This window comes from Balaenoptera ricei, chromosome X (genome assembly GCF_028023285.1).
Source record: "Balaenoptera ricei isolate mBalRic1 chromosome X, mBalRic1.hap2, whole genome shotgun sequence".
Classification (NCBI taxonomy): domain Eukaryota; kingdom Metazoa; phylum Chordata; class Mammalia; order Artiodactyla; family Balaenopteridae; genus Balaenoptera; species Balaenoptera ricei.
The window spans coordinates 67,245,990-67,492,168 of NC_082660.1; the positions used below are offsets into that span (position 1 = coordinate 67,245,990).

Sequence of the window (246,179 nt, forward strand, 5' to 3'; positions counted from 1 at the left end):
ACTGAGCAATAATAAATAAGGAGATTGAAGCAGTAATCAAAAACCTCTGAACAAAGAGAAGTCCAGGACCAGATGGCTTCACAGCTGAATTCTAACAAACATTCAAAGAAGAATTAATACCAATTCTTCTTAAACTATTCCAAAAAATAGTAAAGGGAATACTTCCAAACTCATTATATGAGGCCAGCATCACCCTGATACCAAAGCCAGAAAAATACACCACGAGAAAACTACAAGCCAATATTTCTGATGAAAATAGATGCAAAATTCTCAATAAAATACCAACAAACTAAATTCAAGAATGCACCAAAAAGACTGTACATCATGGGGACTTCCCTGGTGGTCCAGTTACTAAGATTCGTGCTCCCAATGCAGAGGGCCCAGGTTCGATCCCGGGTCAACTAAGAACTGGCTCAGCCAAATACATACATACATACATACATACATACATACATACATGAATATTTTTTAAGAAAAAGATTATACATCATGACCAAGTGGGATTTAACCCTGAGATGTAAGGTTGGTTTAACATATGCAAATCAATCGATGTGATACATCACATTAACAGAATCAAAGCTAAAAACTACATGATCATCTCAATAGATACAGGAAAAGCATTTGACAAAGTTCAACATTCATTCATGATAAAAGCTCACAACAAAATATGTACGGAAGGAACTAACCTCAATACAATAAAGGCCATTTATGAAAACTCCACAGCTAACATCATAATCAATGGGGAAAAACAGAAAGCGAAGATCCCCACTCTCTCCATTTCTATTCAACATAGTACTGGAAGTACTAGCAAGAGCAAGCAGACAAGAAAAAGAAATAAAAGGCATCAAAATTGGAAAAGAAGAAGGAAAATTACCTGTTTGCAGATGACATAATCCTATATGTAGAAAAACCCTAAAGACTCCATTAAAAACTCTTAAAACTAAGAAACCAATTCAGTAAAGTTGCAGGATACAAAGTCAACATATAAAAATCAGTTGGGTTTCTTTACCCCAACAGTGATCTTTCTGAAAAGGAAATGAAGAAAATCCCATCTACAATAGCATCAAAAAGAATAAAATACTTAGGAATAAATTTAACCAAGGAGGTGAAAGATCTGTACACTGAAAACCAAAACACTTGTGACAAAACTGAAGAAGGCACAAATAAATGTAAAGGTATCCCATTTTCAGGCACTGGAAGAATTAATATTGTTAAAATGTCTACACCACCCAAAGAAATCTACAGATTCAATGTAATCCCTAACAATATTCTAATAGCATTTTTCACAGAAATAGAACAATCCTAAAATTTGTATGGGTCTGCAGAAGACCTCAAATAGCTAAAGCAATTGAGAAAGAAGAATAAAGCTGGAGGCTTTTCCTGATTTCAAATTATATTACAAATCTATAATAATCAAAATAGTATGTTACTGGAATAAAAACAGACACATAGACCAATGGAACAGAATAGAGAGCCCAGAAATAAACACAAGCATATATGATCAACTAATTTTCATCAAGGATGCTAAGAGTACACCATGGGGAAAAACAGTCCCTTTTATAAATGGTGCTGGGAAAACTGGATAGCCACATGCAAAAGAATGAAATTGAACCCATATCTTACACTATACACAATAATAAATCCAAAATGGATTAAATACTTAAATGTAAGACCTGAAATCATAAAACTCTTAAAGGATAACATAAGGAAAAATCTTTTTCACATTGGTCTTGGCAATCATTTTTGGATATGACACCAAAAGCTTAGGCAACAAAAGCAAAAATAAGCAAGTGGGATTACATCAAACTAATAAGCTTCTGCACAGCAAAGGAAACAATCAACAAAATGAAAAAGCAACCTACAGATTGGGAGAAAGTGTTTGCAAGCCCATATATTTGATAAGAGGTTAATATCCAAAATATACAAGGAACTCATATAACTCAATAGTTAACACACACACACACACACAAAACAAACAAATCCAAAGAACCTGATTTTAAAAAGGGAAAAGGACCTAAAAAGTCACTTTTCCAAAGACATACAAATGGCCAACAGATATATGAAAAGGTGCTCAACATCACTAATGATCAGGAAAATGTGAATCAAAACCACAATGAGATATCACCTCATACCTTTTAGGATGGCTATTATGAAAAAGACAAATGATAATAATTGTTATAGAGGATGTGGAGAAAAGGGAACCCTTGTACACTGTTGGTGGGAATGTAAATTGGTGCAGACACTATGGAAAACAGTGTGGAGGTTCCTCATAAAATTAAAAATAGAACTACCACAGGATCCAGCAATTCCTCTTCTGAACATACATCCAAAGGAAATGAAATCAGTACCTCAAAGAGATATCTGTACTCCCGGTGTTCACTGCAGCATTATTCCTAATAGCCAAGTTATGGAAACATAAGTGTATGTCAATTGATGAATGGATAAAGAAATTGTGAAGTATATATATATATATATATATATGTGTACACACACACACACACAAACACAGAGTATTATGCAGTCTTAAAAAAAAAGATCCTGCCATTTGCAACATGATGGATGGATCTGGAAGACATTATAAGTGAAATAAGCCAGACACAGAAAGAAAAATACTGTATGATCTCACTTATATGTAGAACGTAAAAAAGTCAAATTCATAAAAGAAGAAAGTAGAACAGTAGTTACCAGGGGTGGGGAGGTAGGGGAAATGTGGAGATGTTGCTTACAGGGTACAAAGTTGCAGTTATGTAGGATAAATATACTGTAGATATCTAATGTACAGGATGGTGACTATAGTACCATAGTTAATAGTACCATATTGTATACTGGAAATTTGCCTTGGGAGTAGATTTCAGGTGCTCTCACCACACATACACACACAAAAGTGACTATGTGAGGAGATGGATATGTTAATTAGCTTGACTATAGTCATCGTTTCACGATGTATATATATATCAAAACATCATGTTGTACACCTTAAATGTATAAAATTTTTATTAACATCATTATAAAATTTTCTATTACTAATAGCAGTGCATTATAACTAACAAAGACAATATCTAGTGTGTAAACACTAGCAAAAGCAGTCTTTCTTTAAAGTCAAAGAACCTTTCTTCTGGCCGGAAGAAAAAAGAAAACTTGGAGTTCAAGCATTCCTACACACAGACATTCATATAAGTGAGTCAGCAGGATGTCTTTTGTTACAAGCTGTTTTTTTGTGCCATTTATAAAAAATGAACAAAGTTCTTTCTGATGAATGATAGTATACTTCTAATATCCTAAGGAGAGGTTTGCTTTCAGAAGAAGCAATGATATTTCCTCTCCCAGGAATGGATCTTCCTTCACTCAAAAACAAAAACAACAACAACAAAACTTATTTGTTAAGCTTTAATGGACTTTATCATATATTTTCAAAATTAAATTTTTAATATTGAAAGTAAATTCAAGAAGTCAACTCATAAAATTCTCTGCTGTAGAGTTAAATTTCCTAAAGTACTTAATTAGATAAGACAGATGTCAGTCCAATTCTTTAAAATCTCTAGGGACAGAGATTCTACTACCTCCTTCGAAACATCATTCTAGAGTTTAATCTTATTACTAGTTTATATGAGTAAAAACTCCCATTACATACAAAAAATAACAAAGTCTCAAAGTGTGATTAATTGAATGACACTGTGGCAAGAAACTGTAATTTTGAGTACTGATTTTATTTCCTGCTCTTTTCTTATTTTTAATGGAACTCATCCTTATGCTTTCACATTTACCATTCACTGATATTTGGACACAATCACACTGCCACACGTTGACCTTTATGAGCCTGGTTCCTTTTCTTTGAATAAGGAAGTATATGGTCAGTAAGCTTTTTTTTTTTCTTTTCTTTTCTTTTTTTTTTACAAGTACATTACTGCTTTATGGGTAAGCATTATTGTCACTTCCTTTGATTAATAGGTCCTACTATACTTTGTTGATATATTGGGATCTGCATTGCTCTTCTTCAGGTTTCTTGTGTTAGTGTAATGGCTTTTCTCTCTCTTTTTTTAATTGGGGTATAGTTGTTTTACAATGTTGTGTTATTTTCTACTGTACAGCGACGTGGAGTTCCCTGTGCTATACAGCAGGTTCTTATTAGTTATCTATTTTATACATATTAGTGTATATATGTCAATCCCAATCTCCCAATTCATCCCACCCACCCTTTCCCCACTTGGTGTCCATACATTTGTTCTCTAAATCTGTGTCTCTATTTCTGCCTTGCAAACCAGTTCATCTGTACCATTTTTCTAGCTTCCACAAATATGTGTTAATATATGATATTTTTTTTTCTCTTTCTGACTTACTTCACTCTGTATGACAGTCTCCAGGTCCATCCACGTCTCTACAAATGACCCAATTTCGTTCCTTTTTATGGCTGAGTAATATTCCATTGTATATATGTACCACATCTTCTTTATCCATTCGTCTGTTGATGGACATTTAGGTTGCTTCTATCTAATGGCTTTTTATTTGTCTTTTTTGGCTGCATTGGGTCTTCGTTGCTGCACGTGGGCTTTCTCTAGTTGTGGTGAGCGGGGGCTACTCTTCGTTGCAGTGTGTGGGCTTCTCATTGTGGTGGCTTTTCTTGTTGCGGAGCATGGGCTCTATGTGCACAAGCTTCAGTAGTTGCGGTGCATGGGCTCAGTAGTTGTGGCTCGCGTGCTCTAGAGTGCAGGCTCAGTATTTGTGGTGCACAGGCTTAGTTGCTCCGTGGCATGTGGGATCTTCCTGGACTAGGGATCGAACCCGTGTCCCCTACACTGGCAGGCAGATTCTTAACAATTGTGCCACGAGGGAAGTCCCTAATGGCTTTTAAATAGAAATAAGTTAATTGTTTCTAATCAGTGGTGATCTGTGCCTCCAGTTTTTCCAAAGGATAAAATTCTCTTGAAAGTAAATACATTGCTGCCAATCTATAAGTAAGGCATAGATAGAAAGGAAAAGAATGGGAATGTAATCTTTGAGGATCTATTCCACATCAGTTTTTGTACTTCAGGATGTAATTTGTATAGTGTTCAAAAATATTTATTGAATGAAATAATTGATTATATATGTATATCAGTTATTCCTGACTCAGGAAGTTAATGAAAGCAAATATAGTGTACTTTTCTATTAAATTTTTTCATAATTTAATTTTGCTCCTTTAGCTCCTGATTAGCAAATGACTGCTCAGAAGTCTCACCCTGACTCTTAGAAACAAAACCCATGGGCTTGGTTAGCAAACCCATATTCAAACCTGAACATAGAAGTGGCCAATTAGGATTAATTAGGCTAATTGACAAATATAAATCTTATTATAAATTTTGAATCTTCCACAAATATGTAGTATGATGAATCCTTGTAATTCTTAGATTTAACTAACTAAGAGTAAATCTTAGATTTAAACTAACATCTGGAAAGCCTGGGTATTTGTTTTGTTTTGTTTTTAGCTTTACTGTCTTAGGACAGCAAAACTGTATAGACTAGTGACTGGATTAAAGAATTAAATGTAATAAAACACAAGACATTAAATTGCCCATTTTAATTGATGGTCTCTTACTGTAGTCATTATGCACCCTAATTAGCTTTGTAGTATGATGCTCTCTGAATGGACTGAAAATAGAATCCCCCAGTGGTTTCTGCTCATACCTTGACCCCATCCTTGGAAATTATCACCCATTAGGCCTAGGTTCTTCAACCTGTATACAGGGTTGAAGGAGTAGAGAACCGCTCCTGACTCCAACATAACTGAAGATCCATTGGTTAGCTGAGATGTGGAGCAGACCCTAGCTCTGCTTGTTGTCAGTTGGCTGACACTAGGCTTGTTGCTCAATGACTTGAGACCTCCAATTCATCATAGTTCTGGAGGCTTGACGTCCAAAACCAAGGTGTTATCAGGGTCAAGGTCCTTCCAAAACCTTCTTGCCTCTTCCAGTTTCTGGTAGGCCCAGGCATTCCTTGGCTTGAGGATGCCATCACCCCAATCTTTGACTCTGTCATCACATGGCTATGTTCTCCTTGTGTCTGTCCTTGCATTTTCACATTTTTCTGCCATGGTATTTATTCAGTGAGTGATATTACTATGAAATTTTTCACACGAACCCTATTTACCAGGGCCTGAAAACTTTTTATTGTTAACCAGGAAGAGTTCATTGAAATTCTCTACCATACTTGTGTTAGAGCTGGTCGTGTTAATCATCCATCTTAGAACATTAACTATAATTTCAAATATTAAATTAGAATGGCTACACAAATGGATGCAGAGACCACACAAACAAGTTGTATTGAGCTAGAGGTTAAATGATACATTAATAGATTTCACGTGATCTTAAAATATGAAGAGGAGTGTTAATACCTCTGAGACCTTACCGAGGGTACAACCATTTGAAATTACTATGAAGGCTTCACTTGATTATATTACTCTTCATTTTTCCTTTTTCCTAAACACAGATAGAAATGGCAGGACCTCAGGGAAAGCAAAATCCTGAACTACTATTTTTGAAAAGGACACTCAGCAACAAGTCTAGAAAGCTGTTTTTGTTTTCTTCATTCTATTTTGTGTGCTCTGCTTAAGAAAGCCTTAACACCAGAGTTTTAATCAGGAGGGGAAGTCAGCTGGGAGAACAACTGGCTCAACCAAGGGTTCACTTAATTAATTCCTAATTATTCCATAACTGAAAATTTGATTCTCAGATTATCAAGGCCTAAACTTTCCTCTTCATTTGTATTTTAGACCTCTGGTCATCTTGCCATTCCCCCATTATCAGTGGGCTAAAGTGAGATAAAAGAAAGGGTAAGTAACCGATTTTCATATGTTAATGAATCTGGTTGGTGGATAGGAAATTGAAATGGGACTTAACAATTTTTTATGAATTTCATGTATTTCTGAGAATTCCTGACCACCATGAAGTTAGCTAATAGTTCATTGTTTTAGTGCCAGTTATTTATTGTGGTATAAATGAGTGATAGGTGTTGCATTAAAAGAAAAATAAGCAGAAGGAGGGAACATGAATGGCCAGAAAACCTACAAACTAAATTAAGGGAGCCAAACATGGGAAAAATCAGAAACTTTCAGGACTGTGGAGTATTTAGATACTCCCTTTACAGGAAGTTTGCTGAATCCCGGACTAAACCATCTGAGATTTCTTCCAATTCTGATAATCTATACAACTATGAAATTATTAAGTTAATAATGAAATTATTAACTTATAATTGCATCCTATTTATAAACTTGCAGCATCTAATTTATGCAGTGGCTTTTCTTTATAGACAGCCTGGCATCTAATATTACTAGTGGAAGAAGGGTTTGTTCTTCATGTTTCATGACTACAGTTAAAGGCAGCATCTATAGAGGTTTTTGTTGTTGTTCTTTCTTTTTATATCATCATTAAAAATGTTTCAAGTGAGGTAAATGAACCTTTGGAAATAGCAGTTGAAGACTCCTATAATTGAAACCAGAAGAAAAACTGTTTGAGGATACCAATTTCTTACTTCAATGGCATCACTTGGAATACAGAAGTAAAATACTAGCAACAACATACTACAGTGTCAGCATATGTACAAAACACATCTTGTATCATGAATCACAAAACACAGGCTATAGTCAATACACTTATTCTGTATCCATTAGCAGTAACTTCCCATCCCCCCACAACACACTCCTATCTCTAGGCAACTACTAATCTACCGTCTATCTCTATAGATTTGCATGTTCTAGAATGGAAGCATCCATATGTAACATGGATTTGTTCTTTGTTCTTTTTTATTGTCAAGTATTCCATGGCATGGATAGAAAAGATTTTATTTACCATTCATCAGTTGATGTACATTTGAGTTGTTTACATTTTTTGGTTATTAGGAATGACATTACTATGAATGCTCATGTATGAGTTTTTGTGTGGACGTATGTTTTCACTTCTTGGGCATTATATCTAGGAGTGGAGCTTCTGGGTCATATAGTATTTCTAAGTTTTTGAGGAACTGTCAGACTGTTTTCCATAGTAGCTGCACCATTTTACATTCCTACCAGCAATGTATGAGGGTTCCAACTTCTCCACATCCTTGCCAACATTATTATTTTCTGTGTTTTTGATTATAGTCAGTGTGAAGTTGTATCTATCTCTGTGGTTTTGATATGAATTTCCCTAATGGCTACCTTTTCATGTGCTTATTGGACATTTGTATATTTTCTTTGGAAAATTTCTATTCAGATCTTCAGCCCATTTTTTAATTGGGTTATTAGATTTTTTAATTATCGAGTTGTAATTATATTTATATATTCTTTCTATATTATGGATACAGTCTCTTATCAGATATATGATTTGTAAATATTTTGTCCCATTCTAAGTGTCTTTTATCTTTCTTGATGGCATCATTTGGAGCACAAAAGTTGTTGCACTGTTGATTTGATGATGTTCAATTTATCTATTTTCTCTTATGTTGCTTGTGCTGTTGATGTCTCATCTAAGAAACCATTGCCTAACCAAAGGTCATGAAGACTTACTATGTTTTCTTCTAAGAGTTTTATAGTTTTAGCTCTTACATTTAGGTTTACGATCTACTTTGACTTAATTTTTATATATGGTGTAAAGGAGTTTACCTTCATTGTTTTGCATGTGGATATCCAGTTGTCAAAACACCATTTGTTGAAGAGAATGTTCATTCCCCATTGAATCATCTTGGCACCCTTTGTCGGAAATCAATTGGCCATAAATGTAATGGTTTATTTCTGGACTCTCAATTCTACTCCACTGATTTATATTTCTATCCTTATATCAGTACTGTACACATCTTGATTACTGTAGCTTTGGGGTAAGTTTTACAGTTTGGAAGTTGAGAGTCCTCCAACTTTCTTTTTATTGCCTATTTGCCCTGCCTAGAACCTCCAGTACAATAACAAATAGAAGTGGTAAGACCAAACATTCTTGTCTCATTCCTGATGTTAGGAGGACAGCATTCAGTCTTTCACTATTAAGTATGATGTTAACTGTGAGTTTTTCATAGATGGCCTTTATCAGGTTGAGGAAGTTTCCTTGTATGCCTAGTTTATTAAGCATTTTTATCATGAAAGGGTGTTGGATTTTGTCAAATGCTTTTTCTATATCTAATGAAATGATCATATGGTTTTTGTCCTTTATTCTATTACAATAGTGTATTACATTAATTTTTGGATGTTTTATTAATCTTGTATTCCTGGGATAACTCCCACTTGGCTATGCTCTACAATACTTTTAAAAAGTTGCTGGATTGTTTACTAGTATTTTGTTGAAGACATCTGTTATCTATACACATAAGGGATATTGTTCTGCAGTTTTCATGTGATGTCTTCTATTTTGGTATCAGGATGATACAGGTCTCACAGAATGACTTCAGAAGAATTCCCTCCTCTTCTATTTTTTTTTTTTTTTTTTGGAAAAGTTTGTGAGGTATTGGTATTAATCCTTCTTTAAATCTCTGGTAGAATTCAGTGATGAAGCAATCTAGGCCTGGGCTTTTCTTTTTGGGTAGTTTTGGATTAGAAATTTAATTTTTTTACTTCTTATAGACCTATTCGGCTTGGCTATTTCTTCTTAAGTCAGTTTTGGTAGGTTGTATCGTTCTAAGAATTTGTCCATTTCCTCTAAGTTATCTGCTTTGTTGGCACACAATTGTTCATAGTCTTTTTCAGTCTTTTTTATTTCTGTAAGATCAGTAGTGATATCCTCTTTCATTCTTTTACTAATTTGAGTCTTCACTATTTTGTTACTGGTGAGGCTAGTTAAGAGTTAAAAATGTTGATCTTTCCAAAGAACCAACTTGTGATTTTGTTAACTTTCCCTATTAACTTTATATTCTCTATTTCACTAATTTATGCCCTAATCTTTGTTATTTCTTTTCTTCTGCCTGCTTTGGGTTCAGTTTGGTCTTCTTTTTCTAGTTTAAGGCAGAAGTTTAGGTTATTGTTTTGAGATGTTCCTTCTTTTTAAATATAGATATTTACAGCTATAAACTGCTCTCCAATGACAATTTTACCTTCATCCCATATGTTTTTGTTGTGTTTTCATTTTCATTCATCTCAAAGTATTTTCTAATTTCCCTTGTAATTTTGGACCCATATTTAAAGTGTCTAATTTCCTTCTGAAGTCCCCAAGTTTTTCTCCTTTATTACTGATTTCTAATATATTGTGGTCAGAGAACACTCTTTGTATGATTTCAATCTTTTTAAACTTATTGAAGCTTGTTTTATGGCCCAGCATATGGTCTATGAAGAATGTTCCATGCACACTTGAGCAAATTGTGTATTTCCATTGTATTCCCTTGTTGATCTTCTGCCCAATTGTTCTATCCATTATTAAGTGGGGCCTTGAAATCTCACACTATCATTGTTGAATTGTCTATTTATCCCTTTAATTCTGTCAAGTTTTTGTTTCATCTATTTTGATAGGTTCTTAGGTGCATATATGTTTTAAATTGTCATATCTTCCTGACAGATTGAATCTTTAATCATTGTGAAATGTCCCTTTTTATCTTTAGTAACATTTATTTGTTTTAAGGTGAATTTCATCTGATATTAATATAGTTACTCCAACAATTTTATGGTTGGTGCTTGCATGGTATATATATATATATTTTTTCTATCCTTTTACTTTCAACTTATTTGTATCTTTGACTATGGCGTGCTTCTCCCATAGACAGCATATCTGTTGAATCAAGTTGGATCTTGATTTTTTAAATTCAATCTGCAATCTCTGCCTTTTGATTTAATTAATTCATATTTAATGTTGTTATTGATATGGCTGGGTATACGTCTTCCATTTCAACTTTCTTCTATATGCCTCATGTCTTTTTTTCTGTTCCTCAATTATTGTCTTCTTTTGTATGAAGTGGATATGTTTCAGTGTAATATTTTGATCCCTTTAATATTTTAAGTGTATTTTTAAGAGTTATTTTCCTGGTGGTAGTTTTAGGGCTTACAATATACATTCTAACTTACCAGAATTTACTTCATTTACACTGATTAATTCCAGTGAAATATAGAAACTTTACTCCTATATAGCTCCTTTCCATACCAACCTTTTTGTACTATTATTATTATATATATTACATCTATATATGTTACAAACTAAATATATAGCTATAATTATTACTTTATATGATCTTATATCTTTTAAGACAGCTAAGAGGAGTGCAGGTATATATTCATAGTTTGTCATATTGACCATATTATATATCATTTCTGGCTCTCTTCATTTGTTCTTGTATATTCTAGGTATCATCTGCTATCATTTTCTTACTCCAAGACAGCTCTGTTTCCACCCCCAACAGAAGAATGATACACATATTATTTCATGTGGTTACTTTCTAAGTCAAAAGAAGTTTTTAAGTTTCTTAAGAGAAGAAAGGAAAAACATGAAACTATACTCTTTTGCAAGTACCTATATGAGTGCCTTTATTGGTGCTCTTTGTTTTTTCATGTGGATTTGAATTACTGCCTGGTGTCACTTGCTTTTTGCCTGAATACTTCCTTTTATGTTTCTTGTAATATAGGTCTACTAGCAATGGACTTTCTTTTTATTTATCTGGTAACATCTTTATTCCACCTTTATTTTTGAATGATAGTTTTGAATATAATATTCTTGGTTGATAGTTTTTTACTTTCAGCAATTTGAACATGTCATCCTTCTGTCTTCTGGCTTTCACTGTTTCTAATGAAACTTAACCTGTTAATCATGTTGGAGTTTCCCTGTATGTGATATCATTTTTCTCTTACTGCTTTCATGAGCTTTCTCATCTTTAGCTTTCAACATTTGACTATCATGTGTCTGAGTGTGGGATCTCTGCGTTCATGCTACTTGGTGTTTGTTGGGCTTCTTTGATGTGTAGACTAATGTTTTTCATCAAATTTAGACATTTTCATCCATCTCTTTAATATTGCTTTTCTGCTCCTTTCCTCTCCTCTGGTACTCCCATTATGCATATTCCCATTGGTATGCTTAATGGTGTTCCACATTTCTCTGAAGTTATTTTTCTTCATTACTTTTTCTCTTTGGTCTTCAGATTGCATAATCTCTATTGATTTATCTTCAAGTTCACTGATTCTTTCTTCAGTCAGCTCAACTATACTATTGAGCTCCTCTAGTAAATTTCTCATTTCATTCATTGTATTTCTCAACTTGAGAATTTCCATTTGGTTCTTTTTATTTTTTTAATTCTATTTCTTTATTGACAAATCTTTGTCTGCTACATCCATCATCTGGGCCCTTTCTAAGGCAATGGTTATTGCCTGCTCCCCCCAACCCCCATGCATCTGGGTAACTTTGTTCCTTTGCATGTTTTATAAATGTTATAAACTGGACATTTTATGTAGTATCTTATATCATCTCTGGATAATGATCCTCTTCCTCTGGGGGATTCTTACTTGCTTGGTTGTTTATTTCTCCTGCAGTATGCAGTCTGATATCATCTTTCTCTATCTTTTAGTCTAGCTACCTAAGGGTTGCCCCTGGCTTGGCATAAAGCAATTACTGGTCAGTAAGATTTTTACCCTTTACCACTGGATATGTGTGTGCTTGGAGGCTGCTATCATAGTTCAGAAAAGTTGACTTTTGACCCATGTTCAGCCAGGGACTAGTAGCTTGGAGGCACCTTCTCTGTTCTGAGAGGGCACAGCCTTGGACATACAGTCTTCGATTGCCAGGAATGAAGGTGATTTTATTTTTAAGCCTGTGCTCCTAGGGTCAGAGCAACATTTTGTTCAGTCAGTATTTGGTCAAGTTCCTTGTGCCAATCAAGCTTTTGCCATGTGTTGATGGGTCTGCATGTATTGGGAAATACTTTTAAATCTGTCCCACGTTCTTCTCTGATTGTCCTGAGTGGGTGCAGCCCAGCACATGCACAGTCTTTTCAATCCCGAGTTGACTGTACTTGCAGGAGGACTCCTCTGGGCTCCCTCTGGTTTCTATTAAAACTTCTGGTTCCTCTGCTGCTTTGCTTGCACCAGCTCCTCCTAATTGCTCTCCACCAAGATCTCCATTGTTTTTAACAATGCCCTTAGGGATGGAGTTCTCCATGCTCTGTTTCAATGAAGTCAGTGTTCTGAGGCAGACCTGTGGAACTTTTTGTCCTCATTGAGTGCCTTTCCCTTTGGAAAAAACCTCTGCATCACTGAACCAGAGCTAGGGGCAGGGGGCCCAGAGTGAAACCACCACTCTGAGTGGGCACCAGGGCATGGTGGCAGTCCCTAGTACTCTCGGTTTTTCTCTGAGTGAAACCTCTAACCTTTGAGTTAGCTGAGGTGGAAAAAATCAGTGCCCCAGTATACTCAGCTTGTGCATGGAGTAGTGCTTCCACCCTAAGAGTGGGGGCTCGGTGGTGGAAGGGATCTCCAGTACTCTTGGTTGTGCCTACTTGGAATGGTTTTTACAACACAGTGTTGGGGAGATGGGAAATGTAGGCAGCTACCTTGCCAGGGTGAAACTGTAGCCCCAGAGTAGGAGTTGGGGAGAGAGGGAGCCCTACCTTCCCCTAACATCTTCAACACACCTGAAGAGAATAGAGCACTAAGGGTTGAGCTTCTGTAACAAAGACCTGGTGAGGTGGAGAGTATGCAGGTAATTCCTCAAATGCCACAGACTCCTGCTGTCCTTACTGAGACTTAAGTCTCTCAAATGAATATTTCTCCATTTGCTTTATGCCATTTGGACAATTTCTAGATACTTTAAATGATTTTTTAAAAATAATTTTTACCAGTTAAGTTGTTGTTTTGTTAGAGAGGGTCTACTGAACCCCTTACTTTACCATTCTGGATGTCTCACCCGTCTCTCTCTCTATATATTTAACATCTTTATTGGAGTATAATTGCTTTATAGTGGTGTGTTAGTTTCTGCTTTATAACAAAGTGAATCAGCTATACATATACATATATCTCCATATCTCCTCCCTCTGGCGTCTCCCTCCTACCCTCCCTATCCCACCCCTCTAGGTGGTCACAAAGCACTGAGCTGACCTCCGTGCTATGCGTCTGCTTCCCACTAGCTATCTATTTTACATTTGGTAGTATATGTAAGTCCATGCCACTCTCTCACTTCATCCCAGCTTGCCCTTCTCCCTCCCTGTGTCCTCAAGTCCATTCTCTACGCCTGCATCCTGCCCCTAGGTTCTTCACAACCATATTTTTTTTTTTTAGATTCCATATATATGTGTTAGCATACGGTATTTGTTTTTCTCTTTCTGACTTACTTCACTCTGTATGACAGACTCTAGGTCCATCCACCTCACTACAAATAACTCAATTTCATTTCTTTTTATGGCTGAGTAATATTCCATTGTATATATGTGCCACATCTTCTTTATCCATTCGTCTGTCGATGGACACTTATGTTGCTTCCATGTCCTGGCTATTGTAAATACAGCTGCAATGAACATTGTGGTACATGACTCTTTTTGAATTCTGGTATTCTCCAGGTATATGCCCAGTAGTGGGATTGCTGGGTTGTGTGGTAGTTCTCTTTTCAGTTTTTTAAGGAACCTCCATACTGTTCTCCATAGTGGCTGTATCAATTTACATTCCCACCAACAGTGCAAGAGGGTTCCCTTTTCTCCACACCCTCTCCAGCATTTATTGTTTGTAGATTTTTTTTGATGCATCAATATATTTTTGAACATAACTTCTGAGTGGAAAAGTCATTCAGCAAAAAGAGAAATGGATTGGGTGTCAGGACCCAGAATTTTCATCCCAACTTGGCTAACAGTAAGCTCAGTGACTTCTGAAGTACAGTTTCCTCATTTGTAGAATTGAGGAAATTGTATTAAAGGACCTCTACATTCCTTCCAACTCTAAAATCCAATGACTTTATGAAACAGAAATGGAACAGGAAGTCACCAGTGAAAAATATTCTACTGTAGCTGTGTGAGAACAGGAAGTATGTAAACAATCCACTGCTTTTTTTTAACCAAAAATGTTCCAACCTATTTCTAATTAGAGCATGTACTTCATTTCCAACTCTACCTAGCTAATCAAAATACTAGTTTAATGTGTGGTTTGCAGTCAAGACATTTTTCCACCCCAAAGGTTTCCTTCCTCATCATCAGAACTGAGAAACTGGGGGCAACAGAAAGTTGCCTTTCACTGATTGGTCATTAAAAGTATGACATCTTAATGCTAAGTGAAAGCACTACAATTTGCTACCATTTTACCCATATTATGAGCACTGCAAACAATTACTTCCTCTCTGAGACAATTTCAAGCTTTCACCTGTTGCATAAGGCTGTAAGGCCATACTCCCAGAGTGTCTATTAAATTATCTGTACTTATTTGGAGTGTGTGAACGGCAAAATACTAATTCTCCCGGTGCATTGCAGAAGAGTTGCTTCAATGGGACACCCATTTCTAGTCACAAAGACATATTGTTTATTTAGTACTGATTATCTGCACAGATTGTTGTAACAATAAATCTGGTAAAGAACCTCCCTCACAGAGTCATTTTGTCTTAACTAATCAGTTTTAACCAGCTTATTTGACTTCATATTGTCATTTACTATACAGTTTACATTCAAAATCTATATACTCAATGCAGGGAGAGAAGGGACCTTTCTATAATTTAAGAAAGCTGCCATTGCAAACATATTTAAATGCTTTCAACTACTAATCCACAACAGAATATCCTATGATAAACCTACAAGGTAAGAGAATTATGAATATACATTGGTAAAAGTTGCTACTCCCTGAGACATCCAGCAATAAGGAAGGATAGGAGCAAGATGGCAGTGTGCACAAAGTGATCCAGAAATAAGGAAACATATAATCTTTAAATATCTTGCCTTTAAAAGCAAAACATATTTTTAAACTAGCCATCTTCACAAACTGAGCTCTGTCAGCATCTAAGGGAAAAGGCAAAATATTTAACTAAAGGTATAGAAAAGGTGCAAATCCCTGCACAGGAGAAGTAAATGCGTATTTTGAGTTTATCCAAATGTTAAGGCCTCTTTCTGATTCTCACAAGTGACCCTCAGATTTGAGCTGTTCAAAAATTTCCAAACGAGCCCATCTGCTCACCAAGATATTTCTATGTTAAAAACCTGCAGGAAGGCATGTGGCCCAGTTTTCATGATCCCAAATTACCTTGGTTTCAATTTAATTTTTGTAAACTGGGATTCCCTTAGGAAGAAAGTAAAATTTTCAATCTTAAAAATAAAGGGATATTAAGAAACAAAACCCTATCCCTTGCTCCATTTTCAGAGCCCATATTCCAAAACTGTAGCTTATCTATCCCAAGACATTAACATTATGTTGCAACACTGATTTAGAAATTTGTACTTTTGTGTATGTAATACTGTAATGTAAAATTAGTACATTATAATAAATGTCCCTTTTCTTGGCATTTCCTCTGAATGAATCATTTTAGGAAGCTTTTGTCTATTATGCCACTGTATAGAACCACCTAAGATGGAGTTAACAGAAAAATATTTGACTTAGTTGTGGCCCCTACAATAACTGAGTTTTTCAGGTAATTTTTTATTAGCTGAAAATAGTGGTTAATGACCACAATGACCCAGTGGTCTAGAGACCACCAGAGACCACCTCCAATCATATGAAAACAGCTTCAAAAATCTTAGTGGGGAAATTTCCCTACCCTAAAAGCATTCCTTTTTTTTTTTTTAGTTTATGTAAAAATTTATTTGACCAAAATGTAGAAAAAATGATACTATTACATATGACACAGTTGCAAGAATCTAAATGAAAAGTGTGGGTTTTATTCAATTGCACAATTTGCTAGTGTATCTCCTGGGTAGTGTGATGCTTAATAAATAGGAGTGAGGGGCAGAGGATCTGGATAAACTAGAAGCAGGGTGATTTTTAGTCAGAATTATAAACTTGAGTTGGCCCCCACACTGCTGGGAAATGTGGAATATTTCAGCTCTAAGATGTTAACTGAGAAAGCAGAAATCTAACAAAGCCAAACTGTGCAGCCCTGTCTACAAAATACTCCATATCCAGTTTAAGCAGGAGTTTCCTGGTCTTTTATTAACTTGGTCTTGAAGAAGGAATTAAAATTCCAGATAAGTAAATCTCCAATTTGCCAGTCCCTGGAGTATAGAGGAGATGAAGTTAGGCCAATTACTTTTTCATCCTTACTTTGCTGTCAGAGAGGGCTATTCTGCCCAATATTTGTTTACAGAAAGTCTTACTCAACTATTGATGGCTAGCAGTCTTTTTGATATGGCTTCTCTGAATAGGACTGAATTCTACAACATTCATTCCTGCTGAGTGGATGGCCTCATATCAGAGCAGATAAGCATGGGTCATTATTGGAATAAGACATCAGCTCCTCAGAGAACAACTTTAGAGTGAAAGAAGCATAGAGAAGAGCATATCAAGGATCTATCCAGAAAACATTTGGGTAACTATGATGACTCTTTTCCAAGCATTCTCATGCTGACTGCTCAGAGGATGTTTGTTCTGCACGGTGGAGTGTGGAAAAGAGCCAGGATGATTAGGTTAACCTCTGTGTGGTTTATGACTTCCCATAGTAACCTCACCCCAACCCCCTTTTTTGCTCTGGATGGAAAATCCCCACCCATTTTAATGTGATGGTCCCTGTCTTCCTATAGTGTGACCAACGGTGGATATTCTTCAACCTTTTAAACTGACCCATGACTAGACATCGGAATCTGTGTTTTAAAAGTGTGGGGTTGTCTATTCTCCCAGGAACCAAATGCCATCAGTCTTGAGAGTATGCTCAATATGAAATACCCTGCCTACCTCAGGAATAAATGCAATTTAAGGATAAAAACAGAGCTGAAAAACCTGATGCTATTTGAAAAACGGAAGGAACAGATTTAACTGGTGCTCAAAGCTTCTCTGATACAAAATATTTGGTCATGTATTCATAATTTGCTTGACATTTCCAGCAAAGCAAAGAGACAATAACAAAAGAAACTTCTTACAAGAGAAGAGAAAGACACAGAGCTCTGGAGTTTTTGTTGGAACAAAACTCTTCTGTTTTGGTTCTATACAGTTTAGTTCGTTTAGTGTCTGATCCAGTGTTTGATGTAAGCCCACGTTCTCTTCTTTGGCCTGGGCAAGTTTTTCTTCCAGCTCATCAATTGTCTTTTCCAGTTTTGCAACTGTTGTCTCTGCAAATTCGGCACAGGTCTCAGCCTCTTTCAGTTTGTCAGACAGAAGTTTAATTTCTTCTTCATGTTCATCCTCCTTTTCAGATGCAGCCTCTGGCAACTTCAGGTTGTTAGTGACATTGAGTTCTTCTTCCAGGTCACCACATTTTATTTTATTTTATTTATTTATTTAAATGGTTAATGTATTTATTATCTTTATAATTTGATGAAAAGGCACTGCTTCTTAGATATTTCATTGAAAAATTCTCAGTTCTTATCACTGAAACCTGTAAGCAACTGAGCAGCTTCTGTCTCTATCTGTTTATCCTCCTCTGTGTGCGCTGGATAGTCCTTGGCTTTTGTTAGCCAGAGAGCAGCAAGCTTTTTGTTGTGTAGCTTCAAATATGTCTTTCCTAGAAGAAGCAAGTTTTTGCTGTAGAAGTTTGGATCCACTTGCTCTGCCCTGTGAAAGTAGCCTAAGGCCTCCTCATAGGTGGAACTAGGAGCTGCAAACAGCATTTTAGCAATTCTTCTTTGATACCAAGGCATTTCAGCAAATGTGTAACACCAAATACCTATAAGGTGAATTGAGGTAGCATCTTTAGGGTTGAGTTCAACTGCTTTCTCAAAAGGCTCCTTGATCATGTAGGCATTTGCAATTTTAGCCTTGATTCCTTCATAATCTCCAACATCGCTAATACAGATTGCATACCACTTATGAGCTGCAAAACTTGATTCATTTTTTCCTAGTGCCCTTTTTGCATACTCTAGGGCTTCATACACCAAGAGCTTTTTCTCCTCTTCTGAGGTTCCACTGAGTCGACCTATAACACGTGATGCCCGTGCCAAACGCCACAGTAACTCTGCATCTTCACTTTCCTTGTACTGGGATAGCAACTGGTAAAGTTTTTCTGTTTCTCCACTTTCATATAGGTAGTCTGCTTGTTCACGGATTTCTTCAACTCTGAAGACTTTGGCTGCGGCATGAACCACAGCAGCCTGGGAAATGACTTGATAAGTGTCAAAATCCAAATAAGACAAGGCAGAGAATAGAAGACTTCTTTTGAAAGCTCCTGGGTTTCCCATCACCTCAGCACCGCGGAGTCGCCAAAGAACGCACTGCTCACAGCTGCCAGCAGCACCTGTCGGGAGCCGAGGTCCCAGGGCAGCGCTACGTCCCAAAGGAAGGGAGCGCCAGAGTCGCAAGGCTAGTGCCATGATCCGCAGCTCACAGGCCTGACCCCTCACCCCTTTGGCTGCTATGAAGCGGGGCGGAGTGAAAGGCGCCCGTCTTTCCACAGAGAGCAGCGTCCACTGGCTTCTGGCCCCGCTCCTCTTCTTCTCCACAGCTTCAGGTCACCATATTTTAGTTCAGACACCTTGGCACGCTCCTCCACCCGCTCCAGCTCACCCTCCAGGATGACCAACTTACGAGCTACCTCCTTGTATCTGTGGTCAGCCTCCTCAGCAATGTCCTTGGTCTCTTTGAGCTTCATCTCCTGAATCTCCATCTTCTCCTCATCTTCGTTGCCCAGTTTTCTATCACCTTCATTCCTCTTTTGCTCTCATTTGCAGCCTTTTCTGCCTCCTCCAGCTTGTGCAGGGCTGTGGCCAGTCGTTCCTGAGCCCTGTCCAACTCCTCCTCAATGAGCTGGATGTGTCAACTGAAAGCTGCCACATCACCTTCAGCTTTCTCACCACTCGCGCTCGCCATCCAGCTCCCACACTGTAGGCCCTGCGCGTGGTCCTCCGCCTCATCCGCCTGCTGCTGCAGGGCCTGGTTCTTGCGTTTCACTGCCTCCAGGGAGTTGAGGCCAGCCATGGCACGGAGGCGCATGCAGTGGGCGGTGGGCAGTGGTGGGCGCTCGTCTTGGCTCCAGCGAGAGCTGCAGCAGTTGCGCCCCAGCCCCCGACCCTTTGCCTACACCAGGTCCTATCCTTTGACTATATGTTTCCCATATCACAAAATCACTTACTTTGAATACCACTATTCACATTCAAAATGAATATTACTAATGATTACTTCAATCTTACCTGTTTGATTATGCAACTAAGCTAAATATTTTCCATCAGCAACATTGGAAATGTATAGAAGGAATTAACAGAAGCAAAATTTCTATCTAATCACATTTCTAGTAATGCAGCTGGGTTATTCAAAGGACTTTTTTTTGCTGTTGTTGTTCCTCAGAAAAGCAATCACGTCTATGGCTTCAGTGTAAGAAATGTCCAAAACCTCCCATTTTGCAGCTGATTATGCATCTCAGTGTTAACTCCAACTCCAAAAGCAAGATCCTGCACCACTTACTGTGCTTTCAAAGACTAACCATAAAATACTGGCTTCAAGCTACTTATCAAATCACCTTTATATAACAAAACTGCAGACCCAATAAGTTTAGATAAGTTTAGGTATCTACCTACTAATGACAATACAAATCAGAAAAAAAATTAATCTCACCCATACCAAATTATCACTTAAAAGACAATAAAACCATAGACAAATAAATGCTTTAAGACTTTTTCTGAGAAATAAAGCCTCATTATATAGTTATGTGGCTGTTCATGATACACAAGTTTTTCAAGCTGAATGATTACTACCAAACAAATTAAAGCAAATTCAAGTTGGAAAGAGAGAAGAGCTTTCTAAGTGAATATATACCAACATTTTATTAATTATTTCTTGATTATCTTGTTTGGGCTCCTCCTTGTTATTTCAAGCTTAAAGGAACTCATTAAACTACTGAAAAAGGAAGGGAAGACCTGGTAATAAAGTAATTCTGAAGTGTCAACACAGATTAGAGTCCTGATCATCTAAATATATGTGTAATCCTCTCCTATTTGCCTAAAGGTCATTAATAATTTTTAAGTAGATGTTGCTTTATACACATGTACACACATGCATGCGTGCACACATCCCATTTGGTTGTTTCTTTGTATAACTTCAGATAGCAAAAGCAGTGCATTTAAGATGGAAATAGAAAAGGCAATTAACTTCCTAAGCTTTTTAGATCACTCCCAGTATGGTAACTCTCAAATTACATCAGGGTTTATGAGTCTTTAAAAAGAAATGTATACATTTTGGTCCAAAACAAAAGCAACACCTCATTTGGTGGAAAAATAAAATTCCCACCGCTAGATGACAGTTACAATGCTGGTTAATGATGAAGAACATTCTACATACCAACATGAGAATCAAGGTTTTTCCTCTTAAAGGTATATAGTGGCAAATAATTTTTAAAATGTAAGTATAGTTATCTATCATTGAAGTATTTCAATGGGGGAAGGGGAGGAGAAAAAATGAACCTATACTCTCTTATTTTTTAAAAAATTTTTAAGAAACAGACACTTTCCATCTAAATTGTCAGCATAAAAGAGGTTTGAAAAACTACAAAAAATTTGGAAACCAATCTGATTCATCTGGTTATGGATAGCAAATGGCTATCAGGCCTCAAAAATGGAAATGGGGTAAAGTCAAATAGTAAGAAGAATTATGCTTTGACCACAAATAAGGCAGTAACAAGAAAATAATTTGGGGATAATATAAATATCACATTAAATAGATTGTGAAAGATGTAAAACTCAATTCCCTTTCCAAATAAATCTTATCTAAAAGAAGGATTATAGAAAATGGGAATGTATGATTTTTTTTAATAAAACAATTCTGCTTCAGTGCAAATGTGTAGTCAAGGAAAAAAAAGAAAGAAAGGAAGAAGGGAGGAAGGAAGAGAGGAGAGAAAGGAAGGAAGGAAGGGAGGGAGGGAGAAAAAAGGAAAGAAAAGAAAAGAAGAGAAGAGAAAAGAAATGAAAAGGTTTCATGTGACTTAGCAGGAACAGTTTCCACAGCCTTTCACACTGTTGACAATTTCTTCTTGTAGTTTCATCCTTTCCTCCTCTTTGGACACATTTTCTTTCTTTGCATCCCATCTGGGGTTATCATGGTTCTGCACATGGCTGCTCTGTGTATGCCACATTTCTGAATAGATACTGCCAGGGTTAGCAAGCAAACCATAGTGGGTACCACGTTCAGCTACCTTACCCTAATAAGCAAAAACAAGAGAAACGTAGAGAAAGTCATATAACTAGCATAATAATTGAAAATACATAATACTTACTAAGCAAGAATTTTGAAAGATTTGCATTCATTAAAATACCTTTCCCAATTCTTCATTATAGTACAAATGGGAAAAACTGACACAGGAATGCCTTCTTTACTGTTGAGCTATCAGTCCAGTGAACAAACAAAAAGCTATGAAATTCCATATACCATATACCATTTCACTTAAAGGAAATAAAATTTGAATGTTTCATTTTTCATTTTGAAGAGCAGAAAGGAAAGTGAAGATTTTCTAAAGGTGGTATTTTCTGTAATCAGTAAATCAAATTTAAATCAAATTTACATCAAAAGCAGTTATTTATACAGAGATTTAAAGGATTTTTAAAAAATATCCCAAAATCCTATGTGTACTTTGAAACAAAAAATATTTCTCCATGAAAAGTTTATTTCTTCCAGTAACTATTTTTCTTAACACTGGCTATTAAACTTAACATTGCATAGAACTGGTATTGATTCCTAACTCTTATCTACAATTAATTTGTCTCTGGACAGCTACTGCTAAACATGTTGGGAGACAAAAGTAATTTTGTCACTTTTACTGGTACTCCTGGTGAGAGGACCTTTACAAATATACCCTTAAGCAAAATAACTGAAATTTGTTGTGTGCCCACTTCTGAGTGGTTAATTTAAGGTTTCTCCTTGATTGCTGGCTGGACAGTCTAGGAACTATTTTGCTCAGCTATTTGAACTCTGGATCCTGAATGTAGTCCTCAACTTTGGTATCTGTGGACCACTTCACTGGCACAGAAGTCCCCATGGTTACGTATTTTATATTTTTTTATTTACCGCTGTAAAAAACAAACAAAATAAAAATCTCACTGCACAGACATAAAAAACACATTTATGGTTACCAAAGGGGATGGGAAGGAGGGAAGAACAAATTAGGAGTTTGGGATTAACAGATACAAACTACTATATATAAAATAGATAAACAAAAAGGATTTACTATATAGCACAGGGAACTGTATTCAATCTTCTGTAATAACCTATAATGGAATATAATCTGAAAAACAAAAACTGAGTCACTGACACAATATTGTACATTAACTACACTTCGATTAAAAAAATCCTCAATGGAAACTGCATCAAAAAGTATTAGAAAGAATGTAATTATTTTTGTAGAAAACCAATGAAATAAATCACAAAAAATTTATCCTGCTATAAAAATGTATATTATATTTTAAATTATTTTTATTTGTATTAAAGCATAAATGTACACAGCTTAAAAAGTCAACTAATAATTACAAAGTTTATAACCGAAAGTACAGTCTTTTGTCTCCTCCTTCTCCACCCTTGAATATCTCCTTATCTCCAAATCTGTAGCTATTTCTTCTGGCATTTACACACACATATACATATTAATGAGATTCAGCACTTTTAACTATTCCACATTCCCAATGCCTCACTCTTCATTCTCCTAATAACATTGGTTATATCATAAATGTTATTTAAGTTAATACACAATGTGTACTTTATTATGACTATGTAAGTATTATCTGTTGAGCCAAGTGAAGTACTAGGATTTTATATATATTTTCTCATAATTTTTTATTCTTCCTGGACATAGTAACTGCCTTATTTTTTCATTTGCTTAGTTTTCTATGTCACTATTGGTAATTCTCTCTAAACTTTAAGCCTGTCTGAACAGTATTTTTCTCATAATCAACTATATTAGGTAATCTATTATTCAGTCCCCACCCTGCCCGGAGATATTTCTCTCACAGCTTTTAAGTTCTTTTCCTTATGCTCAATTCTGAAATTTTATGATAATTTGACTTTTATTTTTCTTTCCTCCATTTATTGTGGTGGGTTCTTGGTAGGCCCTTTCAATCTGGAAACTCATGCTCTGAAGTTCTGGACATTTTGGGGGTATTATTCTTTAGTTATTTCCTTCCCTTTTTCCTATCCCCTCTTTCTAGAACAACCATTAGTCAAATGTTGGACCTCTTAGACTAGTTCTCTTGTTTTCTTATCTTTCCTCTATTTTCTCTTTTTTTGCTCTACTCTTTAGAGATTTTCTTGACTTTATTTCAGCAATGACTTTTTTCATTTTCAAAATCTCTCGTTCTCTAGTTGTTCATTTATTTATTTACTATCTCCATTTTAAATTTGAAATGTTGCAAGAATGGTAAAAATGAATGCCTATATATGCTTCTCCTAGGTTAGCAACTGTTCATTTTTCCATATTTGCTTTCTCTCACTTCATCCTATCTCTAAATTTACACTACTTTTTGCTAAATCATTTAAGAATGAGTTGTGGACATCATTACATTTCTCCCCTAAATATTTCATTAGCATGTATCTCCTGAAAACAAGGACATTCTCCTACATGACTAGAATACAACAATATCACACCCAAGAAATTTATCTAATATATATCTCATATTTAGATTTTACCAATTATCCCAATAATATCCTTTATTTTTTCCATCCAGGATCCAATCAGGATCAACACATTGAATTTATAAGTTTCCTACTCTGTGTGAGTGTGACAATGACATTTCTAAAATGTCCAGGCTTGTTTTTTAAAGAATGCCCTTCACATTGTATTTGTCTAGTTGTTCCTGATTCTTAGATCCAGGCTAAACATTTTTGTTGCAATACAATATAGGTGATATGTCCTCAGTGTATCATATTAGGAGGTACATGATGTCATTTTGCTCCACAATTAATGATTTCAGTTTGATCACTTGGTTAAGGTAGTGTCTACCAGATTTCTCTATTTTAAAGGTACTTTTTCTCTTTGTAATCAATAATTAATCTATGGGTTATGCTTTCAAACTGTGAATATTCTATTCCCCAATAGTTTTTCACCATATGGTTTTAGCAAACAATGATGATCCTTATGTGAATCATTTATTACAATGGTGGTTGCAAAATATGATTCTGTAAACTTATCATTCCTTGTATGTGTTAGCATTTTTTTTTCCGAGTTATAATTAACATACAACATTACATTAGTTTCAGGTGTACAACAGTGATTCAGTATTTTTATACATTATGAAATGATTACCTCAGTTAAGTCCAGTTACCATATGTCACCATACAAAGCTATGAAAATATTATTCACTATATTCCCTATGTGTACATTACATCCCCATGACTTAGTTTGTACTTCTTAGTACCCATCACCTATTTCATCCATCCCCCCTGCTGCCTCTGGCAACCACCAGTGTGTTCTCTGTATTTATGAGTCTGTTTCTGTTTTGTTTATTCATTTGCTCTGTTTTGTAGATTTCACATATAAGTAAAATCATACGGTATTTGTTTTTCTCTGACTTATTTCACTTAGCATAATACCCTCCAGGTCCATTAACACTGCTGTAAATGGCAAGATTTCATTTTTAAAAAAGAGCTTTCTCTAAGTACAATTATGGAATTATAGATTAGTTTTTTATTCAATGTGTTGTAATTCATTAGTATCATTATTATTATTTTTTTTTGACATTCAAATCATCCCACACTTGACCAGTGGGAACCCATTCAAAATGGTTCCTGTGTCCTTGTGAAATGCCTTCATTAATTTCCCTGCTCCAAATATGGAATCAGGCATTTCTCCAAGGAGTCCTGGTTCCTTTTAGTGAGGAACAGTATTTAGTGTCCAAGATGTAGGTGCTGGTTACACTCATTACTACTGGAATTTCATTGCTTCTAGGCCTTTTCACTGAACAGAGTTAGGAACATTTTTTTTTTTCATCATGAACTGATATTGACAATTCTGTTCCAATATAACATCACAAGGCTCCTCTTCTTTTTCCATTCCATATCTGTATCTTTCTTCTCCCAAGTAAGACCTCTATTTCCCAACATCAATGTATTTACTCACATGCTCAGTCTTACAGTATACACAAAATAGTTTCAAAACAGCTACTCTCATGCTACTACCAAAAACAAACTTACTAAGTTCAAGTCTGAGTTATTTTTATCCTTATAATATATTCCACTAAGGCTAAATAATCAGAGGAATGTGCTCAAAAGTTATTTGGGTTAATTCTGCATGCTATTTTTCTTCTACATAGTTATGTTATTAATTCGTTATGTACCTAGTTTTACTTCTTTCTGTTTGTATTCAATTCCTGTTTCTGCCCCATCCTTGTTGATTTTTAAACATATAAAAAACATTAGCATGGCTCAAAAGTAAAAATAATACAAAAAAGTATAATCAGCGAAGTCTTACTCCCTCCCCTTTGTCTTCTACCCCTTTTTGTCTCCATCCTGCAGGTAAACAATGTCTTTAGTTTCTAGTTTATCCTCCCAGGGTTTCTTTTTGCAGAAACAAGTAAATATACATATGTTTCCCCCACATCCTCCTTGCAAAAGGTGGCATACTATATACTCTTTTGCATCTTTCTTACTTTCACTTAATACTGTATCCTGGAACTCATGCAATATTAAGTCTTCTTTACCTTTTTCTTAACAGCATTTGTCCTTATTTTAAAATGTTATATTTTCCATGACCTCTGATGATATTAATTATATTTTTAAGTTTTCTTATGCTCTCTGCATTGTCTACATTTTCTACTGAATTTTTTTCTGCTTGCTTTAGAGGCCTTCCTTTACTATCCACTGACACTTAAAAATACAGTATTAAAAAAAACTGACTGGAAGCTCTATGTGCATGGGAGTGGGCTCCTCAGCTGTTGGGTTTCATTGTAGGATGATCACATGGGTATCTGGTCATTTTGTGGCGGTCCCCAAATATGAACATGTTTTTTATGGGGCTACTTTTGTTTCTCTAGAGAAGAATCCTCTAATTATCTGCTGGTGAGGGAAGGAGTGGTGACAGTAGAAATAAATAATTGGTTGGCAAGGTTCTTGGAGCCAGTGGCACAGGAGGGTCTGTGGTCTTATTCTTCGGTATGTTTTGATTTCCAGTTAATCTCGCCCATCTTTGTTAATGTACTTGGTAATTTTCTTGTGTCCAGAGCCTCTCTGACTCAATTTCCTGACAAGTAAACCTCCAGTCTCTTGCCAAGGCTGGGAACGGGTAATCACCAGGCTGCAAGAGGGTGAGGAAGGGCCTTGGGAACTCTGTTATGCAGACTTAATACTACCAGAGACTGTTGACGGAACACATGAGGTCACATTAGTTTCACTAGAAAATGAAAATCTCTGATCTTCATAATCAAGCAATTATAGAACCATCAAATTCAACATAAAGAGATTTTAGATACAAATGGTATGATCAATAGTTAGTTCCAATTATAATCCAAACCCCAAGTGGCAACGTTATGATATAACTGTATAGATACTGTGAACCTCCTGGCATGAGGTAGGTAAGCACATGCTTGTTAAAGTACTTTTAACATTTTATATTTACAAGAAAAGGCTCTATGTACATGACTGCATACAATTGGAAAGTTTAGTAAAAAGCAAAAAAGAGCAGATTTTATTTCAGATACCTGAACATCAATGAGATAATAAAGTATATTTACAAAATTTCCCATTTAAGACACTCTGGAACAAGCATACTGAAGAAAATCAGTTTATATTTTAGTGAATGTTAGCATTTTTGAACAAACGAACAAAAAGACCTAGGGTAGCAAGTGCACAGGTAACACATAAAAGAAATAATATATATATATCACAGAACTGAATATCCCATAAGAAATTTTAGTGGCATGAAAAATTCTCTCTCAATATAGACAGTACAAGAGAATGCTTCTTCTCTCTTAACTCCCAGTACTCAGGCTTTCAAAATGATAAAAAATTGAAGATTTATGTATTAGAAGGGAGAAATAAGCATAGAGAACACTGTTAGAAATAATCAAGTACAAAGGGGGTGGGAATAAGATATCCCTACAGAGAGGAGAAAAGAAAAACTATTACAATTTTCAAATCTACCAATCGCAATAGTGTCACTCTGATTTGTTCAGAACATTTAGACAGTATACTCTTATAGTAATTCCCTCAGAGAAATAAAGCAGGCTGTCCTTTTTCTTACTTTCCTCATGAGGAAAAAGATAAAAATGGCCATGCATGAAAACGACTTTATTTTATGGTAATTTTCTTTTAGACATCAAGGGTATGTGCAGGTATTAGAAAAATGAAAATATAAAATACAGTGAAGACAATGAGCAAAGATTCTGTACAGAGCAAAAATGAATAAAGAAAAATTACTTTAAATACATACCCTTTAAAACTGCTTCTACCATATTAGGATTTAATGCTTTCCTCATCTAACTTTGCTTTTAAAACTTTAATAGAGTGAGTTAATACAGTTTATTCATTTTTGGAAGTGGCATGCATTATTTCCTATCAAAAGGAGGTAAAAACGGAATCCTATCAGGATTCAATCTTACTCAAAGAACACAAAATTCTATAACTTTCTTTAGAAACAATATTTAAGTTGCTTGTGTTTGTAACAATTTCTAATGTTCTTCAAACACTAAACTTTAAAGTTCAACCTCTTACCTGGTCCAAAACAATGATCTCATCTGCATCAACAACTGTTGACAATCTGTGTGCAATGAAAATAGAAGTTCTGTGTTTGACTGCATCCCTCATGGCACCAAGAATAGTCTGCAAGTTTGACAACAAGAACAGTAGGAGGGGAAAAAGAAGATCTATATATTAGGTAAATGTATATTAAAATACTCATGTATTTCTGAAAAGAATATATAAAATGCTAGTTAATTTGGTATTATATAAACTTTATACCACTACCAAATATTTTACCTAATCTAATAATTACTAAGAGAATAAAATCAATCAAAGAGGGAAGGTGAATATGACCATATTATTATGGAAAAAATTAGCTTTAAGATAGGCAATATTTCTTTAAATTATAAAGTCTGGGAGAAGGTAGATATTTTCTATACATAAAAACAAACAATAACAATGATGAATCCACTGATATCAGGAGCATAGACAGATATGTTTATCTGGACAATGAGAGCAAAAACAAAATGAGGAGGGACTCAAGTGATAGGATGTGGAGAAGTACAAAAAAAATCAAGAAAGATAGGAAACTCAAAGGGTACAGGAGCACTTGCTTTTCCTCAGTTCAAACACAGAGGATGGAAAGGGTGACAAGGACAACGATGCATGTTTAACTTGAGAAAACTTCTTTTTCAAAAGCAGTCTGACTTCTTAAGGCATTCTGGAAAATACATTTTTGTTTACTGCCTGTAAAATGTAAGGCAGCTGTATATATATTCACCTATACTTGGAAACCTGGGTCTAAGTACAGCTAGCTAGATGGAAATAGCAGTGTGGGGGATGGGGATATTCTCAATGGCTTCCTACAGGTATCTCTAATCACTGTATTTATTAAAGAAATAAAATTATCATGAATAGATGGTTACCCAGGAAAAGAAGACCTTATATTTTACTATGGCAGACTGAAAATCAAGCACAGGGTCAATTCTAAGAAAAATTGTGATGTCTGGGGAGGACTCCTCTTTCCTACCCTCCAGAACTTACACTCTGACATCCTACTGATGCTCTGGACCTTTTTAAAAGGTTGATTAAAATTTACCAAATCTTCCGGTAACTCATTCCCTCAAGGGGGAGTGTTCTCTGCTAGCAATTAATGGGTTATGCTCTGTGAGCTAATAAAGATATGTGACTCAAATAATGACTGTTGTTAGGACTCTGAAATTGTGATAAATGTGGATGACACATTTTTAGGTACAAAGTTCTTGTAAGCAGATTCCTACTATGCATATGAATGGAGTCTGGTGTAGCTTAAGGTTCCTTTTAAATATATCAATAACAAATCCTCAGATTAGCTCATGATGGTGGAGTAGAAGGACATGAGCTCACCCCTTCTTATGTAAACATCAAAATCACAATCAATGGGTAAACAACCATTGACAAAAAAACACTGAAACCTACCAAAAAAGATACCCTACATCCAAAGGCAAAGAAGAAATAACAACAAGACAGTAGGAGGGGCACAATCACAACAAAATCAAATTCCATACCCGCCGGGTGCTTGACCCACAAACTGGAAAACAGTTACACCACAGAAGTTCTCCTACAGGAGTGAAAGTCCTGAGCCCCACGTCAGGCTTCCCAGCCTGGAAGTCCAGCAACAGGAGGAGGAGCCGCAGAGAATCTGGCTTTGAAGGCCAGCAGGGTTTGATCACAGGAATTCCACAGGGCTGGGAAAAGCAGAAACTCCACTCTTGGAGGGCTGACACAAGATCATGTGCGCACCAGAACCCAGGGGAAAAAAGCAGTGACCTCATAAGAGACTGGGCCCGAACTACCTGTTAGTAATAGAGGGTCTCCTGCAGAGGTGTGGGGTGGCAGTGGCTCACTGTGGGGATAAGGACACTGGCAGCAGATCTGTGGAGTACTCATTGGTGTGAGCCCTCCCGGAGGCTGCCATTAGCCCCACCCTACAGCCTGTAGGCACCAGTGCTGGAACACCTCAGGCCATGCAACCAACAGGGTGGGAACACAGCTCCACCCATCAGCAGACAAGCTGCTAAACATCTTCCTGAGCACAGCCCTGCCTACCAGAGGGACAAGACCCAGCTCCACCCAGTAGGCAGGGACCAGCCCCTCCCATCAGGAAGCGTGCACAAGCTCCTTAGACAGCCTCATCCACTAGAGGGCAGACAGCAGAAGCAAGAACTACAATCCAGCAGCCTACGGAATGGAAACTGCAATCACAGAAAATTAGACAAAATGAGATGGCAGAGGAATATGTCCCAGATGAAGGAAAAAGATAAAATCCCAGAAGAACAACTAAATGAAGTAGAGATAGGCAATCTACCGGAAAAAGAATTAGGAATAATGATAGTGAAGATGATTCAAGACCTTGGAACAAGAATGGAGGCAAGGATTGAGAAGATGCAAGAAATGTATAACAAAGACCTAGAAGAACTAAAGAACAAACAGAGATGAACAATACAATAACTGAAAATGAAAAATACACTAGAAGGAATCAATAGCATAATAATTGAGGCAGAAGAATGGATAACTGACCTGGAAGACAGAATGTTGGAAATCACTGCCATGGAAAAGAATAAAGAAAAAAGAATGACAAGAAATGAAGACAGTCTTAGAGACCTCTGGGACAACATTAAAAGCACCAACATTCATATTATAAGGGTCCCAGAAGGAGAAGAGAGAAAGGACCTGAGAAAGTATTTGAAAAGATAATAGCTGAAAACTTCCCTAACATGGGAAAGGAAACAGTCACTCAAGCCCAGGAAGTGCAGAGACCCCCAGGTAGGATAAACCCAAGGAGGAACACACCAAGACAAAACAGTATTCAACTTGACAAAATTAAAGATAAAAGAAAAAATATTAAAGCAACAAGGGAAAAGCAACAAAAACATACATGGGAACTCCCATAAGGTGATCAGCTGATTTCTCAACAGAAACTCTGTAGGCCAGAAGGGAGTGGCACAATATATTTAAAGCAATGAAAGAGAAAAATCTACAAACAAGAATACTCTACCCAGCAAGGCTCACATTCAGATTTGACGGAGAATTTAAAGCTTTACAGACAAGTAAAGGCTAAGAGAATTCAGCACCACCAGACCAGCCTTATAACAAATGCTAAAGATTCTTCTCTAAGCGGAAAAGAAAAGGCCACAACTAGAAACAGGAAAATTATGAATGGAAAAGCTCACCAGTAAAGGCAAACATACAGTAAAGGAAGGAAATCATCTGTACACAAATATGATATCAAAACCAGCAATTAATGAGGAGAGAACAAATGCAGGGTATTGAAAATGCATTTGAAATTAAAAGACCAGCAACTTAAAACAACCTTGCTTACATACAGACTACCATATCAAAACCTAATGGTAACCGCAAACCACAAATCTAAAATAGATACACACACAAAAAAGAAAAAAGGAATCCAAACACAACACTAAAGTTAGTCATCAATTAACAAGAGAACAAAAGAGGAAGGGAAGAAAAAAAACCTAAAGAAACAAATCCAAAACAATTAACAAAAGGGTAATAAGAACATACATATCAATAATTACCTTAAACGTAAATGGATTAAGTGCTCCAACCAAAAGACAGACTGGCTGAATGGATACAAAAACAAGACCCCTATATATGCTGTCTATAAGAGACCCACTTCAGATCTAGGGACACATACAGACTGAAAGTGAGGGGATGGAAAAAGGTATTCCATACAAATGGAAATCAAAAGAAAGTTGTAGTAGCAATACTCATATCAGACAAAGTAGACTTTAAAATGAAGACTGTTACAAGAGACAGGGAAGGACACTACATAATGATCAAGGGATTAATCCAAGAAGAAGATATAACAATTGTAAATATATATGCACCCAACATAGGAGCACCTCAATATATAAGGCAAATACTAACAGCCATGAAGGGAGAAATCGACAGTAACACAATAATGGGAATGGGGGACTTTAACATACCATTTTCGTCAGTGCACAGATCATCCAGACAGAAAATCAACAAGGAGACACAGGCCTTAAATGACACATTAGACCAGATGGACTTTATTGATACTTATAGAGAATTCCATCCAAAAGCAGCAGAATACACGTTTTTCTCATGTGCACATGGAACATTTTCCAGGATTGATCACATGCTGGGCCACAAAGTGAGCCTCAGTAAATTTAAGAAAACTGAAATCGTATCAAGCATCTTTTCTGACTACACACTATGAGATTAGAAATCAACTACAAGAAAAAAAAGTAAAAAATACAAACATGTGGAGGCTAAACAATATGTTACTAAACAACCAATGGATCACTGAAGAAATCAAAGAGGAAATCAAAAAATACCTAGAAACAAATGAAAACAAAAGCCCAAAGATCCCAAACCTATGAGACACAGTAAAAGCAGTTCGAAGAAGGAAGTTTATAACAATACAATCTTACCTCAGGAAACAAGAAAAATCACAAATAAACAACCTAAACTTACACCTAAAGCGACTAGAGAAAGGAGAACAAACAAAACCCAAAGTTAGCAAAGAAAGAAATCATAAAGAGCAAAAATAAATGAAATAGAAATGAAGGAAACAACAGAAAAGATCAATGAAACTAAAAGCTGGTTCTTTGAAAAGATAAACAAAATTGACAAACCTTTAGCCAGACTCATCCTGAAAAAAAGGGAGAGGGCTGAAATCAATAAAATTAGAAATGAAAAAGGAGAAGTTACAATGGACACCACAGAAATCCAAAGGACCATAAGAGACTACTACAATCAACTATATGCCAATAAAATGTACAACCTGGAAGAAATGGACAATTCTTAGAAAGGTACAATCTCCCAAGACTGAACCAGGAAGAAATAGAAACTATAAACAGACCAATCACCAGTACTGAAATTGAAAATGTGATTAAAAAACTCACCAACAAACAAAAGTCCAGGACCTGATGTCTTCACAGGCAAATGCTATCAAACATTTAGAAAAGAGTTAAAAACTATTCTTCTGAAACTATTCCAAAAAACAGCAGAGGAAGGAACACTCCCAAATGCATTCTATGAGGCCACCATCACCGTTATACCAAAACCAGACAGACATACCATGAAAAAAGAAAATTACAGGCCAATATCGCTAATGAACAGAGACACAAAAATCCTCAACAAAATACTATCAAACCGAATCCAACAATACATTAAAAGTATCATACACCATGACCAAGTGGGATTTATCCCAGGGATGCAATGATTTTTCAATATCTGCAAATCAATCAGTGTGATACACCACATCAACAAACTGAAGAATAAAAACCATATGATCTCAATAGACGCAGAAAAAGTTTTTGACAAAACTTAACACCCATTTATGGTAAAAACTCTCCAGAAAGTGGGCACAGAGGGAACCTACCTCAACATAATAAAGGCCATATATGACAAAACTACAGCTAACATCATACTCAATGGCGAAAACTGAAAGCATTTCCTTTAAGATCTGGAACAAGATAAGGATGTCCACTCTCGCCACTTTTATTCAACATAGTTTCGGAAGTCCTAGCTACAGCAATCAGAGAAGAAAAAGAAATAAAAGGAATCCAAATTGGAAAAGAAGAAGTAAAACTGTCACTGTTTGCAGATGACATGATACTATACATAGAAAATCCTAAAGATGCTACCAGAAAACTACTAGAGCTCATCAATGAATTTGGTAAAGTTGCAGGATACAAAATTAATACACAGAAATCTGTTCCATTTCTGTACACCAACAATGAAAGATCAGAAAGAGAAATTAAAGAAACAGTCCCATTTACCATCACATCAACAAGAATAAAATACTTAGGGATATACCTACCTAAGGAGGCAAAAGACCTGTACTCTGAAAACTATAAGATGCTAGTGAAAGAAAACAAAGATGACACAGATGGAAAGATCTACCGTGTTGGGACTTCTCTGGTGGTCCAGTGGGTAACACTCCATGCTCCCAATGCAGGGGGCCTAGGTTCGATCCGTGGTCGGGAACTAGATCCTGCATGCCATAACTAAGTGTCTGCATGCTGCACCTAAGAAGTCTGCATGCCACAACTAAAGATCCCACATGCTGTAATGAAGGTCCCACTTGCTGCAACTAAGTCCTGGTGCAGCCTAAATAAATAAATAAATAAATAAATAAATATTTTTTTAAAAAAAGATCTACCATGTTCTTGGATTGGAAGAATCAATATTGTCAAAATGACTATACTACCCAGGGTAATCTAGAGCTTTGATGCAATGCCTATCTAATTATCAATGGCATTTTCACAGAACTAGAACAATAAAATCTTAAAATTTGTACAGTGCCACAAAAGACCCTAAATAGCTACAGCAAACTTAAGAAAGAAAAATGGAGCTGGAGGAATCAAGGCTCCCTGACTTCAGACTATACTACAAAGCTACACTCATCAAAACAGTATGGTACTGGCACAAAAACAGAAATATATATCAAAAGGATAGAAAGCCCAGAAATAAACCCATGCACCTATGGCCAATTAATCTACCACAAAGGAGGCAAGACTATAAAATGGAGGAAAGACAGTCTCTTCAATAAATGGTGCTAGGAAAACTGGACAGCTGCATGTAAAAAAAATGAAATTAGAACATTCTTTAATACCATACACAAAAATAAACTCAAAATGGATTAAAGACCTAAATGTAAGATCGGATACTATAAAACTCTTAGAGGAAAACATAGGCAGAACACCCTTTGACATAAATCACAGCAATATCTTTTTCAATCTGTCTCACAGGGTAATGGAAATAAAAACAAAAATAAACAAGTGGGACCTAATAAAACTCAAAAGCTTTTGCACAGCAAAGGAAACCATAAACAAACTGAAAAGACAACCCACAGACTGGGAGAAAATATTTGCAAACAAGGTATTAGTCTCCAAAATTTACAAACAGCTCATGCAGCTCAATATCGAAAAAACAAACAACCTAATCAAAAAATGGGCAGAGGACCTAAAGAGACATTTCTCCAAAGACATACAGATGGCCAGGAGGCCCATGAAAAGATGCTCAACATCGCTAATTATTAGAGAAGTGCAAATCAAAACTACAATGAGATATCACCTCATACCAGTCAGAATGGCCATCATCAAAAAATCTGCAAACAATAAATGCTAGATAGGGTGTGGAGAAAAGGGAACCCTCTTGCACTGTTGGTGGGAATGTAAAATAGTATGGCCACTATGGAGAACAGTATGGAGGTTCCTTAAAAAACTAAAAATAAAGCTACCCTATGATTCAGCAATCCCACTCTTGGGCATATATCTGGAGAAAACCATCATTTGAAAGGATACATGCACCCCACTGTTCACTGCTGCACTGTTTACAATAGCCAAGACATGAAAGCAACCTAAGTGTCCATCAACAGATGAATGGATAAAGAAGATGTGGTATATATATCCAATGCAATATTACTCTGCCATTAAAAAGATTGAAATAATGCCATTTGCAGCAGCATGGATGGACCTGGAGATTATACTTCATACTAAGTGAAGTTAAGTCAGACAGGGAAAGACAAATATCATATGATATTGCTTATATGTGGAATCTAAAAAAAATGATACAAATGAACTTATTTACAAGACAGAAATAGACTCACAGACTTAGAGAATGAACTTATGGTTATCATGGGGGCAGGGTGGGGGGAGGGATAGATGGGAGTTTGGGATTGACATGTACACAGTGCTATATTTAAAATAAAATGCCTTTTCATGAAAAATAAATAAAATAAAAATTTTCTAAATAAATATAACAAATCCTCATGCTAAACAACTGACTTAGAAATTAAGCTGTTTTAAACATATGGCAGATCAAATAATGTGCCCTGAAACTTAACTCCATATGCAAATATATGTCATATATGCTCTAAAGCTGAAATTAGGCCTATCCTTCAACAAGAGGGTTTTACTATATATTCAAGTAAAACGTAGGTGAATGGAGGCAACTGACAAATTACATCAGCCTATCTTCAGTTTTAGATTAAGGGGATTCATGCATGAAATTATGATTGCTGTTAAGACTTTGGTATTTAATACAAAGATGTTATGATGTCTAATGTAGTTGCTGGGTAGTACCATGACGTCAGTGTCATAACATCTTGGTGCTTCACAATACTTGTTATGAAATGAATATAAACTGATACCAGAACCACAGGCTGTGTGTGCCTAATTTGAACCTTAGTGAGTTGCTCCATGATAAGTGAAAGGCTTTCTGGTGTGTACCGTGTCACAATCATTTATAAGACCTATTTTAATGAATGTTAAGTGGCAAAAAGCAGAAAGACTAAAACCTTCCTTTGTCAGCCCGTTAGTTGATTCCCACAGCTTTGCAAGATGAAAAGGTAATACAACAAGAGCATAACGTGTCACACACAGTTTCAAAAAGAGATATATTTGCAAATGGACTTAACAGTGTGATAATATAATGCGACCTGCATTCTTACTATCAACACTTCCTACATTGGGGAAAAGGGCTAGGTATTTGGCTCTACAGAACCTTCTATTGAAGTTCATTCAAAATATGAAAGAATGTAGCTATTTTACTGAAACTTCCAAGGAAAAAAGTTAAGCAATTTGAATTAAAGAGTTTTATGTTTTCACCATCATTTACCTCTTCAGTAATTGAATCTAATGATGAAGTAGCTTCATCATAGAGAATGACCGGGGGGTCCTTCAAAATGGCTCTTGCAATTGCTACTCTTTGCTTTTCTCCTCCTAGTAAAGAAAATTTTTAGTTTAAGAGAGCATAACATACATATTTTATATTTCTAGTATTTCCATTAATTACAACCACCAAATAATACCTTCAACATTTATCTTTACTGATTACTGATCATTTTACTCAGTTATAAGAGTTTATGTTCATATATAATATCCTTTGACAAACTATATTCCCTGGAACATAAATGTGATTCTGAATTCTGACTTCATGGCAGGCGAAAAGAACAAGGAGGGGAGGTGACAACTTTGATTCCAGAATTACCTCCCTCACCAGAAATACGCTCATGACATATGTTACTTTATATGTACTTTATATTACTTCCCAATGAACAGCAACCTCAGATAGAAAAATTTCAATATTAGAGAATCAACAAAGCCAAAACCAAATTCAATATCTGAAGCCTGAAAACTTGAAGACATGAAACTATAAATATCTAAATTTATTTCTTAACATAAAAAAGTACCATTCAGCCAGTATTCTTAAAGACTTTTTTTTTTGACAGAAAGCTATTATTTTCACAGCACTCTTCAAAGTTAAGGCTACAGACTAGGACCTCTTATTTCACCTTAGTTATTTGCTATAGGACTCTAGCATAGCAGAATTTTAAAACAGAAAGGAAACAGAAGCCCAGAAAGGTTAAGTAATTTGCTCAAGGTCACAGGCAAGTTCTAGCAAAATCTGCTAGAACTGACTAATTACCCCCAACTAATTCCCAGTCCAATGCTCTTCCTTTCACAATGTACAAACCCATAATTATTCTTAAATTTATTCTAGAGAAAATAAAGCAATCTTTCTTTCTCCACTGGGACTCCTGCAGGTCTAAGGCCATCAATCTTACATAAAACTATGGTTGAAAGTACAAAAGATGGTGCTTTGCTGAATATGTCCCTTTTGGCTTCTTTTCTTGTTCATTATCCATTAATTTATCAATGTCTGAAAAAACTTGTACTTTTTAGCATCAGTAACCTGTTCAGAAAACAAGCCCTACCTGTTGATTATCTGGTACACAAGTATTATTTCACTTTTATCTGTTCTTCAATTATTATCTTCAACTGGTAAGAGGGGCTCCTTATGTCTAATATTAGTGAATACGTTTATATTCATACTATCCACACTCTTCCTCATTTTGTAAGTTCAAAATTCTCCTATCAAGACAGGCAGTATGCCAGAACAATCTGCTTACCCACCTAGCAACTCAGCAGCAGAAAGCTCCAAAAAGAACTAGATACTCAGAGGAAGAACTAGTTTTCACATGTTTCCCAAATTTCAAGTGGAAACCAACCCAGTTTCAATTCTATTCAATAGAATTTGGAAAAGAAACATTTGTTTGTTCTCTACTGAAATTATTTGCATAGGTGCTAAATAATATATTGCTCATTTTGAGAGGCCTGGTTGTAAGGCAATGGGTATGAGGTAAGAATAAAATTTCGTTAAACATTCCTACCCCCAAAGGCATGCAGAGAGGAAGAAAATGATTGAAAAATGGGATGCAGCATAGCTAACTGAAGCAAAGTCATGTTTGGGAGGGCTAGTCTGTATTAAGTGACAAATTGGGGATCTCCAGAATTAGCCCAATGGATAAATAATCTGGGGTGTGGGCTAGTTTATTGGAAAGTCCTATGAAGAGCAATGGTAAAGTATAAAGGTGGACTGGAATGAAGCAGGCATCTTATACTATCAGGTAATGACTAAATAGCTACTACAAACCAACTAAACTTGAAAATAATCTTTGCTTAGTATTTTCTAAACCTAGATCAAAACTTTCTAATAGACTGCAAATTCCTTGAGAGTAGGTCCCTTGATGCTTCATCTTTTTAACTCTCAAATCATTTAGCACAGCTGCTTGCACATTGCATGTACCTAATCAATGTTGTGAATAACTGAAGCCAGCTTACAATGAAGAGGAACAGGGATTCATTAAAATTCATGTGGAGTATTCTTCATTCTTTTTCCTTACCCTCATCCCTAATCTATACATTTCCTCCCCAAACTAAACTAGAATGAAGAGTAAATGTAAAGGATGCAGTATGTTTATGAGTTACATTAATACTTTCAGGCATTAGATATCATTATACTTTTAGAATTCAAATAATTTAGGGCAAAGAAACATTTTTATGGATCCTCAAAAAAATTCAGTCATTTTAGGATGATCCATTATTAAACAGAGTAATCATCTCATAATTAAACACTTAAAATGTGCAAGCCCTAAAATTTACTTGGCCACTGAACCAACAAAGACATGAAAATGAAGTTGGCTGTAAGGAAGTATAAGTATAAGGAGGTCTAAAGTATTGAAAACACCCCATAATGATCTAGGAAATTATGAGGAGATACACTATTTACTATCAAATTTCTTGTCCCTACTCTTACTTCTTTCCCATGTGAATAATGACCTTGGCTTACCTTTAATATTAAGATTACGGATAATAAGTTAGCACTGATCTCAACATGTATCAGTAACTTACTATTAAGCACTTACAGTGTTTGCAGCTGCAAGTGAAAACAAAAGAGACTTGCATGATTTGAGAACAGTTACTTCTAGCAAGCTGAATTGTTTACAGTGACAGGCAGGAAACCGGGGAATTTGTCAAAAGAGACTGGATGAGCACTATGTTTGTACTCTGTCTTTACATTTTCTAGTAAATGGCCCTGACAAATTAAAGTGTGGAGGGAGTATGTAAGTGGGGGCCAGATCTAAAATCTTTGATTACCTGAAAGCTTGAGTCCTCGTTCCCCTACTTGGGTGTCATATCCATGTGGCATTCGAAGAATTGCATCATGGAGTCCAGCTAATTTTGCCACTGCATACACTTCCTCTGGTGAAGCATTGATGTTTCCATATAAGAGGTTGTAGTAAATGGTATTATGGAAGAGGACAGCATCCTGGAGCAGATTTATATATACACACATAGACATGCATGTTCATATTTAACAATTCAAAGAATAGTAAAGACATAAAGGCATAAAAAGTAAAGCATTATAACTCCTTTTATCACCCCCACATGCCTGCTCCATTTCCTTTCCCAGAGCTAATCACTGTGAACAATTTGTTGTGTATTATCCTAGACTTTTTCTGATGCATTTATGTGCCTAAACAAACACTTTTTTTTTCCAACAGAAGTGGGGCCATACTATATATATTCGTTTGTAAGTTGCTTTTTTCACTTAACACAACCTGGAGATTGTTCATGTCAGTAACAGAAACCTACCTCATCCTTTTCAACAGTTGTGTGATACTAAGAATATATCATATTTATCTTATCCATTCCTCTACTGATGGATATTAATTAAAACTTCTGCTACTATAAACAATGTTGAAATAAAATATCATTGTATATGACTTATGTACACCCATGCATTTCTGTAAGAAGGATTCCTAGAAGCACACTGATGAGTTAAAAGGTAAGCATATGTTTATCCTTTGATAGAAATTGCCCAACTATCTTCCAAAAACGCTCCAACAGCATATATGCCAACCAACAGTGTACGAGGGTGCCAGGTCTCCATATCCTCAACAATGCTGGATATTAATAAGTTTTAGTTGTTGCTACTTTTAAGGGTAAAATGTGCTTTTTGTTTAAATTAGTATTTCCCTAATTACTAATGAAGCCAAATATATTTTTATATGTTTCTCAGAAGCTTTTAAATTGGACTTAAAACACAGAAAACAAAGAATTTATGCGCTATAGATTTTTGAGAAAGTTCACTGCAATCATTCATTTGATATTTCAACTTATTCTGACATGGAATACTAAAGCTAAATTACTTAAAATGAGCATCCACCTCCCACTTCTCTTTCAGTATCCAACAGTTGGAAGGTAACAGTAAGATGAAATAAAATGATTCCATTCATTAACATTAACCAGTACCCTCAATTAATTAAGATCTTCTTTAATATCATAATCAGCCCCAGAGTTACAGATATTATTTCAAATCACTTTAATAATTTTTATACCTATTACTGATATAAAATTTTCTTGTATTGAGATGGTAGTTAAAACTAATGAGTTTAAAGTTCTACTTAAACTTTAAGTAGAACTTCAGAAAATACTTATTTTAAAATATTTTACATTTAGAAAAGAAGTTAACAAACAAATGCTAACTGGAAATGTTGAAAATACAAAATATGGGGCATTGAGAAGACAGCGGAGGAGTGAGATGTGGAGATCACCTCCGCCCCACAAATACATCAAAAATACATCTACATGTGGAACAACTCCTACAGAACACACACTGAACGCAGGCAGAAGATCTCAGACTTCCCAAAAGGCAAGAAACTCCCCACGTACCTGGATAGGGAAAAAGAAAAAAGAATAAACAGAGACAAAAGAATAGGGATGGGACCTGCACCTCTGGGAGGGAAAGTTGAAGGAGGAAAGGTTTCCACACACTAGGAAACCCCTTCACTGGCAGAGACGGGGGGTGGGAGGGAGAGGGAAGCTTCGGAGCCATGGAGGAGAGCGCATCAACTGGGATGCAGAGGGCAAAGTGGAGAGATTCCGGCACAGAGGATCGGTGCCAACCAGCACTCACCAGCCTGAGAGGCTTGTCTGCTCACCCACCGGGGCAGTGGGGGCTGGGAGCTGAGGCTCAGGCTTCGGAGGTCAGATCCCAGGGACATGACTGGGGTTGGCTGTGTGAACACAGCTTGAAGGGGGCTAGTGCACCATAGCTAGCCAGGAGGGAGTCCGGGAAAAAGTCTGGAACTGCCTAAGAGGCAAGAGACCATTGTTTCAGGGTGCGTGAGGAGAGGGGATTCAGAGCACCACCTAAACAAGCTCCAGAGACGGGCACGAGCCGTGGCTATCAGCGCGGACCCCAGAGAGGGGCATGACATGCTAAGGTTGCTGCTGCATCCACCAAGAAGCCTGTGTGCAAGCACAGGTCACTATCCACACTTCCCAGGAGCCCATGCAGCCCACCACTGCCAGGGTCCCGAGATCCAGGGACAACTTACCCAGGAAAACACACGGCAAGCCTCAGGCTGTTGCAACATCACGCTGGCCTCTGCCGCTGCAGACTCACCACGCATTGCGTACCCCTCCCTCGCCCCAGCCTGAGTGAGCCAGAACCCCCTATCATGCTACTACTTTAACCTCGTCCTGTCTGGGTGGGGAAGATGCCCTCAGGCGACCTACACACAGAGGAGGGCCAAATCCAAAGCTGAATGCCAGGAGCTGTGCGAACAAAGAAGAGAAAGGGAAATTTCTCCCAGCAGCCTCAGAAGCAGTGGATTAAATCTCCACAATCAACTTGATGTATGCTGCATCTGTGGAATACCTAAATAAACAACGAATCATCCAAAAACTGAGGCGGTGGACTTTGAGAGCAACTGTAGACTGGGGTGTGCTTTCTGCATCTAATTTGTATCTGGTTTTATGTTTATCTGAGTTTAGTTTCTAGAGCTTACTATCATTGGTAGAATTGTTTATTGATCTGGTTGCTCTCTTTCTTTTTTTTAATATATATATATATATTTTTCCTTTTTCTCTTTTTATGACTGTGTATGTGTATGCTTCTTTGTGTGATTTGGTCTGGACAGCTTTGCTTTTACAATTTGTTCTAGGGTTCTGCCTGTCCGTTTTTCTTGTTTTGTTTTGTTTTTAGTATAGTTTTTAGCACTTGTTATCACTGGTGGATTTGTTTTTTGGCTTGGTTGCTCTCTTCCTTCTTTCTTTCTTTTTCTTTATATTACTTTTTTATTTCTTTATTTTTAATACTTTATACAATTTTTTATTTTAATAAGTTTATTTTATTTTATTTTTGTTTCTTTTTTCCGCTCCCTTTTCTTATGAGCTGTGTGGCTGACAGGGTCTTGGTGCTCCAGCTGGTTGTCAGGCCTGACCCTCTGAGGTGGGAGAGCCAAGTTCAGGACATTGGTCCACCAGAGACCTCCCAGCTCCACGTACTATCAAACCGCGAAAGCTCTCCTAGAGATCTCCATCTCAACTCTAAGACCCAACTCCATTCAAGGACCAGCAAGCTACAGTGCTGGACACCCTAGGCCAATCAATTAGTAAGACAGGAACACAACCCCATCCATTAGCACAGAGGCTGCCTAAAATCAAAATAAGTTCAAAGACCCCCAAAACACACGACTGGACGTGGTCCTTCCCACCAGAAAGATCCAGACTCATCCACCAGAACACAGGCAACAGTCCCTTCCAACAGGAAGCCTACACAACCCACTGAACCAACCTTACCCAATGCGGGCAGACAACAAAAACAACGGGAACTACAAACCTGCAGCCTGCAAAAAGGAGACCCCAAAAACAGTAAGTTAAGGAAATGAGAAGACAGAGAAATACACAGCAGATGAAGGAGCAAGGTAAAAACCCAAGAGGCCAAACAAATGAATAGGAAATAGGCACTCTATCTGAAAAAGAATTCAGAGTAATGATGGTAAAGATAATCAAAAAACTTGGAAATAGAATGGAGAAAATACAAGAAACGTTTAACAAGGACCTAGAAGAAATAAAGAGCAAACAACAATGATGAACAACAAAATAAATGAAACAAAAAATTCTCTAGAAGGAATCAAGAGCAGAATAACTGAAGCAGAAGAACAGATAAGTGACCTGGAAGATAAAATAGTGGAAATAACTACTGCAGAGCAGAATAAAGAAAAAAGAATGAAAAGAATTGAGGACAGTCTCAGAGACCTCTGGGACAACACTGAATGCACGGACATTCGAATTATAGGGATCCCAGAAGAAGAAGAGAAAAAAATAGGGACTGAGAAAATATTTGAAGAGATTACAGTTCAAAACTTCCGAAATATGGGAAAGGAAGTAGTCAATCAAGTCCAGGAACTGCACAGAGTCCCACACAGCATAAATCCAAGGAGAAACATGACTAGACACATATTAATCACACTATAAAAAATTAAATATAAAGAAAAACTATTAAAAGCAACACCGGAAAAGCAACAAATAACATACAAGGGAATCCCCATAAGGTTAACAGCTGATCTTTCAGCAGAAACTCTGCAAGTCAGAAAGGAATGGCAGGACATATTTAAAGTCATGAAAGGGAAAAACCTACAACCAAGATTACTCTACCCAGCAAGGATCTCATTCAGATTCGAAGGAGAAATTAAAACATTCACATAAGCAAAAGCTAAGAGAATGCAGAACCACCAAACCAGCTTTACAACAAATGCTAAAGGAACTTCTCCAGGCAGGAAACACAAGAGAAGGAAAAGACCTAGAAAAACAAACCCGAAACAATTAAGAAAATGGTAATAGGAACATATATATCAATAACTACCATAAATGTAAATGGATTAGATGCACCAATCAAAAGACAGACTGATTGAATGGATACAAAAACAAGACCAGTATATATGCTGTCTACAAGGGACCCACTTCAGACATACGGACACACAGACTGAAAGTGAGGGGATGGAAAAATATATTCCATGCAAATGGAAATCAAAAGAAAGTTGGAGTAGCAACTGTCGTATCAGACAAAATGGACTTTATTTTTTAATTTTTTAAAAATATCTTTATTGGAGTATAATTGCTTTACAATGGTGTTAGTTTCTTCTTTATAACGAAGTAAACCAGCTATATATATATATATATATATATATATCCCCATATCTCTTCCCTCTTCCATCTCCCTCCCTCCCACCCTCCCTATCCCACCCCTCTAGGTGGTCACAGAGCACCGAGCCCATCTTCCTGTGCTGTGCGGCTGCTTCCCACTAGCTGTCAATTTTACATTTGGTAGTGTATATATATCCATGCCACTCTCTCACTTTCTCCCAGCTTACCCTTCGCCCTCCCCATGTCCTCAGGTCCATTCTCTAGTAGGTCTGCATATTTATTCCCATCCTGTCCCTAGGTTCTTCACACCCATTTTTTCTCTTTTAGACTCCATATATGTGTGGTAGCATATGTTATTCGTTTTTCTCTTTCTGACTTACTTCACTCTGTATCACAGACTCTAGGTCCATCCACCTCACTACAAATAATTCAATTTCATTTCTTTTTATGGCTGAGTAATATGCCATTGTATATATGTGCCACATCTTCTTTATCCATTCATCTGTCGATGGACACTTGGGTTGCTTCCAGGTCCTGCCTATTGTAAACAGAGATGCAATAAACATTGTGGTACATGACTCTTTTGGAATTATGGTTTTCTCAGGGTATATGCCCAGTAATGGGATTGCTGGGTCGTATGGTAGTTCTATTTTTAGTTTTTGAAGGAAACTACATACTGTTCTCCATACTGGCTGTATCAATTTACATTCCCCCCAAGAGTGCAAGAAGGTTCCCTTTTCTCCACACCCTCTCCAGCATTTATTGTTTATAGAATTATTCATGATGGCCATTCTGACTGGTGTGAGGTGATGCCTCATTGTAGTTTTCATTTACATTTCTCTAATGATTAGTGATGTTGAGCATCCTTTCATGTATTTGTTGGCAATCTGTATATCTTCTTTGGCACAATGTCTACTTAGGTCTTCTGCCCATTTTTGGATTGGGTTGTTTGTTTTATTGATACTGAGCTGCATGAGCTACTTGTATATTTTGGAGATTAATTCTTTGTCAGTTGCTTCATTTGCAAGTATTTTCTCCCATTTTGAGGGTTGTCTTTTCTTCTTATGCTTTCCTTTGCTGTGCAAAAGCTTTTAAGTTTCATTAGGTCCCATTTGTTTATTTTTGTTTTTATGTCCATTTCTCTAGGAGCTGGGTCAAAAAGTATCTTGCTGTGATGTATGTCACAGAGTGTTCTGCCTATGTTTTCCTCCAAGAGTTTTATAGTGTCTGGCCTTACATCTAGGTCTTTAATCCATTTTGAGTTTATTTTCGTGTATGGTGTTAGGGAGTGTTCTAATTTCATTCTTTTACATGTAGCTCTCCAGTTTTCCCAGCACCACTTACTGAAGAGGCTGTCTTTTCTACATTGTATATTCTTGCCTCCTTTATCAAAGATAAGGTGACAATATGTGTGTGGGTTTATCTCTGAGATTTCTATCCTGTTCCACTGATCTATATTTTTGTTTCTGTGCGAGTACCATACTGTCTTGATTACTGTAGCTTTGTAGTATATTCTTAAGTCAGGGAGCCTGATTCCTCCAGCTCTGTTGTTCTTTCTGAAGATTGCTTTCGCTATTCGGGGTCTTTTGTGTTTCCATACAAATTGTGAACTTTTTTGTTCTAGTTCTGTGAAAAATGCCAGTGGCAGTTTGATAGGGATTGCATTCGAATCTGTAGATTGCACTGGGGAGTACAGTCATGTTCACAATGTTGATTCTTCCAATACAAGAACATGGTATATCTCTCCAACTGTTTGTACCATCTTTAATTTCTTTCATCACTGTCTTATAATTTTCTGCATACAGGTCTTTTGTCTCATTAGGTAGGTTTATTCCTAGGTATTTTACTATTTTTGTTGCAGTGGTAAATGGCAGTGCTTCCTTAATTTCTCTTTCAGATTTTTCATCATTAGTGTATAGGAATGCATTAATTTTGTATCCTGCTACTTTACCAAACTCATTGATTAGCTCTAGTAGTTTTCTGGTAGCATCTTTAGGCTTCTCTAAAGATGAAGCCTAAAGTTCTAAGAGAACTTTAGAACTCTCTGCAAACAGTGACAGCTTTACTTCTTCTTTTCCGATTTGGATTCCTTGTATTTCTCTTTCTTCTCTGATTTCTGTGGATAAACCATCCAAAACAATGCTCAATAATAGTGGTGAGGTCGGGCAACCTTGTCTTGTTCCTGATCTTAGTGGAAATGGTTTCACTTTTTCACCATTGTGGATGATGTTGGCTGTGGGTTTGTCATATATGGCCTTTATTAGGTTGAGAAAAGTTCCCTCTATGCCTACTTTCTGGAGGGTTTTTATCATAAATGGGTGCTGAATTTTGTCGAAAGTATTTTCTGCATCTATTGACATGATCACATGGTTTTTATTCTTCAATTTGTTAATATGATGTATCACACTGACTGATTTGCATATATTGAAGAATCCTTGCATTCCTGAGATAAATCCCACTTGATCATGGTGTATGATCCTTTTAATGTACTGTTGGATTCTGTTTGCTAGTATTTTGTTCAGGATTTTTGCATCTATGTTCATCAGTGATATTGGCCTGTAGTTTTCTTTCTTTGTGACATCTTTGTCTGGTTTTGGTATCACGGTAATGGTGGCCTCGTAGAATGAGTTTCGGAGTGTTTCTCCCTCTGCTATACTTTGGAACAGTTAGAGAAGGATAGTTGTTAGCTCTTCTCTAAATATTTGATAGAATTCGCCTGTGAAGCCATCCGGTCCTGAACTTTTGCCTGTTGGAAGATTTTAAATCACAGTTTCAATTTCAGTGCCTGTGATTGGTCTGTGAATATTTTCTATTCCTACCTGGTTCAGTATCGGAAGGTTGTGCTTTTCTAAAATTTTGTCCATTTCTTCCAGGTTGTCCATTTAATTGGCATATAGTGGCTTGTAGTAATCTCTCATGATCCTTTGTGTTTCTGCAGTGTCAGTGGTTACTTCTCTTTTTTCATTTCTAATTCTATTGATTTGAGTCTTCCCCCTTTTTTCTTGATGAGTCTGGTTAATGGTTTATCAATTTATCTTCCCAAAGAACCAGCTTTTAGCTTTATTGATCTTTGATACTGTTTTCTTTATTTTTTTCATTTATTTCTGATCTGATCTTTATGATTTCCTTCCTTCTGCTAACTTTGGGTTTTTTTTTTGTTTTTCTTTCTCTAATTGCTTTAGGTGTAAGCTTAGGTTGTTTATTTGACACGTTTCTTGTTTCTTAAGGTAGGATTGCATTGCTATAAACTTCTCTCTTAGAACTGCTTTTACTGTATCCCACAGGTTTTGGGTCACTCTGTTTTCATTGTCATTTGATTCTAGGTATTTTTTGATTTCCTCTTTGATTTCTTCAGTGATCTCTTGGTTATTAAGTGGTGTATTGCTTAGCCTCCATGTGTTTGTATGTTTTATAGATTTTTTTCCCGCAACTGATACCTAGTCTCATAGAATTGTGGTTGGAAAAGACACTTGATACGATTTCAAATATCTGAAGTTTACCAAGGCTTGATTTGTGACCCAGTATATGATCTATCCTGGAGAATGTTCCATGAGCACTTGAGAAGAAAGTGTATTCTGTTGTTTTTGGATGGAATATCCTATAAATATCAATTAAGTCCATTCTGTTTAATGTGTCATTTAAAGCTTGTGTTTCCTTATATATTTTCATTTTGGATGATCTCTCCATTGGTGACAGTAGGGTGTTAAAGACCCCTACTATGATTGTGTTAGTGTTGATTTCCCCTTTTATGGCTGTTAGCTCTTCCCTTATGTGTTGAGGTGCTCCTATGTTGGCTGCATAAAGATTTACAATTGTTATATCTTCTTCTTGGATCGATTCCTTGATCATTATGTAGTGTTCTTCTTTGTCTCTTGTAATAGTCTTTATTTTAAAGCCTCTTTTGTCTGATATGAGAATTGCTACTCCAGCTTTCTTTTGATTTCCATTTGCATGGAATATCTTTTTCCATATCCTCACTTTCAGTCTGTTATGTGTCCCTATGTCTGAAGTGGGCCTCTTGTAGACAGCATATGTACAGGTCTTGTTTTTGTATCCATTCAGCCAGTCTATGTCTTTTGGTTGGAGGATTTAATCCATTTACATTTAAGGTAATTATCGATATGTATGTTCCTATTACCATTTTCTTAATTGATTTGGGTTTGTTATTGTAGATCTTTTCCTTCTCTTGTGTTTCCTGCCTAGAGAAGTTCCTTTAGCATTTGTTGTAAAGCTGGTTTGGTGGTGGTGAATTCTCTTAGTTTTTGCTTGTTTGTAAAGGTTTTAATTTCTCCGTCGAATCTGAATGAGATCCTTGCTGGATAGAGTAATCTTGGGTGTAGGTTTTTCCCTTTCATCACTTTAAATACGTCCCGCCACTCCCTTCTGGCTTGCAGACATTTTGCGGAAATATCAGCTGTTAACCTTATGGGGATACCCTTGTATGTTATATATTGCTTTTCCCTTGCTGCTTTTAATATTTTTTCTTTGTATTTAATTTTTGCTAGTTTGATTAATATATGTCTTGGTGTGTTTCTCCTTGGATTTATCCTGTATGGGAGTCTGTGCTTCCTGGACTTGATTAACTATTTCCTTTCCCATATTAGGATAGTTTTCAACTATAATCTCTTCAAATATTTTCTCAGTCCCTTTCTATTTCTCTTCTCCTTCTAGGACCCCTATAATTCGAATGTTGGTGCGTTTAATGTTGTCCAAGAGGTCTCTGAGACTGTCCTGGATTCTTTTCATTCTTTTATCTTTATTCTGCTCTGCGGTAGTTAGTTCCACTATTTTATCTTCCAGGTCACTTATCCGTTCTTCTGCCTCAGTTTTCCTGCTATTGATTCCTTCTAGAGAATTCTGTATTTATTGTGTTGTTCATCATTGTTGTTTGCTCTTTAGTTCTTCTAGGTCTTTGTTAAACGTTCTTGTATTTTCTCCATTCTATTTCCAAGATTTTGGATCTTTACTATCATTACTCTGAATTCTTTTCCAGGTAGACTGCCTATTTCCTCTTCATTTGTTTGGTCTGGTGTGTTTTTACCTCACTCCTTCATCTGCTGTGCGTTTGTTTGTCTTCTCATTTTGCTTAACTTACTGTATTTGGGGTCTCCTTTTTGCAGGCTACAAGTCTGTAGTGCCCGTTGTTTTTGGTATCTGCCCCTAGTGGCTAAGGTTGGTTCAGTGGGTTGTGTAGGCTTCCTGGTGGAGGGGACTAGTGCCTGTGTTCTGATGGATGAAGCTGGATCTTGTCTTTCTCGTGCGGAGGTCTGCGTCTGGTGGTGTGTTTTGAGGTGTCTGTGACCTTATTATGTTTTTAGGCAGCACCTCTGCTAATGGGTGGGTTTGTGTTCCTGTCTTGCTAGTTGTTTGGCATAGTGTATCCAGCATGTAGCTTGCTGGTCATTGAGTGGAGGTGGGTCTTTGCGTTGAGATGGAGATCTCTGAGAGAGCTTTCGCTGTTTGATATTATGTGGAGCTGGGAGGTCTCTGGTGGACCAATGTCCTGAACTCGGCTCTCCCACCTCAGAGGCACAGGCCTGACACCTGGCTGGAGCACCAAGATCCTGTCATCCGCAAGGTTCAGAATAAAAGTGAGAAAAAAATGAAAGAAAGAAAGAAAGAAAAAAATAATAAAATAAAATAAAATAAAGTTATTAAAATAAAAAATAATTATTAAAAATTAAAAAATTAAAAGGTAACTAAAAAAGGAAACAAAGACACAAGATAGCAACCAAAACAAAAAACAAATCCACCAATGATAAGAAAAAATTAAAAACTGTATTTGAAAAAAAAGAAAACGGGCAGACAGAACCCTAGGACAAATGGTAAAAGCAAAGTTATACAGACAAAATTACAGACAGAAGCATACACATACACACTCACAAAAAGAGAAAAAGGGAAAAATATATATATATCGTTGCTTGCAATGTCCACCACCTCAATTTAGGATGATTCATTGTCTATTCAGGTATTCCACAGATGCAGGGTATATCAAGTTGACTGTGGCGATTTAATCCACTGCTCCTGAGGCTGCTGGGAGAAATTCCCCTTTCTCTTCTTTGTTCGCACAGCTACTGGGGTTCAGCTTTGGATTTGCCCCTGCCTTTATGTGTAGGTCACCTGAGGGCGTCTGTTCTTCGCTCAGACAAGACGGGGTCTAAGTAGCAGCTGATTATGGGGCTCTGGCTCACTCAGGCCGGGGGGAGAGAGGGGTACGGAAGGCGGGGCGAGCCTGCGGCGGCAGAGGCCAGCATGACGTTGCAACAGGCTGAGGCATGCCGTGTGTTCTGCCGGGGAAGTTGTCCCTGGATCACAGGACCCTGGCAGTGGCGGACTGCACAGGCTCCCTGGAAGGGAGGTGTGGATAGTGACATGTGCATGCACACAGGTTACTTGGTGACTGCAACAGCAGCCTTAGCATCCCATCCCCGTCTCTGGGGTCCATGCTGAGAGCCGCAGCTCACGCCCATCTCTGGAGCTCGTTTAGGTGGTGCTCTTAACCCCCTCTCCTCGTGCACCGCAAAACAAAGAGTCACGAAAAAGTCTGTTGCCTCTTCGGCAGTTCCAGACTATTGCCCGACTCCCTCCAAGCTAGCTGTGGTGAACTAGTCTTCTTCAGACTGTGTTCACGCAGCCAACCCCAGTCCTCTCCCTGAGATCTGACCTCCGAAGCCCAAGCCTCAGATATCAGCCCCCACCAGCCCCGGTGGGTGAGCAGACAAACCTCTCGGGCTGGTGAGGGCTGGTCAGCACCGAGCCTCCATGCGGGAATCTCTCTGCTTTGCCCTCTGCACCCCTGTTGCTGTGCTCTCCTCCGTGGCTCCGAAGCTACCCCCAGCCTACCCCCGTTTCCGCCAGTGAAGGGGCTTTCTAGTGTGTGGAAACTTTTCCTCCTTCACAACTCCCTCCCACTGGTGCAGGTCCCGTCCCTATTCTTTTGTCTCTGTTTTTTCTTTTTCCTTTTGCCCTACTCAGGTGCTTGGGGAGTTTCTTGCCTTTTGGGAGGTCTGAGATCTTCTGCCAGCATTCAGTAGGTGTTCTGTAGTAGTTGTTCCACATGTAGCTGTATTTCTGATGTATCTGTGGGGAGTAAGGTGATCTCCACGTCTTACTCTTTCACCATCCTGAAGGTCTTCTCAAAATAGACTTTAAAATAAAGACTATTACAAGAGACAAAGAAGAACACTACATAATGATCAAGGGATCAATCCAAGAAGACGATATAAGAATTGTAAATATATATGCACCCAACATAGGAGCACCTCAATACATAAGGCAAATGCTAACAGCCATAAAAGGGGAAATCAATAGTAACACAATAATAGTAGTGGACTTCAACACCACACTTCCACTAATGGACAGATCAACCAAAATGAAAATAAATAAGGAAACACAAGTTTAAATGATACATTAAACAAATGGACTTAATTGACATTTATAGGATATTCCATTCAAGAACAATAGAATACACTTTCTTCTCAAGTGCTCATGGAACATTCTCCAGGATAGATCATATCTTGGGTCACAAATCAAGCCTTGGTAAATGAAAGACAACTGAAAAGGTATCAAGTATCTTTTCCGACCAGAACGTTATGGAACTAGATATCAACTACAGGAAAAATCTGTAAAAAATACAAACACATGGAGCCTAAACAATACACTACTAAATAACCAAGAGATCACTGAAGAAGTCAAACAGTAAATCAAAAGATACCTAGAAACAAATGGCAATGAAAACATTGCGACCCAAAACCTATGGGATGCAGCAAAAGCAGTTCTAAGAGGGAAGTTTATAGCGACACAATCCTAGCTCAAGAAACATCTCAAATAAACAACCTAACCTTACACCTAAAGCAATTAGAGAAAGAAGAACAAATAAACCCCAAAGTCAGCAGAAGGAAAGAAATCATAAAGATGAGATCAGAAATAAATGAAAAAGAAATGAAGGAAACGATAACAAAGATAAATAAAAGTAAAAGCTGGTTCTTTCAGAAGATAAACAAAATTGATAAACCATTAGCCAGACTTATGAAGAAAAAAAGGGAGAAGACTCAAATCAATAGAATTGGAAATGAAAAAGGAGAAGTAAACACTGACGCTGCAGAAATACAAAGGATCATGAGAGACTAATACAAGCAACTATATGCCAATAAAATGGACAACCTGGAAGAAATGGACAAATTCCTAGAAAAGCACAGCCTTCCGATACTGAACCAGGAAGGAATAGAAAATATGAACAGACTGATCACAAGCACTGAATTTGAAACTGTGATTTAAAATCTTCCAACAAACAAAAGCCCAGGACCAGATGGCTTCACAGGTGAATTCTACCAAACATTTAGAGAAGAGCTAACACGTATCCTTCTCAGAGTCTTCCGAAATACAGCAGAGGGAGGAACACGCCCAAACTCATTCTACAAGGCCGCGAGCACCCAAAACCAGAAAAAGATGTCACGAAAAAGGAAAACTACAGACCAATATCACTGATGAACATAGATGCAAAAATCCTCAATAAAATACTAGCAAACAGAATCCAACAGCACACTGAAAGGATCATACACCATGATCAAGTGGGATTTATCCCAGGAATGCAAGGATTCTTCAATATACGCATATCAATCAACATGATATACCATATTAACAAACTGAAGGAGAAAAACCATATGATCACCTCAATAGATGCAGAAAAAGCTTTTGACAAAATTCAATACCCATTTATGATAAAAACCCTCCAGAAAGTAGGCAGAGAAGAAACGTACCTAAACATAATAAAGGCCATATATGACAAACCCACAGCTAACATTGTTCTCAATGGTGAAAAACTGAAACCATTTCCACTAAGATCAGGAGCAAGACAAGGTTGCCCACTCTCACCACTATTATTCAACATAGGTTTGGAAGTCTTAGCCACAGCAATCAGACAAGAAAAATAAATACAAGGAATCCAAATCGGAAAAGAAGAAGTAAAACTGTCACTGCTTGCAGATGATACGATACTATACATAGAGAATCCTAAAGATGCTAGCAGAAAACTACTAGAGCTAATCAACGAATTCTGTAAAGTAGCAGGATACAAAATTAATGCACAGAAATATCTTGTATTCCTATACACTAATGATGAAAAATCTGAAAGAGAAATTAAGGAAGCACTCCCATTTACCAATGCAACAAAAAGAATAAAATTGCTAGGAATAAACCTAACTAAGGAGACAAAAGATCTGTATGCAGAAAACTGTAAGACACTGATGAAAGAAATTAAAGATGATACAAACAGATGGAGAGATATACCATGTTCTTGGATTGGAAGAATCAATATTGTGAAAATGACTATACTACCAAAAGCAATCTACAGATTCAGTGCAATCTGTATCAAACTACCCATGGCATTTTTCACAGAACTAGATCAAAAAATTTCACATTTTGCATGGAAACACAAAAGACCCCGAATAGCCAAAGCAATCTTGAGAAAGAAAAACGGAGCTGGAGGAATCAGGCTCCCTGGCTTCAGACTATACTACAAAGCTACAATAATCAAGACAGAATGGTACTGGCACAAAACCAGAAATATAGATCAACGGAACAGGATAGAAAGCCCAGAGATAAACCCACACACATATGGTCACCTTATCTTTGATAAAGGAGGCAAGAATATACAATGCAGAAAAGACAGCCTCGTCAATACGTGGAGCTGTGAAAACTGGACAGCTACATGTAAAAGAATGAAATTAGAACACTCCCTAACACCACACACAAAGATAAACTCAAAATGGAGAAAGACCTAAATGTAAGACCAGATACTATAAAACTCTTAGAGGAAAACACAGGCAGAACACTCTTGACATAAATCACAGCACGATCCTTTTTGACTCCCCTCCTAGAGAAAGGGAATTAAAAACAAAAATAAACAAATGGGACCTAATGAAACTTAAAAGCTTTGCACAGTAAAGGAAACCATAAACAAGATGAAAAGAAAATCCTCAGAATGGGAGAAATATTAGCAAATGAATCAAGGGACAAATAATTAATCTCCAGAATATACAAGCAGCTCATGCAGCTCAATATCAAAAAAAATAAACAACCCAACCCAAAAATGGGCAGAATACCTAAATAGACATTTCTCCAAAGAAGATATACAGATCGCTAACAAACACATGAAAGGATGCTCAATATCACTAATCAATAGAGAAATGCAAATCAAAACTACAATGAGGTATCACCTCACACCAGTCAGAATGGCCATCATCAAAAAATCTACAAACAATTAATGCTGGAGAGGGTGTGGAGAAAAGGGAACCTTCTTGCACTGTTGGTGGGAATGTAAATTGATACATCCACTATGGAGAACAGTATGGAGGTTCCTTATGAAGCTAAAAATAGAACTACCATACGACCCAGCAATCCCACTACTGGGCATATACCCTGAGAAAACCGTAATTCAAAAAGAGTCATGGAACACAGTATTCATTGCAGCTCTATTTACAATAGCCTGGAGATGGAAGCAACGTAAGTGTCCATCGACAGATGAATGGATAAAGAAGATGTGGCACATATATACAATGGAATATTACTCAGCCATAAAAGGAAATGAAATTGAGTTATTTGTAGTGAGGTGGATGGACCTAGAGTGTGTCATACAGAGTGAAGTAAGTCAGAAAGAGAAAACCGAATACCGTATGCTAACACATATATATGGAATGTAAAAGAAAAAAATGGTTGTGAAGAACCTAGGTGCAGGACAGGAATAAAGACGCAGACATAGAGAATGGACTTGAGGACACGGGGAGGGGGAAGGGTAAGCTGGGACGAAGTGAGAGAGTGGCATGGACATATATACACTACCAAATGTAAAACAGATAGCTAGTGGGAAGCAGCCGCATAGCACAGGGAGATATGCTCGGTGGTTTGTGTCCACCTAGAGAGGTGGGATAGGGAGGGTGCGAGAGAGACGCAAGAGGAAGGTAATATCGTGATATATGTATATGTGTAGCTGATTCACTTTTTGATACAGCAGAAACTAACACACCATTGTAAAGCAATTATACTCCAATACGGGTATTAAAAAAAAGGGAAATAAAAAATATAAGGTAAAACAAAAATTAAGTAAATAATCCATAATCCCACCATCCAGCAATAACTACTATTAACATGTTGGTGTATTTTCTCCAATATTTTTTCTGTTACAATGTATTCATTTAATATTATAAAACTGAGATATTACATTTTGTTTGGAACTTCTTTTTCAACAAACTTTGTATCTGAGCATTTATCCATGACACTCAATACTCTTTACAAACATGATATTTAGAAATGACTGTATGACATTTGATCCTATGATGATAATTTAACCATCTACTTAATACTGGACTTTATAGTGTTTCCAACTTCTGCTGGTATAAATAACACTATAATGAACTGTTTAGCATAGAAAAATCTGTTCACTTCCCTGTTTATTTCCTTACTAAAACTTCCTAGAGGCAGAATTACTGTAATAAAGGGTATACATATTTTTCAGACTCTTGCTACATACTGCCAATTTGTTCATCAGGAAAGTTGTATGCTTCCTCCAGCAAAACAGATTAGCCATTTCACACAGCCTTGCTCAAACTAAATACTATGAGTTTTAAAATCTTCAGCAGTTTAATAGGTGATAAATGGTATCCCATTGTTGATTTAATTACTAAGACTTCTAATGAGGATGAGTATCTTTTCTTTCATTTATTGACCATGTATATTTTTCCTTAGTGAATAAAACATTTTATTTTTCAAAACAATGAGGGTAATTATTATACAGCCCAAGAGAATGGATGAGGACACTGAGCCCTAAGCAGGCACAGCCCAGAGTTCAGTTCACTTGATACATGGTTTAGGTCAGTGTTTTTCAACATATAGTCTACAAATCACCTAAATCATCTAGGAGGCATATTCAAAAATGCAGGTTTCTGGGGCCCCCACTGCCCTCCTAAACCAGAACCAAGGTGTGTGAAAGAGAGTTGGAATTTCGATAATCTCCCTAAGTGACTCATGCACACTAGATTTGGGATTCTCAGTGAAAGAGAGGACAGGGCAGAGTGGCATGTGTTAGATCACTTGATGACCTTTTACAAGCTACATAAAAGGAACTGTCTGATCCCTTTCTTACAGTTCTCCCAGGGAGTTGGTTCTGATTCTAGGCTGCAACTAATTCCCAGGTCTGTCTATTGGCTTTCAGTATAAGAAAAAGTCACATCCTGTAAGGCTACCTCCTTCTTATCTTCTCAGATCTTACTCTGAACTTATGTTTCCCCCTAAAGTCACTCAGCATATACTTGTTAAATGCTCACTATGGGTTGGGCACTGTGCTTGGTACTGCGGGAACAAGGCATACCAACTTGAAGTTGGCAGCCAGACTGCTTTGTAATTTTTATAAATTTACTCTGCCAAAAACTGCTCAAAATTAAAATAATAGTTTTCATTTACTGAACAATTATGTGATGGACATTGTACTTGGTACTTTACACATATTATCTCTACTTCATAATAATTCTGTCCTATAAGAAAATGGTATCCTTATTTTACAGATGAGGAAACTGAGGCCCAAGGCCATACAACGTATATGGGTTAGAGCTGGGCTTAGAATCCTGTTCTATTTGACTCCAGTCTGGGCTCTTTCCTCTATATTATGCTATCTTCCTAAGGCTTAAAAAAATCTTCCCATCATGAAGATTTTTGAATTCATGTTTTTTTGTCTTTTTGGTAACGGAATATGGCCTGTAGGGCCTAACACTTCCAACTTAATTAGCTATACTGACTCTCTGGATTCAAATGATTCTAGTAGAAGATCCACCAACCCAAAATATCTTCCCCCAAATAAGTTTTTTTCTTTTTTTGAATACCTGAGGTACCACTCCCACTGCCCTCCGAAGGCTTTCCAGGCTCACATCTTGTATATTTTGACCAGCAAGGTAAATGTTACCCTTTTGAGGCTCATAGAAGCGAAACAACAGCCTCACTATTGTGCTTTTCCTGAAATAGGAGACAAGGAAAGGTTATGTAGCTCCAACTGGCATTAGGGAACCCCTATTTTAAACCACAGTAATCATTTTATTATGACAAATAAAAAATATTACAATGGGAGTCAGCAATCAACAATGCAGAATTTTATAAAGAACTAAATTACCCACCCTGACCCACTACCTCCTACAATGGCCACTTTCTTTCCTGCAGGAACTTCAAAAGATATTCCACTAAGGACTTTCTGCCCCTCAATGTATTCAAAATGCACATTATCAAAGGCCACCGTAGCTGTCTGTGGTGTGATCTGAAGGGGAGATGCCATCGCTTTGTCCTAGCAGGGAAGAGAAAAGAAAAGCCACTTTACACACCTCCTAGAGTACAGCTATGCAATTTTTTAATTCACAGAGAGAAAAAGGAAAATAAAGGGAAAGGAGGAGGTTTATAAGTGGTGTTAGACCACTTCTAAGCATGCTTTTAAAAATGTTTTTTCACTCCTCACTGTTAAGGGTAAAAATCCTGAATGCTTTGATTTCTGATCAATTTGTTTTTGGGGTAAAGAGGGATGGTGGGCAGGGGAGAAAGGAGGTTGAGAATGTGAGGAGAGGCAATCACATTTTATATCATTATTAGCAAAAGTAAATCAGGTGCAAGTACAAATATTGAAGTTAACAAAATTTAGCTTCTAGGTACAATATTCTTTGCTGATACTGTAAGGTTTCTAAACAAAGAAGTAAAAGCTGTAACAGCCTTTTAATACACATGATAGTCCCAATTCCTGCAAAAGAGAAATTAGTTTGCTAATATGGTAATGTAAAAATATTCCCCCGGAATAATACCATTAATGAGATGATGCTTATATGCTTTTAAAAAGGTACTAAATAGATTACTTACTTTAATTCGGGTGTCTACCTTGAGTAGAGTAAACAAGGTGTTCATATCTATAAGTGCTTGTCTAGTTTCTCTGTATACAGTTCCCAGAAAGTTAAGGGGCAATGAAAGCTGAAAAAGCAGTCCATTCACCATTACTAAATCTCCAACAGTAAGGGTACCTTAATATGCAGTTGGTAGAAAAAAAAAATTTTTAGATGTCATGAACTTTCCAGTTTAAGACAGAGAAGTTTACAGTTTACTACTGTGGAATACAGTTCAAAATGTACATAATCAGCAATTCTTAGGCCTACTCAAATTCCAAAGCATTTTAATCCATGATTTAGGAAAATAGGGAACTAGATATATGCTAACTGGAATGGCAAAAGCCCACCCATACACTACACATAATATATAAGAAAAAGAGAATGGTTTAAGTGAGGAAAGAAATGGAAGGCTGAAAATCTCTCCTTTCTTCCTAAGAAAGTTCCTTGTAATGTAAAACAGAAGTTTTTTAAAGTATAAATTAAAAAATTGGAGCAAATGGATATCATGATTGGGAATGATAAACCATGTATTAAGGTCTCAGTGAATGAATGAATCCTAACTAAGCAAGCAGGTTACAGAAAAGAGGAACAGATATTATTTACTTTTGAAATGTTTTGCAAATGAACAACTAATAGAAAAATTAAAAGGTCACTAGTAATTTTTACATGACTGCTTGCATTTTAGTGCTTTACACTAAATACTAAATTAATTACATTTCTTTCCAGGTCTACAAGAGAAATTAGAAATATCAGATGCTAAAAAGAAAGTTACTCCAAAAAGAATCAGGTTGTAGCCCCACAAACAGTAATCCCAATCAATGAGAGAACCAGTGCTAAACTTGTAGTGTTAAACAAATGGAAGTAAAAAAAACACCATCATGTAATCAAGAAAACATATTCTGATTCAAAAACGAAAGTACTCCAAGGATGTTATAGCACCTTATTGAATATGCTTTATAATTAAGACTAATATACACATTTCTTTCATTAATCTTTATAAAGGTTAAGTAAAACACAGACTAACGTGAAAACCACATATCCATTACCTGTCACAATTCCCTGACTGGCGAGCACCATTATGGCTGTTAAACCAACACTGAAAATAGCACTTTGACCAAAGTTCAGCATAGCCAGAGTAGAGGTACTTTTCAATGAAGCAGTCTCATATGTCTTCAAAAATCCATCATATCTTTGTGCTTCATAATTTTCATTATTAAAATACTACAAAATACATAAAAATAGTAACTATATACAACTATAATTGGAATTTAATCTCTTAAGTGATTAGTATCCTTTTCATGGATACAATTTTGTACTGCATACACCATTTTAAAAACTGACTTTCCATATATTGGACTATGGTACTCCTGCAGTTTTCCACAATGGACAGTATTTGAAAAGTCCATAAAATTCATCCCCCAAACATTTACTGAATGCCTAGCTAATTTAAACCCAGATCTAAAAAAGCTGTCAATGGCACTTCCTTCACAAAGCCTTGCCTTGATCCTCTGAGACTCTGAATTGACAATTCTCATTGCCCCCACCACATTACGCCTTTCTCATGTAGCCACTTGCACACTTTACTTTAACTCTCCCAGTGCTTAGCAAATTCTGGGAAGGCAAGGATCAAACAGCAATCATTGTTTTTACCACCCTCCCCCATTACAGGACTTAGCATAGTGCTTTGCACACAAGAGGCATTCAGTAATATTTGTTAAATGGAAAAATGAACAGATAAATGAAAGAATTAGTGAAAAGCACTATGCTAGGCACTATGAGGGATAGAGAGTCAAGAACTTAGTGTGTATTCTGAATCAGGATGCTAACCATACTGTCACTACTTATAAATTAATTCAGAAGGTAAAATTCTGATGGTGCCACACAAAAAATGAGGTAGAAAGGGCAATTTCTAAACAAAGAAAAACAATAAAGTACTATTATTTCATCATACCTAGAGATCCTATACTAATCTGCAGCTCTAACTTACAGCACCTATTCAATTAAATGGCAGAACAAACTTTAGTGTGGTGTGAAAGGAAGAGGAAAGTAAAATTAAACATATTACCTTCACAGTTTCATAATTCAGCAGTGAGTCTATCGCAGCGTTACCTGCATCATTATCCGCTTTGTTCATCTCTATTCTAAATCTAGTTCTGTAAGACAAAGATTTGCATAGGCATGGAATGTTTGCCACAGAAGCATAACTAATTTCTGAACCTTGACTGACCTCTGGGGAATAGCTTACCTCCACCGTGTGACAGCAACTGTGAATGCTGTGTATGCACCAAGTGTCCCAAGGGTCACCAGTGCAAACTGGGCACCACATCTATAATACTGGAGAAGGCAAAAGAAGAAATGAGAAACAGTCATTGCTCTTGCCAAATAGTTTATAATATACATTAGCAAATCTCAAAGATTTTAATTAAAAAATATGTTGGTATAAAGTTGTATATATGAAAAACTGAGTGAGAAAACAAATACCTTAGAAAATCAACTTTAAGTTATATGCATACTTTTAATTATAAAATATGAAATTGCCTAAAATGCTACAAATGGTGAATAGAAAGAAACCTAGATAATCTGACCATACCAGTCCAAAGTCATATACCATAATGTCTGTTAACAAAAAAACTGCAACCACTAGCTAAATGACTGACCTATGTGTAGAACTGAACAGCTCTTTACAATAACAACATGATAAAGACTTTGGACACAGTTCCTTGAAGCTTGTGGCAAAATAATTAAACAAACTGTATAACCCTCTGGCACCATGGGATTTTGCTTTCAAATCATAAGCATGCAATAGTACAAAAGCTTCAAGTACTAAATAGCTACTAACAAGAATGTAAGATAAAAGCTTGTCATGAAAAATGTTTTACTTACCAAAACACCACTGACAAGGGTCACCTCAAACATGATGGGAAGAAGATTAAATACTAAAGCACTCAGGACAAAACTGATACCCCTTGTCCCTCTGTCAATAGCCTTTGATAAAGCTCCTGTCTGTCTGTTCAGGTGGAAAGCCAAATCCAGGTTGTGAAGATGGAGAAAGACATTTTTGGCTATTCTTCGGATTGAATTTTGGGCTACCTTGCCAAATACTGCATTTCGAACTTCATTAAAAAAGGCAGCTCCGGCTCTTGATATACCATCTAGCAATACAATCAAGAAAAAGTGGGGTGTAAAAACATTAGAATCATTGGAGTATAAAAACGTCAAGGGCTCAGAAAATGTTTGTACAATGAATGAATATATCACAGAATACTTACATTAAAAGAAACCTAGAAAACATCTAGCCTACTGAGTATCAATCTTTCCACCACCATGAAAACCTTTCATTGTTATTTTCCCCCATAAGATTCCAAATGTTGAAAGATTTTTCCAAGTAAATACTTTTACTAAACAGCAGCCCATAAGGCCTTATTGTGGATAAATGTACAGTATCTGTTGAGGTTTTGTGATCTAATTCAATTCCCCCAAATAACAAATGATAAAATTGAGATCCTGAAAAATCCAAGTGCTTTGACTAAGCATGCCCCAACTCAGGTCTGAGTCTCATAAAGTATCCTTTCTACTGCATGGGGACACAAAGCATCATATTCTATTCTTTACAAATTGTAGATTTGCGTCATGGCTATTGAATATAATTTAAAAACACATTAATACAGGCATATCATTATGTAGCCATTTCCTATTCAATGGCTAACAACAACAGCAAGAAAATAACTAGTCTTACTAAAAAAATATCTTATAAGGAGCCTAACTATTAGAAGTGGTTGTTATGAATTTAATGTCTTACTTCATGTTATTGTTTTCTAGAACTTAGAAAATGGGACTTTTATTACAGAATTTTTGGAAAGTATATCATACAAAGAATTTTTTTAAAACCACATATCAAAAAAAAATCTCATATAAAACAAACATCTAAAATCCTAAGTTGTGTTTGTGGTGAAAAGGTCATATGCTCAAATATGATGAAACCCTCTTGAAGAAAGTCAACACCTGTAGACAGATTAAAGAACCAAACATACAGCCAATGAGAACTGCCGTTGCCATGGTTGCAACTGTATTTGGTGCATCACTCAGGTTCAGCATGTTTCCCGACATCTGGTTGAGGCTGTCTACAGCATATTTAAACATGAAGGGAACCACGATATTCATAGCCTAAAAACATAAAAGCAGCAATTATCAATCATATGCAAATTATGTATTTATAAAAGTACAAATATTTACCTTAAATTTGTATTTATGGGAATGTTTAGATATTAACCATTTACTGGTATTGCAATGATTTTCCCAGTTTATAAAGATAAAATCTTTGGCAGTGGGAGAGCTGTCATTTCAGGATTCCTACCTCACACTGACTGCCATGTTAATATTCATTTACAAGCTGTGTGCATTAGTCAAATGCTCCTGCCTCCATGAAATCACCCCTGATCATCCACTCAAAAATGCTTTCTCCATTATCTAAAATCCTACAGAGCTCATGACACTTACAGCAAACTGCCTTATACTGTAGTTATTTCTGTATATAAGTACAATGCTTTGTATATAGCAGGTATTCAATAAATATAAGTAAAATTATTTATTCACCAAGATAATGGTAAAACTGAAATTATACAGCAAAAAAGGATCTCAAAAGCAGATAAATTACAAGTATCTGTAGCTGATTCACCACTCAGGGGGAAAAAAACCAACATTGATAGATCTATTTGCCCCAGAAAAAAATCCCTTTGCTCCAACACCATATAAAAGAAAACCCAATGAATACCAAACTAAGCTTTCAAAAACCAACCTATTTCTCCATGAGAATACACCAAAATAAATAAATAAATAAATAAAGGGTATAATGCTTTCATATATTCAAGACAAGTTAGTCAATCACTCACATTTCATATTTTCTACAAAGTTATACTATTAAAAACACCAACCATCATTTAGGAATAGGAAGTTGGTAAGACTGGCAAAGCTTTCTTTGAAGAAATTAAATTCATATACATTAATAACATGTGAAAACAATTCTATAAGACTTAACAAAAATACTGAAATCCCAGCTCTCGTTAATGTTCCATTATTATATCACTCATCTTTATTAAACAGAAAGAATTTATTATCAACAAGCCTAAGTTTAGCTACAACTGACAGGAGCTATGTAAACCTTACCAATCAAGATTTCAAAGTAAGGTATACAAGTGTCTTAGCAACCAAGCAGGTACTCTAATATTCAATATCATTAAAATAGACAGCAAATGTTGGAATACTTTTAAAATGTAACACTATGGAAAAAACTGCTTAAAACTTTAAGATTTATAAGTTCCCAAATATAATCTAATAGAATAGCAGGTTTCAAGTAGTATAAATTTCTCAATTTTGATTCCCATATAATCATATATCCTCAGGCTTCTGCTTCTACTTGAAATGGTCTCCCTGCCCAATTTACCCCTCCACTTCTCTATTCTTCAAAACCCACTCTGAATCTCATTCCCATCATGATGCCTTCTCTAAAACCTGCAGCACTTTTGGCACTTTCCATTTTCCAACCCTCATTTTTATAGTTTAAACCACAGTATTTATAATTTTTATTATATATTTATCATTCACTTTGTCTTCAGGTGCATGTGTATGGATAACTCAGTAGAAACTTTTTGCAGCAAACAAACATTTTGTGAACAACAGCTATATGAGTCAGATATGGTGCTAGGTACCTTTCACAAAGGTAAGAGCTGAACGAAATAAGTCTATGAAATGGGTATTATCCCTATAATTGAGAAAACTCAGGTTCTGTGAGGTTTAATGACTTGTTCAGTAAGCAGCAGAGCTAGGATTAAAATCCAGGTCTGTCCTGAAATTCAGAATTTTTTCCTGTATACCATAGCCATATCAGCAGTTTAATAAGGCAGGGACAACATTATTTTATTACTTTTGCAGCCTAAAATGGATACTCTCAAATGCAATGCTTAAACCAGTTACAGTTGAAAAGTATGGCATAAGTAATTTAAATAAATTTGAAGAGATTCCAGGTTTTCCATTTAAGGCCAAATCCCCTCACTTGCATTCCAATACACTTTCTTGAGTGGGAGAAAAAGTGATAGTTATAGCTAGCATGCAATTCTCACAACACACAGCCCATTATATCTTTGCCACAGAGTGAGTCTGACTGAAACTCATGTATCACCAGGAAAATTGTGCAATTTTATTTTTTTTGAAAATGTGTTTGCGTTTGGTCAAATTTGGGAGCATCCTTATAAGTATGTAAAGAATGTGAATGTCATCTGCCTGTGTTTTCACTGGCAGGAAAAGAGCAGTTAGCATAGCGCTAAGAATACAGCACTACCTGTAATGATAATTGTTGATTACTGTCAGTTTTCCCATAAAAGTAATTTTTAAAAGAAAAGGAAAAACACTAAAGAACTGGAAAGGATTATATGTAGATGTTTTTATTAGTATATACATGTGGGTTCCATTGACCTTGTGATATTTTGGGGATGGGGGGGTGGCAAATATTGGTTTTCCCTAATATTCTGCTTTCAGCAGAACTAGACTTAAATCACCTCAGACAACTGTGAATTTTTAAAAACTTTTTATTTTGAAATAATTATAAGCTGACAGGAAGTTGCAGAAGTAGTACACAGACTCATAACTCTTAACCCAGCATCTCCTAATGATGACATCTTATATAGCTGTAGTTCCATATCAAAACCAAAAATGTACATTGGCACATTACTGTTAACTAGGCTACAGAACTCATGCAGTTTTCATCATTTTTAAATGTGTATTAGTGTATGTGTGTGGTTTTATGTGTCACCTCTGTGGTTCCATGCAATTTTATCCCATGTTCAGATCCATGTAACCATCACCACAATCAAGATACAGAACTATCCCCTCACCACAAAAGAACTTCCCTGTGCTACCTCTTTATATTCCTTCATCAAGGATGATGCATATATCAATAGCGCATCTCTTTTTATTGCTGAGTAGTATTCCATAGATGTAACATAATTTATTCAACCACTCATCCCTGAAGGATATTTTGGTTGTTTCTAGTTTGGAGTTATTATAAATGAAGATTTTATGAACATTTTCATACAGGTGGTCATAAGTTTTCATTTCTCTGGGATAAATGCCCAAGAGTGTAATTGCTAAGTCATATGGTAAGTCTACACTGAACTTTTTTTTTAAAAATTTTTGGCTGTGTTGGGTCTTCGTTTCTGTGCGGGGGCTTTCTCTAGTTGTGGCAAGCGGGGGCCACTCTTCATCGCGGTGCGCGGGCCTCTCACTATCGCGGCCTCTCTTGTTGCGGAGCACAGGCTCCAGACGCGCAGGCTCAGTAGCTGTGGCTCACGGGCCTAGTTGCTCCGCGGCATGTGGGATCTTCCCAGACCAGGGCTCAAACCTGTGTCCCCTGCATTAGCAGGCAGATTCTCAACCACTGAGCCACCAGGGAAGCCCTACACTGAACTTTTTAATAAACTGCCATACTCTTTCAGAGTGGCTGTACCACTTTATAGTCCCACCAGTAAAGTATGAGTGATCCAGTTCCTCTGCATCCTCACCAACATTTGGTATCATCACTATTTTTTAAAATTTTGAAACTATTTTTTTTTAAATTATTTATTTATTTATTTATTTATGGCTGTGTTGGGTCTTCGTTTCTGTGCGAGGGCTTTCTCTAGTTGCGGCAAGTGGGGGCCACTCTTCATCGCGGTGCGCGGGCCTCTCATTATCGCGGCCTCTCTTGTTGCGGAGCACAGGCTCCAGATGCGCAGGCTCAGTAATTGTGGCTCACGGGCCTAGTTGCTCCGTGGCATGTGGGATCTTCCCAGACCAGGGCTCGAACCCGTGTCCCCTGCATTGGCAGGCAGATTCTCAACCACTGCGCCACCAGGGAAGCCCTGAAACTATTTTAATAGGTATATAGTGATATTTCATTGTGGTTTAAATTTGTGTTTCCATAACAGCAATGATGTTGAACATCTTTTCATGTGTTTATTTGCCATCCATATATCCTCGCTGATGAAATATCTGTTTGTGTCTTTTGTACATTTTACATTTGCATTGGTTTTTTGTTGTTGAGTTTTAGGAATTCTTTATAGATATTCTAGATATAGGCCTTTGTTGGTTATATGATTTGCAAATATTTTCTCCTAGTCCATCGTTTGTCTTTCATCTTCCTGAGGTACCTGAACTCCTACCCCACCTAGCAGTTGTAAGGAGTCCCTTTCCCTAGGAATAAATGGAGGCCAAGGTAAGAACCTGGACTTTCACCCACACTTGCAGTAATGAGGCATCCCCACTGGAGCAGTGCCACAGGAGGCCTGCTAAACAGAAGATTTAAATAAGATCCAGAGTCTCATAACATAATATCCCAAATGTCCAGGTTTCAATCAAAAATCACTCATCATCCCAAGAATGACTAAGATATCAACTTGAATAAGAAAATACAATAAATAGACACAAATGTTAGAACTATCTGACAAGAATTTCAGAGTAGCTATCATAAAAGTGCTTCAAGGAGCATTTATGAACATGCTTAAACCAACAAAAATAGAATGTCTCAGCAAATAAATAGAGGACATAAAAGAAGAAACAAATGAAAAATCTGAAACTGAAAAATATAGCTGAAGTTAAAAAAAAAAACTTGAATGGATGGGATCCATGGCAGAATGCAGAGGACAAAGGAAAGAATCAATTAACTTGAAGATAGAACAATAGAAAGTACTCAATATGAACAACAGAGAGAAAACAGACTTAAAAAAATAAACAGTAATCAAGACTCAGGAACCTATGGGACCATAACAAAAGATCCAGTATTCCTCTTCAGAGTACCAGAAGAATAGAAGTGTGAAACTGGAAAAAGTATTCAAAGAAATAAAAAAATCCTCTACTTTGGCAAAGACAAAGCCAAGAATTCAAGAAGCTGAGCAACCCCAAATAGGGATAAACTTAAAGAAATCCACACCAAGACACATCATGATTAAATTTCTGAAAGCTAAAGACAAAGAAAAAAATCTGAAAAGAGCTAGATACAAATAATACATTAAGTATAAGGGAAAAACAATTTGAAGACAGTAGATCTCCAGGGAAGCTAGCAGGAAGTGGCACAACATTTTTCAAGTGGTAAAAGAAAAGAACTGTTAACCTAGAATCCTATAACCAGCAAAATTAGCCTTCACAAATGAAAGGAATATCAAGACATTCTCAGATTAAAGAAAACTAATAAGAATTAATCACCAGCAGACCTGCTCTAAAAGAACTGCTAAAGGAAATTCTTCATACACTTAGGAAATAGAAGCAGAATGAATCCTGGAACATTAGCAATGAAGGAAAAGCAACAGAAATAGTAAATATCTATGCAAATATAGTAGCATATTCTTCTCTTAAGTTCAACAAAATATGTTTGATGGTTAAAAGCAAAATTTAAAACACTGACTGATGGGGTTTTCAATGTATGTAGATGTAATACGTAAGATGACCTGTAAACATAAAGAGGGAAGGTAAAGGGACTTAAAGGGTAGGAAGGTTTTTACATTCTACTTGAAGTGATAAAGTATCGATTCTAAGTAGACTGTGAAAAGTTAAGTATGAATATTGTAATTCCTAAAGCAACTACTAAAAAATTATACAAAGAGATCGACCAAAAGGCACGATAAATTAAAATGGGATAGTAAAACCTGTTCAAATACTGCAAAAGATAGCAGGAAAAGTGAAACAATGCAACAAAATAAAGAGGCAACTAGCAGATAATAAAATGGTATACCAAACTCCAAATATATCAATAATTATCAATACAATTATCAATATATTATAATGAGCAATACAAATGAACAATTATTAATGTATCAATATACAAGCAATGAACAACTGGAAACCAAAATTTTAAAAAATTTACAACACCCCTCCCCACAAAAATAAATCCTTAAGTTAAATCTAACCCAGGGTTTCTCAACCTTCAGCACTACTGACATTTTGGTTTAGATAATTCTTTCTTATGGGAGGGGCTGTTCTGTGTACTTTAGGATGTTTAGTAGTGTCCTTAATCTCTACCGACCACAAACTAGTAGCACTCCCCAGCCCCACACAATTGTGACCAATAAAAATGCCTCTAGTTACTGCCAAATGTCCCCTTAAGGGCAAAATCACCCCTGATAGGGAACCACTGATCTAATCAAAGATGTACAGTGTCTGAATGCTGAAAGCTACAAATGCATATGAAATAAATCATAGAAGATCTAAATAAATGGAGAGATATACTGTGTTCATCAACTACAAGAATCAATGTAATAGGGACACCAATTATCCCCAAATTGGTCTAGAGATTTAATAAAAATCCATTTAAAAATCCCATCTGGCTTCTTTGTAGCTACAGACAAGATTATTCTAAAACTCTATGGAAAAGCAAAGAAACTAGAATAGCCAAAACAATTTTGGAAAAAAAATTGGAAGAATCATACTACCTGTCTTTAAGACTTACTATAAAGCTACAATAATGAGGACAGTGTGGTGGCGATGAATGGAGAGACACATAGATCAATGAAACAGAGCAGAGTCCAGAAAAGGATGACATTCCACTATCTATCTATCTATCTGAGAATCATGCCTCCCTAAACATCTCCATGTACTAATATCCAGAACCTGTGAAGATGATACCTTACATGGCAAAATGGACTCTGCAGATGTGATTAAACTGAAGAATGTGAGCTGGGGAGAGTATCCTGGACTATCTGGGTGGGCTGAATATAACCAAAAGAGTCCTTATAAGAGGGAAGTAGGAGGGTCAAAGTAAAGAAAAAAGATATGACTACAGAAGCCAAGAGTCAAAATCAAGAAGATTGAACATGCTGCTGGCTTTAAGATGGAGGAAGGAGCCTTGAGCCAAAAATGCAGGTGACTTCTAGAAAAAGCTGGAAAAGGCAAGGAAATTGATCCCCTCCCAAGAGCCTCTGGAGGCAGCACAGTCCTGCTAAATGCCTTTATTTTGATCCAGTGAAACCTAATTTTGGATGTCTGACCTTCAGAAATATAAGATAATAAATTTGTGTTGTCTAAGCCATTAAATTTATAAGTTGTTATAGCAGCAATAGGAAACAAAGAAAATTCAATGAGGAGAGGAGAGCCTTCATGTAGGAACAACTGGACAAAACAATGAGCCTTCATTTAAACTGGATACAAGAATTAATGCAAAATGGAGCATGGATCTAAATGTAAAAGGTAAAAATATAACTTTTAGAAGAAAACATAGGAGAAAATCTTGATGACCTTGAGTTAGGCAAATAGTTCTTAGACATAATAAAGCATAATCCATAAAGAAAAAAAATGATGAACTGAAACATATCAAAATTTAAAACTTTTATTCTATATAAGACACTATTAAGGGAATTAAAAAACAAGCTACAAGGACTTCCCTGGTGGTCCAGTGGTTAAGAATCCGCCTTCCAATTCAGGGGGAAGCAGGTTTGATCCCTGGTCAGGGAAGTAATATCCCACATGTCGCAGAGCAACTAAGCCCACATGCCCCAACTATTGAGCTCGCGTGCCACAACTACTGAGCCTGCGTGCCACAAACTACAGAGCCCACGTGTTCTGGAGCCCGTGTGCCACAACTAGAAAGAAGCCCACGTGCTGCAACGAAGAGCCTGAGTGCTGCCACTAAGACCTGACGCAGCACCCCCACCCCCCAAAAAAAATTAGAGAAAGAAAAACAAGCTACAGACTGGGAGAAAATATTTGCAAATTATATATCTGAGAAAGGTCTCATAGAGAATATATAAATAACTCACTAAACTCAACAGTAGAAACAACAGCCCAAATAAAAAATGGACAAAACACTTGAACAGGAACTTCACCAAAGTGGATGTATGGATGGCAACAAAGCACATGCAAAGTATATTAAAACCACAAGATACCACTATATGCCTGATGATACCAAGTGTAGTAAAAGAAATGAAGCAACTGAAACTCTCATATATTGGTGGTGGCAGACAAAAACAGCCACTTTGCAAAATAATTTGGCAGTTTCTTATAGAGTTAAAAATACACTTACCGTGACCCAGCAATTCCACTCTTAGGTATTTATCCTAGAGAAATGAAAACTCAGATTCACACAAAAACCTGTACTCGTGTGTTTATAGCAACTCTAGTTATAACTGCCAAAGGGTGGAAAGAAACCAAATGTCCATAAGAGGGTAAATGGATAAACAAACTCTAGTACATCCATACTATGGAATACTGCTCATTAATAAAAAAGAATAACTACTGATAGAGTCAATGACTTGGATGAATGACAAAGGCATTATGTTGAATTAGAGAAGCCAGCTCAAAAGTTTATATATTATATGACTCCATTTATATGGTATTCTCAAAATGACAAAGCTATAGTGATAGAGGACAAATGAATGATACCTAGCAGTTAGGGGCCTGGAGAGGGTATATCTACAAATGGGTTACACAAAGGAGATTTTTGGGGCAATAGCACTTTCCTGTGCCATCCTGACTATGACAGTAATTTTACAAATATACACGTATTAAAAATTATAGAACTGTATATCAAAAAAGTACATTTTATTGCATGTATATTAAAAATAAAGCCATATCACAGGTCACATCCCATCTACCTCCCCTAGTGGCTGGAAATGTCTAAAAATAAAGCTAGATGATAGTGTATTTCAATAAAAAGTGACTCAATATGAAGTTTCATACCCCCTTTCCTTTCTAAATTGAGAAACTGGTTATTTTTACTAGATTATAACCATGTGACAAACGGTATGTTTCATCTATAACTGCAATGTACCCATTAATTTAAGTACAAAAGAAATAAAGGGACTTATTCCCACAAAACCTTTTTCTTTCACAGATGAAAAAGTTTAAATCACATATATAAATAATCTGCTAAACTCTTTAATTTTCACAGAAACTGGTATATCATTAGGGAATTGAATACATTTAATTTTAGCATGCAAATGTACAATTTGGGACACTGATTGAAGAACAGAGTTAAGGAAAAAGTAAAATCACCAAAAAGAACAGTCAAAAGTATGCTGTATCTATATGATGCCAAAACATGGTCAGTTTGCTGAGGGTCTCAAATTCCAGATTTTAAAATGACTTTTCCCTTCCTGGTCATAAAAGTATTGTCTATCTCATCTGAGGAAGCCAATTCTTTCAGAACTTTTAATATATAAATTTCTCAGTAATTAATCTCTTTTACAGCAGCCTCTGATAATTAAGGGCTCTATAACTAGTGCTGCTCAGAAGGGTCCAATATATGTGAAGAGGTAAAAGGGAATTTTGTTTTTTTGTTTAATTACCTCTCTGGTCCCTAAAAGATCAGAAGGAGAGAAAGAAAGAACAAGAGCACTAAAGGGAGATCTGATTAGCAAGGCAAAACAAGGAGAATAGAAAACTGGATAAAGTACTTAGACAATTGGTAAAGACCATCTCTTACAGAAAACAGAGATAGAAGGAACATTTCCTAACTCATTCTATGAGCCCAGCATTACCTTAGTACCAAAACCAGACAAAGACACCACAAGAAAGGAAAACTACAGACCACTATCTCTCATGAACATAGACCAAATATTCTCACCAAAATATTAGCAAATCAATTCCAATAATGTATAAAAATAATTATACAATATGACCAAGTGGGATTTATTCCAGGTATGCATGGCTGGTCCAACATTGAAAACCCAATTAATGTAACTGATCACATCAACAGGCTAAAGAAAAAATAGCATATTTTATCAACAGATGAAAAAAAAGCACTTGAAAAATCCAACACCTATTCATGATAAAAAAAACTCTAAGCAAACTAGGAATAGAGGGGAACTCCCTCAACTTGATTAAAACATCTACAAGAAAACCTATAGCTAACAACATACTTAATGATGAGAAATTAGATGCTTTTACCCCTAAGACTGGGAACAAGGCAAAGACGTCCTATCTTACTGCTCCTGTTCAACATGGTACTGGAAGTCCTTAGCTAATGCAATAAGACAAGAAAAGGAAATAAAAGGTATACATGTTGGGAAGGAAGAAATAAAACCATCTTTGCAGATGATATGATTATCCATGTAGGAAATCCAAAAGAATCAATAATAAAAAACCTCCTGAAACTAATAAGCAACTCTAGCAATGTTGCATGTTACATGGTTGCAAGGTACATAGCTAATATACAAAAGTCAATCACTTTCCTATATACCTCCAATGAACAATATGCAATTTGAAATTAAACATGTAACACCATTGAAATTAGTACCAAAAAAATTATGTATACATCTAACAAAACATGTACAAGATCTACATGAGGAAAACTATAAAACTTTGATAAAAGAAATTAAAGAACTAAATGAACAGAGAGATAATCCATGTTCATGGATAGGATGACTCAATATTGTCAAGATGTCAAACTTGATCTATGTATTCAATTCAGTCCCAATCAAAATCCTAGCTAGTAATTTGGTAGATAGGGGCAAAGTGATTCTAAATTTTATATAGAAAAACAAAAGACCCAGAATATCCAACACAATATTGAAGACAAAAACAATGTTGACGGGCTGATACTATTTGACATCAAGACTTACCATAAAGTTACAGTAATCAAAACACTGTGGTGGGCTTCCCTGGTGGCACAGTGGTTGAGAATCTGCCTGCCAATGCAGGGGACACGGGTTCGAGCCCTGGTCTGGGAAGATCCCACATACCGTGGGGCAACTGGGCCCGTGAGCCACAACTACTGAGCCTGCGCGTCTGGAGCCTGTGCTCCGCAACAAGAGAGGCCACGACAGTGAGAGGCCCGCGCACCACGATGAAGAGTGGCCCCCACTTGCCGCAACTAGAGAAAGCCCTCACACAGAAACAAAGACCCAACACAGCCAAAAATAAATAAATAAAATAAATAAATTTATAAAAAACAAAACACTGTAGTATTGGGAAAAGAATGGACAAATAGATCCATGGAATAGAACAGAGAGTCCAGAAATAGACAAATACACACAAATATAGTTAACTGATCTTTGACAAAGGAGCAAAGGCAGCCCAGTGGGGAAAAGGTAGTGTTTTCAAAAAATGGTGCTGAGAGAGAGAGAGAGAGAGAGAGAGAGAGAGAGAGTGAGAGACAGAGAGAGAAGAGGAGAGGAGATGGAGGGAGGGAGGGAGGAAGGAAGGGAAGAAAAGAAAAAAGAGAAAAGAAAAGAAGAAAGAATCTAGACAGTGACCTTGCTTACACCTTCTGCAAAAATTAACTCCAAATTGATTACAGACCTAAATGTAAAGCAAAAATCTATAAAACTTCTAGAAGATAACATAAAGGAAAATCTAGGTGACCTTTGGTTTGCCAATGACATGAGATAACAACATTAAAGGCACAATCCATGAACACTGATAAGTTGGACTTCATTAAAATTTAAAACTTCTGTTCTGTGAAAGACACTGTAAAGAGAAGGAAAATACAAGCCACAGATAGAGTAAAAATATCTGCAAAACATCTATCTGATAAAGAACTGGTATTCAAAATATGCAGAGAACTCTTAAAATTCAACAAGAAAATGAACAACCCAAATGAAAAATCGGCAAAAGACCTGACAGACATCTCACCAAGAAGGATATACAGATGCCAATAAGCATATGAAAAGGTGCTCAATGCCATGTGTCATTAGGCAATTTCAAATCAGAACAAAAATGAGATACCATTATGCACCTATTAAAATGGTTGACAAGGATATGCAAGAACAGAAACTTCATCGCTAGTGGGAATGAAGAACGGTACAGCCACTTTGGAAGACAGTATGGCAGTTTCTCACAAAATTAAACATAGTCTTACTATATAATCTAGCAATTGCAATCCTTGGTAATTACCCAAATGAACTGAAAACTTATGTCACACAAAATCCTGTACACAAATGTTTACTGCAGCTTTATTTATAACTGCCAAAATTTAGAAGCAACCAAGATATCTTTCAAAGAGCGAGTGGATAAACACACTATGGTACCTCCATACAGTGAAATATTTTTCAGCAATAAAAAGAAATGAACTATCAAATAAAAAGAAAGCCACAAATGGCCCAGAAATGCATATTCCTAAGTGAGAGAAACCAGTCTGAAAGGGCTACATACTGTATGATTCCAACTGTATAACATTCTGGAGAAGGTAAAACTACAGAGACAGCAAAATGGTCAGTGGTTATCAAGGATTCAGGAGGATGGAGAGAGAGATGAATAGGTGGAATGCCTCAGATTTTCAGGGCAGTAAAACTATTCTGTATGATACTTTAGTGGTGGTATCTGACATTATGCGTTTCCCCAAAACCATATAACTACAACACAAAGAATGGAATCCTAATGTACACTATGAACTTAGTTAATAAGAATAATGTATTTTTTTTATAATTGGTTCATCAATTGTAACAAATGTACTACACTAATGCAAGATGTTAGTAATAGAAGAAATTTAGTGGGGGGTGCTTTGGGAGGAGGGATATATAGGAACTCTCTGTACTTACAGCTCAATTTTTCTGTAAGCCTAAAAATTCTCTAAAATATAAAGTCTTTTAATTAAAGAAATACTCCAGGGTATAAATCACACTTCTCAACTTAAGGCTTCAGGTAGCATTGTTAGCATTGTTTTACTTTTAAAAATGTTTTTCAGAAAATTTTAAAGTATCAAAGTTAAGCAAAAAGTGCATTAATCTTTTGAAGACAGTAGTTACTGGAAAACTCTAGCTCCTCCATGAAGCCTTCCCTAAATGCCTAATTCTTGGAACTCCCCTATAGCTTCATTTGTGACTCCCTTTGGATGTTTATGTTATATATAGATATATTTTATCATTATTTGTATATTCTTCTCCTTCAGTACACAGCAACTCCAGGAGGGCAAGGCCCACATTTTATTTTTTTATTCCCAGCTGCCTAAGCACAGTACCTTATACCTAATAGTCAATCAACAAATGTTTGTTTAGTACATATTACTATGGTCTGAATGTTTGTTTCCCCCTACCAAATTCATATGTTGAATTCTAACCCCCAGGATGATGGTATTTGGAGGCAGGGCCTTTAGGAGGTGACAAGGTCATGAGGACAGAACCCTCATGAATGAGATTAGTGCCCTTATAAGAGTGCCCAGAGACCCTTCTTGCCCTTTACATCATGTGAGGTTACAAAACAAGACAGCGATCTATGAACCACCCAGTTTATGGCATTTTGTTATAGCAGCCCAGATGACTGACACATATATTATCCATTACTTTATATAATAGATGCATTCTTGAAGAAATGAGGTATTGATAATATTTTTATAAATCACACTCTCCCCTGAAATTATTTTATAATTTTAAAGTAGCTTATTTTCATTTCTAACAGATTAGTGAGAATATCTTTTTGTACTTGATATTTAATTTTCTGTGCCCCCAATTTCTCTGTCAACTAAGTGGTTTCCAAGACGGTGGTTTCCAAGACGGTAGTGGTTAGAGAATATGAGTAAACTATTTTACAATATTAAAACACTTATTTTATAAAATCAGATGATTTCAGTAAATGTGTTTTATATTTTCCGTAAATCCTTATATTACATATTAAGTGTAATATACTAATAGAAAGACTGAAATTTTTAAAATCCTTAGAAGAGATTAATGATGATGTGATACTCCTATGATGTACACGTGGATGATAAGAAAAGGTACTGCATAAAATTTGTAGGGATTTAAGGAATGAAGGCAAAGAGTATTCTCTCTGTCTCTATCTCTGTGTCTCTTGTGGCAATAGAACCCCTAAACTATACCTCATACAGAACTCTACAGTACTAAAAGAGAATTGCTGTAACTTGGATAGAAGAAATACCAATCCATCCTCTTGGCCTCCTCTGGGCTGCAAGACATCTCTATATAATACAGTTTATCTTAAAAATCTTTGTTGGAGGCAATGACAGCATTAAGAATCTCAGAATCAAAAGAGCATTAAAAAGCAAATAAGCAAGCAGATGGTATACTGTGGTCCCATATGTTAACCATGAAATCCTCCCTTTTCCTTCTACTCACTAAACATTTCTCTCTTTCTGTCTTCCTTATCCTTCATGGATGCCTTAGGCCTTGTTATGAAACCACCACACACTGCTCAGATGGCTGGGTGGCATTCAATTGGAGCTGAAAAGGTTCCTGAACCCTGCCCTAAAGTTCCAAGAAGTATGTGGAGGAGATAGGGAAGATCTGAGTATAAAGGGGCATAGATTGGTCCAAAGTGCTTATATGCCAAAGCATGTAATCAGGTTGAGGAAAAAAATAGGAAGCCGAGGAATGAAAGGGCTAACAATGCATCTAATGCACACAAATTATAAATCACACCTGCAGTACTACTCAAAAATAAATAAGGGACTCGCACTTCAAGATGGCTAAGTAGTAAGACGTGGAGATCACCCTCCTCCCAACAGATACATCAAAAATACATCTACATGTGGAACAACTCCTACAGAACACCTACTGAACGCTGGCAGAAGACCTCAGACTTCCCAAAAGGCAAGAAACTCCCCACAGGTACCTGGGTAGGGCAAAAGAAAAGAGAAAAAACAGAGACAAAAGAATAGGGAAGGGACCTGCACTTCTGGGAGGGAGCTGTGGAGGAGGAAAGGTTTCCACACACTAGGAAGCCCCTTCACTAGCAGAGAAGGAGGTGGCAGGGTGGAAGCTTCGGAGCCATGAAGGAGAGCGCAGCAACAGGGGTGCAGGGGGCAAAGCAGAGAGATTCCTGCACAGAGGATGGGTGCCGACCAGCACTCATCAGCCTGAGAGGCCTGTCTGCTCACCCGCCGGGGTGGGCGGGGGCTGGGAGCTAAGGCTTCAGCTTTCGAGGTCAGAGCCCAGGGAGAGGACTGGGGTTGGCTGCGTGAACACAGCCTGAAGGGGGCTGGTATGCCACAGCTAGCCAGTAGGGAGTCCGGGAAAAAGTCTGGACCTGCCTAAGAGGCAAGAGACCATTGTTTCAGGGTGTGTGAGGAGGGGGGGTTCAGGGCAACGCCTAAACGAGCTCCAGAGATGGGTGCGAGCTGCGGATATCAGCGCGGACACCAGAGACAAGCATGAAACGCTAAGGCTGCTGCTGCAGCCACCAAGGAGCCTGTGTGCAAGCACAGGTCACTATCCACACCTCCCCTCCCGGGAGCCTGTGCAGCCCGCCACTGCCAGGGTCCCGTGATCCAGGGACAACTTCCCCAGGAGAACACACGGTGCGCCTCAGGCTGTTGCAACGTCACACCAGCCTCTGCTGCCGCAGACTCACCCCACATTGCACACCCCTGCCTCCCCCCACCATGAGTGAGCCACAGCCCCCAAATATGCTGCTACTTTAACCCCGTCCTGTCTGGGCAGGGAACAGATGCCCTCAGGTGACCTACATGCAGAGGTGGGGCCAATTCCAAAGCGGAGCCCCAGGAACTGTGCTAACAAAGAAGAGAAATGGAAATTTCTCCAAGAAGCCTCAGTAGCAGCAGATTAAATCTCCACAATCAACTTGATGTACCCTGCATCTGTGGAACACCTGAATAGACAATGAATCATCCCAAAATTGAGGCGGTGGACTTCGGGAGCAACTGTAGACTTGGGGTTTGCTTTCTGCATCTAATTTGTTTCTGGTTTTATGTTTATTTTAGTTTAGTATTTAGAGCTTATTATTATTGGTAGATTTGTTTATTGATTTGGTTGCTCTCTTCCCTTTTTTGTTTAACGTATATATATATTTTTCCTTTTTCTCTTTTTGTGTGTGTGTATGTGTATGCTTCTTTATGTGATTTTGTCTGAATAGCTTTGCTTTTACAATTTGTCCTAGGGTTCTGTCTGTCCATTTTCTTTGGTATAATTTTTAGCACTTGTTATCATTGGTGGATTTGTTTCTTGGTTTGGTTGCTCTCTTATTTCTTTCTGTTTTTTTAGCACTTTTTTTTTAAATAATTTTTTAAAATTTTAATAACTTTATTGTTTCCCTCCTTCCTTCCTCCCTCCCTTCCTTCCTTCTCCCTTTTCTTCTCTGCCGTATGGCTGACAGGGTCTTGGTGCTCCAGCCGGGTGTCAGGCTTGACCCTCTGAGGTGGGAGAGTCGAGTTCAGGACACCGGTCCATGAGAGACTTCCCGGCCACACGAAATATCAAATGGCGAAAGATCTCCCAGAGATCTCCATCTCAACGCTAAGACCCAGCTCACTCAAAGACCAGCAAGGTCCAGTGCTGGACACACTATGCCAAACAACTAGCAAGACAGGAACACAAACCCACCCATCAGGAGAGAGGCTGCGTAAAATCATAATAAGTTCACAGACACCCCAAACCACACCACCAGATGTGGTCCTGCCCACCAGGAAGACAAGATCCAGCTGCATCCGCCAGAACACAGGCACCAGTCCCCTCCAGCAGGAAGCCTACACAACCCACTGAACCAACCTTACCCACTGGGGGCAGACACCAAAAACAACGGGAACTACAAATCTACAGCCTGCGAAAAGGAGACCCCAAACACAGTAAGTTAAGCAAAATGAGAAGACAAACAAACACACAGCAGATGAAGGAGCAAAGTAAAAACCCACCAGACCAAACAAATGAAGAGGAAATAGGCAGTCTACCTGAAAAAGATTTCAGAGCAATGATAGTAAGGATGATCCAAAATCCTGGAAATACAATGGAGAAAATACAAGAAACGTTTAACAAGGACATAGAAGAACTAAAGAGCAAACAAACAACGATGAACAAAACAATATATGAAATAAAAAATTCTAGAAGGAATCAATAGCAGAAAAACTGAGGCAGAAGAACGGATAAGTGACCTGGAAGATAAAATAGTGGAAATAACTACTGCAGAGCAGAATAAAGAAAAAAGAATGAAAAGAATTGAAGACACTCTCAGAGACCTCTGAAACAAGATCAAAAGCACCAATATTCGAATTACAGTCTTATACCTAAAGCAATTAGAGAAAGAAGAAACAAAAAAATCCCAAAGTTGGCAGAAGGAAAGAAATCATAAAGATCAGAGCAGAAATAAATCAAAAAGAAATGAAGGAAACGATAGCAAAGATCAATAAAACTAAAAGCTGGTTCTTTGAGAAGATAAGCAAAATTGATAAACCATTAGCCAAACTCATCAAGAAAAAAAGGGAGAAGACTCAAAACAATAGAATTAGAAATGAAAAAGGAAAAGTAACAATTGACACTGCAGAAATACAAAGGATCGTGAGAGATTACTACAAGCAACTCTACACCAATAAAATGGAAAACCTGGAAGAAACGGACAAATTCTTAGAAAAGCACAACCTTCCGAGACTGAACCATGAAGAAATAGAAAATATAAACAGACTAATCACAAGCACTGAAATTGAAACTGTGATTAAAAATCTTCCAACAAACAAAAGCCCAGGACCAGATGGCTTTACAGGCGAATTCTATCAAACATTTAGAGAAGAGCTAACATCTATCCTTCTGAAATGCTTCCAAAATATAGCAGAGGGAGGAACACTCCCAAACTCATTCTATGAGGCCACCATTACCCTGATACTAAAACCGACAAAGATGTCACAAAAAAAAGAAAACTACAGGTCAATATCACTGATGAACATAGATGCAAAAATCCTCAACAAAATACTAGGAAACAGAATCCAACAGCACATTAAAAGGATCATACACAATGATCAAGGGGGTTGATCCCAGGAATGCAAGGATTCTTCAATATATGCAAATTAGTCAATGTGATAAACCATATTAACAAACTGATGGATAAAAACCATATGATCATCTCAATAGATGCAGAAAAAGTTTTTGACAAAATTCAACACCTATTTTTGATAAAAACACTCCAGAAAGTAGGCATAGAGAGAACTTATGTTAATATAATAAGGGCCATATATGACAAACCCACAGCTAGCATTGTTCTCAATGGTGAAAAAGTGAAACCATTTCCACTAAGATCAGGAATGAGACAAGGTTGCCCACTCCCACCACTATTATTCAACATAGTTTTTGAAGTCTTAGCCACAGCAATCAGAGAAGAAAAAGAAATAAAAGGAATACAAATCGGAAAAGAAGAAGTAAAACTGTCACTGTTTGTAGATGACATGATACTGTACACAGAGAATCCTAAAGATGCTACCAGAAAACTACTAGAGCTAATCAATGAATCCAGTAAAGTAGCAGGATACAAAGTTAATGCACAGAAATCTCTTGTATTCCTATACACTAATGATGAAAAATCTGAAAGAGAAATTAAGGAAACACTCCCATTTACCACTGCAACAAAAAGAATAAAATACCTAGGAATAAACCTACCCAAGGAGACAAAAGACCTGTATGCAGAAAACTATAAGACACTGAGAAAGAAATTAAAGATGATACAAACAGATGGAGAGATATACCATGTTCTTGGATTGGAAGAAGCAACACTGTGGAAATGAATATACTACCCAAAGTAATCTACAGATTCAACAGAATCCCTATCGAACTACCAATGGCATTTTTTACAGACCTAAAACAAAAAATTTCACAATTTGTATGGAAACACAAAAGACCCTGAATAGCCAAAGCAATCTTGAGAAAGATTAAACGGAGCTGGAGGAATCAGGCTCCCTTTCTTCAGACTATACTATAAAGCTACAGTAATCAAGGCAGTATGGTACTGGAACAAAAACAGAAATATAGATCAATGGAACAGGATAGAAAGGCCAGAGATAAACCCACGCACATATGGTCACTTTATCTTTGAGAAAGGAGGCAAGAATATACAATGGAGAAAAGACAGCCTCTTCAATAAGTGGTTCCAGGAAAACTGCACAGCTACATGTAAAGGAATGAAATTAGAACACTCCCTAACACCATACACAAAAATAAACTCAAAATGGATTAAAGACCTAAATATAAGGCCAGACACTATCAAACTCTTGGAGGAAAACACAGGCAGAACACTCTATGACATAAATCACAGCAAGATCCTTTTTCACCCACCTCCTAGAGAAAGGGAAATAAAAACAAAAATAAACCTAATGAAATCTAAAAGCTTTTGCACAGCAATGGAAACCATAAGCAAGAGGAAAAGAGAACCCACAGAAAGGCAGAAAATATTTGCAAACAAAGCAACTGACAGAGGATTAATCTCCAAAATATACAAGCAGCTCATGCAGCTCAATATCAAAAAAACAAACAACCCAATCCAAAAATGGGCAGAAGACCTAAATAGACATTTCTCCAAAGGTGATATACAAATGGCCAACAAACACATGAAAGGATGCTCAACATCATTAATCATTAGAGAAATGCAAATCAAAACTACAATGAGGTATCACCTCACACCAGTCAGAACGGCCATCATCAAAAAATCTACAAACAATGCTGGGGAAGATGTGGAGAAAAGGGAACCCTCTTGCACTGTTGGTGGGAATGTAAATTGATACAGCCACTATGGAGAACAGTACGGAGGTTCCTTAAGAAACTAAAAATAGAACTAGCATATGACCCAGCAATCCCACTACTGGGCATATACCCTGAGAAAACCATAATTCAAAAAGAGTCCTGTACCACAATGTTCATTGCACCTCTATTTACAATAGCCAGGACATGGAACCAACTTAAGTGTCCATCGACAGATGAATGGATAAAGAAGAAGTGGCACATATATACAATGGAATATTACTCAGCCATAAAAAGAAACGAAATGGAGTTATTTGTAGTGAGGTGGATGGAGTTAGAATCTGTCATACAGAGTGAAGTAAGTCAGAAAGAGAAAAACAAATACCGAATGCTAACACATATATATGGAATCTAAAAAAAAAAAAAAAAGGTTGTGAAGAACCTAGGGGCAGGACAGGAATAAAGATGCAGACGTAGAGAATGGACTTGAGGACACAGGGAGGGGGAAGGGTAAGCTGGGTCGAAGTGAGCGAGTGGCATGGACATATATACACTACCAAATGTAAAACAGATAGCTAGTGGGAAGCAGCCGCATAGCACAGGGAGATCAGCTAGGTGCTTTTTATTCATCTAGAGGGGTGGGATTGGGAGGGTGGGAGGGAGACACAAGAGGGAGGGGATATGGGGATATATGTATACATATAGCTGATGCACTTTGTTATACAGTGGTAACTAACACAACACTGTAAAGCAATTATACTCCAATAAAGGTGTTAAAAAAATAAATAATGACTAGGTTTTAAAGATTTGGGAGAGTGATTATTTTTAAACTGAGGACAGTATAGAAGCTGAACAAATGGTGTTAGGAATGGTTAAATGCTACTACTATGCTCTACATTCCTAAAGTTGCTCTATGGTGTAGTTCCTACCTAGTGAAAGAAAACTTTTAATATATATGCTCTGAAAGTACCAGCATGCATCATAACTCCTGGCAATTTCCTCCTTTTCCTGATCCAAAAGAAATCAAACATACATTTGAAAAACTTATTTCTCTATATTAATTTCTGTTTACTTGTAATCAGTTTATATGAGATTAGTACAGCACTTTCTATTCTATGGGTGCTCAGTATTTGTGCACAGAAGAATCAAATATTAGCCTTCTGAAAATATTTCAGTCCTTATGGATGTTAACTTGGGTTGCATTTTATACCTGATATTGACCTGTCATCAAGCAACAAAAATTTACATTTTGAAGGATTGAAATTCACTCTAAAAACAAAGTCTAACACAAATGTCATTACTTAGGACTCCTCCCTTTGACTAGCTTGGTCATCTTCTAATCTGTTCTCTTCAATTCAAAAGAAAGTCCAGAAAACAATCTGCCTTTAACTTGTCAGCAAGGTACTTACAATCACATGAAGGAATAAAGGGCAATTTGCTAATTCTGCCTTGCACAGGAGCTCAGAAAAATCTTTATCCTTCAGTAATTTGTAGGTGAAAGACAATTCAGCAACCAATACTGTTCTAAAAATGAATATGAGTTAAAATTTTTCAACATTAGCTAACAAAATTAGATTTGTAATACAGTTCTCTCTTTTCAGCTTGACAAAGAGAATAAAGTATGGATTCTTGGTTTGTTGCTCAGAATCTTCATTTAAATTCTTTCCCAGGGAAGTTCACTGGGAGAGTACTCACCAGAGCCCATAGATGAGAAAGGAGACAAGAAAATAGATGGAGTCTGACTGAATTATTTTGGTTTTACTCTTTAATCATGCCTTCCCTGTTTCCACTATTATTTACTTCCCTACAGGAACACATTTATCACAAGTGACGTCTGTAGTTGTCGTCTATTTCTGTTCTTTTCTTAGATTAACTCACTAATTTGCATTGTTTCAACTATCACCTCAATCTCTCCAGCCCTGGGCTCCTTCCTGAACTTGTCTTGCATTTTGTATTATGAGCCACTTGATGTTCCACTGGCACCTCAAACTTAACATGCCCGAAACCAAAATTTTCGTCTTCCCAAACAAGACTTCCTGACTTACTACCTACTTCTGTTAAAGGCATTATCATTCTCTCATCCTTGGCATCATCTTTGAATCCTATTCTTTTTTTTACTTTTAATATCTCATCCATTGCTAAGTCTTGTTGATTCTACCTCCCTTAATTCACAATATCTCTGGCATCTCTTCTCTCCATATTACCAGTTCTATCATCCGCTCCAGTACAAACTACTATTACTTCTCATCTAGGCTATTACATTAGCCTCCTAACTGGCTGGTAAGTGTTTGCTGAATGAATGCATGAAATGAAAATGAATGAATGGTATCCCTACTTTAGGTCTCTCACCACCCTAATTCATCTTATACAACAGTCAAATTAATTCCCTAAAGTACAGCTCTAACCTTATTACTCTTCTACTCAAAATAGAGGTTCCTACTTCCAACATGATTAAATAAATTTTTGTTTTACAGTTAAGGTATTTCACAGTAGGAATTCTATTTATCTTTCCAAGATTACTTCTAATTCCTCTGAAACATTATCTCCTCATTAGAGCAAAAATGGACTACTCACTACTCATACTATATGTTCTCTCTCATCTTGTCCATGTTATTCCTATACCTGTAATTATCCTACTCATCAATCCAGGCCTATCTCAGACATCACCTCCTCTGTGAAACCTTTCCTGACTCCCCATATTGGTGGTTCTTTCCTTTGAAGCCCTCCAATACTTGAATGGTACTTCTTTTCAATCATTTATGACCTATGTTGTATTATGACAATAAGTAAAACTTGTCTTATCCTTATAATTTGAGGAAAAAAATGTGCTTTATTCATATTTGAATACCCTGCAGGGCCAAGAACAATACTTGTATGACAAGTTCTCAGTAAATATTTTTAGGATAGGGTAAAGAATGAGTAAATAAAAGGGAACACACAGGAGACAGAGAAGAAATAAGTGATAAGACCTGGGTTCTAAAACAATGTATTAACCCTTATACATAGAATGATAACCAAATTATAGCCAAATCTCATTTATACTTTTGAGCAGACATTTTTTTTTTACCATATTTCTGATGGAAATCCAAATTTATTTTTATTTTAACACGTATATAATGTTTTACTATGTGCCAGGTACTGTTCTAAGTCTTTTATATGTTAATTTATTTAATTCTTATGACAACCCTATTTTACCTTATTTTACAAATTGGGAAACCAAGGAACGGAGAGTAAGCAATTTACCCAAGGTTACAAGGTTAGTAAGAGGCAGAGCCCAGGAAGCCTGACTTGAGACTATAATATGTACTATGACTATATATTGTACCTAAAGATAATAGAATTCACTGACTTTAAAATCTTTCAATAAATTGAAAGGAGTTCTTCTTGAAAGCCCAGAGTCATTATCATAACTTTGCCTTATTAAAATGTGTTATAGTATAGTGATGAACTGAGGAGGCTGCTAAGATGTAGAGGGTCCCTATACTGAATGTACCAAAATGCCCAGCTTTTTGGCTTTTGTTTTTTTTTAAGTTTTCCTGTTTTATTTTTCCCTTCATGTCACACTGCTGTTTACCACTTATGACTATTAATGTACCTAAAATGTCTTCATCCTCTTTCCAATTTACTAGGAACTGAAAACTAAGCTTACCAGAAATATGTATTAAATAAAAGCCAACAGGACTCTGAGGAGCTTCTTTTACAAGTTCCTTATGCTTTGTTACAACCCACGATCCTGTATCTTACACTGGTTTCAGGAAGAATTCCATTAGGTTGAGGCTGTTATAAGTCTGATACATAGATAAATCAGGCATTATCATATAATTTCTGCTGACTGCATAGAAGAGTTACATAAACGAGGGCCCTAAATGTTGACAATACTCCCCAAAGTGACTTATATCAGTCTAAGTTTCTTTACTAGAAAATGTCATAGTATTTCCTAGTTATAGCAACAAACAATACATAATTTCTCTTATTCTTACCTTTGCTCCACCCAAAAATCCCAAGGAAATGGCAACCCTAGCTCGTAGATCTGGCCTGTCTCTGGGCCACACATAAGAGAGCATTGCTTTTATGATTTTCTGAGTATCAACATCTTTTAACTGTTGAAAGAGAGAACAAAAGCAGTGAGTAACATGTCATTTCAAAAATAAATATAGTTCAATAGTGTAGAATTATGTAAATATTTGAGGAAAATACGAAAACATTACAAACATAACTTTTATTCTGAATCTAAGGTCAATATCTTTTAAACTCAAACTATTTCAATAGTTTTCCAAAAGCTACTTATTTCTCTAAATTTCTTACTTTCAGCTATAGCCATCCTCATATTGACAAAAAGTTATCCATACATTTATTTAAAGTTATCTACACATTTATTTCTTATCTATTAAGCTATCAAAATGTTACATAAAATTTAAGAAACATTTCCGTATTTCCAGCTTTGTGGTCAAAATCTTTACATACGTTTGGCCTCTTTATTAGTATGTTTATGTAAGATATTTTGGAACCCTACGTCCAACCTCATGACAGAGCACAGTTACAATACAGTGTTTAGGAAATTATGAGTCTTGGCATTGACTATATAGAACAGAAGCTGGGTTATTAAAAATTTCAACAAAAACATAACTTTCCAGTCATACTTAATCTGACTTAAATCTACCATACATTTTTCTTTTTCCCAAGTTCCCGAGGCAACATTCCCATTAAATCTTTTTGTTTTAGTTTCAGCTTTTAGAAACAGAATATTAAGAATGAAATCTACACTTTCCAAATCCAGAATATATATATATATATATATATATATATATATATATATATATATATATATACACACACACACACTCCCAAACTACTATATTATTTTAGTTGGTGAAATAATCCCCATTTTAAAAATTGAAGTATCTGGGCTTCCCTGGTGGCGCAGTGGTTGAGAGTCCACCTGCCAATGCAGGAGACACGGGTTCGAGCCCTGGTCCGGGAAGATCCCAGATGCCACAGAGCAACTAAGCCCGTGTGCCACAACTACTGAGCCTGCAAGCCACAACTGCTGAAGCCACGTGCCTAGAGCCCATGCTCCGCAACAAGAGAAGCCACAGCAATAAGCCCGCACATCACAACGAAGAGTAGTCCCCGCTCACCGCAACTAGAGAAAAGCCCGCGTGCAGCAATGAAGACCCAGTGCAGCCAAAAATAAATTAAATAAATAAATAAATAAATGTATTTAAAAAATTGAAGTATCTAATCAATTTCTGTAAAAGGTATTAAAAAATAAGAAGAAAGTTAATGCTCATTGTTGGTGAAGATAATACGGAAATAGGTACTCTAATACACTGCTAATGGGAGAGTGCACTGAAATAATCTTTCTGGAAAGCAATTTGATATCTGCCATAAGCTTTTAAAATAATTCTGCCCTTTGTGTTGAGAATTCCACTTCTGGGAACTTAATGCTTTAAAAAAATATATGAATATTCTCCAAGTTGAATCAATTTTACTTCCTAAAAATCTCTTGAATTTGTCTACTTCTTTCTGTTTCCACCACAAACGTAATCCAAGCTATCATCTTTCTCACATAAACCACTGCAACAATCTCTTAACTGATCTCCTTGCATTGGCTCTGCTCCTGGTCCAATTAGTTCAGCCTGCAATCAGATATTATTACTCAGTTTAAAACCCTTCAATGTATATAATATGTATAAAATAGATAACTAATAAAAACCTGTTGTATAAAAAATAAATTAAATTCAAAAATTAAAAAAAAGTAAAAATAAAGCATTGCTAAAAAAAATATATGTATGTATGTATGTATATATATATATATATATATATATATATATATATATATATATATATATACATACACACACACACACACATGGCCCTAAATATAAAAAGATGCTCAACTTTACTCATAAAAATAAAAAGTGCAAATTAAAACAACTCTGATATATTTTTTATCTGATCAGATTAGCAAAGATAATGCTTTGTTATGGTGAAATTGTTAAGAGATGGGCACTCCCAAATATTTGTTTTTATATTCAAAGATCATCTCTGGAAAGATACCAAAGAAACTGGTAATAATGTTTGCCTCTGGGAAGGGGAACAGGGTAGGGGGAAGATTTTTTTTTTAATTCTGTATCCTTCTGTTCTTTTTGAATTTTGAACCATGTGAATGTGTTACCTTTTTAAAAAATTAATACAATTTTAATTAATAAAAAATATAAATTGAAGTAAACAAACAAACAAAAAAACCCTTCAATGGCATCCTATCACTCTTAGGATAAAGATCAAAGTCCATACCATGGCTTATGAGGCTCTGCTTGCCCTGGCCCCTAGCTTCCTCTCTAGTCATGTCTTATACTACTGCTTTCAGTGTTCACGCCACACTACCTTTCTTTCAGCTCCTCAAATAGACTATAATCTCTCCTGCCACAAGGCCTTTGCACAATACCTTTCACTTTGTCTAGAATAATCTCTCTCTCTGAAACACCAACATGCCCTCAACTTCTTCCAGTTAGTTAACTGCCAGCTCAAGCAGCACTTCCTCAATGAGGTCTTCCCTAACCCCAGTCAGGATCCTTGGCTATATTCTCTCACAGAACAGTATTCCTTTTCTTTCAGAGAATCCATTTCAGTTATAAACTACATATTCAACAACGTGATTATCTGATTAACAACTGCTCTCCTGCTAGAATTTAAATTCCACATGAGTAGTAACTTTGTGTTTTGTGCTCACTGTTGTAACCCAATACCAAACACAATGGCTGACACACAGTAAAGGTACTCAACGAATAACGAATATTTATTGAATAAAGGGATGAAAAATTTAGCCATAAGGATGTTTATTCCCATGCTGTTTTAATAGGGGAAAAATTGGGTTTAGACTAAATGATCAACAGTGGAGAATCATGTAAACAAGTTACAGTGAATGCATACAGCAAAATATAGCCATTCAGAAATATATGCAGTGACACAGAAACATATCAAGTGAAAAAAACAGAGTATAAAACATTTTTTGTGGAAAAAATTGTTATGTGTGTATGAGTTTACACATGCATACAAATGGATCTGGAAAGCAATACCCCCAAAGTGTTAACATCAGTAGCTGTGAATATATGGAATCATTGATGATTTTTTATATTCTTTTTGCTTTCTTGTTTTCTGTAGTTCACATATAATAAGAAGAAAATTTAATTCATTTTGGGGGGAAAAGTTAGACAATTTCAAGTAGATTTGCACAGCAAAGAATGGGGGGAAACTGTCAACATATAAGAAACCCAGGACAACACATTATATTATACAGGGTAGCTTTTATATTATAGTTATTCCATCCAAGGCTCAGCAAACTATTTTCTAGTCTCTTTTATTCAGTTTATTGAGTAAACAGTAACAGAAATAAAACTGTTCATATTGTACTGAAAACAGGACTACCTTCTTGAGCTGCTTTAAATACACTGGATTGCAAAAACATGAAATGCTGAAAGTATAGCTCTTAATGCTTTATTTTATACACACATACACTCACACATATGAGCTCTCATAACTGGTAGGGTATTTTTAAAAAGGGAATAAAGCTGTAATTTTAAAATTCACTTTTCCAATTGAACTAATGCTAAACAAATATAATTTGATGTGTTATAACACAAACTGCGACATTTCAACTACTTCCCCATTTCACAAGTTTCGTCTGTCTTATTTTTCTTGATGGAATAATAGCAAAAAGGCCCTGTTTCCACATATCTTTAGAAACACTCTCTCTTGTCAAAAACCTTCTACAACACACCCCAAAATTTCTTCAATAAGGACACAGAGAAGTTATGGCTAAGAGCAAGAAAATTATTCTAGTTGGCTTAATAGTGCATAAAATGTCACCACCTCATTTAACAAAATGGGTTCTAAAGTTGTGTAATCATGCATTATGAGTCCATTAGGCTGTAAAGTACATGTCTTTCAGTTATAGTTTAGATAAACTACAAAGTTTGAAAAATAACATCTTTTTTAAAGAGCAGGCCAAATCAAGAGGCATTTCAGAGGCTGAGGCACATTTTTAAAGTATTTTAAACCAACTTATTCCTGCTGTACAAGAGTAAAATAAAATTGAAGGCCTCCTGAAAGGCCAGATCCTGAATGATAATATACCCCCTTTCAAAATCACCACAGTTAATTCATACTGGACACCCAATGGTAATCCTGAAAGACAAAAGACTTATCTAAAGCTGAAAAGAGACCAGTCGCAGCTTGAGACTGAATCAGATATCATCTTCACATCAACTCATCTTTCCATTTCAGGCTGAGCAATACAAATAGCATATACACCATTTTAAGATCACATTCTTAAAGAAAAGGTGAGAAATGTAGGAAATGATCAAGGAGGATGACAAGAAATTGAATTATTTGAAAATACACTATGTAAGGAGTAATTATAGTATAGGGGGAAAAAACCCCAATGATTTAAGAAAAGAAAGTTCTTTCTCAAGGGTCAAAGTTCCTGAAGTAATCAACGGTTGATATCATAGTTTTTCTTTAAGCCTTGCTTACACATAAACAGAAAATATGAAATTTTATGAAATTCTTTAACTTTTCTGTTTATAATTTTCACAGTACATAGAATTTAGAAGTTGTTTTAAAAACATAACTGTGATCACTACATCATGATAACAAAAGTTCTCTAAACTGAACACTATAGAAATATTAAAAAGCCTGTAAAAGTAGAAGTCAATCTACTTTCCTCCTCTGCTATCATATACAATGTGGCCTTCTTGCTGTAGCTAGATAGCCTCAAGTTCAAAACATGAAACTGATATTTTAAGCCCCATTACACTGTAAAACTACTACTACGTTAGTATGAGGAATAAAAGTTTTTAGAAAGGTCTCAACTATATACTGGAATTATCTAGCCATAATAAAGGAAAGCAATTAGATTCAGAATAAAAACACAAGAGTAACAAAAGAAGGAATTCAAATTGGCTCACTAAGATCTTTGAATGATAACAAAATTGTACTGAATTTTTTTTCCCCTAGAAATGAGTTTGGAAGAAAAGGTTTGGAGACATCAGAGAGCTGTCAAAGAAGAGATGAAAGTAAGTGAAAACAAGCTGGACAAAAAGAAAACAGCAGGTACCAGAGAAGAAACTTGATTGATACTAGAAACAATGCCCAATAAATATTTATTCAATTAATGAATTAACTATTCTTAAACACATGAGGACAAGTTCCAGGAGGAACACCTAAATGCTTGATTTATTAAGTCATCACAACTTTTCACGGATTTTTAAATATTTATTTATTTGGTATTAATATATAGCTTAATAAGCTTTATGAGGCTGGGCAGGTAAGAAAAAATAATGAAAGGAATATCTACTTGTACACAGGGCACTGAAACAGCACAGTAGGCCAAAAACAAACACGAAAGTAACACTGGAAGTCCCTGACCCAATAGTGTATAACTGGAAAGCCACAAACTGTACTGCTTATATGCAGCACTGCTCAATTCAACAGCATGACCTGAGGGAAAGATGCAGTTGCTCATAGTCATAAGTACTGTAAGTGAATACCTATAGCTAATAACCATGTGGACAGGGCACAAAAAGGACAAATAAAAAATTAAAACACACCTGGAGCAGCTCACCTGGTAGAATTTTCAGATATTAAAGATAACTGTATATTGATAAACTGAATACATTTTGCTTCTCAAGTCAGTGATTTCATATTTCTCACCAGAAAAGGCTGTTTAGCACTGAAGCAAGAGCAATTTTTTCTACCAAAAGTCCACTCATTTCAAGGGAGTGAAGCCCACTGGGCTTCGATAGGAAAATGAAAGAGTAAGAAAAAAAAATGATTTTTGATAAAGGTAGCAGAATCACCTTTTCTTGCAAGGTGAATTTATATAAGAATTCTGGTTTTAGAGACATTCCTAAATTTCACTAGCAAGAAATGTTCTAACTCACAGAATCAAGGGATTGGTTTAGAAGGAAACTACTTGGGGGCAAAACTTATGGAGAGGAAGAAAAAAAATATACCAAAAAATTTTGGATGCTATTTGTATTGTATAAATGTGGGCTATAGGCTGAATGTTTTCTCTCTAAAGAACTAATTTAGCAGAGACTTTGGAAATGCCCACAATTTCAAGGATAAGCAAACCATCCAAAGAACTGTCTCTTCAATCCAAGCTAAAGATAACTAACTGCAATTAAAGGAATAATTTTAACCACTACTTCAATACTGTTAGGGATAACAGTGGCTTGATAAAAGCTAGGTCAAAAGATAAGAAATTTGAGTAGATATCTAATGGAAAAATCTAGAAAGTAAGTGAAAAACTTTTCCCACATTATTGGGGATATAAGCATAATGAGTTTATGGGTGGGAGAGGAAAGATATATTAATTGTCAGGAAAAGCTTTGCAATTATTGTTGCTTTCTCTATACCTCGAAGTTTGTTTTCTAAGCTCTGTTGGTCTGAAACTGCAATGAAGAGCTTATCTGGCAGTGAAAAGGCCCTAGGAAAAAATGGCTTATTCTACCTATGAGATTGATTTGAACCCAACAGTTTAATAATTTATAATTAAAAAAACTACCAAGTTGACTGATATTCGCATTGGCCAGTCAGTGAATTCTCTATCTCAAAGGGAAGTCAATTTGAGAAATTAAATAAAGATCATAAGGCTGCTTGATGATGGATGTAATCAGAGCTGAAAAATGGCCTCTCCATGTCATACAGGTACTCTTGTCCACTGGTCTGTGTGTCCACTCATTTTAACAAGCCTGGAGGCTTATTATTCCATTCTCTCTCCAATCCTCCATTTTTTAATACTCTAAGTTGCTGTTTCACTTCTTTGATTATATCAATATTTATATCAAAGCCTCTGATTGCTCTAGTAAATGCTAATCTCTCTTTCAATACTACTAGCTTCTGACAATATCCAATCAATGAGGATATGTTTCTAACATTAAAAAAAGAGTATGTCAAGCAAAGTCCAGGAAGCAGTCCTTATATTAAGCTCTGCATTATTCGTGTTTTTATTATGAGCACAGGATTATCTAAATTTACTAACAGATGCTTCTCCCAAAGAGGCACATAATAAAGTTTAAATGCAGGAGCAAAGTTCCAAAATCCTTTAAAAATCTGAAGATTCTATTATAAAACAAATAAGACTTTAATTCATCTATTTTAACAACAGGAGCTTCCAAATATTGAAACTGCCACTCTTTTTTCACAACCCCTTTACTATAGCCACACTGGATAAACAAATGATTTAAATACCTTCTGAGTAGCATTATTAATGCTTAAGAACATACAAGTAGAAATGCATAGAAAGTAAAGTGATAAAAGTTTCAGTTGGTTATAAGGTAAAATCTATAACTTGTCAGAGTGATAAAATTTCTACATGGTAGTTTAGATATTCTGCCATCTAAACTGTTAAGTTTCTGAACAGCAGGGACTGTGTCTTGCTCATTACTGTATCTCCAGTTACTTAACACAGAGTTATGCACAACGCAGGTATTCAGTAATACATACTTGTAAAATGAATGGACAACAGCAGAGTATAGGACTTAACAACAATCTCACATTACAGTAACAGCAGCTAATATTTACTGAATACTTACTATGTGACAGGCACTATTCAAGAGCTTTGCATGGTGTGAGGAGTTAACTCATTCAAATCCCCTTTGCTATGATTATCAGCCCCATTTTAAAGATGAAGAAACTGATACATACAGAAATTAAGTATCTTGCTCATGGTCATTCCAGTAGGAAATGATGGAGCCAAGATTCAAATCTAGGCAGTCTGGCTCCAGAGCTCAGGCTTTTAACTGCAACTCCATATTGCCTCTATTCTGGTGTAGCCTTCATGCTCTATTATTCTATGATTCTTTTTAGCTAATGAGGCTAAAGTAACACAAAGATGTCAGGGAACAAATGATAAAGAAGAGACCAAATATAAAGATTTACAATGATTTTTGCTTTGTTTTTATTTTACTGGAGAATAATCTATCTTGAAGTTTATATTGCTTGAGTCTAAGACTGCTTTTCCTGTATTAGTCAACATATTTTTGGTGTGTTTAGAGCATTACTTACAAACTATCCTTAAGACGCCTTGGTGACAATCCTGAAAGCTGGCAAATATCATGCTAATGATATGATATCATGCCATACCCATATATCCATAATATATGGATAAACAAATTTCAGTATTTGTATTAATTTTTTAAAATTCTATTTTATAATACTTTGTTGTTTCTAAAGACAACCAGGACAAATGTTAATATGTAAAAATGGGATAGAAACATGAATGTGATGTGTTTTGAGTTCTGTGAAAGAAGCTACATGGGGGATTAAAGAAACAGGGAGAAAAGCACTGGAAAGGTTTTCTTACCAATCACCTCGCACCAATAAAATAAAATTTATTTATCTCTCTACAGTTTAGAGAGCACTTTAACATAAAATTTGTTCACTTGCCAATAAACCTGAAAATATCACTTCTACTTAGAGATACCATGCATATACTGGTTGGGTGAAGTTAGAGGAAGAAAATAAAGGCAAGCTTAGAGAAAGAGGGCCAGATGGAGAATTGTATAACAGTATTCCAATGACAGTTTCACTCACTTAGAAAAAGTGTAGTGCAATTAAATCTTTTGATTTCAGTGGCCCTACTGTTTAGCTTGTCTGTATAATGATAATGATAAAGAATATGGATAATTAAATAAATGGGTCAGGTAAATGGAGGATTTACCATGAAGCTAGGGGACATTCTAGAATCTTTTTAAACCAAGAGTATAGAAGGGAAAACATTAACCTTAACACACATACACACACACATACACATTACTTATAAGAGCTAAATGTAATTTATCTATATATAAAATGCTAGATTATATAACAAATAACCACAACCAATGCTATTTAAAATAAAGAACTAAAATACTTAGGTTGGCAACTAACTTTTTTTCTTTTTTAGTCAATCACGATATTTTTGTCTTAAGCTTGAGAAAATCTGATCTATATAACCATGGTCAATTCATACGGTTTTGTATTAGAAAACCTGCAGTTACATGAGTCAATCAAAATATTCTGTAATATAACAATCTTTAATATATCTATCTTCCAATCAGCTATAAGAATTTCCAGGTACTTGTTATTGTCTCTTACCCCTTCTTTCGGGTCTGTGTGGAGTCCTCCTCCTGCATGACCATGCCAACATGTCCTCTTTTCTATGAGTGGCCATACCTGAAGAACCTAGTTGAAGATGATACCAAGCCATCCATTAGCTATTAAAGAATTTCAGATCTTTAAAAATCTGATCTAATGAATGCCCCCCCCCAACAAATTCAGAGGCATACCTTTGAGCCTAGCATAGCTAAGTAAAACACCTTCATAATAAACTTACAGACACATTTATACAAAGAATATTGAGATATAACAAATTACTCATACAGAAGTTACTTTCTCTAAATAGTTTTTGAAATTAATGTTTAAAAGATTTAACTTGTAATATACTTCTATTCGACTTATACCAGCTTTCTTACCATCATTTGCTACTAAGGTACTGTGTAGCCTGTAACTCTCTCATTGGCAAGTATATAATACAGTTAATTAATTCTATCCCACTTGCTTTCCATGCGTATAACATTTTTGCTTTACAATTTAATATAGTTGATCTTACATAACTGATTCTTTTTCTTATTATTCTGGCTTACAAATATATATATGTAGAAACAAAGTACAATTTACTTCTTCACAGTCTATCTTATGCTAGAGTAACCTGCATACGTGTTTTGTCTTTACTACTATATGGTAATTTTCTTAAGATTAGGGACAGTCTCTTTTATCCTTGTATCTCCCATGGCCCATACCACAGTGTCTTTGTACATGGGCTTGTTGAATTAGCTTATAAAACAAAGCTATCTATAAATTTCCCAACTAGTCTTGAAAATATGCAAATATCTTGCCTATTATAATTTTTTAAAAGGCCCTAGATTACTGCTCAGGTTAGAAAAATATAAAAAGTAAATCATTTGAGAAAATATAGTAGTTGAAAAGATAGTAAAGATTAGGCTTAAAATTTAGGCTTGCTAATTTTAAAGTGTTTCCTCAAAAAATTACTTAACTACATGGATATAATAATGCTTCTTCAGTAGCCATAATAATCAATAATTAATGAACAAGGGCATAGTTTTTTACAAACACAAACGTGTATCAATACTGAATCCTAAGAGTTATCAGCTCTGGACCAAGCTATGAAAATGGAATTACAGAAAGCAAAAGTGCCTTCTTGTTCTCACCAGTTGAGACCCAAAAAGTAATTGCCATAAATGGGTTACTGATTTTTGGATCAACAATCTTGAAGCATGTTGAAAGGGAAAACATCAAAAGGTAATATTTAGTGTGACAATGTCACTTTGTGACATTTTTTTCCCTCTAAAAGACTGAGCAATGTTACATCAAGGGGTCTAGTAAATAACACAGAAGATAATGAGGTCTTCAACACAGCAAAAGATTAAAATATAAATATACAGTGGTGTTATAAACAATGAGAAGATGGAGCACCTTAACTTAAAACTTTAATTAAATAATGGAAAATCTAATTCATTTCTACAGCTTCTGCATAAATTAGAACAATGCTTTGTACCTTAATGGCAAATAATTGTTAATCAAAAAGAAAAAATAAAGGAAGTACTCAGGACTTAGACTGTCTTCTAATTTTCTAGTCTTTCTATCTTGGAGATTTATTTGCCTCACTTTAAAGCACTGAGAATTTTTAAAGGCGTCTTTCAATTACATTAGCAATGAAAAATAACCCTCATCAACATGTAAACTCTCATGACTTTACCCCACAGGCTCTAATAAGCTTACAGTACCTTGATATTCTGATATTTGAACATCTTCTAAGGTAAAGAAACTTTAATCACTTGAAAAATGTACAGCATTCCATATATCACATACAAATTACCAGGATAAATTTAAGCGTCAACAAGCTGCCATTACATTTATAAAAGCTTTCTAAAAACATTACTCTAGTTGGCATTGATCTCAAGAGATTCAGACAGATTTCTTCAGGAGTAGAAAAATATCAAGATTTTTTTCTCCATTTCCAGTAGCAAAAACATATCTTCTTATTCATCTTGCCAGTACTTAGAAAAAAAATAAAAAGGGAAATTATTTGGAAAATATAAAATATGTAGTATAAATTGGAAAATGCTCCAAGGGCTTACACCTTTTTCCTAGCTATATGTAGAAGTGTCTGCTTCATCTTACCCTTGTAGCGTCTAATAACTGTCTTGAATTGCCTTTTCCTAGTCTCTGCCATGTGGTATGTCTTAATGACTCTGAGATCTGCAGAAGAGAAAAAAAAAGAGGGAAGAAGTTTCAGAGTGGACAGTTAATGTTCATAGATTTCTTTTACTGTCCATAAACATACATAAAACTAAAACCATAGCCAATATTAGAAAGATGGTTATGTTTCTAATACATACCTAAAAAGGTAAAAAATAAAATGTGTGGTCCAGATATAAAGTAAATTATATTACCCATTAAAAGTGTCAAATTGTACTTTCTTTTTACCCTCTTTCTCTCTAGGTTTCTCTTTGTTTCTGAAAGCCTCCGATGAAGTCTTCAACCCCATTTCTTTCTTAAATGGCTTCTATGATCTTTTCAAACACTCCTCTCTTTACTGTATTTTATTATGTTCTACCTTGTGTGTGATCCCTCTTTAGTCTTAATGTGAACGCTAAATTTAGATACTGGTCACAAGATCACTTTTGCCAAGGTTTGTAACCAGGTGATGGATTCTTGGGCCAATTTTTTGTCTTGATAATATTCCAGAAGTGGAGTTGAAAGAAAGCAGAATAAAAAATAGACATCTGTAGAATGGACACGCATCCTTCTAAAATGCACCATCAATTTAGTGAAGAAAAATTTGCTTCTTAGGTCAAGAATCTCTCAAAAGGCAGGTAGTACTTAGGTTTTCCCTAAGCTATACATGAGTTGTACAAATGGATTAATGTCATCATATAAAAGTCAATGTTTGGGCTTCCCTGGTGGCGCAGTGGTTGAGAGTCTGCCTGCCAATGCGGGGGACACGGGTTCGAGCCCTGGTCTGGGAGGATCCCACATGCTGCAGAGCGGCTGGGCCCGTGAGCCACAATTACTGAGCCTGCGTGTCTGGAGCCTGTGCTCCACAACAAGAGAGGCCGCGATAGTGAGAGGCCTGCGCACCGTGATGAAGAGTGGTCCCCACTTGCCACAACTAGAGAAAGCCCTTGCGCAGAAACGAAGACCCAACATAGCCATAAATAAATTAAATTAAAAAAAAAATAAATAAATAATTAAAAAAAAAAAAGTCAATGTTGTATACTGCAAAAGAGCAAAAATTAAATCAACCAAAAAACAACCTCCATACACACAAAAAAGCTAACCAAATTATTGAGAAAATTAACTCAGTTGTTTTCTAGAATGTAATGAATGGTAGCGGTTTCTGTTTATGTATACTTGTAAATACATAAGGCATTCCCTGAATTATAAAAATTTCAAAAATACTAATAGCTATTTGCACACTGTCTTGCCAAACCCAAGCTCCTACAACATGCCATGTACCCTCAAACCTCTATAAGCCTTCTACTGTCAATGATACCTTTCTGGTGCTTAACTCAATTGTTTTCCTCACTGTCTTTCACCCTACTCAGACCTCATACAAGCTTTACTCCCTCATTTTCCTATTTTTCATAAGCCCCCAGTTCAAGTAACTATATTTCAAGCAAGATCTCGCATATGTCTGCACATGCATATGCAATTTAATCTTCTTTGCCTTTCAAAATTTACCCAGCTATCTCACAATGACTATCCACCTGCTTTATTCTCTCTCGAAACGTTGCCTATATATGGCCAATAGGTAAAAGATAAATGTTGATGACACATTTAAATTAACAGCAAAAACATACTTTCTAAAATGATATTGGTCAAAATAAAGATAATTTATCAAAAAATCTAAGCCCTTGAAAGTACCCATAAAACCCCTTCAAAATTTCTAGCTATCTCTATCCTTCTCTAATCAAACCATGTTTCCCTTATGCATCAGGATTCAAGGTAAATAATTTTTAAATGTTCACATTCAAACTGAACTTTTATTACTAACATAGCATTGTAAAATTATGAACTATATCAGGCATATAAAAAGCTCAGAAAACAATATAATGAACACAACATGTATTCGCTACCCCACCTAAGAAATAACAGATAAAAAGAAAGCCCCTGACATGCTCCTCTACAATGCCATCTCCTTCCTGTTCCCCAGAGAAGATCAACATTGATTATTTAAAACATCTTTCATTGCAAAAGCAAAAACAAAAACAACAGTCACATAATGTGTTAACTCCTTTTGAGGGTTAGTCCCACCACTAATTAAAATATTGTTTCTATGGAAAAAAATGTTCTGACTTCTAAACAACAGACTTACAAACACTTCTGAAACACAATATATTTGTAAGTTAGGGATTAACTCTACTTTTACAACTCTGAAGGAAGGGGTTTATGGCAAAACAAACAACAACAACAACAAAAAAACTTAAATGGAGGAGGGCAACAAGGGAAAACAAGATGATTAATTCTTTGAAACTTGATTTGAAAATTAGAGGGTTGGCCTAGATGCTCTCTAAAGTCCCTTTCAACTCTAAAATTCTGTGATTTTTATGGAATAAAGTGAAAATGCTTCAGTTATTACTTGGATTTTAAAAATCTTAATTGAGAAGCTTGTGTTTATTTCTTCAATAAATCTAGCCTCTGAATTTATTTATAACACCATCCCTCCAAAGACACACACAGAAATAAATCATATATTACTGAAAATAACAGACATGACTACTGTTCACAGATACCATACAAATGCAGTATTCTGAAAATGACAATCTGCCAGTCCATTTGAAGAGGCATGTAAGTTAAAACACTGGAGAGTCATGTTTATTTTACCTAAAAAAAGAAGAAATTCTGGAAGAACCTAAAAGTCAAGGATTCTGTGGCATCCAAGCATAATAATGTACGCTCTCATCTAGAACAGAACTATCTGTCCACTAATTAATAAAAATATTAATCCTCGATAGATAATTGCATAGGCACAATATCTTGCTCTGTGTAGACATTCAATTATTATTTACAAAAATTTTATCAGCACTAAAACCATCAATCTAGCAGACAGAACTACCTCCACATAAATGAGACTAAGATTCAAGCATCGGAGGCTAATAAAATCAAAACCTATTCCATTACAATTGCATTTTTCCTTTAAGGTAAAAATTCAATTTTACTAAAAATAATCCTATTAAATAACTCTTTAGTGATTACTAAATATGATTGCATCCTTTTTTAAAATAGTTAGCTTTCATAATACAAGTTATGTTCAGTGTTTATGACACTTGAAGAATTACCTAATAATAAACAGAGATTAAAGAGCAATTTATAAATTGTCAACCCATCAGGGATTTTGGAGTCAATTATATATTCTGCATTCCTGAGGCTTTGGAAACAGAACTAAGTTTACAATTACCCATTCATGATGCATGTAATGCTTAACAGTATCAAACAGTCATGCATGAATATTGTTATCATCTGATGATTATAAACCTAAAACATTTAAAATTAAGCTCTTGATACATTTTTAAAGAGAAACATAATTTAAAATTACATTTAACTTACTTTAAAAGTTTAAAAGTCTGAAATAAATGTTATTTAAACTTGGTTTTCTTCCCAACTTCTTAGAAACTAGCTGTGGGGGGAGGGGTATGGAGAAAAGGAGAGGAAGTAAGGGGGGAGGTGGGTGGGGGACCTGAGGGGTAAGAGGAGGAGAGGGAGAGGAGAGAAAATGTTAGACTAACTTCTTAGATTTTATAATTATATTTCTCAACTGTAAGTTGAAGGATAAAAGGATTTCCTTCATTGTGTTAGATATTCAATAAATGTGTGTTGAATGAATGAATAAATAGCTCAAGGATCTTGGGCTGCTCGCATCACCTAAGTATTCATTCATTAAACCACAAAACCGGGGTTCACAGAGAAGATGGCGGAAGAGTAAGACGCGGAGATCACCTATCTTCCCACAGATACAGTAGAAATACATCTACACGTGGAACTGCTCCTACAGAACACCCACTGAACGCTGGCAGAAAACGACAGACCTCCCAAAAGGCAAGAAACTCCCCACGTACTTGGGTAGGGCAAAAGAAAAAAGAAATAACAGAGACAAAAGAATAGGGACGGGACCTGCACCAGTGGGAGGGAGCCGTGAAGGAGGAAAGATTTCCACGCACTAGGAAGCCCCTTCGCAGGCAGAGACTGCGGGTGGCAGAGGGGGGAAGCTTCGGAGCCACGGAGGAGAGCGCAGCCACAGGGGTGCGGAGGGCAAAGCAGAGAGACTCCCGCACAGAGGCTCGGCGCTGAGCAACACTCACCAGCCCGAGAGGCTTGTCTGCTCACCCGCCGGGGCGGGTGGGGCTGGGAGCTGAGGCTCGGGCTGGGCTTCGGTCGGATCGAAGGGAGAGGACTGGGGTTGGCGGCGTGAACACAGCCTGAAGGGGTTAGTGCATCACAGCTAGCTGGGAGGGAGTCCGGGAAAAAGTCTGCAGCTGTCAAAGAGGCAAGAGACTTTTTCTTGCCTCTTTGTTTCGCAGCACGCAAGGAGAGGGGATTCAGAGTGCCGCGTAAACGAACTCCAGAGACGGGCGCGAGCCGTGGTGATCAGCGCGGACCCCAGAGACGGGCATGAGACGCTAAGGCTGCTGCTGCCGCCACCAAAAAGCCTGTGTGCGAGCACAGGTCACTCTCCACACTGCCCCTCCCGGGAGCCAGTGCAGCCCGCCACTGCCAGGGTCCCGTGATGCAGGGACAACATTCCCGGCAGAATGCACGGCGCGCCTCAGGCTGCTGCAATGTCACGACGCCTCTGCCGCCGCAGGCTTGCCCCGCCTCCTCTGTACCCCTCCCTCCCCCCGGCCTGAGTGAGCCAGAGCCCCCGAAGCAGCTGCTCCTTTAACCCCGTTCTGTCTGGGCGGGGAACAGACGACCTCAGGCGACCTACACGCAGAGGCGGGTCCAAATCCAAAGCTGAACCCCGGGAGCTGTGCTAACAAAGAAGAGACAGGGAAATCTCTCCCAGCAGCCTCAGAAGCAGCGGATTAAAACTCCACAAACAACTTGATGTGCCTGCATCTGTTGAATACCTGAATAGACAACGAATCATCCCAAATTCAGGAGGTGGACTTTGGGAGCAGGATATATTAACATTTCCCCTTTTCCTTTTTTTGTGAGTGTATATGTATATGCTTCTGGGTGAGATTTTGTCTGTATAGCTTTGCTTTATAATAGCTTTATTTTACTTCACTATATTATAGCCTCTTTCTTTCTTTCTATTTTTTCTCCGTTTTACTCTGAGCCGTGTGGATGAAAGGCTCTTGGCGCTCCAGCCAGGCATCAGGGCCGTGCCTCTGAGGTGGGAGAGCCAACTTCAGGACACTGGTCCACAAGAGACCTCCCAGCTCCACGTAATACCAAACGGCAAAAATCTCTCAGAGATCTCCATCTCAACATCAATACACAGCTTCACTCAACGACCAGCAAGCTACAGTGCTGGACACCCTATGCCAAACAACTAGCAAGACAGGAACACAGCCCCATCCATTAGCAGAGAGGCTGCCTAAAATCATAATAAGGCCACAGACACCCCAAAATACACCACCAGACGTGGACAGGCCCACCAGAAAGACAAGATCCAGCCTCATCCACCAGAACTCAGGCACTAGTCCCCTGCAACAGGAAGCCTACACAACCCACTGAACCAACCTTAGCCACTGGGGACAGATACCAAAAACAACAGGAACTACGAACCTGCAGCCTGTCAAAAGGAGACCCCAAACACAGTAAGATAAGCAAAATGAGATGACAGAAAAACACACAGCAGGGGAAGGAGCAGGGTCAAAACACACCAGACCTAACAAATGAAGAGGAAATAGGTAGTCTACCTGAAAAAGAATTCAGAATAATGATAGTAAGGATGATCCAAAATCTTGGAAATAGAATAGACAAAATGCAAGAAACATTTAACAAGGACGTAGAAGAACTAAAGAGGAACCAAGCAACAATGAAAAACACAATAAATGAAATTAAAAATACTCTAGATGGGATCAATAGCAGAAAAACTGAGGCAGAAGAAAGGATAAGTGACCTGGAAGATAAAATGGTGGAAATAACTACTGCAGAGCAGGATAAAGAAAAAAGAATGAAAAGAATTGAGGACAGTCTCAGAGACCTCTGGGACCACATTAAACGCACCAACATTCGAATTATAGGGGTCCCAGAAGAAGAAGAGAAAAAGAAAGGGACGGAGAAAATATTTGAAGAGATTATAGTTGAAAACTTCCCTAATATGGGAAAGGAAATAGTTAATCAAGCCCTGGAAGCACAGAGAGTCCCATACAGGATAAACCCAAGGAGAAACACGCCAAGACACATATTAATCAAACTTTCAAAAATTAAATATAAAGAAAACATATTAAAAGCAGCAAGGGAAAAACAACAGATAACACACAAGGGAATCCCCATAAGGTTAACAGCTGATCTTTCAGCAGAAACTCTGCAAGCCAGAAGGGAGTGGCAGGATATATTTAAAGTGATGAAGGAGAAAAACCTACAACCAAGATTACTCTACCCAGCAAGGATCTCATTCAGATGTGATGGAGAAATTAAAACCTTTACAGATAAGCAAAAGCTGAGAGAGTTCAGCACCACCAAACCAGCTTTACAACAAATGCTAAAGGAACTTCTCTAGGCAAGAAACACAAGAGAAGGAAAACACCTACAATAACAAACCCAAAACATTTAAGAAAATGGGAATAGGAACATACATATCGATAATTACCTTGAATGTAAATGGATTAAATGCTCCCAACAAAAGACACAGACTGGCTGAATGGATACAAAAACAAGACCCATATATATGCTGTCTACAAGAGACCCACTTCAGACCTAGAGACACATACAGACTCAAAGTGAGGGGATGGAAAAAGATATCCCATGCAAATGGAAATCAAAAGAAAGCTGGAGTAGCAATTCTCATATCAGACAAAATAGACTTTAAAATAAAGAATATTACAAGAGACAAAGAAGGACACTATATAATGATCAAGGGATCGATCCAAGAGGAAGGTATAACAATTGTAAGTATTTATGCACCCAACATAGGAGCACCTCAATACATAAGGCAAATACTAACAGCCATAAAAGGGGAAATCGACAGCAACACAATCATAGTAGGGGACTTTAACACCCCACTTTCACCAATGGACAGATCATCCAAAGTGAAAATAACTAAGGAAACACAAGCTTTAAATGATACATTAAACAAGATGGACTTAATTGATATTTATAGGACATTCCACCCAAAAACAACAGAATACACATTTTTCTCAAGTGCGCATGGAACATTCTCCAGGATAGATCATATCTTGGGTCACAAATCAAGCCTTGGTAAATTTGAGAAAACTGAAATCGTATCAAGTATCTTTTCTGACCACAACGCTATGAGACTAGATATCAATTACAGGAAAAGATGTGTAAAAAATAAAAACACATGGAGGCTACACAATACACTACTTAATAACGAAGTGATCACTGAAGAAATCAAAGGGGAAATCAAAAAATACCTAGAAACAAATGACAATGGATATACGACGACCCAAAATCTATAGGATGCAGCAAAAGCAGTGCTAAGAGGGAAGTTTATAGCAATACAAGTCTACCTCAAGAACAGGAAACATCTCGAATAAACAACCTAACCTTGCACCTAAAGCAATTAGAGAAAGAAGAACAAAAAAACCCCAAAGCTAGCAGAAGGAAAGAAATCATAAAGATCAGATCAGAAATAAATGAAAAAAGAATGAAGGAAACAATAGCAAAAATCAATGAAACTAAAAGCTGGTTCTTTGAGAAGATAAACAAAATTGATAAACCAATAGCCAGACTCATCAAGAGAAAAAGGGAGAAGACTCAAATCAATAGAATTAGAAATAAAAAAGGAGAAGTAACCACTGACACTGCAGAAATACAAAGGATCATGAGAGATTACTACAAGCAACTCTATGCCAATAAAATGGACAACCTGGAAGAAATGGACAGATTCTTAGAAATTCACAAACTGCCGAGACTGAACCAGGAAGAAATAGAAAATATGAACAAACCAATCACAAGCACTGAAATTGAAACTGTGATTAAAAATCTTCCAACAAACAAAAGCCCAGGACCAGATGGCTTCACAGGTGAATTCTATCAAACATTTAGAGAAGAGCTAACACCTATCCTTCTCAAACTCTTCAAAAATATTGCAGAGGGAGGAACACTCCCAAACTCATTCTACGAGGCCACCATCACCCTGATACTAAAACCAGACAAAGATGTCACAAACAAAGAAAACTACAGGCCAATATCACTGATGAACAGACATGCAAAAATCCTCAACAAAATACTGGCAAACAGAATCCAACAGCATATTAAAAGGATCATACACTATGATCAAGTGGGGTTTATCCAAGGAATGCAAGGATTCTTCAATATACGCAAATCAATCAATGTGATACACCATATTAACAAAATGAAGGAGAAAAACCATATGATCATCTCAATAGATGCAGAGAAAGCTTTCGACAAAATTCAACACCCATTTATGATAAAAGCCCTGCAGAAAGTAGGCATAGAGGGAACTTTCCTCAACATAATAAAGGCCATATATGACAAACCCACAGCCAACATTGTCCTCAATGGTGAAAAACTGAAACCATTTCCACTAAGATCAGGAACAAGACAAGGTTGCCCACCCTCACCACTATTATTCAACATAGTTTTGGAAGTGTTAGCCACAGCAATCAGAGAAGACAAAGAAATAAAAGGAATCCAAATCGGAAAACAAGAAGTAAAGCTGTCACTGTTTGCAGATGACATGATACTATACATAGAGAATCCTAAAGATGCTACCAGAAAACTACTAGAGCTAATCAATGAATTTGGTAAAGTAGCAGGATACAAAATTAATGCACAGAAATCTCTTGCATTTCTATACACTAATGACGAAAAATCTGAAAGTGAAATTAAGAAAACACTCCCGTTTACCATTGCAACAAAAAGAATAAAATATCTAGGAATAAACCTACCTAAGGAGACAAAAGACCTGTATGCAGAAAATTATAAGACACTGATGAAGGAAATTAAAGATGATACAAACAGATGGAGAGATATACCATGTTCCTGGATTGGAAGAATCAACATTGTGAAAATGACTCTACTACCCAAAGCAATCTACAGATTCAATGCAATCCCTATCAAACTACCACTGGCATTTTTCACAGAACTAGAACAAAAAATTTCACAATTTGTATGGAAACACAAAAGACCCCGAATAGCCAAAGCAATCTTGAGAACGAAAAATGGAGCTGGGGGAATCAGGCTCCCTGACTTCAGACTATATTACAAAGCTACAGTAATCAAGACAGTTTGGTACTGGCACAAAAACAGAAATATAGATCAATGGAACAGGATAGAAAGCCCAGAGATAAACCCACGCACATATGGTCACCTTATCTTTGATAAAGGAGGCAAGCATATACAGTGGAGAAAAGACAACCTCTTCAATAAGTGGTGCTGGGAAAATTGGACAGATACATGTAAAAGTATGAAATTAGAACACTCCCTGACACCATGCACAAAAATAAACTCAAAATGGATTAAAGACCTAAGTGTAAGGCCAGACACTATCAAACTCTTAGAGGAAAACATAGGCAGAACACTCTATGACATACATCACAGCAAGATTCTTTTTGACCCAGCTCCCAGAGAAATGGAAATAAGAACACAAATAAACAAATGGGACCTAATGAAACTTAAAAGCTTTTGCACAGCAAAGGAAACCATAAACAAGACCAAAAGACAACCCTCAGAATGGGAGAAAATATTTGCAAATGAAGCAACTGACAAAGGATTAATCTCCAAGATTTACAAGCAGCTCATGCAGCTCAATAACAAAAAAACGAACAACCCAATCCAAAAATGGGCAGAAGACCTAAATAGACATTTCTCTAAAGAAGATATACAAATGGCCAACAGACACATGAAAGAATGCTCAACATCATTAATCATTAGAGAAATGCAAATCAAAACTACAATGAGATATCATCTCACACCAGTCAGAATGGCCATCATCAAAAAATCTACAAACAATAAATGCTGGAGAGGGTGTGGAGAAAAGGGAACACTCTTGCACTGTTGGTGGGAATTTAAATTGATACAGCCACTATGGAGAACAGTATGGAGGTTCCTTAAAAAACTAAAAATAGAACTACCATACGACCCAGCAATCCCACTACTGGGCATATACCCTGAGAAAACCATAGTTCAAAAAGAGTCATTTACCAAAATGTTCATTGCAGCTCTATTTACAATAGCCAGGACATGGAAGCAACCTAAATGTCCATCGACAGATGAATGGATAAAGAAGATGTGGCACATATATACAATGGAATATTACTCAGCCATAAAAAGAAATGAGATGGAGGTATTTGTAATGATGTGGATGGAGTTAGAGACTGTCATACAGAGTGAAGTAAGTCAGAAAGAGAAAAACAAATACAGTATGCTAACACATATATACGGAATCTAAGGAAAAAAAAAAAAAGGCCATGAAGAACCTAGTGGCAAGACGGCAATAAAGACACAGACCTACTAGAGAATGGACTTGAGGATATGGGGAGGGGGTGGGGTGAGATGTGACAGGGTGAGAGAGTGTCATGGACATATATACACTACCAAATGTAAAATAGATAGCTAGTGGGAAGCAGCCGCATAGCACAGGGAGATCAGCTCGGTGCTTTGTGACCACCTAGAGGGGTGGGATGGGGAGGGTGGGAGGGAGGAAGATGCAAGAGGGAAGAGATATGGGAACATATTGTATATGTATAACTGATTCACTTTGTTATAAAGCAGAAGCTAACACACCATTGTAAGGCAATTATACTTCAATAAAGATGTTTAAAAAAAAAACCACAAAACCATCAGGTTGAACTACATTGCTACAAAATTTGATGACTCTAGAACAGGGATTAGCAATTTTTTTTCTCTAAAGGGCCAGAAAGCAAATATTTTAGAGTTGGCAGGCATATAACCTGTGTCACAACTACTCAACTCTGTCACTGTGGCACAAAAACAGCTGTGGCTGTTTTTGTGCCACACAAATGAATGAGTGTGGCTGTGCTCAAATAAAACTTTATTTACAGACACTGAAATTTGAATTTCATATTGTCATCTGTCACAAAAAATTATTCTTCTTTTGATTGTTTTCCCAACCATTAACAAATGTAAAAAAAATTCTTAGCACAGAGGCCTCGCAAACATTAGGTGGCATACTGAATTTGGCTCAATGGCCATAGACTGCTGATTCCTGCTCTAGATGATTTCTAAAATTCCCTACAGCCACCTCCTGCTCTGGATGATTTCTAAAATCCCTGCAGCCTCTAAGGATTCTGAGAACGCCATAGCAAAACAAAAGAAAACACCTCCACAAAAAAATCACCACCACCACCATCACAGAAAATCAACTCATGAACAAAAATTATCCACAGAATTCCCCTCTTCCTCAACCAGTTTTCCTTTTATCTACCAAATTTTTACATCTCTGAGGGCATAACACCAGCAGCAAGGCCTATTTAGCAGTTTGTGCAAAAACTCTTCATAGTTTTTATGTTTGTTTAGGCAACTTCTGTGAAGAAAGTTTAGACCTTGTTCCCCATTCATATAAGAAACTCATTTATTATCACATTTTTGTCATCATGAAACCTGTTCTCTGCTTCATATGTTTCATCTAAGTGGTGTGAAATTCCATGCTGTTTGCTAATAAAGTAACAAAGAATTACAAGGCATTTGCCAAATTCAGAGCAATAAAAACTAATGACTGAATGTTAAAAAGTATTTAAAAAAAAGAAAGAAAAACAACAACAACAACAAAAACGTTCAGAACCAATTCATTTTAAATCATGAAATTAGGGGGAAAACGCATAAAGAGAACCTTATCACACTAAGAGTAATTCACCAAGGGCGTATTTTAGACACATTTAATAGTGAATTATTTCACTGGGCTCGTTCATTAGAACTTTAGGAAATTGGTATGAATCTCTCAGTGCTTCTAAGATTCCTAGCCCTATTGTGTTTGTGCACAGAATGGAGACATTACCATACATTTCACACTGCAGCTGGAATGCTGAGATAATGCAAAAGAAGTTGAGAAAGTGGAATTGGACCTATTTTTTTGCTACTTTACAGTTGCAACTTTCAGTCTTTATGTTTACTAATATGGATGTGGAAGAAAACTCTCAAGCACATTTCTTAACTTTAAGTTCCATAGCTGGACCATTTGAATCAGTAGCAGACCTGCCACTTTGTTTAGTTATACTTTTCTGTAAATGCTCTCATTTATGTTTGTTGCCTTTTACAGATGTATCAGATTGCCACTGATGAGCAAATTACCTGGAAAATTACCCTAAACTCATACAAGATAGGATTTTCATTTACTCGGGTCATTCTGCAAGGCTCACCTATGCAGGTCATATCCAAAATACTTTAGCTTTCTTTATATGCACTCCAACAAAATCTAATAACAGGCAGTCCTTTGGTAGGAAATATGTGACATAATCTTTGCTTATTAACACAGGTACATACTAAAAGTACTGATATAAACATAAACTCAACTCCAGGGCTTACAAATGATACCTAATGAGTTCCTGCTGAGCACTAGATGGAAAAGGTATTTTGAAGAAGGTATTTGGTTTTGTGCATTTTAAATTCCTTTTGGCTTATCCATAGTCTCTTTCTAGCATGCTAAAAGTTAATTTCTGCTGCAGAGGTAGGTAAACACGCACATTTCAGGCTGATAGCAATGTGCCACTCCCCTCAACATGGGTAACTCCTCTTTATCTCTTTGCTACCTCCTTTTGCTCTCTTCTTATGTGTTCGTAGATTTCTCTTTCTCTTCTGCCTTTTTTTTGTTAGTTTAGTACTGCTAATGGCACTCAAACCTGAGAAGGCTGCTAACCTCTACTCATTATCTCCTCATGGTCTTATTGAACAGAGACAAGATATAGAACACAAATGTGTATTTCTGGTAACACAATTATTGTCCAAAACAATTGACTTAGTTTCTCAAATGAAAACAAAAGGAAACTTTTCAAAAGATATTGCACCCCTTCAAAAGTATATACACAAAAATGTCTTAATTTTGCTGCCTCTCATTTATCTATTTGAGCCCTGAAAACATGTCAAGAGTTTTTTCTAAAAATATCCACTCTTCTTTTCAATTGCACTTTGAAAATTCATAAGGTGACCATAATTCATACAATGACTAGAACAGTTGTTTTCAAATAATGCTGGGAAGAAACTTGACAGCTCTCTTAGAAGCATTTTATGAGCAGTATATTTTTCTAAATGCCTTCAAGAGAAGCACCTAGAGCCATAAAGTCACTCTAAGAATGTTTCAAGAGTAAACAAACCTTGCTCTAAATTGCCATATCAACCTTCTTAGACTGGATACACTGTTGCAATATAAAAAGGTTTTTAACTTACATAGTGCACACAACAAAAAATTTAAATAAGTGTTCCTCACGTTTTAGGAGTTTATAGTCTAAAGCTAACAGATGCAGGCATAAATATGACAGCAAGGCAAATGCAATGGTAAGATATATCTTGACGGCCTTCCTACCATCATCCACCCAAAAATACCATTCAATTTTAGTTCATCCCTGGAGATGCTTAGCCCAGAACAGAACAGCAGATTCACTGAAGGCCAGGGTAGTTAGTATCAATATTTTATCCACTTTTCATATTTTAATTTGGATCTTAGTTTGCTAAGGTATTTTTGCATTATGATGCAACATGGATTAGAAGCAGCTATACTATAATCATTTTTAGGAAGAACCACAACAGTTATCATTCACTAAGCAATCATTATTTGGCTGGCCTTCTGCCCAACACTACATTATCTTATTTCATTCTCACTACAATCCTACAAGGTATCTACTATTATTATTATTCCCATTTTACAAACTAGATACTGAGGCTCAGAGAGGCTGCCTTGCTCAAGTTCATACAGCTAGTAAATGGCGGAATGGAGATGGACATTTCTAACATTATCAATACTAACAATACCAACAATGTCACTGGACCTAGTGATTTTACTCTTCCTGATTGATAACCTTGAAATGCCTAGGTTAATTTTTCTGTTATTAACAAGGAAAACGTGGTGTTGTTTGGTTTTTTTTGGTAAAAATATCAATGCAATTGTGATGTTAAATACAAAGAGTGACATCACCAAAAGCAGCAGAGTATGAAACTTCAAAAAAGTGTACCTCCACTAAAACAATGATTAAGCTGTCAAAAACTGACAGAAACAATTTTTAGAACTCCGGAATTTAATTAAAAAAAAACATATAACAACCAGGGAGTACATAAAGAGGAAAGAAATTGCTAAATTTCAGCAGAGAGCATTACCACATTTGTGCATACTCACCTATCATATCCCATTCCCCAGATCAGAGGTAGCTAAGGGGATGGATGGTATCTCTCATTCCTGGTATGGCTGGCTGCTATCAGAGAGGGAAATGTAAGCCTTGTTCTCAAAGAATTGTGATTGTGTCTTCTGACTTGTCTGGCAGCTTCCTGAACACCTGGCTGAGGGGCTAACCTTCTTTTGCACCTTTCAGAGCTCTCTTCAGGCTGGAGCTGTGTTCGGTGTTGTTTGTTGGAAGTATATAAAGTACATAAAGTATATAAAGTACATACACTACCTGCACATGCCTGGAGCAACAGATAATGGGGCAAGCAGGAGACAGAATAAAAGTCTAACGGTATGGAGGTTCCTTAAAAAACTAAAAATAGAACTACCATATGACCCAAAAATCCCACTACTGGGCATATACCCTTAGAAAACCATAATTCAAAAAGAGTCATGGAGAGAGGGGCAAGATGGCGGAAGAGTAAGATGCGGAGATCACTTTCCTTCCCCCAGATACAGTAGAAATACATCTACACGTGGAACTGCTCCTACAGAACACCCACTGAACGCTGGCAGAAGACGTCAGACCTCCCAAAAGGCAAGAAAATCCCCACGTACTTGGGTAGGGCAAAAGAAAAAAGAAATAACAGAGACAAAAGAATAGGGACGGGACCTGCAACAGTGGGAGGGAGCTGCGAAGGAGGAAAGGTTTCCACACACTAGGAAGCCCCTTCGTGGGCAGAGACTGTGGGTGGCAGAGGGGGGAAGCTTCAGAGCCACGGAGGAGAGCGCAGCCACAGGGGTGCGGAGGGCAAAGCGGAGAGATTTCCCCACGGAGGATCGGTGCTGAGTAGCACTCACCAGCCCGAGAGGCTTGTCTGCTCCACCGCTGGGGCGGGCGGGGCTGGGAGCTGAGGCTCGGGCTTCGGTGTTCGCCTGGAGGGAGTCCGGGAAAAAGTCTGCAGCTGCCGAAGAGGCAAGAGACTTTTTCTTGCCTCTTTGTTTCGCGGCGCGCAAGGAGAGAGGATTCAGAGCGCCGCCTAAACGAACTCCAGAGACGGGCGCGAGCCGCGGCTATCAGCGCGGACCCAACAGACGGACATGAGCCACGGCTATCAGCACAGATCCCACAGCAACAGGGGCTCAGAGGGAAAAACGGAGAGATTCCCGCACAGAGGCTCAGCGCCGAGCAGTGCTCACCAGCCCGAGAGGCTTGTCTGCTCACCCGCCAGGGCGGGCGGGGGCTGGGAGCTGAGGCTCGGGCTTCGGTGCTAGCCGGGAGGGAGTCCGGGAAGAGGTCTGCAGCTGCCAAAGAGGTAAGAGACTTTTCCTTGCCTCTTTGTTTTGCGGCGCGCGAGGAGAGGGGATTCAGAGCGCCGCCTAAATGAGCTCCAGAGGCAGGCGCGAGCCGCGGCTAACAGCACGGACCGCAGAGACGGGCGTGAGCCGCGGTTATCAGCGCAGACCCCAGAGACAGGCAGGAGATGCTAAGGCTGCTGCTGCCGCCACCAAGAAGCCTGTGTGCAAGCAGAGCACAGGTCACTCTCCACGCTGCCCCTCCCGGGAGCCTGTGCAGCCCACCACTGCCAGGATCCCGTGATCCAGGGACAACTTCCCCGGGAGAATGCACGGCGCGCCTCAGGCTGCTGCAACGTCACGCCGGCCTCTGCTGCCGCATGCTCGCCCCGCCTCCTCCGTACCGCTTCCTCCCCCCCGGACTGAGTGAGCCAGAGCCCCCGAAGCAGCTGCTCTTTAACCCCGTCCTGTCTGGGCGGGGAACAAACGCCCTCAGGCGACCTACACGCAGAGGCGGGTCCAAATCCAAAGCTGAACTCCGGGAGCTGTACGAACAAAGAAGAGAAAGGGAAGTCTCTCCCAGCAGCCTCAGAAGCAGCAGATTAAAGCTCCACAAACAACTTGATGTGCCTGCATCTGTTGAATACCTGAATAGATAACGAATCATCCCAAATTCAAGAGGTGGACTTTGGGAGCAGAACATATTAATTTTTCCCCTTTTCCTTTTTTTGTGAGTGTATATGTGTATGCTTCTGGGTGAGATTTTGTCAGTATAGCTTTGCTTTCACCATTAGTCCTAGGGTTAGGTACGTCCGTGTTTTTTCTGTTTTGTTTTTTTTTTGTTTATTTTTGTTGTTTTACTAAAAAAAATTTTTTTTCCTAATAAATGTTTTCTTAATAATTTTTTCCTTATTTTCTATTTTTAGAAATTAAAAAAAATTTTTAAATAAGTTTTTTCATATTTTTTCTTTCAAAAAATTAAACATTTTTTTCTTAATATTTTCCTTAATAATTTTTTTCTTATTTTTTACTACAAAAAATTAATAAATCTATTTTTAAAAATTAAAAAAAAATTTTTTTCTGAATACATTTATTCTTAATAATTTTTTTCTTATTTTTTATTATAATAGTTTTATTTTATTTTATTTTATCCTCTTTCTTTCTTTCTTTCTTTCTTTCTATTTTTTTCTCCCTTTTATTCTGAGGCATGTGGACGAAAGGCTCTTGGTGCTCCAGCCAGGCATCAGGGCTGTGCCTCTGAGGTGGGAGAGCCAACTTCAGGACACTGGTCCACAAGAGACCTCCCAGGGCCACGTAACACCAAACAGCGAAAATCTCTCAGAGATCTCCATCTCAACATCAATACACAGCTTCACTCAACGACCAGCAAGCTACAGTGCTGGACACCCTATGCCAAACAACTAGCAAGACAGGAATACAGTCTCATCCATTAGCAGAGAGGCTGCCTAAAATCATAATAAGGCCACAGACACCCCAAAACACACCACCAGACGTGGACGTGCCCACCAGAAAGACAAGATCCAACCTCATCCACCAGAACACAGGCACTACTCCCCTCCACCAGGAAGCCTACACAACCCACTGAACCAACCTTAGTCACTGGGGACAGATACCAAAAACAACAGAAACTACGAACCTGCAGCCTGTGAAAAGGAGACCCCAAACACAGTAAGGTAAGCAAAATGAGAAGACAAAAAAACCACACAGCAGGTGAAGGAGCAGGATCAAAACACACCAGACCTAACAAATGAAGAGGAAATAGGCAGTCTACCTGAAAAAGAATTCAGAATAATGATAGTAAAGATGATCCAAAATCTTGGAAATAGAATAGACAAAATGCAAGAAACATTTAACAAGGATGTAGAAGAACTAAAGAGAAACCAAGCAATGATGAAAAACACAATAAATGAAATTAAAAATACTCTAGACGGGATCAATAGCAGAATAACTGAGGCAGAAGAACGGATAAGTGACCTGGAAGATAAAATAGTGGATATAACTACTGCAGAGCAGAATAAAGAAAAAAGAATGAAAAGAACTGAGGACAGTCTCAGAGACCTCTGGGAAAACATTAAACGCACCAACATTCGAATTATAGGGGTCCCAGAAGAAGAAGAGAAAAAGAAAGGGACTGAGAAAATATTTGAAGAGATTATAGTTGAAAACTTCCCTAATATGGGAAAGGAAATAGTTAATCAAGTCCTGGAAGCACAGAGAGTCCCATACAGGATAAACCCAAGGAGAAACACGCCAAGACACATATTAATCAAACTTTCAAAAATTAAATATAAAGAAAACATATTAAAAGCAGCAAGGGAAAAACAACAAATAACACACAAGGGAATCCCCATAAGGTTAACAGCTGATCTTTCAGCAGAAACTCTGCAAGCCAGAAGGGAGTGGCAGGATATACTTAAAGTCATGAAGGAGAAAAACCTACAACCAAGGTTACTCTACCCAGCAAGGATCTCATTCAGATTTGATGGAGAAATTAAAACCTTTACAGACAAGCAAAAGCTGAGAGAGTTCAGCACCACCAAACCAGCTTTACAACAAATGCTAAAGGAACTTCTCTAGGCAAGAAACACAAGAGAAGGAAAACACCTACAATAACAAACATAAACTATTTAAGAAAATGGGAATAGGAACATACATATCGATAATTACCTTAAATGTAAATGGATTAAATGCTCCCACCAAAAGACACAGACTGGCTGAATGGATACAAAAGCAAGACCCATATATATGCTGTCTACAAGAGACCCACTTCAGACCTAGAGACACATACAGACTGAAAGTGAGGGGATGGAAAAAGATATTCCATGCAAATGGAAATCAAAAGAAAGCTGGAGTAGCAATTCTCATATCAGACAAAACAGACTTTAAAATAAAGACTATTACAAGAGACAAACAAGGACACAATATAATGATCAAGGGATCGATCCAAGAAGAAGATATAACAATTGTAAATATTTATGCACCCAACATAGGAGCACCTCAATACATAAGGCAAATACTAACAGCCAGAAAAGGGGAAATCGACAGTAACACAATCATAGTAGGAGACTTTAACACCCCACTTTCACCAATGGACAGATCATCCAAAATGAAAATAAATAAGGAAACACAAGCTTTAAATGATACATTAAACAAGATGGACTTAGTTGATATTTATAGGACATTCCACCCAAAAACAACAGAATACACATTTTTCTCAAGTGCTCATGGAACATTCTCCAGGATAGATCATATCTTGGGTCACATATCAAGCCTTGGTAAATTTAAGAAAATTGAAATCGTATCAAGTATCTTTTCTGACCACAGTGCGATGAGACTAGATATCAATTACAGGAAAAGGTCTGTAAAAAATACAAACACATGGAGGCTACACAATACACTACTTAATAACGAAGTGATCACTGAAGAAATCAAAGGGGAAATCAAAAAATACCTAGAAACAAATGACAATGGAGACACGACGACCCAAAACCTATGGGATGCAGCAAAAGCTAAGAGTGAAGTTTATAGAAATACAAGCCTACATCAAGAAACAGGAAACATCTCGAATAAACAACCTGACCTTGCACCTAAAGCAATTAGAGAAAGAAGATCAAAAAAACCCCAGAGGTAGCAGAAGGAAAGAAATCATAAAGATCAGATCAGAAATACATGAAAAAGAAATGAAGGAAACAATAGCAAAAATCAATGAAACGAAAAGCTGGTTCTTTGAGAAGATAAACAAAATTGATAAACCATTAGCCAGACTCATCAAGAGAAAAAGGGAGAAGACTCAAATCAATAGAATTAGAAATGAAAAAGGAGAAGTAACCACTGACACTGCAGAAATACAAACGATCATGAGAGTTTACTACAAGCAACTCTATGCCAATAAAATGGACAACTTGGAAGAAATGGACAGATTCTTAGAAATGCACAACCTACCGAGACTGAACCAGGAAGAAATAGAAAATATGAACAGACCAATCACAAGCACTGAAATTGAAACTGTGATTAAAAATCTTCCAACAAACAAAAGCCCAGGACCAGATGGCTTCACAGGCAAATTCTATCAAACATTTAGAGAAGAGCTAACACCTATCCTTCTCAAACTCTTCCAAAAAATTGCAGAGGAAGGAACACTCCCAAACTCATTCTACGAGGCCACCATCACCCTGATACCAAAACCAGACAAAGATGTCACAAAGAAAGAAAACTACAGGCCAATATCACTGATGAACACAGATGCAAAAATCCTCAACAAAATACTAGCAAAAAGAATCCAACAGCACATTAAAAGGATTATACACCATGATCAAGTGGGGTTTATTCCAGGAATGCAAGGTTCTTCAATATACGCAAATCAATCAACGTGATACATCATATTAACAAATTGAAGGAGAAAAACCATATGATCATCTCAATAGGTGCAGAGAAAGCTTTCGACAAAATTCAACACCCATTTATGATAAAAGCTCTACAGAAAGTAGGCATAGAGGGAACTTTCCTCAACATAATAAAGGCCATATATGACAAACCCACAGGCAACATCGTCCTCAATGGTGAAAAACTGAAACCATTTTCATTAAGATCAGGAACAAGACAAGGTTGCCCACTCTCACCACTATTATTCAACATAGTTTTGGAAGTGTTAGCCACAGCAATCAGAGAAGACAAAGAAATAAAAGGAACCCAAATTGGAAAAGAAGTAAAGCTGTCACTGTTTACAGATGACATAACACTATACATAGAGAATCATAAAGATCTACCAGAAAACTACTAGAGCTAATCAATGAATTTGGTAAAGTAGCAGGATACAAAATTAATGCACAGAAATCTCTTGCATTTCTATACACTAATGATGAAAAATCTGAAAGTGAAATTAAGAAAACACTCCCGTTTACCATTGCAACAAAAAGAATAAAATATCTAGGAATAAACCTACCTAAGGAGACAAAAGACCTGTATGCAGAAAATTATAGGACACTGATGAAAGAAATTAAAGATGATACAAATAGATGGAGAGATATACCATGTTCTTGGATTGGAAGAATCAACATTGTGAAAATGACTCTACTACCCAAAGCAATCTACAGATTCAATGCAATCCCTATCAAACTACCACAGGCATTTTTCACAGAACTAGAACAAAAAATTTCACAATTTGTATGGAAACACAAAAGACCCCGAATAGCCAAAGCAATCTTGAGAAAGAAAAATGGAGCTGGAGGAATCAGGCTCCCTGAATTCAGACTATATTATAAAGCTACAGTAATCAAAACAGTTTGGTACTGGCACAAAAAAAGAAATATAGATCAATGGAACAGGATAGAAAGCCCAGAGATAAACCCACGCACATATGGTCACCTTATCTTTGATAAAGGAGGCAAGAATATACAGTGGAGAAAAGACAGTCTCTTCAATAAGTGGTGCTGGGAAAATTAGACAGGTACAAGTAAAAGTATGAAATTAGAACACTCCCTGACACCATACACAAAAATAAACTCAAAATGGATTAAAGACCTAAGTGTAAGGCCAGACACTATCAAACTCTTAGAGGAAAACATAGGCAGAACACTCTATGACATACATCACAGCAAGATCCTTTTTGACCCAGCTCCCAGAGAAATGGAAATAAGAACACAAATAAACAAATGGGACCTAATGAAACTTAAAAGCTTTTGCACAGCAAAGGAAACCATAAACAAGACCAAAAGACAACCCTCAGAATGGGAGAAAATATTTGCAAATGAAGCAACTGACAAAGGATTAATCTCCAAGATTTACAAGCAGCTCATGCAGCTCAATAACAAAAAAACGAACAACCCAATCCAAAAATGGGCAGAAGACCTAAATAGACATTTCTCCAAAGAAGATATACAGATGGCCAACAAACACATGAAAGAATGCTCAACAGCATTAATCATTAGAGAAATGCAAATCAAAACTACAATGAGGTATCATCTCACACCGGTCAGAATGGCCATCATCAAAAAATCTACAAACAATAAATGCTGGAGAGGGTGTGGAGAAAAGGGAACACTCTTGCACTGTTGGTGGGAATTTAAATTGATACAGCCACTATGGAGAACAGTATGGAGGTTCCTTAAAAAACTAAAAATAGAACTACCATACGACCCAGCAATCCCACTACTGGGCATATACCCTGAGAAAACCATAATTCAAAAAGAGTCATGTACCAAAATGTTCATTGCAGCTCTATTTACAATAGCCAGGACATGGAAGCAACCTAAGTGTCCATCATTGGATGAATGGATAAAGAAGACGTGGCACATATTTACAATGGAATATTACTCAGCCATAAAAAGAAATGAAATGGAGGTATTTGTAATGAGGTGGATGGAGTTAGAATCTGTCATACAGAGTGAAGTAAGTCAGAAAGAGAAAAACAAATACAGTATGCTAACACATATATATGGAATCTAAGGAAAAAAAAAAAGGCCATGAAGAACCTATTGGCAAGATGGGAATAAAGACACATACCTACTAAAGAATGGACTTGAGGATATGGGGAGGAGGAGGGGTGAGATGTGACAGGATGAGAGAGTATCATGGACATATATACACTACCAAATGTAAAATAGATAGCTAGTGGGAAGCAGCCGCATAGCACAGGGAGATCAGCACGGTGCTTTGTGACCGCATGGCGGGGTGGGATGGGGAGGGTGGGAGGGAGGGAGATGCAGGAGGGAGGAGATATGGGAACGTGTGTATATCTGTAGCTGATTCACTTTGTTATAAAGCAGAAACTAACACACCATTGTGAAGCAATCATACTTCAATAAAGATGTTACAAAAAAAAAAAAACAAGAATTGCAGAAAAGTACAACACTAAAAAAAAAAAAGAGTCATGTACCACAATGCTCATCGCAGCACTATTTATAATAGCCAGGATATGGTAGCAACCTAAGTGTCCATCGACAGATGAATGGATAAAAAGATGTAGCACATATATACAATGGAATATTACTCAGCCATAAGAAGAAATGAAATTGAGTTATGTGCAGTGAGGTGGATGGACCTAGAGACTGTCACACAGAGTGAAGTAAGTCAGAAAGAGAAAAACAAATACTGTATGCTAACACACGTATATGGAATCTAAAAAAAAAAAGGTTCTGAAGAACCTAGGGGCAGGGCAGGAATAAAGACACAGATGTAGATAATGGACTTGAGGATACGGGGTGGGGGAAGGGTAAGCTGGGACAAAGTGAGACAGTGGCATGGACATATATACACTACCAAATGTAAAATAGATAGCTAGTGGGAAAAAGCCGAGTGGCACAGGGAGATCAACTCAGTTCTTTGTGTCCACCTAGAGGGGTGGGATAGGGAGGGTGGGAAGGAGATGCAAGAGGGAGGAGAAATGGGGTTAAATGTATATGCATAGCTGATTTACTATGTTATACAGCAGAAACTACCACACCATTGTAAAGCAATTATACTCCTATAAAGATGTTAAAAAAAAAAGAATAAAAGTCTAGGAAGGAAGAGTCTGGGGCAGGAGGTACATGGTAGAATAAGGATTTTAAAAAGAGTAGCAATATCATATTTTTAAAGTAACAAAAATAAATAAACACAAAAGTATATTAACATCTATTTAACATGATGCTAAGAAAAAAATAAAATGTTCAGAAAAAAATATTTACAAAAATAAGAGGTTAAATACACCAATATTAAAGATGAAAGATCTCATATTACAAGAGTACACAGAGTGCCAAAAGGAAAAATAAAAAATTATCATATAGGCACATTCACTGTCAAACTTAGGAATATCAAAGTAAAAGGACATATTCTAAAAGAATCCAAATAATCCCAAATAACATAAAGCAAAAAGAATCAGGGAGGAGCTTCAAGATGGCGGAAGAGTAAGACGTGGACATCACCTTCCTCCCCACAAATACATCAGAAATACATCTACACATGGAACAACTCCTACAGAACACCTACTGAACGCTGGCAGAAGACCTCAGACCTCCCAAAAGGCAAGAAACTCCCCCACGTACCTGGGTAGGGCAAAAGAAAAAAGAAAACACAGAGACAAAAGAATAGGGACGGAACCTGCGCCAGTGGGAGGGAGCTGTGAAGGAGGAAAGATTTCCACACACTAGGAAGCCCCTTCGTGGGCGGAGACTGCAGGTGGCGGAGGGGGGAAGCTTTGGAGTCACGGAGGAGAGCGCAGCAACAGGGGTGTGGAGGGCAAAGCAGAGAGATTCCCGCAGAGGATCAGTGCCGATGAGCATTCACCAGCCCAAAAGGCTTGTCTGCTCACCCACCGGGGTGGGCGGGGGCTGGGAGCTGAGGCTCAGGCTTCGCTCAGACCCCAGGGAGAGGACTGGGGTTGGCTGTGTGAACACAGCCTGAAGGGGGCTAGTACACCACAGCTAGTCAAGAGGGATTCCGGGAAAAAATCTGGAGCTGCCTAAGACACACAAGACTTTTTCATGCCTCTTTGTTTCCTGGTGGGCAAGGAGAGGGGATTAAGAGCACTGCTTAAAGGAACTCCAGAGACAGGTGGGAGCCGGGGCTATCTGCGGGGACCCCAGAGACAGGTATGAGATGCTAAGGCTGCTGCTGCCGCCACCAAGAAGCCTGTGTGCAAGCACAGGTCACTATCCACACCTCCCCTCCTGGGAGCCTGTGCAGCCCGCCACTGCCAGGGTCCCGGGATCCAGGGACAACTTCCCTGGGAGAACGCACGGCGCGCCTCAGGCTGGTGCAACGTCATGACGATCTCTGCCGCCACAGGATCGCCCCGCATCCGTACCCCTCCCTCCCCCTGGCCTGAGTGAGCCAGAGCCCCCGAATCAGCTGCTTCTTTAACCCCGTCCTGTCTGAGCAAAGAACAGAGGCCCTCAGGTGACCTACACGCAGAGGCAGATCCGAATCCAAAGCTAAACCCCAGGAGCTGTGCGAACAAAGAAGAGAAAGGGAAATTTCTCCCAGCAGCATCAGGAGCAGCGGATTAAATCTCCACAATCAACCTGATGTACCCTGCATCTGTCGAATACCTGAATAGACAATGAATCACCAAATTGAGGAGGTGGAGTTTGGGAGCAACGATATATATATTTTTTTCCCTTTTTCTTTTTTTGTGAGTATGTATGTGTATGGTTCTGTGTGTGATTTTGTCTGAATAGCTTTGCTTTTACAATTTGTCCTAGTGTTCTGTCTGTCCTTTTTTTTTTTTACTTAAAAAATTTTTTTCTTAATAATTATTTTTTATTTTAATAACGTTATTTTATTTTACTTTATTTTATCTTATTTTCTTCTTTCTTTTTTTCCTCCCTTTTATTCTGAGCCGTGTGGAGGACAGGTTCTTGGTGCTCCAGCCAGGCGTCAGGGCTGTGCCTCTGAGGTGGGAGAGCCAATATCAGGACACTGGTCAACAAGAGACCTCCCACCTCCACGTAATATCAAACGGCAAAAAACTCCCAGAGATCTCCATCGCAATGCCAAGACCCAGCTCCACTCAACGACCAGCAAACTACAGTGCTGGACACCCTATGCCAAACAACTAGCAAGACAGGAACACAACCCCATCCATTAGCACAGAGGCTGCCTAAAATCATAATAAGGCCACAGACACCCCAAAACACACCACCAAACATGGACCTGCCCACCAGAAAGACAAGATCCAGCCTCATCCACCAGAACACAGGCACTACTCCCCTCCACCAGGAAGCCTACACAACCCACTGAACCAACCTTAGCCACTGGGGACAGACACCAAAAACAACGGGAACTACGAACGTGCAGCCTGCGAAAACGAGACCCCAAACACAGTAAGTTAAGCGAAATGAGAAGACAAAAAAAACACACAGCAGATGAAGGAGCAAGGCAAAAACCCACCAGACCTAACAAATGAAGAGGAAATAGGCAGGCTACCTGAAAAACAATTCAGGATAATGATAGTAAAGATGATCCAAAATTATGGAAATAGAATGGAGAAAATACAGGAAACGTTTAACAAGGACCTAGAAGAACGAAAGAGGAAACAAACAATGATGAACAACACAATAAATGAAATTACAAATTCTCTAGAAGGGATCGATAGCCAAATAACTGAGGCAGAAGAACAGATAAGTCACCTGGAAGAAAAAATACTGGAAATAACTACTGCAGAGCAGAATAAAGAAAAAAGAATGAAAAGAATTGAGGACAGTCTCAGAGACCTCTGGGACAATATTAAATGCACCAACATTCAAATTATAGGGGTCCCAGAAGAAGAAGAGAAAAAGAAAGGGACTGAGATAATATTTGAAGAGATTATAGTTGAAACTTCCCTAATATGGGAAAAGAAATCATTAATCAAGTCCAGGAAGCAAAGAGAGTCCCATACAGGATAAACCCAAGGAGAAACACGCAAAGACACATATTAATCAAATTATCAAAAATTAAATACAAAGAACAAATATTAAAAGCAACAAGGGAAAAACAACAAATAACACACAAGGGAATCCCCATAAGGTTAACAGCTGATCTTTCAGCAGAAACTCTGCAAGCCAGAAGGGAGTGGCAGGACATATTTAAAGTGATGAAGGAGAAAAATCTACAAGCAAGATTACTCTACCCAGCAAGGATCTCATTCAGATTTGATAGAGAAATTAAAACCTTTACAGACAAGCAAAAGCTAAAAGAATTCAGCACCACCAAACCAGCTTTACAACAAATGCTAAAGGAACTTCTCTAGGCAGGAAACACAAGAGAAGGAAAATACCTACAATAACAAACCCAAAACAATTAAGAAAATGGTAATAGGAACATACATATCGATAATTACCTTAAATGTAAATGGATTAAATGCTCCCACCAAAAGACATAAACTGGCTGAATGGATACAAAAACAAAACCCGTATATATGCTGTCTACAAGAGACCCACTTCAGACCTAGAGACACATACAGACTCAAAGTGAGGGGATGGAAAAAGATATCCCATGCAAATGGAAATCAAAAGAAAGCTGGAGTAGCAATTCTCATTATCAGACAAAACAGACTTTAAAACAAAGACTGTTACAAGAGACAAAGAAGGACACTACATAATGATCAAGGGATCGATCCAAGAAGAAGATATAACAATTGTAAATATTTATGCACCCAACATAGGAGCACCTCAATACAAAGGGCAAATACTAACAGCCATAAAAGGGGAAATCGACAGTAACACTATCATAGTAGGGGACTTTAACAACCTACTTTCACCAATGGACAGATCAACCAAAATGAAAATCAATAAGGAAACAAGCTTTAAATGATACATTAAACAACATGGGCTTAATTGATATTTATAGGACATTCCATCCAAAAACAACAGAATACACTTTCTTCTCAAGTGCTCATGGAACATTCTACAGGATAGATCATATCCTGGGTCACAAATCAAGTCTTGGTAAATTTAAGAAAACTGAAATCATATCAAGTATCTTTTCCGACCACAATACTATGAGACTAGATATCAATTACAGGAAAAAATCTATAAGAAATACAAACACATGGAGGCTAAACAACACACTACTTAACAACCAAAATATCACTGAAGAAATCAAAGAGGAAATCAAAAAATACCTAGAAACAAATGACAATGAAAACACGATGACCCAAAACCTATGGGATGCAGTAAAAGCAGTTCTAATTGGGAAGTTTATAGCAATACAATCCTACCTTAAGAAACAAGAAACATCTCAAATAAACAACATAACTTTACACCTAAAGCAATTAGAGAAAGAAGAAAAAAAATCCCAAAGGTAGCAGAAGGAAAGAAATCATAAAGATCAGAACAGAAATAAATGAAAAAGAAATGAAGAAAACAGTACCAAAGATCAATAAAACTAAAAGCTGGTTCTTTGAGGAGATAAACAAAATTGATAAACCATTAGCCAGACTCATCAAGAAAAAAAAGGAGAAGACTCAAACCAGTAGAATTAGAAAAGAAAAAGGAGAAGTAACAACTGACACTGCAGAAATACAAAGGATCATGAGAGATTACTACAAGCAACTCTATGCCAATACAATGGACAACCTGGAAGAAATAGACAAATTCTTAGAAATGCACAACCTTACGAGACTGAACCAGGAAGAAATAGAAAATACGAACAGACCAATCACAAGTAATAAAGTTGAAACCGTGATTAAAAATCTTCCAACAAACAAAAGTGCAGGACCAGATGGCTTCACAGGTGAATTCTATCAAACATTAGGGAAGAGCTAACACCCATCCTTCTACAATTCTTCCAAAAAACTGCAGAGGAAGGAACACTCCCAAACTCATTCTATGAGGCCACCATCACCCTGATACCAAAACCAGACAAAGACACTACAAAAAAAGAAAATTACAGACCAATATCACTGATGAATATAGATGCAAAAATCCTCAACAAAATACTAGCAAACAGAATACAACAGCACATTAAAAGGATCATACACCACGATCAAGTGGGATTTATCCCAGGAATGCAAGGATTCTTCAATATACGCAAATCAAACAATGTGATACACCATAATAACAAATTGAGAATAAAAACCATATGATCATCTCAATAGATGCAGAAAAAGCTTTTGACAAAGTTCAACACCCATTTATGATAAAAACTCTCCAGAAAGTGGGCATAGAGGGAACCTACCTCAACATAATAAAGGCCATATATGACAAACCCACAGCAAACATCATTCTCAACGGTGAAAAACTGAACGCATTTCCTCTAAGAAAAGGAACGAGACAAGGATGTCCACTCTCACCACTATTATTCAACATAGTTCTGGAAGTCCTAGCCACAGCAATCAGAGAAGAAAAAGAAATAAAATGAATACAAATTGGAAAAGAAAAAGTAAAACTGTCACTGTTTGCAGATGACATGATACTATACATAGAGAATCCTAAAATGCCACCAGAAAACTTCTAGAGCTAATCAATGAATTTGGTAAAGTAGCAGGATACAAAATTAATGCACAGAAATCTCTAGCATTCCTATACACTAACAGTGAAAGATCAGAAACAGAAATTAAGGAAACAATCCCATTTACCATTGCAACAAAAAGAATAAAATACCTAGGAATAAACCTACCTAGGGAGACAAAAGACCTGTATGGAGAAAACTATAAGACACTGATGAAAGAAATTAAAGATGATACCAACAGATGGAGAGATATACCATGTTCTTAGATTGGAAGAATCAACATTGTTAAAATGACTATACTACCCAAAGCAACCTACAGATTCAATGCAATCCCTATCAAATTACCAATGGCATTTTTTACGGAGCTAGAACAAATCATCTTAAAATTTGTATGGAAACACAAAAGACCCCGAATAGCCAAAGCAGTCTTGAGGGAAAAAAAATGGAGCTGGAGGAATCAGACGCCCTGATTTCAGACTATACTACAAACCTACAGTAATCAAGACAGTATGGTACTGGCACAGAAATAGAAACACAGATCAATGGAACAGGATAGAAAGTCCAGAGATAAACCCACGCACATATGGTCACCTTATCTTTGATAAAGGAGGCAAGAACATACAGTGGAGAAAAGACAGCCTCTTCAATACGTGGTGCTGGGAAAACTGGACAGCTACATGTAAAAGTATGAAATTAGAACACTCCCTAACACCATACAGAAAAATAAACTCAAAATGGATTAAAGACCTAAATGTAAAGCCAGACACTACCAAACTCCTATAGGAAAACAAAGGCAGAACACTCTATGACATAAATCACAGGAAGATCCTTTTTCTCCCACCTCCTAGAGAAATGGAAATAAAAACACAAATAAACAAATGGGACCTAATGAAACTTAAAAGCTTTTGCACAGCAAAGGAAACCATAAACAAGACCAAAAGACAACCCTCAGAATGGGAGAAAATATTTGCAAATGAAGCAACTGACAAAGGATTAATCTCCAAGATTTACAAGCAGCTCATGCAGCTCAATAACAAAAAATCAAACAGCCCAATCCAAAAATGGGCAGAAGACCTAAATAGACATTTCTCCAAAGAAGATATACAGATTGCCAACAAACACATGAAAGAATGCTCAACATCATTAATCATTAGAGAAATGCAAATCAAAACTACAATGAGATATCACCTCACACTGGTCAGAATGGCCATCATCAAAAAGTCTAGAAACAATAAATGCTGGAGAAGGTGTGGAGAACAGGGAACACTCTTGCACTGTTGGTGGGAATGTGAATTGATACAGCCACTATGGAGAACAGTATGGAGGTTCCTTACAAAACTAAAAATAGAACTACCATACGACCCAGCAATCCCACTACTGGGCATATCCCCTGAGAAAACCATAATTCAAAAAGAGTCATGTACCACAATGTTCATTGCAGCTCTATTTACAATAGCCAGGACATGGAAGCAACCTAAGTGTCCATCATTGGAAGAATGGATAAAGAAGATGTGGCACAGATATACAATGGAATATTACTCAGCCATAAAAAGAAACGAAATTGAGTTATTTATAGTGAGTTGGATGGAGTTAGAGTCTGTCATACAGAGTGAAGTAAGTCACAAAGAGAAAAACAATTACAGTATGCTAACACATATATATGGAATCTAAGGGGAAAAAAAAAGGCCATGAAGAACCTAGTGGCAAGATGGGAATAAAGACACAGACCTACTAGAGAATGGACTTGAGGATATGGGGAGGGGGAAGGGTAAGCTGTGACAAAGTGAGAGAGTGGCACTGACATATATACACTACCAAAAGTAAAATAGATAGCTAGTGGAAAGTAACCACATAGCACAGGAAGATCAGCTCGGTGCTTTGTGACCACCTAGAGGGGTGGGATAGGGAGCGTGGGAGGGAGGGAGATGCAAGAGAGAAGAGATATGGGAACATATGTATATGCATAACTGATTCACTTTGTTATAAAGTAGAAACTAACACACCATTGTAAAGCAATTATGCTCCAATAAAGATGTTAAAAAAATTTTTTCCAACAAAGAAAAGCCCAGGACCAGATGACTTCACAGGCGAATTCTATCAAACATTTAGAGAAGAGCTAACACCTATCCTTCTCAAACTATTCCAAAATATAGCAGAGGGAGGAACACTCCCAAACTCATTCTACGAGGCCACCATCACCCTGATACCAAAACCAGACAAAGATGTCACAAAGAAAGAAAACTACAGGCCAATATCACTGATGAACATAGATGCAAAAAATCCTCAACAAAATACTAGCAAACAGAATCCAACAGCACATTAAAAGGATCATACACCATGATCAACTGAATGCAAGGAATGCAAGGATTCTTCAATATACACAAATCAATCAATGTGATACACCATATTAACAAACTGAAGGAGAAAAACCATATGATCATCTCAATAGATGCAGAGAAAGCTTTCGACAAAATTCAACACCCATTTAAGATAAAAGCCCTGCAGAAAGGAGGCACAGGGGGAACTTTCCCCAACATAATAAAGGCCATATATGACAAACCCACAGGCAACATCGTCCTCAATGGTGAAAAACTGAAACCATTTCCACTAAGATCAGGAACAAGACAAGGTTGCCCACTCTCACCACTATTATTCAACAGAGTTTTGGAAGTTTTAGCCACAGCAATCAGAGAAGAAAAATAAATCCAAATCGGAAAAGAAGAAGTAAAGCTCTCACTGTTTTCACATGACATGATACTATACATAGAGAATCCTAAAGATGCTACCAGAAAACTACTAGATCTAATCAATGATTTTGGTCAAGTGGCAGGATACAAAATTAATGCACAGAAATCTCTTGCATTCCTATACACTAATGATGAAAAATCTGAGAGTGAAATTAAGAAAACACTCCCGTTCACCATTGCAACAAAAAGAATAAAATATCTAGGGATAAACCTACCTAAGGCGACAAAAGACCTGTATGCAGAAAATTATAAGACACTGATGAAAGAAATTAAAGATGATACAAATAGGTGGAGAGATATACCATGCCATGCCTTGGACTGGAAGAATCAACACTGTGAAAATGACTCTACTACCCAAAGCAATCTATAGATTCAATGCAATTCCTATCAAACTGCCACTGGCATTTTTCACAGAACTAGAACAAAAAATTTCACAATTTGCATGGAAACACAAAAGACCCCAAATAGCCAAAGCAATCTTGAGAAAGAAAAATGGAGCTGGAGGAATCAGACTCCCTGATTTCAGACTATACTAGAAGGCTACAGTAATCAAGACAGTATGGTACTGGCACAGAAGCAGAAATGTAGATCAACGGAACAGGATAGAAAGTTCAGAGATAAACCCACGCACATATGTTCACCTTATCTTTGATAAAGGAGGCAAGAATATATAGTGGAGAAAATACAGCCTCTTCAATAAGTGGTGCTGGGAAAACTGGACAGCTACATGTAAAAGAATGAAATTGGAACACTCCCTAACACCACACACAAAAATAAATTCAAAATGGATTAAAGACCTAAATGTAAGGCCAGACACTATCAAACTCTTAGAAGAAAACATAGGCAGAACACTCTATGACATAAATCACAGCAAGATCCTTTTTGACCCACCTCCTAGAGAAATGGAAATAAAAACAAAAATAAACAAATGGGACCTAATGAAACTTAAAAGCTTTTGCACAGCTAAGGAAACCATAAACAAGACCAAAAGCCAACCCTCAGAATGGGAAAAACTATTTGCAAATGAAGCAACTGACAGAGGATTAATCTGCAAAATTTACAAGCAGCTCATGCAGCTCAATATCAAAAAAATAAACAACCCAATCCAAAAATGGGCAGAAGACCTAAATAGACATTTCTCCAAAGAAGATATACAGATGGCCAACAGACACATGAAAGAATGCTCAACATCATTAATCATTAGAGAAATGCAAATCAAAACTACAATGAGATATCATCTGACACCAGTCAGAATGGCCATCATCAAAAAATCTACAAAAAATAAATGCTGGAGAGGGTGTGAAGAAAAGGGAACCCTCCTGCACTGTTGGTGGGAATGTAAATTGATGCAGCCACTATGAAGAACAGTATGGACGTTCCTTAAAAAACTAAAAACAGAACTACCATACCACCCAGTAATCCCACTACTGGGCCTAAACCCTGAGAAAACCATAATTCAAAAAGTGTCATGTACCAAAATGTTCATTGCAGCACTATTTACCATAGCCAGGACATGGAAGCAACCTAAATGTCCACTGACAGATGAATGGATAAAGAAGATGTGGCACATATATACAATGGAATATTACTCAGCCATAGAAAGGAACGAAACTGAGTTACTTGTAGTGAGGTGGATGGACCTAGAGACTGTCCTATAGAGTGAAGTAAGTCAGAAAGAGGAAAACAAATACCGTATGCTAACACATATATATGGAGTCTAAAAAAAAAAAAAAGGTCATGAAGAACCTAGGGGCAAGACAGGAATAAAGATGCAGACCTCGTAGAGAATGGACTTGAGGACACGGGGAGGGGGAAGGGTAAGCTGGGACAAAGTGAGAGAGTGGCATGGACATATGTACACTGCCAAACGTAAAATAGATAGCTAGTGGGAAGCAGCCACATAGCACAGGGAGATCAGCTTGGTGCTTTGTGACCACCTAGGGGGGTGGGATAGGGAGGGTGGGAGGGAGGGAGATGCAAGAGGGAAGAGATATGGGGACATATTTATATGTATAACTCATTCACTTTGTTATAAAGCAGAAACTAACACACCATTGTAAAGCAATTACACTCCAATAAAGATGTTAAAAAAAAATAAAAGTAAAAAGGCATCAGACTTTGAAACAATTTAGACTGGATGCAAAAAGACAATGGAGTAAGATTACAGAGCACTGAAGGAATAGAATGTTGAACCTATAGTTTTATATACAACTAAATTGTCTTTCAAATATGATGGCATTATGGGCACAGATTCACATCGGTCTGTTGAGTTTGTAAGAATCATCTAGCTGTATACTTATGAAATTGCATTTTTCTGTACACATATTATACTTAAATAGAGTTAAAGAAGTCACAAGATGTCAGAAAAGGAAATCCCAGCACTCGTTCTCCCACAGAAAAACTAATTTAACAACAATATATGGACCGAAACACGTTTATGAGAATTCCACATTAGAATTAAGAAGTTGCAGTACCCCAGACAAGGACAAAGTCGAGAACAGCTGCAATGAAGCAAGATGACCAAATTCACTTTATCCACATGAGCCCCTCCCCCAACCCAGCAGAGCTCAGTGTCAAGACAGATTACCCAGGTGTGCAGCTTCTCCCTTGGGGGAAAAGAGGGAGTGGAATATTAGTTCCACATCCCAGAATTACAGAGTGCTGCCCAAGGTATTGGATTCTCTCTCAGCTTACTTGGAGTGCTGATGGACCAGAACAGTTTGGATGCCTGGTGGCAACTATGAACAAAGGAAAGTGGCTGGAATGTTACTACAGTTGGCATGGCTTTGTGTGATTGGAAGCAGGCGCACAACTTGAGGCTTCCCTCCTGACAGTGAGGGAGAGGAGTGGAAGGAACATGTGTTCGATGTCCCAGCCGTTCAGAGTGCTGCCCAAGGGACTAGTTTCTGTCTCTCTTCACTTGAAGCTCTGACAGAACCAGCACAGTTTGGATACCTGAGGACTATTGAGAATAATGTTAAGTGGTAAGCAGCCTTCTGTGGGTGGCACACTCAGTGTGATTAGAAGGTGCACAACTCGAGGCTTCTACCTTTGAAGGGAGAGAAAGGAGTGGAGCATGCATCCAATATTCTGATCTTTCAGGGGGCTGTACAAGAGACTGGTTTCTTTCTTGCCTGACTCAGAGTGCTGATTAGACCTGGCATATTATAAATACCTGGGACAGCTGAAAACAAAAAACTAGCTTGATGATGTGCTACTGTTTCAGAGAACCAGCAATACAGCAGACAGACACCAGAGAAAGCAAGAGATTATGAAGTTCTGAAAAAAAGAAACCAACAAATCCCTCTAGTTAGAAATCTACAAACACAAGTCCAGAGAAGATACATCCACAGGCCCCCAGAATTTTGAGCTGGGATGACTGACGAAGGTCTTTTTCCCTGTCAGAGCCAGTACATAAAGACTAGGAGATATGTCCGTGTCTTCAAATGTGCAGATATCAATGCAAAGCTAAAAGGAACATGAAAAGAGGATAATAAGGTCCAATCAAAGGGACAAAATAAAGCTCCAGAAACTGATACTAATGAAATGAAGGTATATGAATATTTTGAACAAAAAGTTCAAAATAACTGTCATAAAAATGCTCAATGAGTTTGGGAAAATTGTACATGAATAAAATGAAAATATTGAGAGAAAATATGAAAAAGAAACAAATTCTGAAGATGAATAATACAAAAACTGAACTAAAGAAATTCAATGCCTGGGTTCAACAACAGATTTAATCATATAGAAGAAAGAATTAGCCAACATGAAGAAAGGTCATTTAAAATTACCCAGTCAGAGGAGTAAAAAGGAAAAAGAATGAAGAAAGCCTAAAGGACTTAAGTGACACCATAAAACGAATCACCCTTCATATTATGGGAGTCTCAGAACGAGAAGAGAGAGAGAAAGGTATTTAAAGATAATAGCTGAAAACTTCCCAAATCTGGAGAGGGAAATGGACAACCAGATTCAAGAAGCCTAAAAAGGACCAAAAAAGATGAATCCAAAGAAATCCACACCAAGACACATTCTAATCAAATTGTCAAAAGTCAAGGACAAGGAGGGAATTTTTTTTCAAAGGGAAAATTTTAAAAGCAGAAAGATTAAAGTGACTCATCACATAAAAGGGATCCCCAACAAGACTAACAGTGGACTTCTCATCAGAAACTTCACAGATCAGAAGGGAGTTTAATGATATATTCAAACTGATGAAAGAAAAAAAATGCCTACCAAGAATACTACATCTAACAAAGATGCACTTCAAAAAAGGAAAGAGAGATAAAGACTTTCAGATAAACAAAAGCTGAGGGAGTTTGCCAATGTTAGATCTGACTTACAAGGTATGATAAAGGGAGTCCTTCAAGTTGAAACAAAAGGACACTAAATAGCAACACAAAAGCATATGAAAGTATGAAGCTAGATGGTAAAAGTAAATATACAGACAAATAAAGAGTACCATAACAACGTAAAAGTGGTACAAAGATCACTTTTTCTAGTACTTGAGTTAAAAAATAAAACCATAAACAATAACTATAACTAGAAATATTTAATAGATAAACACTATAAAAAGATGTAATTGTGATATCAATAATATAAGGTGTGTGGGGGAGAGTAAAACTAGAGTTTTTATAAGTGACCAAAGTGAAGTTGTTATTAGCATAAAATGTACTGTTATGTTTTATGAAAGCCCCTTGATAACTACAAAGAAAATGCCTATAAAAGATACACAAAAGAAAACGAAAAGAATCAAAGAATACCACTACAAAAAAACCCAACAACAACCAAACACAAAGGAGGCAAAAAAGTGGGACAAAAGAGCTATAAGACAGAACACAATTAACAAAAATGGCAATAGTTAAATCCTTATCTATCGATAATTACTTTATATTTTAATGGACACATTCTCCAACCAAAAGACACAGAATAGCTAAATGGGTCAAAAAACCAGTATCTAACTACATGCTGTCTTACAAGAAACTCACTTTAGACTTAAAGACAAACATAGGCTAAAAGTGAAAGGATAGAAAAATATATTCCATGAAAACGGTAACCATATCAGACCAAATAGACTTTAACTCAAAAACGGTCACAAGAGACAAAATAGAACATAATATAATGATAAAAGTTTCAATTCACCAGGAGGATGTAACAGTTATATATGCACCCAATATCAGAGCACCTAATATATATATAAAGCAACCTTTGACAGAAATGAAGGGAGAAATACATAGTAACACATTAATAGCAGGAGACTTCAATACCTCACTTTCAATAATTGATAAAACATATATACATTCAACAAGAAATGAGAGAACCTGAACAACACTACAGACCAAATGGACCTGACAGACAAATGAAAATGTTCCATGTAACAGCACCAGAATACACATTCTTCTCAACAGCACAAAGAACATTCTCCAAGATAAATCACCGATTAGCTCACAAAACAGACCTTAACAAATTTAAGAAGATTAAAATCATACAAAGTATCTTCTCTGACCTAAACAGACTGAAATTAGAAATAGGAGAAGGAAAAAAATACAAATTGGAACCACGGTAAAATATCACTTCACACCTCTTAGGATGGCCATTATGAAAAAACCAAACAAACAAACAAAAAAAACAAGTGTTGGTGAAGATATGGAGGAACTGGAACCCTGTACACTGTTGGTAGGAATGTAAAATGGTGCAGCTGCTACAGAAAACTATATGAAGGTTCCTCAAAAAATTCAAAATAAAACTACCATATGATCCACCAATCCCAGATCTGAGTATTTATCCAAAAGAATTGAAATCAGGCACTTGAAATATTTGCATGCCCATATTCACTGCAGCATTATTTGGGATAGCCAAAATTCAGGAAGCAACCTAACTGTTCATCAATGGATAACTAGATAAAGAAGGGATGATACATCCAAACAATGGAATATTTTTCATCCTTAAAAAAGAAATCTTGGAAATTCCCTGGCAGCCCAGTGGTTAGGACTCCATGCTTTCACCGCTGAGTGCCCAGGTTCAATCCCTGGTCGAGGAACTAAGATCCCACAAGCCACATAGCATGGCAAAAAAAGAAAAAAGAAATCTTGTCATATGTGGTGACATGAATAAACCTGGAAGATATCATGCTAAGTGAAATAAGCCAGTCACAGAAGGACTAACACTGCATAATGCCACTTATATGAGGTATCTAAAGTAGTCAAACTCACAGAAGCAGAAAGTAAAGTGGTGGTTGCCATGGACAGGGAGAAGGAAGAAATGGAAAGCTGATAACATGCATAAAGTTTCAGTTATGCAAAATGAAAAAGTCTTGGAGATTTCTCATAAAACTTTGCACTTAAAATTAACAGTATTGTACTGCACACTTAAAAATTTGTTAAGAGGGTGGGTCTCAGGCTATGTGTTTTTACAACCACAATAGGGGAAAAAATAGTTAAAAAACATATGATGGAGGAGATAACAGGGCAGTAGAAGCATAATATTTTCATCTTGAATTCTCACATTACAAACAGATAGGATAACTACACAAAACAAAGAACAGAACTTATGAACAAAATATACAACAAAACTAAGACATAAGAAGCCCCATCTGAACCTCACAATACAACCACAAGGAGATAAACCACCAACAGCAACATGATCTGCATGGTAATAGCAATTCTATGGTAATAAGCAGATACCATATGCAGACCTGAGACCAGGAGAATAAACATACAGTACTCACTGGAAAACACAGTGGCCAAATTAGGAACAGTAGGTGAAATTGGAAGGGCTTTTGTCAATTCCAATAGTGGATGAATGCAAGCAGTCTGGGGTAATAAGTTCTAAAGGAGCTGGAGCAGTCTAATCCCATGAACTCTCAAAATTGACTAAAAAAGGCTCCTTTTTAAGATACCATGAGGACAAACTGCTTTAAGTGTAATTAAAATTGGGCAGGACAAGGACAATAGAAAGAAAGAAAAAGAAGACCCAGACAAAAGTAAGGGTAGGGAAGAGAGACAGGATACCACAGGAAAAAAAGGTGAAAAAACACAAAATGGAGCTCTGTGTAGTTAGAAACCTAGCTGAACCAAACTTCCTTCTAAAAGCTCAGGCAAAGTAACTTCACATAAAAACAAACAACAGAAAGCTGTGAAGATCAAACCCCATACAAAATTAGCATAAAAAATACAAAATAATGAGCAGAATGACAGAGCTATAGAAAAGGAAAGCACAACAGAAAAACATGCTTGTAAAACAGATCAAAACCAGAAATTATCTCAAAATATGCTAAAATTTTAAGAAACAGACACAAAATATGAAAGAACATAAATCAAAATTGGATAAACTCAGGAATAAGATGAGAATTTAATAAGAACTAAAGAAAGAATTAGAAATTTTTTAAAATTTCAGAAATAAAGTCCAAATTAAAAGGAACACAAGAGCAAACACATAAGGACAAACTCAACAAATAATCTCTTAAGAAAAGCAGAAGGTGAAAAGGAAGGAAATATTAATAACCCAAAATAAATGAGACAAAAAAGGATTCAAGAAAAAGTGACACAACTGAATATAGGAAAAGAAGATCCAGCATATGAATAACAGATGTCCCTGAAAAGAAAATTAAAATGTATTTCTCGATTTCAAAATTTATTACAAAACTATAGTAATTAAGACAAGGTAAAAACAAATTAACAAAACTACAAAAAAAAGACAAGGTGGTACTGGAATAGAGACAGAAATATAGTTCAACAGAACAGAACTGAAAGTCAGAAATAAACCAATAAGTTTACTGTCAGTTGATTTTTGACAAGGGTGTCAAGAAAAACAAATGGGAGAAAAAATACTCTTCAACAAATGGTCTTGGAGCAACTGGATATCCACATGCAAAAGAATGAACTGGACCACTTCCCTAGCTGTACACAAATGACATACACACACACACACACACACACCTCAAAATGGACTGATTACCAAATTATAAGAACATGAACTATAAAATTCTTAGAAAAAACATATATAGGACAATTTTTAATTTTTGCTTTTGTTGCCTGTGCTTTTGGTGTCACATTCAAAAACTTTTTGTCAAGAGCAATGTCAACGAGCTTTTTCCTGTGTTCATCTTGGAATTTTATGATGTTAGTTATTATGTTTAATCCATTTTGAGTTGAATTTTGTGTATGGTGTAAGATAAGGGTCCTAAATTCATTCTTCTGCATGTGAAATACAGTTTTCCCAACATCATTTACTGAAGACATTATCCTTTCCCCATTTTGTATTTCTGACGCCTTTGTTGAATAGTAGTTGACCATACATGCCTGGGTTTATTTCTGGGCAAATCAAGCAACATAATACACATTAACTAGACGAGGGATAAAAATCATATGATCATCTCAATAGACACAGAAAAAGCATTTGACAAAATGCAACATGCATTTATGATAAAAATTCTCAACACAGTAGGTATAGCAGAATATACCTCAACATAATAAAAGCCATCTATAACATACCCACAGCTAACATCATACTCAGTGGAGAAAAGCTGAAAGCTTTTTCTCTCAGATCAGAACAAGATAAGGATGCACACTATCGTCACTTTTATTGAACACAGTATTGGAAGTCCTAGCTACAGCAATTAGGCAACAAAAAGAAACAAAATGATTCCAATTTGGAAAGGAAGAAGTAAAACTGCTACCATCTGCAGATGACAAGCCATTATATATAGTAAGTGCCCTACATATGAACCTTCAAGTTGCGAACTTTCAAAGATACTAACGTTCCAGCAAGGAAGCAGAACCTGTGCCATCAACGTCAGGTGTGAGTGAAATTGCAGCTTGCCCTCCGTCTCCTATTGCTGATGATCCTTCAGCTCTACCATCTCCAACCTCCTCTCCCTCCTCCAGTCAGTAACTCTTCTTGCCTGTTCACTTGATGCCAGCCCTTGTATGCCAGCTGTTGTACTGTACTACTGTACTTTTCAAGGTACTGTACTGTAAGATTAAAAATGTTTTCTTTCTCTTCTGTGTTCGTTTGTTTTTTATGTATTATTTGTGTGAGAAGTATTATAAACCTATTACAGTACAGTACTATATAGCCGATTGTGTTAGCTGGGTACCCAGGCTAACTTTGTTGGACTTACAAACAAATTGGACTTACGAACGCACTCTTGGAACGGAACTTGTTCATACGTAGGGGACTTACTGCATAGAAAACCCTAAAGACTCCTCCAAAAAACTGTTAGATTAAATGAATTCAGTAAAGTTGCAGGATACAAAAATAATAGATAGAAATCAGTTGTGTTTCTATACACTAATAATGAGTTATCAGAAAGAGAAAACAATCCCATTTACAACTGCATCAAAAAGAATAAAATACCTAGGAATAAATTTAACCAAGGAGGTGAAAGACTTGTACTCTGAAAACTATAAGACACTGATGAAACAAAACTGAAGAAGGAACAAATAAATGAAAAGATATATCATTCTCATGAATTGGAAAAATTAATATTGCTAAAATGTCCATATTACCCAAACTGATCTATAGATTCAATGCAATCCCTATTAAAATACCAACGGTATTTTTCACAGAACTAAAATAAATAATCCTAAAATCTGTAAGGAATGACAAAAGACCCAGAATAGCCAAAGCGATCTTGAGAAAGAAGAACAAACCTGAGGCATCATGCTCCCAGACTTGAAACTATACTATAAAGCCACAGTAATTAAAAGTGTATGGTACTTTTAATGGTTCTTATGGCATAAGAACAGACACATAGATCATTGGAACAAAATAAAGAGCCCAGAAACAAACCCATGCATATATGGTCAATTAATCTATGACAAAGAAGGAAAGAGCATCTAATGGAGAAAAGACAGTCTCTCCAACAAAAAGTGTTGGGAAAACTGGACAGATACATGCAAAAGAATGAAACTGGACGCCTTTTTTACAACGTCCAAAAAAATTGACTTGAAATGGATTAAAGACTTGAATGTAAGAACAGAAACCATAAAACTCCTAGAAGAAAACATAGGCAGTAAGCTCTTTGACATCGGTCTTAGCAATATTTTTTTGGTCTTATCTCCTCAGGCAAAGGCAACAAAAGCAAAAATAAATAAATGGAACTACATCAAACTAAAGAGTTTTTGCACAGTAAAGGAAACCATAAAAAAAAAGGCAACCTACTGAATGGGAGAAGATATTTCCAAATCATTTATCTGATAAGGGGTTAATATCCAAAATTCATGAAAAACTTATACAACTTAATATCAAAAAAGCAAACAACTTAATTTAAAAATCAGCAGAACACATGAATAGACATTTTTCCAAAGATATATACATGGCCAACAGGCACAAAAAGGATTCTCGACGTCACTAATTATCAGGGAAATGCAAATCAAAACCACAATGAAATATCGTCTCATACCCGTCAGAATGGCTATTATCAAAAAGACAAAAAAATAACAAGTTTTGGCAAGGATGGGGAGAAAAGGGAACCCTCATGCAATATTGGTGGGAATGTAAATTGGTACAGCCACTATAGAAAACAGTATGGGGGTTCCTCAAAAAATTAAAAATAGAACTACCATATGATCCAGCAATTCCACTCCTGGGTATTTATCCAAAGAAAACACTACTTAGAAAAGATATAAGTACCCCTATGTTAATTGCAGTATTATTTACAATAGCCAAGATATGGAAACAACCTAAATATCCATCAATAGAAAAACGAATAAAGAAAATGTGTTATATATATATACACAACGGAATATTATTCAGCCACAAAAGAAGAATGAAATCTTGCCATTTGTGACAACATGGATTGGACTTAGACAGAATTATGCTAAGCGAAATAAGTCAGAGAAAGACAACTACCATATGATTTCACTTATATGTGAAATCTAAAAAACAAACAAGTGAATGAACAAAATAAAAACATACTCATAGATTCATGAAAACAAACTGGTGTTTGCCAGGGGAAAGTGGGGTTGGGTGGTGGGTAAAATATTTGAACAGGATTATTAAGAGGTATAAACTTCCAGTTATAAAATAAATAAGTTACGGGGATGTAATACACAGCATAGGGAATACAGTCCATAATAGTGTAATAACTGTATGGTGAGAGATGATAACTAGATTTATCATGGTGACCATTTCAAAATGTATATAAATCAAATCACTATGATGTAGATCTGAAACTAATATAATATTGTATGCCAATTATACTTCAATTTTTTAAAAAACTGGCATAATATTGTATGCCAATTATACTTCAATTAAAAAAAAAATACTTCAGCTGGTTTTGAATGTCCTGATGACAGAGAAGCCCAGGAAAAAAGAGAAAATGATAGCTTTATCTATCCCTGTGTTTCTCTCTCTTGATTTTCCTCTCTCAGGAGTCCTTACATCAGAATCTCCAAAAGAGGTGAGCAAGTGTTAAACACATAATAAAAGTATGCTGACTGAACAAAAAATCCTAAAATGATGTAGTAAGACAAACATTCTTCTAGAAATTAAGAGATTTTGGTTTTAAGTCTGATTCATTCATTATCTCTTTATGCTACCAGGCATATGATTCTTCAGTTTCTCATTTGTAAGATTCGCAAAATGGAGAAGATTACCCCTAAAGGCTATTTGAATGCTAACATCCGATGAATCTATGATTCATGTGTAATCACTTCATGTACTTAAAAAAGCAACTGCCTTTGCTGGCAATTAAAACATTAGCTAACAGCCATTTGAAATGTCATCCAAAAGTAAATAAAGTTTACTTAAATGAAATTTGGATAGAATACAATATCTGGCCTTCCCATATGACTATGAGTGAAATCTTTGATTCACAGAAATTTTATAAAGTAAAAAATCTCACATGAAGTTCTTACACAATTTCAAACAGTAATAAATCAAAATTGAAAGTAAACTTATTAAAAGACAACTACATTACATAATTATGCATGCTTTTAGACCACGTAATGAAATTAAGTATATTAAGATAGTATGTGCTCTGAATAATCATTTAAAAACCACGCCAGCTCTAAAAAAAAAATCACTTGCTCTTCAGTTTTTCTATCATATGTGTCAACTTAAAATATTAAAGTATGAAAGTTAATATGACGGGATTAATAAACACTGATATGGTGATTGCTCAGATACAGGTGCTCATTAATAGAATTAGTATCCTTATGAAAAAGACCCCAGAGGAATCCCTCAGCCTATCCACCATATAAGGATACAGTGAGAAGACATCTGTCCATGAATCAGGAAGTGGGTCCTCAACAGATCCTGAATTTGCTGGCACCTTGATCTTAGACTTCCCAGCCTTCAGAAGTGTGAAAAATAAGTTTCTGTTGTTTATAAGCCACCAATCTATGGTATTTTATTGGAGCAGCCTGAACTTAGACAATCTCAAATAAACAACGTTACTTTTCACCTCAAGGGTAGACAAAGAACAAACTAAACCCAAAAATAGCAGAAGGAAAGAAATAATGAAGACTAGAGCAGAAATAAATCAAATACAGAATATAAAAACAATAGAGGGAATTCCCTGGTGGTCCAGTGGTTAGGACTCGGTGCTCTCACTGCCAGGGACCCGGGTTCGATCCCTGGTTGGGGAACTAAGATACCACAAGCCACGCAGTGTGGCCAAATAAATAAATAAAAATAAAAACAATAGGAAAAAAAATCAACAAACTGAGAAAATACTTGTAAATCATATGTCTGATAAGGATTAATATCCTGAATGAAGAACTCCTACAACTTAGCAACAACAACAAAACCAAACAACTCAATCAAAAACTAAGTAAAAGATTTCAACAGACATTTCTTCAAAGAAGATATACAATAAGCATATGAATAGATGCTCAACATCATGAAATATGAGAGGAATGTAAATGAAAATCAAAATGAGATACCACCTCACACCTCTTAGGGTGGCTATCATCAAAAAACAAACAAAACAAACAAACAAAACAGAAAATAACCAGAGTTGGAAGGATAATGAGAAATTGGAATCCTTGTGCATTATTGGTGAGAGTGCCAAATGGTGCAGTCACTGTAGAAAATGCTATGGCAGTTCCTCAAAAAACTAAGAACAGGGTTACTATGTAATCCAGCTGTTCCACTTCTGGGTGTATAACTAAAACAATTCAAAGCAGGGACTCAGGCATTTGTACATCCATGTTTACGGCAGCATTATTCACAATAGCCAAGTGGTGGAAGCAACCCAAGTGTCCACTAACAGATGAATGGATTAACAAAATGTAGTATATGCATAAAATGGAGTGTTATTCAGCCTTAAACAGGAAGGAAATTCTGACACATGCTACAACATGGATAAACCATAAAGACATTATACTAAGTGAAAAATACCAGTCACAAGAAGACAATATAAATACTGTATGATTCTACTTATATGAGGTACCTAGAGTAGTCAAATTCAGAGACAGAAAGCACAGACACGTTGTTTTACTGAGCTTCACAGAAGAGTTTTTGTTTTGTTTTGTTTTGTTTTTAACAAACTGAAGGTTTGTGGCAATCCTGCATTGAGCAACTCTATCAGCACCATTTTTCCAACAGCATTTGCTCACTTCGTTTCTCTGTGTCACATTTTGGTAATTCTCACAACATTTCAAACTCTCCACCAGCAAAAAGATTATGGCTCACTGAAGGCTCAGATGATGGTTAAGATTTTTGAGCAATAAAGTATTTTTTTAATTAAGGCATACACATTTTTTACACATAATGCTATTGCACATTTAACAGACTACTGTATAGTGTAAATATAACTTTTATATGCATTGAGAAGCCAAAAAATTCATGTGACTAGCTTTGTGATACTTGCTTTATTGTGGTGGTCTGGAACCAAACCTGCAATATCTTCAAGGTATGCCTGTAGAATGGTAGTTGCCAGAGGTAGGAAAAGGGGGGGGAATAGGGAGTTAGTTTGTAGTTAGTGGGTACAGAGTATCAGTTGGGGAAGATGAAAAAGTTCTGGAGATGGATGGTGGTAATCACTGCATGATAATGTGAATATACTTAATGCAACAGAACTGTACACTTCAATATGGTCACAGTGGTAAATTTTATGTTACATATATTTAACTACAATAAAAAGAACCAAATTAAAAAAAAAAACAGAATGTATAGGATGCAGTGAAAACAGTGCTCAGAAAGTTAACAGCACTAAATACCCACATTAAAAATAAACAAAGATCTCAAATAAATAACCTAACTTTACATCTTAAGTAACTATAAAAAGAAGAGTAAACTAAACCTAAAGATACCAGAAAGAAGGAAATAATAACAATTTGAGTGGAGATAAATGAAATAGAGAAGAAAAGAACAATAGCGGCAATCAACAAAACCAAAAGTTGGTTCTCTGAAAACACCAACAAACTTGACAAACTTTCAGTTAGAATGACAAAGAAAGACAGACACAAATAACTAAAATCAGAAATGAAAGGAGAAACATTACTACAGGCCTTACAGAAACAACAAGGATAAACAATTGTATGGCAATAAATTAGATGACCTAGATAATAAGGACAAATTCTTATTATAATAAAAATTACCAAACGTAAGTTATTTCACGAAGAGATAGAAAATCTGAACAGACCCACAACAAATAAAGACATTGAATCAGTAATACAAAACTTCCCAACAAAGTCCTAGACCATATGGCTTCACTGGTGATTTCTACCAAGCATTTTGAAAAGAAATAATTTAAATCCTTCTCAAACTCTTCCCCAAAAATTGAAAGGGAAGGAACACTTCCTATCTCATTCTATAAGGCTAGCATTACTCAGATACCAAAGATAAAGACATTAGAAGAAAACTAAATACCAAAATCCCTTATGAATATAGATGTAAATACTCTCGACAAAATACTAGCAAACTGAATCAAGAAGTATGTTAAAAGGATTATATACCATGACCAGGTGGGATTTACCCCAGGAAATCCACAGCAGTTCAACATCAGAAAATCAATTAATATAATACACAACAGTAATAAAGGAAAAAAAAACCCTTGATCATCTCAATTGATACAGAAAAAGCACTTGACAAACCTAACACCTTTTTGTGATAAAAACCCTCAGAGAACTAGGAATAGAAGGAAACTTCTTCAACATGATAAACCACGTAAAAACCACAGCTAACATAATACTCAGTGGTGAAAAACTGAATGTGTTCCCCTTAAGACATTGACAACAGCTTTTAACTACTGCTACTCAATACTGTACTGGAACTTCTAACCAGAGCAATTAGGAAAGAAAAAGAAGGTGGTCTGGGGAGGAGGGAAGTTAGAGGACACATACTTACTGATTTCAATGCCACCTGCAAAGCTACAATAATTGAAAGTGCAGTACTGACATAAGGATAAACATAGAGACTAGTGGAATAGAATTCATAGTCCAGAAATAAACCCATACAGTGATGGCAACTGATTTTTGTCAAGGGTGCCAAGTCCATTCCATGGGGGAAAAAAGTCTGTTCAACAAATGATACAGTAACAACTGGGTATCCACATTCAAAAGAATGATCCTGGACCCCTACCTCAAATCATATACAAAAAGAAGAGCTAAAACCGTAAAACTCTTAGAAGAAAACATAGAGGGAAATCCTCATTACCTCAGACTTGGCAATAGATATACTAGTGGCCAACAAACACATGAGTTTCTCAATCTCATTAGTCATTAAGGAAAAGCAAATCAAAACCACAATATGGTACCACTTCACATTCACTAGGATGGCTATATTAAAAATGCCCCCCCCCAAAAAAAGACCAGAAAATAAGACATGTTAGAAGGGCTATGAAGAAATTGGAACCTTCATACACTGCTAGTAGGAATCCTAAACACTGCTGTGGAAAACAGTCTTGCACATCCTAAAAAAGTTAAACACAGAATTACCATATGATCCTGTAATTCCACTCCTAGATATATAATCAAAAGAATTGAAAACAGGAACACCTCAATATATAGAGCAAATACTAACAGAACTAAAAGGAGAAATAAAACAGTAATACAACAATAGTTGGGGACTTTAATACCTACTCCTGATAACAGGTACATCATCCAGACAGAGAATCAATAGCAGATGTGAACAACACTATAGGCCCAATGGACCTAAAAGACATAACTAGAACACTCCATCTAACAGCAGCAGAATAGACATTCTTCTCAAGTGCACAGAGAACATTTTCTAGGATAGATCATATGTTAGGCCACAAAATTAGTCTTAGCAGATTTAAGAAGACTGAAATCATACCAAGTATCTTCTCACACCACAATGGTATGAAACCAGAAATCAATAACAAGAGGACAACTGGAAAATTCACAAATACATGGAAATTAAACAAAATATTCCTGAACAACCAATGGATCAAAAGAAAAAAATTAAAAGGGAAATTAAAAAATACCTTGAGACAAAAGTGAAAACACAACATACTAGAACTTATGGGCTGCAGCAAAAGTAGTTCTAAGAACTTATGGGCTGCAGCAAAAGTAGTTCTAAGAGGGAAATTTATAGTAATACACATTGAGGAAAAAGAAACACTTGAAATAAACAACCTGACTTTACACCTCAAGGAACTAAAAAAATAAAAACAAAGCCCAAAGTTAGCAGAAGGAAGGAAATAATACAGATTAGAGGAAAAATAGAGAGCAAGAGAACAGGAAAGATTAACAAAACTAAAAGTTGGTTCTTTGAAAAGACAAAACAAAAGTGACAAACCTTTAGCTAGACTAGCCAAGAAAAAGAGAGACCCCAAATAAATAAAATCAGAAATGAAAGAAGAGACATTACAACTGATATCACAGAAATACAAAATATCATAGGAGACTAACAAATTGGACAACCTAGAATAATGGATAAATTCCTAGAAACATAAGATCTACCAAGACTGATCAGGAAGAAACAAAAATTACACTGTGATGACTATAGATAATAATACTGTATTTTACAGTATTAACTTGAACAACAAGGGTTTGAATTGTTAGGGTCCACTTATATGAGAATTTTTTTCAACAGTAAATACTACAGTACTATACAATCTGCAGTTGGTTGAATCCACAGATGCCAATCTGTGGATATGGAGGAACTGCCTACAGAGAAGTCCAACTATAAGTTATATGCAGATTTTGAACTGTGCAGAGAGTTGGCACCCCCAGCCCCCACATTGTTCAAGGGTCAAGTGTACATTTGAAAGTTGCTTAGAGAGTAATTTTGAAAGTTCTCATCACAAGAAAAAAACACTGTAACTATGTGAGGTGATGGATGTTAACTAATTGTGGTAATCATTTCACAATATACACATATATCAAATAATTATGTTGTACACCTTAAATTAATACGTTATATGTCAATCATATCTCAATAAAACTGGAAAAAAAGAAAAAAATTGAAAACAGGTACTCAAACAAGTATATTACATGTACGTGCTTGTTTCTAACAGCAAGATTCACAATAGCCAATAGGTAGAAACAGCCCAAAGGTCTTCAACAGATGAACGGATTAAAAACTGTGGTATATACATGTATATACAAAGAAATAATATCCAACCATTAAAGGGATGAAGTACTGATACATTCTACAGTGTAGATGAACCTCGGAAAGATTATGCTAAGTGAAAGAAGCCAGACACAAAAGGTCACGTGTTGTATTATCCCATTCATATGAAATATCTAGAACAGATAAATCCACAGAGACAGGATGCAAACTGATGGGGGCTGGGGGAAGGTAGGAATGGGGAGAAACTGCTTAACAGATAAGGAGTTTCACTTTGGAGCAATGGAAATGCTTTGGAATGATGGCTGCACTTCACTGTGAATATATTAAATGCCACTGAATTGTTGACTTTAAAACTATTATTTTCATATTAAACAAATTTCACCTAGTAATTTTTAATAAGTAATCTATTACAGAATTATATCAAGGGCATTTAATCAGAAGTAACAAATGAAAAGTTGGATGCACATTTCTGAAAATACAGTTTATCAAATAAAATAATAATCACAATTAAATGGCCTCGCTGGTCTTATGTGAAATTAGCATTCCTAGATGAAAGCTTATTAAATTTTCTTAGCAAAGCCAGTAAATACATTTATTTGTGGATACTGGCAGTCCCCAGAACTTAGAACTGATTATGTTTTAAAAATGTACAGGGGGCTTCCCTGGTGGCGCAGTGGTTGAGAATCTGCCTGCCAATGCAGGGGACACGGGTTCGAGCCCTGGTCTGGGAAGATCCCACATGCCGCGGAGCTACTAGGCCCATGAGCCACAACTACTGAGCCTGCGCGTCTGGAGCCTGTGCTCCGCAACAAGAGAGGCCGCGATAGTGAGAGGCCTGCACACTGCGATGAAGAGCGGCCCCCGCTCTCCACAACTGGAGAAAGCCCTCGCACAGAAACGAAGACCCAACACAGCCAAAAATAAATAAATAAATTTATAAAAAAAATGTACAGTCATCTAGCATCTAGATCTTCATGTCTACATACCATTTTCCAATAAAAGGCACAGGGTTCCTTGTAGAAAGGGATGATTTCAAGGCCAGGTCAGGGAAAATATAAGACTAACCTGGAACACTGTGTGGTGCCAGAAAGAAAGGAAGTATTGAAAAAGGATGGGGGCATGTCCAAAGGACACAAGAGCCAATCTAAAGGAGCTTCCAGTGGCCCAGAGCTAGGACAACTAGAACAAGAAAATAAAAATTGAGAGTATTAGATGATAGTCCATAGAATATAGTTTATTAACATCTATGAGTTCAGCCTGATATAAATAAATAAGTAAAAATGTAAATGAGGGAGAAGGCAACAGCTCTTCTTTACAGAAGTCCCATTAACAAATGCAGAATGAGGGAAACAAAAAAACATATTTAGGCAAACACCACAGTAATAACTGTTGTAGATATGCTAATATTAGCTGGTGAAAGTTTGAGGAGAAACATGATATTTGCATATTCTCAAAGAATCTCCCTCGAGGTGTTTTTTAATTACAAAGGAGAAAATAGTATTTTTCACTGGAGAAACCCAGTAGATACCACCTTAACCATTCAATGGAGGTTAACACCACCGGTAATAAGACATATCAACATTATGTACCCCCTGATATGATGCACTGAAAAGGACACAGCTTAATGTTTTACTGCTTAAGACACTGTAATATGGCTTCTACCACCATATCACCACTCTGTTTTTATCAGGGACACTAAATGAGCAACTAATTGCTAAATTCAATAACATCTTGCATATTCATCTTACATACCCTCTCTGTCGCATAATACTATTAACCATTCCTTCCTTTCTAAAACCCTCTCCTCTCTTGGCTTCTAGGATATCTATCTATCCCTATTCCTTGAACCTCGCTGGCCATTGCATATTCTCCTTCTTGGACTATTCTTTCATTTAAATTTTGGCAGTCTCAGGAGTGTCTTCCTTAGCCCTCTATTTTTTTCTCATTCTAAATAGTCTCCAGAAGGTATCCATGGCCACTATAAAAAAAAAATTACTTCCACGATGATTCTCAAACTTTACCTCAAGTCCAGATCTCTTTCTCGAGTACCTACCCCATACATACAACTGTTCATTAGACATTTTCATCATGATGTCTCATAGATAGCTTAAACTCCACATATCCCAAGCTGAACTCACCATTTTCTCCAACTTCTCCAACTCCTCAAATTTGTTCCTCCCCATCTTAGTTAATAGCATCACTATCCACCCAGCTGCCTAAGCCAGACACCCAGGAATTACACTCTTTATTTTTTCTTTACCCTCTATCAAACCACTCAGTAACTCCTATCAACTTTACCTCCTAAATATCTCTATAATCAGTGTCATAGCCTTAGTTGAGATTGTCATCCCTTCTTACCAATATTACCATTAAACTCTCTGATGTTCCATCCAAACCAAATGTCTCCCTACCTCCAGTCTTGTCCACTTTCAATCCACCCTCCAAACTACAGCTTTTCCAAAGAACACATGTTATTTAATATATTCTGCCCTAAAATGCCCTTTTCTCATTCATCCACCAGACCAGTATCTACCTACACATCCTTCAATACTCATCTATAAATTCTTTGTTTGTAAAGTTTTCCATGACCTCTCTAGACTGAGGGTGGTTCTCCTCAAAAACCCTGTACACATATCTACTAATGCACTTACCACACCTTATTTTGAATAGTTGGTTACCTGTTTTCTCCTCTAAATCATGATTTCCTGGAGGGCAAAGGCTATGCCTTGTTCATGGTTATAGCCCCAGTACCTAGTACAGTGTCTGCCAAGCAGGTAACTGATAAATGTTTGTTAAAAGACTGGCTGAAGATGGTGGCATGTTCTTTTTGTAAATGTAAAGCTGTGACAGGCAGTGGTAAACTCTAGAAAGACTAGTATGATTTTGATACTTTTGTATCTATGATAATATTCTAAGCTAGTAATATATAAGAATTCATTTAAAAGATAATTTTACAATAGGTTTATTTAAATAGATTTCCTCTAGCTATTCATCAAAGCAATAGATTGTAGTTGCACAAAAGATCCTAAATAAGAAGTAAAATTCATCAGAGTTGTGAAAAGTAGAGCTAGCAAGATGAAGGGGAAAGAGATGACTGAAAGGACCTGGGTTGTAGCGTCAGTTGTCACTGATTAGCTAGGATGTAACTGGACTGCTTGAGAAGTATTCAAAACAGAAACAACGATAGTAGCCTAACCACATGAGCTCTGTTGGCAAACCCCACAAAATCCATTACCAAAAATGGTGTTTTACTACAGAACCATACACCAAAATTGCAATGGCAAAAGTTAAAGCACTTTACAATTCACAAACTGCTTTCATATCTGTCATTCTCTTGATCCTCCCCAGAATAGTGGAAGATAGGTCTTATTCAAATGTCCATTTTATAACCTAAAAACACCGAGATTAAGATAAAGTAGCTAAAACAAAGTAATACTCTCCTGCTTCAAAACCTTTCAAAATCTTTTCATGATATTAGACTGCTTGGTGACAAATTCTGACAACACTTCCTCATGACAGGAAGTGCAGGCCTTTATCACTTCTCTTCTATATTACTTCAATATCCTCCTAACTGATGTCCCTATCTCCAATCCCTGTCTATTTCCAATCTATCCTTCAAACTGCAGGCAGAATCATATTGCTAAAACAAATTTGATAATATTATCCCTACTTAAAAATTATATTCTAGGCCAGCCATGTCCAGTAGAACTTTCTGTGATTATGAAAATGTTCTGTATCTGTGTGGTCAAATACAATAGCCACTTAGACACATGTGGCTATTGAGCACTTAAAATATGTCTAGTGTGACTAAGCTACTAAGTTTCACATTTTATTTAATTTTAATTGAAATTTAAATAGCCATATGTGGCTAATGTCTACTGTATTGGAAAGTATAGCTCTAAGCAATAGGAAGCCTTTATTTATTTATTTTTTCGGATCCTGGTGAAAACCAATGAATAAATAAATAGGTTATACTTACTTATTAGACAAAAAGCTTTAGAGCATAACTGCCTTTTGTTCTTTTCTCCTTTTCAATGTTTTCTAATCTTTCAGTAGCTGGTATGTACTGTTTTGGTAAATTTTTTGTAAATACAAGAACTTGATTTTGAAAAAAGAAACATGAGTATAGATCTTTATTAGGCAGCATCAAATATGTAGAATACCTATGTTACATAGAAACTGAAGAAACCACTGAAATAAAGAGGAGATACTGGGACTCAATCTTCAAAAAATCCCCCAGTTCCCCAGTAAAATGATAACCAAAACTGGCTAAACCTAAAAGCTGCAGAATACTTCCAGGAAAGCTTCTTAAACATGTTAAAGACTGTTTTATGTTACAAAAAATAATCATTAAGTCATATGCAAGAATGCTAAAATGCATTACTAGTAGACAAAACAAACCAGAGTTCAATAAATGAACATATTAATACAACCTATTCAAAAAGATCAGACCACCAACTGAAAAGCTTAAATATGAAATTTTTCTCATTATAAAAACAAGTATATCAAACAATGCCAAACTAGAATGGCAAGTGAAAGTTCCTTTTTACTGTCCTCTGGCCTCCCAACCCATCCCCTCTCCAGAGGTGTGTTTGCAGTATATGCTTCCAGTTTTCTATGTATTTACATACACACACACTGTCATGGACTGAATTGTGTCTCCTCCAAATTCATGTTGAAGTCCTAGCCCCCAGTGTCTCAAATGTGACTGTATATGGACATAGGGCCTTTAAAGATGTTTATTAAGGTTAAGTGAGGTCATTAGGGTGGGACCTATCTAATATGACTGGTATACTTATAAGAAGAGATTACGACACAGACTTGCACAGAGAAAAGACCTTGTGAGGACAGAGAAGACAGCCATCTGCAAGCCAAGGAGAGAGGTCTCAGAAGAAATCAACCCTGCCAACACCTTATCTCAGACTTCTAGCCTCCAGAACTGTGAGAAAATAAATTTCTGTTGTTTAAGCCACCCAGTCTATGGTACTTCGTTATGGCAGCCCTAGCAAACTAATACACACACACACATACAAACAGCTGTTAAGTCACCATAGTTAAGAATGGTTGAAGAAAGAGTTCACACTTGGCAAATATTCATACACTTAAAAACACGAATATATTACAATGACAAGTCAATACAAGTTACTCAAGATCAGTAAAAAATAATCTGATAAGTAAACCAAAATAGAAGCCTCAACTTCTCTTTTCCAGTATGCTTTGAAAAGCATGATAAGTTAACAGTTTAAAAGCCTACTCTCTTAAAACATCAGTATCTGAGAAACTACACTCTTAGGATATAGTTTCTCCACTCTAACATCTCTTTCACCTCTGGATGTGGTAAAGAAAACTTAATCAGAGAACTAATAAATAAGCCAAAATACAGCCTGCAGTTAAAATTGCTACAAGGACTAAAATTTTATATATCTTATTCCTCAAAGAACTCCATCTTATAAGTCATATTTTAAGCAAAGGATGCCTACTAATAAAGTAACTCAAAAATTTTAAAAGCATATATGCTTTGGTTACTGAGCAAAACCTGACATTCAGTGACACTAACCCACCATAGTACCACCTAGTGACAGAAATACAATGGACAAACTTAAGAGGTTACCCTCAAGTTTAATAATTCCACAATCTGATTATGATTTTGCTGAAATATACACTTTAGGTAGAAAGTGAGCCTTCTATTGCAAATGTATAGTTCCAAAGCAAACATTATTTATTCTTATGTTAGACTTTGTTTTGATTTGATTACAGGGTTTAATCACTCATTTTATAAATATTTTCTGAGTGTCCGCTACATGTGAGATACCATGCCCAGCTATGTGCAAGATAAAAAAGATGACTGGAATGTATCTGCCTTTTAGGTGCATAAAATCTTACCTCCTCCACAAGACATATGATAACTGTACTTGTAGAAAAAGGTATTATAGGAATTCAGAGGAGGAAGAAATCAGTGTCTTATAAGCTTATAAGGAATAGTTCTGTGACATAAATTGGCCCTTGAGCTAAGATTTGAAAAACAGAAAGGAGTTAGAGAGAGGACATTTCAGACAGAGTGTATGGTATAAATGAAGAAACAAAAACAAAAAAGCACAATGTCCAAGGAACAGGGAGCAATCCAGGGTGGCTGAAGGGGCAGAGTATTTATAGAGAAATAGTTAATAATATGGCTAGCAAGCTAGTTAAGTGAAAATCCTTTAGGGCCTTGAACAGCAGGCTAAGGTGTAGAGACCACTGAAGTCCACAAGCAGGAAAGTCATACTTATCAGAGTTATGCTTTAGGAAGAATAATCTGGATGTTTTGTGTGGGATGGGTTGGAAGGGTGAATGCCTGAGGCAGTGAGAAAAGTCATGCGTAAAGTTACAAGGGCCTAAAACTAGGGCAGAAGTTGAGGGACTGAAAAGGACAGAATAGGCCATTGCTACTACAATGAAATGTTCACCTACCTCACAGGGCTACTGTAAAGATCAAACGACATAATAAAAGATCTGAAAAGTTTATTTACTCACTAGTGACAAACTTTACAAGAGTGTCAAGAGCACAAATGAGGACTTTAGGGAGAGAGATTTTAAAAACGGAAAGAAAAAATCAAAACAACAAAAATGTCCTTTTGCAGGCAGCTAAATATATACCTATTAAAATTACTAAAATATTAAATAATTAAAAGACCTAATTTTGGTAAAGACTGAGTACTAAGTAAAAGAATGCTTATAAGTATATGATGTTAGGGAGTGTTCTAATTTCATACTTTTATATGTACCTGTCCAGTTTTCCCAGCACCACTTATTGAAGAGGCTCTCGTTTCTCCACTGTATATGCTTGCCTCCTTTATCAAAGATAAGGTGAACATATGTGCGTGCGTTTATCTCTGGGCTTTCTATCCTGTTCCATTGATCTATGTTTCTGTTTTTGTGCCAGTACCATACTGTCTTGATTACTGTAGCTTTGTAGTATAGTTCGAAGTCAGGGAGCCTGATTCCTCCAGCTCCGTTTTTCTTTCTCAACATTGCTTTGGCTATTTGGGGTCTTTTGTGTTTCCATACAAATTGTGAAATTTTTTGTTCTAGTTCTGTGAAAAATGCCAGTGGTAGTTTGATAGGGATTGCATTGAATCTGTAAATTGCTTTGGGTAGTAGAGTCATTTTCACAATGTTGATTCTTCCAATCCAAGAACATGGTATATCTCTCCATCTATTTGTATCATCTTTAATTTCTTTCATCAGTGTCTTATAATTTTCTGCATACAGGTCTTTTGTCTCCTTAGGTAGGTTTATTCCTAGGTACTTCATTCTTTTTGTTGCAGTGGTAAATGGGAATGTTTCCTTAATTTCTCTTTCAGATTTTTCATCATTAGTGTATAGGAATGCAAGAGATTTCTGTGCATTAATTTTGTATCCTGCTACTTTACCAAATTCATTGATTAGCTCTAGAAGTTTTCTGGTAGCATCTTTAGGATTCTCTATGTATAGTATCATGTCATCTGCAAAGAAACAGGATTTAAAATTATCTCAGCAATGTAAAAATTATGTACATATAAGAACTGAAATTCAGGGGGAAAATGGAAAATTATTTAAGAGGTGAGATTGTGGGTATTTTTCTCATGTTTATTAGATGTGATTTTATACAATTAAAGAGAAATGTATAAATAAAATTAAAAAGGAAAACTATAAGAATCACATACAGAACAGGCAATTTCGCCTCTATTGTATATTTTACAACATGGAAAGTACACACTCCTTTGAAAAACCAACAACTTTAAGATCACAACATTGAATATTGATGTATTACTGCATTTTGCATTTAATAAAAAGTTTGATATGAGCAAAACAGGTTTCCATTCCATTTCTACCCCCACTGCCCAGTGACAAGGGCCCTTTACTCTGCCACTGGCTACTTAGAAACTACATTAGAAACCCACCAGCCTGCAATATTTATCGGGGATTGATACCCCTGATATTGCATGCAAAATGAAGCATATGTGTATGTGCATTTTTCTAGGGGGAAAGTTCATAGCTTTTATCAGATTCTCAAAGGGCCTACTGTTCTAAATGAAAGTTTAGAACCACTATTATGAACTTTTCTCCCCCTCCTATTAATCTTAATAACCAATTCAAATCAATATGTCAATGGTTTAGAGAATGTTATTTATTCAACCATTTCTGAATGAGGGGTCCTCTGAATTCCTCTTCTCAATCCCCAGTGCCACTTCTGCAAGTGGCAGAAGACCTTTAGATGTAAGAAGTTTCTAAGACCTTTTTATTTCCATTCCTTATCATTTATAGCCCATGTAAGCTTCATCTTTAATTTATAAAAATTTTTATAGTAATGCTGCTACTCTCCACCACCTCCTTAGAATCTTTTCTACCTTCCTAGATGATTTTAGAACCTAGCTTACATTTCCTCCACTCTAATTCCATCTCCCCAACACTAGCAAATACTAAACTCACCATCAATCTCAGTTCTTCTACTCCTACACTAAGATCAATAAGTAGTATGAGAAGAGACAACAATACAAATTTGCTCCATTAAAAAGTCATGTGCGGACTTCCCTGGTGGTCCAGTGGTTGAGACTCTGCGTTCCCAATGCAGGGGGCCCGGGTTCGATCCCTGGTCAGCAAACTGGATCCTGCATGCTGCAGCTAGGAGCCTGCATGCTACAACTAAAGATCCTGCATGCTGCAACTGAAGATCCCGCATGTCGCAACTGGGACCTGGTATAGCCAAATAAATAAATAAATATTTTTTTTTTAAATTCATGTGAACTGAAATGTAGCCTATGTTGCTCCTGGCAAACTACTACCAGTAATAAACTAGGCTCTCAAACTAGAGGTATTGGGTTGGCCAAAAAGTTCGTTCAGCATTTTTGAAACACCTGGAAAATCCCAAACAAACTTTTTGGCCAACCCAATAGTATATATTCAAAGGGCTAGTCCCAACAGATCAAAGTCAGGAAACTACAGAAGTGGAAGAAACCTTAAAGATCAAGTAGCTGAATCTTATTTTACAGAAACTGAGGTCCAAAGGAACAAGTGATCTGTCCAAGATAATTAGAGTAGAAACAGAGCTCAAGTGGTCAGGTGTCCTGGTCCAACGTTCATTCCACTGCGCCACGTTATGTCCTTTGTACACCAGTTGTTTATTCTCTTCAATATTTAGAAATCAAAATCCTTCAAATTGTCTGTATTTTCTCCAGTAAGCTATACTTACTACTACCTCAAGACTCCTTAATATATGCAATATCATTCCTTCCTGGCTTGTTGAGAGAGAATGATACAGGGGACAGGAATTGAGCCTTAATGAAATCAAGATCAACTGTACTTCTGAGTACACTGCAACTCTCTTATATGAAGAACTGAATTGGTTTGGTATGTCTTACTCTTCTCAAAACCAAGCTGACTGCTTCCTAATAGCTTATATTCTTCTAATGATAGCAAATTATTGCCTAATGATTTGTTCTAGTGTCTTCTAACACAAAAGCCAAAACTAGAATCCAACTCTTCTGATTGTTGGTTTACCAATATTCTTTCTGCTAGATTATCCTCTTTAAAGTGAGCTGTGGGGACTTGCCTGGTGGTCCAGTGGGTAAGACTCCACGCTCCCAATGAAGGGGGCCCAGGTTCGATCCCTGGTCGGGGAACTAGATCCCGCATGCATGCCACAACTAAAGAGTTCGCATGCCGCAACTAAGAGTTCACACACTGCAATGAAGATCCCACACACTGCAACTAAGACCTGGCACAGCCAAAATAAATAAATACATAAATACATACATAAATAAATAAAATGTTAAAAAAATAAAGTGAGCTGTGATCCTGAAGAATATAAATTTAAGTCAGTTCTATCTTTAAGAAGATATCTACTTAAGTTACGATTAATGGTTATTTCTTCTGCCTCTTAGGACATCATTTAAAAAGTTGCTTTGTTATCCCAATAAAAGGATTATTAATTTAAGAAATTTCTTCTAATATGCACATGAAATCCCTCTTCCTTCAACTGAAGTCTATATTTCTGTATTATAAACTAATATTCCAGGTATGTTCAGGTATCACTGAACTATTAGAAGGACAGCTTTTAATTTTTTAAAAATTAATTATCCTTCAGATACTTTAAATGTAACTGAATCACCTCTCACCCTCTTCAGTTCCATGCAAAATAATCCACTTGAAAACATCCTTAATTTTTTCCTGTTAAGTTCTGTTTTTCACTTTCTTATTACATTTTGTGTCTTCTCAGTATTCACTGTAATTTCTTGACATGCATCTTATGTTATGAAACTTAAATCTTAAAACTTTAGGATCTCTAAAAAGCAGAGTAGGAGGATTATTTCCCTAGTGTTATTATATTCCCACTTCAGTTATTATGAAGGCCAGAAGTCTCTTAACTTTTATCTACATTGTTAATTATCAGCAGCTAGTCACCAGTGGGAGGGCAGGAAGAGGGAACTTACACACTACTGGAAGAAATTAAAGTTCCCATCCTTTGTCCATGATGTCAGAGCCAACAAATGAAAACAAAACAGTACCTGTCCAAAAGAACTACTAAATGGAACATACAAGGTAAGTACCTCACTGGTAATATCTCCTACAAACCAAAGAGAAAGGACAGACTGCTTTGCTGCATGCGATATGCCAAAGAACATGAACCTGTCAAAAACAAATGAAAAGAGTTCCACTTCTAACATGACAACATAAGGAGCTCCTTAGACTCACTCCCCAACAAAACTGGTGAAATTTATAAAGTATTACCATTTAAAGTCCCTAGAAATGGTCCTGGAGGCATATAGCAAATGAAATATCATTTACTCAAGAAAATCTATTAGAGCTCAGTAAGAACGGCAAGAGTCTGTGGTGTTTGAACCAGGACACACTCCCTGCCTCCCCACTCCCAGTTCAGCCATATGGAAACTCCACTTGAGATTGGTGCAGCCAGGAGCACAGTGCTCCCTCTGCCCCCTGAGATTATAGTCAAAAGACTATCTTCCTGGGAAAGGCAGGACATCAGCATTTCTCATCCTTCACCCCAACAACCTGTTGCTGAAGCTAAGTTCTGGGCTAACATGGCCAAGAGGTAGGGTCTCCCTTCTTCCACACACCCCCACTAGAGGGACAGAGGCTCTACCTTGGGTGTGATGCCACTGAGAATATTGAAGCCCCAGTCACCCTGGCCCTGACTCATAAGAGAGTAGTTGCATACGAAGAGAGGCAAGGCAAAAAGACCTGAGGCTACTGCTCCCCCTACTCCATCTAGTGCTCAACTCCTAAAGTGGGGATATCACTCAGAGAGAAGCCACCACTGTCCCCCACGCCCAGCTCCAGAGCTGTGGCTGGGAGATTTTGCCTGGAGAGAGAAGGTCCTGAAGCAGATAGCTCCTAATCTCTTCCCAGAGGAAGTGACTTCATACAGCTAGACGTGGATTAGTTCAAGCCCAAGGCTACTCTCAAATATAGTAGAGGTTGAGGTGAAAGGCAAGTAGGAGGAGACTAGTGGAATCACTGGATATAGAGGCTGAACTGTAGGTCAGCTGGTTTGCCCCAGAGAACCAGAAAACCAAGGAGGGAAATGTACAGGAGAAGACTGCCTAGGGTCGGAAAAAACCTCAAACACTGACCTCAACAACCTGCACTTCAAAGGAACCGCAATCTGATGGCTTTAGTCGGTGAAACAATTTCTGCCCCAGGGCACTGTTGGAAAAAACAGTGTTGATCTCCCAGCAACAACTGGAGCATAATTGGAAAAGAGACAGAGAGAGCCTCAGCAAAACCACTGCCCTCTCAGGGTGACTGGGCATATGCAAGGCTATGCTGCTTAAGAGGCAACATCAGAGGCACTAACACTGAGAAGTGGGGAGCAAGGGAAGGGTGGAGAGAGACAGCACTAAAATCCAGCCAGTTCCTAAATAAACAAACAAACAAGTAAATAACACTAATAAGCCCTGGGAGGGAGGGGACCAGTACCAAGAGTTACTACATTATCTAAAATGTCCAGTTTCAAAAAAATTGCAAGACACACAAAGAAACATGAAACTACAACCTATACACTGAGGAAAAAAGCAGGCAAAAGAAACTGCCTACGGTTTTGACCAGATGTCAGACTGAAGAGAAAATACCTTCAAACCTGTCATTATAAATATGTTCAAAGACTAAAGCAAACCCTGTTAAAGAAATAAAGGAAGATTGGTTCAAGATGGCAGAGAAGAAGGATGTGCTCTCACTCCCTCTTGCAAGAACACCAGAATCACAACTAACCGCTGAACAATCATCAACAGGAAGACACTGGAACTCACCAAAAAGGACACCCCACATCCAAAGACAAAGGAGAAGCCACAATGAGACAGTAGAAGGGGTGAAATCACAATAAAAACAAATCCCATAACTGCTGGATGGGTGACTCACAAACTGGAAAACACTTATACGACAGAAGCCCACCCACTGGAGTGAAGGTTCTGAGCCCCACGTCAGGCTTCCCAACCTGGGGGTCCAGCAACGGGAGGAGGAATTCCTAGAGAATAAGACTTCGAAGGCTAGCAGGATTTGATTGCAGGACTTTGACAGGACTGGGGGAAACAGACTCCACTCTTGGAGGGCACACACAAAGTAGTGTGTGCATCGGGACCCAGGGGGAGGAGCAGTGACCAAACAGGAGACTGAACCCGACCTACCTGCTAGTGTTGGAGGGTTTCCTGCAGAGGCGGGGGTGGCTGTGGCTCACTGTGAGGACAAGGACACTGGCAGCAGAAGTTCTGGGAAGTCCTCCTTGGCGTGAGCCCTCCCAGAGTCTGCCATTGGCCCCACCAAAGAGCCCGGGGCGGGCTCCAGTGTTGGGTCGCCTCAGGCCAAACAACCAACAGGGAGGGAACCCAGCCCCACCCATCAGCAGACAAGTGGATTAAAGTTTTACTGAGCTCTGCCCACCAAAGCAACAGCCAGCTCTACCCACCACCACTCCCTCCCATCAGGAAACTTGCACAAGCCTCATAGATAGCCTCATCCACCAGAAGGCAGACAGTAGAAGCAAGAAGAACTACAATCCTGCAGCCTGTGGAACGAAAACCACATTCACAGAAAGATAGACAAGATGAAAAGGCAGACAGCTATGTACCAGATGAAGGAACAAGATAAAACCCCAGAAAAACAACTGAATGAAGTGGAGATAGGCAACCTTCCAGAAAAAGAATCCAGAATAATGATAGTGAAGATGATCCAGTACCTCGGAAAAGAATGGAGGCAAAGATCGAGAAGATACAAGAAATGTTTAACAAAGATCTAGAAGAATTAAAGAACAAACAAGCAGAACTGAACAACACAATAACTGAAATGAAAAATGCACTACAAGGAATCAATAGCAGAATAACTGAGGCAAAAGAACAGATAAGTGACCTGGAAGACAGAATGGTGGAATTCACTGCTACGGAACAGACTAAAGAAAAAAGAATGAAAAGAAATGAAGACAGCCTAAGACACCTCTGGGACAATATTAAATGCAACAACATTCGCATTATATGGGTCCCAGAAGGAGAAGAGAGAGAGAAAAGACCCGAGAAAATATTTGAAGAGATTATAGTCGAAAACTTCCCTAACATGGGAAAGGAAATAGACACCCAAGCCCAGGAAGCGCAGAGAGTCCCATAGAGGATAAACCCAAAGAGAAACACACTGAGACATATAGTAATTAATTGGCAAAAATTAAAAACAAAGAAAAATTATTGAAAGCAGCAAGGGAAAAATGACAAATAACGTACAAGGGAACTCCCATAAGGTTAACAGCTGATTTCTCTGCGGAAACTCTACAAGCCAGAAGGGAGTGGCATGATATACTTAAAGTGATGAAACGGAAGAACGGACAACCAAGATTACTCTACCAGGAAAGGATCTCATTCAGATTCCATGGAGAAATCAAAAGCTTTACAGACAAGCAAAAGCTAAGAGAATTCAGCACCACGAAACTAGCTCTACAACAAATGCTAACGGAACTTCTCTAAGTGGGAAACACAGGAGAAGAAAAGGACCTACAGAAACAAACCCAGAACAGTTAAGAAAACTGTAATAGGAACATACATATCAATAATTAACTTAAACGTGAATGGATTAAATGCTCCAACCAAAAGACACAGGCTTGTTGAATGGATACAAAAACAAGACCATCTATATGCTGTCTACAAGAGACCCACTTCAGACCTAGGGACACATACAGACTGAAAGTGAGGGGATGGAAAAAGATATTCCAGGCAAATGGAAATCAAAAGAAAGCTGGAGTAGCAATACTCATATCAGATAAAAGAGACTTTAAAATAAAGAATGTTACAAGAGACAAGGAAGGATACTACATAATGATCAAGGGATCAATCCAAGAAGAAGATATAACAATTATAAATATATATGCACCCAACATAGGAGCACCTCAATATATAAGGCAACTGCTAACAGCTATAAAAGAAGAAATTGACAGTAACACAATAATAGTGGGGGACTTAAACACCTCACTTACACCAATGGACAGATCATCCAAACAGAAAATTAATAAGGAAACACAAGCTTTAAATGATACAATAGACCAGATAAAGTTAATTGATATTTATAGGACATTCCATCCAAAAACAGAAGACTACACTTTCTTCTCAAGTGTGCACGGAACATTCTCCAGGATAGATCACATCTTGGGTCACAAATCAAGCCTCCGTAAATTTAAGAAAACTGAAATCATATCAAAGCATCTTTTCTGACCACAACGCTATGAGATTAGAAATCAATTACAGGGGAAAAAAAAGTAAAAAACACAAACACATGGAGGCTAAACATTACTAAAGAACCAAGAGATCACTGAAGAAATCAATAAAACTAAACGCTGGTTCTTTGAGAAGATAAACAAAATTGATAAACCATTAGCCAGACTCATCAAGAAAAAGAGGGAGAGGACTCAAATCAATAAAGTTAGAAATGAAAAAGGAGAAGTTACAACAGACACCGCAGAAATACAAAGCATCCTAAGAGACTACTACAAGCAACTCTATGCCAATAAAATGGACAACCTGGAAGAAATGGACAAATTCTTAGAAAGGTATAACCTTCCAAGGCTGAACCAGGAAGAAACAGAAAATATGAACAGACCAATCACAAGCAATGAAATTGAAACTGTTATTAAAAATCTTCCAACAAACAAAAGCCCAGGACCAGATGGCTTCACAGGTGAATTCTATCAAACATTTAGAGAAGAGCTAACACCCATCCTTCTCAAACTCTTCCAAAAAATTGCAGAGGAAGGAACACTCCCAAACTCATTCTATGATGCCACCATCACCCTGATAACAAAACCAAAGATATCACACAAAAAAGAAAATTACAGACCAATATCACAGATGAATATAGATGCAAAAATCCTCAACAAAATAGTAGCAAACAGAATCCAATAACACATTAAAAGGATCATACACCATGATCAAGTGGGATTTATCCCAGGGACGCAAGGATTCTTCAGTATACGCAAATCAATCAATGTGATACACCATATTAACAAATTGAAGAATAAAAACCATATGATCATCTCAATAGATGCAGAAAAAGCGTTTGACAAAATTCAACACCCATTTATGATAAAAACTCTCCAAAAAGTGGGCATAAAGGGAACCTACCTCAACATAATACAGGCCATATATGACAAACCCACAGCAAACATCATTCTCAATGGTGAAAATCTGAAAGCATTTCCTCTAAGATCAGGAACGAGACAAGGATGTCCACTCTCGCCACTATTATTCAACACAGGATTGAAAGTCCTAGCCATGGCATTCAGAGAAGAAAAAGAAATAAAAGGAATACAAATTGGAAAAGAAGAAGTAAAACTGTCACTATCTGCAGATGACATGATACTATACATAGAGAATCCTAAAGACGCCACCAGAAAACTACTAGAGCTAATCACTGAATTTGGTAAAGTTGCAGGATACAAAATGACTGCACAGAAATCTCTTGCATTCCTATACACTAATGATGAAAAATCTGAAAGAGAAATTAAGGAAACATTCCCATTTACCACTGCAACAAAAAGAATGGAGTACCTAGGAATAAACCTACCTAAGGAGACAAAAGATCTGTATGCAGAAAACTATAAGACACTGTTGAAAGAAATTAAAGATGATACCAACAGATGGAGAGATATACCATGTTCTTGGATTGGAAGAATCAATACCATGAAAATGACTATACTACCCAAAGCAATCTACAGATTCAATGCAATCCCTATCAAATTTCCAATGGCATTTTTACAGAACTAGAAAAAACAATCTTAAAATTTGTATGGAGACACAAAAGACCCCGAATAGCCAAAGCAGTCTTGAGGGAAAAAAACGGAGCGGGAGGAATCAGACTCCCTGACTTCAGACTATACTACAAAGCTACAGTAATCAAGACAGTATGGTACTGGCACAAAACCAGAAATATAGATCAGTGGAACACGATAGAAAGCCCAGAGATAAACCCACGCACCTATGGTCAACTAACCTATGACAAAGGAGGCAAGGATATACAATGGAGAAAAGACAGTCTCTTCAATAAGTGGTGCTGGGAAAACTGGACAGCTACATGTAAAAGAATGAAATTAGAACACTCCCTAACACCACACAGAAAAATACTCAAAATGGATTAGAGACCTAAATGTAAGACTGGACACTATAAAGCTCTCAGAGGAAAGCATAGGAAGAACACTCTTTGACATAAATCACAGCAAGATCTTTTTTGATCCACCTCCTAGAGTAATGGACATAAAAACAAAAATAAACAAATGGGGCCTAATGAAACTTAAAAGTTTTTGCAAAGCAAAGGAAACTACAAACAAGACGAAAAGACAACCCTCAGAATGGGAAAAAAATATTTGCAAACAAATCATTGGACAAAGGATCAATCTCCAAAATATATAAACAGCTCATGCAGCTCAATGTTAAAAAAACAAACAACCCAATCAATAAATGGGCAGAAGACCTAAATAGACATTTCTCCAAAGAGAACATACAGATGGCCAAGAAGCACGTGAAAAGCTGCTCAACATCACTAATTATTAGAGAAATGCAAATCTAAACTACAATGAAGTATCACCTCACACCAGTTAGAATGGGCATCATCAGAAAACCTACAAACAACAAACGCTGGAGAGGATGTGGAGAAAAGGGAACCCTCTTGCACTGTTGTTGGGAATGTAAATTGATACAGCCACTATGATGAACAGTATGGAGGTTCCTTAAAAATCTAAAAATAGAATTACCATATGACCCAGCAATCCCACTACTGGGCATATACCCAGAGAAAACCATAATTCAAAAAGACACATGCACCCCAATGTACACTGCAGCACTATTTACAACGGCCAGGTCATGGAAGCAACCTAAATGCCCATCAACAGAGGAATGGATAAAGAAGATGTGGTACATATATACAATGGAATATTACTCAGCCATAAAAAGGAACGAAATTGGGTCATTTGTAGAGACATGGATGAATCTAGAGACTCTCACACAGAGTGAAGTATGTCAGAAAAAGAAAAACAAATATCGCATATTAACGCATATATGTGGAACCTAGAAAAATGGTACAGATGAACCAGTCTGCAGGGCAGAAATTGAGACACAGATGTAGAGAACAAACATATGGACACCAAGGCGGGAAAGCAGCAGTTGGTGGGGGTGGTGGTGTGATGAACTGGGAAATTGGGATTGACATGTATACACTGATGTGTATAAAATGGATGACTAATAAGAACCTGCTGTATAAAAATAAAATTCAAAAATTCAAGAGAAAAATAATAAATAAAGGAAGGTGTGATGACAATGTCACATCACAGGTATAGTATCAATAGGAATGTATTGATATGTATAGGAATTATAAAAAAAGAACCAAGTGGAAATCCTAGAGTTGAAAATTACAATAACTGAAATGAAAAATTAAGTAGAGGTGCTCAACAGTAGATGTGAACTGAGAGAACAAAGAATTAATGAACTCGAAGATGAGCAATAGAAATCAAGTAATATGAAGAACAGAGATTTAAAAAGAGTGAAAAAAAATAAACAGATTCTCAGAGAAATGTAGGACATTATTAAGTGCACCAATATATGTATAATGACTGTACCAGAAAGAAAGGAGAGAGATAAAGGGGAAGAAAAACTACTCAATGAAATAATGGCTGAAAGCTTCCAAAGCTTATTAAAAAGAACAAAAATTTACACATCCAGGAAGCTCAACAAATTCCAAATAGGAAACATGCAAAGAGATCCACAGACACATTATAGTAAAAATACTGAAAGTCAAAAACAAGGGGAAAATCTTGAAAGTAACAAGAGAAAAAAGACTCCTCACTAATAAGAGAACCCCAATAAAACTAACAGCTAACTCCTTAGCAGAAACAAGTATAGGCTGTAAAGCAGTAGGATACCGTATTCAAAGGGCTCAAAGAAAAAACTGCCAAGGAAGAATCCTATATCCAGGAAAGCTGTTGTTCAAAAATAAAGGCAAAATAAAGACATTCCCAGACAAACAAAAATTGAGAGAATCTGTTACTAGCCGAACTACCTTACAAGAAATACTAATGTAAGTTCTTTAGCCTGAAAGCAAGTGACCTCAGACTGTAATTCAAATCCACACACACAAAAAAACAAGAGCACAGGAAAAGGTAATTGTGTTATTATAAAAGACTGTATAAATGCATACTTTTCTACTTTCTTCTTTGTACTAATTTCAAAAGCAATTGTATAAAATAATATTTATATAATGTATGATTAAGCCTGTAACATATAGAGATGCATTATACGTGCCAATAACAGCACAAAGGAGATGGGTGGGAGCACAGCTATATTGGGATAAGGAAATGACTCCAGATGGTAACTCAAACACAAGAGCACAAATGAAGAGAACCAGAAATGATAAATATGAAGGTTAATATAAAAAAAGCCATAAATATTTACTTACCCTCCTTTCTTCTCTCAGCTTCTTTAAAAGTCATAAAATTATATAAAATCATAATTATGACAATGTATTGTTAGGATTTTAACATTTATAGATGTAATATCTATAAAAGTAAAACAACAAAGCAGGGTAAGGAACTAGAACTATGCAAAAGTAATGTTTCTATATCTCACTAGAATTAAGTTATAAAATTCTTAGAAGAAAACATAAGGGTAAATATTCATGACCTTAGATACGGCAATGGATTTTTAGCTACAACACCAAAAGTATGACCAACAAAAGAAAAAAAATAAATAAATTTGACTTCAACAAAATGAAAAACTTTTGTGCTTCAAAGGACACTATCAAGAAAGAAAAAGACAACCCACAGAATGGGAGAAAATATTTGCAAATCATATATCTGATAAGGGAATTGAATCTAGAATAAAGACTCATATCTCAATAATAAAAAGACCAATAATCCAATTAAAAATTGGGCAAAGGACCTGAACTGACATTTCTCCAAAGAATATATACAAATGGGCAATAAGCACATGGATAGATGCTCAACATCTTTAGTCATCAAGGAAATACAAATTAAAACCACAAGGATACATGACTTCACACCCACCAAGATGGCTAGACTAAAAAACGTCAGATAACAACAATTAGCTAGGATATGAAGAAACTGGAACCCTGTACACTTCTAATACTAATGTAAAATGTTGTAGTCACTTGGAAAACCAGTCTGGCAGTTCCTTAAAGAACTAAACAGAATTACCATATGACACAACAATTCTACTCTTAGGTATACACCCAAGAGAAATGAAAACTTATGTCCATATAAAACTTGTACATGAATGTTTATAGCAGCATTATTCATAATAGCCAAAAGATGGAAACAACCTGAATGTCTATCAACTGATGAACGCATAATCTTTTACATCCATATCATCGAATATTATTCAGCCATAAAAAGGAATGAGGTATTTAATGCATGCCATAACATGCATGAACCCTGAAAACATAATGCTAAGTGAAAGAAGCCAGTCTCAAGACCAAATATTATATGATTCCATTTATGTGAAATGTCCAGAATGGACAAATCTATAGAGACTGAACATAGATTAGTGGTTGCATAGGCCTGGTGCGGCAGGGGGAAGGAGGGTGATAGCCAAAAGGGTAGCAGGTTTCTTTTTGAGGTAATGGAAATGTAAAATTGACTATGGTGATGGTGGTATATACCACTGAATATACTAAAATCCACTGAATATACTAAATCCACACTTTAAGTGGGTGACTGTATGATATGTGAATTAATCTCAATAAAGATGTTTAAAAAAAAACCAAATGAAAAAAGTATATGATCAGTGTCACGATCAAGAGTCGAGGACTCGTTAAACATAGATAAAAAGACACTATGGAACAAGTATATGATGCCTCAGTTTCTACCATATAAATATTGATGAAATAAATCCAAAATTCTATCATTCAAAATTCATTAAGTCCTTTTAATATTAATTAGTGAGGTAGAGAGGCAATTGTATAATAATCATTACAATTTAGGTCTTATCATATGAAATCCTCCCAGTTTAAGGAAAAACTATTTTTCTTAATAAACTCAAATTAATAATAATAAACTCAAAATGGATTAAAGACCTAAATGTAAGACCAGATACTATAAAACTCTTAGAGGAAAACATAGGCAGAACACTTTCTGACATAAATCGCAGCAAGATCTTTTGTGATCCACCTCCGAGAGTAATGAAAATAAAAACAAAAATAAACAAATGGGACCTAATTAAACACAAAAGCTTTTGCACAGCAAAGGAAACCATAAACAAGACGAAAAGACAACCCAGAAAATGGGAGAAAATATTTGCCAACAATGTGAATGGCAAGGGATTAATCTCCAAAATATACAAACAGCTCATACAGCTCAATATCAAAAAACCTAACAACCCAATCAAAAAATGGGCAGAAGATCTAAATAGACATTTCTCCAAAGAAGACATACAGATGGCCAAGAGGCACATGAAAAGATGCTCAACATCACTAATTATTAGAGAAATGTAAATCAAAACTACACAGCATCACCTCACACCAGTCAGAATGGCCATCATCAAAAAATCTGCAAACAATAAATGCTGGAGAGGGTGTAGAGAAATGGAAACCCTCCTACACTGTTGGTGGGAATGTAACTTGGTATAGCCACTATGGAGAACAGTATGGAGGTTCCTTAAAAAACTAAAAATAGAATTACCATATGATCCAGCAATCCCACTCCTGGGAATATATCCAGAGAAAACCATAATTCAAAAGGATACATGCACCCCAATGTTCATTGTGGCACTATTTACAATAGCCAGGACATGGAAGCAACCTAAACGTCCATCAACGGAGGAATGGATAAAGAGGATGTGGTACATATACACAATGGAATATTACTCAGCCAAAGAAAAGAACAAAATAATGCCATTTGCAGCAACATGGATGGACCTAGAGATTGTCATACTGAGTGAAGTAAGTCAGACGTTGAAAGACAAATATCATATGATATTGCTTATATGTGGAATCTAAAAAAATGGTACAAATGAACCTATTTACAAAACAGAAATAGACCCACAGACATAGAAAACAAACTTATGGTTACCAAAGGGGAAAGGGGGGGAAAGGATCAATTAGGAGGTTGGGATTAACAATATACACTACTATATATAAAATAGATAACTAATAAGAACCTACTGTATAGCACAGGGAACTCTACTCAATACTCTGTAATGACCTATATGGGAATAGAATCTAAAAAGAGTGGATATATGTATATGTATATGTATAACTGACTCACTTTGCTGTACAGCAGAAACTAACACAACATTGTAAATCAACTATACTCCAATAAAAATTAATTTAAAAAAATGAAGAAAATATATGATCAGTGTCAGGATCAAGAGTCAAGGACTTGTTAAACATAGATAAAAAAGGCACTATGGATTAAGTATATGATGCCTCAGTTTCTACCGTATCAATATTAATGAAACAAATCCAAAATTCTATCATTCAAAATTCATAAGTCCTTTCAATATTAATTAGTGTAGTAGAGAGGCAACTATATAATAATCATTACAATTTATGTCTTATATGAAATCTTCCCATTTTAAGAAAAAACTGTTTTAGGTGTTTCCCTCTATGAATAGTGGTCTAGTAATTATTAGATAAGTATCTTTAGAATTCAACAAACATTCACTATGTGATTAGGGTCTGTCACAGTCTTAATTACCCTTATATAAATATCTAACACACAGAAGGCAATAAACAAATGAATGGCCTTAATGGCTGTCATTTATCTATACTAGAACTTAGTCTCCTCATCTGCAAAATTAGAAGGGCTGGATACGATCTTTACTTTTTTTAAAAAAAAATACTTTGTGGAGTACTTTATTTTTTTTTAATTTATTATTATTATCTTTTTATTTTTGGCTGCTTTGGGTCTTTGTTGCTGCGCGTGGGCTTTCTCTAGTTGCGGCGAGCGGGGCCTACTCTTCGTTGCAGTGCGCGAGCTTCTCACTGCGGTGGCTTCTCTTGTTGTGGAGCATGGGCTCTAGGCGGGCGGGCTTCAGTAGTTGTGGCATGCAGGCTTCAGTAGTTGTGGCTCGCGGGCTCTAGAGTGCAGGCTCAGTAGTTGTGGCGCACGAGCTTAGTTGCTCCGTGGCATGTGGGGTCTTCCCGGACCAGGGATGGAATCCGTGTCCCGGCATTGGCAGGTGGATTCTTAACCACTGTGCCACCAGGGAAGTCCCTGACCTTTTCTAAAGTAGTAGTGTTCAATAGAAATGTCTGCAATGATGGAAATGTTCCACATCTATATGGCTATTCAGCCCTTAAAATGTGACTAATGCAACTGAGGAATTAAATTTTTAATTTAATGTAAATTTAAACAGTCACAGGAAGCTAGTGACTACCACATTGTACAGCATAGCTCTAGGGCAAAATCCTGTGTGAAAAACACATTTCACAATGCATTCCAGTAACCACATACACATGGTAATGTATATATATGTATTCGTAAAACAATACTTCCCTTAATACATATAAAGCCTTGATATTTTCTTTCCTATTCTACTAAATTTCATCTAAAACAAAGTGCTGATCCAACCCACTAACATGATTTCGTAACACTGCACTAAGGCTCCTTTCAGCTCTAAAATATGCTATAAATACTAATGATTGTCCTAAAAGTATGCATTCAATATTTATTTTGTAATCTTAACCACAAGTGACTAATTAATCTGAAAATTTGCCTCAGGTTGTAGCAGGTTCTACTTTAAAAGCCTTATAATCATTCCTTCATCTCCCTGTTAAATCAACATTTTTAAAACAGAGGCAAAAGTTGCATGTCTTTAAGAAGTAGAAAACAAAGGTAACATCTTTTCCTTGTTTTTCATACTTCAGAAATGGTAACCAAAGAAATGGCAGGATATACAGGAGAGAGTGAAGGAAATTGTGGGGATAGTGTTCATGTAAAGAGAGAAAGCTAACTTGTTACTGTCATCACCTCCTCTGAATCTCCTAATGACGTCTCCTTCCCCCTCATTCTTCGAGCCTGAAAGTCCTACAAATTTTATCTTTTTTTAAATTAATTTTTACTGGAGTATAGTTGCTTTACAATGTTGTTTTAGTTTCTATTGTACAGCAGTAGAAAAGTGAATCAGCTATACATATACATACATCCCCTCTTTTTTGGATTTCTTTCAAATTTTATTTTAACTTCATCTGGCTTATTAGAGGACTAGAGAACAAGACTGGTTCCCAAGAGATCACATGTTACAAATTTCAACTACAAAGTGCTTTTAAAAAACCTTAATAAAAGGATCTGGATTTGCTTCTCTACCCTAATCTGCCATCTCCTATCATGAAATCCTCACTAGTCTAAACTATAAGCAGTTCTACAGAAGTTTCATGCTCTCTCTTACCTGTGGGCCTTTGTACATGCTATTCCCTCTTTAGCTAACTTCTAATTTTTCAGGTCTTGGTTTAGATATCAGTTACTCAAGGCAATTTTCTCCACCTTAAGATTAGTCTTGATGCCTCTCATGTATATTCCTCCAGTACTTTGTACCTTCCCCATCATTGCACTACTGTATTAATTGCCTGTTTACTTATCTATTTCCCCTACTAGATTTTAAACCCTTTAAGGACAGGGTGTATATTTTGTACTGTTCACTGGTATAAAGATGTTCAATAATTACTGAATGAACATATCGATATAATTCCTTCAGCATTCCACATGTCTAGTGTCATACTCCCTGCTTGGAATGTTCTCCCCAGCTCTATTGCCAGCATGAGATCCTCTCTATAATCTAGTTCTTAATTATCACTATTTCCTCTGGATGCCTACAGCCCTTATTATTCATACTATTCATTTGATATTTAATCTACTACGTTGTTTTTTAGTTATTCTTGTAATGCATAGATCCGATCTCATTAACTAAATTGTCCAGCTTGAAGATATTACTGTGTTTCTTTTGGTACTCCATTACCTAGCATAGCACTATGTACACAGCAGACATTAAACATCTGTTGACAAAGAATCAAAACTTGAAAGGCTGTTTCTCATATGAAGCTGACAACACTTTAGCGATACAGATGAACAAGGGGTGCCAATTAAGCTTTCTGTCAATTATAGGCAATAAAAAGATATACTGAAGTACGAATACAAATAACAATAAAACACTATTCTTAAGTGAGAGATAATAATGAACACAAATATTAAGATGCACTGTAGCCATAGCTACATTCATTAAAGATAAGTAGCCTTATGGCTTCCAAAGTGACCTGTGTACACAAAAGAATACTGTTTTTCAGATCAAAGGATAATCGTATTTACATATGAATTTAGGGCGGTCTATGTTTTGGAGACATAGATAATTACGGTTTGGGCCTATCAAGGAGCCCTGTCAGCAAGGAAGCTAACTGGTGCTAACTCAATTTGCCGCTTGTTAACAGGCAGCTTGTTATCTTCCAATGCCCTCCAAACTGCTATTTCTGACTGAGTAAAATCTTAACCATTGGCAAACTGGTCCCAAATTCCATTACTAACTTTGGAAAGTAGCCCAGTTCTCCTTGCATTTAGAAAAGTAAGCAGTATGGGAATGGTGTCTACTCTGCCTCTTAAACTAAGAGAAAAAACTGTAAATCCTGCGAGAGTCACCAGCGCTCCAGGTGCCCTCTGCCCGGAACCTTCCGTCCCGTTCCCATTTACTGTACCCCAAAGATTTTCTTCACCCCTTCCTCAAATTTCCAACCCTAACTTCCTTCACTTACTGCTGCTCCAAGTTAGCCCTGACAACCTTTCTTCTTTGTACTGGCTCTGCCCTGAAGACACAAGGGCAACCTTTTCCCTATAGGTCCCCTTGTCCTTCACGCTACACTTCCAAGTGAACGGCATCTCACCTGGGAGATTCCAGCAGTTCCCGAGCCGCCGAGCTGACGTGACCTCCATTGCGGACCTGGGCTCCAGATAGAGACTAGGGGCCGGATCGGTATCACAGCGTGCCAACAACGCTTTTCGAAAGCAGCCGCCGCAGCTGCCCAGCGCCAGGAAGGTATCGCGAGCAGCGCCATCTTGAGCGAGGGAAGAGGAACCGAGAGCAGAGGATTGTGGGACGCTGGAGGTCCGAACTCGCTACCTTAATCCTCCTCACCCCCCTCCCTCCCTGGAGGAGAGCGGAAACAGCTTCTCTCTGAAGATTCGGATGCTTTAGCGCAACCGCTTTTTTTCTTCTAGGGCCGGTCTTTGAGTGTCTTTTTTACACAGCAGGGAATAACGGAGTAACATTGTCTTTCTCTCTTTTCCTAGATTTGTCAGGTAAAACACAGGATGCGCAGTTAAATTTGAATTTCAGATAAACAATGAATCATTTCTTAGTATAATTATGTCCCAAATATTCCATTTGCTAAATCTGGCAACCCTATCTTGTCAGTCATTTCACTCTTCTCCTGCCGCCTCCAACTCAGTGCCAAAATCCACTCTCTCCATTTTCCCTGTGAATATTCTTATCACTCTCCTGTGTACTAACGCTTAGGGCAGATTAAACTACAGATATTGATTTCCCCGGGAAGGAAGCTTCATCTGTGAGATTCACTGCCTGTGAGAGTCACTTGCTGTGTTGTAAGTGCTTGCATTTGGCTGATTGTTCTTTTTCGCACAAACTTTGGAGGAGTTTTCCTTTGGTCTTTTGCTCTTGGAAGAGTTTTAAACACACACACACACACACACCCTTTACTCTGCTAATTTGCCTCTCTACCTCTTCCCTTTGGTTTCTGCAGCATCTAATTATTGCAAAACAGCTAGATTCGCTGAAGGACGGTAAAATGAAAATGTATGCAGAGAAGTCCATGTTTAAAGACAGGTTTATATTCTTTTGTCACCACTATCATCCAACAAAATAATGTTGAAATATGTTTACAGTTATCTAGGAAACTACATTTCCAAGTGTAAATGTAACCTGAAGCCCTGGCGACAGTAATGCGTTTGCAATTTCCATTCATTGCTGCGTTCTCAAACTTTAACACAAGACAGGCAAATAATTATTAACTCCTTATGTAGATGCACTATGGACTAATGATAAGTCTGATGAAGACAAAGGATATGCATGGCCCATGCAGTTAGCTTTACTTTGTTTCAGGATTCATATTACACCCCAGGTTTCCAGGGTAAGAGGATGCTTGAAAGGAATTATTTACAGAAGAATAAAGTTTCCAGTTGAAGGGAATTCCATGTGAAGGAAATGGCATTTTTAACAGCAAGAAGTCGAAAGAAAACACTTCCAGGTTCAGGAGTCTAGGGAGTGTATGGCAGAGAAGAGATGAGCCTGGGTGAGCAGAGGCCTGATGGTGAAGGGGCTTGTATTTCATTTTAAGAAGTTAATGCTTGATTCTGTACCTAGTGAATGGTTTTAATCAGGAAAGTAACATGATCAGATCTGTATGTTCATTAAACCACTCTGGCTTAAGTAGTAAGGTTTGACTGGAGGGAGTTCAGATTGGAGTCATGAATTTAATGCCATAGTCATAAAATAAAGGCCTGAACCTGGCAGTAGCAATCAAAGCAGATCAATTCCAGAGATATTATGGAGATAGGATTGACAGAACTTTTAGTGATTGATTGGATGCTTCTGGCTTATTATTGTCTAGTTGACAAATCAATAATGGCCTCTTTCATTAATGCCTACCTATATCATCATCAGTAAATATTTACTCAGCATCTATTCTGTGTTATCAACACTTTACACTAGAGAAACCCTGGACTCTACCAATGATTTCTATTAGGGCTGAGTACTGCCACTGAATCTTTCTACCCAGGTAAAGTATTGTCCAGTAATGCTCTAATTTTTTTTTAATGTAGGAACCTGGGAGTTCCCTGGCGGTCCAGTGGTTAGGGCTCCATGCTTCCACTTCAGGGGGCACGGGTTCAATTCCTGGTCGGGGAATTAAGATCCCAAATGCTGCGCAGTGCAGACAAAAACAATTTTTTTTAATGTAGGAACCTATACAATATATATTTTGTGAGAGACTATCATATATAATGCGACAAAATAATATCTTCAATTTTTATACTTTTGGAAACACTCACACACATTATCTTGCTGGATCTTAATCACAGCGTTTTGGGTGTGTTCCTTGTTCCTAGAAGATAAAGAAGACCAGGGCCATGTGGTGACAGAGTCAGAACTAGAACCATGGTGTTCTGGCTGCTATTCCACTGTTCTTTACACTAAAGGTGTTACCCGCACTCAAATACAAGATTTAATTGAAAGTCTCTACCGGCCATATAGAATTATAAGATTTTAAATCAGGCAACATCTCAGAATTCTGAAACATCTGACCCTACAGATGATTTCTCAGGAGTTTTGAGAAGTTTCATTAGAATCACCTACAGGCATTATTGGCATGGAACAACAGTTGTGAGGTCTTTGACAGGAATCAAAGCATTTTTACCAAAGTAGTCTCATTGTAAGTCAACTCCTCTGATTAAGAAATGTGAATAACGTTGGAATAACAAAGTAGTTACTCTATGATGAGCCAAAATGAGTCAAACATGAGCCAAATAAGCCAAAGAAAATTTCCAGTGCACCCAGAAATAGAACATGAAGCATAATGAGAGTTGTGTACTGGGGGAGAACTGAAGCAACAGGCCAAATTGGCCTGCAGCAACTTGACACATAAGTGTTGGAAGTAAGTTAGAGAGACAGAGGAGCACACATAAAAGCCGCTATAAATAGCTGTTGCAGACACAGATCACATGACAGCACTTTGTTTATGCAGTAATTATATCTATACTTGCCCAAGGGTACTTACCTGTTAAGCAGCAGAGCCAGAACTTAAACCTAAGCCCTGACCCTAAAGTCTGTGCTGTCAACCTAAACTGTAATGCCTCCTCATGTATTTCTCAACAAGGCCCATAGAGTTTAAGGAGCATACCAAAGCTGTTTTCACTCCCTAATACTGTGGGCAATCCTGTGTGTTGTATAGCAGCAACCAAGCTTTTCTTGGCAAAGAATGATCTTGTGGAAATTTTCCTGTGACTGTGGGACTCCATGCAGATGACACAATAAGAATCATTCTCTTTCTGAGAACTATGCATACCACTGCTCAGAAAGTAATCAAGTGGATCCCTTAGAAATGTTGCTAGATATACCATGATTTCAAGCTCCTTGAAAATCTAATTAACTTGCTGTTTCATAGCTCCATGGTTTTACTCTGATGTGAAGGAGCCAGTGAACTGTGAAAACATGTCTTCTTATCTGTGTGCCATGTAGGTCCATGATGAAGCTGTATGCAGCATGATGTTTTTAATCTTTCAGAGCTCACTTCAGTTTTCACCCTAAACTGTCCCTTAAAAGAGAGTGGTGATTTCAACAAGATGATCCAAAGGCCAGCAGAGTGGAGTGAGAAAATGAGAATAGAAAAATCAGAGAGGGTTATCTGGGAAATTATTTTAATGAGGCAGGTTACAAAGGGGTTAATAGGCTTGAGTATGACATCAATCTTTAGGCTGAGCCTGATGAAGATTCTTCTCAGACTATTGATGTAACATCTTTAAGATTCCTCTGGCTATAAACACCCATGATTATGTGATTTCTTGCTAAGCAGAAAATCATTACTTTCCTTATTTTGAGTGAGGCTTTCTAGCAAAATCGGATTTTTAAAAAGATCTATTATTATCTAGGCAACTGCAATAATTATGACACAGTATTAATAATCATGGAGAAGGAAGTGAACACAGGTACATGGAGGCAATACTGGATGGTATGATTAAAAAAAGGGTCTCTATGACATTGTATTCACTTCCTGTTGTTACACAACAAATTAGCACAAACTTGGCAGCTTAAAACAACATACATTTACTATTTCACAATTTCTGTGGGTCAGGAATCTTGCTACAAATCAGCTGCATCTTCTGATCAGAGCGTTACCAAGATACAATCAAGGTGTCAGTCAGGTCTGCAATCTCACCTGAGGTATGGGATACCGCTTCCCAGCTCCCTGGTTGTTGGCAAAACTCACTTCCTTGTAGTTGTCGGACTGAATTCATTGTTTTCTTGCTGGATGTTGGCTGGGAGCTGCTCTCAGCTTCTAGAAGCATCCTCAGGTTTTTCCAGGTGACCCCCTTGATAGGAAATGAACATGGTTGCTTCTTCAGGGCTAGCAAGAGAATCTCTTTTGCTTATTTTTAATTGAGATTAAATTGGTGTATAACATTGTATTAGTTTTAGGTGTACAACAAAATGATTTGATATATATAAATATTGAAAATGATTACCACACTAAGTTTAGTTAGCATCCATCACCCCACATAGTTACTAATTTTTTTCCTTGTGATGAGAACTTTTAAGATCTACTCCCTTTTCTCCACTCTATATTCTGGCCTCCTTTATCAAAGATAAGGTGACCATATGTGCGTGGGTTTATCTCTGGACTTTCTATCCTGTTCCATTGATCTATATTTCTGTTTTTGTGCCAGTACCATACTGTCTTGATTACTGTAGCTTTGTAGTATAGTCTGAAGTCAGGGAGCCTGATTCCTCCAGCTCCGTTTTTTTTTCTCAACATTGCTTTGGCTATTCGGGGTCTTTTGTGTTTCCATACAAATTGTGAGATATTTTGTTCTAGTTCTGTGAAAAATGCCAGTGGTAGTTTGATAGAGATTGCATTGAATCTGTAGATTGCTTCGGGTAGTATAGTCATTTTCACAATGTTGATTCTTCCAATCCAAGAACATGGTATATCTCTCCATCTAATTGTATCATCTTTAATTTCTTTCATCAGTGTCTTATAATTTTCCGCACACAGGTCTTTTGTCTCCCTAGGTAGGTTTATTCCTAGATATTTTATTCTTTTTGTTGCAATGGTAAATGGGAGTGTTTTCTTAATTTCACTTTCAGATTTTTCATTAGTGTATAGGAATGCAAGAGATTTCTGTGCATTAATTTTGTATCCTGCTACTTTACCAAATTCATAGATTAGCTCTAGTAGTTTTCTGCTAGCATCTTTAGGATTCTCTATGTATAGTATCATGTCATTTGCAGACAGTGACAGCTTTACTTCTTCTTTTCCGATTTGGATTCCTTTTATTTCTTTTTCTTCTCTGATTGCTGTGGCTAACACTTCCAAAACTATGTTGAATAATAGTGGTGAGAGTGTGCAACCTTGTCTTGTTACTGATCTTAGTGGAAATGGTTTCAGTTTTTCACCATTGAGGACGATGTTGGCTGTGGGTTTGTCATATATGGCCTTTATTATGTTGATGTAAGTTCCCTCTATGCCTACTTTCTGGAGGGTTTTTATCTTAAATGGGTGTTGAATTTTGTCAAAAGCTTTCTCTGCATCTATTGAGATGATCATATGGTTTTTCTACTTCAATTTGTTAATATGGTGTATCACATTGATTGATTTGTGTACACTGAAGAATCCTTGCATTCCTGGGATAAACCCCACTTGATTATGGTGTATGATCCTTTTAATGTGCTGTTGGATTCTGTTTCCCAGTATTTTGTTGAGGATTTTTGCATCTATGTTCATCAGCGATTGCCAACAAACACATGAAAGAATGCTCAACATCATTAATCATTAGAGAAATGCAAATCAAAACTACAATGAGATATCATCTCACACTGGTCAGAATGGCCATTATCAAAAAAACTACAAACAATAAATGCTGGAGAGGGTGTGGAGAAAAGGGAACCCTCTTGCACTGTTGGTGGGAATGTAAATTGATACAGCCACTATGGCGAACAGTACGGAGGCTCCCTTAAAAACTAAAAATAGGACTACCATACGACCCAGAAATCCCACTACTGGGCATATACCCTGAGAAAACCATAATTCAAAAAGAGTCATGTACCACAGTGTTCAATGCAGCTCTATTTACAATACTCAGGACATGGAAGCAACCTAAGTGTCCATCAACAGATGAATGGATAAAGAAGATGTGGCACATATATACAATGGAATGTTACTCAGCTATAAAAAGAAACGAAATTGAGTTATTTGTAGTGAGGTGGATGGACATAGAGTCTGTCATACAGAGTGAAGTAAGTCAGAAAGAGAAAAACAAATACCATATGCTAACACATATATATGGAATCTAAGAAAAAGAAATGGTCATGAAGAACCTAGGGGCAGGACAGGAATAAAGATGCAGACCTACTAGAGAATGGACTTGAGGATATGGGGAGGGGGAAGGGTAAGCTGGGACAAAGCAAGAGAGTGGCATGGACATATATACACTACCAAATGTAAAATAGATAGCTAGTGGGAAGCAGCTGCATAGCACAGGGAGATCAATTCAGTGCTTTGTGACCACCTACAGGGGTGGGATAGGGAGGGTTGGAGGGAGGGAGATGCAAGAGGGAAGAGATATGGGGATATATGTGTATGTATAACTGATTCACTTTGTTATAAAGCAGAAACTAACACACCATTGTAAAGCAATTGTACTCCAATAAACATGTTAAAAAAAAAAAAAGGCAGGGCCTCCCATCAAGCCTCCTAGATAGCCTCAACCACCAGAGGGCAGACAGCAGTAGCAAGAAAAACTACAATCCTGCAGCCTGTGGACCAAAAACCACAGTTACAGAAAGAGAGACAAGATGAAAAAGCAGAGGACTATGTACCAGATGAAGGAACAAGAAGAAACCCCAGAAAAACAACTAAATGAAGTGGAGATAGGCAACCTTCCAGAAAAAGAATTCAGAATAATGATAGTGAAGATGATCCAGGACCTCGGAATAAGAATGGAGGCAAAGATTGAGAAGATGCAAGAAATGATTAACAAAGACCTAGAAGAATTAAAGAACAAACAAACAGAGATGACCAATACAATAACTGAAATGAAAACTACACTAGAAGGAATCAATAGCAGAATAACTGAGGCAGAAGAACGGATAAGTGACCTGGAAGACAGAATGGTGGAATTCACTGCTACGGAACAGACTAAAGAAAAAAGAATGAAAAGAAATGAAGACAGCCTAAGAGACCTCTGGGACAACATTAAACGCAACAACATTCGCATTATAGGGGTCCCAGAAGGTGAAGAGAGAGAGAAAGGACCAGAGAAAATATTTGAAGAGATTATAGTCAAAAACTTCCCTAACATGGCAAAGGAAATAGCCACCCAAGTCCAGGAAGCGCAGCGAGTCCCATACAGGATAAACCCGAGGAGAAACACGCCGAGACACATAGTAATCAAAGTGGCAAAAATTAAAGACAAAGAAAATTATTGAAAGCAGCAAGGGAAAAATGACAAATAACATACAAGGGAACTCCCATAAGGTTAACAGCTGATTTCTCAGGAGAAACTCTGCAAGCCAGAAGGGAGTGGCATGATATACTTAAAGTGATGAAAGGGAGGAACCTACAACCAAGATTACTCTACCCGGCAAGGATCTCATTTAGATTCGATGGAGAAATCAAAAGCTTTACAGACAAGCAAAAGCTAAGAGAATTCAGCACCGCCAAACCAGCTCTACAACAAATGCTAAAGGAACTTCTCTAAGTGGGAAACACAAGAGAAGAAAAGGACCTACAAAAACAAACCCAAAACAATTAAGAAAATGGTCATAGGAACATGCATATCGATAATTACCTTAAACGTGAATGGATTAAATGCCCCAACCAAAAGACATAGACTGGCTGAATGGATACAAAAACAAGACCCATATATATGCTGTCTACAAGAGACCCACTTTAGACCTAGGGACACATACAGACTGAAAGTGAGGGGATGGAAAAAGATATTCCATGCAAATGGAAATCAAAAGAAAGCTGGAGTAGCTATACTCATATCAGATAAAATAGACTTTAAAATAAAGAATGTTACAAGAGACAAGGAAGGACACTACATAATGATCAAGGGATCAATCCAAGAAGAAGATATAACAATTATAAATATATATGCACCCAACATAGGAGCACCTCAATACATAAGGCAACTGCTAACAGCTATAAAAGAGGAAATTGACAGTAACACAATCATAGTGGGGGACTTTAACACCTCACTTACACCAATGGACAGATTATCCAAAATGAAAATAAATAAGGAAACAGAAGCTTTAAATGACACAATAGACCAGATAGATTTAATTGATATATATAGGACATTCCATCCAAAAACAGCAGATTACACGTTCTTCTCAAGTGCGCACGGAACATTCTCCAGGATAGATCACATCTTGGGTCACAAATCAAGCCTCAGTAAATTTAAGAAAATTGAAATCATATCAAGCACCTTTTCTGACCACAACGCTATGAGATTAGAAATGAATTACAGGGAAAAAACGTAAAAAAGACAAACACATGGAGGCTAAACAATACGTTACTAAACAACCAAGAGACCACTGAAGAAATCAAAGAGGAAATAAAAAAATACCTAGAGACAAATGACAATGAAAACACGACGATCCAAAACCTATGGGACGCAGCGAAAGCAGTTCTAAGAGGGAAGTTTATAGCTATACAAGCCTACCTAAAGAAACAAGAAAAATCTCAAGTAAACAATCTAACGTTACACCAAAAGGAACTAGAGAAAGAAGAACAAACAAAACCCAAAGTTAGCAGAAGGAAAGAAATCATAAAATTCAGAGCGGAAATAAATGAAATAGAAACAAAGAAAATAATAGCAAAGGTGAATAAAACTAAAAGCTGGTTCTTTGAGAAGATAAACAAAATTGATAAGTCATTAGCCAGACTCATCAAGAAAAAGAGGGAGAGGACTCAAATCAATAAAATCAGAAATGAAAAAGGAGAAGTTACAACAGACACCGCAGAAATACAAAGCATCCTAATAGCCTACTACAAGCAACTCTATGCCAATAAAATGGACAACCCGGAAGAAATGGACAAATTCTTAGAAAGGTATAACCTTCCAAGACTGAACCAGGAAAAAACAGAAAATATGAACAGACCAATCACAAGTAATGAAATTGAAACTGTGATTAAAAGTCTTCCAACAAAGAAAAGTCCAGGACCAGATGGCTTCACAGGTGAATTCTATCAAACATTTAGAGAAGAGCTAACACCTATCCTTCTCAAACTCTTCCAAAAAATTGCAGAGGAAGGAACACTCCCAAACTCATTCTATGAGGCCACCATCACCCTGATACCAAAACCAGACAAAGACACTACAAAAAAAGAAAATTACAGACCAATATCACTGATGAATATAAATGCAAAAATCCTCAACAAAATACTAGGAAACAGAATCCAATAACACATTAAAAGGATCATACACCACGATCAAGTGGGATTTATCCCAGGGATGCAAGGATTCTTCAATATACGCAAATCAATCAATGTGATACACCATATTAACAAATTGAAGAATAAAAACCATATGATCATCTCAATAGATGCAGAAAAAGCTTTTGACAAAATTCAACACCCATTTATGATAAAAACTCTCCAGAAAGTGGGCATAGAGGGAACCTACCTCAATATAATAAAGGCTATATATGACAAACCCACAGCAAACATCATTCTCAATGGTGAAAAACTGAAAGCATTTCCTCTAAGATCAGGAACGAGACAAGGATGTCCACTCTCACCACTATTATTCAACATAGTTTTGGAAGTCCTAGCCACAGCAATCAGAGAAGAAAAAGAAATAAAAGGAATACAAATTGGAAAAGAAGAAGTAAAACTGTCACTGTTTGCGGATGACATGATACTATACATAGAGAATCCTAAAACTGCCACCAGAAAACTGCTAGAGCTAATTAATGAATATGGTAAAGTTGCAGGATACAAAATTAATGCACAGAAATCTCTTGCATTCCTATACACTAATGATGAAAAATCTGAAAGAGAAATTATGGAAACACTCCCATTTACCATTGCAACAAAAAGAATAAAATACCTAGGAATAAACCTACCTAGGGAGACAAAAGACCTGTATGCAGAAAACTATAAGACACTGATGAAAGAAATTAAAGATGATACCAACAGATGGAGAGATATACCATGTTCTTAGATTGGAAGAATCAACATTTTGAAAATGAGTATACTACCCAAAGCAATCTACAGATTCAATGCAATCCCTATCAAATTACCAATGGCATTTTTTATGGAGCTAGAACAGATCATCTTAAAATTTGTATGGAGACACAAAAGACCCCGAATAGCCAAAGCAGTTTTGAGGCAAAAAAATGGAGCTGGAGGAATCAGACTCCCTGACTTCAGACTATACTACAAAGCTACAGTAATCAAGACAATATGGTACTGGCACAAAAACAGAAACATAGATCAATGGAACAAGATAGAAAGCCCAGAGATTAACCCACGCATCTATGGTCAACTAATCTATGACAAAGGAGGCAAAGATATACAATGGAGAAAAGACAGTCTCTTCAATAAGTGGTGCTGGGAAAACTGGACAGCTACATGTAAAAGAATGAAATTAGAATACTCCCTCACACCATACACAAAAATAAACTCAAAATGGATTAGAGACCTAAATATAAGACTGGACACTATAAAACTCTTAGAGGAAAACATAGGAAGAACACTCTTTGACCTAAATCACAGCAAGATCTTTTTTGATCCACCTCCTATAGTAATGGAAATAAAAACAAAAATAAACAAATGGGATCTAATGAAACTTCAAAGCTTTTGCACAGCAAAGGAAACCATAAACAAGACGAAAAGACAACCCTCAGAATGGGAGAAAATATTTGTAAACGAATCAACAGACAAAGGATTAATCTCCAAAATATATAAACAGCTCATTCAGCTCAATATTAAAGAAACAAACACCCCAATCCAAAAATGGGCAGATGACCTAAATAGACATTTCTCCAAAGAAGACATACAGATGGCCACGAAACACATGAAAAGATGCTCAACATCACTAATTATTAGAGAAATGCAAATCAAAACTACAATGAGATATCACCTCACTCCTGTTAGAATGGGCATCATCAGAAAATCTACAAACAACAAATGCTGGAGAGGGCGTGGAGAAAAGGGAACCCTCTTGCACTGTTGGTGGGAATGTAAATTGATACAGCCACTATGGAGAACAATATGGAGGTTCCTTAAAAAACTAAAAATAGAATTACCATATGACCCAGCAATCCCACTACTGGGCATATACCCAGAGAAAACCGTAATTCAAAAAGACACATGCACCCGAATGTTCATTGCAGCACTATTTACAATAGCCAGGTCATGGAAGCAACCTAAATGCCCATCAACAGATGAATGGATAAAGAAGTTGTGGTACATATATACAATGGAATATTACTCAGCCATAAAAAGGAACGAAATTGAGTCATTTGTTGAGAAGTGGATGGATCTAGAGACTGTCATACAGAGTGAAGTAAGTCAGAAAGAGAAAAACAAATATCGTATATTAATGCATGTATGTGGAACCTAGAAAAATGGTACAGATGAGCCAGTTTGCAGGGCAGAAGTTGAGACACCGATGTAGAGAATGGACATATGGACACCAAGGGGGGAAAACTGCGGTGGGGTGGGGATGGTGGTGTGCTGAATTGGGCGATTGGGATTGACATGTATACACTGATGTGTATAAAATTGATGCCTAATAAGAACCTGCAGTATAAAAAAACAAACAAAACAACTAATACTAAACTTTCATTGGGTTATTTTTATGGAAATATGTTAATATAAATGTTTCAGACATTACATGAAATTTCTAAAAATCTTGTATTTGTATGGAAATATGTATGGAAATATGTTAATATAAATGTTTCAGAAAAAAAAAAAAGATCTACTCTCTTAGTAACTTCCAAATAAATATCCAACACAGTATAGTTAACTATAGTCACCGTGGTGTATATTACATCCCCAGGACTTATTTATCTTATAACTGGAAATTTGTACCATTTGACCACCATTTTACTTTGACTCTTTCTTTCAGGAAAGGCCTGAATCCCCTTTTAAAGGGCTTGCCTGATTATGTGAGGCCCAGTCTGAATAATCTCCCTTTTAATTAACTTAAAGTCAACTGATTAGGGACCTTAACTACATCTGCAAATTCCTTCACCTTTGCCATATAACATAACCAAATCAAGAGAGTGATAGCCCATCATATTCACCAATTCTTCCCACACTCAACAGGAAGGGGTTATACAGGGCATGTACACAAGGGGGCAAGAATCTTGGGGGCCATCTTTAAACTTTGCCTATGATGAAAAACTGAGGTTCAAGATCAAGTTGTAAGTGAATACATATGTCTGCACAAAAACATATAGATGAATGTTCATAGCAGCATTACTCATAATAGCCAAAAACTGAAAACAACTCAACTGTTCATCAACTAGTGACTGGATAAACAAAGTGTGATATAATCACACAATGGAATATTATTTGACCATACAAAGGAATGAAGTATTGATATGTTACAACATGGATAGACCTTGAAAACATTATGCTAAGTGAAAAAATTCAAAACACCACATATTGTATGGCTCTATTTATATGACATTCCCAGAATAAGCACATCTACAGAGACAGAATGTAGACTAGTGGTTGCCTAAGACTATGGGGTTTAGGGGTAAGTGCTGGAGTGGCTTCTAACGGGTATGGGTTTTTTTTTCTGGGATGATAAAATGTTCTAAAATTGATTGTGGTGATGGTTGCACAACTCTATGAATAAACTAAAAGCTATTGAATTATATTCCTGATAAAGGTGAATTAGATGGTATATGAATTGTATCTCAATAAAGCTGTTAATAAAAGATCAAGTTGTACTACTTGATAACTTCTTTGAAATTCAGGAATTTAAACCCAATTTTCTCATCCTTCAGTGGATGTAACGCATACTTTACAAGGTTGCTGTGAGGATCAAATGATATAATTATGGGGAATTGTTTTGTAAATTGCAAAATGCTATTCAATTTTTAAAAATCATTATTATGTAGTCTGTAACTCTGCAATCAAGGCAAATCAAGTTAATTCTTTTTTCTGTTTGTCTTCATAATAGCACTCAATATAATAATTCTTATAGCTGGGTCTCAATTCTATATTTCCAGAGCTAAATCCTTCTTGCCCTTGTATGTACATTTCCTTTTACTCTTAACAGTAATGGAGAACAGTTGCTCAATACTATCTCTCCTTTCATCTACTTGAAGTCTTTTATTTAAAATTCCTCAATCTTCTCACGCATACCAGTAAGCTAATTCAGTTTCAAAGCTAAATAGGCACAATTTCTTTAACCTTTACTCATGAATCCTCACAAATTAAAATACCATTGCCCCTCTTCTGATCCTTTTATAGGTAGGAGATAAATAAGGGCTGCAGGCTTAAAAGTAAGATCTGCCTTGAGGTCTATCTACAACAAATGATGTTTAAAGCAAAGGTCATGGAAAGGATAAGAGAACAGGGACTGGAGGCAACATTTTATTTGGTTGAAACTAAGATGAATCCAGAGATTACAATTCTCTGGTTTGAAGTAGCAGATGAAATCACAGAGGAAAGAGTTGACAGGCATGTCAATAATGACATGTTAAAATGCTTGCAATATAATGCTAAAGGGAAAGGCTAAACATAAAAAATAGTAGATGTAGTATATTCATGTAGAGAAAAATTGAAAAGTGGAAACGGCTAGTTGGTCAATTTTTTTATTAGTCAAATTTTTTTAAGTTTTCTAATATTGTTTTCTGTTTTAAAAATAAGAAATATAATGTAAAATAAGGAAGTATTCTCATATTATGGAGAGTTCCTAAAATATAAGTCATTCTATAGTGTGATTCTGGAGACAGATTATTAGTAAGATCAAAGTGAAAAATTATCAACTGAGCCCATAACCAATAAAAGACATGCTAAATTTAGCATTTAAACAGGATACAAAGCACACTGTAAAGTCATCTAAACTTCAACTGCATTCCCAGTGGACATGAGGCATACTCATAAAAATGGTGCAGGGAGGGCAAGCATAATGAGATTTTCTTAGAAATTTTGAAAGATCATATCAAAAGAGAACTTTCAAATCATTATCCTAATGTCTCATCACTTGTGACACCAAATACATGGTTTAAGAAAGTATCATAAATCATTACAGAGAACTTACCAAGTCTTAACTTATCTGAGGAATCTGAATTTTTGCCTTGTCCATGATTATTTAAAAATAATAATATTATTATCTTCTGCTACCATAACAAAAATTAAACAACTAATATATCTATGATTATTTAAAAATAATAAAATTCTGAGCTTCTGCTGCTACAATTAAAAATAAAAAATACTAAATGGACATATTTACAGAATATGTCCACCTGAGTTTATTTTACCGTCACAACAACGAAGAAGAACTTGAGCTCATAGATGAGCTGACTTGTCCAAACACAGCTGCTGGAGAACTTGCACCCAAGTGCTCTAATTTACAAATCTATTTTGAGGTAAATGGTGAGTCAAATTCAGGAAATTCATTAAGGAAATAATAGTAAAGGTCAATGAAGCCAAAGGGAACTGGGAAGAGGAATCAGACTTTCAGCAGTTTGTGGAATTCAAACTAAGGTACTGAATGCATTTCACTAGTCCCTTAGGTCATTTGTAGTCTGGTACATTAATTATACCCAGTAGATTGATTGTTGCTTTGCATTAGAACCTAATACCAATAATTTTTATGCCTATTAATATGCATGGCAACTCTAGATAATGAAGTATATATTAATGAGAAGTTTTAAGATAACATGATGTCCTATTTAGAGGCTGGGGAAATTTTAATAAGAGAAAAAACTATCCCCCATTCCCCAATTCCCAACCTTACTCATCTCAGTGTAGTAAATCATGAAATTACGCCAGTTCTTCCTGCATGATGCCTCTAATTTCGGGTTAGGGTATATCAATGGTTTTGAAACTGAACAGGACTCTTCAGGGCATTCCCAGGGGCAGAGCCCGCTCCCAACACCAGCCCCCACCCTGTGTCCCCTGCCTCTTGTTTGTAGAATAGCTTTAGCCTCCTAGGCTTTCCTCAAGTTCCGAGGAGCAAATTTAATCAGAGAAGTGAGAAAATGCAGAAACAAGGGAGAAGAGTCAAGCAAGACAAAATAATAATAGTTTAGCCATAAAACACAGTCAAGGACCTTTAGTTCCTCCTCAAGGGCTGTAGATAATATCCTGAGCCATAATCTTCAATTGTTTTGCAGATACTAAAACCCCCACCAGGTGGAAGAACTTAACTGCATGCTGACCACAAGTACATAGACCCCAGACTGGATAGAACTGGAAGGTTGATGATGTTAACTCCCAAAACACCACCCTGTTACCTCACCACCAAACAATCAGAAGGATGTACATGAGCTGATCATGCACCCCATAACCCTCTCCCTCACACTGTCTGTAAAAACCCTTCCCTGAAAGCCATTGGGGAGTTTGGGTCTTCTGAGCATGAGCTGCCCATTTTCCTTGCTTGGCCCAACACTGGGCACCTTGCAATAAACGCTGTACTTTCCTTCACCACAGCCTGGGGTTAGTACATTGGCTTTGCTGATGTCTGATAAGCAAATCCAAGTTTGGTTCAGAAACAGTTTCTTAGTCTCAAAAATTCCTTCCATGATTACTTCCCTCCATTTAATGGTTCCTGTACGTTACTGATGGATTAATCTTACTTTTTAAACCTTATTTTCCTGATCAGTAGCTAACAATATTGCTCACTACTAAATTCAAATTATTCAAAATGACACTCATACTATTTCTTTAACTGGCCCTACCTTAATCTTATTTCTGTTTCCCTACGCCCCTTCCAAGGTCTCAGTTCCAATCAGTTGAACTTTCAACACAGATTCCATTTGCTATAATGACTTAAAAAGAAAAAATTGTTCTAATTATCAATACTTCCATTGTCAAGTATATATCATGTAATGTTTCTGAGCAATACATAGAGAAACAGATTCAACTGGCTAAGAAATGAAAGATAGCTCTTCCTTTTTCAAATTCTAAGTCAATGCTGTCAATTGACAAATTCTAAGTCAATACACAGTCAAATCTTGTGCGTGTGAAGCCATCACAAAATGCAGTGATTTATAGAAGCAAATTCTAAGAAGTCTGCATATTTAAAGGGGAAAACTAAAGTTTTAAAGTCGTTTCCTTCCCTCTTACACTGTTGGTAAGAATGTAAACTGGTACAACCACTATGCAGAATACTATGGAGGTTCCTTAAAAAACTAAAAAATACAACTGCCATATGATCCAGCAATCCCACTCCAGGCATATATCTGGAGAAAATCATAATTTGAAAAGATACATGCACCCCAGCGTTCATTGCAGCACTATTTACAATAGCCAAGACATGGAAGCAACCTAAATGTCCATCGACAGAGGAATGGATAACGAAGATATGGTACATATGTACAATGGAATATTACTCAACCGTAAAAATGAATGAAATAATGCCATTTGCAGCAACATGGATGGACTCACGTCAAGGAGAATTTTTTCCTATGATTTCTTCTAGGAGTTTCATGGCTTCAGGTTTTGGGTCCTCGGTTCTGTTCCATTGGTCTATATGTCTAGTTTTTATGCCATTACCATACCATTTTATTTACTGTAGCTTCATAGGATAGCCTGAAATCAGAAGTGTGATGCCTCCTGCTTTGGTCTTCTTTCTCAGCATTTCTTTGGCTACCTGGGGTCCTTTGTGTTTCCATATAAATTCTCAGAAAGTTTTTCTATTTCTGTGAAAAATGCCACTGGACACTTGATAGGGATTGCATTGAATCTACAGATGGCTTCTGGTAGTATTGACATTTTAACAATATTAATTCTTCTAATCCTTGAACTTGGTATACTTTTCCATTTATTTATGTCTTCTTGGATTTCTTTCATTAATGTCTTATAGTTTTGAGAGTAGACATCTTTCACCTCTTTGGTTAAATTTATTCCTAAGTATTTTATTGTTTTTCATGCTATTGTAAATTGAATCTCTTTCATTTCTTTTTCAGAAAATTTATTGTTAGTGTATTGAAACACTAATGATTTTTTTCTTTAATAGTCTGTAATTTTCTTTTTTTGTAGTATCTTTGTCTGGTTTTGGTATCAGGGTGATGGTGGCCTCATAGAATGAGTTTGGGAGTGTTCCTTCCTCTGCAAATTTTTGGAAGAGTTTGAGAAGGATAGGTGTTAGCTCTTCTCTAAATATTTGATAGAATTCACCTGTGAAGCCATCTGGTCCTGGACTTTTGTTTGCTGGAAGATTTTTAATCACAGTTTCAATTTCAGTGCTTGTGATTGGTCTGTTCATGTCTTCTATTTCTTCCTGGTTCAGTCTTGGAAGGTTATACCTGTCTAAGAATTTTTCCAGTTCTTCCAAGTTGTCCATTTTATTGGCAGAGAATTGCTTGTAGTAGTCTCTGAGGATGCTTTGTATTTCTGTGGTGTCTGTTGTAACTTCTCCGTTTTCATTTCCAATTTTATTGATTTGAGTCCTCTTCCTCTTTTTCTTGATGAGTCTGGCTAATGGTTTATAAATTTTATTTATCTTCTCAAAGAACCAGCTTTTAGTTTTATTGATCTTTGCTATTGTTTTCTTTGTTTCTATTTCATTTATTTCTGCTCTGATCTTTATGATTTCTTTCCTTCTGCTAACTTTGGGGGTTTTTTTTGTTCTTTTTCTCTAATTGCTTTAGGTGTAAGGTTAGGTTGTTTATTTGAGATGTTTCTTGTTTCTTAAGGTAGGATTGTATTGCTAAAAACTTCCCTCTTAGAATTGCTTTTGATGCATCCCATAGGTTTTGGGTTGTCGTGTTTTCTTTGCCATTTGTCTCTAGATATTTTTTGATTTCCCTTTGATTTCTTCAGTGATCTCTTGGTTATTTAGTAACGTATTGTTTAGCCTCCATGTGTTTGTGTTTTTTACATTTTTTTCCCTGTAACTGATTTCTAATCTCATAGCATTGTGGTCGGGAAAGATGTTTGATATGATTTCAATTTTCTTAAATTTACTGAGGCTTGATTTGGGACCCAAGATGTGACCTATCCTGGAGAATGTTCCATGCACACTTGAGAAGAAAATGTAATCTGCTGTTTTGGGATGGAATGTTCTACAAATATCAATTAAATCTATCTGGTCTATTGTGTCATTTAAAGCTTGTGTTTCCTTATTAATTTTCTGTTTGGATAATCTGTCCATTGGTGTAAGTGAGGTGTTAAAGTCCCCCACTAATACTGTGTTACTGTTGATTTCCTCTTTTATAGCTGTTAGCAGTTGCCTTATGTATTGAGGTGCTGCTATGTTGTGTGCATATATATTTATAATTGTTATATCTTCTTCTTGGATTGATCCCTTGATCATTATGTAGTATCCTTCCTTGGCTCTTGTAACGTTCTTTATTTTAAAGTCTATTTTATCTGATATGAGTGTTGCTACTCCAGGTTTCTTTTGATTTCCATTTGCATGGAACATCTTTTTCCATCCCCTCACTTTCAGTCTGTATGTGTCCCTAGGTCTGAAGTGGGTCTCTTGTAGACAGCGTATATATGGGTCTTGTTTTTGTGTCCATTCAGCAAGCCTGTGTCTTTTGGTTGGAGCATTTAATACATTCACGTTTAAGGTAATTATTGATATTATGTTCCTATTACAATTTTCTTCATTGTTTTGGGTTTGTTTTGTAGGTCCTTTTCTTCTCTTGTGTTTCCCACTTAGAGAAGTTCCTTTAGCATTTGTTGTAGAGCTGGTTTGGTGGTGCTGAATTGTGTTATCTTTTGCTTGTCTGTAAAGCTTTTGATTTCTCCATGGAATCTGAATGAAATCCTTGCCGAGGAGAGTAATCTTCATTGTAGGTTCTTCCCTTTCATCACTTTAAATATGTCATGCCACTCCCTTTTGGCTTGTAGAGTTTCTGCTGAGAAATCAGCTGTTAACCTTATGGGAGTTCCCTTGTATGTTATTTGTCGTTTTTTCCTTGCTGCTTTCAATAATTTTTCTTTGTCTTTAATTTTTGCCAATTGATTACTATGTGCCTTGGCGTGTTTCTCCTTGGGTTTATACTGTATGGGACTGTCTGCACTTCCTGGACTTGGGTGGCTATTTCCGTTCCCATGTTAGGGAAGTTTTCGACTATAATCTCTTCAAATATTTTCTCGGGTCCTTTCTCTCTCTCTTCTCCTTCTGGGACCCGTCTGATGAGAATGTTGTTGTGTTTAATGTTGTCCCAGAGGTTTCTTAGGTTGTCTTCATTTCTTTTCATTCTTTTTTCTTTATTCTGTTCTGCAGCAGTGAATGCTGCCATTCTGTCTTCCAGGTCACTTATCCGTTCTTCTGCCTCAGTTATTCTGCTATTGATTCCTTCTGGTTTATTTTTCATTTTAGTTACTGTATTGTTCACCTCTGTTTGTTTGTTCTTTAATTCTTCTAGGTCTTTGTTAAACATTTTTTGCGTCTTCTCGATCTTTGTCTCCATTCTTTTTCTGAGGTCCTGGATGATCTTCACTATCATTATTCTGAATTCTTTTTCTGGAAGATTGCCTGTCTCCACTTCATTTAGTTGTTTTTCTGGGGTTTTATGTTGTTCCTTCAGCTGGTACATAGCCCTCTACCTTTTCATCTTGTCTATCTTTCTGTGAATGTCATTGTTGTTCCACAGGCTGCAGGATTGTTGTTCTTCTTGCTTCTGCTCAACACTAATGATTTTTGTATGTTAGTTTTGTATCCTGCAACTTTATTGAATTTGTTGATTAGTTCTAACAGCTTTTTGGTTGAGTCTTTAGGATTTTCTATATATAAAATCATGTCATCTGCAAATAGAAACAATTTTTCTTCTTCCTTTCCAATTCTTATGCCTTTTATTTCTTTTTCTTGTCTGATTGCTCTAGCTAGGACTTCCAGTGTTATGTTGAATAGGAGTGGTGAGAGTGGGCATCCTTGAATTGTTCCTGATCTTAGAGGGAAAGCTTTCAACCTTTTGCCATTGAGTATGATGTTAGCTGTGGGCTTGTTATATATGGCTTTTATTATATTGAGATCCGTTCCTTTTATGAGTAATTTGTTAAGTGTTTTTATCATGAACAGATGTTGAATTTTGTCACATAGTTTTGCTGAACCTACTGAGGTGATCATATGATTCTTTACTTTCATTTTATTAATGTGATATATCACATTGATTGATTTGTGTATGTTGAACCATCCTTGCATCTTTGCATCCTTGCATCCCAGAGATAAATCCCACTTGATAATAATGAATGATCCTTTTAATGTGCTGCTGAATTTTGTTGAGAACTTTTTCATCTATATTCATCAGGGATATTGGTCTGTAGTTTTCTTTTCTAGTAGTGTCCTTCTCTGGCTTTGGGATCAGGATAATGCTGGCCTTGTAAAGTGAGTTCTGGATTGTTCCCTCCTCTTTGATTTTTCTGGAATAGTTTGAGAAGTATTGGTATTAATTGTTTAAATATTTGGTAAAATTCACCAGTGAATCCATCTGGTCATGGGCTTTACTTCATTGAGAGAGTTTTGATTACTGATTCAATCTCCTTACTATTAATTGGTCTATTCTGACTTTCTATTTCTTCCTTTGTCAGTCTTGGTAGACTGTATGTTGTAAAGAATTTTCCATTTCTTCTAAATTGTACAGTATGTTGGCATATAATTGTTCATAGTAGCCTCTTATGAGCCCTTGGATTTCTGTGGTATCAGTTCTAATGTCTTCTTTTTCATTTTTAATTTCATTGATTTGGGTCCTCTCTCTTTTTTCCTTGGTTAGTATAGCTAAGGGTTTGTCAATGTTGTTCATCTCTTCAAAGAAAAATCTCTTAGTTTAAGTTAAGCTTTTCTACTGTTTTTCTGTTCTCTATTTCATTATTTCTGCTCTCTTCTTTATTATTTCCTTCCTTCTGCTAACTTTGGGCTCCGTTTGTTCTTCTTTTTTCAATTCCTTAAGGCATAGAGTTAGGTTGTTTATTTGGGGAGATTATGATATCATTTTTTTAAATAAGTTTTTAAATTTTTTATTTATTTATTTTTGGCTGTGTTGGGTCTTCGTTGCTGAGTGCGGGCTTTCTCTAGTTGTGGTGAGCGGGGACTACTCTTCATTGTGGTGCACGGGCTTCTCATTGTGGTGGCTTCTCTTGTTGCGGAGCACGGGCTCTAGGCATGCGGGCCTCAGTAGTTCTGGCACTTGGCCTCCAGAGTGCAGGCTCAGTAGTTGTGGCACACAGGCTCAGTTGCTCCACGGCATGTGGGATCTTCCCGGACCAGGGCTCGAACCTGTGTCCCTTGCATTGGCAGGCAGATTCTTAACCACTGTGCCAACACGGAAGCCCTATTTGGGGAGATTATGATATCCTGATGTTTGTATTCCTTAAGACCATTCAAATTCCTCTGCTCAGATTCTCTACTCACCAAATAGCCTTCTTTCCAGTCCTAATTTTTTTTCTTTTTTTATGAAAAATAATAATTTAAATAAAAATGTACAAAAGGTAAATGACTAGTTCTGTGAATTCTTTTAAAGGTGAATACCTTTAAAAGTGGAAGTAGCTACCACTCAGGTGAAGAAATAGAACATTGCCAAATTCCTAGAAGCCCCCAATCACAAACCTTCCCTTCCCCTCAAAAGAAAACTAATAAATCCTTACTTTGGTTAGTTTTGCCTTGTTTTCAATTTTATTTAATGGAATCACATAGTGACTTTCTGCAATTGGTATTTTTACTCAACATTTTGTTTGCAAGATACATTTATGTTGCATGTAGCTGTATAATTTATTTTTATTAGTGCATAGTGTTCCATTCTATGAATATGCCACAATGTGTTCATCTACTCTCTTGTTGATGGGTATTTGGATTGTTTCCAGTTTGGGGTCGTTATGAGTAATGCTGCTATAAACATTCTTATGTATGTCCTTTGGTGTATATTCGCTTGTATTTCTGCTGTGAATATACTGAGAAGCAGAATTGCTGAGTCATGTATCTTCACTAATACTTAATATTGTACATATTTTTCATTTTAGACATTCTGTTGATGTGTGGTGATATCATTATAAATTTGATTTATATATTCTTTATGTAATTTTCATTTTCCCTATGACAATGAAGTTGAGTGTTTTTTCATTTTTATCAGCAATTGGGATGCCCTCCTTTGTGAAATGTTTGTTCAAGACCCCTGCTCATTTTAATGTATTTTTTTATTTGTAAGCATGTTTAGGTATTCTGCTATAAGTTCTTTATTGGTTATATGTTTTACAAAAACTTCTCCCCCACTGAATCTCTTAAAATTATATGAAGAGCTTTTAGCATACAGCTTTATAAATTGCTCTTTAATAGATTCATGGCCTGGACCATATATGTCTCTCTATTTCACCTATCATAGGGGTTCAAGTAATATTTTAGTTAAATAGTTAAAAAATATGGTAAATTGACTTCTGCATAGTTTTTAAATGCTATGCTCAACTTTGCATATAAATTTAATATTATAATTTCAAAGATAGTTTTCAAATATTACTATGCAAGTGATTGTTTCCACTAGCATTGAAAGAGGAATTGTCTAAGTCTTCAGGTGCACAATGGTTCTGGGTCTGTAAAGATTAGGTCCTTAACTGAAAGGACAAGAATAAACAATATGTAAACCAAAGCTGAAATAAAATGTCATTTCCATCAAGAACTACATAAATCTAACAAATCAATAAAGGGCTCATGTTGATATTAACTATGATATTAAAACAATAGATGTTCTAAGGTGATCAACCTCCTGGTTTGAACAAAACTAACAGTTGCCTAGGTTGTGGGACTTTCAATACTAAAGCCAGGCCAGCCCTGGGCAAAGTGGGATAGTTAGTCACTCTAGTTTAGCCTTAAAACCATTTTGCCCAGAATGAGGTTCTTATCTTTTTTTTCTCTTTTGTCCTCATGATGTGCTATAATTAAAATTAATATGACTTTTTAAAACTCTGTCTTTCAACTCCCTTCTCTATATTTCACACATTTTCTCCCTACCTCCTTCTGTTTACTATTACAGCAACAAAGTTTGCCTTGTTATTCTTTATTGTTTCCCCTTGACCTTCCATACCAGACTCTTTTTTTGTATGTGTGACCTTGATGCCTAGCAATTATGCAATACACTCCTCTTGGAGGTTGGCTGATGGTGTCACATAGTGGTTTTCTAAACATCTGATATTATGAGATAGCATACAGCTCCAACAGGAAAAGAACAGGGAAATCTAAATACTCATTTTTTTCCTTAATGCACATTATGTGTTCTTTAATTCACTCAACATTTCTATAACAAAGCACAGTGGCATTATAAAAGCATTGTAATAGATGAAAAATTAAATGCCACAAAAATGGGTCTTTGTCCTTTAATTGAAGGAGCTCATAATCTAGCAAAGGACATTGAAATGTAAACAAGTAACAAATGCAAAGTAGAATTACCAAATAGAAGCACGAGGAAAATTATGTTGGTGAAAAAGGGAAAAAATAATTTTGACTGAGAAGGGGCATGGACAAGAGAAAATGTCTCACAATAAAACGCATTTGAACTGAGTTTTGAAGGATAGAATTTCAGTAGAAGCAAAGGTGGAGGGGAGAGTATTTCGGGTTAATGAACCAACACAGGTGAGAGTATACACTATGTATTACAATATAGTCAGAGGAATGTAGTAGCAGATGAAGTTATAGAAGTAGGACAGGTAAGATCATAGAGGTCTAACAACAATATTAATAAAAGCTAACATTTACTGAGCTCTCATGCTACACTAAGCATATAGTATGATTTCATCAGCCATCACATCAACTCTAATGGGATAGGTACTAACTCGTAGTCCCATTTCATTCATGAGGAAATTTAAGTTCAGAGACATTAAGTAAACATCTTCAGGTTTAACAACAAGGAAATGGTCCAAAAAGATTCAAAACCAAATCTACTTTATTCACAGGCCTGTGCTCTTAACTACTAGGCTCTACAACTTAAAGATTTTGGAATTTATTTTGTAAGCAGTTGGAGGCCATTTGAGGAGGGGACTAAATATAATTCAACTTGTGTTAGGAAGCCAACTGGCAACAGTGAGAAGGATGGATTGGAAGGGAGAGAGACTAGACAAGGAAACAAGTTAGTAGGCAACGGCAATAGTTTAGTTGAAAGATGATGAGGGACTGAAATAGGTAGCGGCAGAGAAAGTGAGAAGGGACAGATTTAATATTGTGGAAGTAGATTGGACAGCCTTGGTGACTGCTCAGAGAGGAACTGTTAAAAAAGCAAGAGGATTTCTAATCATGATGATTGGGAAGATGATGGTCCATTTAAACAAAAGGAGGAACACAGAGTTATAGGTCTTGGGGTGCATTATGAAGAGTGGGATTGAAGAAGGTAACGAGTGTGGTCTAGGACATGTTGAATTTGAGGTCTTAGAAGAGAATACAGATAGAAATTGTCATCTGAAGTAAAGTGACTATTTCAAAGCTCTCTAATCATAAACAAATGAGATTGCAAAGTTTCAATCATAACCTTTTCCATTTAAGTCAGGGTAACAACTCATTCATTTTACTTGGCATTTTAAATCATGAAAAGCTACTATATCATAACTGCCACTATATAAAGGGCCCAACATTCATTAGTTGCAAGTTGTGTCCAAGCGGTTGAATTCAGTGTTATATAATCTACAGTAAAATCCTTAGTGCCTGATACAGCCCCTCAAATGTTGGCAATGGTACTGATAATGTCGAGTTTGGATTTTAATATTTCCATGGCTTGTTTAAAAGCTTTTCTTCTTAAAATATTTGGTAATTATGAAAGCAAAATATCACTCGAGAAACGTTCCCCCAAAATCCTTACTACAATGCCTTGTCTAGGGAACATATACATAGCTATTGAAGATGTCTGATTTTATTCAATACAACATAAAGACAGACCACCTAACTCAAATAACACACAACAAATTTGAGAAAATGAAGTGACCATTACTGAGATTAGACATGACAGGTGGATTAAGTCTGTGGAGAATTCTAATGATCAAGAAAGAAATGACCCAAACAGCTCATACAGCTCAATATCAAAAGAACAAACAACCCAATAAAAAAAATGGACAGAAGATCTAAATAGACATTTCTCCAAAAAAAGACATACAACTGGCCAAGAGGCACATGAAAAGATGTTCAACATCACTAATTATTAGAGAAATGCAAATCAAAACTACAATAAGGTATCACCTCACACTGGTTGGAATGACCATCATCAAAAAACCTACAAACATGGACTTCCCTGCTAGTGCAATGGTAAAGAATCCACCTGCCAATGCAAGGGACACAGGTTTGAGCCCTGGTCCGGGGAGATCCCACATGCTGCAAAGCAACTAAGCCTGCATACCACAACTACTGAGCCTGCGCACCTAGAGCCCGTGCTCTGCAACAAAGACAAGCCACTGCAATGAGAAGCCCACGCACCGCAACGAAGAGTAGCTCCCACTCACCGCAACTAGAGAAAGCCCACACGCAGCAATGAAGACCCAACATAGCCAAAAATAAATAAATAAATAAATTTATTTTAAAAAATCTACAAACAGTAAGTGCTGGAGAGGGTGTGGAGAAAAGGGGACCCTCTTGCACTGTTGGTGGGAATGTATATTGATACAGCCACTATGGAGAACAGTATGGAGGTTCCTTAAAAAACTAAAAATAGAACTACCATATGACCCAGCAATCCCACTACTGGGCATATACTCTGAGAAAACCATAATTCAAATAAGTCATGTACCACAATGTTAATTGCAGCACTATTTACAATAGCCAGGACATGGAAGCAACCTAAGTGTCCATCAACACATGAATGGATAAAGAAGATGTGGTACATATATACAATGGAATATTACTCAGCCATAAAAGGGAACGAAATTGGGTCATTTGTAGAGACATGTATGGACCTAGAGACTGCCATACAGAGTGAAGTAAGTCAGAAAAAGAAAAACAAATATAGTATATTAATGCATATATGTGGAATCTGAAAAAAATTGGTATAGACGATCTTATTTACAAAGCAGAAATAGAGACAGAGATGTAGAGAACAAACGTATGGATACCAAGGGGAAAGGGGGGGTGGGAGGAATTGGGAGATTGGAATTGATGTATATACACTATTTTTTTTTAAACCCCACATTTGTTTATTTATTTTTACTTTTGACTGTGTTGGGTCTTCGTTTCTGTGCAAAGGCTTTCTCTAGTTGTGGCAAGTGGGGGCCACTCTTCATCGCAGTGCACGGGCCTTTCACTATCGCGGCCTCTCTTGTTGCGGAGCACAGGCTCCAGACGCGCAGGCTCAGTAGTTGTGGCTCACGGGCCTAGTTGCTCCGCAGCATGTGGGATCCTCCCAGACCAGGGCTCGAACCCATGTCCCCTGCATTAGCAGGCAGATTCTCAACCACTGTGCCACCAGGGAAGCCCTGACGTATATACACTATTGATGCTATGCATAAAATAGATAAGTAATTAGAACCTACTGTATAGCACAGGGAACTCTACTCAGTGCTCTGTGGTGACCAAAATGAGAAGGAAATCCAAAAAGGAGGGGATATATGTATACGTATAGCTCATTCACTTTGTTGTACAGTGTAAACTAACACAATGTTGTAAAGCAACTATACTCCAATAAAAAAAAAAGATGCGGTACATATATGCAATGGAATATTACTGGGCCATAAAAAAGAACAAAATAAGGCCATTTTCAGGAATATGGATGGACCTAGAGATTGTCATGCTGAGTGAAGTACGTCAGACAAAGACAAACATCACATGAAATCACTTATATGTGGAATATTAAAAAAATGATACAAGTGAACCTATTTACAAAACAGAAATAGAGACACAGATGTAGAAAACAAATTTATGGTTACCAAGGGGGAAGGGGGGCAGGGGTAAATTGGGATTGACATATACACACTACTATATATTATTTTATATATAAATAAAATACTCTATTCAATACTCTGTAATGACCTATATGGGAATAGAATATAAAAAAGTGTGGATATACGTATATGTATAACTGACTCACTTTGCTGTACAGCAGAAACTAACACAACATTGTAAATAAACTATACTCCAATAAAAAAATAATTAAAAAAGAAAGAAATGAAATAATGTAGACATGATATAGTAAAACAGATTTTCTAAGTAAACTAATAATGAGTCTTTACACACCACAAATTAATCCTCATACTAGGCAAGAAATCTGAGTTTCACACATACTAGGTTTTTCTTTTCTTATAGCAGTTTATTCTTATTGAGATCTACTTCACATAAGACACAATTCATCATTTTAAAGGATATACTTTGGTGGTTTTTAGTATATTCACTGTAACCATCATGTCTATCTAATTCCAGAACTTTTCCATCACCCCCTTCAAAGAAACCCCATACCTATTAGCAGTTAGTCCAAGCACCCTCCCTCTCCCCATCCTCTAGGAGCCACTAATCTACTTTCTCTCTCTGTGGACTTGCCTGAACTAGACATTTCATATGAATGGAATCATACAATATTTAGCCTTATGTATCTGGCTTATTTCCATTAGCATAATGTTTTCCAGGTTCATACGTGTTGCAACATGTACTTAATTCCATTTTATTGCTGAAAGATGTTCCATTGTTTAGATACCACATTTTCTTTATACCTTCGTCAGCTGATAGACATTTGGGTTGTTTTCACTTTTTGGATATTATGAATAATGGTGATATAAAATTTCTGTATGGGTATTTGTATGGCCATATGTTTTCATTTATCTTGGATTTATACCAAGGAGTGGAATTGCTGGATAATATGGTAATTCTATGGTTAACTTTTTTCCTTTTCACATTTATTTATTTTTATTTTATTTAAAATTTATTTTATTTTTATAAAATTTTAAAGGTTACTTTCCATTTACAGTTATTACAAAATATTGGCCAAATTCCCCATGTTGTACAATACATCCTTGAGCCTATCTTACACCCAACAATTTGTATCCACCACCCCTATATTGTCCCTCCCCACTCCCCACTGGTAACCACTAGTTCATTTTCTATATCTGTGAGTCTGCTTCTTTTGTTACATTCACTAGTTTGTTGTATTTTTTAGATTCCACATATAAGCGACTTTATACAGTATTTACCTTTCTCTGTCTGACTTGTTTCACTTAGTATAACACTCTCCAATCCATACACGTTGCTGCAAATGGCATTATTTCATTCTTTTTTATGGTTGAATAATATTCCATTGTATATATGTACTTTTTTATCCATTCATCTGTCGATGGACATTTAGGTTGTCTCCATGTTTTGGCTATTGTAAAAAGTGCTATGAACATTGGGAAACATATATTTTTTTAAAGTATGGTTCTCTCCAGATATATGTCCAGCAGTGGGATTGCTGGATCATATGGTAGTACTATTTTTAGTTTTTTAAGGAACATCCATACTGTTCTCCACAGTGGCTGTATCAATTTACATTCCCACCAACAGTGCAAGAGGGTCCCCTATTCTCCACACCCTCTCCAGCACTTATTGTTTGTAGATTTTTTGATGATGACCATTATGACTACTATGAGATAATACCTCACTGTGGTTTTGGTTTGCATTTCTCTAATGATTAGTGTTGTTGAGCATCCTTTCATGTGTTTGTTGGCAATCTGTATGTCTTCTTTGGGGAAATGTCTGTTTAGGTCTTCAACCCACTTTTGGATTGGGTTCTTTGTTTTATTGATATTAAGCTGCATGAGCTGCTTATATATTTTGGAGATTAATCCTACGTCAGTTCCTTCATTTGCAAATATTTTCTCCCATTCTAAGGGTTGCCTTTTCATGTTGTTTATGGTTTCGTTTGCTGTGCAAAGGCTTTTAAGTTTCATTAGGTCCCATTTGTTTATTTTTTATTTCATTTCCATTACTCTAGGAGGTGGGTCAAAAAGGATCTTGCTGTGATTTATGTCATAGAGTGTTCTGCCTATGTTTTCCTCTAAGAGTTTTATAGTGTCTGGCCTTACATTTAGGTCTTTAGTCCATTTTGAGTTTATTTTTGTGTATGGTGTTAGGAAGTGGTCTCATTTCATTCTTTTACATGTAGCTGTCCAGTTTTCACAGCTCCACTTATTGAAGAGGCTGTCTTTTCTCCATTGTATATTCTTGCCTCCTTTGTTGTAGATTAATTGACCGTAAGTGCATGGATTTATCTCTGGGCTTTCTATCCTGTACCATTGATCTATCTTTCTGTTTTTGTGCCAGTACCATACTGTCTTGATTACTGTAGCTTTGTAGTATAGTCTGAAGTCAGGGAGCCTGATTCCTCCCGCTCCGTTTTTCTTTCTCAAGATTGCTTTGGCTATTCGGGGTCTTTTGTGTTTCCATACAAATTGTGAAATATTTTGTTCTAGTTCTGTGAAAAATGCCATTGGTAATTTGAAAGGGATTGCATTGAATCTGTAGAATGCTTTGGGTAGTATAGACATTTTCCCAATATTGACTCTCCCGATCCAAGAACATAGTATTTCTTTCCATTTGTTTGCATCGTCTTTCATTTCTCTCATCAATATCTTATAGTTTTCTGAGTACAGGGCTTTTCCCTCCTTAGGTAGGTTTATTCCTAGGTATTTTATTCTTTTTGTTGCAGTGGTAAATGGGATTGTTTCCTTAATTTCTTTTTCTGATCTTTCACTGTTAGTGTATAGGAATGCTAGAGATTTCTGTGCATTAATTTTGTATCCTGCTCCTTTACCAAACTCATTGATTAGCTCTAGTAGTTTTCTGGTAGCATCTTTAGGATTCTCTATGTATAGTATCATGCCATCTGCAAACAGTAACAGCTTTACTTCTTCTTTTCCAATTTGTATTCCTTTTATTTCTTTTTCTTCTCTGATTGCCGTGGCTAGGACTTCCAGAACTATGTTGAATGATAGTGGCGAGAGTGGACATCCTTGTCTCCTTCCTGATCTTAGAGGAAATGCTTTCAGTTTTTCACCATTGAGAATGATGTTTCCTGTGGGTGTGTCATATATGGCCTTTATTATATTGAGGTATGTTACCTCTATGCCCGCTTTCTGGAGAGTTTTTATCATAAATGGGTGTTGAATTTTGTCAAAAGCTTTTTCTGCATCTATTGAGATGATTATATGGTTTTTATTCTTCAGTTTTTTAATATGGTGTATCACATTGATTGATTTGCGTTTATTGAAGAACCCTTGCATCCCTGGGATGAATCCCACTTGATCATGGTGTAAGATCCTTTTAATATGTTGTTGTATTCTGTTTGCTAGTATTTTGTTGAGGATTTTTGCATATATTCACCAGTGATACTGGTCTGTAATTTTCTTTTCTTGTAGTATCTTTGTCTGGTTTGGTATCAGGGTGATGGTGGCCTTGTAGAATGAGTTGGGGAGTGTTCCTTCCTCTGCAATTTTCTCGAAGAGTTTGGGAAGGATGGGTGTTAGCTCTTCTCTAAATGTTTGATAGAATTCGCCTGTGAAGCCATCTGATCCTGGACTTTTGTTTGCTGGAAGATTTTTAATCACAGTTTCAATTTCACTGCTTGTGATTGGTCTGTTCATGTTTTCTAATTCTTCCTGGTTCCGTTGTGGAAGGTTGTACTTTTCTAAGAATTTGTCCATTTCTTCAAGGTTGTCCATTTTATTGGCATATAGTTGCTTGTAGTAGTCTCTCATGATCCTTTGTATTTCTGCAGTGTCAGTTGTTACTTCTCCTTTTTCATTTCTAATTCTCTTGATTTGAGTCTTCTCCCTTTTTTTCTTGATGAGTCTTGCTAATGGTTTATCAATTTTGTGTATCTTCTCAAAGAACCAGCTTTTAGTTTGATTGAGCTGTGCTATTGTTTCCTTCATTTCTTTTTCATTTATTTCTGATCTGATCTTTATGATTTCTTTCTTTCTGCTAAATTTGGGTGGTTTTTTTTGGTTGTTGTTCTTCTTTCTGTAGTTGCTTTAGGTGTAAGGTTAGGTTGTTTGTTTGAGATGTTTCTTGTTTCTTGAGGTAGACTTGTATTGCTATAAACTTCCCTCTTAGAACTGCTTTTGCTGCATCCCATAGGTTTTGGGTCATGTATTCATTGTCATTTGTTTCTAGGTATTTTTTGATTTCCTCTTTAATTTCTTCAGTGATCTCTTATGTGTTTAGTAGCATATTGTTTAGCCTCCATGTATCTCCATTTTTTACAGTTTTTTTTGCTGTAACTTATATCTACTCACATAGCATTGTGGTTGGAAACAATTCTTGATATGATTTCAATTTTCTTAAGTTTACCAAGGCTTGATTTGTGACCCAAGATGTGATCTATCCTGGAGAATGTTCCATGTGCACTTGAGAAGAAAGTGTATTCTGTTGTTTTTGGATGGAATGTCCTATAAATATCAATTAAGGTCATCTGGTCTAAAGTGTCATTTAAAGCTTGTGTTTCCTTATTTATTTTCTGTCGGATGATCTGTCCATTGGTGTAAGTGGGGTGTTGAAGTCGCCTACTATTATTGTGTTACTATTGATTTTCCTTTTTATGGCTCTTATCATTTGCTTTATGTATTGAGGTGCTCCTATACTGGGTACATAGATATTTACAATTGTTATATCTTCTTCTTGGATCTATCCCTTGATCATTATGTAGTGTCCTTCCTTGTCTCTTGTAATAGTCTTAGTTTAAAGTCTATTTTGTCTATATGAGTATTGCTACTCCTGCTTTCTTTTGATTTCCATTTGCCTGGAATATCTTTTTCCATCCCCTCACTTTCAGTCTGTATGTGCCCCTAGGTCTGAAGTGGGTCTCTTGTCGACAGCATATATATGGGTCTTCTTTTTGTATCCATTCCGCCGTCTGTGTCCTTTGGTTGGAGCATTTAAACCATTTACATTTAAGGTAATTATTGATATGTATGTTCCTATTACACTTTTCTTAATTGTTTTGGGTTTGTTTTTGTAAGTCTTTTCCTTCTCTTATTTTTCCCGCCTAGATAAGTTCCTTTAGCATTTGTTGTAAAGCTGGTTTGGTGGTGCTGAATTCTCTTAGCTTTTGCTTGTCTGTAAACGTTTTAATTTCTCCATCAAATCTGAATGAGATCCTTGATGGGTAGAGTAATCTTCATTGTAGGTTTTTCCCTTTCATCACTTTAAATATATCTTGCCACTCCCTTCTGGCCTGTAGAGTTTCTGCTGAAAGATCAGCTGTTAACCTTATGGGGATTCCCTTATATGTTATTTGTTGCTTTTTCTTTGCTCCTTTTAATATTTTTTCTTTGTGTTTAATTTTTGTTAGTTTGATTAATATGTGTCTCGGAGTGTTTCTCCTTGGGTTTATCCTGTATGGGACTCTCTGTGTTTCCTGGACTTGGTTGACTATTTCCTTTCCCATGTTGGGGAAGTTTTCTACTATAATCTCTTCAAATATTTTCTCAGACCCTTTCTTTTTTAATTCTTCTTCTGGGATGCCTATATTTCGAATGTTGGCGTGCTTAATGTTGCAGAGGTCTCTGAGACTGTCCTCCATTCTTTTCAACCTCTTTTCTTTATTCTGCTCTATGGCAGTTATTTCTAACATTCTACCAGCTCACTTATCCATTATTCTGCCTCAATTATTCTGTTATTGATTCCTTCTAGAGTATTTTTAATTTCAGTTATTGTGTTGTTCATTACTGTTTGTGTGCTCTTTACTTCTTCTAGGTCCATGTTAAACATTTCTTGTCTTTTCTCTATGTTATTTCCAAGATTTTGGATCATTTTTACTATCATTTCTCTGAATTCTTTTTCAGGTAGTTTGCCTATTTCCTCTTTATATATTTGGTCTTGTGGGGTTTTATCTTGCTCCTTTGCCTGTAAGATATTTCTCTGTCTTCTTCTTTTGTCCAGTTTACAGTATTTGAGGTCTCCTTTCCCTAGGCTGCAGGGTCATAGTTTCTTGCTTCTGTTCTCTGCTCCCAGTGGTGGTATTGGTCCAGTGTCTTGTGTAGGCTTCTCAATGGGAGGGACTGGTGCCTGAGTTCTGGTGGGTGGAGCTGAGTCTTTTCCCTCTGATCAGCAGGGCCATGTCAGATGGTGTGTTTTGGGGTGTCTGTGAGGTTAGTATGACTTTAGGTAGTCTGTGTGCTGATGGGTGGGTTTGTGTTCCTGTCTTGTTTGTTGTTTGGTGTGAGGCATCCAGCACTGGGAGCTGTTGGCAGTTGGGTGGAGCTGGGTCTTGGATTCAGATGGAGGCCTTTGTGTGAGCTCTCGGCGATTAATCTTCCCTGGGTACGGGAATCCTCTAGTGCTCCAGCATCCTGGACTTGGTGCTCCCACCCCAGAGCCTCAGGCCTGACTTCTGGTTGAGGGACCAAGACCCCGCAAGTCGATTCTCCCAGCAATAAAGGGGATTTAAAACAAAGAAAGAAAAAAAAGACTAACAAAACCCCAGGCAAATGGTAAAAAGTAAAATCAAACAAACAGAATCAGAAACAAGGAAACACGCACATACACAAAAGAAACAAAAACAGAAGCAAATAAATCAAAAAGCAAGAGAACAACCAGACAAACAAAAGAACCTCAGAACGAAATTAAACAACAAGAAAGCTGACAAAAACCCAAAACCCAAAAACAAAACCAAAGCAGAGTGCCAACTGAAGAATGAAGCAAGGAAAGAAAGGAATCCAAAAAAAAAAGAGGGGAAAGAAGACAGAGCAACAGAAAAGCAATGAAGAAACAGAAATATGTTAAAAAATAGAAAATATATTAAAGAAAAATAAAAGAAAAGGGGGAAAAAAAGACAAACAAAACCCCAGAGAAATGGTAAAAACAAAATCAAACAAACAAAAACAGAAACAAGGAAACACACACACACATAAAAGAAACAAAAACAGAGCCAAATAAAACAAAAAGCAAGAGAACTACCAGACAATAGAATAGCTCAAAAACGAAATCAAACAATTAGCATTCAAACTAACAAAAACACATAACCTAAAAACACAACCAAAGCAGTGTGCCAACTGAAGAATAAAGCAAGGAAACAGAGCAAGCTATAAAAATGATTACAATAATAATAATAATAAAATAAAATAAAATAAAAAGGGAAAAAACACAGGATAACAGAAAAGCAAAGTAGAAATGGAAATATATTTAAAAATAGAAAAATATATTAAAGAAAAAGGAGAAGGAAAAAATATGGGAAAAGAATACAGAACAACAGAAAAGCAAAGTAAAAATAGAAATGTATAAAAAAAACCTAAAAATATGTTATAAAACATGGAGATCCCAAAAGACTAAATTAAAAAAAAAAAAACTAAAACAATGAACAAACAAACAAAAGAAAGAAAAAGAAACTAAAAAAAAGCTAGAACCAACAACAGTATGAATCAAAAATTAATAAAATTAATAGTAATAATTATGTTTCCCTGGAGTCTCTGCTGTAAGTGTCCTTGCACACGCCGTGAGCCACAGCCTACCTCCGCCTCCCCAAGAGGCTCTCCTCTGCCTCTGGGCTGGTCTTTGGACCTGCTGTCGGCCCTGTGGGGACCACTCAGACTCTGATCTGGCCTAATTCCTGCATGTGCTTGACCCCAAAGTCCGCAGCTGCCAGACCTAGACCGTTTTCATTTGTGGGAACATTCATTGTCTACTCAGATATTCCATAGGTGCAGGGTCTACCTAGCTGATCACAGGGATTTCATCTGCAGCTTGTATAGCTGATGGAAAGATTTTTTATCTTCTTCCTTAGTCACCTCGTCCCTGGGGTTCAGCTTTGGTTTAATCCCCATCTCTGCATGTGGTCCACCCACAGGAATCTGGTCCTGAGGCTGCCTTGGAGCTCTTGGGTCTGCCCCTGTGAGAACAGGGCACAGAGGTGGTATGACTGCTTGGATTGCAGGAGCCCTGGCAGCGCCAAATGCACAGGGAAGCTGGTGGCCACAGGTGCAAGAGATATGGCCCTAGTGAGGGCCTTTTCTGGCGCCTGGTGTAAGGCATGTGATGGCCAGCCCTGGCCGGGGTTTTTCTGGCACTCAGCAGCAGGCGTATGAGGGCCAGCCCTGAGAGGGCTCTTTTTTTATTACCCTGCAGCCGGCGTGCAAGAGCCAGCCCTGAGGGGGCTTCTTTTACTGTTGTCAGCAGGCGCCAGCATGTGGGGAGAGAGAGGTTACAATAGCAGCTCTTCCCCCTGCTTGTTACCTAGCAATAGTGCCCTGCTTCCATGGCAGTCCAGTCTTCCTCCATAGGCATTCCCTGCTGGAGATTCCTCCCTCTCATCTCCTCAGTTCGTCTCCCCACAGCCAACAGCAGTTCTCACTCTGAGCCTGTTCTCCAATCCCCACGCACCAGCTTCCAGCCCCCTTGCACACCTGTGAACACACATCCCAGTCTGGGGCATGTAGGGCTGTGGTATGGACCATCTGTGTATTTCTTAGTCTGTCCCATCTGCCACAGATCAGCCACTTCACCCTCTTCTGACAGCCTCAAATGCTTCCCTTCTGTCCCAATCGATTTCCCTGTCAGAGAGAGAGTTTCCCTGTCGGAGAGGGGGTTCCCCTGAATTCAGGAACCATTCCTCTGCTTCAGTTCCCCCACCCCAGGGTGCAGGTCCCATCCCGCTTTCTCTCCTCCTCCTTCTCCCTTCTTTTTTTTTCCATCCTACCCAGTTATGCAGGGATCTTTATAGTCCTTTCCAGTGTCCAAGGTCTTCCGCTAGTTTTCAGCCAGTGTTCTGTGAGAATTGTTGCATTTATAGATGTATTCCTGATGCATCCATGGAGAGAGATGAACTTCATGTCCACCTACTCCTCCGCCATCTTGAATCACCAGCCCCATTTGTTTATTTTTGCTTTTATTTCCTTTACTTTAGGAGATGGATCCAAAAAAAATATTGCCTTGATTTATATCAAAGAGTGTCCTGCCTATGATTTCCTCTAGGAGTTTTATAGTATCCAGTCTTACGTTTAGGTCTTTAATTCATTTTGAGTTTATTTTTGTATATTGTATTAGAGAATTTCTAATTTCATTCTTTCAAATGTAGCTCTCCAGTTTCCCCAGTACCACTTATTGAAGAGACTGTCTTTTCTCCATTGTATATTCTTGCCTCCTTTGTCGTAGATTAATTGACCGTAAGTGTGTGGGTTTATTTCTGGGCTTTCTATCCTGTTCCATTGGTCTGTATTTCTATTTTTGTGCCAGTACCATACTGTTTTGATTACTGTAGCTTTGTAGTATAGTCTGAAGTCAGGGAGCATGATTCCTCCAACTCTGTTCTTCTTAAGATTGCTTTGGCTATTTGGGGTCTTTTGTGTTTCCATACAAATCTCAAAATTATTTGTTCTAGTTCTGTGAGAATATGGCTAACTTTTTGAGACACTGTTTTCCACAGTGGCTGAACAACTTTATATTCTCATCCATAATGGAGGAGGGTCCCAATTTCTCCACATCCTAAACAATATACGTTATTGTCTATTATTTTTCTTTATAGCCATCCTAGTGTGTATGAATTGACATCTCATTGTGGTTTTGATTTGCATTTTCCTCATACTAACGTTGAGAATCTATTCATGTGCTTAATTGTCCATCTGTATGTCTTCTTTGAAGAAACATCTGTTGAGATTCTTTGGCCATTTTTATTGGTTGTTTGTCTTTTTGTTGTTGAGTTGTAGTTCTTTATATATTCTGTATAGTAGACCCTTCTCAAATATATGATTTGCAAAGATTTTTATCCCATTCTGTGGGCTGTCTTTTCACATGCTTTATAGTGTCATTTAAAGCACAAAACTTTTTAATTTTGATAAAGCTCAATTCATCTATCTTTTCTTTGATTGCTTGTGCTCCAGGGGCTCCCAGACAATGGCCTAGAGGGGCTGGAGTTAGTTCATGGTGCATTTCAGGGTCCACAGCTGGGACCAAGGACTGTATGGCTATTATCTGACATATGGGTGGGCAATATTTCTCCTGGGCCCTTAGGCACCAGGTGCTGGATCCCGCAGCTCCCACAAAGGTACTTTTGTCCATAGATGGATGCCAAATTGCTGTTGCTGAGGGAGATATACAAGTGAAGGACATTTTTTTCCTTCCAGTTTTATTGAGATATAATTGACATAAAGCACTGTATAAGGTGTACAGCATAATGATTTGACTTATATATATCATTAAATGATTATCACAATAACTTTAGTAAATATCCATCATCTGCTATAGATGCAAAGTTAAAGAAATTTAAAATTTTTTCCTTATGATGAGTACTCAGGATTTACTTTCTTAACAACTTTCATATATAACACACAGCAGTGTTAATTGTATTTATCATGTTGTATATCACATCTGTAGTACTTATTTATCTTATAACTGGAAGTTTGTACCTTTTGACTGCCAATTCCCCCTCCCTCCACCCCCCTCCTTTGGTAACCACAAAGCTAATCTCTTTTTCTATGAGTTAGTTCATTTTTGAAGTACAATTGACCTACACCACTATGTTAGTTCCTGTTACACAACAGAGTGATTTGGCATCTCTATACATTTCAAAATGATCACCACGATAATTCTAGTTATGTCACCATACAAAGATATTACATAGTTTTTTGACTATTTTCCCCACACTGTACATTTCATACCAGTGACATTTATTTTGAAACTGAAAGTTTGTACCTCTTAATCCCCTTCACGTATTTCTCTCTTCCTTCATTCCCCTCTCCACAGGCAATCACCAGTCTATTTTCTGTATCTATAACTCTGTTTCTGTCTTGTTATGTTTGTTCATTTGTTTTGTTTTTTAGATCCACATCTAAGTGAAATCATACAGCATTTCTCTTTCTGTGTCTGACTTATTTCACTTAGCATAAAACCCTCTAGGTCCATCCATGTTGTCACAAATGGAAAGATTTCATTTTTTTTATGGCTGAATAATATAACATTGTGTGTGTGTGTGTGTGTGTGTGTACATGCATCTTCTTTATCCATTCATCTATTGATGGGCACTTAGGTTACTTCCATATCTTGGCTATTGTAAATAATGCTGCAATAAACATAGGGATGCATATGTACGTTCTAATTAGTGTTTTCATTTTCTTTGGATAAATACCCAGGAGTGGAATTGCTGGGTCATATGACAGTTTTATTTTTAATTTTTTGAGGAATCCCCATAATGTTTTCCATAGCTGGTGCACCAGTTTACCTTCCCACCAATAGTGCACGAGGTTTCCCTTTTTCCACATCCTTGCCAACATCTGTTATTTGTTGTCTTTTTGGTAATAGCAAATCTGACAGGTGTGAGGTGATATCTCATTGCGGCTTTGATTTGCATTTCCCTGATGATTACTGATGTTGAGCATCTTTTATGTGCCTGTTGGTCATCTTTATGTCTTCTTGAGAAAAATGCCTATTCAGGTCCTCTGCCTATATTTTAATCAGGTTATTTGTTTTTTTGATGTTGAGTTGTATAAGTTCTTTGTATGTTTTGGATATGAACCTATTACTGGATATACCATTTGTAAATTCAATAACTCTTCTTAGATCCATGAGAGAAGTGAGGTCAGAGGGCATACTACAGCCTCCAAAATTGGAGAGACTAACAGATAAATACAGCAAATCACAACTTACCAGAGCAAAACCACGTGGGCAGAAATCTCTGTGAGAATCTGTGCCAGAGTAGGGAAAATTAAACTTAACTTGAAGAATTGCTGGAGGAATGGTGTGGCAAGTTTGAGAGATAAAAACTCCAGGGGGACTCAGTCACTGGGGGCCCTTCACATATCTGTCAGTTTTACTTCCTGGAATTCTATTAGGTTCTCATAGTGAATATAGGAAAAAATCCGTTTTTGCTTCCAGCAGGGGAAGAGGAAAAGGAACCATTCTGAAACGTGCAAGAGCATTCTGTTCTTCTTAATAAGGTCTGTACTGTTTAACGAGATCCCAACCTGTTGGGATTTATCAGAGCCTAACTGATCTAGAGGAAGGGAAGTAACCCAAACGCTTCCACATGGGGCAAGGGAAATACACAATTCCAGCCCACTGTAGACGTACTGTCCCGCCTAAGGAGGGGTACAAGAAGCAGGTGTGAAGTTAACAGTCCAGAGGCACAGGCTCACTAAAAGACGGGCATCTAATTATAGGACTATAGAATGCTTCCCCCACCCTCACATATCACTACCATGTTATTAAAGGTCTATTTACAGCAGTTCCTTTTATTCAATATGTCATGTCCAGCTATTAAAAAATATTACCAGTCATTCTAAAAGGTAAAAATACAGTTTGAAGAGAAAAACCAAGCATCTGAACCAGATTCAGATATGGCAGGAATGGTGGAATTATCAGACTGGGAACTTAAAACAACTATGATTAATATGTTAAGGGCTCTAATGGACAAAGGAGACAGCATGCAAGAACAGATGGGCAACGTAAACAGAGAGATGGAAATTCTAAGAAAGAACTGAAAAGAAATCCTATAGGTCAAAACACCATAACAGGAATGAATGTCTTTAATTGACTCAGTAGTAGACTGGATATGGCTGGGGAAAGAATCTCTAAGGTTGAGGATATCTCAGTATAAACCTCCAAAATTGAAAGGCAAACAGAAAAAAAGGCTGAAAAAAAAACCCAGAACAGAATATCCAAGAACTGTGGGACACCTACAAAAGATTATATACATGCATAATGGGAATACCAGAATGAGAAGAAAAAGAGAGGAACAGAAGAATATTTCAAACAATAATGGGGGGGATTAACAACAGTAAGGTGACAGAGTAGGAGCTACCAGCCTTTGTCCCCCTCCAAAAACAAAGACAGCTATCCATGAACAAAAATAGTCTTGAGAAGGCTCAAGAATCCAATTTAAGAACCAATAGCAAGAATAGTGATGTCACCAAGATGACAGAGTAGGAGACTCCAGCCTCTGTTCCTCCACAAAGATCAATAATTAGACAACATTTGGTAAAGCCACTATGGAAAACAGAATGGCGCTTCCTCCAAAAAATAACAGTACAGCTGCCATATGATCGAGCAATCCTACTTCTGGGTATGTATCTGAAGGAGATGAAATTGCTATCTCAGAGAGGTATCTGAACTCCCATGTTCATTGTAGCATTATTCACAATAGCCAAGGCATGGAAACAACCTAAGTCTCTGTCAATGGATGAATGGATAAAGAAAATGTGGTATGTATATACTATGGAATATTATTCAGCCTTAAAAAAGAAAAACTCCTGTCATTTGCAACAACATGGATGGACCTTGAGTGCATAATATTAACTGAAATAAGTCAGACAGAGAAAGACAAATACTGTATGATCTCACTTATACGTGGAATCTAAAAACATCAAACTCATGGAAACAGAGAGTAGAATGGTGCTTGCCAGGGGCTGAGGGGTGGGAAAAATAGGTAGATATTGGTAAAAGTGTACAAACCTTCAATTATAAGATGAGTAAGTTCCAAGGATCCAGTGTACAACTTGGTGAGTATAGTTAACAATGCTGTACTGTACACTTGTAAGTTGCTATGAGAATAGAGCTTTAATGTTCTCACTATAACAACAACAACAACATGGTAATTATGTGAGGTGAAGGATGCGTTAACTAAACTTATTGTGGTAAATGTATATCTTTGCAATATATACATGTATCATATCACATTGCACAGCTTAAACTAACACAATGTTACATGTCAATTAATATCTCAATAAGGCTATGGAAAAAAGAGCCTACTACAACAACACAGTGGAATAATAGAATAACTGCATGGAAAAGATTGTTGGGGAGATCAGCTTAGCTGAAATGTCTGAAGAGGGCTAGGAACACAGAAAAAAGGCTTTGGCTATCAGTATCAGTCATACAGCGTGTGCCAATGTGGTCCCCAGTGGCCTGCTCTGCAGAAGACCCTGGCAGCCTTTGCCACTAAGGGCCTCAACAGTCCCATGACAGCCACGGGTAGCCTGTGGCTTTCATAGTAGAGGACCCCATATTGTGTGTCAGTGCAGACCCCAGCAGCTGGCTCCATGGAGGACACCAGCAGCTTTTGCCACTGAGGTAAAAGCTCAACCAGTGATGCCATGGACCCCCTGGAGAGGAAGACACTGCTGCATTCCCCTGAGAAAGAGTTGTCACACTATCCCGGGACCAGGGCTGCCAGCCCCACCCAACCCCATGTACAACCTGAACCCCAGAGCCAAGGCTTCTCCATGTGTGACCATGCGCCAGACAGCAGCTTCACTGCTGTTCTGCACGTGTCTGTGTCTCGGGCACCAGAGCCACCCTCTCAGAGGAGACATAACAACTGTTACTACAGACTACAAAGGATCATAAGAAACCACGATCAACAATTGGACACCAACAAATTGGAAAATCTAGAAGGAATGGATAAATTCCTGTAAACCCACCCTACAAAGACTGAATAATGAAGAAATAGAGAATCTGAACAGAATGATTACTAGGATGAGATTAAATCAGTAATCAAAAACCTTCTAACAACCAGAAGTCAAGGGCCAGATGGCTCCACTGGTGAATATTACCAAACATTTAAAGAAGGATCAATGACAATCCTTCTCAAACTCTTCCATAAAACTGAACAGGAAGAAACACTTCCAAACGCATTTTATGAGGCCAACATTACTCTGAAAGCAAAGCCAAAAAAGGACACCATGAGAATAAAATAATTACAGGCCAATATCTCTGATGAACATGGATGCAAAAGACTAAGAGTAGCTAAGACACTTTTCAAGAACAAGGTGGAGAGTCTTTCTTTATCATATATTAAGAATTATAAAGCTATACTAATCCATATGTTGTAGTATTGGTCCAGGATAGGCATAAATTTACCCATGGAACAAAATAGTGGGTCAATAAACAGACCTATACACATATGAAAACTTAATTTATGATAGAACTGCCATTGTAGATCAGTGAAAGATAGACTTTTCAATATATAATTCTGGGATAACTGGTTATCCAGATGGAATAAAATGAAATTAGACCACCGGCCTCATACCACAAACCAAAATTATATTTAAATGATTTAGAAACCTACTAGGGAAAGGCAGAATTATAAATGTTTTAAAATATGATATAGGAGAAAATTTTTGTGACCTTGTGGTAGAAAAGGATTCATCAAACAAATACCAAAAGTACAAGACATAATTGAAAAGAAAGAAAAATGTGGTAACATTAAAATGAAGATGCAATCTTCATTTAAAAGGGGAAAAAACATAACGAGAAAAAAAAGCAGAAGCCATGAACTGTGGAAACATATATGCAACACATATAACTGACAAGGAAGGTGTCCAAAATAAATGAACTTTTAAAACTCAATGAGAGAAATTGGTTTAAAAAATCTGAATAGTCTCTTACAGTAGAGGAAACAAGAATTACTAACAAGCATATGAAAAGATGCTCAACCTCATTAATAATCACAGAAATTCAAGTTAAAATACAATAAGATACCATGTTACAGTTGCTAGATTGGCAAAGATGAGGAAATCTTATATCAAGTGTTGGGAATAAAGATGTATACTAACAGGAAGACTTTTACACTGTTGAAGGGGGTGTAAATTGGCACAGTCATTTCAGAAGAGAATTGGGCATTACCCAATACAGTTGAAAATGTACAAACACTATGACCTAGCAATTTTATCTTTTGGTAAAATTCTACAGGAATGTTTTCAACTCATGGATCACAAACATTAGTGACTCACAAAATTAATTTTATGGGTCACAAGCAGCATTTAAAAATGAATGTGGAGAGGAGCTTCAAGATGGTGGAAAAGTAAGACACAGAGATCACCTTCCTCTCCACAAATACATCAGAAGTACATCTACATGTGGAACAACTCCTACAGAACACCTACTGAACGCTGGCAGAAGACCTCAGACCTCCCAAAAGGCAAGAAACTCCCCACGTACCTGGGTTGGGTAAAAGAAAAAAGAAAAAGCAGAGACAAAGAATAGGGACGGGACCTGCACCGGTGGGAGGGAGCTGTGAAGGAGGAAAGGTTTCCACACACTAGGAAGCCCCTTCACGGGCGGAGACTGCGGGGGGCAAAGGGGGGCAGCTTCAGAGCCACGGAGGAGAGTGCAGCAACAGGGGTGCAGAGGGCAAAGCGGAGAAATTCCTGCACAGAGGATGGGTGCCGACCAGCACTCACCAGCCCGAGAGGCTTATCTGCTCACCCTCTGGGGCAGGCGGGGGCTGGGAGCTGAGCTCGGGCTTTGGTCGGATCCCAGGGAGAGGACTGGGGTTGGCTGCGTGAACACAGCCTGAAGGGGTTAGTGCACCACAGCTAGCCGGGAGGGAGTCCAGGAAAAAGTCTGGACCTGCCGAAGAGGCAAGAGACTTTTTCTTCCCTCTTTGTTTCCTGGTGCGCGAGGAGAGGGGATTAAGAGCGCTCCTTAAAGGAACTCCAGAGACGGGCACGAGCCATGGCTATCAGCACGGACCCCAGAGACGGGCATGAGATGCTAAGGCTGCTGCTGCCACCACCAAGAAGCCTGTGCGCAAGCACAGGCCACTATCCACACCGCCCCTCCTGGGAGCCGGTGCAGCCCACCACTGCCAGGGTCCCGTGATCCAGGGACAACTCCCCCAGGGAGAACACACGGTGCGCCTCGGGCTGTTGCAACATCATGCTGGTCTCTGCTGCCGCAGGCTTGCCCTGCATCCGTACCCCTCTCTCCCCCCAGCCTGAGTGACCCAGAGCCCCGAATCAGCTGCTCCTTTAACCCTGTCCTGTCTGAGCGAAGAACAGATGCCCTCAGGCGACCTACAAGCAGAGGCGGGTCTAAATCCAAAAATGAACCCCGGGAGCTGTACGAACAAAGAAGAGAAAGGGAAATTTCTCCCAGCAGCCTCAGGAGCAGAGGATTAAATCTCCACAATCAACTTGATGTACCCTGCATCTGTGGAATACCTGAATAGACAATGAATCATCCCAAATTGAAGAGGTGGACTTTGGGAGCAAATATATACATATATATTTTTTCCCCTTTTTCTCTTTTTGTGAGTGTGTATGTGTATGCTTCTGTGTGTGATTTGTCTTTATAGCTTTACTTTTACCATTTGTCCTAGGGTTCTGTCTGTCGTTTATTTTTGGTTGCTTGTTATTTTTCAAAATTTTTTCTTAATAATTATTTTTTATTTAAATAACGTTATTTTATTTTACTTTATTTTATTTTGTCTTCTTGCTTGCTTTCTTTCTATTTTTTCTCCTTTTTATTCTGAGGCGTGTGGAAGAAAGGCTCTTGGTGCTCCAGCCAGGCATCATGGATGTGCCTCTGAGGTGGGAGAGCCAAGTTCAGGACACTGGTCCACAAGAGACCTCCCAGCTCCACGTAATATCAAACGGCAAAAATCTCCCAGAGATCTCCATCTCAACGCCAAGACCCGGCTTCACTCAATGACCAGCAAGCTACAGTGCTGGAAATCCTATGCCAAACAACTAGCAAGACAGGAACACAACCCCATCCATTAGCAGAGAGGCTGGCGAAAATCATAATAAGGGCACAGACACCCCAAAACACACCACCAGACGTGGACCTGCCCACCAGAAAGACAAGATCCAGCCTCATCCACCAGAGCACAGGCACTAGTCCCCTCCACCAGGAAGCCAACCCAACCTACTGAACCAACCTTAGCCACTGGGGACAGACACCAAAAACAAAGGGAACTACGAACCTAGAGCCTGCGACAAGGAGACCCCAAACACAGTAAGTTAAGCAAAATGAGAAGACAGAAAAGCACACAGCAGATGAAGGAGCAAGGCAAAAACCCACCAGACCTAACAAATGAAGAGGAAATAGGCAGGCTACCTGAAAAAGAATTCAGAATAATGATAGTAAAGATGACCCAAAATCTTGGAAATAGACTAAAGAAAATACAAGAAAGGTTTAACAAGGACATAGAAGAACTAAAGAGCAAACAAACAGAGATGAACAACACAATAAATGAAATTAAAAATTCTCTAGAATGGATCAATAGCAAAATAACTTATTTATTATAATAAATAAGGCAGAAGAACGGATAAGTGACCTGGAAGATAAAATAGTGGAAATAACTACTGCAGAGCAGAATAAAGAAAAAAGAAAGAAAAGAATTGAGGACAGTCTCAGAGACCTCTGGGACAACATTAAAGGCACCAACATTTGAATTATAGGGGTCCCAGAAGAAGAAGAGAAAAAGAAAGGGACTGAGAAAATGTTTGAAGAGATTATAGTTGAAACTTCCCTAATATGGGAAAAGAAATCGTTAATCAAGTCCAGGAAGCACAGAGAGTCCCATACAGGATAAATCCAAGGAGAAACATGCCAAGACACATATTAATGTTTGATTAATCATAAATTAATACAAAGAAAAAAATTTTAAAACAGCAAGGGAAAAACAACAAATAACACACAAGGGAATCCCCATAAGGTTAACAGCTGATCTTTCAGCAGAAACTCGGCAAGCCAGAAGGGAGTGGCAGGACATATTTAAAGTGATGAAGGAGAAAAACCTACAACCAAGATTGCTCTACCCAGCAAGGATCTCATTCAGATTTGACAGAGAAATTAAAACCTTTACAGACAAGCAAAAGCTAAGAGAATTCAACACCACCAAACCAGCTTCACAACAAATGCTAAAGGAACTTCTCTAGGCAGGAAACACAAGACAAGGAAAAGACCTACAATAACAAACCCAGAAAAATTAAGAAAATGATAATAGGAACATACATATCAATAATTACCTTAAATGTAAATGGATTAAATGCTCCAACCAAAAGACATACACTGGCTGAATGGATACAAAAACAAGACCCGTATATATGCTATCCACAAGAGACCCGCTTCAGACGTAGGGACACATACAGACTGAAACTGAGGGGATGGAAAAAGATATTCCATGCAAATGGAAATCAAAAGAAAGCTGGAGTAGCAATTCTCATATCAGACAAAATAGACTTTAAAATAAAGACTATTACAAGAGACAAAGAAGGACACTACATAATGTTCAAGGGATCGATCCAAGAAAAAGATATAACAATTGTAAATATTTATGCACCCAACATAGGAGCACCTCAATACATAAGGCGAATACTAACAACCATAAAAGGGGAAATTGACAGTAACACAATCATAGTAGGGGCCTTTAACACCGCACTTTCACCAATGGACAGATCATCCAAAATGAAAATAAACAAGGAAACATAAGCTTTAAATGATACATTAAACAAGATGGACTTAATTAATATTTATAAGACATTCTATCCAAAAACAACAGAATACACTTCCTTCTCAAGTGCTCATGGAACATTCTCCAGGATAGATCATATCTTGGGTCACAAATCAAGGCTTGGTAAATTTAAGAAAATTGAAACTGTATCAAGTATCTTTTCCGACCACAACGCTATGAGACTAGATATCAAAACAGGAAAAAATCTGTAAAAAATACAAACACATGGAGGCTAAACAATACACTACTTAATAACCAAGAGATCACTGAAGAAATCAAACAGGAAATCAAAAACTACCGAGAAACAAATGACAATGAAAACACAACAACCCAAAACTTTGGGATGCAGGAAAAGCAGTTCTAAGAGGGAAATTTATAGCAATACAATCCTACCTTAAGAAGCAAGAAACATCTCAAATAAACAACCTATCCTTACACCTAAAGCAATTAGAGAAAGAAGAACAAAAAAAACCCCAGTTAGCAGAAGGAAAGAAATCATAAAGATCAGATAAGAAATAAATGAAAAAGAAATGAAGGAAACGATAGCAAAGATCAATAAAACTAAAAGGTGGTTCTTTGAGAAGATACACAAAATTGATAACCCATTAGCCAGACACATCAAGAAAGTAAGGGAGAAGACTCAAATCAATAGAATTAGAAATGAAAGAGGAGAAGTAACAACTGACACTGCAGAAATACAAAGGATCATGAGAGATTATTACAAGCAACTCTATGTCAATAAGATGGACAACCTGGAAGAAAAGGACAAATTCTGAGAAATACATAACCTTCTGAGACTGAACCAGGAAGAAATAGAAAATATGAACAGTCCAATCACAAGCACTGAAATTGAAACTGTGATTAAAAGTCTTCAAACAAACAAAAGCCCAGGACCAGATGGCTTCACAGGCTAATTCTGTAAAACCTTTAGATAACAGCTAACCTTTATCTTTCTCAAACTCTTCCAAAATATGGCAGAGGGAGGAACACTCCCAAACTCATTCTATGAGGCCACCATCACCCTGATATCAAAACCAGACAGAGAGGTCACAAAAAAAGGAAACTACAGGCCAAAATCATGGATGAACATAGATAAAAATCCTCAACAAAATATTAGCAAACAGAATCTAACAGCATATTAAAAGGATCATACACCATGATCAAGTGGGGTCTATCCCACGAATGCAAGGATTCTTCAATATACACAAATCAATCAATGTGATACACCATATTAACACACTGAAGGATAAAAACCATATGATCATCTCAATAGATGCAGAAAAAGCTTTCAACAAAATTCAAATCCCATTTATAATAAAAACTCTGCAGAATGTAGACATAGAGGGAACTTACCTCAACATAATACAGGCCATATGTGACAAACCGACAGCCAACATCGTTCTCAATGGTGCAAAACAGAAACCATTTCCACTAAGATCAGGAACAAGACAAGGTTGCCCACTCTCACCACTATTATTCAACATACTTTTGGAAGTGTTAGCCACAGCCATCAGAGAAGAAAAAGAAATAAAAGGAATCCAAATTGGAAAAGAAGAAGTAAAGCCGTCACTGTTTGCAGATGACAATGATACTATACATAGAGAATCCTAAAGATGCTACCAGAAAACTACTAGAGCTAATCTATGAGTTTGGTAAAGTAGCAGGATAGAAAATTAATGCACAGAAATCTCTAGCATTCCTATATACTAATGATGAAAAATCTGAAAGTGAAACTAAGGAAACACTCTCATTTACCACTGCAACAAAAATAATAAAATATCCAGGAATAAACCTACCTAAGAAGACAAAAGACCTGTATGCAGAAAATTATAAGACACTGATGAAAGAAAGTAAAGATGATACAAATAGGTGGAGAGATATACCATGTTCTTGGATTGGAAGAATCAACATTGTGAAAATGACTCTACTACCCAAAGCAATCTACAGATTCAATGCAATCCCTATCAAACTACCACTGGCATTTTTCACAGAACTAGAACAAAAAATTTCACAATTTGTATGGAAACACAAAAGACCCCGAATAGCCAAAGCAATGTTGAGAAAGAAAAATGGAGCTGGAGGAATCAGGCTCCCTGGCTTCAGACTATACTACAAAGCTACAGTAATCAAGACAGTATGGTACTGGCAAAAAACCAGAAATATGGATCAATGGAAAAGGATAGAATGCCCAGAGATAAACCCACGCACATATGTTCACCTTATCTTTGATAAAGGAGGCAAGAATATACAGTGGAGAAAAGACAGCCTCTTCAATAAGTGGTGCTGGGAAAACTGGACAGCTACATGTAAAAGAATGAAATTGGAACACTCCCTAACACCACACACAAAAATAAATTCAAAATGGATTAAAGACCTAAATGTAAGGCCAGACACTATCAAACTCTTAGAGGAAAACATAGGCAGAACACTCTATGACATAAATCACAGCAAGATCCTTTTTCACCCACCTCCTAGAGAAATGGAAATAAAAACAAAAATAAACAAATGGGACCTAATTAAAATTAAAAGCTTTTGCACAGCAAAGGAAACCATAAACAAGACCAAAAGACAACCCTCAGAATGGGAGAAAATATTTGCAAATGAGGCAACTGACAAAGGATTAATCTCCAAAATTTACAAGCAGCTCATGCAGCTCAATATCAAGTAAGCAAACAACCCAATCCAAAAATGGGCAGAAGACCTAAATAGATATTTCTCCAAAGAAGATATAAGATTGCCAACAAACACATGAAAGGATGCTCAACATCATTAATCATTAGAGAAATACAAATCAAAACTACAATGAGATATCATCTCACACGGGTCAGAATGGCCATCATCCAAAAATCTACAAAGAATAAATGCTGGAGAGGGTGTGGAGAAAAGGGAACCCCCTTGCACTGTTGGTGGGAATTTAAATTGATACAGCCACTATGGAGAACAGTATGGAGGTTCCTTGAAAAACTAAAAATAGAACTACCATACGACCCAGCAATCCCACTACTGGGCATATACCCTGAGAAAACCGTAATTCAAAAAGAGTCATGCACCAAAATGTTCATTGCAGCTCTATTTACAATAGCCAGGACATGGAAGCAACCTAAGTGTCCATTGACAGATGAATGGATAAAGAAGATGTGGCACATATATACAATGCAATATTACTCAGCCATAAAAAGAAACAAAATTGAGTTATTTGTAGTGATTTGGATGGACCTAGAATCTGTCATATAGCGTGAAATAAGTCATAAAGAGAAAAACAAATACCGTATGCTAACACGTATATATGGAATCTAAGGAAAAAAAAATAAGGTCATGAAGAACCTAGGGGCAAGACAGGAATAAAGACACAGACCTATTAGAGAATGGACTTGTGGATATGGGGAGCGGGAATGGTAAGCTGGGACAAAGTGAGAGAGTGGCATGGACATACATACACTACCACACGTAAAATAGATAGCTAGTGGGAAGCAGCCACATAGCACAGGGAGATCAGCTCGGTGCTTGGAGACCACCTAGAGGGGTGGGATAGGGAGGGTGGGAGGGAGGGAGATGTAAGAGGGAAGAGATATGGGAACATATGTATCTGTATAACTGATTCACTTTGTTATAAAGCAGAAACTAACACACCATTGGAAAGCAATTATACTCCAATAAAGAAGTCACAAAAAATGAATGTGAATAGTATAGAAAAAAGAGTGCATTATAGGTAGAAACTATTAGTATGGTTTAGTGAAACTTTTGATTCAGTTATGCAATGTGTGTATGTGTGTGTGTGTGTGTGTGTGTGTGTGTTTTCATGTTGTTTTCTTTCCTGTTGGGTATACCTGGGCTGAAACATGACTAATTCAATACTGAGAGTTTTGCATGGTGAGTATCAATGTACTGACTGAATAGAGCAGGTCACTTCCTACTGCCTAAGATGGTACCAAGCGACCCTTCCCACCTTGAGAAAGACAGTAGCCAAGAAAAGAAGTCAGGGTCTTCTTTTAAATGGGGACCTATTGACCTGGAAAGCCACTACATCAAAACTGAAATAAAATGTGAACTGGATCTTTATTTATTTATTTTATAAATTTTTTTTTATTTATTTATTTTTGGCTACATTGAGTCTTCATTGCTGTGCACGGGCTTTCTCTAGCTGTGGCAAGCAGGGGCTACTCTTCGTTGCAGTGCATGGGCTTCTCATTGCGGTGGCTTCTCTTGTTGTGGAGCACGGGCTCTAGGCACACGGGCTTCAGTAGTTGTGGCATGTGGGCTCAGTGCTTGTGGCTTATGGGCTCTAGAGCGCAGGCTCATTGGTTGTGGTGCATGGGCTTAGTTGCTCTTGGCATGTGGGATCTTCCCAGGCCAGGGCTCGAACCCGTGTCCCCTTCATTGGCAGGCAGATTCTTAACCTCTGCACCACCTGGGAAGCCCCTGAAGTGGATCTTTAAATAATAAGAAAGAAAAAGCAACTGAAGCAGTTCCTGAAATGATTAAATCCCCAAATGGCCAGAGAGAATGGATTGACCCCCAAACTCAGGGAATGAAGTGAATACAAACTATGATCGAGCAGGACCAAACCTCCAGACACAGATGTATGAGGTTTCCAGATGCACAAGGTTGCCCGGGCGACAGGCTCCAACAACTGCCTATCCAGTAGCCAAAGCTCAGCCAACAGGACTCAAGGAGGGAGAGGGCCCGTGGTCACTGTCCATGGTGCTGACACAACCCCTCTCCAGGGCCCAGGCATTTGTCTTAACCTGGAGATACAGGACTGGTCTCCCTCCTGCCACCGCCAAGAGAGGAAAGAGATGGTGAAGGGAGATAAGGGAGGAAGAAGAGCTGGAGAGACAAACAGAGACTGCAGGAGGGGTGGTGAGGGATAAGGGAGGCATGTTTTGACACCATTTACAAAGAATGGATATATCAAGAGAGACTTTCACCTCTTGGGAAGTCCACTGCTGGGCATAGATCCATTAGGAAACTCAGCCCCAGCACCTCTCAGCAATCACAGGCTGCCTTGTGAACTTCCCAAGCATCTTTCTCACAGATGGGCGTCTCCTGGGCAAGGTTGTCAACCAAGTTTATGGCAACTCCAGACATGGCGGGTGGGCCAGCCATCTCTGGGATGTTTGCTGGAACCCTGGGCTTAAGAGGCAGAGGAGGCTGGTGTAGAGGATTTCCAAAAAACAGAGTAGACAGTGACTGGAGACCCCAGAGGTTTTGGAGATTCCTGGGAATGAGCTTAGAGTTTGCAAGGAAAAAAAAAGAGACAAAGCAACCGTATACTTGGTTACTTAGCATCCAGTACGTCTGTCCAGAGTCCCTGGATCGGGGGTGGGGGTGGGTGGGGTCTCTTCTCCAGAGAAGGGCTTTCAGCAAGACCCTCCCTTCCTGCATTTGGACCTAGAAAAATCACCTGGTTAGTTAGCACTGGGGGGGAGGGTGGGTAGAAAGAGGAGGTGAGAAGAAACTAAAAGGATCCCTCATTCATCATTTGTCCTGAAGCCAATTTGGAATGCTTCTTTCATGCCAGTAGCTCAGGTCGTGTTTAGAAAAGGACTTTGGAGAGAAAGACTCTCAGGGTGGGTCTGATGTTTGAGAGGGAAAGGCACTGCCATTTGGGCTGTAGTTTTTCAAACCCCTGACGCCAAGGGACAAATGTCACCCTACAGAAATCAGAGCTTGAATGAAAAGGAACCAGAAAAATGTATACAAGTGTGACAATTAGAATTTTTAAAAAGCTTGGGGTAGGGATAAGATAACCTAAGATGATTGGATACATCGGATACTTGGGCACCTGCATGTGTGTGTGTGTGTGTGTGTGTGTGTGTGTGTGTGTGTGTTTGTACTTGGTTAAAATGTAAAATGTATTTCCTGTTGTGGGTTGCAGTCTGTATTAGTTTTCTATTGCTATCTAAAAAGTACCACAAACTTAGTGGCTTAAAACAAAACACACATTTATTATTTTATAGTTTCTGTGGATCAGAAGTCCAGGTATAGCTCAGTTAGGTCCTATTCTTAGGGTCTCAAAAGGCTGCACTCAAAGCATTGGCTAGGGCTGCAGTTTCATCTGAGGCTGAACTGGGGTAGGATCCATTCTCAAGTTCACTCAGGTTGTTGTCAGAATTACTTTCTTACAGCTGAAGGACTGATGGCTTCTGTTTCTTGTTAACTGTAGTCCAGAGATCACTCTTACCCCATAAAGGCCACCCTCAGTTCCTTGCTGTGTGGGAGTCAGCAACATGGCCACTTGCTTCCTCAAAGCAGTAGAGACTCCAGCAAGATAAGTGCTACAATTTTACATAGGTAATGACATTCATCCCATGACCTTTGCTGTACTCTATTGATTAAAAGCAAATCACAGATCCCGTCCACACTCAAGTGAAGGGGACTACACAAACGTCTGAAAATCAGCAGGTGGAGACCATGGGTGGGCTATCCTAGAGTTTGTCCACCACATAGTCAGAAAAGTTTGAAATCGATTCCCCAGAGAAACTCTTGGACATATGTACTAAGAGAAATGGAACATCGCTATTTGTAAAAGCTAAAACTTTTAAAAAACTCAACTGTTCACTGAAGGACTGAATATAAAAATGTATTCATAGATTGGAATATTTTTCAGCAGTGAAAATGAATGAACTACAGTTACAAGAAACAATACAAATAAATCTTAGGAGCATGATATTGAGCAAGAAAAGCAGCTCTCCCAAAATATCTACACCATGATTCCATTTATATAAAGTTTGTAAACATGTGAAAACAAACAATGTATGCTTTAAGTATACTATATATGTGGGGAAAAACATAAAGGAAAGCAAGGAAATGATAAGCACAAAGTTCAGGCTATTGGTTACCTCTGAGGAGGGAAGAAGGGAATGAAATCTGTCAGAGACTCCTGAGTTTTAAAGTGGGTAGAGAAAATGAGGGTATTTGAGGGGTATGTGATTCTTCCTTTCTTACATATATTTTATTTTAAAACCCCTCATGTAACTATTCAATATTTAATGAAAACAATTTTTAAAACCCAAGTTCCAATTTGTTAACACAGCTGACAATTTTTCTGGTAAAGTTTCTTTTTTGCTTTGAATGTAAGAGGATTAAAAATTTTCACAGAATGTTTTTTATTATTTCTTTTTGTGCATTTTCTACAACTCCATCTAAGAAAGGCCAAAGAAAAATACCTTTTCATCACTATCTAAGGTTGACGTTTAAGTATTTCAATCCTAGAATAAAGAGAAATAAAAACTGTGTTTCTGGAGGATAAAGAAAATCTCTCCCATTCTTTTCTTAAATCTCTAAGTTCTCTGTATTTCCTGAGGTTACCAACAAGGCCTTTATTGAGCTGCTCATGTTTTAGACAGTTTTGCTAACAGATACATGAAATGGCTTAGCAGCATAAGTAGAATAATCATATCTGTAAAAATTCATCAGCTCTGTGCTCATAGGAGATTTGTGCAACGGCAGAGAAGTACTTGAAATATATGTGAATTGAAATCCAGAGATTTACATATAAAATAACAAGATCATGAAAATGCACCAATCTGGAAGGTTAACATTATGCTTTACAATGAAAGCAAGAGTATCACGAATATTATGTGTATTATCAGCTGGGTACTCAAAACTGTGGTCAATCAGAGCATGAAAATGGAGAAAGCATTTTCCTGTTGGGTAGTCTTGAAATTGATTTTTAATAATTTCATTCTATGCTTCAGATAATGAAATAATCTAATGAAATAATCCTGTTTATTAGTGTTAGCTATAGTATTATAAAAATATAGAATGGTCCTTGGAAAGAGAATTGAATCATGGAATCTTTTATCGAATGAAAAAGCAAACAAATAACTTTCTCCAAAAGCTATTTTTGCGATTCCAGTATACCGTCTGTGGAGGAAAGAGTTGACATAGCAGGCCTGAGACTGCTATCTTTAGAAAAGCCTAGTTGCAAGATTGGACCTTGGCTTGTGTCTGGGAACTTGGATTTTGGCACGGTTCCCACTACTCCTGATAACTGATAAGGGTGGCTTATTAGTAACTGATAAGGGTGGCTTATTGTGCCTAAACTGTACAATGGGCTGAATTGTGCTTTCCTTCTGGAGGTGGGAAATCTTCGTACACGCTAGACAGTGGGTGACTACATGACCAGCCCCAACAGAAAACTGTGGCACTAAATCTTTAATGAGTTTCCATGGTAGATACCTCACATGTGTTGTCACATTCAGTCCTAGGGGAATCAAGCACCTCCTGTGTGACTCCACTTAGACAGAACTCTTGGAAGTTTGTGCCTGGTTTCCTCTGGATTTTGCCCCATGCACTTTCCCCCTTTGCTGATTTTGTTTTTTATGATTTTACTGTGATAAATCTCAGCCATGAATACGATTATATTTTGAGTCTTGAGTCCTTCTAGCTAATCACTTAAACCTGAGGGTGGTTTTGCATACCCCCTACCCATTATGCTATTTTTATATTCTGAAACCCTGGTGTTTTTGTTAGCATGTTAAAAATATATGAGTTTTGAATCATTTACATATTGAGATGTATCCAGAGAGATAATTATATGCTATATTAATATTTTGAATCAAACAAAAGTGAACTGAATTAGGAAGTGTTCAGCCATATTTCTCCCTTTTTAAAAGCTTTACAAAATATTTTGTTTTAAATTCCCATTTCCCTGGTTACTAAAGAGGCTGACAATCATACGTTTATTAGCTATCTATATTTCCCCAGAGCTCAGAAATTGGGGTGGTGGTGGTGAGAAGAGTTATGTACACGAAAACAGGAGGAGGATGTGGTAAAGAGTTTAGGACAAAAAATAGATCAGAAGAGTTCCCAGGCTCAAATACCAAGCCTTATCTTAAAGCCTAATCACTACATTTTTACCCTCAGACCCAGAATCTCTCCGTTTTCTAGCCTCCTTATCTCTGAAGTAGGAATAAGAATGGTACTAATCTCATAAGATTTTTAAGGTGCTTAAATAAATTAACACATGTAAAGTGCTCAGCATATACCTGGCATATAAGTTCTTAGTAAATGGTTATTATTATCATTATTACTGTTATTTCTCTCCATTTCTGATGCCTCTAACTAAGGCTAGACCCTCATCATCTTATGTTTGGATTACTACAACAGCCTCCTTCTGACTTTCACCTCTTTGGTCCATCACTGCCACAATAATCATTCTCACTTCCTTTTTTCAGAACACCCAGTAACTCATTTCCTACTACACCAAGTGAAACAACCATCTGCCTGGCTTTCAAGGCACCTATTCTACCTTACAATCTTATTTCTCTCCATTTTTCAACATCAGTGATTCTTTATTCCTCTACATCAATGGTTCTCAAACTTGAGCATGTCAAAATCACTGGGATGGCTTGTTAATATGCAGATTTTGGGGGGCCCCACCCCTAGAGTTTCTGATTAAGTAAGTCTGAGTAGGGCTCAATATTTGCATTTCTAACAAGTTCCCAGGCAATGCTGATGCTGCTGGTTTGGAGACCACTCTTTGAGAACCATTGCCTTACATGATCTCTCTACTTAGTTTTCAGTCTTTTTGCATTCTGTCAGTCCCATTAATTTATTATTTTCTTCTTATGTCCATCCATTCTATTTTCTTTGCCTGGAATGTTCTCTCCTCCACTCTCTTCTTGGTCTTAAGAGCTTATCCAGTCCAGTTCAAGACTCCATTGATCTCTCTGTTCTTTGGACTAGTATTGCTCAATATAATCCGTATTACACAGTCTTAATCCTTTATCTTATGCTAGTTGCTCTTATTTCATTCCTGTGACCATTATGTCCAATAATGTAAATATTTTATGGCAGGAAGTACATTGTTTTTCTGCATCTCCCAAAGACAGAGCCTAGCACAAGACTAAACACATATAGGGTGTTTAATAATTACTTAACTGATTGATTTATGTGGTCGGTTCATACATTTTGATTGTGAGACCATATGCTTTTCATTCTGTCCATATCTAGGCACCAATGAAGGTAAACATCTCAGAGGTCCAATTTCTGCTTTCAGCCTTACATGCAGAAACCCACGACAACTCTCACGCCTGCAGAGTGAATTTTGCCTGTCACATCTTCCCAACTTTGTGTCTGTCTTAATACACTCAGAATTACAGGGCAATGATTATTACAGAGACATTATATAGAAAAATGTGCATGATTGCAGCCTTATACTTAATGGCAAATGGTAGCTTATTGTTTCATTCTGCCTTAGAGTGAGGAAGCATGCAGTAAAAAACAATTTGATGCTGGTTGCCACTTTTGAAGGCTTCAAATGCTTCCAACATTTATGACTCTGGCAGACAGTCAAGAGACATACAGCATTTTATTTTTCTCCATATAAGATGGGTTGCAAATTTATTTCTTTGGTCTATGTTGCTTTATTGAGCAGAAGATGTGGCTGCCTTTTCAGGTTCAGACAAAAAAAGACCTTGCTGAAGTTTATAGTTGCTTGGGGTTGTGGTTTTCACAAAATGTCATTCAATGTAAAATTAAAAAATATGTAAGTCAATCATGAAGCTCAACAATTTGCTTTTATATTTGACTGTCAGAAATATTATAATACTCAACAGTGACTAAAGAAAGTGTAGCAATACCCCCATTCAATACGTTCTCAATGATTTCTGGATTATTTGCATACAATAAAGTGGTTCCCCTTTATCACAATGAGCCAGTGAAGCAATACCACTTTATCCCTCTGTTTTAGATACTAGAAAATTCTGAATTTCAATGGCATTTATTTACTTGTTAAGTTTCAAAACATTAGGTGTAAAAAATGCCTTGGAGTATATTACATATATAAGTAATTTCAATATCTTTAAAAACAACAGTAGCATCAAAATAGGAACCACGGCTGCTTTGTTTGTTCTTCTTAAAACTTTGGCTTTGTAGTAACTTAAAATAAGGGCTTTCTTCTACACTGTTCCCTAAAAACCTGATTATCAGCTCATGGGTCAAGGGATTGCAAAAGGCAGTGTCACAATATAAATAGTTCACAACAAGTATTTATATTTGTCAATGCAATCATGCCCAACAGGTCATCTGGAACCCCAGTCCATAAATACAGTCTTAAAAGGTTCTAGTATTGCTTTGTGGCTGCCTGTCTGGAACTGGAAGAATTGAGGAAGAGGGTTCTCCTCAGTTTGAAGCCACCTTGGAAGATTCAGTCTGGTACCATAGCTCAGAAAATCATATGGATTTATGAGTTATGTGTCCAAGTATACCTAGGTATACTTAAATGTAGTCTTACAATCTGTCAAGTAATATTTATAATATAAATTTGATATCTTATAAGAAGAAATAGGAGAGATTGGTCCAAGATGGTGGAGTAGGACGTGTGCTCACTCCCTCTTGAGAGAGCACCAGAATCACAGCTAACTGCTGAACAACCACGGACAGGAAAACACTGGAACTCACCAAAGAAAGATATCCCACATCCAAAGACAAACAAGAAACTGCAGTGAGATGGACTTTGACAGGACTGGGGGAAACAGAGACTCCACAGTTGGAGGGCACACACAAAGTAGTGTGCACATTAGGACCCAGGGAAAGGAGCAGTGACCCCATAGGAGACTGAACCAGACTTGCCTGCTAGTGTTGGAGGGTCTCCTGCAGCGGCAGGGGGTGGCTGTGGCTTGCTGTGGGGACAATGGCACCGGTAGCAGAAGTTCTGGGAACTACTCTTTGGCATGAGTCCTCCCAGAGTCCACCATTAGCCCTGCCAAAGATCCTGTAGCCTCCAGTGCTGGCTCGCATCAGGCGGAACAACCAACAGGGAGGGGACTCAGCCCCACCCATCAGCAGACAAGCAGATTAGAGTTTTACTGAGCTCTGCCCACCAGAGCAACACCCAGCTCTACCCACCACCACTCCCTCCCATCAGGAAGCTTGCACAAGCCTCCTAGATAACTTCATCCACCAGAGGGCAGACAGCAGAAGCAAGAAGAAGTACAATCCTGCAGCCTGTGGAACGAAAACCACATTCACAGAAAGACAGACAAAATAAAAAGGCAGAGAACTCTGTCCCAGATAAATGAACAAGATAAAACCCCACAAAAACAATTAAATGAGGTGGAGATAAGCAACCTTCCAAAAAAAAATTCAGAATAATGATAGTGGGATGATCCAGGACCCCAGAAAAATAATGGAGGAAAGATTGAGAAGATGCAAGAAATGTTTAACAAAGACCTAGAAGATTTAAAGAACAAACACCTAGAAGAATTCAAGAACAAACAAACAGAGATGAACAATACAATAACTGAAATGAAAAATACACTAGAAGGAATCAAGAGCAGAATAACTGAGGCAGAAGAACGGATAAGTGACCTGGAAGACAGAATGGTGGAATTCACTGTTACGGGACAGAGTAAAGAAAAAAGAATGAAAATAAATGAAGACAGCCTAAGAAACCTCTGGGACAACATTAAATGCACCAACATTCGCATTATAGGGGTCACAGAAGGAGAAGAGAGAGAGAAAGGACCTGAGAAAATATTTGAAGAGATTATAGTTGAAAACTTCCCTAACATGGGAAAGAAAATAGCCACCCAAGTCCAGAAAGTGCAGAGAGTCCCAGGCAGGATAAACCCAAAGAGAAACATGCCAAGACACATAATAATCAAACTGACAAAAATTAAAGACAAAGAAAAATTACTAAAAGCAACAAGGGAAAAATGACAAATAACACACAAGGGAACTCCTGTAAGGTAAACAGCTGATTTCTCAGGAGAAACTCTACAAGCCAAAAGGGAGCAGCATAATATATTTAAAGTGATGAAAGGGAAGAACCTACAACCAAGATTAATCTACCAGGCAAGGATCTCATTCAGATTCGATGGAGAAATCAAAAATTTTACAGACAAGCAAAAGTGAAGAGAATTCAGCACCACCAAACCAGCTCCACAACAAATGCTAAAGGAACTTCTCTAAGTGGGAAACATAAGAGAAGAAAAGGACCTACAAAAACAAACCCATAAAAATTAAGAAAATGGTAATAGGAACATACATATTGATAATTACCTTACATGTGAATGGATTAAATGCTCCAACCAAAAGACACAGGCTCGCTGAATGGACACAAAAACAAGACCCATATATATGCTGTCTACAAGAGACCCACTTCAGACCTAGGGACACATACAGACTGAAAGTGAAGGGGTGGAAAAAGATATTCCATGAAACTGGAAATCAAAAGAAAGCTGGAGTAGCAATACTCCTACCAGATAAAATAGACTTTAAAACAAAGAATGTTACAAGAGACAAGGAAGGACACTGCATAATGATCAAGGGATCAATCCCAGAAGAAGATATAACAATTATAAATATATATGCACCCAACATAGGAGCACCTCAATACATAAGGCAAATGCTAACAGCTATAAAAGAGGAAATCGACAGTAACACAATAATAGTGGGTGACATTAACACCAATGGACAGATCATCCAGACAGAAAATTTATAAAGAAACACAACCTTTAAATGACACAATAGACCAGAGAGATTTCATTGATATTTATAGGACATTCCATCCGAAAACAGCAGGTTACACTTTCTTCTCAAGTGCACATGGAACATTCTCCAGTAGAGATCACATCGTGGGTTCCAAATCAAGCCTTGGTAAATTTAAGAAAATTGAAATCATACCGAGCATCTTTTCTGACCACAACACTATGAGATTCAAAATAAATTACAGGGAAAAAAACGTATAATACATAAAACACATGGAGGCTAAACAATACATTACTAAATAACCAAGAGATCACTGAAGAAATCAAACAGGAAATCAAAAATATACCTAGGAACAAATGACAATGAAAACATGACGACCCAAAACCTATGGGATGCAGCAAAAGCAGTACTAAGAGGAAAGTTTATAGCAATACAATCCTGCCTCAAGAAACAAGAAACATCTCAAATAAACAACCTAACCTTACACCTAAAGCAATTAGAGAAAGAAGAACAAAAAAACCCCAAAGATAGCAGAAGGAAAGAAATCATAAAGGTCATATCAGAAATAAATGAAAAAGAAATGAAGGAAATGACAGCAAAGATCAATAAAACTAAAAGCTGGTTCTTTGAGAAGTTAAACAAAATTGATAAGCCATTAGCCAGACTCATCAAGAAAAAAAGGGAGAAGACTCAAATCAAGAGAATTAGAAATGAAAAAGTAGAGGTAACAACTGACACTTCAGAAATACAAAGGATAATGAGAGATTGCTACAAGCAACTGCATGCAAATAAAATGGACAACCTGGAAGAAATGGAGAAATTCTTAGAAAAGCACAACCTTCCGAGACTGAACCAGGAAGAAAAAGAAAATATAAACAGACCAATCACAAACACTGAAATTGAGACTGTGATTAAAAATCTTCCAACAAACAAAAGCCCAGGACCAGATGGCTTCACAGGCGAATTCTATCAAACATTTAGAGAACAGCTAACACTTATCTTTCTCAAACTCTTCCAAAATATGGCAGAGGGAGGAACACTCACAAACTCATTCTATGAGGCCACCATCACCCTGATATCAAAACCAGACAGAGAGGTCACAAAAAAAGGAAACTACAGGCCAAAATCATGGATGAACATAGATAAAAATCCTCAAAAAAATACTAGCAAACAGAATCCAGCAGCACATTAAAAGGATCATACACCAGGATCAAGTGGGGTTTATCCCACGAATGCAAGGATTCTTCAATATACACAAATCAATCAATGGGATACACCATATTAACACACTGAAGGATAAAAACCATATGATCATCTCAATAGATGCAGAAAAAGCTTTCAACAAAATTCAAATCCCATTTATAATAAAAACTCTGCAGAATGTAGACATAGAGGGAACTTACCTCAACATAATAAAGGCCATATGTGACAAACCGACAGCCAACATCGTTCTCAATGGTGCAAAACAGAAACCATTTCCACTAAGATCAGGAACAAGACAAGGTTGCCCACTCTCACCACTATTATTCAACATAGTTTTGGAAGTTTTAGCCACAGCAATCAGAGATGAAAAAGGAATCCAAATCAGAAAAGAAGTAAAGCTGTCACTGTTTGCAGATGACATGATACCATACATAGAGAATCCTAAAGATGGTACCAGAAAACTACTAGAGCTAATCAATGAATTTGGTAAAGTAGCAGGATACAAAGTTAATGCACAGAAATCTCTTGCATTCCTATACACTAATGATGAAAAATCTGAAAGTGAAATTAAGGAAACAGTCCCATTTACCATTGCAACAAAAAGAATAAAATACCTAGCAATAAACCTACCTAAGGAGACAAAAGACCTGTATGCAGAAAACTATAAGACACTGATGAAAGAAATTAAAATGATACAAACAGATGGAGAGATATACCATGTTCTTGACTGGAAGAATAAACATTGTGAAAATGACTATACTACCCAAAGCAATCTACAGATTCAATGCAATCCTTATCAAACTACCACTGGCAGTTTTCACAGAACTACAACAAAAATTTCACAATTTGTATGGAAACAGAAAAGACCCCAAATAGCCAAAGCAATCTTGAGAAAGAAAAACGGAGCTGGAGGAATCAGGCTCCTGGACTTCAGACTATACTACAAAGCTACAGTAATCAAGGCAGTATGGTACTGGCACAAAAACAGAAATATAGATCAATGGAGCAGAATAGAAACCCCAGAGATAAACCCACGCACATACGGTTCCCTTATTTATTTATTTTTTTAAGAAATTCACGTTCTTTTATTTATTTATTTATTTATTTATTTATGACTGTGTTGAGTCTTCGTTTCTGTGCAAGGGCTTTCTTTAGTTGCGGCAAGTGGGGACCACTCTTCATCGCGGTGCGTGGGCCTCTCACCATCGCGGCCTCTCTTGTTGTGGAGCACAGGCTCCAGATGCGCAGGCTCAGTAATTGTGGTTCACGGGCCCAGTTGCTCCGTGGCATGTGGGATCTTCCCAGACCAGGGCTCGAACCCGTGTCCCCTGCATTGGCAGGCAGATTCTCAACCACTGCGCCACCAGGGAAGCCCCATGGTCCCCTTATTTTTGATAAATCAACAAGAATATACACTGGAGAAAAGACAGCCTCTTCAATAAGTGGTGCTGGGAAAACTGCACAGCTACATGTAAAGGAATGAAATTAGAACACTCCCTAAAACCATACACAAAAATAAACTCAGAATGGATTAAAGACCTAACTGTAAGGCCAAAAACTCTTAGAGGAAAACATAGGCAGAAGACTCTATGACATAAATAACAGCAAGATCCTTTTTGACCCACCTCCTGGAGAAAGGGAAATAAAAACAAAAATAAACAAATGGGACCTCATGAAACTTAAATGGTTTTGCACAGCAAAGAAAACCATAAATAAGATGAAAAGACAACCCTCAGAATGGGAGAAAATATTTGCAAATGAAGCAACTGACAAAGGATTTATCTCCAAAACATACAAGCAGCTCATGCAGCTCAATATCAAAAAAACAAACCCAATCCACAAATGGGCAGAAGACCTACATAGACATTTCACCAAAGAAGATATACAGATTGCCAACAAACACATTAAAGGATGCTCAACATCACTTATCATTAGAGAAATGCAAATCAAAACTACAATGAGTTATCACCGCACACTGGTCAGAATGGCCATCATCAAAAAATCTACAAACAATAAATGCTGGAGAGGGTGTGGAGAAAAGGGAACCCTCTTGCACTGTTGGTGGGAATGTATATTGATACAGCTGCTATGTAGAACAGTATGGAGGTTCCTGAAAAAACTAAAAATACAACTACCATATGATCCAGCAATCCCACTACTGGGCATATACCCTGAAAAAACCGTAATTCAAAAAGAGTCATGTACCACAATGTTCACTGCAGCACTATTTACAATATCCAGGACATGGAAGCAACCTAAGTGTCCATCAATAGATGAATGGAGAAAGAAGATGTGGCACATATATACAGTGCAATATTATTCAGCCATAAAAAGAAACAAAACTGAGTTATTTGTAGTGAGGTGGATGGACCTAGAATCTGTCATACAGAGTGAAGTAAGTCAGAAAGAGAAAAACAAATATCGCATGCTAACACATATATATGGAATGTAAAAAAAAAAAAAAAGGTCTGAAGAACCTAGGGGCAGGACAGGAATAAAGACGTAGATGTAGAGAATGGACTAGAGGACACGGAGAGGGGGAAGGGTAAGCTGAGACAAAGTGAGAGAGTGGCATTGACATATATACACTACCAAATGTCAAATAGATAGCTAGTGGGAAGCAGCCGCATAGCACAGGGAGATCAGCTCGGTGCTTTGTGTCCACCTAGAGGGGTGGGATAGTGAGGGTGGGAGGGAGACGCAAGAGGTAGGGGATATGGGGATATATGTATATGTATAGCTGATTCACTTTGTCATACAGCAGCAAATAACACAACAATGTAAAGCAATTATACTCCAATAAAGATGTTAAAAAAATTTAAAAATTAAAAAAAAAAGGAAAACAAACAAAGAAAAACAATATTAATTCTTCCAATCCAAAAAAAAAAAAAGAAATCTTTTTCTGGGGCTTCCCTCGTGGTGCAGTGGTTAAGAATCCTCCTGCCAATGCAGGGGACATGGGTTTTGAGCCCTGGTCCGGAAATATCCCACATGCCGCGGAGCAACTAGCCTGCGCGCCACAACTACTGAGACTGTGCTGTAGAGCCCACGAGCCACGATACTGAGCCCACGTGCCACAACTACTGAAGCCCACACGCCTAGAGCCCATGCTCTGCAACAAGAGAAGCCACCACAATGAGAAGCCTGTGCACTGCAACGAAGAGTAGCCCTCGCTTGCCACAACTAGAGAAAGCTGGTACACAGCAATGAAGACCCAACACAGCCAAAATAAATAAATAAATTTGTAAAAAAAAAACTTTTTCTTTTTAATCTGTAATCTAATCTGCAATCTTTTTTTTCAGTGTTTAAAACAGCTTTGATTAAAGATAGCAATTCCATAAAAGGAGAGGATAAAGAATGGGATGACAAGAAGTATTTGGTCTTAATAAAGCAATACAAGATAGATCCATTATCAAAGACCATTTAATTTTTAATTGAGATATGGTTGACGTACAACATTATATTGGCTTCATATGTACAACATAATGATTCGATATTTGTATGTATTGTGAAATAATCACCCCAGTAAGTCTAGTTAACATCTTTCACCATACATAGTTACAGAATTCTTTGCTTGACATGAGAACTTTTAAGATTTACTCTCTTAGCAACTTTCAAATACGCAACAGTATTATTAACCACAGTTACCATGATGTACATTACATCCCATGACTTATTTATTTTATAACTGGAAGTTTATACCTTTTGACTCCTTTCACCCATTTTGCTCACCCCCCACCCACTGCCTCTGGCAACCACCAATGTGTTCTCTGTATCTATGAGCTTGTTTGATTTTTTTAAGATTCTACATTTAAGTAAGATCGTAACAGTATTTGTCTTTCCCTGTCTGACTTATTACACTTAGCATAATGCTCTCAAGATCCATCCATGTTGTCATAAATGGCAAGATTTCATTCTTTTTTATGGCTGAATAACCTTTCATTGTACGCATGCATTCTTTTAATGGCTGAATAACATTCCATTGTGTGTGTGTGTGTATATATATATGCATATATATACATATATATATCACATTTTCTTTATCCATTCATCTGTTGATGGACACTTAGTTTTTTTTCTACATTTTGGCTGTTATAAATAATGCTGCAGTGAACATAGGGGTGCATATATCTTTTCGAGTTTGTGTTTTCATTTTCTTTGGGTAAATACCCAGAAATGGAATTGCTGGATCATATGGTAATTTTACTTTTAATTTTTTGAGGCATCTCCATAGTGTTTTCCATAGTGGCTAAACCAGTTTATATTTCTACCCACAGTGCACAAGAGTTCCCTGTTCTCCACATTCTTGCCAACACTTGCCATTTCTCGTCTTTTTGATAATAGTCATTCTCAAATGTGTGAGGTGATATCTCATTGTGGTTTTGGTTTGCATTTCCCTGATTATTAGTGATATTGAGCAACTTTTTATCTACCCCTTGGTCATTTGTATGTCTTCTTTAGAAAATATCTATTCAGATCCTCTGTCCATTGTTTAATCGGATTGTTTGTGGGGTTTTGCTATTAAGTTGTATGAGTTCTTTACATATTTTGGATATTAACCCCTTATCAGATATATGATTTGCAATATTTTCTCCCATTCAGTAAGTTGCCTTTTCATTTTGTTGGTGGTTTCCTTTGCTGTGCAGAAGCTTTTTAGTTTGATGTAGTCCCACTTGTTTATTTTTGCATTTGTTGCTTTGTCTGAGGACACAGATTCAAAATACTATTGCTAAGACTGATGCTTTTGGTGTCAAATCCAAAAATTCATCACCAAGACCTGTGTCAAGGAGCTTACCACCTATGTTTTCTTCTAGGAGTTTTATGGTTTCAGATCTTACATTCAAGTCTTTAATCTATTTTGAGTTAACTTTTGTGTTTGGGTAAAATAATGGTCCAGTTTCATTATTTTGCATGTGGCTGTCCAGTTTTTACAACATCATTTATTTTAGAAACTGTCCTTCCTCCATTGTATATTCCTGGCTCCTGTGTTGTAAATTAATTGACCATATATGCATGGGTTTATTTCTGGGCTATCTATTCTATTCTATTGATCTGTGTGTCTGTTTTTTGTAATATAGTTTGAAATCAGGGAGCATGATGCCTCCAGCCTTGTTCCTTTTTCTCAAGATTGCTTTGGCTTTCAGGGAAAGGCCATTTAATTTTTAAAGATCAAAAATACCAAAAGCATAAATTGGAATGTAAGAAAAAAATCTGTAAGCATGATTTAATTAAATATTTTACATTTATTTTCTCCCACAGTAGTTAATGAATTTTAAAAAGCATAAGAGCTGAGAAAAATAAGCACGTGCATCACACAGGGTTAGAGGAGCCAGCATGCGAAGTCTGTAAAAGGATGAGGTTCACCCAGGTCATGTCTAAAGTCCTTTCATGCTTTGACATTGTGTAGGGTGTGACAATGGTAATGAACCCAGCAAAGCAGTAGGTGCTCAACAAACTCTTATTGAACACGTTGGGTAAAAATCATTAAGCGCTTGAGTTTGTAGCATAGGTTGTAAGTGCTGAAGAAGTTCAGAGAGAAGGTTTGGAGAAGCAGAGAGTAAAGGGTTGGAATACCAAGAATATCACTTCTGTGTTCAACTTTGAGTTTTGGGATAAATTCGTGAGATGGTTTCTAAAGGCCCAAAATATGGGTCATTATTTTATTACTTATTTTTGTGTTTTTTATTCTTGGTATCTTTCTCATTGCTTGGTGAGAGGGATAAGGGAAAGGGAATGGAGGAAATATAACTTATATTTATGAAGAGGCTTCCATATGCTAGGAACTATACATACACTATCATATTTAACCTTCACAACAACCACCAGAAGTGGGTATTATTATTTCTGTTTTTACAGATGAAAAAAACCAAACCACAGAGAGGTCTGGTAAATTCCCCAAGTTCATTTTCCTAGTATGAAAACAGATCCAGGAATAAAAATCAGATCTTATTAACTCCAAAACCGTTGTTCCTTCCACTACTATGCCACTTCCAGTTAGCATGCTTTCTGAAGACATTCTTCTCACTTCATTTCAATGTGAATAACAACAAGCGTCCTCAGATAAAATTTTAGAGTTTAGTAACTAACCAACTCATTCACACGGATCTTTTATTCAATAAGCTTTATTCAAAACCTTTGGTACCTTGAATATAATTCTTGAACCTCATCTTGAGCTCTGAAGATCCTTACATATAGAATAGATTCATTCTCTGAGTTCCCCCAATACTATCTATCCATCCCCAAAGAAAAATTAAAATGGGGAATTCCCTGGCTGTCCAGTGGTTAGGACTCAGTGCTTCCACTGCAGGGGACCCTGGTTCCATCCCTGGTGGGGGAACTAAGACCCCACAAGCCAGGCAGCGTGGCCAAAAAAAAAAAAATTAAAATGGCTTTCAAACCTAAGGGGAAAATAAAATCACTCATAATTGGATAAAATCAAACTAAAACCACATTGAGATACATTTTTCAACTCTCAGACTGGCAAAAATTAAAAAGTATGACAGGGGCTTCCCTGGTGGTTCAGTGGTTAAGAATCTGCCTGGCAATGCAGGGGACACGGGTTTGAGCCCTGGTCCAGGAAGATCCCACATGCCGCGGAGCAACTAAGCCCGTGCGCCACGACTACTGAGCCTGCGCTCTAGAGCCCGTGAGCCACAACTACTGAAGCCTGCGTGCCTACAGCCCGTGCTCTGCAGCAAGAGAAGCCACTGCAGTGAGAAGCCCCCACACCGGAAGGAAGAGCAGCCCCACTCGACGAAACTAGAGAAAGCCCGCATGCAGCAACGAAGACCCAAAACAACCAAAAATAAATAAATAAAATAAATACATGTATAAAAAATAAAATGTATGACAACACATTCTGTTTGTTAGGTTGTGGGAAAACAGATATTCTGATATATCATTGGTGGGAATTCTAACTGTACAACTCTTCTAGAATGAAATCTGACACAATATCTAACAAAACCATACATGCACTTTTATTTTGACTGAGCAACCCTATTTCTAGGAATCTAATCTGAAGATACACCTCCAACAACATGAAAATACATATGTGCAAGATTGTTTATTGCAACACTTTTTTTGCAATTGCAAAATACTGGGAAACAACCTAAATGTTCACACATAGGAGAGTGGTCAAATAAACTATGGTATATCTAAACAATGAAGAACCGCATTAGTTATATATTTCAGTGAAATAAATTACCAAATTTAGTGGCTTTAAAACCACATGTTTATTATTTCAAAGTTTCTCTGGGTCCGCAATCCTGGCATGTTTTAGCTAGGTCTTCTGCTTCAGAGACTCTTACAAGATGCAATCAAAGTGTTGGCCAGTGCTGGGACTTACTTGAGGCTAAACTGGGGAAAGATTCACTTCCAAGCTTATATGGTTGTCGGCAGAATTCAGTTCCGTGTGGATTGTTAGACTGAGAGATTCACCTATTTGCTAGCTGTCAACTGGAAATTGTCCTCAGCAACTAGAGGCTTCCCACAGTTCCTTGCCTTGTGGACCTCTCCATATGGTGGCTTCCCTCATTAAAGCCAACAAGGGAGAGACTCAATACAGTCTTCTAGAAAGACAGATGTTACAATCTTATTCAACATAATCATGGAAGTAACATCCTGTCACCTTTGCCATATTCTATTGGCTAGAGGCAAGTCATAAATCATGTCCACATTCAAGAGAAGAGAATTACACAAGGACATGAGCATTAGGAGGCAGAGATCATGGAGTACCTTCAGAGTCTGTCTTGTTACAAATACTATGTAGCTGTAAAAAAGTATGAGAAAGCTATGAACTGACTTGGCATGATTTCCAAGACATACTGTTAAGTGAATAAAGCAATGTATAAAAGAGTATCTATAGTATATTACCCTATGTGAAAGGAAATATAAGAAAATCAATGTGTATTTGCTCACCTGTGCAAAAGAAATACAGGAAGAATAATCCAGAAACTAAATGGGGTTACTTACATGGGGTGGTTGTGAAAGGGGGGAACAGAATGGTGAAATGGGAATAAGGTAGTAAGGATGAGGGAGGAGTGACCCTTATCTGAGTATGCCTTTTATATAACTTTGACTCTTGGTACCATAGGAATGTTTCACATATCTCAAAAATAAATAAATAAATATTGAATAAAAACAATAACAAGTGTACATGACTATACTAAAATGCATGATATAGTCACAATATAACTGAAGCAGGTAGGGAAGAAAATAACTAAGTATTATGGATTGAATTGTGTCTCTCCAAAAAGATATGTTGAAGCACTAACACCCAGTATCTTAGAATGTGACTTTATTTGGAAACAGGACCTTTAAACAGGTAATCAGATTAAAATGAGGTCATTCTGTTGGGTTCTAATCCAATATGACTGATGTCCTTATAAAAAGGGGCAATTTGGACATAGAGATATATGCGCAGAGGAAGACAATATGAAGAGATAAATGCAAAGGAAGAACACCATGTGAAGATAAAGGTAGAGATTGGAGTGATGCATCTAAAAGCCAAAGATTGCTAGCAAACCATCAGAAGCTAGGAGAAAGCTATGGAACAGATTCTACTTCACACCCCTGAGAAGGAACCAACTCTGATGACACCTTGATTTTGGACTTCTAGCCTCTAGAACTGTGAAACAGTAAATTTCTATTTTAAGCCACACAGTTTTTTGTACTTCGTTACAGCAGCCCTAGGAAACTAATACAGCAAGTAACTTTGGAAAACAGCATTTTGACTAGATGCTGTAAGGCTAAAGACAAAAAGAATTATATACAAATATTATAACCTACTTTGTAAATTTGTTTCTCACAGGGGAGAGATAATTATAGTTAGATTTCTTACAGCCAGAAGAAGCAGTTACAAATATAGATAGAGGGGAGGTTAGAATGAACAAAATATGTTGGATTGGAATCAGAGATATCAGTATGAACTCATGTTTTTAAAGATAATAGATAGATAGCTAAATGCAGAAATAAATATAGATGTGTGTATTAGTATACATACATATATTTCCTAGCTCTGTCCACTGAGAGGGCCCAGCAGTAATGAAATTCCATTAGCAGCAAGCACACCTAGAGCCCAAATCTTGCTTTCTAAATAACAGTCTCCCAAAGAAGGAACTGGACTTCTTAAGGAAGTGGTTGATTCCAGGATTGGAGCAGCAGAAGTATAAGATAAGCCTAGCACACTTTGGGTACCGGAAAATAAGGACATATTGAAATAGAATGGGGGCCTACTGAAGGGACAAGAATCCAACATGAAGGAGTTCTTAAGGCCAAAGGTAGAACCATTTGAGCAACAAAATAAATAATGATAATATTGAATTATTAATCCATAAAATAGATATTAATGTTTCCATACTGATATAAATAAACAATTGAATAATCAAACAAATAAATAAGTGGGAGACGGGGAGAGCTCCTCCTTACAGAAGAATTCCAATTAATAAATGTAGAAGAAATAAGAAAAATAGAAAATCACGATTAGACAAACATCACAGTAATAATTGTTGTAGACAAGACACATTGATGCATGCTAAAATTAGCAGGTGAAAGTCTGAAGAAAAATAGGATATTTGCATAGTCTCAAGGTATCTATACAATATACATGCCACTTATATTTATTTCTATGGGGAAAATTAGTACATTTTCAGTGGAGAAACCCAGTAGATATCATCTTTACCAAGAGATCAAGGGTAACATCCCCAGCAAATAAAATGTGCCAACTTCATGTGGATATGATGTGATACGATGCATAACATCACTTCTGTGGTATACTTGCCAAAAATCTATAACTTTGTTCTAATCGAAAGAAAATATCAGATATGCTCAAATTGAGAGACATTCTATGAAACAATTGACAAGTACTCATGAAAAGTGTCAAGGTCATGAAAGGAACTGCTGCAGATTGTAGCAGACTAAGGAGTATCAACAATTAAATGCAATGTGGGACCTTGACTTAGATACTAGAACAGAAAAAGGACATTCAAAGAAAAAAAATGTTATACCAAAGAAATTGTTATAACATCTGTAATTCAGTTAATAGCATCAAATTAACTATTAATTTCCTGATTTTGATAATTGTGATCTGGTTATGTAGATTATTAATGTTGGAGGAACCTGGTGAAGGATATATGTGAGCTCCTTGTACTATTCTTGCAACTTTTCTAGAAGTATAAAATTATTTTCAAATTAAAAGTTAAAAATTATTTTTTTCAGAAAATTTTCCCATTACTTAGCAGCAATACTGAGTGGGAACCATGCATGTCAGTGGGAAAAAGTTTAATATATAATCATCCCTTCATATACATTAGCTCGCCTTACCATTCCAACAATTGTGAAAATAATAGAACAAGGATTATTATTCACATTCTACAGATAATGAAATGAAGTCTCAGAGAGGTTAAGTGATTTAAAAGGTCATTCAGGAATTCTTCATCTAGCATGGCAGGGTATAATAGGCAGCATAATTCTTTACCTGATTACAACTAAAACTTCGGGATGAATGCATAAATTAACTATCCAAGAACTCTGAAAAGAAAACAAAAGTAAACCAAAGTCAAGGAGATGCATGACAGAGCAGTGGCATGCACAGCTAAAATCTCAATTAAAAGCCCATATTTTGGGTCAGAGGAAATTGAAAAAAGGGACCTTGTGGGCCTGGAAGAGTTGAGATTCTGAGAAGGGAAAAACAAAAGATGAGAATCCTTTAATTCTGTACAGAAACCCGTGTAATCTTGGGCTTGCTGTTAAACTGCACATAATTGGGACAGAACCAAAGCAGCTTAACAAAAGCCTTGAAAATAGAATAGTTTTAAATCATGGTCCAAGTCTCATACTAACCCCTGAGTGATACATGCACGAGACAGAACCAAAGTAACATAGGAAAGGCCTTGACAATTGAACTGAGATTAGATCCATGCTCATAGAATGCAAGACAGAACTTGGAGTTTGAACATAACTGGGTTGATTGTCTATAAAAGAACAGCAAGAAGAATAACAATCTCCAGAGGATTAAAACATAATACAGAGTTTATACAACGTAATATTAAAAAGTTCAAGGGGCTTCCCTGGTGGCGCAGTGGTTGAGAATCTGCCTGCTAATGCAGGGGACACGGGTTCGAGCCCTGGTCTGGGAAGATCCCACATGCCGCGGAGCAACTGAGCCCGTGAGCCACAACTACTGAGCCTGCGCGTCTGGAGCCCGTGCTCCGCAACGAGAGAGGCCGCGATAGTGAGAGGCCCGCGCACCGCGATGAAGAGTGGCCCCCGCTTGCCGCAACTAGAGAAAGCCCTCGCACAGAAACGAAGACCCAACACAGACAAAAATAAATAAAATTTAAAAATAAAATAAAATAACAAATGTTCAAGTACAATTGGTGTCTAAAAAAAAAAAGAATTCCCCCACCCTTGGTATCTAATCAAGTTCCTTTCTAAAAAAAAAAAAAAAAAAAAAAAAAAAAAAAAAAAAAAAGTTCAAGATATAATCCAAAATTATGCAACATAAAAAACCAGGAAAACATAACCAACTTTCAACATAAACGATAATCCAATAATGCCAATCCTGAGATGACCAAAATGCTGGAATAATCAGACAAAGACCTTAAAGCAGATATTTTAACTATACTCCGTGAGATAAAGGTAAACACACATTCTTGGCAGAGAAATGGAAATTATAAAATAATAACCAAATGTAAATTTTAGAACTGAAAAATATAGTATCTGAAAAAAGAACTCACTAGGTGGACTCATTAGCAGAATGGAAATGACAGAGTAGAGAGTCAATGGTCTTGAATTTGGATCAAAAGAAATTAACCAATGTGAAGAAAAGAGGATATTTTTGGGAAAAAATGAAGGCTTAGGGATCTATAAGACATATAAAAAGTTTAATATCCATGCCTTTGGGTCTGTGAGGTGAGGAGTAAGGAAGCAGAGAAAAAAATGTATGAAGAGATTATGGCTGAAAACTCCGTGAATTTGGTGAGTATATCTATAGATTCAAGAAGCTCAAAAAACTCTAAACAGGATAAACTCAAAGAAAACCATGTCCACATCATAATCAAACTAGTGAAAACCACATATAAAAAGATATGGAAAGCAGCTAGTTAAAAAGGATACATTAGATGCAGTGGAACCATGGTTTGAATAACTGGGCTTTTCATAGGGGCCACAAGAGAGTGGAACAATATTTTTAAAGTGCTGAAAGAAAAGAGCTGTCAATACAGAATTCCATATCCAGGGAAGATACTCAGAAATGAAGGTAAAATAAAGAAATTCTCAGGGGAAGAATAACTAAGAGAAATCATTGATAACAGACCTGTTACCAAAAATGCTAATGAAGATACTTGGGTTAAAGGGATATGAATGATACCAAAGGGATTTTGTTCTAAGGCATCAAGGAAGAGCAAAGTAATAAATATCTAAGTAAATATTAAAACTATCTTTTCCTTTTAAGATTTAAAAAATACATATGATGTTGAAAGCCATACTTATTTTATGGGGTTTTCAATGTATAATGATATCAGACATATGACAACTATATATTTTTTAAAAGGTCAGTAATAGGTGGATGAAGGGACATATGGCTGCAAGTGTTCTACATTTTACTAGAAGTGGTTAAATGTTAACTCAATTTGACTATGTAAAGTTAGATATTATAATCCTTAGGGAAATGATTAAAATACAAAGAGATAGAACTAGCAATTTCCAGTCCGGCATGTAAGGAACTTGGAAGTAGTCACTCCATCCTAAAAACAAGTAAAAAGCTGAATAAACTGAAAATTCAACAAGTCTTCTTAGATACTTTAGAGAAGTGAAGTCACAGGGCAAACCACTGCCCACCAAATTGGAGAGATGGAGCAGCAAATCCAAAGAATCACAACTTAACCAGAGCAGAAACCCATGAGCAGAAACCTACGCAAGAACCAGTGCTGAGGTAGGAAAACCTGAACTATAATTGATGAATTGTTGGAGGCTCAATGTGGATAAGTCTGATAGTTAAAAACTCCAGGGAGACACAGCCATAGGGTTGGGGGGGGGATGCTTTTGTGAGTTTTACCTCCAAAAGCCAAACCAAGTCCTCAAAATGAATATTGGAGAAAAATCCCCTCATAATTCCAGCAGGGGGAGGGAAAAGGTAAACATTTAAAAATATGCCAGAGCATTCTGTTCTTCTTAACAAAGTCTGCCCTCAAGAGAAACCTTTTTTTTTTTTTAACCATATCCTAAACTATTAAGGCTTTTTCAGAGACTAACTGACCTGAGGGAGAGAAAATACCCAACTTTAGCCCTCTCTAGCCTTCCATGTGGGGGAAGGGAAATACACAACTCCAGTCTACTTTAGCTATCCTGTCCAACCTAAGGGGAAGAGGACTGAGAAGCACTTGTGAAGTTAACAGTCCACAGGCACAGGTTCACTAAATGACTGAGACCTAATCATATGACTATAGATGCTTCCTCTCCCCCTACACCTCACACCACATTACTAACAGCCTATTTATAGCAGTTTCTTTTACCCACTACATCATGTTTGTCTATCAAGAAAAAATTACAAGGCATAATAAAAGGTAAAACCCTCACAGTTTGAAGAGACAGAGCAAGTGTCGAACCAGACTCAGATACGGCAGGGATGTTGAAATTACCAAACCAGGAATTTAAAACAACTATAAGTATGCTAAGGGCTCTAATGAGTGAAGTCGACAGCATGCAAGAACATGGGCAATGTAAGCAGAGAGATGTAAATTCTAGAAAAGAACAAAAAATGCTAGAAATCAAAAACACTGTAACAGAAATGAAGAGTGCCTTTGATGGGCTCATTAGTAGCCTGTATGGCT

The 246,179-nt window shown here is 37.1% G+C and overlaps 2 protein-coding genes and 1 pseudogene across 2 annotated transcripts; all 3 read right to left on the reverse strand.

Annotated features, from left to right (window-relative positions):
• Positions 1 to 15,413: 15,413 nt before the first annotated feature.
• LOC132357943 (tropomyosin alpha-4 chain-like) lies at positions 15,414 to 20,644 on the reverse strand (annotated as a pseudogene).
• Positions 18,197 to 19,472, reverse strand: LOC132357942 (regulator of microtubule dynamics protein 1-like). The gene has a single exon (XM_059911793.1). The coding sequence runs from the start codon at positions 19,321 to 19,323 to the stop codon at positions 18,373 to 18,375; it is 951 nt and encodes a 316-aa protein (XP_059767776.1). The 5' UTR covers positions 19,324 to 19,472; the 3' UTR covers positions 18,197 to 18,372.
• Positions 20,645 to 20,742: 98 nt separating the features above from the next.
• Positions 20,743 to 171,752, reverse strand: ABCB7 (ATP binding cassette subfamily B member 7). Its single transcript, XM_059911792.1, has 16 exons — positions 171,566 to 171,752; positions 97,424 to 97,501; positions 95,318 to 95,404; positions 86,155 to 86,274; positions 62,846 to 62,978; positions 61,698 to 61,966; positions 61,060 to 61,148; positions 60,880 to 60,967; positions 59,861 to 60,035; positions 58,792 to 58,949; positions 58,068 to 58,231; positions 57,780 to 57,909; positions 40,069 to 40,240; positions 37,247 to 37,350; positions 28,631 to 28,738; positions 20,743 to 22,139 (listed from the first exon to the last, which is right to left on the reverse strand). The coding sequence occupies exons 1-16, from the start codon at positions 171,734 to 171,736 to the stop codon at positions 21,924 to 21,926; spliced, it is 2,262 nt and encodes a 753-aa protein (XP_059767775.1). The 5' UTR covers positions 171,737 to 171,752; the 3' UTR covers positions 20,743 to 21,923.
• Between the last annotated feature and the right edge of the window lie 74,427 nt (positions 171,753 to 246,179).

Excerpts from the sequence above, each read along its gene's own strand:
- ABCB7 (XM_059911792.1), bottom strand. The coding sequence starts at position 171,736 with ATGGCGCTGCTCGCGATACCTTCCTGGCGCTGGGCAGCTGCGGCGGCT. Across the intron at positions 60,968-61,059 it reads GTTGCTGTCACACGGTGGAG|AACTAGATTTAGAATAGAGA; the intron begins GTAAGCTATTCC and ends TTTGTCTTACAG. Across the intron at positions 60,036-60,879 it reads TGAATTATGAAACTGTGAAG|TATTTTAATAATGAAAATTA; the intron begins GTAATATGTTTA and ends TGTATTTTGTAG.
- LOC132357942 (XM_059911793.1), bottom strand. The coding sequence starts at position 19,323 with ATGGCACTAGCCTTGCGACTCTGGCGCTCCCTTCCTTTGGGACGTAGC.